The sequence below is a fragment of the Zosterops lateralis genome (assembly GCF_965231275.1).
Source record: "Zosterops lateralis genome assembly, chromosome: 9".
Taxonomy (NCBI): Eukaryota; Metazoa; Chordata; class Aves; order Passeriformes; family Zosteropidae; genus Zosterops; species Zosterops lateralis.
In genome coordinates, this window is record NC_139769.1 from 5,425,920 (window position 1) to 5,714,277 (window position 288,358).

A 288,358-nucleotide genomic window follows, 5' to 3' on the forward strand; every position below is an offset into this window, starting at 1 on the left:
GGGGACCGGGACCCCAAACTCTGAAGGGAGCCCCTGGCCTGGCTGAGGTGGGTTGTTTGCTGAGTCTTGGAGGACTGGTGTGCATCTCCATGAGAACGGAGTGCAAGAACAATGCGACTGGTCACAGTGGACTGAGCCGAGACTGCCTGTCCCAACTGCTGTGTCCGTACCAGGAGAGTGTGGTCAGCAGCTTGTTCCTGAGCATCCAACCTGGACACAGGTGTTTCCTGCCTTGGCTCTGTGCCCCTCGCTTTGGTTCCCTTTGGCTCTGTGCCCCTCGCTTTGGTTCCTGCCTTGACTAACCTATAAAGACTCTGGAGACCCCATTCACCTTTGCGATCACCCCACTGGAGAAGATCCCGTCTATGGGCATCTCTAGGCCTCGAGGACTCATCCCTCCACGTTGGTACCTATAATCCCCTTTCCCTCTTCCTCTATCTTTCTCACTATTCTCTATTTTCCCTCCCCACTATCTCATTCGTTGGCACTAAATAAAAGTGCATTTTTATTTAAGCAAACTGAGTTATCCCCCACTGAGTCTTTCGCGCTCTGACATCCCCAAAACGAACCATCAGGTTCCCCGCATATATTTGCGGACCCTGACAGCGGCCTGGCCTGGGACAGCGCGGGGCTCCCACTCATTCTGGGGCTGCCGGGGGATGCGTCCCGCAGGTGTGTCCCTGTGTCACTGCCGGGGGATGCGCCCCGCAGGTGTGTCCCTCTGTCACTGCTGGGGAGGCATCCCGCAGGTGTCCCTCTGTCACTGCCAGGGGATGCGCCCCGCAGGTGTGTCCCTCTGTCACTGCCAGGGGATGCGCCCCGCAGGTATCCCTGTGTCACTGCGGGGGGAAGCATCCCGCAGGTGTGTCCCTGTATCACTGCCGGGGGCGGCATCCCGCAGGTGTATCCCTGTGTCGCTGCCGGGGGATGCGCCCCGCAGGTATCCCTGTGTCACTGCGGGGGGAAGCATCCCGCAGGTGTGTCCCTGTATCACTGCCGGGGGCGGCATCCCGCAGGTGTGTCCCTGTGTCACTGCGGGGGGAAGCATCCCGCAGGTGTCCCTGTGTCACTGCCGGGGGATGCGCCCCGCAGGTGTGTCCCTGTGCCGCTCCTGCGGGAGGCGGGATGCCGGCCGCTCTCTCCCTCCCTCTCTCCCTCCCTCTCTCTCTCAGTCTCTCTCTCCGGGGCCGGGCCGAGCGGGGCCCGCCCAGCGGGGCGCGTCACGGCGGCGGCGGCGCGGCGGGGCGGGGGCGGTGCCGGGCCGGGGCGGGCGGTGAGCGACGCGCACCCCGCACACGCCGCGCTGCCACCCGGGGAGGGAAGGAGGGAGCGAGCACCATGTGCCGGCCAGCGCTCGCCCGGCTGCTGCTCCTCCAGCTGCTGCTGCTCGAGCTGCACCTCGCCAAAGGTGGGTCCGGCGCGGCGCGGCCGCTCTCCATCAGCGCTGGGGGTTCCCCGGGCTCAGCGCTGCCGGGGATGGGGAGAGCGGGCAGGCTGGGCTGTGCTGGGTGCCCGCTCGCCCCGGTGCCCAGCGCGGGGTTTGGGACCTGCTGGGGGCCGGGCACATCGCGGGTTGTGACCTGCGGGGGCCGGGCACGCTGTTCATGCAGCCCGAGAGCCGGTGACAGGAGCTGCCACCTCTAATCCCTTTCAGAGGGGATTTGCGCCTCATCGGAGCAGCGCGGCGCCGAGTCTGCAAAGCAGATTTGCTCCGTTCTCCCCCCCGCCCTCAACTTTAGTTGGGTCGGGTCCCTTTTCCCGGGACGCGGCGGTGCCCGTTCCGCCCCCGGGCCCAGGTGTCGCTCAGGGATGCGCGGCAGGTCCAGCATCGCCGCGCTTTATCATTTTTCTTTGTCTCTTGTATTTTGCCTTTAACCATCTTCTATTTCCCTCCGCCTGTAAAACAATGCGGGGAAAGCACGGGAATGGCCCCTTTTATCTTTGCACAAAGCAGCTTCGGGATCTCCGCCGTTCTCCCCCAGGGAGGCGCATCTCCCCCAGGCGCTGTGCCCCGGCCAACCCAGCCCCGGCAAACCCAGCCCCGGCTCCATCCTCGCCCGGCGGCTCCTGGTGCTCTGCCCGGGCTGTCCGCGCCCCCGGGATGTCCCCGCCGCCCGGGGGGCCGTGGGAGCGCGCCCCGCTGACCCAGGCGCGCCCCCGTGTCTCGCAGGCGCCGTCAAAGAGTGCGAGGAGAACCAGTTCCAGTGCCGGAACGAGCGGTGCATCCCCGCCATCTGGAAATGCGACGAGGACGACGACTGCTCGGACAACAGCGACGAGGCGGATTGCCGTGAGTATCCGCGCTGCGGGGCCGGGGACAGAGAGCGGGGATCGCTTCCCAGCTGCGCTGCGCCTCTTCCTTTTTTTTTTTTTTTTTTTTTTTTTTATGAATGAATGAAGTCGCGCCGTCCCGGGCCGGGGCGCCCATTGGCTGCCGGGAGCAGCAGATCCGTGACGCGGCTCCGCGGGGCAGCGGCTCCTGGATGCCGGTTCAGCACGGCTCGGCTCGGCCAGGACACCCGGCTTGTCCCGGCACGGCACGGCTGGCCCGGGACACCTGGCACGGCTCGGCACGGCACAGCACGGCCCGGACACCCGGAGCGCCGCGCTCAGCCCGACTCTCTGCCGGTCCCATCCCTCTGCCGGTCCCATCCCTCTGCCGGTCCCATCGCCGCCAGCAGCATCTCTGCTCAGAGATGCTCACAGCGCAGTTTGTGTCCCCCCAGGGCAGTCGGGAGGGATGTTAAAGCCTGAGAAAGCCCGTCCTTAGGGCCAGTGACAGGTGCTCGTGTGAAGTGCTGCTTGCTCATAATCGTCCCGCAGGATATGGGGTGGGTGTGAGTGTTGTGTTTTAATGTGTGTGCAGTCATGGTGAGAAGGCAGATGAACAGGTAGCGCTGCTGGGCTTGGCGGTGTCACCCCTGTAACACTAATTCCTTCGTAGGAATTACAGGGAAGAGAGAATAAGGTCTGTAGTTCCAATCCCAAGAAAATGGCACTTGTTCCTTCTCCTGTGATGTGGCCCTGGTGTGTATCAGTGGAAACCCATAAACTCTGGGTACTTTGAAGGGTTGTGCACTTACAACTTGGCTGTTACTTTGCTTACACCTTCTACAGCCTGGGAGAATCTGTCTCAGCCATGGAGTGTAAGAAGCGTCTGTAAAAGAAATTACAGAGCCCAAATCTTGAAGAGAAGTGTCTTTAATTTGGAGATTAAAGTTGTGATAATGTAGCGAGAGCCACATCTCTTGAGTTATCTCTGTAGAATAATAGGCCCTGAATGTGCATTCAGTGAATGAACTCTAAAAAGATTATAGACCCAGTGAATATGTCACTGTGAAAAGAAAGGTCACTGGTTATGTGCTTTTCCATATGTGATTTTCCTGTTAACATCTTCACCTGTAAGTCTATTCAGGTGAGAATAGATTCGGACTGAACTCTTAAGTAGATTAGTTTAAGGAGACCAGGGATTCCTAAACTCTTAAATTATAACATGTCCCTGTGAACACCCCATAACATTTCTTTCTGGATGCTGTTTTTGTTCAGAGGACTCAATTGGCTTTAAGTATTTTTTTTTAATGATCTGGGGAGTTAGCAGCATTAATTGAGGTATAGAAATGGCTTTTACAGGAATTATAATGGCACTATTTAGAGGCAGCTTAGATGTGGAATGTTTCAAATTGCAAAAGACTGAGGGAAGCTGGAGGTGAATGGGAATTACCATGGACTTTTGTGCAGGCATAACTGGGAATGTTTTCCCAGAAGTGCCTCTGTTTCCCCAAGAGAGACACTAATCTGTGGAAGCACTGGGAATCTCTGGGCAGGTATATAATGGTGTTTTTAAACTCTATTTAAAACCTCTGTGCACTGTGGTACAAAGGCTTGGTGAGCTGCAGGTGACCCGTGGGCAGTGCTTTTGGAGCTGCTTTGCAGAGGTTGGGATCGTGGCTGGAGGAGCCTTGAACAGATTCTGGACCCTGCATTCAACATGGAAGAGTAGGTTTGTGTCCTGAGCTCTTGCCCTGCATGAGTGAGTGGTTCAGTATCTGAGCTGCTTTTTAATTTTCTCCTTTTCCTTGTGATCAACCCTCTGACCATTGTGTCAGTGCAGAACAGCATGCTGTTGAACATCAGCTCAGTGTGGAATTTGCTGTGTTAGAATGCCTTTTGCAGCTGATTTAGGTTTATTTCAGAGGGGTTTTATAGTTGTTGGGTTTGGGGGTGATAAAAATATGTTCTTCACTTTAATATGAATTTGGCATTCATTATTGATTTGAGATCAGACTACAGAAATTGCTCATGGACTGGTAATTTATTTCATATATAGAGAGACTTTGCAGTTGCTTCTTCAAACAGGCTGAAAGACAAAAATTGCATTTTTCATGCCCATTTTTCTCACTTAAATTGTTCTGAACACTGTTTTATTTTGAAATTACGTGCTGCTGTTCAGCATATGGAATGTTTGGAGTTCTACTCACTGGGTGAAAAAATACATTCCATGTTTTTGCTTCTAGATAACGCCTCTATTATCACTGCTGCAATAAACAGATATTTGTTTCAAAATTATTTTATGAACATATGCAATAGAAGAAACTGTTCTGGAAAACTCAGCATGGCAGAGTGGTGATGGAGAGGGAAATGAATATGCAGGTAGCCTGCTGGCAGTGAGTACTGATAAGGACCCTGATAACCTCTGTAATTACTTGATGATTCTTTTTTCCCAGAGCTGATAATGTATTTGTAATAGCTCATTGCTGCTTGTGTGTATTCTCCCTTTTTGAAGAGACAGGATGGTCTTTATCTGTGTGAAGAATTGGTTTATCAAACCAATTCCTTGTGGTAGACGGTCTAATACAGTGGAAAATTTTGTAACCAAGAGTATCTTAAATAGTTGGAAAGGGTTGATTTTATTTTTTTTTTTGGCAGGACTCTATGGACTTCCTACTAGAAATTGTCTTTGCACAAGACTGAATTTTGTTTGTTTGTTTTTATTTGTGTCCCCTTCTCTGTCCCTGTTTCCCCTTATCCTCCCTACCCCCAAGATTTGCTGGCACAATGTTTTGGATTCTAAGGAGAATGTTTCAGTAATCAAACTGTATTGCATCCTTGGCATTTGCTTTCTACTGAGTAATCCTTTTCTGTGGAAGCTGGTAGTTCAACTTATCTGCCATAGGACTGATGTGTGAGTTAGTACAGCAAACACTGGACCTGGAGTCAGTACTGGTTTTTAAGGTGTGTTAAGTTTATCCAGGACAGGGTTTCTGGGCTAGCAAAAGAACAGTAGCCAAGGAGGCTGCCAGGAAAGGAGATGGTGCTCCCTGTGTGTAGGCACATGACTTGTGAAGTGTTAACAAGAGAGGAGACAGTAATTTGTGTGCATTGTAGAAATATATATAAAAATAAAGCAGTAAACAGACTGCCTAAATAGGAAGATGTCTTTTTGCTGCCATGTTTTCTCAGAAAGTTACACCATTTTGATGAAAGGAAGGTAAAAAGGGAGTAGAGATGTTCCTTAAAATCTATCTATAGAAAGGAAACAAAACTCCAGAGAGAAAAATAGTGGGAGTTATATTGTTTGGATTGCTGGGGAAATCAAGTTGTAAACTGGAATTAGAAATCTTGGGTACCTATTGCAGAGTTTAAACCTTTCCTAAAACTATTTGTTCTGCTTTATGCAAAAGGATTTGCTTGGGCTGAGTTCAGTCTGTGTAGTCCTGGCAAGACAAAATCCCAGTCACAGCTTGCAATGCCACGATCTGCAGTAAATGTGGTCCATACGATGAGGACAGGGCTCTGGGGCAGTTCTGAATGTGATTTCTATAGATGCATTTCAGTCTTTCCCTGTGATACACGTTCCTCTTCGGAAATGTTGGAAAGACTCTTATAACCTATTTCAGACAATGCTTGCAGGTGCAGTCATCGAGACATTCTTTGTAATGGTACAGCAGCAACTTTATGAAACATCAAAGCTACTTTTATAGTGGAAAAATGTCCATTTTTTGAGGCACTGTGTTTTAGCCAAAGCATTCTATGCTGAGGTACTCAAAGTGTGGGATACTGACTTTTTTTTTCTGTATCTCCCTCAGGAAAGGCTGCAAAGCCAGGTCAGACTAGGGATGTGTGTGCTGCGTGTCCAGGGTGCTGCTGCTGGGTGACACATCACCCAGAATGGAAAATCCTAGAGTGCTGTTCCACAGAGGGAGTGGCTCTTGCAGGCTTTTCCCCAGCTTTACAAGTTTATTCCTGCTTGCCATTGTAGCCAGCAGAAAACAAGGAAGACCTTGCAAATGGCAGCCAGACATAATACATTTGACGCAAAACAGGAGCTCTTACATTGACAGTTGTGTTTGATTTTATTTTTATGATGTAAGTATGGTTCACATTATCTTAACCCAGACCTGAGTGTGGGCGAAAGAGACTGGAAGACCTCTGTGTAAATGTTTCACTGTTGAAAAATCACTAAATGTGGCAGAGTATAGTTGCAAAAAGCGATCAGTAGCTTAACCAGTTTCCTAAAATTAAACACAAGCTGCAGGATCATTTCAGCTTTGGAATACCTGCCTGCAGGGGGACACAGCCAAATGCAGAATTACTATTTCTTGTTTAACGCTCCATTTTCCATCTTTGCACTGGTATCCTTTCTGTGGTTGTTGCTTGCTTGTGAGGACTGCTCATAGGGATATTTTATAGACAGGACTGAGGCAGGTTGAGGCTGGCTCAGGTATGAGGTGCAGTCAGAAGGGAGTTACTGTCTCAAAAACTATTCCCATGTGTCCAGAATGCAGAGTAAACATGTGGCATCAGCAAACCTCCCCTACCTCGGCCCTTGCCTGCCTTGTGGCCACAGTAGGTGGCTGTGCAGCTGAAACACATTTCCTTTGCAGCTGGGAGGAAGGAGGACTCCTGTTCTTCCCACTGGCTTTGTACAGAGAGTCTGCAGAGTTTGATTCCTTCTCCTGTGTGGAAGCCCAGGAGGCAGCCTCATGGTCTCTATGCTTTTCAGTTTGGGTTTCACTAGAGCTGGATTTTGGGAGTGAAAACATATCCAAAAGGCTATTTGAAAACTAAATTCTGGATCCTGTGCAGAGTTAAGCCAGGTCTGGGTGGCTTTGAAGCACAGGAGTGTTATGGTGTGCCAGGCTTGCATGTCTGGGAGTGTGACCAAGTGACACAGAAGGCACTCACAATGCCACATGTATTCTGTAACTTTTGTCCTCTGCTATGCATTGCTCCAGTTTTTCTTTCTGTTTCGTATTGAGTCAGTCTCCTGTGTGCTGAGTGATTGCTGCCTGCCACTCTGAGGATGCCTGTGCATGTCACCACGTGGGGTTTTAGGATTCCTTGACATATGCATGGTTATATGCTCTTGATTCTGTCAGGGTTAGTTTAACTGTGTTGTGTGGCCAGCTTGCATGCTTATCCCAAAACTCAAAGTGCTAGGAAGACTCGTTTGAGAGGCAGGACTTGTTTGCTTTTCTGTGTGGCTGATGCCTGCCTGTCCTGGTCTGTACTGAGTGCATGTCCAGCTTAGCCTCAAAACCAGTTTACTGATTTCTTGTGTTCATCACTGAATGTTTTTATTAATTTATCTTAATTTTTCATTATATTCTTGTTGTCTGCTCTGAAGAAACTAACTTGCATGTTTTTGGTGTCTGGATTATCTTCCCTGTTAGTGCAACCTGCTGTAACATTTATGTAGAAAATCGAGTTTTAAGCACATGCCCTTCTCCATTTCCTTATTTCCTGGCACATTTTTTTTGAAGAGTTTTATTTATGCAGTTTTATTTATTAAGCAGCCTAGAAGCAGACTGCTTTCCAGAAGGTGGTGATTTCTTATCACTCCTGCTAATGATCTAGGAAAGAAAGAGAGAACTGAGATGGGACCACTGAAAGGGCAGAAGAGAGAACTGGGGTATGTGGGAGAGGCACTGGGGACATTATAGTTACAGAGGGAAATGGACTTGGTTTTGTGCAGTGCTGCTGTGCTATAGCAAGAAGGCACAAGAGTTGCTCTAGATACAGTTACAGGAATGAGCTGTGAGCTGAAAAGCTTTCCTGAGGTCAAGGAGAATGGAAAGTGTGAATATAATTATTAAGTTCAAGAAGGAATTTATGAAAGTTAAAACCAACGTGACTTGGTTTGTTTATCAAAGAGCTCAGAGCTGTTATTTCAGAGGATACAAGCATACTCTACATTTTGAACCAAGGTTGGTAAACTTCATCCAGAGCATTTTAATGTATAAAGATAAAGAAGCTGTGGCTGCCCCATCCCTGGCAGTGTTCGAGGCCAGGTTGGATGGGGCTCTGAGCACCCTGGTCTAATGAAATGTGTCCCTTCCCATGACAGGGGGTTTGACACTAAGGGTCATTAAGGCCCCCTCCAACCCAAACCATTCTGTGATTCTATGAAAAGTCGATGCAGACCAGTTCTCTTGTGTCTGCAGTGTTCTCAACCCAGGCTTAGCACAGGTTAGAGATGTGATTTCTGATTGATTGATGTTAAGAGTGGAAGATGCTTAGGAGAATTTAATATTAATCAGAAAACGTTTAGAAGTTTATTCAAATTGCAGTTATGAAACCAGAGAAACCAAGTGTAATGTGTTGGTGAACACATTTATCTGATACACCTGCACTAAGAGATTACCAGTGCTAGAAATAGTAAGTTTTCTTGACTCCATTGTCCATCTAAAGGACCATTAAATACTCTGTTACACTTGAAAATGCCTTAACCATTATTGATTCCCTCATTTATTTCTGATACAGCAGACACCCACCTTTTGTTTCTGCTGGCCTTTTCCATGCCATCAGCTTTTTGAATTCACTGACAAATCTACCGTGTCTTTGATGTGCCTCAGAGACTGATCTTGTGTTTGGGATGCATTTGTGGTAGAAATGATTTGGCATGAAGTTCTCCTGGTCCTTTTACTGGTGACCTTTTCCTCTCTACAGCTTTCTCATTTTCCTGCAGCTTTTCCCTGGTAATTTCAAAGATGTTCCCAAAGCATGCTGTTGCTTAATTCTGCTTTTCTGTGACACTACACTTTTCTGTGTCTGCCTTATAAGATGCCAGTTGTTCTTTCTTTTTTTCCTTTGCCCAGGAAAACAAATCAGTAAGTTGAGTTTGGGTGATGGAGATGAAGATTTGGGTTGCTGCTTGTTGTCCTGTGCATGTCCTTGGCAGAAAAGGAGTTCTGCCTGCTGTGGTGTGCTCTGCTCCCAGTGCAGACAGCTGCTTCCAGCCAAAGGGAAATCCTCACTATTTTGTAGTGCATGTGCAGGAAGTGTTGGAAAAGCTGAGTGTAGTTTTTCTAACTCTCTATTTTCCATTAAAATTATTAATATTTAGATACCCACAAGGGAACGGAAAAGGGTAAAAGGCCCTGTGATAAAATTAATGCAGATTTTCTGCTCTGTGAAAAATTCCTGTCTGAAATGCACGTGATAAAAACCTGATTAGACTTTAGAAGTTACAATAACACTGTAAGCCAGTTGAAAAAATAAAACTAAACCCTTGCACACTGATATATTTTCAAAAGCCAGATTTTAACCTTCAGGAAGCCAGAAGATTTTTAAAGCAGGGTTGTGAGCTCTGTCACCAATGGTCTCTCAGGGTGAGATATCCTGTTTCTTGCCATAGTAATGATGCTCTGGTAGACTGTGCTTCTGTTCCTGGCAAGGCCCATGACTTTTCTTCCCAGAACTGTGGCAGATCTGGCAGCCCTGTGCCTTTCTCCTCAGGAAGAGGTGAATAAATGGTGTTAGAGCTCCTGTGCTCCAGGATGACTCAGCTGTACATGAGTCAGCAGCTGAGCCAAGAAGAGAAATGAGGCCTCCTACCTGCCAGGTCAGTGCTCAACACACACAACTGCTCCTTGCAGAGGTACCTGTTGGACAAGGGAAGGCTTTCAGTTTTCCCTCCAGGTCTCCTGGTTATTTTCAGCCTAAGCTAAGGCCTGGCTGTCAATCTAACCTCACACTTAATGTCAAGAGCAAGTGTTAGAAACTAGGAGAGAGCAGGATTTATATCTGGCTTGGAGCAAGGCTTATGAGCCTTTCGGCTGCAGTCATGTAAAGTGAGTTTTATTGCCAATTTTTTTCCTTAGGTGTTCTCTTTCTGATACTTTAATATTATTAAATGCATTATTAGTATTTATTAAATGCTTGAGAGCATGTGTGGCACTGTACCAGGATGGGAGCAGTGAGGGCTCAGTTCCCATGGCAGCAGGAGCACAGTCCTGTACTTTCAGAACCAGAAGGGCTCTTTTTGGCAACTGCTCTCTGTGCTGTTGTGATTACTTTTTATTTTTAAATATAGATATAGTATTTAAAACCTAATTCTTTAGTTCTGCAGAATCTTGTCCACCCTGAGTGAGAATTTTGCCTGCTGTAAGTTTCTTTATCTTTTTCTTGAGTTCTGGCTTTGTTTCTGTAGCTTCTGTGGGCGTGATTTCTTTTACTTGCAAAACAGTGAAAGGGGTAAAAGTGTGTGTTTAAAATTCATTGTAATAGGTAGGAATTTCCTCTTGATTTTGGTTAAAAATGAAATGTTACATTGTTGTAGACTTGTTTTCCTTTACAGGTAGGTATAGCATAGATTTATCAATGAAAATAATTGTTGAAGAAACTCGTTTGCACAACTGACAGTAAACTCTTAACTGCACTATGTCCCTCATTTAGATAACTGCTCCAGTTCCAGGTTTTAACTTTGTATTTATTTTAACTGGCCTTGTTTCACAGTTTTTTCATGCTGCCTTCCTTGAGGTGTAATGTGTAGTGTGATGTACACTGAGGTGATACTTTGCTTCATTTCAAGGGATGAATTAAAACTTTTGTCTAATCTCAGTCTTTGTCCTGCTGTGCATTAGCCAGTTGAGGTTTTCTGTCTATCTTTGCTTTCCATGTATAAAGCTAATGTGATTAATTTCTTTGATGGCTTTTCAGGCTTCTTTTGTTTTTGTTGATCTAGGTGAGTAAGATTGTGGGCATCTTTCCAAATGTGTTGCATGAGTCTCCTACGATAGATACCAGCTGCTTGGCTTGCTGTTGAGTAGTGATTGTATATCAATAAACCTTGCTGGATTTACTGGATATGTTCCATGCAGATATGATGCTACTTCGTTTAATCCAGCGAGTAGTTAAGACCATAAAAATCAGCTACAGCAGGAGTAGTGAATATTCTTGCACTGAGAATAAAAATTTCGGATGTAAACGTACAACTGTTCCTGTAGACTTTTCATCCTGAATCACTCTTGCATCTATAAAGCTACTTATAAACAGAGAAATGGCCCAGTTTCTTTGATAGCAAATGTCAGTGCTGACTGATATAGGCCAAGAAATACACCTCCTGCCTCTGTAACTCAGTGCTTCTATTCTTGTTTGTGTGGTTGTGTTACGCTCCTTACACATTTGTCATCCCGTGGCTGCTTTAGCAGTTCAGCTTTCTATGAATCTTCCCAATACAAGTGGGCTAAATATTATCTCAGGGACATGAAAATCCATGCTTGGGCAAGTTACCCTCTGCCCAAGGCTGTGAAGTGTTTCAGCAACTCATTGTGGATGTTAGTGACTCATGAGGAAAGACCCCAGTTTGTTTTTTTCAGGTCCATTATCGTCGTTTTACGCAAATCGTTTTGCGCAGATCGTGTTCCTTGGATTAAAGGACTGCTCAAGGACTTAGCTTTTGTCAAATACAGTTCCTCAAATATTCAGAAAAACCCCAGTGTTGAGACAATTCACTATTTCAAAATTTTAGTGTTGGGTCAAATGCAAGAAATGATTCAAATGTTTGACTTCCTGTGTTTAGTATCAGAGACACAGAAAATACAGGTGTTTGAGGAGGAGCATAATATTTTTGTGTTCCAAAATGAACTTTGTTTTTGTACATTCCAACATATCCTGAAACACAGCCTATGTACAGACAGGCGTCACTGCAGCCACTTCTTCAGGTGGCCAAAAGTGCCTGTTGTGAGACTGTGCACAACAGAGTTTTTGTTTGCTCTTTCCATTCTGTGTGTGTCTCTCCAAGGCTCCTTCACCTCTTGCCCTCACCTCACTGATACATGAGCATGAACTACTGAACTAACTTATCACCTGTGCACCTGTCCCTCCATAAATTATTAGTAACGTATCATTTTCTGGAAGGAACCAAGATAACCAAGATAACTCCAGAGAGGGAGTTTAATTTGCTTTTGTTTATTTTGCTGCTGGGACTCTTTTCCTTCTTCCTTTCCCGTATGAAACAACAGAGATACGGTTTAGATTGCACAACTCTGAAGTTTGCACAAGGTGGGCTCGGTACATGATTTAGGAGAGACATGGGCACTGCTCTTTGGCAGGTGATAAATAAGGAGTTTCAAAGGAAACCTCTGGATCAGTCTCTGCCAGGATCACATTGGTGTGTTGAGATTGCTTTACTTGAAGTTCTTTGCTGGATGATTCCTGTTCCCGCTTTTCACAAGAGCTCTTTTAACGCAGAAATCTGTCCTATTTTTTATAAAATAATGTGTTATATGTATTTGCCAAAGGTGCTAGTGCATGTTGATCCCTGAAGTTAAATTGGGATTAAGGAGTTGAATTGACAGGTGAAGAAAAGAATCATATCTGTCCAGTTCTTGGCTGCAGGGTCTGTGATTGTGGCATGGCACTTCAAAGAGAGTGAGTGTAGAGTAGGGGAGAAATCCTGGGGCACTCTTTTCTAGAAGGAAATGATACATTAATTTTTCTCTGTGGTTGTGGACAAGTATATGCCTGAGCAATATGGAACCTTTCCCAGGCTTGCACACAGCATCTCATTGCCTTGCTCTTCCTTCCAGTCTTTCCCCGTGAGTTTGGCCATTAATTCTCATAGCTCTGTGTCACAGAGTGCCCATCCCCAGCAGCAATGCACAAAGCCTTTGTTAACAACTTCCCTTGCTCAGGCATTGCAGGGGACTCTACAAAGCTTGGCTGAGAGCAGCAGGCATTTCTTCATGTTTGATTATGCATGCAATCATGTGAATATTGCAAGGCTTTATTTGTGCTAATGCTCGTAGAAAGGATTAATAATTCCAATGCACAAATGCTGTACTTCAGCTGCCCAGAAACTGCTAAGTTCACTTTGCCCAGATCTAATTACTTAATGTACAGTAATTTTATATTTTGAGACTGAGATGCAGGTTGAGGCTGCCAGGGTGGCAAGTGTTGGAGATGCTAGAGCTGATGTGCAGCTCCACACCTGGCTACTGTTGATTCCAGTTCAGGGCCATCGTGCCCCAGATTGTCGGGCACTGTGAAGTGCAGTGGCAGGCACTACCCCGGGAGATGTGTGTTCACAGAACAAAAAACATCAATGTCACTGAACAGTTTGATCCAGCTTTCAAGGTCAGGACTGAGATATTCAGCACCATAGGAAATGCTGCATTCCTGCAGCAAGACTCAGGGTTGTGCTGGGGATTACGGAGTCCTTGGTTTATGGGGCTTTTGCCTTGGCAGCTTCATCCTTGCCTGCTCAGCGCACTGGAGGAGTGTTTCAAGGAAACCTGAAACCAAAATATCCTTTTAGAAGACTGTTTTCTTTCCTTTTCCAGGCAGGCTGGATAGCTGTCAGTGAGTTGTCCATAATAATAAAGGTTGAACAGTGATCTTTGTTGCTTACTGGTTCCTTCTCTGAGCTGCGTTGTGCAGTCTTCATCATCATATCACAGGGTTAATTTTAGAATGCAAAAAAGATGCTTCTCTGACAGTGAAAGCCACCGAGGGGGAGGAAGGCAGCCAAGTACAGGACCTAATTTTCCCCATTGCTACAAAAGTGTTTCTTCTTCTTGTGGGGGAGTGTGAGTTTGAATGTGGCATTAGAAACATATTCAGCGAGGGGTTTAGGGCAGAATCTTGCTGTGTTGTTTTTGAGAAGGGTTCTCTCCCTGCTACTTGTTTCTGCTGAAGTCGTGTGGGATTAGGTTTCCTGAGAGGAAAAAACAAACCTGGTGAGATCTAGAACAACAAACTGGAATTCCCTTAATTTAATTTATGGCTGTTTTTTGTGTCTGTGGTACACCTGAGAGCTGTATCACCTTTTCTGGAGATTGTCGGGGGTGAATTTCCTGTAGATGAAGCTCTTTGGTGCATCAACTTGACCTTTTACATAGGAAAAGGGCATGTGTAAATGTCACTTTTCTACAGTAATCAGTTGGGATTATCTGCCATTGGGTTGGGTTTTTTCCTCTGCTTTTATAATAGCAGAGATTTTTACAGCAGTTGACATGTAAGAATGATGGAGGTTTCACTCTCTTATGCTGGATAAATTCTCGTCAGTAGATGGGAAGGAGATGATTCATACCTATTAGGAGTCTGTGTGTGAGACAGTTATATTTCTTATTGGATGTGAAGTGGAAGATGGAGGATCTCATTTCACTCTGAACTGTTAGAATTCAAAATGTTAAATGATGAGTGTCTCGGGATTTGGGGGAGATATTTGCTGTGTGTTCCGCTCTAATTAATTGCGATGTTAGGTGGGGGTTCCTTATTGCTTTAATCTGCGGACAGCACCGTTCTCTGATGTTCAAAGTTAAAGAGAGAAAACATCTTGTCTGTGTGAGGGCTCAGCCTGATCTCGCTGCTGCAGAAGCCTCTGAGGAAATGCTGATTGGTTATTTTAGATTGCTGACTAAAACTTGGCCCTGTAGCTTCAGAGCACAGACCTGACCCTCTCCCTGCTGGCGTAGCTGTGTTGAGATTGACATCTCTGAGCTGGAAAAGCTGCTGCTGGGGGCGCAGAAAGGCTGAAAGGAGATGGATTTGTGTGGTCCATGAGGTCCTGCTGAGAGAAGAGCCCTGGCTGGCTTTGCTGAGCTGTGCCCAAGTAGCTGTGCTGGCCAGGGCATCTCCACAGGACCACCCTCACCAGCCAGGCAGAGCTTCACCTCAGGTACGTTTTATCTCCTGAGCTGAGCCTCTGAAATCATGGTGAGGGGAACAGTGTTGGCAGGGGAATATGCTGGATAAAACACAAGGTTTAAGTGATATTTCAAGGTATCTGTGTTCCTTCACAGGTACAAAGGGTCACAGCTGACAGTAAGAAACCTTTCCAAACTCAAAAATCAATGGCTTCAGGCCTGTGCTATTCACAAAATGTTTTCTGCAGCAGTTTTCACCAGGGCATTACCAGGTCTTTCTTTTAGCTTCCAGAAGTGTACAGAGCATCATTGTGAAGCTGCAATACAAGTTCTGGCCTTGGACCACTGTTTTGTTCCAAGTGAGGATTAACTGCTCTCTAATTCTGTTTTAGGGGTGAAAGTACAGTTTCATTCCATTCCTGATCTCATGCATCCCCCAGCTACAATGTTGTGTGTGGATTTGCCATTGGCAAGCCATGAAAATAGAAATCATCCATGTTTTATTGACCATTCAGTCTGTCTGCAGTGCTTTGGCTTGTGTTTCCCAGTGTCCTGCTGAAGGAAAGATCAATTGCAGGCATATTTTAGTCTCTGATAGAGCCCTAGTTTTATAATGATCTTGCTTTCAACTTGGATACTGTAAAATTGCTCTCTTAGGCTGCTTAGTCTGCATTTACAGCTCTGCTCTTTGGTGGAAGGGGCCAAGCTCACTCCAGTGGATGGTGTGTTATTCTACAGCTAAAGTAAGTCCTTCCTGTGCTAAACTTCAGGTGTCTCTTGTTTCTGGAGTAGAAAGACCCAGAGCTCTCAGGGTGGTGCAGGTGCAGTGTGTAGGTCAGAATTTTGACACAGGAAGTCCAGAAGTGCAGGAGATCACAAGGTTAACATGATATTTAAATTTTATGGAGAATCTGCTTATGGCAGGAAAATCCTCACTGTGGCTTTGACTTTGCCAGTGCCCCTGGTGTTCACCCTGCCCTGAACAGGACAGCAACTAAAGTTTCTCCAGGCTTGGCTCATAGTTTGCAGTTGTCTGTCACAGCAGGAATAGATCCAAGGAAGATCAGCAGTGTTCCTCAGTCCCACAAAATGAAACCACTGCCTGGGTTGAGTATTTCCAATTAAATCTCCTTGCTCTGCCTGACAATATTGTATCCATGCCTGAATATGGCTTGGAAAGTCTCAATATTATTGCTTTAATCCACTTGCTTATGAAGAAACTCGAAGTTCACGTTCTGATTTAGATATTGTGCAATATATTCAACTGACAAAAAAAAGCAAAGCAAGAAAACTCTAACCCTGGGCCATTTGGAGAAGTGGTTTTTCCTGCTAAGCTGCAGGCTATTAGATTGCACAGCAGAACTCTTGGTGAGTTCAAAGTGAGTTTATTGTTGCTGTGTGGGTATTTAGTGAGTCAGTGTAAACCTCTTTAATTCTGTTACGTCAGTAATGCAACTTCCATCCTGCCTTTTCAGTAGCCTTTCTCAGGTAACATTAACAGGATTTTCCTGTAATATATAGGTACTAAAACACTTCCAGTATATTAGACTTTTTTGTTTGACTGCAAAAAATGGGCAGGAAGAATTGCCAAATGTGAGTAGGCACATCTCCATCTCTATCACTGCTGTGCACTTGTTTGTAAGTGTATGAACTTGATGGATATTTGCTTTGATGAGCTTTTGCCAGGTTGGCCTTTTGTTCCAACAGCATTATGTCTGACTAAGTGAGTCAAACTGCCTTGGAGTTTTCCAGCATGCTGTCTCTGCTTTAGATGAAGAGCAGGTAATTGTGACTGAGTCCTGCCAAATCTATTCTGTTACAAAGAATTTCCAGACAGGTGCTTATAGAGTAAATCTGTGCTGCTCTTGCAAGGACCTTTGCTCATGAAGGCCATTCCAGGGACAGTTTTCAGGGGGAATAGGCAGAAGAGGGCCAGGCCTGCTGAAGGGTGATTTGGGTGCTTTGGACAGTTCTGTCCTCAGCTCTCCACTGGAAAAGTTTCTCCTTGTGCAGAGAGCTTGTAGTGTCAGCCTGAGTGATGGAGCTCCACACCTTTGCATTGACTTGGTGTTTTCCATGGAATTGGCTGCATGCAGAAAACTGCTGTCAGTGCAGAGAAATGAGAGGGCGTAACTGCATGCCAGGAAGGTGCTTCTCTGCTGCAATAATTAGAAATAGGAAAGTAAAAATGCCTACCCTACCTGTCTGATGGTTAGTGGGGCGGATAGGCCCCAAAAGTAATACTAAGTTATTCTGTAAATGCCCTATTTTTAAAAATGAAAACAAGAAGTCTCATTATAGCCATCGAGGGTATGCACTGAGAGCAGGGTACCCAGCTGTATTAAAATGTGTCTGATCAGGCAGGGGCAGGGACTCTATATAAAATCCCTTTCTAAGCTGTCATTGACAGCCTCCTTCAGCTCTCATTTTCCCCATTTGCCCACTTGTGAGATGGAGAAGTGGCTTGTCTTTGTTTCTGTAGAATAGTACAGTGAATGAATGGTCAAAAGAGTGGAACAGGAGCTTGGTATTGCTGTTTAGTTAAATGTGTGTGCTTGCAAACAAAATCAGCAAGCTGGCATTTGGTCAAGAGAAGCAGCTTTCAAGTTTAGAGGGACGGACTTCTGAATCCAGTAAGAATATTGAATGCAACCCAGATGGCATCCTGGAGGGAAGTTCTGTGGCATCAATTAGCTTGTAGGTGACCATGCTTCCAGCCAACTGTGAGTTACTTGGCAGCTTGCCACTTGACTGCTAGTGAAAATTCAAGAGCAATGAGATGAATTAAAGTTCCTCAGAGACAAAGAGAAAGATGTCTTCACTTGAGGAAAAAGATTTGTGGATACTGTTTCTTAAATGATTTAAGCTGCCTGCTTTTGTACAGCCACATATCTCAGCCTTGCTTATATACGTTTCTTTGGTGACTTTGTATGTGTAAACCCATTTAAAACTTCTCTCAAATTTCACACGAAATTTGTTCTGAAGAAGGAATCTGCAAATAAAAGGGCTACCAGTAGCTGCACCAGTGCCCACCACTGCCCTTGTAGCTACTAGAAGGTGAACTTAATTTAACGTTTCCCTCTGGAAATTATGTTCTTATCTAGATTTTAGGACTTCTATATTTCTGCTAAGACTAAATGAAGTTGTTGCACTCTGGACTCAAAAAGAGCTGCCAAATCCTGAAGAACTGGCTGCATTGTAATAGATTGTATTAGCACAGTTTCAGATCATCCCACTGAGGGCTGAGTCTAAGGAGCAGCATGAATAAACACCCATATGGGACAGATGTGATTTATCTGATATTAGACTGGTTTTTGTTGACTTTGAGTTTGTTCATCAGTAACAGAAATACGTCTGCATGGCTTTTCCTTTTTAAAAAAAAAAAGTTAATTTTAAAGGGACTTGAAATTATCTGTCTCAAGTGCCAACATTTCAGATGTCTTTTGCATCTGTGCAGTGAGGGATAATTAGGTTTGTAGAGCAGATGTTGTGGAAGCCTGCAGTGCAGCATGCCTGCCTGTTTCTGGTCACAAAGATTTACTCCAGGGTGCACTTGCTTTCTTTTTATGGCAAATTAGGAGAATGGTAAATTCCCAGTCTTCTGTGTGCAGTAAGAGCTTCAAGATCTCATATGAGATTTAAGCAGTAAATGCTCACTAAGAGCTTTAGAAATTAGTGGGTTTTCTCTCAAGAATTTATTTCAGCTGCTTACTAGTGAGTTTTTACTCTGCAATGAAATGTGTTGTAGCTTTTTCAAAAAGAGCAGAAGTGCTTGCAGAGAAGTACTGATGGTGAGATTTTTCACTCTGTTCTTCTGAGGCATAACAATTTGAACAATTTGGGGAAAAAAAAAGTTCCCATGGAAAACAGAATGATACCATTATCCCAGAATTGCATTCTGTTGTGTACAACCTTGTGTTGTGCTGCTTGCTGAAGGGATAAAAAAGATTTTGTAAACAGCCAGATAGGAACAAGGCTATGAACTGTGAGTATGGATGGATGCTAAGAGTGACCTAGGACTGGCTTTATACAGTACAAACTGTTCTTTATGATGCTTTCTGGTCTGGAGATGTGATTTTGCTCAGTTTTATCATATCACACAAGATGTGGCTTCTCCTTGTGTAGGTGTTAATGAAGAAACCAATGTTTTGATTTTGAAAGTGTAACATGTAAAAAGCTATTAACTGGACGTCACCTTTTTATCAAAAAGTTACTTCTGAGTTTTTAATGAACTGACAGTATTATATGCAGAGGTGCTTTCCCTCATCACGTCATCAGATGTGCCTCTTGGTCACAGACAAGGGCTCAGGGAGCTGATCTTCTGCCTTTCAAAGGCCACCCCTTTGCTTTCATTCCAGGGGGGCTCAAAGCTCTTTCAGAAATGCCTTTGCTAGGTCATTCCTCCTGGCTTTACTCCTATACAGCACATGGGTTTGTTTTTACAACTTCAAACAGATGTGGTCTGAGAAACAACAACAGCTTCAAGGAAGGACCTGGAGACACAGCACTAAAAAATAAAAAAAAGCTTCCCAGGAGTGCATGTATGTGGAAAAATACTACATGCTCAAAGCAATACAGTGGGAGTTGTATTGGGGTGTGCCTTCAACTGAGCATCAGAAATGAGTACAAGTTTCGTATTTCTGTCTTACTCATGTGCAGTTGAGTCAGTTACGTTCCAATTCAGAGCAAACTCATCTCAGTTTGAAGTTACTGGAAGTGTCAGGGATTTCCTCGATCTGGTTCTTACTTTTAGTGACTACTGAAGGAAGAAGCATGGGCAAGCACTCCCAGGCATTTTACAAGGAAAGCCAAAGCATAAAGTTATTTTTAGATCTGATTTTTAAAAATGCCTGCTGAAAAAGCTTTTTCTCTCTGCTTTCTATAAGAATGAACCTGGCAATCAGATCCTTATATAAATAAAACCTGAAGCTCACTCAATCAATATTTTGTTCCTCTCTTGGCTCATATAGAATAAAATCACAGAGCTAGTTAGTTTTCACAATTAATGCTGATCTTGCAACAACAGTCAGGATTTTAAGAGTCACTTGAGTCTCTACAAAGTCCTGGTCAAAGATTTTTTTTTCTTTCTCCAGAGGTTGCAGTGTCATGGCACTCTTCTGCTCTGAGGATTTTATTTTTCATATCACTTTTGGCAGAATCACGTTTGAGAGCTGCACATTTCTCCTCTTTAAATATTGCAGTAATTTGGAAGTCATCCTGACAACTGAGTCATCTGAGTGACTTTCCTCTCATCTTCCATCAGGGTGAATCCCCCTTGTGCTTGCTGCACAGGAACATTCAATTCCTTTCCCTCATTTACTTCCAGTGGTTTCTGCAGTTCTCTCTCAAGGGCTGTGAGAGAGGAGAAGCAAATAAATATGGCAGAGGGTCACTATGAATATACAATTTCTGTTGCTGGCAAAGCTCAAAGTCTGTTTCAGTTCTCACTTGATCTTTCCAAAGAATCTCTTGAAAAGGTTCTATCATCTTGTCAGAGCTGTGCTCCACGGATACTGGATGAACTATGAAAACCCAAAGCACTCCAGACCTTCCCAAATGCAACAGCAGCTCTGCAAGGAAGAGTGGGAGCAGTGCCCTGTTCCTCCTGTGGGCAACAGCAGGGAGATCTTGCAAGGGCCACTGTAATATTCTAGTACCTGCTGGGACAGTTTATTTTGTTTTTCATCTCTGAGGCAGAAAAGTCTCACAGAGCTGTAAAGGACTTAAAATTTGGAAACTCAGCTGCTGAACATCAGCACCAATAGTTGAACTTTGAATCTGATGCAGCCAAAGGTGTCTGAAGCTAACATACTTTTTATATTGGGATGTTTTCACACAGATCATTAATCTTTAGGGTAGAGTAAATCTTGATTTAACCTCTGGGCCCTTTAGAGTGTCTGTTGTGCTGTGTTACTGGCCAGTATAAAAAGTCCAGTTTAATCCTCAGTAAGAATTCGAACTTCTGTGACTTTCACATTTCAAAGTCAGTTCTGCTCTCCTCTGGAATCATCTGGTGTGGGTTTATGCAGGAGCTGAGAGGACATTAGTTTTTCCATTAACATGTGACAATTGCTCATGCTCCTCTCTCCCCCCACCAAGGTTTTTGGCATGGCACTGCATTCCTATCAAGTCATTGCTCTTGGGCTCATGACTCTCCTAATCTCATGGGACGTTTTAAATTTGGTTTTTCATCATGGTGGGTACTACTTGGTGGTTTTGTTGAATATCTGATCCGAGTTTCTTTAAAATGCTTTCCGTATTTTGTAGGAATGACATAAGGAGAACTCTTCCCTTGCCCTCTGCTCTAGTGGTGACTCAGCAGCTGCCTGGAATTGAGGTCAAGTGGCCCAGGGTGACTGGTGCTGGTAGTCCCAGGTACAGAGACCAGAAAAGATAATGTGTGGCCTGGAGAAGGACATCTGCTCCCTGTTCCTGCTCAATTCCTGTATTTCAGGTCATCTGGCCATCTTTGCCTTTATGCCTGCAAACAGAGTGGTGACAGAATCTCTCCTGCAGACCTGTTTTGGCAGCACCAAAACCAGAGGGGAAATGTGGTTTGTTTTCTTTGCCTTTGAAATCCTCCTGCAGAAGGGGGGAGCAGGACATGGAGCAGAGTTTACGAAAGAAAAAGCCGTTGGGTGAGTTCAGCCTCTGACCACTTCCCTCCCAAGTAGGAGTGGCACTTTTTGGTGACTCCTTACATTAACTAGAGATAAAGCAGTATTTTAAGTGCAAAGTATTTCATAGGCAGTTATCAAACCAGAGCTATCCAGCTATACCTTTTAGGTGTTTGATAAAGTCTTCTTAGGATCTCCATCTTTCCAGTCCAAGTCGTCACAGCAAGGTTTCAGGACTTCTTTCTCTTGCATTTGACTTTAGTATTACACAAACCCTTGGTCTAGTGCCTCAGCTGATTACTTCCCATTTAGTACTCTTCTGAGATGAGAACCTGAAAAGCACAACCAATCCATGACACTAATGCCACTAATTGCAGCTAATGAGTGTTTTTAAAAGCATTCTCACAAGCAAGTCCAGACCAAGCCTAACAGTGATTGTGGTTTGTGCTTGAAGCCATAGATACTCTGACTGGGCTGTCAGTGCATCTCTGACCACCACCAAACAGGATCTGTGCACAGAATTTGCTTTCCTTCAGTGAGGATGCTAATTCAGAGCTCTCTCACACAAGCTGTCATCTGAATCTATTAATAAAGTCCTTATAAAGATGATAATCTCGGAGACCTACGCTTCGTTTTCCAACTTGATTGAAATTAATCAGCTGGTTTGATTAGTAGAGATTAACCAGAGGTCTAACAGAAAAGCAATGTGATCATGTAATCATCATGACTTGAAGTTATGAGTCTGCAGACGTGACTTAGCTGGAGTTCCTCCTCTGTCCCTGCCAGGAGCAGGGGTAAGTTACAAATACATGACAGTGCTGAGTTCTGCTGTGAACAGAGGTACCACTGGTGGATCCTGGCTCCATGTGGATGCCATACAGGAAAGATACTTCCAAAACACAAGGCCTGTCAATGCTCACAGCTCCAGAATAATGAAAAGTTGAACCTTTAATGGTGCAGTTTGCTGTACTCTTTCAGTTTAAAATCATTACTTCTTGTCCTATCAATCACTACAGGCCCTGATAAAAAGTCTCTACGTCTTTCTTGTAAGCTTCCTTATATATTGAAAGGCTCCTGCAAGAGCCTTCTCTTCTCCAGGAATCTGAATGATGAGTCTGTGTCTCCTGCAGTGAAAGGACTCTTGGATTCTGTGATATGAGATGAGTGAGGAGTAGCTATTCAGCAAGAATAAAAGGAGAAAAATGCAAGGATGGGAGTATTCCAGTGGGCAAATTCCAGAGGACACCAAGCAGTAAGAATGTAGAAATCCAGTCTGCCCATGGAACAGAAATTCCAGTTGTATTGGAATCTGAGAGGGAGGCCCTGGCAGATAAAGGCTGTGGGCCCTAATTTAGTTTGGAGCAAAGGCCAGCTGGGGAGCAGTGTTTGGAAGCTTGGGGCTGTGCCTGCCTGCTGCCAGGCTCTGTCTGTGCTGGGGGATTCTCTGGTGTCTGTCAGTGCTGAGAAGTGCTCATTAAAGGAGATGGTGCTGGTGTCAGACATCCACATGCAGGGTTGTCACAGTCTGGTTATTCTGCAAAGATTAGTTCTTTTATTGACTTCTTGCTGAAGATTGGCATGCATTTCCTGAGGAAAATCTGGACATCCTGCCCTAAAAATAGCTGAAGACAACTGGCTTCTGAGGAGTTTGCAGTCAGTCTGTGGCCTTAGAGGAAACAAATCTGTTGGTGAGCTTCTGGTGAGCCTATCCAGTATGTGACTCTGTCCAGTCTTCTACGTGTTCTCTTAGCCCAAAGCTTTGACTTGTTCACCAGATCACCCCAAGTGCAACCTCTCTCAAATTCAGGTAGGATTTAGGAGGCCACTGTGTGACTGTTCCCTTGTGCTGGCTGTGGCTGCTCCAGGTACAGTGCCACAGTGGGATTTAGGATATGCAACCCATAGTAGCCCATGGCTTGGTCTGAGCTGTCAGGCAGCTGAAGCTCTGCTGGACTGGGTTGTGTTCACAAAATTGTGATGTGTCCATGTAATCAATGAGAAAAATCAACAGGAGCCAGCATGTGTACACAAGCAGACAGGATTGATGGCTGTGTAACTCACTGGCCTGGGACAGGTCTGCACACCAGGGAAGGGAATAAGCAGCAGTATGGACAGGGAGATGTGGAGGTGTAAATCATTTGCTGTGTCTTTGTCTACTGACTTTTCCCAAAAGTGTGGCTCCAGTCAAATGGGAAGGGCTGTGATGTGATGGCAGAGCTGTCAGTGAATTGAGGTGAGGTGTCTGTGCTTCACTGCCTCTCAGAAATTGGTCTGTCCTTGGCTTCAGCTGCATTTTTATGTGACATTGGACAAATGGCTTAACCTCTCTGGGCATCGTTGCTTAAAATGGAAATATAAATATTTTCACCAACCTTTGTGAGCCAGCACTGGATTAATGGATAAAAATTGCTGCATAAAGGGATGAGCATCATGTATGATGCATTTAATCTTGTTTACGTGCAGCTGGGCTACCTTGAAGTGTCACAACTGCCAGAAGTGTGCAAGGGGACCTACCGTGTTTGCCTGAGCCAAGACACCTCCAAAACTAATTTCACCTATAAATTCTTAAGATTGGTTTAAAAACAAATTTTAAATAGGGTTTATTTAGTGTTTGTAGAGCAGAACTTCTTTTTCTCTAATGGACTCTCTGAGCTCCATGCTTTCAAAAATTGCTTAGGAGGATGACAGCATAGACACTGACAACCATGTTCTCCAGGAACAAACCTGGGTAGGCAGGGGAAAAGAAAATATACTGTGGTACTTTCAGGTAACACATCTGCTTTATTTGTTTCATTCCTTAGATCTTTAGCCTCCTATTTTTAAGCAAACTATTCCGGTGCATTGTCATTTAAATGACAATATTTAAAATGACAGTGAGTGCAGTATCTTAACTGTTTTTACTGAGAAAAAGAGTTTAGATACAAAAAGTGACATCTCTCTCAATGCCTAGAATTAGCAGTCCACACTGAACCATGTCCATTGGACTGGCTTGTCTCTGAGAGTGCCCCAAACCCTGTTTTTCTGGTGTGTAATTCTTGTTTTTCTCTTGGGGAATTATCATCCAGTCCTCCAGTTCACAGCTGTGCTGCTTCTGTCCCTGAGCTGCTGCTCAGCCCTGGGATAGTTATGGATGTGGTGGGTTTTGCTGCCAGGTTGTTGCATGTCTGTGGATTTTGTATTGCAGTGTTTGTTTGCTGTGCTGTTCAGACACATCCTCCTGAATCAGACAGTCACTGTTCCAGAGTGATTTGGAAATCCTGCAGTGTTGTTCTCAGGGACAGTTACACTGGAGGGACAAAGCTGTTCCCAGCCAAAACAGCCCATGGAAGTAAAGGGCCAGTGGGAGAGCACAAACTGGGGCAACACAAGTGGAAAATGTGGCTTGTCCAGTGGCCCTTGGTGGTCTGTGTCAGACCAGGGCATCCTGGTGTTTGCCACTCTCCAAACACAGCAGAGACCTGTCTCTGTGATTTTTAATTCTCTGCTAGATGCTGACAGCTGGGAGGAAGCACAGAGACAGTCTCTTGTAGGAGTAGGGTACAGTAAGAGCATAACAAATGTCAGTGAGTATCAGTCCATCTCCTTGTCTGTGTGACCTTTGCTATTTCTTCTTCAGGTCTCTTGGATGTATTGGTAGAATCATGTTTTCTTTCTCACTGCTGGAAAAACTTCATCTGGCAAATGTGGTGTGACTCGAGCTGTGATTGGCAACAACTGAGATTGTCCCTCCAAACCTTGTTGGGGTTTGTTTAGGACTCAGAAGAACACCAGGGAAGGGTTGGGGCAGGAAGGAATCCGTAGCCAGCAGTGTTGTCACAGGCCAAGCACTGTCATCACAAACCCCTGGCTCTCAGCTGGGAGGAGGATGTTGGGGTGTTCATTTGGATTCCTTAAGCCACAACGGCTGTCTGCTTTTGTTAGTGGGCTTCCCTGTTATCCCACAATCCCTTCAGACACTTGAATTTGTCTGCATTTCTGCCTACATGGTGGGGGGTGTTGGGAGGCTTCTTGTTTCAGAGGCACTTGTGGTCTTTGAATGCGACTTTTTACCCTAATGTGACAAAAAGGAGGCACAAGGCCAGAAATAGCATGCTGTGCTGTTTATTGCTTGATTTATTTGTGGCCATGTCTGTCACAGAGATGCCAATATGTTTTATCTTCATTTACAGTAGCCCAAAATGTTTCACCTGGACTGACACACGGTCCTAGAGCAGACAGGGAGGTTCCATAGGGAGGTTTCTCATAGCATGTAGCTTGTTGCTCGGATTATTATTTTTTTTTTAACCCTTGGATCTCTCTCCGACCTTAAGTTCACTTGTGAAGCTGTGCATGTTTTCCATGCACAGTTTGGATAATTAAAAATAGCTGCTCGCGGCGCTTGGCTTCTGTGCAGTCTTTTATCAATAGTGCCTCTGAGAATACCTTGTGTTTGGATGAGTGGTTTTAAATAGAGGGGTGAGAACTGCAGGGAAGACAAACCAAACAGGCCTCTTTCACAGAGATCTTTTTTTTTAACTTTGAAATGCCTAGAAATAATTTTTAAACTGAAAACAAAACATACGGGTATTTTCAATTTAATGAGTTCTTATTGGTCTTGTTTTCCAGTCATTATTAATTTTTTTTATTGGTGGAAGAATATACAGGTCTGATGGGGGAGCCCATCCTCATTATTCTGTTCTGTTATTGTTCTCAAAAATCAGATTTGTTACTTGGTGTGCAACAGGCCAACAATTACACACTGGAGAGACATTGATTATTTATTTCAGAGCTGCACAAACCCGGGTGCTTGGTAGTATTCCACAAATCAAGCACACCAACTATCAAAACTTTTACTATTTATACCTTTCAGCAAACAAAGGAATTAGTGTTCATTGGCTATGAGTGACACAGTTCTCTTATTAATTAATATTCTATTTCCTATTGGTTAATAATTCTCTCGCTTCTCATGCTAATTAGGCCGCATGCTCAGTTCCTCTCTTCTTTTGAGTCAGTGGCTTTCTTGGGTCAGTGGTCATGATCTGCCCCTGCCAGAATTATTTTTTACCCAGTTGGAGCTGATTTCAGCACAACTGCTGAGTTGGCTTTATTACTTTCCCCTTATCTCAGGAGTTGTGCAAAATGCCCTTGTGGCCCATAAATTCTGCATTCTTTGTGTCCACTCTCAGGGGTACCTCCTTCTCCCCAGCCTTTGTTAACCTCCCCTTGTCTGAGATAACTGAAACATGTCCAGCCCTAAACCCTATCAAGGCAATTCTACCACCAAGTCATTTGTTTTTCTAACACCTGGACATCACTTGGAGCTTGTTAGCTGCTTTCAGTTTCACAGTTAAATCTCCCTTCTTGTTGATTGCACTTGAAAGTACACAAAGATCAAACACTAAAGAAAAGCCTTTTTCAAGAAAATTTTACATATTTCGCATTTGCAACATTGTGAAGACCACAGTATGGTGGGCTGAAGAGGACGGTGCCAGAAACTGGATAGAAAATCATCAGTGCAAGTTGCTACATAAATCTCCTTCAGTGCTTTTCTTGGGCTCTGAAACTGAAGACATTATATCTCGTTAAAACTACAATTCCCATTTAATAAAAAACCTCTGAACGTACTTACAGTCAAAACAGTTGCCTAACTTCTTTTCTTTCTTTCTGCAGAAACCTCCTTCCTCCCACCCCAAATCTTCAAGATTTTTTTTTTTTTTTTTGTTACTAGAAGTCGATTTGATGTGTAAATCTTTCACTGATTTATTAGAGGCTTTTCAGCTTCCTAGTCTGCCAGGATCTATCTATTGTAAGACAGACAGAATTCCTAATTTCCTTTTTTTCCTGTGCCATTTACTACATCAAAATACTTTGCCATGCTTTCTCTCTACCACTTCTGTATGTTAAACAGTTCAGGCTTGCTGGAGGCAATGGAAATATAAAGGAATTGCTGTTGTCTGTGGCATACTCAGGCTGTGAACTTAAATTTTCAAAGCCTTTGTTCCAATGTGTTTCATGAGTGGTGCATTCACTTAAAGAGGGGTGGGTAGATGTACAGGAAAAAGGTTTCTCCTCTTTACCTGCAAATTTTGAGTATTGTATGACATCTTTCATAAAAAGTCATGTAGGTCTCAGTACCCTATTTCTTTCTACAAAGAGAGGGGGAAGCTCATCTGAACGTGCAGACCATTGTATGAACATGGGAATTTTAAAATATTTTTTTTTATAAACAGGAAAGCCTTCCTAATAGAAGCAGAATAAACCTTTACCACTGTAGTGTTGTGTTGTAATCATGATTTGCAAGCTGCATGTGTAACCTTGTCCTGTGCAGAGCTTTCTGACTTTCTAGGAAGCTTTTGTCCATGTACTCAGGAGTAACAGAACTGTGTGTGTGTGTGTGTGCCTTTTATGACAGGTAATTAATGTTATATAATACTGCAATATTGATTTTTTTTTTTCTATCATTGATAGACATGGTGCTGTCTGAGCCATTGATATTTTGAGTCTTGGAATTATAGGTGAGCAACGTGATAAGTTTGTCACTGTCCTAAGTCATTTCGGTACTGATTTAATTTTACCTTTGGTGAATTTCTGATGCTGACTGTTGATTTATACAATGGGAGAGAAAAATAATGTATGTGGTCTGAAGACTGTTGGTAGAATAACTGTGAAAACATTGCTAGGAAAGCATGAAAGTGGAAAAAAAATAATAAAGCCATAAAGTCTTGGTGATGTTTTTTACTCCATTTTTCTTCCCTGTCCCCATTTTGCACTCATACTGCAGAGAAGTGAAATGAGAATTGAGTTAGTGAACAACTGCAGAAGTAAATCCCCAAGGAAGGAAGAATCTTCTTGTGTGTGTGTACAAATACACAGGAAGATGAGAATGCTTTCTCCAAGAGAAAAGCTCATTTACACTTTCACTGATGGTAGGGCTTCCTTCTGGAAGTATCAGCTTCCCATCAGTGCTGACACCTGAGCAGAGTCCAGGATGCCTCTGTGCTGACGCCTGTGTCCATGGGCAGACAGCTCTCACTCTGGGCTGTGAATGGTCTGCAGTGTCAGTCTTTCTGCCTTCACTCACTTCTCTTGAATTTAAATGGAAATTCCATAGATAATCAAGGCTTTAAACCCTGCTCAGTGCTGACACAGCAGCAATGCCCAGCTCTTCTGCTGGTCTGACTGGCAGTGTATAAGAAGCTAAATGAATGTTAATACTTTCCTGTTGACCAGCAGCTTGGTTTACTTGTCTCTTTCATCTTCTGCAGTGAAGTATGTGCTTTCTGGCTGGGTCATTAATAAAACAGCTAGTGGGTGATTTATTTCACCCAAGGTACTAGTTGGCCATTGTGTCTGCAGTGTCAGCAGTGAATGGCTTTTTTTGCTGTTGTCATGGTCTCCCCCTTGAGAATCACAAGGATTCAGGAGAATGCAAAGGAGAAGGATTGTGGGGAACTTGCTCACCACGAGTCTTGCTCCTATTGTGCTCTTTGTGCAGTTTCCAACTGATCATGAGTCCTCTGTTCCTGGGAGACACCAAGACCTCCTAGGCCACTAGTAGGAATGCAGGGACCTGGTCACATTCCTTATGGTGCAGGGCAGATGACTGCTATAGCCAGCAAAGGATAGATTTTTATATATATATATATATATATTTATATATATATATTCCAGGCTGCTGAAGATAGATGCTGTTTTCCCTCCTTCCTGGTCTGGAAGCTCTTACCAACCATCTCTGTGTGTCTGGTGTCTTTGTGGTTCCAAGTTTTGGCTTAGTTTGGGCTGCCATGGAAAAAAGCACTGATTACCTGTCAGTCCAAGGAAAATGTATTATTTAGGGTAACTTAAGTTGCTCTATAGTCTAAGTCAGGTGTGAACTAAACAATTTTAATGCAGTGAGCATGAGAAAATGACTCACCTGCTCTGAATATAAACTCTGTTAGAGATTCAAAAGGATCTCTAGATCATTATATTTAAGGTTTTTATCTCTAGAGAGTGTCAGAAATGGGCTCGAGTTACTTTTTCTGGATCTGGACCACTGTTCAGGTCAGTTACCAAAATCATCTGGTTCAAAAATAGTTCAGCAGTGAACTGTGATGTAGCAAAGAGAGTCCTGGAATATTGAGACACAATAAAGCTCTGAAAATAGATCTAACAAAGGTGGCTTAGACCAGCAGATTTTTTTAGTAAAATCAATGTGTTCCCTTCTCCTGCTAATTTGGGGATATAATAATCTTTACCACTTGTTTGCATTCATTAAAAAATCTGGAACAAGTCCTGATTCTAGGGCATTTGTTCCCTCTCCCATGGTTTTAGTGGAGATGCTCATGCATGTGCTGGGTTCTGCTGAAGTAGCTAAAACTGCTCTGCAAATTCTTGCTCATGGATATGCTCTCTCAAGAATGTGATTACAGGTCTAAAGGAGTAAGTATATAGTCTCAAAGGCTTCTATACAATGTACATTTTCTTGCATGCAGATGACTTTTTCTGCTTTCTCCTTGTTCTTTCTCCTCTTCTGATTTATTTTTTTTCAGGCACATTTTTGCTATCTGCTGTCAAAAAATGTGCCCCTTCATTAAGATGGCAACTTTAAAAGAAACTGAAAAACTGAAATAACCATTTCAGCTGGTATAAGCAATTACAGATATTTCCAGACAGCTAAAAGACAACCTCAGTGAAGCTTGGACAATTGCTACATAGATGTTAATCAAGAGGGACATGGGCGGATTCCTGAATTATTAAAAATGCAATAATGTTTCTGAAGCCTTGATATGGCTTAGTGAACCATGCTCAGGGAACAGATTTTGCCTGTCCCAGGCTCTCTTATCTGGTGCAGCAGAGTAAGAACTGAGCAACCTTCTCTCGCTGCCTTTCATCATTTGGAACATCTTTTCAGCTTTGAATTTCCGAGGCTGTTTCATTGTGCTGCCATTCCCCCTCCCACCCTTCGCTTTGTTTGCTTGACAAGGAGAAAAGGCAGAAAGTGAAGCCCAGAGCCACATTTCCATAAGCTTACACAAACTATTTCTTTCTTTCTCTTTCTACTCCAGACAGGGTGCTTATAATTAGCCATCCCTGCTGTGGTTGAAGCGGAGTTTTTAGAAGAAAGCTTTGGTGGTTCCTTACAAGCACAAGAGCAAGAGTGAAAAATAAAACTCATGCAGTTCATCATTAATTTGGGGGATACTTGTTAGCCTCGTAATCCAGGCAAATAATTTCTTTCAGCCATGTTTGTTAGAAATACTGGAGCACAGACCTAGTGGTACTTTTCCCTGTCATGCTGAGATCAGACAGTGCTGGCAGCATTTGGTGTCTTGATGCTGAATGCAGAATTAAAAGCTTCTTAAAAAAGCAGGCTATTAAAGTGGCAGTGAGAAAACTCGTTACACTGCTTAGTAGTTGGGTGGGATAATCTGAGATTCTGCTTTTAATTAAAAGTGGACCCGCTTTGCAGAATGCAGGCCTGGGTTGAGATGTGTGTTTTGTGTTTGTATTTTAAGTCCTCCTGAAACTGGCAGTATTGAGCTCTTGGGTTTTGGCCAGTGAGCAGTTCTAGTGTTGGGAGAGAGAAGAAAGAGAAGTGGTGAAATAAAACTTGAAAGAAATTTTCATTTCTACATGGGAAGTCTTGAGTGTAAATGGTATTGCAGCCTCTTCCTGGTAAGATTTTAGATGAACTGTTTGGTAAGATGTGAAATACATGATTATTAACCTTTTAGTCTGAGTGTTAAAAGTTATTTCTGCCACTGTTCTAAATACTCACTGTGTCATTATCCTGTCTTGTAAGGAGCTAAAACGTTATCCATCCTTCACTAACCCTGCAAAGCTTAGTCTCTTGTCCTTTTTTTAGTAGAATAGGAATGAAAAGAATATACTGAAAAGTATGTATATAGACCCAGGCTGTGGAAGTCGTGTTGTGTTGGAGCATCTGAAGGGACGAGTCCTTGTAAGTAATGCACAAACTTCCCTTTGATTTCACTGAGACACTTGAGTGCCCAGTGCTTGTTGGGGTTCATGGCTGAGTGGACAAAGCTGAGCTCCAAGTGCAGCTCAGATTTAGTCTGAATTCAGGACTTGTCTGCATCTTCTAATGCAAATTGCTTGTGCAAAATCAGGCCCTCACTGCTGGTTTTGCCATGCAATACACCCTTAGAAGTGTTGATTCCCATTTAATAGATGTAATATAAACACCAGTTCTTCAAATCTGCCCTGTTTCTTCTCTCTTCAAATCTGCCCTGTTTCTTCTCTTTTGGTAATCAGAGACAAGTGAAGTAATTTCTTGCTGTGAGCATGAAATTGCATTTTTAAGTTCTGTTTAATTTTTCTGAAAAATCAGTTCTTTCTGGAAACTTATACCACTGCTTGACTGAGAAATGGTTCAGAATTTCTTAATCATTCGGTGAGGGGGGGAGGAACAAAATTAATGAAAAGGGAATTGACTTTCTTAAGCAGTAGAGATTCAGAATCTGAAAGGTAACCAGTGATGTGCCCAGTATTACTTAGTTTTTCTTAAAGTAACTGAAATTCTCTTTTAAAGTCCACTACACAACAGATTTACACTTAACTGAGTTTTAATTGACCCTTTTATTATTATAATGATGGGAATAATACTTTGGTAAATGTATTTTCCAGTTGCTGACTTTGGTAATAAAAACCAGTCCTAGTTTGCGAAAGAGGGAGAAACTCAGTTTTGTGGAAATAGGCTGTCCTTCCATTGTAAAGATAACAGGGTCTTCTTTTAACCTTGCATGGCACTCCCTAACTTGTTTCCTGTCTTTTCTTCATTATCTTGGCTCCTTGCCTTGAAGAGGAGATGGCTTTTTAATACAGCCACTAAATTCCACCAACTCAGAATCTTTCAATCCAATTACTATGGTACATTAGCTCTTGACTCTCTCCCTCTGCAACTATAGCACTTGTGAATCAAGTGTTTGTTTTTCATTGCAAGTTTTTTTTTCTAGAATCAAAGGATTTTCTCTATTTTTTTTTTTTTTTTTTCTTATGCCTTAGCTGGCATTGTCAGTAGGACTCTCAAATGTTAATGACACCAGGTTTGCATAAAGCATCAGCTCAGCAGTGGCTGCTGTGCTTTGCAAGATAAAGCTCCTTGTAAAGTTGAGCTTGGAGACACAGGTTTATATCCTAGAGCTGTGAATATGACTGGAAAAGGGTTTATCCTGTCTTGGTCCAAAAGAACAACCTGTCCACTTTCCTGCTCAGGAATAGAAGAATTAGCTTAGCCCAAGAGTTTGTATTATAGACAGCAATTTGAAGACAAAGCATAAAATGATAAACGTAATTGTTAAATCTAAGGAATGTGCCATAAATTCCAAGGGAGACAGTATTATTGTCTGCAAAGGGTAACAGTCCTTTCTTCTAGAAATGCCAGTTTTGAAATAGTTGTGCTTGGGGTGATACAGCTCATGGATGAGCACAAGATATTTATTAGAAATTACCATGGGAGTTGTTTTTGCATTCCAACCTCGCAGGGGGTTCCACTGAGTGTCCTCAGTGTGGGGTGTGGTTTGGCTTCCAGCACTGTTGGTCAGGCTGTGGGAAGGGAGGGCTTGGTCTTTGTGTTCCACTCCAGTGTCTCCAGAGCCTGGCTGGCTCCAGGATCCCTTCAGGTGAGGGCTGCCCTGCTCTGTGCCATGCAGGAATGTCACTGTGCTGGCCAGGAACCACCACAGTGTGATCTGGTGTGGTCCTTGCATGTCCAGGATGTCCTTGGTCTTCTCCTTTCCTTCCTTTCCTCAGCTCATTCCCCCTCCTGAGGGACTCCACAGCCATTGCCATAGTACACATCAGCCCCAAAATCATTATTATACATGGGCAGGACCAGTTTTGAGATGTAACCCTTGTGTTCTGTGACTCGTTCTAATTTAGTCTGTGAAGTTTAGCAGAGAAAATTGTCACTCTGGGAAACTGATGCCTACCTGGATATTCCTTCTAGTACAGAACTTGGTTTGTGTTTAACTGGACAGATTTTTGCTTCCAAATGGGAACTTGATTTCTAAGCCAGTTTCTGCTGCAATTTATACTGAAAAGTCTTGGAAGTAGCTGGGGCTGGATGCACTGTGAATACATTAAAGCAAATCCTGTATTTGTGCTCCGTTCCCTGGTATAGGAATTGAGCATCTGTTTTGACTGGCAAGTGTCCCTCAGCTGTATTCACACATACAACATCACATGGGAGTTTGTGGACAAATGAGATGCATCCATACAAAATCTCTTGTACATTCAAAAATGTGCAAATGCCTTTACTGCTGGTAATAGAAAGAGCTGAACGCAATATGCCAAATGATAGGGAATAAATTCCAGGTATGATAGCATTTTTATTGTAAGTAATATATCAGAGTTATAGCGTCCTGATGATAGATTGGAAGTTTTGAAAGCCTCTTTTGTTATATAAATCTAAAAAGGGGAATAAATACTAAATGAAAGGTAACTTGAAATGTAAGCAAATAAGAGGTGGGGTGGTTACCTGGGGTGCTACACGCAGTTAATGTGACTTAGGCAAGGATGCTGAGACACATTGTATGTGTTCATTTGGAGCTTTACTTCTCCACACCTGGGATGTTGTGTGATCCATCATTTACTGGCAGGTGATTCCTCCTGGGCGTGCAGGTATCTGCCACTGTGTGACTGCCTGCAGGTGGTTGTGACCAAGGAAAAAGCTGCTAGAGAGGAGTGGGCAGCCATAAACCAACCACTCCATGTCTCTCAGGCCTCATACCTTCTGAAATCCTTCATGGATTCTGCAGTGGCTTATACCATTAAAAATGTAATGGGAATAAACACTCTTAATCCTTCAAACCAGCAATACGTATTCAAATCAAGCATCAAATAAATACTAAAAAGGTCTTTGGAAAAATTATTGTATAAAGTTTGTCTTGTAAATGAACTACAGTAGTTTCAGGAAAGTTTTTTAAAGGCGTCTTCAAAAACAAAATAAATCTCAAACTCTAAATATAGGAAGATACAAATTTAAGAGAACTCAACAATGTAGAATTTAATTTCCAGTCTTTACACCCAGCTCTTGGATGTAGTGTAGCCAGAAGTTTGTACACTTCCAGCATTCCCTGTTTTTAGCAGCATCCTGCTGCTTTGTTGGATGAACTAAAGCCTGCTGTTAACTCACTTCTTATAAGGAGCCTCCCTGAGCTTCCTCTGAGGCAGTTTACAACTCTGTCCTGTGTTTTACTCCATAGCTGCATCACAGATGGGGTTGGGGTTTTTTCAATGCAATGCAGCATGATTCATTTTTATAGGGAGGCAGGCTGTATGTATGCACTGGATGAATCTAGCTCATGGGAAAACCAAACCCTTCCAAATTTTACTATGAAATGTGGCACTTACTAACCATCTTCCCTTGCAAGAAAAGGATATTTCAACTATCTCAACTATTTTCTTTTCTTCCCTTGCAAGAAAAGGATATTTCAACTATCTCACCATTACTTCAGATTCTTTATTGAATCTTTATTGTATTTATGGGGTGGATTAAATTCCCATTTAATCTTAGCTTTGGGTTCTACTCCTTCACTAAAATTAAAAGGTTGTGTCACTTCAAATACTGATATCAGAGTTTAGTCTTTCCTCCCTTTAAGAGGGAGAAGACTATCCATATATGTATACATGCAAACATGCACATATAGTCATTATCTAATCAGTGTATTTTCAGTGATTCCAAATGTGTGCTTTTCTTACTCAATCTTCATTTAGTTTGTGATTTTTTTCTAGATATGTCTTTATTGTCATCACTCTCTTGATGTTCCTAAGAATGGCTATAAAGAAAATGGCACCAGCACACTGATCATTGAATTATCTTTTAAAAAAGAACAGTGCAAAGAAAGAGAAACAAATGAACATTTCCTCATTAAGTATGTTTGGCAGATTTTTCTAGTTTTTAAAACCATGTCAGCTCCATCAGTTTCTCTAGCAGAACTGGATTTGATGCACACTGTTGTTTGTATTATGCTACTTAATCTTGTTCTGTGCTTAAAATATTAAGAGGGAGCTGTTACACTCAGGCTCTCAGCATTACTAGTGTGGAATTTTGAACAGTTGTTGACAGCACAGAGAACATTGCACAGTTTTCCCAGTTTTAGATAAGACGTGAAGGGGAGTGTGTTTAAAATAACAGGACATAAAGGCAAAAACATGTTGGAGAGAAATCAACTCTTTTAGATAAGATTTTTCTTATACACTTTGCAGTAAAGAGAAGATGGGAGGGTCTGCAAAATCTCTGAACAAGTGACTCGCTGGGTTCTGTGTCAGGCTGGGATTTCTTTACCTTAGGGCACAAGCTGCCAGTGCATCCTGCAGAGAGAACGGATTCTCACTTGAAAACACACACAAAACAAAAACTTCTGCGGATGCATCGCTCTGCAGTTGCCTTTATAATTCATGCCTCTTTCTTGCTTCACTTCGAGCTCCAGCTCTGGTGGTGGTGAGGAGCTGAAGCCCATTTTGCTCCTCCTGTCTCATTTGAGGCTCTGCTTTCCGTGTGTGGTGACAGGGTGACCCAGATTCCCAGGGGTGCCCCAGCAGTGCCTTGCTGATGCTCTGCTTTTACAGTCCTTGGTTTAGCACATCTTTTCCCAGCTAGACAATGTTATTTTCTTTCCCTGCTCATCACTGCACCTGCCAGCAGTGGTTTAATATAGTTAGCATTATCTAGCAGCATGTGTGCCTGGCTATGGGGTGAATACAAATGGAATAACAGTTGGATGAAGGGGCAGACAGGTGTGTTTAATAACTCTAATCAGCAGGAGGGGCTGGAGGGAGGAGAAAAAGCCCATAGGCAGAGGAGGCTTGTAGTGGAGCCTGAGAAGCCATGAAGTCAGGTAAACTGGAGAGGGATGGAAAACCACATGGAGCTAAGGTGAGGGGGAGCAGCTTCTCCCTGTTTATGAGCAAAAGGAGGAGAGGGAGTGGGAACAGATGGCTCTAAATTATAGCCCCCTGACAGTCTGTGCCTCTGTGGGATCAAACTGGGATTGACTTCTTATTTGAAGGTGGAACTGTGTCTTTTACAATAGATACATAGAAAATCAGATCACTAAAAAACAAACCCACAATTCTTGTAATTCCTGAAAACAAAGAAGGCTTGTGGGTGTATGCCTTTGTTAAAAGACAGTGAGGTGTGAACAGTCAGGAGCCTCCTCTGATGGGTTATTGTGTTTAAAATACACCCGTCTGTTCATCTTGGATGATTTTAGTTTGTTGTGTTTCCCCTGCCCCCCAAATAACAATAAAACCAGGGTAGGTTGAAAGATTGTTTTCAGGAGCTTTCTGAGGCAAAACACTGTAACTGGGGTTCATCTACTAGGGGTCCTTTTACTGCCTGTAGGCTCACTATGTTTAAAGTTATTTTTGCTAGTTTTCATTGGGTTGGTGGGGTTTTTTTTTTTCGTTTTGGTTTGGTTTTTTTAGGGGGGTTTTTTAGGTTGGTTTTTTTTTTTGTTTTGTTTTTTTTTTTTGTTTTTTTTTTTTTTTTTTGTTTTTAGTTTTTAGTTTTTGTTTGTAAAAACAGTTGAGTCTTATCTCACAGACATCTAAAGGTGTTGCTCCTTGACACAGATGAGTTTGGAGTTACCAGAGGAATGCTTTGTGGCTGGGGCACTGCAGGGATCCCAAAACAGATTTTTTTTTATTATTATTATTTTTTTTATTATTTTTTTTATTTTATTTTATTTTTTTTTTTTTCTGTGCAATAAAATCATGGATGTTTCTAGGAAAGCCTATGCTGAATCATGAGAGGGTAAAGACTTATTTGTAACTTGTGTGGAATCTCCAGTGAGTGAGATTCTGCAAGGAGAGTCCCTTCTTGGACCCCAAAGCACAGTGGATCTATGGTGGGCTGCTCCTGTTGACTTACCCAGGACAACTTTTACAACTTGGTGGTTTCCTGGCAGTCCATTAGGCAGAGGAACTTTTAAATGAAGTTCCAGGAATCTATTGCATGATGAATTGCTGTGGACACTGCAAAACACACTCCTGCTTTAAAAAGCTTTTAATATGGGAAACTACTAGAAAGAATGAATAGCTTTTAGTAAGAATACAGAATTCTATTAGATTTTATACAGCTTCTCAAATATTTTTGCATGTTCAGCAGAATGGCTTTTCAGTTTCAGGCTTCCCACCACCCTCCAGTCTCAGACATATTTCTACTAATTTTGCTGTGTGAATTTGGAGGATGTGTAGGTCTTGGAAGCAGTGTCCTTTGCTGGATTTCACTGCCTTTTACAAGAAAACTTCAAAATATGCCAGTAACTAATGAATTTAGCTCCAAAATAATTATTTAAAGGTGCCTGATTTTCTTTTATTTAATTATTATATTATTTCATTTCATTTTCTATCATACCTTCTTTGGCCAGCTCCTTGTACCTACATTTTATCTCCTGAGCTCCTCTGAAACATGTTTAATTCAGCTGAGCCTTTTTTGATGTGTATTGCCAAGAGTTTAGTCAAGCCAAGAGGTTTTGTTTGTTGAGGAAAAACAAACCACAGAGTTTCAAACCTGCTGGTTTAAATGTAGTTTGCTGAGGGGCGTGAAAGCCTTGCTGCTGTGCAAGCAGCCCTTTGCAGCTGCATGGAAACATGGGGGTGCAAATCAGGAACCCTCAGACTGTGAGAGAATCTTGTTATCTCCTGCCAGTGCTGGGATGAATTGGCTCAACTCAACTGGGATGCTGCTTTAGGGTGGGCAGAGTTTGATAGTCTGTCTGTTGCAGCCTGTGTTTATGTCCTGCTGGTCTCCATTACATATTCTTCCCTTGGCTGTCTTACTCTTCACCCTTCAGGGAGGGTAAACTCCTATCTCTCATGGTAATCAGAGCCCTGAGAAATACTGATGGAATGTCATGTCCTTGTTCACCACCTCCTGCCTCTGGAGATATCAGCAGCTTTCTGTACATCCCTAGGATGCAGCTTGGGTTTGACTGTTCTGGCTGAGATGAGTGGAATGGGATGAGGATGGTTTTAGAAGAGCCGCATGAGAAGACAGAAAGTACAGCTCAGTGGAAAGTTAAGAGAAAACCCTTGATTTCAGTTCGTGGTCCATCACATTGCACTGGGGACAGATGGAGGGAATGGGAGTTGCTTGTGACAGGAGACTGCAACCAAAATGAGATCTGGGGAGCAAGACAGGAGCTGGGGAAAGGGCAGAGGGTGTTACAAGTTGGAAAGGAGGGACAGGGTGTCTGCAGCTTGTTATGTAATGTGATGTTCCACTTTCTCATTAAGTTCCTTGAATAGTAGAAAAATTGCATTTGTGGCATGGTGTGTTTGGTACAACTCTTGACCAGAATTTGAAAGAACCCTTGGAAAATACCCTTTGCTACTAAAGGCCTAAGGGAGCCTGCTTGCTGCTGCATTTCTGGGACTGAGTTACTGCTCACTGTTGGATTGCAGCCCTGCCATAGTATTTTCTGGAAGTTTATTCCAGGACAATCCAGACAGGTGTGAAGGCAAGTAGCAGTGACAGCATCAAACACCTGATGATTTTGGATTGCTGGTGTCGCCTGTCTCAAGCAGTGGCCTACAGAGAGCTGTCTGGTACTGAACTGAGAGCAGAGGAAGATCTCTTGTGGCAGCTGGACAAAAAGGCTGCGGAACATGGCAAGTCTGCTGTGGGCAAACCCAGCAGCAGTTGCTGCTCTGAATGCCTAATGCTTTTCAACCCAATTTAAAGGATTTCCATGGTTTGTGAGAAAGATGCAAATGACCCTTCCTTCTTGCTCTGTTTGTGGCAGGCATTTGAAATCCAACAGGAAGAAAACCTGTGGACCAAGAAAGTCCGACTCTAAAATTCTTTCCAGGTTTTGCTGAGATAAAAAATATATTTTCCTTTTGTCGGGTTGTTTCACAAGACTAGCAGGATGTTTCTAAAATGCTGGCCTATATTACTGCCAAAGGAACAAAAACATATGCAAGAAGGTCTGTGTGCTTGTGAATACTGCTTGAAATTATATGTTCTTCTATTCTGGGGTTTTGTTCATCAATTGTTTGGTGTGTCTTGATCTCCCTCATAAAATTCCTGTGTTCACTTGTGAATGTGGACACCTAAGAGGGCTATGGTACAATTCTGTATGTTCAACCCTGCAACATATTTTTAAAAACATATATTGTCTAGATAATGCAGTGTGTACTATTTATAGCAATACAAATAATTCAAGATTATGCCTGGAGCAATAACAGTAGGGAGAGTTACAAGAATTTGGAGATCGTAATATGCAAAGGTGGAACATACAGAACACAGACATTTATTGCACTGAGGGAAAGGCTTATTGCTGACACAGATTGCTGAAAATGTAGGGACAAGGTCAGAGTGGGCCCTGATAGCCCTTGAAATTGGCACTGGGACAGCATCATGTGCAGAAAGGAAAGGTCACTGGAGCAACAAAGTGGACAGAAATCTCCACTGACAGATCCAGAAGATGCTGGTGGGTTATGAGAAGCCTGTGCTTAGAGCTGAGTAGCAGATACAGGCACTTTATCCAGTACAACTCAGCTTTGCATGAATTAATTATTGAACATCAAGCAGCTGCTTCTGTCACTGATGAGGATCAATCATGTAACATCATTGCTCCAACAGAAAGCTGTAGATGATTAATTTTTTTGAGAACAGTTTGTCTTTCACGAACTGTTGTGAAAAGTGCATGAAGAAGGCTGAGGATGTGAAGATATGAGTAGGTATCTCTTCCTCCATTCTCCTGTGGCATGGGAAAAGTTACAGCTGGGTAGAAGAAAATGCTGTTGGTTTCCATACTACAGAGTCTTTGGTATGTGGTGTTGAATGCTATAAAAATAAACTTGAACAAATATATGCTCTTCTAACTGTCAAAAATCACAAAAACACGCTCAAGGTTTGATGAGCAGTTGTCTAGGAATTGTAAATATATTCCTAAGAAACCGGGTTTGACAGACAGGGGAGGACATGCAAGCTGTAGGATTTCAGCATTTTTGAAATCTCATTTTCATTTCTGGACTCTCTATCTATCTTCTTTTATGTGCACATGCACAAATACCCATGAAGGCAGTGTTCTCATTGCAAACTAGTTCCTGACTTTGATGGGTTAGAAGTCAAAAACTGTGTTGTTTGCACTTCAGACAATGCTGGATTTGCTGTAGGATGGGGGTACCCTAAGCAGCAGCATTCCCAGAGAGATGGCTTTTGACTGCTGGATCTAGAAGAGGCACTTTTTGTGGTAACTCAAGAGTTTTTGTATTTGGGGAGAGAGCTGTTTTGGTAAACTTTCAAGTGCTTCAAGTACTTCCCAGTGCCTTATTTTCCTTCTGTACTAATTGCCTTATGCTTGTGCCAACAGCTGCCCACCCCTTGCATGTGGAAGGGCAGTTTTGGGCAGGGGGGCCAGACCTGGTGGGTCCCTCATCCAGCCCCCCACTGCTGTTCCCCACGGCTTCCCCACCGTGCAGCCCTGCAGAAGGATGGGAGGGGACCCCACTGGGAAGCTCCACAGGGCACAGGCGGTGCTTTGGTCTCCAATTCAGGGGATTAATACCATTTTCTGTTTCTTGGACACTGCAGCCAGTTGGCCTTGTGTTCATATTCAGTTTGCCCACTTCTTGAGTGCACTTACTTGTGTAAATCTGCTCAAGCGTTTTAAGTCTGAAAGAGCGAACAAACAGGGAAATGAACAGACGGCTCTGCTGGCTCTGGAGGGGTCGCTTTGCCTCTCTTCCCTTGTTCCCATGAATGTGGCCCGTGCAGCACACACAATGCTGTCTGCCAGCCCTCCCCTCCCTCAGGAGGCCTTTGCTGAGCTCTAAAGCACCGTCTGTGCTCCAGAGGCTCCTTTGGAAGTGCTTGTTGGGAGCTGGACACGCTCTCCTTCCTCTCCCTCTCTGCATTCTCTGTGTGCCCCAGGGGCAGGAGAGGTGCCTGAGCCCCAGGAGTCACCCCAGGAATGGGGCAAACAAAGGCACAGGGAGGTGCAGGCATGGGGACACCTTGTGTTCCTGCAAATGGCATCAAGGGTTACACCAAGGGAGGACAGAACCCTTTGGTTGTTCAAACACCGTGGCTTGTCCCATAACTGATGGACCACTGCTTTGTACAGAAGAGTGGTGAGGACTGACCTGTTTCATGTGCTGGCCATACAGAGCTATTTATGAATTTCTCAGGCTCTTATTATCTGATAGGCTTTCTCTCAGAAAAGGGCCTCTGCTGTTTCATTGTAGTTTGTGGCTTGGTTTGATACCTACATGCACTTACTACTGAAGAAATCTGATTGTATTTGAGGTTTGCAGGTTATTTTTCCATTCTTTATTACTTCCGTAAAATTGCAAGTTTTGTTAATTTCTTGCTGGTCACTGAATCTGGTTTTTTGAATAGTTTGGTCCCCAGGGTGTTCTCAGAAACACCCTTCTCTTGCTTCTAGATCTCAGCATATGCAGTATTTCACCTTCTGCATTTTGGCACAGAGTTTTCTGTGTATAACCCTGCATTCTTCACAGTTTGTATCATCCCAACCTTCCTACCTTTCTGTCTTGCACTCCTGATTTGAGTGAGTTAGACAAAGTAAACTTTCTGACCAAATTCAGGTCAGAGATTCAGGCTGTATTTCTCATGGGTAATTTAATTTTGCCTATTTTAAATTTCCACGTAACCACCTTAGACATGACATTTACTCCAGTCTTTAAATCATCTATGGCACTGTCTGTACTGTTTTTAAAGGCTGCCGCAGTCCATTCTGGAGTATCTGGTGCTATAAAGGTTTAAGGAGTGACTTAGTGCAGAATCAGTCCTGACAGGATATTCTGGATTGAGAGAGAACTGTAATGGCTGTTGTTCTGTCATGGAGATTGTGTTCTTTTTAAACGAGGGAATGTCATTGGGCTAAAAGGAAAATTATCTAAGACCTGCCACATATTTTATTAGTAATTTCTAATTAGCCTGGTTTCGTCAGTTTAGTGCTATTATATGTATTTTGTGTAATGGTGATTGTCTCTTGGGATGAAGATGGTTCTTTTTCTTTGGGGCCAGCCAGATGTGTTAGGAACCTTCAGAGGGAGGTCTGAGGGAGGGAATGGGGCAGGTTCTGCACCCTTCTGTATCCAGGGTCTGTTTGCTCTGTCTGCGCAGGACCTGCAAGTACCTGGTATTTGGTGTGCCATCCATCTCCACTTGTGCTTCCCAAAGCTGACTGGTTCATTTGAAAGCCAATGGTTTGTTGGGAAGCCAATTCTTCAGTCTTTTTATAGTTAATTTTGTTTCAAGAGCTGATGGATTTTCCTTTTTAATTTGAGCTATGATGTTAGTTTTTTCAGTGGAAGTTCTGTACAAAAGTGGGTCTAAAACTTCTCTGCTTGTGTCCCCGTTCTGTGGTGCAAACTCTTCTACTGTAGCTGAATTTCTTCTGACTTGTGATCCCACCTGGGATTCTTGCCCCTGTTTGCCACTTGCCCAGACAGTGCCCTGCTTTCTGCAGGCTCCAGCAGGAGCAGCTGCTGCTCAGATCCCAAAGGGCATTCTGTTGGTGATAACTTTCACATGCTTTAGGTGCAGAATGCTGGGCCAAAGTAATTCCTGACATACTTGCATCAAAAAAAGTAACCTACTTTTTGTGTTGATTTTATTGTTATTTCAGAGTGTTTGTCTTCAGATTAAAATATCAGCCCTAATCAAACATACAGGTTTTCCCTGTTGATTATGTCTAAAGTTTCCTCCAAGAAGAGTTTGTATATAAATAATTGCAATTTCAGTTCAAGTCTTACGTGATCTCTAGTGAAGACACAACAGCACTGATTCTTTTTCCTTCCTCTTTCACCAAGGTAAAATGTTTTCTCTGGCATTTAAAAAGTGCAGTCAGACTCAGCCTTCTTTTGGGACAGTGTGCCCTGTTATTTTTCATTCATCCAGGTTTCCACCCCTTGCTATCAAACAAATGTTTAAAATGTCACAGAACTCACCAGGACTGCCTTTTGCACAGTTCATTTATGGTTATTTATTTGCCTCCTGGTGATGACCTGCTGCAAGTCAGGAGAGGAGAGAAAGTGATGGAATTGCATGAGACCTCAGGTCACCTCCCAGCTGGAAGGTCACTGTCACAGTAAGAGCCCTGAGAGAGTCTCACTGATGGGAGCAGGGAGAGAACCTTGTGGAGTCTTGTCTGCACTTCTGTCTGTGAAGGGACAGAGCCTGTCCTGTGTTGGGTAAGACCCCCAGGTAGGGATGTACATTGTGAGACTCCAGGAAACCTTGGCACAGCAGCTTTATGGGACAGGATAAGAGGAGGAAAAAAGTGGAAGATCTTGGGAACTACCAGGGTAGTGATGATTCTGTGCTAAGAAATATTCTTCATAAACCCTTGCGGCTCTCCAGGGGGATAACCAGGGTGCAGAGTGCTGAGACACAGAGATTGATGGTTTGTTCCAGTCTGACCCTTTTTCTCTTCTTAGTTGTCATTGCTGTGTGAAGTCTGGTGACTGTTTGCATTAGCAGTACCTCCTGTTCCAGGTCAGGGAATTCCCTTGTGCTGGTGCCCTGCTTGGCTCAACAAGTCATGTTCTCTTTTTCTTTGTTTCAGAGTAGAATTTTACATCCCTATTAAATGTGTTGCCAAATCCAAACTTGCAGTAAACAGAGGCAGCTTTCTGGCTAAATTCTACTGTCTGTCTTGGGTCTGTGTGCAGTATCCTAATCCTGGACTAGGCACTGGGTTCAGTGTGCTGCAGAATGGACCTGGATTGTCTCTCATGCTCATCTTTGAGACATCTGGAACCACATCATTGTGTAACTGAACTGTGTCTTAGGGACATTTGCCAAGGCACTGTATACCCCTTCTTTGACATTTGAGAAGCTCTCTTGATCGTGTGCATAGATCTTGGATCTTGCTAGTGTTGAAAAATCCATATCTTTCTAAGTTTGGACACTTTGGACAAAAGTAAAAAGAAGTCAGCATTATGGCACCTCAGTTTATTTGCATTTTACCTGCTTCAAGGTCAGGCTTCTTTCCACCAAAGGAAAACTGGTTCATTACCCTGGTGCTACTCTGCACCTCTGCCCCCCTCTTATGAATTTCTTTTGGGGCTGCTCCAATGCAGTCATCAAATGTGTGATCCTCCAGCATGCCACCACTCTTGGATCCTTATAGTTGATGTGGAGGGAAGTGAGAGGCAGAGATGATTCCTGAGAGCCCTTAGGAAAAAAATAGTGTGCCTTGTAAAAACAAGTGATTTTAGTTATTGCAATCGAGGAGTCAATTAACTGGCTAATTAAAGCAATTTCTCATTACATAATTGAATTCTGGTTCATCACTATTTCTACTCTGCAAGACTGCCCCAGAGAGCAGAGCCATTTCTGAGCACTCTTTATCACAAACAGAAGAACCCTTCACTCTCTCAGTGCTCAGATGTGTCTGGAAAAGGGAGAGGTGGTTGGTGGGACTTCCCTTGATTGCTTGTGGAAATAAACAATGGAATGTCATCCAGGTGATAGAGAAAAAGGCAGTTTTCTCAGACATGTTTCTAGTGCCAAAGATAAGTGAAGAAATGAGGTGATGAATACTGGAGCACAAAGCCCATGAGGATGCCCAGGGCTGTGGGACTCAAGGTTACACTCTGGAATATTAGAATGTCTCAAGCTCAAAGCATTACACTGGGTTTGAACATGCTAGTGCCCATCAAATATTCTCTTAAATTGGATGAGGGGACTGAGGGCTTTTAAATTGTCAGCTTCCTCCTGTACAGAAAGATAGACTGAAGATGGAGTTATTTTTTAATGAAGGATGAATTAGAAAAGTGCCAGTGTACTGAAATGTTGGATGGTTGTGGAAGGTGTGTGTGGGGAAAACCACATGAATTAAAAGAATTTGAAATAATTTAAAATGCACAATAATTTGTACAAAACAATTTTATTTATATGGTGTCAAACCATGCCACCTGCAGTAGCAGAGGAGGGAAGCCCAGGTCAATGACATTTGTTGCTGGTGAGCCATGATTTGACAAGGAGGGACTGTGGCAGAGAAATTTTTGAAGTTAGGATGTAAGTATTTCAAAGACCAGAAGAAATTGCATTTGGCAGTTGATGGGGACTTTGAAGTCTGAATGAGACACAATTTAAAGAGCTGTAAGTAACAGTTCAGCTTCCCTCACTGGTGAGACCCAAGGACTTGGAATGCCCTGGTCAGGCTGTACCTTGGAAACAGGGCTCAGGTGGAGCAAAAACCATCTTCTCCTTTAAAAAGGAAACTGTTTAATGTTAGTAAGTGATGGTGATTTAGTCAGAGTTCAGGTATTTTAACTGACGTCTCATTAGTGAACACAAAGTGCTTGAGAAAAAATTACTGTGTGGGGGCTTTTTTCATTTGTTTGCACTTTTTTTTTTTTTTTTTTCTGTGTGTGCTTTTCATTTGTTTTGTTTTATGTGTTCTTTTTAAATATTCAGACTACAGACTTGGGGGGTTTTTTTGTGTGTGAGACACTGATCAGGTTCCCTGAGCCTCAGTTCCTCATTCTGAAATTAAATGTACTGGGCCTTGACATCACAGAAACACTGTGGGGCACAGGCACTGGTGTTTGTGAATCCCGTGAACCTTGTTGATAATGACCTCTAATAAACATAGGTAAGCTTTTTAAAGCTCAGGGGATACTATACTTTGAGGAGTGCAAAACTTGCTGGAAAGGGAGAAATGAGAGAATAATTTAAAAAAATAATAAATTAGAGCCTCTTGGTAATAGCATCTCCAGAGAGTGATGAAGAGAGAAAGGAGAAGCAGGTAATGATGGCTTTGCACAGTGAAATATTTGTTTTCTGTACCTGGATTTTTGGTCCAATGGAAAAAAGGGAAGCAATGGTGGCAGATTGCAGCGTGTAAAACTTGGGGAAGAGGAAGACTAGGAGGAATAGAAATGCCCATGTTCACCTGTGTTGTGAGGGGAGGTGCGTATAGTGCTGTGAAAGTCTACTCCCTAAATGGGAGAGCATTAGATTGTTAATGACTGTGTTAGGGTTGATAATGTATTGCCAAGAACAAAGCTAACAGAAGTTGGGAAATAAAATCTATGAAAGTAGCATGCTTCAAAAATATTCATCCAGAAGCTGGGATGTAAAAAGCCCTGGGATGTGTTGTAGGGAGCTGCCTGGCACTGGTGGAGACAGATCACCCAGAAAAAATGTTTTGTGGTTTCAGTTCAGTTGGGTTTTGCTGTGCATGGAGTGTGAGGGAGTTTTTGTTCTATGGGCTGGATGGCTGGAGTATGGGAAGGGAGAAATCATGGCTTTAAAAAAAATTATTAATATTCCGCTTCTGACTGCCACTGCTCAGTATCAGATTGTGGTGGAGCTCAGTTCCCACCCCTGACCAGCGGCATCAGCTCCATCTGTTCCTGATCCCGGGGGTGAATTGGGCATTCCTGATCTGCAGCGCAGCTGGCAGATGCTGTTTTGTTCAGTGGCAGCCTTTTCCTCTCTCAATCAAGTTATTAGTGTCATTGTCATGGAGCACTCAGCATCTTTCAGCCCTTAGGGAAGAGCAGCCCAGTTTGGAACAGAAACTGGTGCATCCTGACAGCACACATTGAAGCACCATGAAGTTAAAACAGACTCGTGTTCTCTGTCCCTTAGGAAGCAGTCCAATTCCCAGGCTGGCACTTCTGACATAACTCAATTATGGAATCATAAATAAACAGTTGACATAGGCCAGGGAACTTCAAAGGAATCAGTACAGTTGTAATAGGTTATAGCTTGATAAATAAACCATGCTGATATAGTCTAAAGGATGCTTAATTTTTTTTTTCTTCTGTCTTAGATCAAAGCTTCTTCCTTTTACAGCAGCCTGGCAACTCTCCCTAACCCCTTTCCTTCCCCCACATCCCCTGCTGATCTCTTGGTACAGGCATCATTACCATGGGACTGGTGTCTTTGCAAAGTGTACTCCATCTCATAAATTAATTGGCTACTGATACACAGTTACATGCAAAGTAGTTTCTGGAGGATGATTCTTGGCCAGCATTTTGTTTTTATTTTCTGTGTTGACTTGCATAGCCTGGCTCCTTGGGTAACAGGGATCACTTTAACCTTGGTCCATGTTTTGTGCTTTTAGTCCCCTGTGTGTGGGAGCTTTTGTACCCACATAGTGGGGTCTGAACAAGATCAAGACATAGTGAGGTGGTGGCTGAGATGGAGTTGTTTGTGCAGCTCAATTATTTTCCCTCAGACTGCTTGTCACACTTAGAATTTGCTGGTTGAGGCAACTTACCTTCATTGAGCCCAAGACTCTTTTTAAGATATCCAGCCTGAAAATGTCATGGACCATGTGAATGTCCTGTGAATCAGTGGCAAGCCTTGTGACAGACTTGCTCTATGTTCAGCACCCAGTTTTGGTGCCAGCTGTTCCCTGTGTGTTGTCAGGTCAGGAGTGAGGTGGCCACAGGAAGGTGTGGAGGGGAGGGTGCCTTCCATCCACCTCTGTGTGAGCATGTCCAGTCTAAAACACGGTCACTCACATGTCAGAGTTCATAGCTCCAGCTCACTTTGGGAAGTGTGAACCCTCCCAGTGAATATATTGCTGACAGCCATGGCATGGCCATGGCTCCAGGGGAAAGGTGCCTTTTGCTTCTGTGTCAGTGTCAGACCCATCACTGTCTCTGGGACAGCGAGGCAGGCAGAGGGGAGAGGGGGGAACAGCAGGTGCAAGCAGGCTCCTGCTGGGAGATTTAAATGCTGACATGTCAGAAGATGGAAAGTGTGTGACAGGCAGTTTTCCTGTGACCTGGATCCTGAGAGCTTAAGGAAGTTTGAAACTATTTTTTAAAAACAAGTTGACATATTAATGAGAAGTCTATTGTTTGTGTATGTGGGAGAGTGGCAGGTTTTCACATGGGATCTGTTTGAGAATCCCATGTGATGCCCAACACCACGTATTCCTGTGCTGCCTGCTGTCCAGAGGAGGAAGTTGCCAAAATTCTCTGAGAAGAAACCAAATAGAAACCTCCTCCTAACGCCAAATAAACAGGGAAGAAGTCACTGGTGGTGTTAGCTTCCTAACAGTTGTGTTTGTAATGAATGCTGTCAGTGAGAACTAAAATCTCCAGTTCTAACAGAAAGTCCAATCTGAGGAGCTCATACTTTATAATGTACCAAGAGTTCCCTGGTTTGCCCACATCAAAATAGTCCAGAGCCCATGCATGGGTCTTTGGACTGAAGCTGTTTGATAAATATTTTAGTGTTTTGCACATTTTGTTGCCAGAAATTCAGAGTCTAAAGCTGTCTTCCATGGAAGGACATCTTTATGCGTGCTCATGTTTGATTCAAGCAATTGTTCTTTATGTGCTGCAGAAAAAAGGCAAGCTTTATAATCAATTCTGTGCTCCATTAGCATCCTCAAAGGATGTCTCTGGTCACATCAGAGGCAATCTGCTCTCTCTCTTTTATTATTTGTTTTGTTTAAAACTTCCTTGTCTATGAAATCATCTGTCACCCTCTGCAGAGACCTGTCAGGGCACTCTCTCTGTATTTGCCTCTCCTTGGGAATAACAAAGAAGTTTCTCCATTGCAGGCTGCCTGTCTGCCTCCCCTCAGCTGAGGGAGAAGTGGTTTGCTGAATTTTCGTGGCCCATTTAGTCCTTGGCCTCTTTGCTTGTGCTGCCCTAAGGATGCCAATTAATGTTAATCTGAAGGTATAAGCTTCTCTATTAGGTCCTGGAGTAATGCCATCAGCTGGTCCCACATGGGCCACCAGGCAGCTGTCAAGCAATAATGTTTATTGCATTTTTACTTCATATCCTTTGCTTCATGATTGATCACTGGGGCTTATAGAAAACCAATAAAATTGACAGCATTTTAAACCTTTGTAAAAGCCAGTAAGTGAAATGTGGGCATGAAAGCTGGGAGTTTGAAGCCTGTAGCTTTCTTACAGTCTTTGAGAACATAGAGAAAGGAGAGACAGTGAAATCAGGAGCAAATAAAGGTGTGTTTTGTTTGGATTTCAAACAGGAACCTTGGAAATTTCCCTTGTCATGTAAGGATGTGATGTTTCATAGCACACTTTAATGTATTTATCTTACCCTTGGTGATGCTGTATCTCCTTTCTGCCCTTGCACAGGAGCAGCTCTCAGGGTGATATTTGCCTGCCTGGGGAACAGTAAGAGACTGTCACATTTATGCTGCTCCTCAAGGGGTTTGTATTTGTCTAAGCAGTGAAGGGGACAGCTTGGACCCAGTGCTGGTTAATTGCTTCCACATCATAAATAAATGTACCTTATTTATCCTGAAGTACTTCTGCTGAGCACCTGGATGAGGCGAAAGCAGGATTAGCCAGGTGGATCCGGGAGCTGCCGCCTCTCCGAGCACACCGTGGCTCACTGTGGCAAATCCCTGAGTGTGCCTGGCCCTCCTGGAGCCCTGGGAGCCTGCAGTGCTGAAAATGAATTGCTCTGTTGGACTCGAGCCACAGGCCTCATTTTGATTGTTTACAATTGAGTAAATCGGGCCTGTCCCCATGGAAGTTAATGGGATCAATCCTGGTGTGACAGCAGAGCAGAACCTTGCATGCTTGAATCTTGCATGCTTAATGCAGCCCATGTTTCCCTGTCTCAGGTCCTTTACTCTTTATTGTGTGTCTTGCTTCATGAATGTATTCCTTTAAATGTGTCATGGATCAAAACTGCAAAATGCCATCTGTCAGCATGGGTGAAATCTGTAATCCCTGTGCTGTTCAGGTAACCAGCAAATTGACATTTGTTGAAAGTGGGGCTCTTAGCCAGCCTACTAAGGCTATGGATTTTTTTTTTTTTTTTTTTTTTTTTCCCTCCCCCTCCTGCTCTCCAGATTATTGCTTACATAATGTATGGACTAATAGTTGCTGTATGGTTTACATGTGAGATGCTTTCTGGAAGCTGTGTGTAGGCAGGGAGCTCAGGATGACATAAGGTAGGATTAAATAATTGCAATATTAAGTTGCAGTGCAGGCGAGGGGGGAGGCTGCTGTTTGTGAATGATGCTGCCCAGTTAAAACTGCATCCAGGCAGAGCAGGCAGGAGGTATACAAGGGTGCAGGTGGATGGGTCCTCCTTCACCTGTGTTCTCTGCTAAAATTCTTCCTGCTGGCAATTGGATAGATTTGTAAGGACAGAGCTGTCCTGGTCATGCCACTGTAAATTTAAACTGGATTTATCCCAGTGTCACTGAGCTTGGAGCCTGGCTTGTACTGGTATTTATTAGCATCTTAATTATGCATAGCTTAGTTGGGTATTCCCCATTTGTAAATTTTGCTAACATTTCACAAATTGAAATTGTTCTGACTCTATTTTCTCCCTAGTCAGCACCAACGTTTTAGATCAACAGTTTGTAGCTTTAAATATAAGCATCCCAGATTTTTTTGTTGGCTTTGTTTGTTTGTTTTTAATTTTGCTTTGGAACTGTTTGTACCTAAACTGGCTGTGATTCAGTGTGAGGCCTTCCTGCCTTCACTCAGATATGCAGGTTTGCTGAACTCAGCTGGAAAAGATTTTTTTGTCAGTGGAGAGTGGAAAGGTGAAGAGAAGTGCTGGAAAAATTCAGTTAACACTTCACTGCAGTGATATAGCTCAGCTATTAGTATGTCTTGGGAATGTGAGAATGAGTGCTGATTATAAACAACCCAATTTTGTAGTATCCAAGATGAACCAAAAAGAAGCAAAAGCCATAAGACGTAGTCAGGTAAGTTACAACCTAAAATCATTTCACTTACAGATACTCAGCAGTTTCTATAAAACACAACAAATTTTTTTTCCCTCAAGAGATACTTTTATTATTATCAATTTATTTTATTTATTTATCCAGAGAAACCCTTAAAGAAGGGTTCTGTGTCTTCATTTCCATGAGACCTGCAAATTTCTGCTCTGAGAACTGGGAAGACTCAAGCCCAATCCTTGGTTCAAATCTCCAGGCAGAAACATCCCAGCAGAGACACAGATGTGCCTTGTCCCTCCAAGTGTCTGCAGGGTCTCCCTGTGCTCCAGGGCAGGCTCCTGTCCCTGTGTGCCATGCAGGAATATGTTCCCTATCAAACTGCAGTGCTGCAAGCAGCAGAGCCTTCGGGCTCATTATCCCGTGCAGACAATGCAGTGTGACAGTGAAATGGCTGATGAAATCTAATGCTGTCTGTTCAGTTAAAAGGCAGTGTGATGATTACAGCCCATGGTTTCCTGAAGGCCGCTGAGTGACAGGGATTAGGAGAGTGAGGGAACTGTGCTGCATCCAATGACCAGAGGTTGTGCTGGTGGTGGAGCTGCCCCACCTGTGGAACAGCCGGCCCAGCTCTGGCCTGAGCCCACTGGGTTTGTGGTCACCAGTGCTGCTGGCATCAGCTGAGGTCTGGGATGAACTGTTTTTGCTCTGAGTTTATGTATGCAGAAAGCAATTAGGTTAAAGCCCAGGCTGATGTGTAAATGAATGTGTGTGGTCAGCATAACTGTTTATTGATGCTTTGCAAGCATCTATGTGTGCAAAAGGAGTGAAGTTTGCCTTAGCCTTTGATGCCTGTGTTGTTCTGAATCCACAGAACTCTGTTCTTGGATGGTTAGTGGCTGTTGTTTCTTATGTGGAAGTGTCTTCTGTCTTTCCTTGGGAACTGGGAAGGCTGTTGATAAACATGGTTGTCCATGAGATGTTTGAAGACCAGCTGAAGGTCTGCAGGAATCCTTGCCCTTGGTGCTGCGGCTGTGCTGTGGAGATAAAGGACATGTTTAATAACTGGAGCCACGATTGCATTGTTTTTGTGTGGTTGCAGACATGCACCTGGGGTGTTGTGGGTCATCAGTGGTGGGGGGATAAATTAGATCAGTGTAAGTCATGTTCTTCCTCAGCGAGGATTTTCCTGCGCAATGATTAATCTGCTTTAGAATGTTCTGCTGAGATGCAAATGGCAGCACCTACAGCCATGATCAGAACTGGACGCTGTACTGACCCTGAAAACAGCATGGGAAGCTTTAATTACCTAAAATTCTGCCTTACAGCTTCTCAAACTTACTGTGGAGCATCTTCTGCTGAGGCCCCAGTGGATGTTCCTGGGACCTGGCTTTCCCCTGGCTCTTTGCAGGGTGGTTACAGGCAGTGTCTCCCATGCTTGGAGCAGTCCAACCTTTGGTGATTTTAATGAAACTTAGGCAGTGGAGAGGAGATTTCTGTTTAACCCCCATCCAGCCCTCTCAGGGTATCCTCTGCTGAGCCAGCTCTGACATCTCTGAGCAGCAAAGCCTTTGCCTGGCTGCTGCAGGCACCTGGTGCTGCCGTGCTGTCAGTCAAAGGGGTGCTGACTCCTGTAATGAAATGCTGTCCATCTAATTAGTATGTGTAGCAGCAGCAGGTTTTAATTATATGCTTAAATACACAGAAATATAGGATTGTCATGTGGGATCAGTCTGTTGGCCCTTTGTGGCTGACATTTTGCCTCCAGCAGTAGCCAGTGCTGGATGTATTTGTGTATAACATACTTCTTTTTGCCCTTGGAGTAAAATGCATAGGCTGCTACAGAAAAATTTTCCATCTTGTTTTTTTTGAAGCCAGTTTGTGTCCAGAAGAGAATTCCTCCTCTGTGAACCGTTTTACTCTGCTGTGGTTCAGGTTAAGCCAGGGATTTATATTTTCTAGGCAAAATATGTAAGATGAATGAGCTCTTTTATTTTTGCACTGGCTCGGACAGGAGGTTTAGTCTTTGCAGAATTTTCTGAAGTTTGTGGTTTCTCCAGATTTTCCAGTGCTTTCTCGTGTCTAGTGGAAATTCTTCTAGGTGACCAAGTAATGAGCATCTAAAGTATTTGTTTCTGGTATTCTTTTGCTTTCACCTTTTGTTGTGAATGTTTCTCATGCAAGTCAATCTCTCCGTTTGTGTTAATGATTTGAGGTTGGTTTATGTTTTTGTTTTTTTACTTTTGCTCTCTTATTTGATTATGCATTGACTGCTGGCAGCTAATTATGCAGTTCTGATCTAGAGATGCATAAAACAGCAAACAAAAGTTGTCTTTTGGTTCACATGGGATGTGCTGTGTGGTCTCTCTGCTGGATTGGCTGAGTATGAAAAGGATGGAGAGAGCCAAGCATTGCTCTTGGTGGTTTTATCCACACAGGGGATGCTCCATCACATGGATGGGCTGTGATGGGGAAAGTGCTGATTCTCTGGCACTGTGACCATTCTGCCTTCCTGTTATAGAGGAAAAAGAGATAGGAAGCAGCTCTTGATGTTGGAGGATCCCAGCCCAGTGAATTTTGATTTTCTCCAAGTCTGTCTCGTGCCGTATGGAGGGATTTGCACACTCAGCTGTGTTGGTGGCAGCAATAATGGTAAAGTCGCTCATTGAGAGTCAGGAGGTCACAAAATTTCATCCATTGAGGTCACTGAGTGTGGGAATTCCAGGCTGCATAACAAATTTTAATCCATGGCCACCTGGGAGCCTCAGACCAAGGTTTTGCAAAGTGGAGATGACTCAGCTGAGCCTTTGGTACAGAGGCAGCTGTGTCAGCAGTGGAGTATCCTTGCTGCAGTGCTTTCCAATATCCCTCCCAGAGAAATCAGTGATGCCTGCAAAAGCTACAGAATTACTGGAGTTTAAGTGGCACAAGGGTTTTTCCAGAATACAAATATAATTTTAAAGTCCCCATGGCCCTGGTAGTTCATTTCTCAAGCTATAGACCAGTAACACATTTACCTTGAAGAGAGAGGGGATCATACACCAGTGGTTGAAATGCAGTTTATAAAAAGACTCACTGAAGGGCTCTGGAAACTATGAGATGCTGATGCTTCTTTGGATGCTTCCACACAGATTTGGGCACAGTGAGGGTGCAGGAAGATCCTGGAAAACTGGACTCCTGCCCGATGTAAATTCCAGTCACTGTGCAAATGTGTATCAGACTATGTCTAGTCTGGGCTGAACAAGTGTGGGTGTTATCTTATTTTTCATTGTGAATGCTGATAAAGGATTTAGAGATCCCACTGGACTGAGAGATAAGCCTAACAGGAATTTTCCTGATTACTCATTACTCTTTTGACACTAACTAAATTGGAAGGGGGAGGGGGAAAGACATGGTTCTAATGGTTTTTAGTTTTGATTGCTTTAGATGTGGTTGTGGGGGTGCATTTCCCCTAATTCAGAAGATGTTGTTTAGGACTTGAGGTAATGGATTTTCTCTGTGTATGAAATACGCTGGAGGCAAATTGATTTACGGACAAATTAAATGTTACATTTTCACAGGTGCAAAAGTTGCTTTCAGAAGTTCCTGTCCTGGCAAATTCCCATCCATGGTGTTAACCCCACACCTCAGCCCCCAGCACCCTCCCTGGGGCTGAGATTCTCTGGGGCAGTGTTAAAAGTGGGTCATCACAGTGACTGTGTGTTTTGGGGATTTGTGTGTATTTTTCCTTTTGAAAGAAGCAGAACTAGAGAAAATACAATTGTATAATGCCAGGCTGTGCCCTTCGCTGCAGGAGTTCACATGGGGTCTCTGATAACAGTATTTGGTGGAGTGTAGGTTGTGAAAATGAAGCAATCATCCAGTACTGTACAGAACATGCTGATTGAGAAGGTTAAGGTGAGAGGAGCGGTGGTGTTCAGGAGTGATGCTTTAGAGTGAGAATAAAGGAATGCAAGTATTTGCAATAGTGATATTCCCCTGTCTTTTCCTCAGTGGTGTGTGCTCTGTCCAGGTGCTGTCCCTGGAGTTGTCCTGCTGGATATTTCCAGAGGCTCCTGTGTACACAGCTGCCTGTGCAGGTTGGAGTTTTTACATGCAGTCTGCATCCAGCCCTCCTGCATACCCCCATGGAGGGGAATGAATGATGGATGTTAGTGGGGAGTGAGGGTAGCTGGATATTTTGTTCTTGTTGGTGGGGAGTGAGGGTAGCTGGATATTTTGTTCTTATTCACAGCATTTTGCTCTGTAATTCACAAAAGCTATGGCAACAGTTTACCTTGCAATTTATTCTTTCTTTTGTTGTAGATTGCTTAACAAAGACACATGTTCACCTTTCCTTTTGGAGGGTTGGAGTCTGTGTATCCCTGGCAGTAAAATGGAGGTAGCAAAGCTACATGTGGTGAACACTGTTCAAAACTTCCATTTTTAAGACCCTGCTTTCTGTTGGCCTAGTTTAGCTATCTGAACCCAAATATTCTCTACATTTGCTTCAGGCAGGTTTTGTTGATAAAGCAAAAGATAAGCTATTTATCAGAGAGACAGAAGGAAAATAGTCTCGCTTATGTGTGTGTATTTGGTCTTCACTGAAGAACTTGAGTCATTAAAAGCTTGAAATCTGTCATGGCTTTGCCTTTGTATTGAGGATGTGCTTTTAAAAGCCCCATTAAAATTCGGCTGGGCATGAAGCTTTGTGCAAATCTCTGTAGCTTCATGTTTAGCTTCCATCCTGGCACTGTAATTTTTCTCTCCAATTTTTTCTTTTCTTTCCTTTCCAAAACCTGAGAATAATCTTCAAGGATTTCTATTAAAAGAACATTGAAGGCATAGTTAAGCACTCAAAAATATGATATTGTCAGAATTGACAATAGGAGCTGTTTTTTGTAACCTCTAATACTATTTTAATCTAACTCTTTATCTACACATTAAATGTGATAAATGTGATGTGAACCTGGAGACAGAGTCCCACAGTTTCTGGTTCCTTAAAAGGAATTGTACTTTGCTAGAATAGAGAAATTATGACAGATGATTTAGGGGAGCAAAAATAGACAGGCAGTTAAAAATTTTTGGTGACATTTACTTAAAAGACTACACTGTAAAAGGAAGCATCTCCTGCTTGTGGTAGCACATGGTGGGAACAAGCAAGGACCTCATACTTCTAGCCTGGTGATAAGCTCAGAGTCCAGACTTTTGTCAGTGGGTCCAGACTGTAAATAAGCTTGAGCAATTCAGTAAACATCTTTGCTTTTTTAATAATGGATGACATTATTTAAAACCTCAAATTGAGAAAACAAGGAGCATCACCTTCATATAATTTGGATTGGTAAATGTCAATGTCAAGACAAGGCTCCTGTTATTGTTGAGATGTCTAAACAAGGCTACTTTGTGGGGGTTTTATTTTTTTCTTCTTTTTAAAATGCAATACCTGTTTTCTCTTTGAGCAGCCCTGAGACAGCTTATTCTTAAGATTTTATGCAGCACCTGCTTGAAGGTATCATTTACTACCAGTGGAAGTGATTGTTTGCTGGACCTCCCATTGTAAGTGGAGGAGCTGCCACAAATCCTGAAGCAAAATAAGTCAGAGCAGCACAGCAGATGCTGTTCCCATTGATTCACAGGTAGTACAAATTTAGTTCTGTTATTGACACTTTTTTTCTTGCAGTTCTTTCTTACTCCACTGTAACTTTTTATATCAAAGTAGTTGAGAACAAAATTAGCCCCTCTGTGTTTATTGATGAAATAATGGTTCTAGAATACACTTTCCAGCTCTGCTGCTATTCCCACAGGTATATCCATATTCCAGTTGTTTAGGAATCCCCATGGCTCTTGCTTCTGTTTCTGTGCTTCCCCTGTTGTTGCTGTGCTCTGGGACTGGGCTGCACCAAAATCCACTTTGCAGCTGCATCTGCCCTGTCTGCACACCTCTGTCACATGGTGAGGATTTCTCACCTCATGGTAAATTCTTATTAAGTGAGCAACTCCAGCTGTGCTTGATGCACATTTCAATGCCAGATGTGGCTGCCAGCAGCTATTGCTTTTGACTTTTTCAGTTCTAATGTCAGCACCAAGTTGTGCATCTTAAATCTACTCTTGTTATTATCGATTTGTTCCACACTATATTTAATTTTCACCTGAGATACCAGAATAAATGTTACTAAAATAAGCATTTCTACAGCAGTTGAGCTGAGGCAGTAGGACCAGTTCAGACTGCAGAGGCATTTTTTTAGCCCTCAGATTGTCCAGAAATTCTGCTGTGTTCTGGAGCAGCAGGGGAGAAATTTCCTTTAGTGAATGATGCCTGGTCACACAGCTTGATTTTTGAGATGGATTGTGTTTGTGCTCTGCACAAAGTGCTGGGTCAGATGATTGGGATTTGGGTTTGGGAAAGCAGCTTAAGTGCTGACTTGCACTGTGAGTCAGGGATCACATGTCTGTGGGGCTGGGCTGTGTTTGAGCTGCTGGAAGTGCAGGGTAAGGGAGGGACTCAGGTGAGCTCCAGGAATGGAGAATGCTCTGTATGCAGGTGGAAGTGAGAATTCTGCCAGTGTAGGAGCAGCCAAGGAAACCTTGCCAGGAGCAAACAGAGTAAATACAGATCACATAACCCAAGTAATATCAAATATAATGCTCTGGAAGGTGAGGAGGAGAGAAGGAGTTGAGTTTTCTGTCTCCCTATTGAGCAGGACTGTAGAGGCCTTAGAGAGCTGCAGGGGAGCAATAGGAAAGATGGGGACATGGGGTCACAATGGATTGCTGTGATATGCAGGAGAGAGAGGCACAGATTTTGGAGGTTGAGGGGCTTTGTGAAAGAACAGGAAGTAAAAAACAACTTTAAAAGGAATGGTAGTCTTTTGAATGATGAACATTTGAATTTCTTGGATGGCTCTTCAGATAATCCTGTTTTAATGTCTTGTCATATGGAGAATAGGTGATTTTTGCTTTCCTTTCCTCACCTCTTTGAGCAGAGGACAGCTGAACTTACCCCTGTAGCTGGGATTTGTGCACCTTTCATTTATGTGAAATGACTTGATAACAGCAAACCCCAGGTACCACAGGAAGGATATGAGCATCCCTCCTCTAAGCAGAGACTCATGGGACTGAGTGGCAGTTCTGTTGCTGCTTTAGGTTATCATCCAGATTTCATGAAATCGTGTCATGGAAGTGTTTATAAGGCAGAAATTGTCAGCTTGCTGTGAAGTTTCACTGAAACTAGAAATAATAGGGTAAAAATGTATTATTAATACTGAGATTTCTGGATACAAATGGAAACCATTTGACAGATTTCAAGTGTGCTATCGTTTCCTGGTAGAGATAAAGAGAGGAAAACTGCCAGGGAGAAAAATGGGGGAGAGATATATGAATCAAGGAGACATCACAGGTTGTGGTGTTTGCTGTGAGACAGAATTGAAGATGTGCTCTTTGCTTTGGGCAACAAAGTGTGAGATTTGGACTGATATATTACAGGCTCTTGTGCCACAGGCAGTGACCCTTCCTCCTCCCAGCTGCCCCCTCCTGCCTGGGAAGGGACAACAACAGCACCCAGCAGGCTGATCCCAGGGAAAGGGATGCAGGTGAGATGGAAGGGCAGACACAACAACATGCTGGGAGAGGGGAACATGATCCTAATAAAGATAATAAAAGGTCTCCAGATGAAGAACAAATCTACACTGTGCCATAAAGTTTTGTTGCCTCCCCAGCACCTTCTGTTTGGAGTTCATACTTAGGAGATGCCCATGGAATGCAGAGATGACTGACAGTTACCAATGCCATGTGCAGAGAGGATGGTGGAGGTTTTAGTACAGGCATTGTCCTACAGAACCTGCAGCAAATGCTCTCCTTGTTGTGGCAACTGTACCTGTTAAAAGTCTTTAAGACTCCACTAGAAGTGCCCAGATCCCAGTGAAGGTGTGTTGTTGTGATATCCTGGGATACCAACAGCTCTGGTTAATCCCCTTCACCCAGCTCACATGTTCCACTCTTAGCTTCTGCCTTGGCTTCCTGCTCTAAGTGTTGATCTGATAAAATCCAATATGATGGGAAGACCAACCTCTTGGATGACTGAGTTGAGCTTTCATTGTAACATTTGCACTGGCACCAGTGAGTGCTGAGTCCCCCTAGAAACTGATGGCTGCTGGGCTGTTGCTGTTGCCTTCACTGAGCTGGTTGTGATTTCCCCTGCAGGAGGGAGGCCCACAGCCAGGAGAGCCAGCAGAGTGAGCACCACAGTGAGAGAGAAACCCTGAGAGAAAAATGCTAATTACACATTTTGACCTTGTTGCGTTAGAGATGGCATCACCCACATTAGCCACTATTCAAGATCATTCCCCAGGGCCTGAATTGCTTCTGGACAAGGAGAGATGTCTGGGGCTTTTATTGTGGCTGCCTGGTTAAGTTACAGAATGAAATATATACCATGTAATGCTTTTGGACAAATTCAGTGGTTTTTAGCTGCTTTTTGCCTGTCATTTATCTTCTGTAGCTGTAAGTAGCTTCTGTGGCAGACAACAATTACAAGACCAAAATAAAATGCTGGGCAGAGGATGGGATTGAGCTGCCCAAAGAGGGGAGGGGTGGAGCACAGTGTTCCCTTTGTGGAGGAGGAGGGAAATTGGTCAGTAAATTAACAAAGAAATTTGTTCTACACATTTGCTTTAAATATTGGCAGGTGGCTCAGTTGTTTGTGTGCATGACTGGGGGCCAGAATTTGTGTTGCAATGTTGTCCTGCTCAGTCATCCTTTTAAAATGTTCCTACTCCTTGGTACCTTGTACAAAGCAAGATTTCTCCCAGAAGAGAATTGGTAACGGAGCAAGTTAAGTCTGCTCGTGATCCAAGGGTAGGATGCGAGTGGGCAGAGCAAGTGGGAAAGAGACACTCTGTGAAGAAAGGAGAGAACAAGTTATTTTCTGTAAACCTTCTTAGATTAAATCAGTGCTGTGTTTGAGAGAGGTAGAAGGACTTGGTGCCTGGAGTGGGGAACATGACTGGCATCCTCTGACTCAATATGCACTGCAGTTTCCCTTTGTGGGAGAAGTGGCCTGCTGCCTACTCTGAATGTGGATAGAATTAGGGCCAGCTTGTCACAAGGTGTGTTCAGCTGCCTCCCCTCGTGTTCCTGTAAAAACAAGACTTGCATACACTTGGTCACAGCATATAGGTGTCTAGCTTCTTTTACTTGTGAACTGATTTTAATGGCATTTGAATGAAGGATGGGGGTCTCCTGCCTCCATATTTCGAGTTTCTTGTTTTTTATTGGACTGAAGAAGTTGGTCTTTATGTAAGTATATGAGACACCACAGAATTTGCACAGAGGAGTCATGTTCTGGTCTCAAAACCACTTAATTAGTCTCTTTTAACATCTTTTACACTAAATCCTTTGAAAACTGAGCTTTATAACTGCACAAAATTAATTTGCTTCTCCTGAAGGAACACTGTTGCATGTCCTAGTGGTGGGCAGTTGGCTTTACCCCAGTCAGACACGTGCTCATTTTGCAGTAAGGAATGACAAGATTCTCCATGGTGGTCAGTCTTCCAACTCTGCCTCCACAAACTGAATAATCAGAGGAGTACAGCATAGTATGGGATGCTGGGTTTCCTTTGAGATTGTCTGAGCTTCCAAAACTGTGGGAAAAACCCCATACGTATAATATAAATTTTAAATCAAAGTATGACTATATAGACTAGAGCTGCCTTTATCTTTTTTGTGTTACTCTTCCCTGTGAGAAACCTGTTTAATTTTCATGCATTAAGTGCATTGTCCATCCCTGCATCCTAATGGTGTCATGGTGTGGCCTTCAGTAAAGGTACTGACACCTTTCTTGGGCACAGAACAAGTTGCCTTACCCTCATCTAATTTGTCATCAGTTCATCTCATTTTATAAGACTCTATTTTATATTGTGTTGGCTTCAAACCTGGACAAAGCACAGACATAGTCTAAGCTGTTGCCTCATTTTTATTTAAGTCCCATGCTGCCAAGTTGACCCATTTTTTTTCATTCTACCGACTGTTCAAATCTTGCAGATTAATTAGTCAAGGAAGGCACAGCTGATCCTGGAGCGAAATCCATACCCACACATTGGTGGTTTTTTCCCCATTCTGGGATGTAAAGTGCCAGCATTACACTGCTCTGTAATAGACCTCAGTAGCCATTATCATTAGCAGTGGGTACCAGCTTACAAACCCAGTCATCAAAGAACAAAAATGCTGGCAGCTAAATGGAGAAATCCAGCCAGGAGGAAAACAACCCAGAGCATCAGCCAGACAGCTGCTACTCCCTGGACAGAAGAGGAGGACCGTGCAGGACAGGATAAATGCTGTCTGACATTTAAAAACAATTGTTCTGTTTTATTTGAGAACATTGTTAAGGAATCTCAGCACAATGCAAATTGCCCTCAGCACACCTCAGATTGACCACAAACAGGCTGAACCCCCTTTCCTCTGTGTGTGTGTGTATATTATAGAGACAGGCAATTATCTCATGCATTCTGAGGCACCATGTCTCTCATTTATTAGAGCCCTAGGATGTCTTTAGGCTTGCTTGCTCAAACCTTGGCAAATGCCTTTACACCTGAGAGCCTTATTTGTGTTCACATCCTACTGAATTTAGTTTTTTCCTTCTCCCCCCTTCCTTTTTTTTTTTTTTTTCTTCGAAAATGTTATTAACTAGAGCATTAAATGCTGGCCTCCAGCAGGGCCTTCTCCATATGTTTACAACAAATGTTTCCTCCATAGACAGAGGATGTATGTGTGTGAGAGAGCATGCAGATATAATGGGGCAGCTCCCAGATCCAGTCTCCCTGGGAGGCAAAACTCGGGCACTTGAAAATGTTCATCAGCTCCAGCAATTCAGATGGAAACAGATTGTAACATCTCCCCATGCACCTTTCACCCAGGGTGAGGAGAGGGCTGCGAGCATCACGAGCAGATTTTTCTCCCCTGTGATGCCTGAAGGTTGGCCCAGCTCCTGGGGGAGCCCAGGCTGATTTCAGCATGGCAGGTTGGACTTCAAAGCTGGTCAGACTGACTTGTCCCTCCCCCCTCTTCCTTCAGACCAAGTTCTGTGCACAAAACGTGTTTCTTACCATCCAGGACTCTGATCCCTGTGAGCAGTTGGGAGGATGTAGAGCATCTGCCTTGGGCATTCCTGAGCATTCCTGTGTGGAGACTGGGAGGTTTGTGGGTGCCCTGAGCTGCAGCATTCCCATAAAACAGCCCAGCCCTTTCCAGTAAGAGACTGGGGAAATGCAATTCCCATGTTATCAGTTGGAACTGGGCATTGCTGCATCGTTCCCCTCATGGCAGTTCTGTGTAGACTGGCTGTGGAGGTGACAGCAAAGGCAGATTTAATTGATTGCAGCTGTTTTGAACTGGAAATACCCAGTAATATTCATCAGTAAGATCCCCCTTTCAGTTTGTAATTAATTCAAGTGCTGACCCGTATTTTATACAAAAGTGTGGTCCTCACAGTGATGTACTTTGAAGGACTTAACTTTTATTTTGTGCATGCTCATCAGCTGCTCCACCTTCATAATTTGTTTTACTGTGGCTGTTGCCCAACAGTGAAGGTTTTGTTTCTGCTTCCAGCTCAGCAATTGAAATTTAAATGGGGAGAAGCAAATAGTTACAAATAATATGCTTTGGTACACATTTTCATGAGGAATAATTGTTTGAACTAAAAGCTTTCAGGATTCATTAAGCACTGGGCGTTTGTGGAAAAGCTATCAGAGCATTTATGAATAATGGAACAAGAGTAGCTATTGCACAGTGAACTCTGCCCTTTTAGATTATGCATATATTTGTGACCCTAATTGTGTACTAGCATAACATCTCCTGAATCAGCTTCTTACTATTGCAAGGAGAGGAGTGGAAGCAAGAAAATCTGATTTCCTTAATTATTTTGGTTCCTGAGTAGTTGTAAAAACCCATAAAACAGTTGTTAAAATCAAATGCTAAATGTTAACATTAAAAACATCTTTTTAAATTGGGAGAACCACACTTCCTCTGACTCGAGACTGGTATATTTATGTTGTCTAACTCCAGGGTGATGGAACAAAATGTACAGCCTGTGCTATAGACCATATGTAGGACACTGCAGTTGAAATTATTTGTTTGGCAAAAGTTTTTAAGGATGGAGAGCCCAACCCATAATACCTGCACTGCACCTAATGGAACATCAAGGGTGTATCAATATGTCTTTGGGAAAGCTATAATTTGGAAAGCTACCTTAGCCACAAGCTATGTAGGCCATTTCAATCAAGTTCAAGTAAAAATAGCCCCATCCTGTAAGATACCCACTTGTGTTCACAGGTTTTATATACGTTACAAACTGCCTTAATGTTCCAAACACATGGAAAAATGAGAGCAAAATGTAGCACAAAGCTTCAAACATATCTTTGGCTGTATCTGGGCAGTAGTGATACCTATAGATAGTTTTATTTAAGCTTTCTCCAGAAACTCTTCAGTTTTGCCTGGCTGTAGTTTACAAAGGCTGTGTGGTCTCTATTCTGGAGCTGTGTGGCCTCCTTCTACCAAAACCCCCCCTGAATTCTGCCAGGATTAGTGCTTGAGGATGGTGTACAGCAGACCTGGTGCAGGAAGGATTTGAGTTGTTTGAAGCTGAAGGGGGTAGTGGAGCAGCTGGGAGGTTTTATAAAGGTGATGCCTTTGCTGGTGTCCAACCCAAGCTTTGCTTGCTGCTGTGTTTGTGTGTGGGGATGATCACTGATGGTGATGGGGAGCCTTTCCCCATGAGACCAATAGCAAATGCTCTGGTGACTGCAGTGGAAGCAAAAATGGGCCAGTCCTCTGTAAACGTGTGTTCTTTAAGGGTAATTCTGAAACCATAACCAAACTAATTGCAGCATCTTTTGAATTACTGTCGGATGTTCGCATTTGAATATTTTCTTTATATTAACAGCACCTTCCACTTTTTTTTCCCAAAACAGTCCCTGCCTGCTCCCTCTCAGTGTGTTTCTGCTGTCTTTACATTGGCCTTCAAGCACCTGGGGTGATTCCCCTGCGCTCAGGTTGCCTTTGGAGCCTGACTCACAGTGTTGGTGTTACAGTTCACGCTCTGCTGCAGGGGCTCTCTGTCTCCTGCCCAGCCTGGCCTGACCAGGGCACTCCGAGGTGCATCGGTGCTGCTCCACTGGAGAGGTGCCACCCTGGAGATGTGTTGTCACCTCCTTATTTCCCACCTCATGTTTCCTTTTGATGTGACAGACTTGACATTTGCTTGAGGGAACCAGCCAGTCACTGCTCTGTGTGACCCAAGGCCTAGGCTAAACTGTTGGTTAGTTTATTTTCCAGTGATCCTTTCCTGGTTATTTTAAGAGCTATCTCATTATACCTCAGTATTTAATGGTTTATGAAGCACATGAAATTATGTAATAACTTCAGGACTCATTTTTGTAATATCACTTGCAGTACCTCGGTAAGTGTTTGTTTTCATTTTATTGCTTTAGTAGTTGTTCTAGAAGGGCAATATCAGTGGTTTGGCAGCACTGGTGGTGCATTAGCATCTGTTTCTCTCTGAAGCCTGTGCCCTTCTCTCTGTGGGGTCTGGTCCTGTCCTGAGTCAGTGGGTGAGTGACCCATGGAGGAAACACATGTGGAAGGATAAATCTTTCTTGAATGTTTATAATCACGTTTTGAAATAGGCTTGGGCAGAGATGAGCAGAGCTGTCATCTGTGTGATGGTCCAGGATTTGCTCTTTGCCATGCAGACAGGTAATTCCCCTTTTTCTTCCTCCATTCATCCTTTCAAAGACCCAAATTTCATTTAGCAGCTAAGACCCAAATTTCATTTAGCAGCTTATTGCTGCACAATCAGCAACGGACTCCTCAGTGCTGTCCTGAGATTTACTGGCTCCTGGAAATGATGTTACACTTCCAGTCTGAACTTACTTTCAACCTAAAGTCACAGGAGCACAGCAGAGTTGCCAGCTCAACTAAATGAACCTTCTAATGCCCAGGTTTTGTTTGCCAGGTAGGTGCTCCCAGCCAGTAGCAAAATTATTCTTCCCATCTGCTTTGATAAGCTACAAACCCTGTTATTTCTGCAAGGCTCATAGCACACCAAGAAAAACAACTGCTTTGCCTGACAGGGTTTCATTTTATAAACTGCTGTTGGTTGTCTTAAAATTAAAGACGATTGTAATTCACTGCCTCAGCTTAGCTAGAACTGGTATTAGGTTGACAGGTCGATAAGCACTCATTCACTGTATTTAAATTCTGACATAATATTAGCTTTCTTTAAGCCTCCTGGAATGACATAGGTATTCTAAGATATAATGAAAATAACCAGTATTTTTTGTTGCCTCCACTCAGCCAGCTCTTTTAAACTCTGGAGTGCATATTAGTTACCTTAGAATGTCTAAATTTAATAAGTGCTGTGGAACAGCCTTGTGTTACTCAGTAAAATTGGAGTATTTTGTTATCTTCTGTTGTGGAATGGAAGCTATTTTTGAGCATTTTCTACATTATTACTGTCACTTTTAGTGTTTTTAAAAATGTCTTTAGTCTTTAATTTTGCTGCCTGGAATCTGTCTTCTTGTATCACCTTCCTTGAGTGCTGCTTTCAAGTATTCCTGCCCTGCATTTTTTGCATTAATTTGCTTTTTGACTTTCCTCTCTTCTTTACGGGGGTTTTTTGTTAAAAAAAAAATTAGTCTGCATTTTTATTGCCTGTGAAATGAACTTCAAGTGGAGTATTCAATCCTGTAAGTGTGATTTCAAGATTTCAGTCCATCTTTGGTTTGTAAAGTGTTTTCAAGCAGAGTGTCCTGTATATTGTGAAGCGAGTTAATGTAAATTTACTGACTTAGCTGGCACAGGCTGAAGAAGCCCTTGAATATCAAAAACATGCTAAGGAGGGCATATATATCCAAGGAATGCTAGTAACTGTTTCATTATTATTCATTTTCCAGTGAAGTGATTTAGTAATGGACCTTCACTGCAAAGATAATTTAGCTGCTAAATTATATCTGAATTACATGGGCACTTCCACTCTGCACACAGCCTGTTGGCACTTCTGTTGAAAACAGATAAAGTTTGAATACATTTGGTGAAAGAAAGCACATTAGAGAATAGAAATTAGTTTAGTTCTGCTAAACCCACCAACCTTTAAAATATTTTGTATATTTTTTTCTTTCCTTTTTTACTTTTTTTAAACTGTTTTTTTGGCTGGCTGATTTCATGCAGCTTTCCCCACTCACGTCACCTGAAGCAGCAGGGCTGTTGCTGGTTCATCTGTTCTTTGTGGGAGACTTTTCTTTGTGCCATCCATGGCTGTGGATTAAGAGCTTTCAGTGCATTACTGACAGTGCGATGTTGCTGAACTTAGCAACAAGCTTTTTCTCTCAAGTGTTTTTAATGAAACAGAAGTTTCTTGTTGCCTTCTAATAGGTTTAAATGCTACTAAAAAGAAATCCCCTCCATTGCAGTTAATCAGATTTTGTTTGCTCCCCGTGATAACATAAGCTTGCTAGTTCTGACATGTTGAGGGAGATGAGACCTGAATGTTTAATTTTGAAAAGAAAGGCAGGGGAAAAAAAATGGGGTTTGTGTGGGAAAACTTCCCTTGCAGTTCATAAAACCAAGAAGGGGGAGAAAAGAGCGTGTAGTAATAATTTTTTTTCCTTGTACAGCTCATCTTAGAGCAGAATGCATTAAAAATACTTGCAAATTTATGCACAGTAATGTGATTATATTTTCACAACAGTATAGTTTTGCTTCAAAATTAATATCAGAAATTTGCTTTCTTTTTTCCTAAGACCTATAGCATGAATAATGTTTGCCAAACACTCCTGTTTTTAACTACTTCCCTAAAGAGCAGCTTGGGAACCCTCCAAGGATTACCATACTGCTGACTTCAGAAGAAATTAGAGAGCACAGAAAGAGAAATTTATTTGCAACCCAGGCAGCAAGAGAAGAACAAATCCCAAGTGATGGTAGGAAATGCTGACACTGAAATGCCTGGAAACAACATTTGCTGCATTTTGGGATTGGGCTGTTGTGTGACCCAGAGAGGCCCCTGGGTTGGCGTGAGCCAGGGGGCACCTGCAGCAGTAGCTGAAATTGTCTCTGCCTTCAATGATTTAAAGCTTGATTCTCACAGTTTATCACTTCTAGAAATTACACATAGCTGGTAGTAATTGTATAGCAAGGGCTCATCTGACACTTCAGATTTATCTGGAGCTTTTCCATGTTTTAACATTTGCCAGTCTGTGACCTTTTCATCTGGCCTCTTCTGTGTGCAGTTGATGGGGGTTGTTTTATTGCTTATTTACTACATATACATTTTTGGTGAAAATGAGTTAGGGACTGTTGGGAGAGCACTATAAAATGTCCAAAGGGAATTGCCAGATTTGCATTTGGTGAAGAGATTGGATGATGTTTGCTGAAGATCTAATAACCAGGTGTAGTATTAAGATGAAGAGCAATATTCCCTCCCTCCCTGTAACTCTGTGCTCTACAAATGAGGCTCAGATGGTAGGGAAAGAAAATAGCCCAGGAATATGTAAGTCTATTATGCTGTAAATACACATGGGAGCTCAATTAAGGTTGTTCAGGAAATCTTGCTTGACAGTTTGCTTTGAATGTGTGATTTTATAAACTTAATGCTCTTTTAGAGCAGTGGTTTCTAAACTGCTGTGTGTTTTCTAAAGAAGTGTGTAATATACTTGCTTCAGGGGGAACCTGCAAGCAAGAACTGTGAGATGCATTCAGCTCACACAAGAACTGCTCTCACAAGATGCTGATGTTGCTACCAGAGGAGTCTGAGTTGTGCTGGAGGTTGGTGTGTGATGCCATCAGGATGTGTTTGGCTGTTGGGAGAGGACCCATCATGATCACACCTGATTGCTGCTGAGCAGAGAAATCCCAGCGCTAAAGTTATGGGTGCTCCTTGTCCTTACAGCCTGTGCTGTGTTGGGAAGGGAACGTGGCTGTGAAGGGACTTGCTGTGCAGACCTTTGGTGGTGGCAGCAGGGAAGTGTTGAGCTTTGCCCAGCCACTGCTGCTCCATCTGGGAAAAAATTTAAAACTTTGTGTGGGTGGAAGGTGGAGGCCTGGATCATCCCTCCTCACACAAGGCAGCAGTTCAGGGCACTGTGAATGTCACAGCTTTGATGAGACTCCAGCTCCCCACTGGAGCATCTCTAGGCCACGAACAAGGGCTGGTTTGGTTCCCAAGGCTCTGCAGGGATGGGTTTGTTGGGCTGTGTCTGTGGTACCTGTGACTCTGGGTGTTGTTTAAAGGTCACCCTGGTGTCCATTTATAGATTTCCTTCTTCTGCTATCTGGAGTGGGGGGAGTGAGGGGTGATGCCCTTCAAATCATTAAATTGAACAGACATCTGTCGTCATAGAATGGTACTGAATAAGAAAGGAGTATTGCACCACCACATATTGTGCTGTTGTACCTTTTGAACACAGGATTAGTGAATTGTCCACATTTCTGACTTTGATACTCAGTCCCTGAGGTCTCACAGGTCGTGCCCACAGAGGGGAAGTACATACATGTGTGGATACTTACATGTTTACACGTGTTTGAAAAAGTAGGAGGCTACTTTTCTTAAATCCAATACAGTCTTCTTCTCTTCTATTTCTGCAAAGAATATAATTTGCTTGTGATCCAGTAATGTGCAATGTAGTCTTTTAAATGGTTGATTTTTTTATTCTTATTTTGGTTTGTTTTTTTTACACTGGCATTTTGAAAGTGGGTGCCAGTTGGCATTCTGCATAGGAGAACAGAATCATCTGCTTTGTCAATATTTTACCCTGATGTATCTTGTTCAACGTAAGTTGAGATTAGTTGCCTTTTTTCTTTCCTCCACAAAACCAATTACAATTCCGTCATCTATTTAGGATTAATACTATTAAATGTATCCCTTTTTCCAGATAAATATTCCACTTAGTACACAGGTATTCTACTTACCAGAGGCTGTGTGTAGGCAGAAGTTACATGAATTTCAATTAAATCCCTCTTGCCTATTGTTACAGAAGTTTGTGTTACAGAATTTTGTGTTATGTTAACTTAATTTGAGTTAAATGTGACATACATTGATGGAGTTTAAATAATTTCATCACTTAACATAATTACTATTGCAAAATGAAGGTTACAAATGTTCAGTTGTGTGGTTGGGGTTTCTGTCTCCATGAGTTGTACACTGTGATACTGGTACTAGATATATTTAAACATTTTATGTGTGTTAAGACAGTGAAAGAGTGAAAATCTTTTGTGAAACTCAAGATGATGGGAAAAAAGGATCAGGATTTTACTTAGGTAAAGAAAGACCCTCCTATCTTGATTTTGAATACTTTGTGTGTTTTGAGTGGACTGACTTTAGTGAGAGTGGGAAGGAGGTTGACTATATGATTTTACTTTTTTTCTCTCTCCCAAGCTTTGTGTTTGGCTGTATTTTAGGAGGAATGGACTGATGAGAAAGTAAAGTTAAGCAATGGCAATTGAAATCAGGATTTCAAATGTCCTCAAGTCTGAGGATGCTTGGCTTTTTTTAATGATAGAGGATATGTATGCCTGTCCCTGGGTTTATCACTTTCAAAGGTATCACAGCTTGTCAGAACTGCCACTAATTGTTGTCCCTTTGTGCCATTGCCATCTGTACTGTCACCCCAGGACCTCTCCAGGCCCTGAGGGACACGTGGAGCACTAAGCAGGAATTGGTCCTGATTATGTACTATTGATCCATACAAGCAGGTAAAAAGGAAAATGTTTGAAGGCTTTTGCAAGGACCCACATCTGTCAAACTCTGCAGGTTTCTGGGATTCCTTCTGTTTTCATTTTGTCTGAGTTTGCTTTTTTTGTTTTGAGCTCACTAAGTACAAGACTTGGCCCTCAGCCCTGAGTCTCTCCATGCAAGTGGAGTGGGGTTTTTACAGGACTGTGATGTGAACTTCCCAGTAGTTGGTCTCACCAGCATGGAAGTTTCCTCCCCACACACACCCCATGCTTCAAATATCAGTTCTAGAGAGTTTACTTTTATTTTTTTAGTGAGGTTAAACAAGATGGAAGTATAGTTTGCATGAAAATAGCTATATATAAATTAGTCATCTGCCCCTAAAGTGATAAAAAGTGATCTAAATACTTCTGGGAGAAAAAAAATAAGTGTTCTCTAATCTATACATGCATTGAAGAATACTTTTGTTTGGCTCAGGAAAGCACTCAGCATGAATTCCCTCCTACCCAAGTACTCCAAGAGCTGATGTTACAGTGAACCAGTCATGTGGCAAATTAAAAAGTCTGGTGGACAGATGATATGGTTCCGAGAACTCAATAAAACTTATTACCTACAAGACTGATCTTTCTATTCCAGTGACATATGTGCTGGTACTTCTGCAACAACAGGAATAATTAAGGAAAAAAAAAATACTGGTTTAGTATTTTGAGGCTTCATTTTAATGGAACAAAAGAACTAATTTCTACCACGTTTTATACAGGATTAAATGGAAATCTCCCCTTCACTGCCTTCCCAAAAAGATGTAAATTTCCTAGTTGAAGTCATGCTTGTTAAGCTCAAGTGATGATGGAGGCGTGAATACATTAAGGGAAAACCTGAGAGGCAGAAGTAGACAGGAATGATTTGACTTTCCTCATCAGGAATATGAATATATCAGTTTAATATGGAAAAAGCATCATTGCATTTAGACCCAGTGGCAGCTGAAAAACACACAGTTGGTCTTCCCTGTGAATCAGCTGATTTTAGAAAACTTCCACATGGGAGAGTTTAGAAACAGAGCAAGTTCTGTCATCCATCTCTGGTCCATGAGCTGATTGGTGTTGGTGTGTGATTATCCAGGACAGGAAGCAATCAGGAAAACATTCCAATCCCAGAATCCCAAATCAGGCAGACCCCTGAGTAAGAGTTGTTTTGAACACTGAGGTAAATATGATGAGCAGCAGTGTAGGAAATTCACAACTGCTCTTCAAGGTTCTGCCTCTTCTGTCGGTCTCAGGGGTAGCAGTGGGAGCTGCAGGAGTGGTGATCATTCTTTGCCATTTTGGGATGTATTTGGAAGTTCAGCCTGGAAGAGGAGCACTGACTTAAGGCTCTAGTGCCTGCTTGGGAGTGGAAGATGGAAGTGTAGGGTGATGCCTGAAACCCTGTATTGCTTTCTGTAGTCTCTCCATGAGGGAATGCCAGGGCAGTCCTTGGAGCTGAACTTGCAGACTGTGTGCAGAGGGAACCTGCAGAGGCCCCCTGACAGCCTGGCAAGTGTTATAAGCACCCTCCTGTTCCTGGGAAAGTAGGAAAACATTTTAGCTCCATCTTTTTTCATTTGGGAGTGTTGGGAGGAGCTGGATCCCGAGTGGTCTGAACTATAAATCCCACTGGACAATCATTAAGGTTGGAAAAGATCTCTAAGATCACCAGCTCCAGCTGTTACCCCACCACCACTGCTAAACCACACCCCCAGGTGCCACATTCACACACGTTTTGAACACTTCCAAGGATGACAATTCCACCACTTCCCTAAACAACCTATTTCAGTGCCTGAATCTTAGGACTGTGTATGGGAATGGCAGTATACTTTTAGATCTTAGGAAAAAAAGAAATCTGGGTTTTGTCCATATTGATATGGGTTTAGACTTATGCTAGAGCATCTATTTCTGTGTAAGCCATTCAAAACAATTGTGATTATTTGGTATAGGTCTTAAAATTAATAGGCAATTCTAACTCTGGGCAAAAATATTTTTATTTTCATTTCTACTTGCGGCAGCATTGTGTACACCAAGAGAAATTCTCATGATACACTGCTTTTATTTCAGTGTTTTGATGCCAGCAGCACAACTTTGTGTCCTTGATCTTCTTCTCTTTCTTCCTCTGAGCTAAATAACTTCAAGAAACATTCTCAACTAATGATGACCATGCAGCAACAGTGACTCTGCAGTTCTGGGAGCTCTCAATTATACCCATAAAATCAGGAGCTTGACTGTTGGAAGTATTTTAGGATGTTCCTTTTGCTCTGTTCCTTGGCTTTCTCCCCTCATTTGCTTATATTGTCTTTGGAAGGACATATTTCCTTCATTTGACTAGAAAGGGAGGGCTTGCGTTGCTGGATTCTTTTTATAGTCAGTTCTGCTCTTCAGCAGAGTTTGCAGATGGAGTAATTGCTGTGCACACAGCACCAGCTCCCTTTGTTCCTGCCCTGACAGGTTGCTTTTCGGTTGACTTGACTTTGAAGTTCCGAGTTCTCATTTCTTAGAAATTTGTTGTGGGTTTTTTTGACATTATTTCTTGTGTGTTTACGAAGCTTTCCATTCACGTTGCCTTCTTGTCACTGCCTTAGCATTGGCTGGTTACGAGAGAGATTTGGGTGTTAGAAATAATAAAACAGAAGGAGACAGTGCAGTTCAGCAAAGCTCTTGGGAAGCAGCTCTGTTATTAACACTCTTCTTGTGGCTGGTGCCACGAGGGAGGGATGGACACACATGGCTGAGGGATGTGGGCATTGGGGGCTTTTGTCTCGAGGTGTGTTTGCCTTGGACAGAGACAGAGACAGAGTCGTTCAGCTCTTACACAGGATCATTGTGGAAGCAGTTCATGTCTGTTAGCTGTGAACAGATGGTAATGCATTATTTTTGGCATGGGGAAGGAAAAGGAGACCTCACGTTGCATATGAATTGACATCTCTGGGGCTTGTCCTACCAAAGTGAGGAGGAAAAAGTAAAAGGAGAGCGAAGCTTAGCTGGCCCTTTGTGCCTTGCTGTGCCCTTCAGTCAGTCCTGGCTTTATAACTTTATAGCTTTATGTTGCTTCTGGAAAGTCTTTAACCTTACAGTGGATACAAACACAGTAGGATTGATGAGCTTATTTATTCTAGCTTGTCAAAAAGAGACTGTTTGCAATTTTTGGAATAGAAATAGAGATGGGTTGGTAGATGGGCCAGCAAGTTGGGTGAGAAATGTAAAGACTAGCCTGACTGTAGTAACATAATGTCATTTGAGGTTTTATTATCAGTGTGATTGGGACTGTGTTGTGCACTGGCCATTGTGTTACCACAGGCAAAAAGACCATTCCTCACAGAGAGATGTTGCACTCCATGTGTGGGGAAACAGGGGATGCTGCTGTGCTGAGGCCAGTGTAATAACTGCTAGAAAAAGCCCATTGCAAGCTCACCTGTATTTGGTGACTGACTGATGGAGAGCAGAGGTGGTGGGAGAGTTGGGAGGAAAGATCAGAATTTTGTTTTAGACCTATAGACTCTGTGATGACAACCTGAGCATTTGCAGGGAGCCAAGAAACAGGCTGATCCTGCACCATGGGGACCTTCTCAATTCCTCTCTCCCCACAGACACATCCCTTGCTCTATTTCCTGCTATATTCACTCACTGTTCAGCTTTCAGGATATGTGGACTGTGACACAGGGGCCTCGTGACCTCCAAAATAAACTCTGCAAACCCAGAGGTGGGGAGCAAACCCAGGGAGATTTGAAATTGGGGTTTTTAGCCTTTAAGATGAATCTTAGAAGGTGAGTGCAGTCAACAGATGGAAAAAAATCTGAGAGCCTGAGAAACTTCAGGAGTTAATGCATGCTGGGTGAGATGTGGCACTGGAGGTTCATCATTTAAGCTCCCAACAGCATTTTCCAGATTGAGGAATTAACGATTCGGGGTGGGGAAGTGGAAAGCTCTTTGTATTCTTTGCAGAGTCCAGCCTGGGCTTTCAGGGCTGAGGGATTGCTCTCCAGCACAAAGCCTGGGAGATTCTGAAATGTATGTGCTGCCTGGTTCCCTGTAGTTTCTTAGTTGTCTGTCTTTTAGTTTGTTTAAATAAAACTTGATTTGTAGCATGAGAGAATTTTCTTGGATGCATTTTTAATGAGTTCTTCTACAGTTGGTAGGACCCAGAGGTAGTTCAACATCATCTGCTCAGTGCTGCTGCTTGTCAGAAATTAGTATCTGACAAAGCTTTGTGATTTGAAAAGCCACTGAAACACTGATTATATATTTTATTTTTAATTCTGAATGTTTTACAGTGCTAAGTTGGTTTGCTTTGAGTCACTGCCACTTTCAGAAGTGACTTCTGTGGTCACAAATGTTTTCAGGTCAGTGCAGAGTAATGAAATGCTGAGACACAATTGTACCTGAGTGTTTGTGAAGGTCAGATGTGAGGTTTGCCTTCAGCCTTCTCCTGAGGGAGTCATTACATCTTATCTCACACTTGGAGCTAAAGGGGGTGTGCTGTTACCGAGCCTGGTCGAGTTAATCACAGTGTACTGTGCAGATGTGCAAACAGGCAGGTTTGTATATTAGCTTTTGACACTAGTATGATGTTATTGCCCTTTGATTAATTCTCTTGGCCCAATGTAATGACCATTGTAAGGCATAGTATGCTAAGATGGTAAAAAAATATGCTTTTATGGTTTTACTACAGTGTGAATACAGAAACAAAAGTTATCAGTTTATAGCATTTTTAGTTGTTTTATAAATGACAAAAACTATATACTCAAAAAATAAAAAATCAAAATTACAGCACTGAATTTACAGGGACAAGACCTAGGCATGTGTTTTAACCCTTTGATGAACGTACCTTGCAGTTTAGGTTGGATCCAAATGGTTTAAAAGCTGAAATATAGATTTGAATTTTGTTGATTTCTTTGTAGCAGGCATCAATTGATTCGATCTTAATGATCAAAGGATGGGGGAATGTTCAATCGTGGGCAAAATGATTTTTGGACCAGAAAGAATCGCCACTGGTTTGAGAATATCTGGCAGTCAGTGGGGCTGAAAACCACCATCCTCTCTAAGCAGCAATTGAAAAACTTTTGCGCATCAGATTGAGTCTATCTTTAATATCTGCTGTTGCTTGTGTCAGGCTTGTTTCTTCCCTCCCTTCTAAGTAACACACGATTGAGAGGCAGAGACTCTATGGTGATGGTTTCTAATGGTTCTAATTCTCAGAGAAAACTCTAAATCTCTGGGGTGCTCTAGTGTAAATAAACACTGTCCCTTCCTAGCTGTGATAAATTTATGAACCTGGTGCCTTTGTGAATTCTGTCTGAAAAATGATTATTTGCCTAAATGAGCTCTATAAATAAGCATTCTATATTTTAACAGGTGTGGTTGCCACTGCAGTACAGCTGCTGTAGTTGGGGAGGAAAAGGTATTCTATTTTAATGAAGTAGCAGAAAGGCTTTGCATTTCTTTACTTGAATTCAGTGCACAATTGAAAACACATAGGAAGTTATTTTGTAGTGTATATACTCCATAATACTTAGCAGTAGGTAGGTATCACACATTATCTTTGTGGAGTAGCTATAAGGAAACAGAGCACACTCCCACCAGCAATGGATCTGACAAAACTTGTGGGTTTGATGATAAAATTTCCAATTTCACACTTATTCTCAAGTCAAATGGGACAGGAGAATAGCTGAAGTGCCTCTGAGGGGGACAACCCTGAACATCTCAAAGTTTAAGAGGGCTCTGTGACTGATTGCTAAGTGCAGGGTGGATTCACACTGACACGTGCTGCTTTCAGAAAACATTTAAAGTTGCAAAGCGGTGTCAGTTCCATGTCCACCTATTTGGGGTCTGTGTTTGGCCAAGGTGTGAATTTTGTACAAAATTTTCCTGATCTTTATTATTTTTTTGTATTGAGTTAAACACATTCTACAGCTGTCACTGGTGCTCTCTGGACAGAGGTGTGTGGTTGTATCTCGTCCCTTTGCTCCATGATAAATGGGATGTGTTGCTTTTCAGGGGGAAGTTGGTTGTTTTTAAGAACAAATTTGGCTCATTGGGTCCACTGGCAATGCCAGGAGAGCCAAGGTGCATAAATCTGTGTCTCCCAGGCTCAGGAGCAGAAGCTCTGTGCTTTGTTTCACCATTAGGCAGAGTCAAATTCTCACCTGGTGTATGTTGACACAGGCTCTGAAGTCAGTGAACCTTTCCAGTGATCTCTGGACACAGATGGTTGTCGTTACTTCCAGAGGCCACCATACCTAAGCTCATCAAAGAGTGGAGTGATAAAGCTGGTTCTTGATCCCTGGATCCTAAAGACTGACAGGAGTAATGACTGGACCCCCCACAACAGTGGAGAGCTCTCTGGCCTGTAAAAAATCCCTTATGGCCTTGTGCTTGCACCAGCAAAATTGGGTGCAATTATTTCTTTCTGTAGCAAAAAAGACATTGAGATCTTTCCTTTCCAAGTCTGGAAGGAGCAGCTTTGAGTTCCTGGCCTTGCAGGGTGCTTTGTTTACCCTGCAGAGATGACTCTGTAGGACACCTTATGGAAGAAGACTGGAAGGAATTGTTGTGCATGGGATTTTCAGGAGATATTTTTGTAGCTCAGGAGTGTCCATCTGTGTTGCAGAGGTGACTTCCTGAAGGCAGGTGGAGAAACAGATCCATGAGTAGTCACTGCTGTGGAATTGATGTGAGTCAGCTCCTGTCAGTGCTCTCAGCTGTAGGTGCAAGGATGTGAGGCAGTGCTGGCAAAAATCTCTGCAGCATCACTTGCCAGGTTCATGTGCTGCCTCTGAGTACCTCTGCTCTCACTGGGCCTGGACAGTTCCAGCTATTACTTTAATGCTGTGCAAATACTTTGTACAAAGTGGGTTTTAGATTTTAACACCAGCTCTCTCTGCAAGAGTTGGTATTTCTCAGTGTTCTCTCAGCATTCAAAATGTCAGGGCCCTTGGGAAACAGCAGGCTTAATGTACAGTGGTCAGTGCTAATGAAACTTCTAAATATTTCCTCTTGTGTCAGGATGTTGAAAATTCTTTGCTTTTGTTTAACTTGCTTTGTGATTTCCATGCTCTGATTATTTTTTTTTCCCACCCAGGTTGCTTAATGCACGCCATAACCAGAACACTTGTTTCTCTGTGTGAAAAACATACTGTTTCTGAGGGAGAAATGCAGAACTTATTACCAAAATGCTCACCTCTTCCTAATTATACTTGGTTTTTATTCTAACTGTTGTTGTCTCTGCTGATAATTGTCAGGTGGTCTCAAAACGCTCTTCTTGAGGAGTGAGCTTTTGAGTGTTGTTGGGGAGGGCCACTTAACTCAAACAGAAAAGTAATTCTTTGTAATCCACTGTTAGCTCCAAGTCAGTTTGTGCTTGTGGAACTGCCAGATTGACTTAAAGCTTTCTATTGCTTCTTTTTGGGGCTTTGGCAAGGAGTGGGTCTGGCACGCTGGACACCCTGTCCTTCCTGTGCAGGAGGCTGATCTTCCTGAGAAATAGACTTTGTTCTTTTCTTCTCTACAGCTGCTCTCAGCCTGACTTGCTCTTAAACTTTCTTCGGAGGCTCTTTCACAGACCTGGTCACGTTATCCAGAGCTAGCAGCACGGGGGGTAAAGTCATCCTGGGTAGCCACCTCCGTGTCCCTCTGTGTGGGAGTGCTGCTGCTTTTCCATGCCTGGCACTCCCATGAGGGTTTTGAGGATGGACAGGTTTCCTTGTTATTCCAGAAAGGTGCAAATACCAGAGACTTGGCCACATTTGTGTCTTTTTTTTGAGACTTCCAGGATTCAAGGGTGTAAGTGTGTCAGTGGTATTACCAAGCCATGTGTCAGTGCTGTGGAATCACTCCCAGCATGGGAACAACTGCTCTGCAACAAATATGGAATAAAACATGGGCTAAAGTGTCAGTGAAGGAGCCCTGAGCACTCACACTGAATGTTGGTGCATTTGGGCAGCTGCTGTGTCTGCCAGCTGGAGCAAGGTGAGGTGTTATTGTCATGTGGGTCTTGGAATGTTTTCCTGAAGTTGTGTTTCTTCACCCAGCTTTATTTCAAACAAGACTCCTTTGGTGACAGGGAGGAAAAGCAATCCTAAGTTTTGAAGTTGAGAAGTTCAGTCTTGCAAAGGATGTCTGAGCTGGGTCAGTCATGACCCAGCATAAACAGCAACAGCATCATGGCTTCTTTAGTACTTCTGGAATTAGTCCTCAAAACTCTTGAAGCTGTGACTGCCAAAGGAAATCTTTTACACACATCACTTAAATCCCCTTAAATCAGTTCAAAAGTATGGAAAACAAATATACAAATGATATGGAGCCCTACAGTATCTTTTTAGAGAGAGGGATATATTTGAGTATAGAAGCTTAACTTTTAAGTCCCTGAATAGCTCCTAGAATATTTGTCACTGCCACGTCTTTGAATTGGAAGAGAACAATCTGCATTTTCTGAGATGGAGTGAATCTAGACCAGCTTTCTTCTTTCTCTTTATCAGGAAAATACTCCAGCATTATTCCAAGCAAGATGAGCACTGCAGGCAAAGCCTCATCAGCATCCCAGTGAAAGCCAGTCATTAACAGCCTTTTGCATTTCAGGATCTCTATTCTCATTGTGTGTTTGCACACTGCTTATTTCTCTATGCTGAAGGACAGCAAGTAGGAAAAGCCCTTTGGAACTGAGTCTGCAGGCAGCATTACTGTGGCTAGGAGGTGTTTCTGTCCCCATTCCTTTCCATGTCACTCTTCTGTGTGTGACCCTTTGACATTTGCATATGGCAGGAGTCAGAGACAAAACAGTGAAGGATTTGCCTGCAGGAAAGTTGACTGTGCTAAGAAAAGGAGACTTTGAACCTGGGTTATATGCACACAGTCTCAGGGGTGAGGCTGGCTGGCTCTTAGATTGTGTGGTACAGAAATTATGGTCTCTGGCTCATGGCAGAGAAAATGGTCCCTGAAAGACTGGGAAATCTCTGGCACAGGGAAAAGTTTGTGCAGAAGCAAAATCTTCTGTGTGAAAATGAGGTGTTTGAGACAGTAAACAGCATAATTCCCTTGGCAGTTTCTAGCTGTCACTCCTGGAAATACACATGTTCCTAGGATAATCTTGTCATCCTGCTTCCTTCATGGGATGCAATGATATCCCAGATGTTAGACTTGCTCAGGTAGCGACTCGGTGCCTCTGAAATTGTTTTCCTTCAGATTTCTCAGAAAGCATCCCTGAAATGTTACTCTGTTGATGTCTCCCTGGACTTGCTGAAGTCTCAGGAACCATTTTTTCCTCTCTGAGTCAGAAGTGCCATTCTCTAGCTTTTGATCTTTGGCACTTCTTTCCTAAATTCTATGGCTTAGAGTTTATTTTAGCATTTCCTGCAAGAAAGACTCCATGACATTGCTATGGTTCACCTGGGTGTGAAGTGACACAATATATTATTAGGAGAAAGAATGGGGAAAAGAAGATTTGGCATGTTTGCATTACCTGATCTTTTGTCTTAGTGCTGCCCAGAGAAATAGAAATGTCTCTGTAAAGAACAAAACCAGGAAATGTTTTTCTTAGTCCTTTTTTCTGATACGTGTGTGCCAATACACCTGGGGTCTAGGAGCTGATATATTTGTTGGTGATCAATATTTGTCGTGAGCCTACCAGAGTAACTTTTATGTTGCTATTGCTGAAGGCTTTAAAGATAATCCAGACTTTGCTAATTTTCAGCCTTCTGTGTAAAGGAGGCAACTGGGAAGATGCACCCATTATCCTTGCTTGGAATCCCTGGCTGGATGGTTCCCTCATGGACCTGTCCTGGCTGTTGCTTCCAAGGCTGGCTCTTCCCCTTCACTCCCAGATGCAGCAGTGCAGCTGCTTTTGGGATCCCTTAGGCACTGCTGTACTATGCTAATGCAAAGTTTCTCCTTCTCCACTGTATCCCTATTATAGAACATCACCATCCATCAAAGCAGTGGTGGAAAGAAGCAGAATTGTCTTAGGTTTGGTGCAGAAACATAGTTTAACAAAGATTTAGATAATCTATTTTTTTCCTTATATTGTGTATTGCTAATCAATGCCGTACCTTCTACAATAATCATTAAAGCAAAATAGGTGAAACTATTCCAACCATTTAGTGAATTAACCTGTTCAAGGAATATTTTCCAGAACCTTATAGCATATTAGGAAGGGCTTTGCAGTGATGATAGAGTGCTGAGTATTTGAGAGAATGTACTTTCCTTGCATCAAGGCTGCTTGCCTGATGGGATTTCTTGACATGGGTTTCAGCACAGCTCAACTTACATTTGTAGAAGTGCACCTGCCAGAGGGGATTTGATCCATTACATCTCCTCAAATGTGCTTTTCTTTGTTTCTCACCCAAACTCTTCTTGAGTGGCATTCAGGGCTGCACCAGGTACCTCGTTATTGTCCTACAAGCATAGCTGCTTCTCAAAAGTGATTATTTTTTTAGTGTTGGAAGAAACTCTGGCATCTAGACTGAAGTTAACTTATTTACTTGCTCTTTTCTCTTGGAGAGTAGCAAATTTTGCTTAGAATTTTCCTTTTTCAAGCAGGACTTCCTGGCTCAGGGGAGACTCCAGAGGAGCAGAAGAGTAGGGAAGAGTGGCTTCCTGAGACCAGAGCTGTGATTTATGTTCTCTTTCCTCCTGAACAGGTTTAGGGGTAAAATAGTTGGATCCTAAAACAACATTCTCTGCTGGGAGTTATTCCACAGTTCCATGGAATTTCGAGAGGGAGTTAAATCCTTGTGCTGACACTTGGTATCTTCTTGTAGCCTTGGCTGTGGCACTGCCTTGATAGTGCAGGAAATGTCAAACCAGAGATCTGTGGAAGGGGGAAGTATTCAAGGCTTAGTTTTTTAATGCCTCATTTCTCACTTATTCGATTTAAGCATGAAAAATTGATTCCTTTTTGTTTTAAAGGTTCTCCTATAAAGCTGTAAGTCTGTGAACAAGCTCCAGAGCTTTGGCTGATAAATCAGTGAACCTCTCTGGGACTAGAGATGGAACATGAAGCCTAAGAACTGTCAGGGAGAGATGCCCAGGCTGGTGTCCATGAGATGTGCAGGTACCTCAGGTGCCCAGAAACTGGGTAAAAGTAACCCAGTTGAAATCAGAGGCTGGAATGGCTGCTGTGGTAGAGGAAAAATGCATTGAGGGGGAAAAAGGAGTGGAAGGAGACTTAACTCCCTGAGGGATGTGAGAGCAAGTAAGGTTACTAGATAGGAAATTGGCTTCTCTGGTAAATTTACCCTGCTGTCACTTCTACCATTGCTGAGCTGTGGAAGTTTTACAAATACACCTGGTAAACAGCACATATAATACGTGTGTTCATTATTTATAATCTGGCAAAGCTCACAAACTGCTTTTGCATGAATGCAGTTGGTTGATGATTGTGTTGGAAGCTTCTGTGATGACGATTTAAAAGCTTGTACAGCGATAAACACAAATCCTGCAGTGCTGTGTGTTTTAAAGTCCCTATTCTCAAACTGATCTGATGTTGAAGGACTGAATGTAAACAGCTGTGCAGGTTTCTGTAAAGCTACACTGGTTTACATCAACAAGGGTTGTGGCCTAAAATACTCGGGTATGTTTAACACAGTGCATTTGTCCAAAAATATGATGAAAAGTCTCTTTGCAGTGCCAAGAAAATTGTCCCACAAGCAGTGGAGCGCACTCAGTCCATCATTGCCAGTTCGGTCAAGGCTGAATAGCACCCGACAAGCCCCAGAACTGGGTAAATGCCTCTGTAATTTGTCTTCTGACACTGCGCTGCCTGCAGCTCTGCCAAGGAAATGGAAAAATGCGGAGAGAGCCCTGAGCAACCCGTCACAACACAATGAATCCATCTTCCAAAACTATTGTAACTGGGATGCTGCTCTCCTCGCACATGCCAGCAGCTACAACAAACCAAACAAAGCAAAGCAAAGGCAACAACCCTCCTCTTTGAAAGAAACAAGGGAGGGGGAAGTCCCACGATTTGATATTTTGTGAAAGTAGCATAAACATGGCAGTTTGTGCAGCAGGATTGGGAAACAAGAGGCAAGTCTAGATCCATGTGGGCTCCTTGCTTCAGGTCCCAGTTTTCATGTGCCTCTGACCAGCAAGAACTCAAGGAAGCACAGAAGATTTTCCTTTCTGGTCGTGTTCTGCAATGTGCACTTTATTGTGCCATACATCCCAGCACAGCTTAGGTGAAGTGGAGCAGGAACTGCCCATGCAGACAGAAAATCTCCATTGGCACCAGTAGGTGAGGTGCTGACTTCACAGGGAATGGTCTATACTGTGTTATTTTCATAAGTATGAAGTTGAGGAGAACTCAGCAAGAGGCTGTTGTTGAAGCTCAGGACCCTCAGAGTTTGGATGCAGTACAATTGCTTGCTTTGCTTTGTGTCATGGACACGTAGGGTCACGCCAGGGATCTCCTGAATCTCCAGGGTGCTTTGAGAGACAATGCAGCTTTCTGATCGTGCCACTATATAATGTCCAAAATCTTTTCCTGTTTGTGCCATGTTTCCTCTTTATTTTTTCCTTTTTTTTCAGACATGTTATTAAATACAGTACTTTTTATTCATATAAAGTAGATTTTTTCTTCCGATAAATACGTTCTTCAAACAGAACTTAATGGCAGAAATTTCCTGAGCAAAAATAAACCACATAAGCTGTGCTAGTGAAAAAACATAGCTCTTTTCATCTTCAAAGCACTGTGCAAACTTTAAATAATGGTTTTGTTTTTTTTTTTAAATCAGGCCTGTGAAGTATGTATTAATGTTCCAGATGAAAGATGGGAACCAAGAGGGAGGTTAAGTTAAAGTTGTTGGGATCAGAGCCAGCTTTGCATACTCTCTGGGCTGCTTGGACCTATAGAATGTGAGGTTCATGCTTATTCACACTCCTGCCAGTCTGCAATCATAGAATATCCTGAAGTGGAAGGGACAAGGATCATCAGTCGAGCTCTGCACAGACACTCCAACAATCCCATCCTGTGCCTGAGAGCACAAGCATTGTCCAACAACACTCCTGGAGAGCTCTGGCAGCCTTGGGGAGCCTGGTCAGTGCCCCACCACCCTCTGGGGAAAGAATCTTTCCCTAATGTCCAACCTAAACCTTCCCTGACACAGCTTCATGTCATTCCTTCAGCACCAGAGAGATCAGTGTCTGTCCTTCCACTTCCCCTCATGAGGAAGCTGTAGAAATTATTTAGATGTAATAAAACTTACAGGGTGGAGATTCACTAGGAATAAATTTGTTTAGCCTTACTCAAGTGCCGAGGAGCAGCACCATTGAGCAAACAATCCTCATTTATTACCTAGTTTTGAATAATTAAGATAAGAAACTTTCTCCCTATTGGAAAGAAAGTAAAACACAAAGGATCCAGTGTGCTTTGTGCTGCAACCCAGGACAATCTGCACACTCAGGCTGACACACACAGAATTTCATTGTGGGATTTTTCTTTTGTTGTTGTTGTTGTTTCACTGGGGAATGTTTTTATTGCTTTGGTGTGAGATGTTGTGCTGTCCTTCTCTACAGCAAAGATATGAATGTGGCCTTGGTGTTGCACTAATGACCAATTTACTGATTTACAAGCACAGACCAGTGAACATGATCTGTTGTAAGTGTATAAGAACTTGTAATTGATATTAGTATTTGGCAGAACACGGAAATCTAAACATCCCTCATTTAAGCCCCACAGCCATTGCTGGCAGTGTCCGTCCCTTAGTCCCAGTGCCCTGGGAATTAGCAGAAGCAGTTCAGAAAATGTTTTTAATGAGTGTGTTAAACAGCTGAGAATGTTCTTAGGAGTGGAATAAACCTGCTTGGCTTTGCCATTGGTATTAACTGTTCACAGGAAGTGTTTCTAGGACGAGGACCTTTTATGGATGTTAAAAAATAAAATGTATTTGGAGTTTTCAGGCTCTGGAGAAATCTCAGCAATACCTTTAGGAATGGTTGTGTGATATTGCAGTGTGGTGAGTTTATGATGTCCTGGCAGCTGTTAGGGTGGCTCAGCATGTTTTGATGATAAAGGCTGTTTGTTCCAAGCATGGTAACACAAGCAGCATTGTAACTTAACAATTTAATTTATTTCCTGACTCATTCTTGCAAATGTTACAAGGCAAATAAGAAGGAAATAGAAAATTAGGATAAGATCTGGGATATCTGAAGTGAGAGATTTTGAGTCCAAAATGTTATGCAGGTGCCAGGCAAGTACATTTGAACTAAATGAAAAAAAAAAAAAAAAAAAAAAAAAAAAAAAAAAAAAAAAGTTGATTTATAGAAGCAACTGTTGTTTATACACAGGTCACCAAAGGAGCACATTATGGAAATTGGCAATAAATTAAGATGAACCGAAGGCAGGAGATGGGATGAAAGAATGAGCCTACCAGAGTAATTCAAGCACAACCCAGTTGAAAGGTCAGGTTATTGAGTGGTAGCTACTGTTCCCATGAGATCAGGACAGAGGAAGGCAGCCAGATGCTTCCCAGATCCTGTTTTATTGTCAGGAAGACTTAACTTACTAAGGAGCAGGATTTCCATCTGCGACTTCAAATGGATGACAGGGGGTCCAAAATGCAGCCCATGGTCTGAAACTGGCTTCAGACATTCCTTGTTTTCATAGAGCACTGCCCACAGCTACAGCTGGGCTTGGCAGTCACTGCCCCCAGAGCTGTACCAGGAACATCCACTGACAGGAGGGAGGGAGGAGGAATCACTGCCCCTGAGTCTCTCTGCTTTCCCCAGGCTTCCAGTGAAATTAATAAGCAATAACAGGTACTTGAGCATTATAAACAGTGACCACTTTTGGACAAGATTGTCTGGAAAGTTGTCCTCTTTTCTGTTTGTTTTGGTTAAACTCAGCTTCTGATTTGCCCTGCTGCCTTCTGCTGTGTTTTGAATTATATCTTTCAGACTTACCAGGAATGAACTAGTTGCTAATCTTCAAAGAAAGTCTTTAAAAAAAGAAATTGCTTTAGGAAATGCTGTTGAACATTGTTTATGTGCTTCTGTTTTTCTCATCTTTTCCCCTGGACAAAAATCAATATTCCTTCCTACTGGTAAGAGGATGTAAAGCTACAGCAGGTGTTGGCTCTCCAGTGCATACAGATGAAGAAGGAAAAAGGACTATTTGGGATTGATCTTTTCTCAGATTTTCAGAGGAATGTGGTATTATTCTATATTCATAGGCTGTTTGATGGTTTGTCCTCTCATAAATAGTTTAGAAGCAGCTGAATTTCTAGTGCAGGTAGATTGAGTTTTTGGGGGTTTTTTTGCTTGCTCCTTACATTTCATGTGGAAAGGTCTGCAGAGTATCTTACTACTTTTGGATAAAGGGTTCCATGTGTTCAAATGAGAGATTCCAGTGTTGTGTAATGCACACATATTTAAAGAACACTAGTTATTTTATAGCTAAATTAGAAATATTGAGACATTACCTTGTTTAACATCTTCCTCTTCTGTGCCTGACTTTGAATTGTTGTCCTTGACATGGAATATATAAAATTCCCTAGCCAGCGTGCCCTTGCTGCCCAGCACTGTGGGAGGGCTCGGAGCAAGCGGGTGATCCCTAAAAGGTTTTAATAATGTATGAATGGAATTAAAGTAAATGCAAGTAAAAATCTGACCTTTTATATCTAGAAAATTACAGACAGAGGCATCCTGGGAGAGGGGGTTGATATATGGGTGCCCTGGGGGCAGGGAGAGAGCTGTGTGGGTGTGATGTTACTGTGCTCTTGACCTACTGCCTTGTCCCACTAGAGCCTGGAAAGCCCCGGGGGGGGAATAGCAGCTCTCCTGCCCCTGTGCAGCCCCACTGAGCCCCAGGGTGGGATATGGGGGCTGTGGCTGCTGGCAGAGGGAGCAGCTTGGAGACCTCTGGGCTGTGGCTGCTCCAGAGGAGGTTTGTCCCTGCACAGAGTGGATTTTACATCCATGAACTCTGGCCAGGGATGGTGGGGGGGGCACAGGGAGACTCCTTTTCCATGACTCCTTTTCTTCTCCATCTCTCCCAGCCTCTCTTGGAGCTGGCAGCACGTTGCTGCAGAGGAGCAGAGCTGGTGGGCTGGGGATGTGTGTTCACAGGCTGGTCCTGCTCTGCTGGGATTTCTTCCTGGGGACACCTGGCATCCAGAAAAGGGAGAAAACCTTGGGGCAAGGCAGCCACACAGTGGGGGTTTGGATGAATGGGATGCCTCCTACATGTCACTGATTTAGGGCTCTGTTATGCCCTTGGAAGTTTAGAGGATGATTTTCATTTTTTGTTTCTTTCTCTTTTTTTTTTTCTTCTTATTTTTCATGGTTATTAAATATTTTATTGACTTTATAAAAGATGATCACAAAAATTTTAGCTAATAAAAAGACTAAGCTGCAATCTAAAGCTTCATCCTGGCAGCCTCTTTGCTGCATGAATAAAGACTTGGCAGTGTGGCAAGTTGTACAGTAAAATCACTCTTAAGAAATAGCAATGAAAACAACTAATAAAAACTGATATAAACCTCTAGTTTTAAGAATTAATTCAAATAGAGCAGAAAACAATGCATAATTTTCAAGGTGGTGATTGGAAAAGGGTGGAAATATCACTTTAGGCTTACAATTTTGTGTTCACATAAATCAAATTTAAGTAGTCTCTTATTGCTGACTATGGGAAAACTATTCCAAGTTGTAATTTTGTTACATGTGTTTCTTGTGAGTGGTTTTATTAGTTTTTAGATAATATCAAACCTCTAAGGATAGGCCTGATGCTGGAATAATTGTAGATTTTCTCTTGCTCTGCTATTTAAAACTTTAACCATTTTGATCTCAAAGCAGAAATGCTGGTCCAGAGGAAAATGGACTTTGACTGCAAGATTCACAGCAGGGTTCTATGGCTGTCTTATTTCACTGCAGATAAAACACAGAAGAGGCCAGATTTTGTTCTCCATTTGAGCTTATATAAATTCAGATTAACCCCTTAGGAACCTTCTTCAGGCTGTTTGGAGGCACAGCATGACTTGGGGAAGCAGGAAGATTTTGGCTTGGCTTTTCATCAATATTTCCTGAAAGAAAATCAATTTGAGCAGTGTCTTCCAAGTAGCCAGTTGCCATCATAAGTTATGTTTTAAATATTAGTGACTGGTCTTCATTTGGCCTTGGAGGGCTTGTGGAGAGGACAGTGAGGATTTGATCTCAGTCATGAGCCTGTGATTGAACTGAGTTACCAAAGGACTTGATGTTTTCACAGAAAACTTGATAAGCCTGAAAGCTTCTTAGCAACTATTTATAAATTCATCTGTCTCCAGAGTAACTTTTTACCCTTGTACATAGTGCATCTGGCTTTAGGGGAGAGTCAGATTTAGTTTTCAGGAGGCTGCCAGCAAACCAGTTCATGTTTGCTGTACGGGACCAGTCCCTGTTGACAAGTCCTTCATTTGGATTTGGGCACTTTGAGAGTTGTAGCCTTAGACCTGTGCCTTGCCTCTGCTTTCTGTGCAGCAGCCTGGGAGGGACTGAGGAGCCACTTGCTGCAAATACTGCCAGGAGGACAACCCTGAGGGGATCTGACTTGGCTGCAGGACCCAGAGGTTGTGATTCTCTGCAGTGCTCCCAGGCTTTATGTGCATTTGCCACGTTTCTCCTTGATAAACAGCTATTCCAGTGTCAGCAGGACTTGACGGAGTTACTTCCATGGCAGAAGGAAAAAAATATCAGTGTAAGGCAGCTCCATTACATAACAAAGGTTATCTGGAGACACAGATACTCTGAAAGTCCCCTCTGTTCTTTTCTATTTCCAGGGACAATCAGCTTATTCTCATTTTAAGAGCTTACTATCAGTTCTGACCCATTTAAAATTCACCTGCCAATTGAATTGTATGACAGGACCTGGCTGACCCAGGAACAAAGGGAAATGTTCCTATCTTTTAATGAACTGCCACAGACCGAGAGCTGAGAAGAAAAAAGGGAAAGAATAGAGTCAGTTCTATGAGAAACAAAAACTTTTTTTCACAAGGCAAGGAATAGGAGCTTTCTTAGTAAAATATTGTAAGTGGCTTTGCTCTATTATCTGGTAGCAGCTTCACATCCTTGAATCATTTATTCTTTCACAAGAAAGGAAATTTGTAAGTGGGTGTTTCTCTATGCATAGGCCCCTTCCCTTTTCTAATGATGAATCTGCCAGCCTGTCCCTCCCTTCCAGCCCTCTCCCAACAGAGAGCTGGGGGCAGAGGATGGTCAGTCTGTGCGTTTGCTGCTTGTGCAGGACACAGGAGTGTCTCTGGCATCAGAAGGGAAGTGCTGGCCAGTGGCTGTAGTTCCACTGTTAAATGTATGGCCATTTGGAGAAACATATGCTTCCTAAATTCCATGCCTTCATTTGTCCCATGTTTAATGTTGGTTGGGGTTTTTGTTTGCTTTTTGGGGTGATGGTGGTTGGGTTTAGACATCTGTACTTATTAATAATTCATTTAATGATAATTGCCACATGCATGTCCAGGATACCTGTTAGGTGATTATCTGACCTGGGACTGAGCTGCTGGGGACTTGGCAGTGGGTTTTATTTCATTATTTTGCTTATTCTTTTGCCTATAATAGCTAAAGAAAAGTGAACACCATCAAAGTCAGTGCGCAGTTATTCCCCTGTCCCTCCCCAGTGCAGGTGGACTGTTCCCTCCGTGTTCCTTTACCAATTCCCTTTCCTTTCCCAGAGGCAACTAATGGAAAAAATGTGCACACAGACAGCAAATGGAAAAGTGACACCACTGAGAAAAGATACTGGGATTGAAGTTCCCAAAGCCAAGTACTGTAGGACAGAGTCATTAGAACAGCATCATTTCTGACAGTAGTAATTTAAAGTTCTTTGCTTCTTTAGGCTTCCTGAGGGATTGGGGTCTTTTTATTCCCATCTTGAGACAAGCAGTTGGTAATGGATGGATGAGAACCAGATAAAACAACTTCTCCTTAAGGGCTGTTCATTGTAACTGTCACGTGGTGGAGAATGGTGGAGAACTTTTTATGCTCTTTTTAATGTTTCTTTTCAGAATGAAGATTTTAATTGATTCTGTTAAGTCTCACCATTATTTACCAGTTTGATGAGTTTGTGCATCAATTCTAATTGGTACTGAAGTTGATCATGTTGTTGCCAGTGGCTTACAAGCAGAGCCAGTCACAGCTCTATCCCACTTCTAGGGGGCTTAAAAGTGCCTTTGGTTTGTGCATGTGCAGCATCTTCCTCCCATGGTGTGAAGCAGGACATCCTGGAAAAATCCTTCCTTCTCCCATCTCCAGACAATCAGAACAAGACATGGCCTTTAAGGAATGGCTGGTTAGGAGGGAGAGTTTTTAATGCACAGGCATGAAGAGGGTTCTGTTGTTTTTTTAAAATAAGCCCTTCTTGGATTTCATCAGTTGCTCCCAGGTGGGCAAGGAAAGGTCTGATAATGAGAGGTTGTCTCCCCCATCATCTTCTGTGGAATGATCAATGTCTGAAGTGGTTGTGGCTGCAGAGTCCCACTGGGCAAATTGTCATACTCTAACAGAGGCTCCTGCCTGGTCATGCGGATTTTCCAACAGGAATTCTGCCTGGCAAAAGAAGGAGAATTTTTACTTGTAAGCTGCACTTTATGAATCTGGTAGGAAGGACTTCACCTTAGCAAGGGAAAGATGGAATAAAGTGGCCAAGCTCACATTGCCCTGCTTTTGGTTCTGTGCAGTTGAGCTGTTGCACTTGAATCATTAAATGTTCTTGTAGCCAAGCACTTGATAAAGTGTCACAGTGAGAGGGAAAATAAATTGGGGTGAACACTTCAGCAATTTCCAAGCAGTCATGTGAGTTATGGACAGCAGGACTTCCCTGCTGGCTTTCATTTGTGGGGATCTACAAAGCTGCCTGAGGGTCCAGACCTCCTGTCAGGGATCTTTCAAGAGTCTTGCTGGAGGAATATGGAGCCTAATAATAAATTTTTAATTTTTCATGTATCTAACATAACAAATAAGAACATAAGTGGCTGTAAATGCTCTGGTAGCTGAGCAGTTTATTTCACTTTCTGTCATTCTCATTGCCCCACTGCTTGCTCTCGAGGGATCCAGTTCAAGGTGCTCCCCCCAGAATGCAGGGCTTTGGGGGTTTTGTTGTGGCATTTTTTTTTACAGTCTGCATGAAGATAGGACAGCTGGAGAGGAAGGAATTTGGCTGGAATGCTCCTGCCTCTTGCCAGGTGAAGTTACCTCCTGATGGAAGCATAAAATCAAGGGCGCCACTGGTTTCCTCCTGAAGAACTGGCTCTGACTGTTCTGGCTGTAAAGTGTTTGGGACTTTCCAGTGAAAAATGCTCTGAAAGGATAAAATACTACTGTTGGTTGCACAGCTTTAATGGTGGCTGCAGCTTTTGGTGTTTCCCACCCCTCCTTGTTCTCAGGTTTCAGTCTCTGAGCTCCTCACACATCTAAAATTTTAGTTCTGTTGCCCAAGTCCTTACAGTCACTCTTGCTGAAGCTATTTGCTGATGTAATTTTTCAGGGCAATAATGTAAGTACTGCTGTGCTCAGTTTATCAGCATTTTTTCAAAACAATTTGTACACCCAGAGCATTTCTTTAACACTGAGTTTTAAAAATGCCTCACACATCAGTGCCAAAGGCAAAAGCAGGTATATTTCTTTCTCTTTTTTTCTTCTTTCTCCCCCTTTTTTTTTTTTTTTTTTTTTTTTTTTTTTTTTTTTTTTTTTTTTTAGTGCAGCTGTTGGAAATAAAGCAAATGCAATGCACAGCTCCAGGATTGTTTATAACCAGTGTCTCCTGGCACCCAAAGCTGCCTGGCTTTCTTACATGTAAAGTTTTGCCCCAACATCAGGCCTAATTTATAGTTGATATCCAGGACAAGGAGAAGTCAAAGGAAAAGTGATGTTTCCTAGGGAATGAGAAGCCCTTGCCTGGCACTCATGAATTACAAGGCTGAACTTTTTAATGTGTCTCTCCTCCTCCTTTTGCTCGGTTTTGTTGCTGCCTCCAGTAACATTTTTCCTGACTATGGTACCATTGACTCCTGTGATAGTTTAATAGTTTCTGCTGTTTACACAGTTGTCACTTAAATTGTTGTGATTTAAATTTGCATGCAGAGTTGGTAAGTGCTCAGAGTTTACGGTGCTACCCCAAAGGTAATTTGTATTCTGGGCGCTGGAGTTGTCTTGGTAACACTTAGGTGACTGGAAACCATTTGCAGAGGGGAAGTTTAATCCTGACTTTGCTCACAGGTTCCAGTCCTGGGGATCCCATCCAGGCTGGATGGAGTTTGGTAGTGACAAAACCTTCAAACTTTACCTTGTGGCCAGGGCTCCATAGGGTCTTACCTGTGCTGCTGTTTAAAGAAGACTTGGGAGGGACATTTGTACCTTCATTTCTGACATACTGAGCTGGAGGATGCTGTTCCTTCTGCTAGAGGCTGAATTCTTATCTCTGAAACTTGGTTTTTGGTTCTGATGCTACTTTTTAATTTCTGGAGGGTACTGATTAGCAGGGGCTAAAGGTCACTTGTTGCACTGCAGTATATGTGATGTAACAGACTTAAAAGATAAAAAAGTTAATTTAAAAAGCCAACTTATTGCTTTAAAATTGTATCCACAGATTATTGGTTTTAGTGTATGTTAATACTGGGGACCCAGAAAATTACTGGAGTATTGTAAGTTTAGCACTCCATACTCTAGTAGCCAGGCATTTACAGACTGCTGTTTTGAATGATCTAAAGTCATATTGCTGATTTTTTTATTGCTGAAAAGTGTCTGGTACTTCATTCTGGCTGCCCTGGAGAAAAAGAATTGGTACTTTTATCACCTACAGGGACCCAGTACAGAAAAGCATGAAAGCATAATAAAACAGTCATCTCAGAGATATTTTCATGGCCACTATCTCCTATGAATCCATTCATAGCTCTTCTTATGAAAATCACAGTGACAAAACACTTAATCAGGAGACAAATGTTGATACAATGTCTTGAGTTTCTGGGTTTTCTTGCAGCAAAAAGTACGTTTTCTGTACTACATTTAAATCTGGACTTAAATAATAACAGTGCATTACTGCAATACATCTTGGTGAAAGAGGCTTTTAGAGCTAATTCTCAACTGGAGCAGCTACAGTGACTTCAGAGCAGACAGGCAATTTCTCACACCAGCTGAGGGCACGGTGCACGTTGGGTATTTGGAATTACAGGCTGAAATCTGCGGAGCTGTTTCTGCATTGTGCAAGAAATGCTTTCTCCACTTGTTTTCCTTCCTTTTGTGAATGAACCACAGGAGAGTAAAGCCAAAATCTACTTTTGTATTGCTGGAAGAAAGATTGAGGCTTTGGTAGTGACTTATCTTAATAGAGTCTTCTCCTTTTTATATCTCTGGATGGTTTCCATAGGTTTTATATAGATTAATCACTTGGTCTCATGGTAAAAAAAAGTTAAGAAATAAATTAGGAGGGGGGGGAGGAACTAATCATCATTGGGGTAATTATATCTATGGATGTCTTTGGCTTATGGTACTTGATCTTTCAGCAGTGTTCATGTGGGACTCCATAAGCAGTAAAAAGTTCACAGTTCCTTAAAAATTTATGTTCCCTTTATCCTCATAAAACACAAGTAATCACAGAACAGTTTGGGTTGAAAGAGACCTTTAAAGGTCACCTAGTCCAACCCCCTGCCATGGCCAGGGATGTCTTCAACGAGATCAGGTTGCTCTGATTCCTGTCCAACCTGACTTTGAATGTTTCCAGGGATGGGGCATTTACCACCTCTCTGGGCAACCTGTACCAGTGTTTTGCAATGATGTAAAAAATATCTTTATTATATCCTTCTATATTCCTTTTATCTTATATACTATACAAAAATTCCTTATTTTTTTAGACTTGTGTCTAAGTGCACACTCCAGGACACGTTTGGTTTCTGGGCTGTGACATCTCCAGGTTGTGTTCAGCCTCACACCCACCAGCATCCCCAAATCCTTGGCAGGGCTGCTCTCAGTCCTTCTCAAATACCTTTGGAAAATCAGTTCAAAGACACAGGAGACTTCGTTATGCTTGTCAGTCATACTTTGTAAAGTTATGTTTTAAGATGCTTTTTTCTTGCGGAGTCACGGGAACTGCCGATGAGCGTGACTGCTTAATAATGGAGTGAAAAGAAAAACTCCTTCTGAAAGCAGAGAAATCTGTCTGCAGCTGATGCTGTGCTACCAGTGACACAGGGATTGCTTATTTAACTTCACCTCCTCTGGGTTTGCTTTGGGATCATTTCCCCACAGAGCACTAACGGATGGAAATGCTGCACAGGGCCAAAGGCAGGATGCTCCATCCTCATAGCTTTGTTGCATTTGGCTGGAAGGGGTTTGGTTGTCTTAAATCAGGGCAAAACTCAATTCATCAACATCTCCTTGCACAAAGGGGGAGGGTTGTTTGTGTTTAAAAGGCAGCAGGCAAATTGGTTTCTCTTTGTCTTGGCCTTCCTGTGCTATTGCCTTGCTGCTCCTCCATCTCCAGCGAGTCTCCCGGGTCCTTTGTTGCCTCCTGCTCATTTCCATGGCAGCCGATCCCGGCGTGGCCGGTCCAGGCCAAACAGCACCAAGTGTGGATGAGCCACAGGGAAGGAAAGGGCTGAGTGTGGGAGCAGGGCAGAGCAGGAGCAAGAATGGAGCCCGTCACTGGGACTGGCTGTACGTAATTGCATAAATTCCATCAAGTGCATCCCATGGTTTCAAGCCCCTGGAAGCTGTAAATAATGTGTTTTAATTAATGGGTTGCCAGGAGCTTTAAAGGAAATCAGATTGGACCGAGGGCTGCAGAATTCGGCAGCTGTGGTGGCTGGAGCATTATGAGCACTTTGACTAACTGCTGGTTGTTCATTTCATTTTAATTAAATGACTTGCAGAGCTGAAAGCTCCTGCCATCCTCACCTGGTTACTGTTGAAATCCATGATGTGTGGAGCTGGGGAACTGGGCAAAAGTGGTTGACAATAGCAGGGGAGAGACTCTCTGAAGGCTGTGCAGGGCTGTTAACTTCAAAGTCACGCAAACCACAGCGTTTCCTGTAGGGCATTTCTTTGTGTGATCCCTGTGGTTTGGATTTTATGTTTTCTGCGTGTGCAGTGCGGTTGGTGGTGACCAAGAAGCCTCTGATTTCCACCCTGTGTTAGCCGAGCATTGGGGCTGGCAGTGAGAAAGGAGCAGTTGCTCTTTGCAGACGTGCAAAGTTCTGCGGAATGACGTGTGCTCTACGCCTGACTCATGTAGCATTTGGTAACACGCTGAGCTGCAGAAATGAGCAGAATGAGCAGTGTAAGGGCCACTGGAGGGGAGTTTTTAATGCCTTTTCCTGTCAGTATCTCCCAGCACAACCAGGGTTAGGGACTGTCTCTGCCTCATTTTCTCTCAGTGTGCACTGAGGTTAATGGCGCTACTGTGTGGTGTGGGGATGTGGTGGAAAGGAGGTGTCAAAGATGGAGCTGTGCCAGTAGAAGTGGGAGCACAGAGGCACCTCAGATGGATAGATAAAAGGGGATTGTCAATCCCTGGTGGGGTCCTGCTTACCAACAATCTGCCTGCTGCTCCGCTGACCTCGGATCACAGCAACTGGAGAGTAAGGGGAACTGTGCCCACTCAAAATGTTGACATGGTTCCACCATCTGCTTCTACTGTATTAACTTTCCTGACTAATTGCATGTGTGATGCTGTGCCACATGGTAGCTTTGTTCTTTACATCAAAAGACAAAGCTGCTTTGTGTTTCCTGTGGACCTTTGAACCACACTTGCCATTGAAGGCCCTGTCAGTGTGACACAGTGGCTGTTGATGTCTTCTTGCCCTGATGATTAGAGAGCTCCGAATAAGTGATCTTGGTCATACTTGTTAATAGGTTAAAGGCTACGGATGCATGCATCATAATTTCCATGTTGTGCCTATTCAATTCCCATCCCTGGGGTACAACTATTTAATATTGCAATGCACAAAAAAGCATTTGACAACACCCGGTGACGGGTGAAGAGGTTTGTGCTCAAGTGGGGGAGCTGCATGACCAATGCCCAACTCTTAACCTGAGCCTTTGCCTTAATGCAATGCAGGAGCCCATCCGCTCGTGCTCCTGGCACAGCACTCACAGACATTTGTTTGGCGCTGTTCCGCCGCAACAGACTTGGATCAGAGGATGAACCTGCTGTTCAGTCTGAAACGATGCTGCCTTTGGAGACGGGCTTGGAAATGCTTTTGTGTGTGATCCCTTACAATTCCCAGGGCTCTGATTCAGTGCTCTTAAAAAGCAAGATTTCTGGCAAATTAGTCGTTGGATACAATGAGTGTGTTCTTTACAGAGCAGCTAATGGGGCTGTAGAAAAGGTGTCTTCACAGGTGCATGCACAGGGACATCTGTGGCACTGGTTTGGCTAAAGAGCATTAACAACCAGGCTCTATTTTATTTTATTTTTTTTTTAATTATCTTGAACATTCCCAGTGCATTGCTGCCCACTTAATTATCTTCGAGTTCTTTTACTATAGCTATTGGTATGATATAAGAAAGCTTTCTGTAGTGTTTGTTATGGCATAAGAGGTTTCTGTGTGTATTTTTGGGGTTTGTGGCATTCCAATTGTTACTTTCCATTTTCTATTTTTGGTGTCTGAAGGAGTTACATATTTCAGGAGTAGGGAAACTTTCTAAAATAACCCTAGGAAAAAATTTTTACTTCGAAAGTGCCATCATTTTGTTAGTAACAAAGTAAATGGAAAAAGGGAATGAAGCTGAAAATACTAGATTTAAGTCTTTAGAAAAATCTCTGTTCCTTTTATTGACTCTTCGTTTTTCCAAGACACTTCAGTGGGTATTTTAATTATGATATTTTAGCCTCCCAGAAAGTAAACCATGACACATGGGGGTTTTTCTTAACTGTATAGAGAATTTTTTGCATGTTTTACCCTGCAACTTATTGATTAAAGTAGTACCAAAAGAAAAAGAGCAAACATCGATCCAACATTAAGCAACTGGACCATGCGTAAATTGACATAAAATACAGTGCTGCTTCTAATAAAAAATGCATAAATGCAGCAGAACCAAGCAAAATAACAGCTTCATTCCTCTTCCTGTTGGCTGCCAAACAGAATGCTCAGGTGTGTTGTTGCCCATGTAATTCCCTAATTGAGAGTACAAACCCTCATTGCTTTTCCCTACTGTCCACCCACATGGATTTGTGCATTGAACCAGCAATTCCTCCTCAGGCATCCCAGGTCTGTTACACCTCTTGTATCCCCTCTCCCTATTTCCTACCCACACAAGGCATCATTTTGCCACTGCGTGGATTGAGTCTTCAAATCTCTGATTTAGTCTGTTGATCCTGACTCCTGCCTTTGCTTTTTTTCCTTTTTTTTCCTTTTCTTTGTTTTCCTAGAAATTGGGAGCTGTGCCTTGACTTCTGTTGGGTTTCTGAAGCATGTCCTTAGATTTGGATAATTGGCATGACAGCTCAGAGATACATGTGCTGTTAGTCATTACCACATTTTTGGAGACATAAAATGCTCGTGCATAGGACTGTCCTGCACGTGTGTTTTACTGTGCTTACAAACACAGAGCTCGCAGGTGTAAATATCAGGTTACTGTTTTTTCCACACAGTTGTAAGGATCAGTATGCAGCCTGGACCAGGGCCAAGTTCTGCAAAACAGGATTTAAACGGTGTTTGTTTCTCTTGCTGTTTTAAAGGCTGATTTGCAGAGGAAGTGACTTTGCCTGCAGTTCTGGGGACCCCCAGTGTGTAATGGTGCTGCTCTGCTCTCAGTGGCAAAGGTGGCTGCTGAAATTGCTGCTGCTTCCCAGCAGATGTTCTGTGCTCTCACAAAACCTGTGAGCTGAGCCACAGGGCTCACACAGCTATGTCAGGGCAGACCCTACCAGAGCAGTGACAAATGTGCAGCCAGGGGCTGAGGCTTGCCAGAAATGCCTGATGCTGATTTGAACCCTGGATCACGCAGCTGCAGTGAAAGTGTGACAGGGAGTTCATTGTACCTGGCTCTGTGCAGGGTTTAGTGCCCCTGGTTTGTCTCCTGCGTGCAAACTTGGTGTGAAATTCTGCTGGAGGTGCCGTGTCTTGCTTTGGTGCACTTTAACCTCACGGTGTGTACACTAAATTCAGGCAACAAGAACTTAAATGCCGTGTCCAAGCTGTGAAAGGCAAATTCTGCACCTGTAAACTCCAGTGGTGTAATGTTTCAATGTGATAGCACGAGCCAGGTAAGAAAAGGTGGCACATCAGGCTTCAGGGGTATTCTTTGCTGTCTTCTCCACTGGTCTTGGGGATTTCCTTACCACCATCTACGAAAAAGGAATCATGCTTAAAACATCAAACAAAGCAGAGAGCAATGACTCTGTAGAGAGGGAGGCCTGCGTTTTTCTTATATCTCACTTGGTGAAAGGATCTGTGTTCACATGTCTTTGTCTTTTTTCTCTGTCCATGCTCACATCCCTTAACCTAATTTCTCTAAGTTTCTGAATATCTGAAGGCAATTTTAGCCATAAAATATGGCTGTTCTCTTTTCCCTGGTACCTGTCTGATAAGCTATGAGCACATGTGTAGGTGGGAAACAAAATTGCTCCATGAACTCAACCACTTCTGCATTTCTGTCTTAATATATTTGCTCTCAGAAATAGCTTTCAGTCTGTTTTGTCCTCAGGAAACCTGGATTTTGTCACTGGGGCATTGACTCAGTGCACCAGGGACTTTTGTCATCAGGGGCTTCGGTTTAGGCTGAGGGTTATAAAACCTGGACTGAAAACAGACATCATAGGGTGTCATAAAAACATCTGAGATCAATTTTGCACAGAGACCACTGAGACCAGTAATTATTATGGACTTTTTGGGGATGTTTCATCAGGGTAGAATATGGCTCGTGGTGTTCAATTCCCAGAAATAGAAAGACAGAATAATATTTAGTGCCTCTTGAGGAATTTGTGGACGTCCTTCATTGTGCAATAACATACATGTAGTTGCCACCCCAAGAGCTTCTGTCTTGCAACAATGTCTTGCTTGTTAAAAGAAGGCAAAACAAAACCCAGAGACAGGCAAAGCTGGCAATTCTGTCAGCAAAAGTCAGTGTGGATGAGCTTCAGTCAAAGAAATATTTAGAAACAAACTGGAAAGTCAGAGCATACCAAATCCTTTGAAAAGGTCATGACTGCAGCAATATGGAGTTCTGGAAACACGTTCAGCTCCCACAGCAGAGCGGTGGCTGCTCTTTTCCTCACACAGGAAATCTTGACTTGAGCATAAGAAACGGTGACTGTGCCATTAAACGTGGAGGGGAGATGTGGGCAAGCCCTTGGCTGTGCCCTAAATCTGCTGCAGGACTTCTGGGATGTCACTGAATGCCTCTCTATCCATGTACCTGCAAGGGAGGACATGGCTTGTGCATTTCCAAGTTCTCAGATCTCTTTAAAGACAGCAAGTTTTTTGATAGCCCTTCCATTCAGTGCTACCTTGTATAACCTTTGTTCTAAGAAAAAAAATCCATTTGCAAAAGGCAAAACCTTGTCTATGCACTTGGCAGTCTTCTTGTCACTGTTGCTGCTGGATGAGGAAGAGCCTGGATGAGATTTTGTCGGTGGCATGTTTTGACACTGAGTGGTGGGTGGTTTCTCACACCTGCTGCTCATGTCACACAACAGTGAGGTTGATTGGTGGCATCCAGAGGTGACTGCAGGCTGGACAGGGCTGTCAGCCTGTTTCTGAGCAAAGCTGGAGAGTATTTCAGATGCTGATAGGAAAATCTGGCCCTTCTTCCCCTTCCTCTGCAGAAAGAGAGCATTTTCCAATTTACAAGGACAGTGTGGGGGAAGATGGTTGGTTTTCATGTGGGTTTTTTAGTTGTTTTTCAAATTCCAGAGACTCGAACATTGAGGTGATGGGGGTTCCTGGAGAACAAAAATGAGGAAATTATCACAAAACTGGGGTTTGTACAGCTTAAAAGATGACTTACGATTTATGAGTGGATTTTAACAAAATGGAGAAAGCTGAGGGAAGAAAGAAGGGAGCAGATGTTGCAGGGAGCCTTGCCTGAAGGAGTGTGGGGCATGTTCCTCTGAAGGGAATGAGGCAGCACTTGAGCTTTCTGCCTGGGCTGTTCCCAGCTGTGAAACTCCCTAGGACAAAGCCCCAGAGCCCCAACTGAGCCTTCAAACCTGCAAGGAGAAGTTGTCCTGAATACCAAGCATATTTTTGACAGACCTCTAATGCTCTCCAAGGATCACACCAGTCCAAGTGGACTTTTTGTCCTTGATTTCTCTTCTGGGAAGAAGAGAAATCCTGCTTTTCCTATTGATGAAACATGGTTTGTAGGGACATGTGCTGCATTCATTTGACCAACAAAATATTTGGTAAAAAACAGAGCAACCTTTGAGCATACAGCCCCTTTTTAAAGACTGAAATGACAACAGCAACCTGAGGACAGGTTGGGGAAAAATATTGTTCAGTTTTACCTTGATTTATGTGAGTAAATTTAGGAAGAAAGGCCTGTATTTATTAATTGAAGTTATTTTAATGTTATACCTGAAAACAGTATGTTTTTATAGCATTCTGCTTTTCATAGGTTTCAATTAGATTCTGCCATTTTCTTTACATTAAATTCAATATTAAACGTGAAAACAGATTTAAATAATTCTTAATAGGAGGCTTATACATATTACCATTTAAAATGCACAAAAAGTGGATACCTTTGATTCTAATGAAAAATCACAGGTGACATCTCTTTTTCTTCTTTTAAAGTGGTTGGTTTGATTTGATTGATCTGAGGGGCTTCAGGCTCTGCAGCTGCATGTTGTGGTTACTTGAGCAGCAACTTCAGGCAGCCCCAAAGCCTCTGACTGGGCTTCTGTCAATGGGGTGTTGTTTTCTGGGGCTGTTTCAGGGGGTCTTGGGGAGAAGTTTCTTTAGAATGTGTTTCATGTGGAGTATCAAAGGGACACCATGGTCTGTGCCTGAGCACTGGCTCTTTGAGGGGATCTGATTAATCTTGCTTTATAAAAGTAATTGCCTGCTGAGATGGCAGAGTCAAAAGAAGTGGCCAGATTCAGAGAATGGTTAAATATTCCCTTTCATTACTTCAAGGTGTCCTCAGTTGTATAAAAATAAAAAGGACTTGATGATCCACATCCACTAAGGATTTCCTGGTATTTTGACTCTGGGATCTTCTCTTGTTGCCATTTTCTAGCTGCAAACCAGCACATTCCTGGGATTCCCACACTGAGGATTTGGCAGCGATGGGCAGAGGTGCTGTGAGGGGTCAGGCTCCCAGCACAAGGTGTTTGGATGCCTGAAGCAGGGAATGCAGCACCTGCTGGGAGCAGGAAACCTCTCTGGGGCACACTCTCTGTGACATTTCCTCCTTTGCAAAATCAACAGCAGCAGCTGAGAGGACTCGGGCTGCAGATCTAGGTTGGGATTTTTAGATCTCCTTAAGGACAACCAAGACATCCGTGGGGTATAAAACCTGATCAAAGGATTTGGGATCAATAGCACAGATTCTTTTTGAAGGGCAGGGATGCTGTTAAAGGATGTGGTTAGGGCTCAGTCTCCTGCTCCAAGTGTTTTCTGAGTTTGGGAGTATATATCAAGTTTGTTTTCAAATTTTTATTTTTTTTTTATCGTTTTCTTCTGTTACTGGGAATTTCTATTTGGGAGTGGCATTTGCAGTGTCCTGGTGGCTGTGTTTGTGATTCAGAAGGTTATAAAATGAGACTTATAAACTGAAAACAGACTGAAGCTATAAACTGAAAACTGTTTGCTGTTGAGTTTTGTGTAGCCCAGAAACTTTCTCGAGCTGAATCATGAGCACAGCCCTTACCTTTCTCTGAAGCAGAAAACCTCTTTGGGCCAAGCCAGTGATGGAGCTGGGGTGTGTTTTGCTCCCTGGATTGATGGAGGTCCTTAGGAGGCACAGAGTGACCCATAAATGATGCATTTTGTTCTGGGAGGAGCTGGCTGCTGTCCCATTACCCACTGAGCTGTGGTTGGCACCTCTCAGGGCAGAGTGGTGCTGATGGGCTGTTTAAACTCCTCAGTTCCTGCAGTGCTGCTTCTCTTCTCTTCATATGGAGCCTTCTCAGGGGCTCTGATAAGCCACTAATCAAAGTTGCCATTGAAACGAAGCCCTGTTTTGTGGATTTCAGTGTCTCTGTCCTACCATCATCTCCTCATTATCACATCCTACTGGGCTGTGCTATTTTATTGCTGCAGAAGGATCACAGCAAAACTTGCATTGTATGGTTTTTTCACTATATTTTGTTAGGCTTTTACAGCAGCTTGGGTGAAACTGTTTTCTGCTAGAAGACTGAATATTGGCTGCCAATGAGAGCAGATACACAGTTTGATGGGAAGTCTGGTGTTGATTGAGAAATTAAAATAGGAGCAGGATCTGTGTAAAGGAATGAGGGTAGTGGAACAAATTAAACCAGTTTTCAATTAATTTGGTGTCTGGGGGTTTTAATCCCTAATTACCACCTTCCCTTTTCCATATACCCACCTTGGGGTGAGATGCAGAGTCTGGGCTGCCCATGGAGCAGATCAGCCCCACTTTCTGCCCTTATCTCCCTCTGTGGAACTGTGACTTTGATGTTCTCTATTCAGCTCCCAGTCTTATGAAACTTGTGGGATTAGATTTATTTTTCACATCTTTCTCCTCTGTTAGAATTGGTGGAAGTTGGCCAAGATTTACTCAGGGGAGAAAATGGGGAGGGGGCAGAGTTTGCAGGGTCTTTGTGGGTTAACACACAAGGATGCTCTCATTGGCCTGGTTTTCTGTCTGGATACACAGCTCAGAGTTTGAACAAAACCCTTTGTCTAAAAATCCTGTGTTTAGAGTGTTAGAACTATGTAGGGTTCATTGTTTCACGGGGGAAAAAACAAACCCTCGTTTTCAAGTGTCCTTTACAGGCAAGTTGTAGTAAGAAAATATGATTTTTAATGTGCTTTTACATTAGTGCTGCTGTTGAACAGCTACACAGAACTGTTGATAAAAGAGAAAACGTGTTCATTCTATTTTTCAGCTGTTGGTAGCAAGAAATGAAACTATTTTAGATCTGAGTATTGCTTAATATTAAAGATGTGCAAAATAGGAATAAACAAGGTGTAAATTGGAAATTGACTAATGGAGGGCCTGGTGTCTTACAAGGAGTAACTGGAAAGATCTACCAACCTTGTAAAGCCTTTAAAACTGAGGCAAAAGTTAAGTGAGGTTAAATGAGGTGACTGAGGGCAGTGGGAGGATGTTGGCTTTTATTAGAAAGAGGAAAATAGAGTAAGTCCTGGACTTTTCCATTAGATTCAGATACCTTGTTTGTGTTAGGGTCAGGGAGTTGATCTTTCAGAAGTAGGTATTTTTGGAAGTTGGAAGCCACATTTACATCATCCAGTCCCTGCTCCTAGCCAGTAGAAGGCTTGTTCCTTTCAGTGTATATTTATTCCCTCCAGTCTAATTAAACATGTCCCAGTCACTGCTTTTTTATAAATTCACTCTGTAAATGTTCATGTTCTAAACCACTCTCCCTGGGTCCCTTGCTTTTAATTTGCTGCAGGGATGACCCTTGAATCCCTTCTTGCAGTTCCGGATAAGAGATGTGAGTAATGGAACAGAGAAGGACATTTTGGAAAATGAGGGGCCGTGTTGGGTTTGATGTGGTTTTATTTAAAATTCAGCGTGTTAGGGTTCTATCACCGCTGGGTAAAATGGAAACCTTCTTTCCCTCTTCCCTTGCCTTTCTTTCTGGGAGAGGAGAAGCAGGAATGCCTGACTTTACCTAAGGCCTCCTTTGGGGAGCTGCCCAAGGCATGTCCCATCCCCTGTGGGAGCTGAGCCCCATGGTCACACAGTGGAGTTGGTGACAGATCTGTCCAGTGGGAAAGGAAAAGCAGGAGCTGAAGGCAGATGAAGGCAGAGAGACTCTTTGGTGTCAGGGTGTGCAGGGGAGGGATGAAAGGCTCCAAACACACTCCAGGAGCCGAGTCTCTTCTTCTCTCTTCTTGTTCCAGGGATGGCTTTGCCCCCCAAGGAACGGGGGCTCAGGGATGCTGGGACTACTCACTCCTGTTTGTTTATGTTCATTTGGAAGAGACATGTGAGCAGAGCTTTGCCTGCTTACGGCAAAGGAAATGGATCTCAGGGGGACAATTAATTTTGCTTGACTATTTCTGAGCCAGGTGAAGCCGTAAAATGAACCCGTGTCCTCCCCATTGTCTAAAAGGGATGCATTTATTTATTTTACATTTTAATGCACCACTGGCAATTTATGGCGTGAGCCTCAATGAATTATTGATAGAAGGAAGGTGTATAACATGGGAGATTAATAAAAAGGATTATCAGGCTTCAAAAAGAAAAAAGGAGGAAAAAACAGAGAGCTGATATTTTAATTAACTGCTCCCTGTCTGCATTGTGATCCCAGAGACATGAGGATTGAGCGCCAGAAGGGAAATCTGGTTGGAAATAAAGTGATTCCTGTCTTGTATTAGAGGTGAGAAATAAGACAGTGCTTCAGTATTCTTGCAGTTTGAATAATCTGGGTTGCTGTTTGCAACAGAAAGTGGAGTTATTAGAATTGAGACGGTCTGCAGAGCTCTGACCCAGTGCTGGAGAGTAACAGTAGTAAAAAATAATTGCAAATAAAAGATAATATTTAAAATATAAATAACAAAAAGGAAAAAAAAAATAAAATAACAGGAGTAAATATAAGAATCATAAAAAGGTTTTGCTCCCCCTCTCTTAATCCTGTTCCTTGAAGAGATTAGCCAATTTAGATTCAAACAAAGGCCAAACACTTTTGTATGCTGCTGATTTTTGTCATGGTACTGTTGGACCTTCAGGAGGGTGTGGGGACATGGTGACACTTCTGGATTTGGCCACTGCTGGTGAGTGACTGTGCCCAGCTTCATTTTGCCAAAGGGAGGGAGCACATGAACCCCTCCGTAGGGACACCCCAGGACTGGCAGTGATGCTTTACTGCCCTGTGTGAGCCCTAGGAAGGAACTGCTTGTGGTGCACGAGGAGAGCAGTGGCAGGGAAGGGACAAAGCCATCATCAGTGCCACCATCTGCACAGCTGGCTGTGCCACTGCTCCCTGGGGCTGGCCCCTCACTCCTGCATCCCCCTGTCCCAGAAATATGTCAGACTCTGAGACTGATGGCAAAAGGAGAGGTTTGCTCCTTGCACAATAGTAGTTCTATTGCTATTTGGATCTCTAGAGAATAAGTTAAAGGACAGTTTTGCTGTGGAAAGCAAGGTATTAGGGCATTGAGAGAGCAAGTACAAAACAAAATAAATTTTAAAAATTAGGTTTCTAATGTCTCCAGTATTACACTGGTCTCTCCTTTCTGGATGGAGCTGTGATTGTTTCATTTGTAGATGCCACAACCTTCCCCTAAGAGCAGATACCAACATTTTACCCAGTTTACCTTCCCAGCAGGCAGGAGAGTGCTCTCACCTCAGCTGTGCATGGGTATTCATTAAAACTTGCATTGAATACCCCAGCCATGGTGAGCAATAGCCAGTTTCACAAGCTTTGGATTTCTAACAGGAGATATTCAGCAGAAAGTCTTTTCCCTCTGATAACAGATGTACAATGTCTTTGGATGATGCTTAGTATGACTGGTGTCTTGTAAAACTCTTGGTTTATATGGAAATGGTTTTTCTATTCTATATTATTCCCTAATATGTTTCTGAATGGCTGAAGAGAAAATTGAAAATGGTCCTTTTTTTTTTTTTTTTTTTCCCATTCTCCACAATCTGGTTCATTTAGCAACAGAAGGGGAGTAAATGTATGTTCTCTTTAAAAAGTGCATCCTGAGAGATTGTCCAGCTGCTTAGTGGTGTTTTGCAGTGTTTTCCTGCTGGATGCCTGCTCAGGGAAGCTGTGTGTTTTGTGTGCTAGAAAATGAGTGCTTTATTTCAGCCATGTAGGTCTCTGCAGCACCTCACACACAAACACTCCATGTTTCCTGGGTGGGCATGTGAGTGATATTGAACATGACTCCCTTCCTGACAGCAGCTCGTGTAGGAAAACAAGAAAGGAAAGGAAAAGATCAAACCCCAGAGGCTTATTTGTTGTGTTTAATGCTTTGAAAATGTTTGCTGGAGGAAGTATTGATGTAGTAATATGTGTGCACAAGACTTGTAAGAGAGAATGGCTTGGCAAGCCCAGGTGAGGGCAGCTAAGCCATAGGACAGGTTGCCCAAGGAGGTTGTGCTGGCTCCATCTTGGGTTTTTTTTCCTTACCAGACTGGATAAAGCACAGAGCAGCCTGGTCTGACTTCAGAGCTGAGCCTGTCTTGAGCAGGAGGCTGGACTTGGTGACCTCCTGAGGTCCTTCACTACCTGAATTTTCCTGTGATCCTATTAGGCTGTGAGCAGCTTTACAGGGGGAAGAGGCAAATCTCCCTGCCAGCACTTCCTGTGCCAGTTGATGGCTAACAAAGGTACATACCAGTTAGCCAGAGAGCATTTCACTTCAGTGTGGTGACACTGAACCCCAGCCCTTGCTCAGGAATCAACAGAAAAGCCACTGAAGTCACCACTGCCAAAACAGTGAGCAAGTGGTGTCAGGCCTGAAGGGACCAAATATATGTAGAATTTTCTCTTTGTGCCACAGTGGGAAGATGCTGATTAGAATTGCAGAGCTCATGGTGCTGCACCACTGGCACAGAGGAATAGACCAATTAATTGCTTGAGTTCATGTCTTGCATCTTTCTCAAGCCCTGGATTAATGGAAGCAAAGCAAAGAGCGTGGAGTGGTTGACATTTAGTGAAATGAATGTTAGTGTTTGAAGGAGTGCTTTATGATCATCTGCTATGGTGACAGATGTACTAACAAGCCATGAATAGATGGCATAGATAGAAACATTATTATTTAGATTATAGTGATAAAGGTGATACTTGTTTGCCTTGCCTGTCTGTAAATCATGCAGCTTTCAGTTCCATCAAAGCAGCAGCTTTTTATAGGAAAAACCTTAGAAAATAACCTTGAAAAGGAACCATCCCATCAAAGTTTTTTGAATGGCTGGAAAAAGACATGGAAGAGTGAATCCTTACCAAATAATGTTCTAGTGAGAGGAAACACCCATCTATGATATATGTGGGACTCTGTCATGAAGAAGCAATGTTGAATGTGGAATAAATGCTCTTAGTACAGAGCAATCCGTATCTTCCTTGGTAGGGCTGGTGATCTTCTGCACTGTTTATATTCATGCCAAGTACTTTCTTCTTTTCTTGCAGCAAAGAAAACCTGTGCTGAGTCAGATTTCACTTGTGACAACGGGCACTGCATCCCAGCCAGGTGGAAATGTGATGGGGAAGAAGAATGTCCCGACGGGTCAGATGAATCAGAAGCAGCATGCAGTGAGTAGCACAAAGTGGTGATTCTCAGACATGTTCTATTATCAAAGCACAGAGAAGCTGAAGCTGTTATTCCCAGCACTCGCAGGATAATCTGTCAATTTATGCTTGTGGTAAAACAAAAATTACAGACACAAAAGATTCAGGTCATTCAAATCACATGGTTTACAAACTTTCAAATGTACCTGTTTTTCAGACTGTGATACAGGCAGTGCTGTCTAGTCTGGATTTCTGTCTGCAAGGGAATTGTAAACATCCTGAGCTGCTTGTCAGGCTCTTGATCAGCAGCAGTACAAGAAGTTTCACACTCACCTGGGATCAGGCTTTTGGAAACTGAGATTTGGTGTTTTGAATGGTAACATATTGGGATTTATCATCACTGCAGACGGCACTTCTGTTATTTCAGAGAAGCTTTGCAATGCTACTGCATTGCTCAATCTTCATTTTTTATTTTCCCTCTGAGAACAAATGAAAAAAAGCAGCAGATGAAAGATGAAGAATGTAGAATAACTAAAGCTGAGAGTAAGTGTGACAGATGTTACTGCAGGTAACACCCTTTAAAAACCCAGTAAGTAAAAAGAACATTCTTGATTTTCATGTAGTGCATTTTATCATGTCCTTTTGAGGAGGCCCATTTGTGCTCCACTGTTCTAGAACTGTGAAGAGCTGTCTGATGTTGAGTTGAAGGGAATCCCAGAGATACTGAAATGAAAATACTAATATATAGACTTATTTGTGTGCTTATTTATATCTGCAGATTTGTTCTTGCCAGAGCAAGAAACTAGTACAGGCCATTCTATTGAATTTCCAGTCATGTACTTCACAAATATTCCCATGAGTCAGAAGCAGTGTTGGAGGAAGTATTTTATCAGATCTCACCAGACTGGGGTACATAGAGGACTTCAAAATCAACTATACTTTTATTTTTAATCCTAGTACCAGTCCTACTTTCTCCCTAATTAAGGGAGATGAATGCACTTCTCTTGCATAAAATGAATTGAATCATTTTTGCAGCTGCGTACAGGCTACAGAAAAAAAATTACCTCAATAAATGCATTAACATATTTATGTACTGTATTTGTTGGTCTTTCACCCTGCATCCTCCTTAGTTAAAAGCTGTCTCATTAATGCTACTTCCACTACCTGATTGTCTGGAGGGGGGCTGAATAACTAAGCAGCTTCATTTGCTGCAGTCTCTGCCTGCAAATCTCGTGTCAGAGGCCGTAGCACAAGCTGGGGATAGGCCATGCAGCACTGAGATCCCTGATGATTTCTGTTAATCATCTTCCATTCCTTTTCTACCCATTTCACCTTTCATTGTTTCTCCTGCTTATTTCATCCTCTGGGGAAATCAGCCTTAAATCTTAAGTATCACAAAAGAAAGTTGGCCTGAGCCTCAGATTGTTATCATACAGGACTGCTGTCCTCAGAGAAAAGTAATTTGTTCAGATTTTTGTGATTTTTAAAAAAAAATTTTATTCTTTTTTTTTCCTTCCTATTTAAAACTTTCTGAAAGACCAAAGTCTATGTTTCTCTGGTGGTTCTTCAGTTCAGAAAAGTTAGATAGCCCATGAAACACCTTCCTGTAATACAGGAAGAAGTTTGTTCCTGTTCTATTAAAGAAACTATTAAGGAGTGTTGGGCTTTCCTTGTAATTTGGCCCATTTCTGTAAAAGGCCTGACTCTTCATCTGTGTAAATCCTATTTAAGATGACAGAAATGTAATGACAGAAAATGTAGTGACAAGCAAAATACACAGATGGGCATTCCTGTATGATACTTCTCTCCAGTCCCATTTTCTTTCTCCCTGATGAAATCAAGGCTGGACTTTCTTCCTGTGTCAAGAGGTGACTGCAGGGCCTGTGATTGTCTCATTTTCCTGCTTAGAATGCAGCACAGCCCTGTGGAGGGGCCTGCCCTGTAGAGCTTCCCTAGGGAAGGGACAGGCTGGGAAATAGGAGATTTCTCACCTCTGTTAAGATCAAACTGCTTTGTAAAATCAATGGTTTCAGACAGGCCACATAATTACCAGCACCTCTGCCAGGATCTGGGGTTATCCCTCAGTTAATGCAGCACTGGGACATTGTCCATAGTCCATTCAATCCAGAGAGTTTAAGAGCATTAATAATGCTGACTGCTGCATTTTGGGAGTACTTCCAGCTTAGAATGTGGTGAAAACAAGGCTGTTCCTCTCAGCATCTAGCCACTTGCTAAATGGCTTTTTATCTTCTGAATGCTTTTCTGGTGTGTTTGTAAATACAGTTTGTGCTCTCTTATTGGCAGTTAGAGATGTCCTGTCCCCATCTCTTATGCTTGATTGCAGGTAACAGTTTGTGGGGTTTGGTTTGGGTTTGTTTGGGTTTTTTGGGTTTTTTTACAGAATCAAAATTGCACTTCGGTTTTTCTGTTTCCCCAGTCACTGAAGTTGCTCAGCTTTGTACCTAACAATATCCGCTCTAGGGACGTTGGCCATTCCCAGGTGTTCAGGACTCCATGACCTGTGTCCTGTTGGATTGGTGAGAAGGCATCACAGCTGGCCTGATGTCTGCTGGACCTGTGGTGTCTTCACCTTTTCTACCATTCTTGTAATTATTTTTCTAACTGTTCTTCAGGCCACTGAATGTGTCTGGGAGGGGTGGCTGTAAGGGGATCTCATGAGTCCCACTGAATCCTCAGCTGATGAAATTTCTAGGAGTTCTCCCTGTTGGGGATTTTGGTTCTAGTTAAAAGTTGATTGGTTTCTAGCATAGACTGATTTCAGAGGAGATGGTTATCCAGACTTTTGTTTTGAAATGAGTAATTTTAAATAAGAAACTGCTTATATTTCTTCATTTTTCTGCAAGGCAGGTCTCTGGCACCTGCAGAAGATTTTTGGTGGCTCACATGTACTCTACATTGGAGAACCCACCACGTCCAGAGCCCTGGCCCTGTTTTTCATTACTCTCACTAAAAGCAGCCCAGTGTGGCTTGATGATACCCTGGGGCTGTGGTGCAGCCACTGCTGATACACACAGGCTCTGCTTATGAGCATGGAAAGATTCCTCACCTTCTCCTTACCCAGTGTCTTAGAGCTGAGAGAGGGGGAAGGGAAGTCATTTTTCTGACTGAGCTAACAGAGACCTCCAACAAAATGAATGTTATCCACCTAATGCTGTTCCAGCACAGGTACTGAATCATTCTGCTTTTTATATAAAAAGGAAATTTTAAATTTCCCTCTGAAGGCTTTAGATTATTTAATCAGTGACTTTAACAAAAAAAAAAGTCTCAAGAGAAAAATAAAAACAAATGCTAACAATCGGTAACAACACTGATGGGAACACAAATTAAAGGGATAGAGCAAGTGAAAATGTAAGCTGGCAAACTCTTGCCTTAGGACATTGTATATATAATGAGATCGAGGAATGCAGAGAGCATAAACTCACCACTTATTTCATTTTCAGATATGTGACATTCTTCTGGTTAAGAGCAGAAATTATTGTACAGAAAGGTACAGGATGTTAGAGTGTAGGATGTTAAGAGGAAGAAAAAGAGGCTGGGAAACCTTAATTCATATTGCATTTAATAGGGGAATGATTTAATAGGGCAGGTTTAATAAGAAACAGCTCTGGAAATAGATCTTAAAATGGAAGTAGAATATAAAATCAAACCCTGAATGTTGGTTTGAAACACAGCACCAGTTCAGGCACTTCTTTCTTATTTTGAAGTACATGTCATGAGTGGTTCAGGGAGATGTATCCAAACTTGACAGTTATATTTTTAATGGGTATTTTCCATGGTCCCAGGCACTCTGTGTGTGCTGATCTCTCACAGTATTGGTCAGTTCCGCCCTCATCTCTTATTAAATTGCCCAAATGTAAAATCCTGTTGTTGGTAGCATTGATGGTATTGTTCAACCCCAAATGCACAATCCTCTCCCAGCTCTCTGTTCAGCCCAAAGGATATTGCATCTCTATTATTCTTCTTTGATGCAGATCTCCTGCATGACTGAGTGGGTTTGGTGACATTACTGTGCTTTTGTGGAAAAGGACTTAATAAACTGCTCCCTGCCCTTGGAAAATTTTTCCTGGAGAAGGATGGAGTGTTCCTTTCAGGGCATCACATACACTGGGCCATTGAATTCAAGTAGGGAAAGAAAAAACTAGGCCAAATCAGCCAGGCACAGCCAGATACCCAGTTTTAGGACCTGGGGCAGTAAAGAAAGACCTTTTTTTTTTTTTTCCTTTTTTCCCCAAGGTTAAGAGCAGATCTGTTGGTATAAAAGTGATAATATGCTGGGAGGTTGCAAATGCAGTGGAACATGTAAATTAGGGGCTGTTCTGTTGGAATAATCTGTTAGAGATCATTCAGGGAATTGAATATGGTGATGTTAATGTCAGATGTACAGGTGTGCATTTCAACAACACTCCAGCTGCACCAACTGGCTACAGCAGCATAAAACACAGCCCTGTCCCCCTGGCACTGTCCCTGCTGGGCCTTTGGGAGCACTGCTGAATTGCAGCAGCTGAGGACCCCATCTGCAAATAAAGCAAATATAGGACAAGGTGCTGGATGTGGAAACACTTTTAGAGCCACAGGGTCCTCCCAGAGACAAGGCACAAAAGCGGCAGTCTCATTTTCCAGGTGCCCAGACTGGTTTGTAGGGCTAGTGATGAAAGCTTTGATTTGTCAATGTGATTAAATTTATTGAGACAGAATGAAATGAAAACAGCCATGATCATCTCTCCATGAAGTCATGGAATAATTTGAGACAGAGGTTCATCATTTGGACCTTTGGGAGTCATCTAGTCAATTCCTTGTTCGAACTGGACTCCTTTCCTCATGTTTGACCACCCCTATTAATGGAAAAAATTCTTTTATCTTGTCAGACTTTTCTTTGTTGCAGCTTGTGTCTGTCACCTCCCATCCTGTCACTGTGCACCTCAGAACAGTCTGGCTCCATCTTCACTATTCCCTCCAGTTTTGGAGTGGAAGGTAGCAAAGATATCTTCGTTTAACCTCAAACAAGTGCTGGTCCCCCAGCCTCTCTCTGATTTCTGATTATTTTGTCAGATAATTGGCAATGATGCAATTCTGTAATCAGGATACAGGTTTTGCTTTGTTCATTCACTCCTGTCAAACCTTTATCACATCCTAAAAATAACTTGAACATTAATCCATGTCTCAGGTTTTAAGCACTTACCTTCCAGGTCTGCTTTGCAGAGGGTTCCAGACTCCTGAGAACTCCTTTTCCATGGGAATGTTTCTGTCAGCAAACCTATAGTTTCCTGGGCCTGGTGGCTTAAAGTTCCTTTTATTCTAAGTGTATGTGGTTCTTCAAATTCCCACAAATGGACTTTTATCCCTGATTGGACCATCCCATCTCTGCCCACTGCTTCCCAATTGCCTCTGGATCCACAAACGCTGCACCTGCCTGGAATTGCCTCCAGGTGTGTCCTGACTGAGCAACAACCCTAAACCAACCTCAATATTCCCACAGGATCCTCAGGGACCAACACGAGGAGAAGTTTTTGACGGAGTAAGGAATCAAATCCACTTTTTCTGGCGTCCTGTTCCTTTTCTTGAAGCGTGAAATTATTCTTTTTACATCAAAGGAAATCCAGCAAACTCAAAGCTGAGCAGTTTATCCCCAGTAGTGGGATAACTTTGTCTGTGGCTCGTGGGCAGTGAATTACATCTCCTTTTTGATGATGATTACATGGCTTTGGTGAGCTCAGCATTTTACTTAGCTAAAGATGTAAATGAATTTAAGATTTGTAATGATTGTGCTGTAATTCTGCCAGTGCTGAAAAGTTTTAAGTAATACCTACTCAAAATGTGTTTTTTCCTTTATTGGAATGTGTTCAGAGCTTAAGTTTCAGCAGTGACCTTTGCAGAGGGCTGACCAAGTTCTGTAGGAAAACCAACTGAAAAAAACTACTGGGTCTGGTGTGATGTTTGCATTGTTCTGTTCTTGGGCAGTGTTACCTTGTGAGGGAGTCCCTTTTTCATGTAGCATTGTCTGCTTGGACACTTGCAGTGTTTCCATCCCCCAGATCGATTCTGAGCTTTTGCTTGTTGACAGCTACAAAGTTTAAACACCAGCATTTAAACATTTTCCCTATTGGCCTAATGCCTTCATGCAGTTTATAGACAGGAGAGGTAATAAAAGAGTTGGATGCTGCCTTTTTATGGCTACAATTAATCTTGCAGTTATTTCAATAGGAGAGAATAGCAGGAAAATGAAAGTTTGAGTGTGTGAAGCTCTTGTATGTGTAATTATTTAACAGGCTAATAAATTGAACTACTAAAAGCATAAAAGATTTTCAGAAATCTCAAGAAGCTGTTCATTGCTGAGTGCTTTTGTTTTTTCCATTCTCTTGCTACTTGCTTTCTGGAATTCAGATTACCTGATTTTTATATTTATCCTTTTGTTTGTTTATTGAGGGAAGGATGCAGGAATCACAGTTGTGTAACTGTTATGGCTGATGTGAAAAGGAAATAATTTCTGGGAACCAAAGGCAAAACATAATTTGCAAATTGAAATGTTTTAACTGAATGAAGTAGTATTGGCAGTGCAAGAACACAGACAACCTTTTGTCCTTTTTTAAATGGGTGAATTATGGTGTGAGGAATATAAGTGAATATCAAATGACTTTATCATAATGTTACTGACGTTAAAATAACTTCTGCATTTTAGTATCAGAATGAATTGTATGTTGAAGCTGGGTTTCCTTGTTCTACCACCTTTTCTTTGGTGGGTATTTTTCCTGTCTTTCTCCATTCCTGCAATTGTAGGATCCTGTTTTCATTCATTCCCACTGAAATCTTCTGCAGTTTTAATAAGGGTCTCATGACACTCCATCCTGCTTCCTTTAGGATTAGGATCATGATTAAGACTGGTTTAATATGCAGTCTCTGCATGCTTTGGTGGTTAATTTCTGTAATTTAAGCCTTGCAGTGGAGCTTTTTAATGCCTGCAGTGCTTTCAGAGAGATTGTGCTCTGGGGTGAGGGTCACAGCCAGCACTGCCTGCACGTGTGAGAGTGGTGTCAATGCTCCCTGTGCCTCTGTGGGATGCCCTGAGAGCCTTAATCAAGGCTTGGCTTTAGCAGCAGCTCCAGCCTCCTTTCTAGGGACACCGTGTTCATGACTGTATTTGAAGTGACACATTTCAGCTCACCTGTTTTGTGTCTTGTATTTTAACCTATTACAACGCATTATGAATCCTTTGCTCTAAAATGCAGAGAGCTGAGTGGCTTTGTTACAGCACACACTGGGCTCATGCCAGTTCTTGCACCCTTTTTCTGGCCTGTGCTCATCATCTTACCCTGTCACTGGAGCTCTCTAGGTTGTATGAGACTGTGATTCTCTGTTTCGGCAGAGGTTGCAAACATAACCACACTTCTTTTTTTCCTGTACAGGGATTAACATGTGTAACATGTTTGACAATCTGTTTAATTTTTAGCTACTGTGTGTGTAAAACCATACATGTGTATTGAGAAACGGACATAGACACACAGAGAAAAGAGCAATTGGTCATTCAAGTATTTCACCAGGTATATCAGCCCCATGTGGAGTGTGACTGAGAAATTAACATACTGAATTCCACTGGAATTTGCATTGCTGCTTCACAGTTCCGGCCTCTGGACATTTTGCAAGTGTCAAACTTGGAGCTGAGTTGTGAGAACCAGCAGGGATACTTGTAATGAAGTCAAGGTGTTGGTGGTAAGGGAAAGTCTTTTCTTCCCAGCCACGGGTCTACACATCAGTGTTCTTGTGCAATAGCCCGAACACATTCAATTAAAATTGCCGTCTAAGCTGCCTGTTCATCCTCTAAAAGAGAAAACAGGTGGGGGTTTCTTTGTATGTATATAAAAGATGAAATGTTCACTCTGAGATAAGAAACACAATTATTTAATAGCACCAGAGCCTTTTCAGACTTACTTTCTTTTGCACGTAAAAGGGTGAGGACATACTAGAATTAATTAAATCTATGCTTGTCTGCTGCATCCTTTTTTTAAATTTTTTCTCCCCTGAGTTTTTCATATCCTCTTAGTTCCTTTGAGCAGCATTTCACTTCTCAATACCTTTAAAACCTCAGAAGAGTTGTCACTTTAGCATGGAGAAAACAGCATCTCTCTCCCCTTGGTATGAGCCTGGACCTTGGTGCAGCAATGTCCTCACTGTGGCCATGCAGGTGCTCCAGGAATGGGCTCCCTGCAGCTGCTGGGGCTGCTGGAGCTGGGCTGGGACACTGCACTCAGCTTTTCCTTTGTGGTAGGAAGTTTTGGGAAGTCCTACATGCTGTTTGTTTTATTCAGTCCTTATGAAGTGAAATACCAATGCTGCACAATCCTCAGGCAAGCATTTAATTTTAAAAGTACAGACGTCAGGAAGCAGGAAAAAGTGTTTTACAGTGAATTCTGGCAGTGTCCTGGAGACCTGTATAGTTTTTCTTTCTATGATTTTATCACTCATCTTGGCAGGTTTCATTATGTTTGCTCATCAAGCCACCTTTTGTGCCTTTATTTTCCCTTGTGACAAGGAGCACTTTTGCGACCATAATCTCTTTTACAAATAGATCTCGTCTCAGTGCTGCTCAACTCCTTTATCCTTTGTACAGTTTTGTCCCCCTAGCGTTCTGTGGGGCTTTTTCCTCTCTGTTTTGATTAGAACTGAAATAATCTCTGTGCACAAGAGAGCGAAAGTGAGCCTGGGAGGAAGGAAAATGAAGGAGCAGCTGCTGATGTGGAGGCTCAGGACCCCCTTGGGGCTGTGCTGGACTCACTGAGAGCCTCGTGAGGGGCTGTGGCTGTGTGGAGCCAGCCCAGACCAGAGGTGCTCTGGGAGCATTCCCCCTTCCCAGTGCTCTGGGAGCATTCCCCCTTCCCAGTGCTCTGGGAGCATTCCCCTTTCCCAGTGCTCTGGGAGCATTCCCCTTTCCCAGTGCTCTGGGAGCATTCCCCCTTCCCAGTGCTCTGTGAGCATTCCTCCTTCCCAGTGCTCTGTGAGCATTCCTCCTTCCCAGTGCTCTGTGAGCATTCCTCCTTCCCAGTGCTCTGGGAGCATTCCTTCTTCCCAGTGCTCTGGGAGCATTCCCCCTGCCCAGTGCTCTGGGAGCATTCCCCTGCCCAGTGCTCTGTGACCATTCCTCCTTCCCAGTGCTCTGTGAGCATTCCCCTGCCCAGTGCCAGGGGGACAGCCTTGCTCCTTGATCAGCCATGGAATGACAGGGAAGGAGCCACAGGAACCCCCTGCTCTCATTGTGCTGGAGCATCTGCAGAAGTGGAGCTGCCTCCGCTGGCCCTGATGTCCCCTGAGGTTTTTGTTGGTGCTGAGGTGCCTGTCCTGGGCTGGCATCCACAGAGAGCACCCCCTGTGCTGACAGAACACCAGGGAAAAGGTGCTGCCTGTTCCAGTAATAGCCTGGCAAGGCTGGTAATTCCAATTCTGGACTCTTCCATATGACTCTGACACCTCTGACCTTGTTTTAATGATACTCCAGCTTTTCAGAGAAGGAACTGAGAAGTTTTTCTGCTGATCAGGTACCTGATAAGCACCTGATCTTGTAACTTCTGCTGTTCAGTTTTATTAAATATTTGATTGCTGGCATGCTTGGAAGCAGCATCTTAAGCAGGTTGCTTCAGCTGAAAATGACTGGGAAGTAATTAAAATAAAAAGCTATTTGTAAGATTTTCTTATCTCTTAGATTTCCCAAAATACACCAAGCTTTTGTATAGTGTATGTAAAATGAAAATGTTTTGTATAGTGTATGTAAAATGAAAAAACCCCACCCTGTAATAGTAGATTTAATTAAATGCATCTGTGAGGAAAAATTAAAGTGGGCTTTGGAAGAGGTAATTCAAATACCTCAACTATTATATCTCTAGTCAGATACAATGTTTTGGTTTTTACAAAAGAAAAGCATGTCCAAGCTTCTAATAGAGCTTTTGATTATTTTAATCAATGGTTTCTTTCCAGCTTGCACAACATGTTTACTTCTGAGAAACAGCAATGCTGTGGAAGATCACAATAGAATAATCTATGGTTTTTTCTCATAAATAAAGTTCTATTCTGTTTCCATAATTACCTGTTATCCGATGTGAAACCTGGAGAAATGGTTCCTGATTCATTATATTCAAGCCAGACAGTGAACTAAACAGCTTAAAGAAACATTGTCACCCTTAAAATCATATTTTTAAGTTCCTTTTTGCGCATAACTACTCTACTACAAGCCCATTCTAAATTGTTCTTCTGTCTGATAACCACCAAGCATTTAAACCAGCAACTCAAGTCATGATTTGTAATTTCAGCACCAGGACATGCTTCAGAAAAGTGGATCCAACACGGGTTCTGTAATAGCAGTCCCAGTTTCCTTTGTAATTAAGTAATTGTGTTTGCAGTGTAATTAAGCAATTGAGTTTGCAGCAGGGCATTGCTGAAGGCAGTGGGGTTCTCCCCAGGCTGTGCAACTGCCTTCTGGCACAGAGCTTGTGGCTGTGCTGAGGTTCCAGGGGGCTGGCAGAGGAGTTTGGTATCCGAACACACTCAAGTAATGGAACTGAGGAGTAGCAGGGGGAGTGGAACAGAGATTACAGTGGGGTCAGAGGGGTCCCTCATCTGACACCAGGTGTGATTTGAGAGTTATCCAGAGAGATTTGTATTAACAGTTTCTGTACATTTGGCAAAAGCAGCCTCCCAAGGTGGGTGTGAAGAAGAAGAGCGTGAGCAGGAAACACAGGAGGATGCCCAGTGCCAGGAGCAGGGTGAGCAGCACGTGGGGCAGCACTTCAGGTAGGAGGATGAGGGGAAGGGCTGGTCGAAGCAGGAGCCTGGTGCCAGTGGTGGAGGACACCTGGTTCTGCCCTCTGTGCTGAGACAGTGGTGGAAATGAAGATATCTAACATCTTACCATAAAGTCCTGGAGCTGCAGGCCTGGTAGTCAAGAACCCTGGGTTTGTTTTGGCTGCATTTGTGGTGGGGCTGTGGGTGACTGAAGTGCTTAAAAGCATCATCATCTGCAAAAGAACTGATGTCATTTTCTCAAGGCTGATGCTGTGTCATCATAACTGGGTGATTGGACTATGTCTGATTATATTCCTCGTTGATAGACACCAGCTAATAATAGGGCTATAAGTTGTGATTGGATTTTTCCATTGAGTTAAAAGTACTCTTATTGGCCTAATTTCTTGCCAGGTTTTTTTGTTAACTGAGTAAAAGTTGAGCACGTGGGACATTTTAAGTTGACTGTTGCTCCTTCACAATCTCTTACTTAAATTTTTCATCCACAACTCTCTAGTAAGATACTTTATTAAACTGTTTTCCGAGAAGTGTAGGTAAAGAGTAAAGCCTAGATGTTCCCAAGTACGCCAGGAAATATCTATAGGATGCAGACTGAGACTTCTGAAAGAGATTGTCAGTGTTTAAATGCACTCTTTGGGGTGCTTCAGTGTAGGCAGCAGCTTCTAAGGCAAAAGCTGTAAATTAATGGATTCTAGGAAGCAATTCCTTTTTGCAGACTCTCTTGTAGTGATAGTTGGAAAGGGGGCATCTGGCCATGCCTGTGCTTTGCTAACATGTGTACATGCATCAGTAGCTCAGTGAAGGCACTGAGGTGCACAGGCTCTGACAAAAACTGAGCTTAAGCAACTTCTTCAAAACCATCCGTGTGAATGTTAAAAAAAAAGAAAAAAAAGTGGGAGTTTGAAATCAGTGTAGCCTTTAGGCACAGATCATCTCTCCCATATGTGCCCTCAGATTTTGCATCTTGCTGTTCTACTGCCATAGCTGGATTTTATTGTCCTGAAATTTAAAGGTCACTTCAAACGTTACTTCCAGCTGCTGTTAGAGGGGGACCATGGATTTTGGGGCTGTTGAGAAGTCAGCCCATCATTGCAGAATGACATTGTCTCAGTACCAGTCATCCTCCATTGCTTGGTGTGTCTTGAACTATTCCTTGTTGTGCTTTGGGAGCTGGAAATCTTCACTGAGAAGGTTTAGAGAGAAGTGTTTAGGCAGAAGTGTGTACCAGGATAATGGAGAAAATTGAGAATTTTCATTGTTCTTCTTTTTCCTTTCTTTCATTGTTACACTGTGGAGGTGTAAACATTATACCTTGCTTTGCTTGAAATGCAGATTTGTCCTTTGAAATGATACTTGGAATGCAAACCAGAAGAAGTAACAGATCTAAACTGCTGGTGGCCTCAGATCAGTGGTGGCCTGAATTCTGAGCACAGTTTGAGTCCTAATGCACAAGATTTCTGTTTATTTAACAGTGGCCTTTGCATTGTGCTTGTACATAACAAACTCCTCTCCACCCCTCTGAGTTCTGCTTTACAGTTTCTTTCCACAGAGTACTGAGCAAGGAATTTCCATGTTTTTCTGTTTTCTTTATGAGATTGGAGCCCATGATATTCTCAGCATATGGTATGAAATATTTATTATTGTTTTTAAAGGTTGATTTTAGGAGACAGTCTGTGATGTGACTGCATTTAGTAACATAAATGAAAGTCCTTTTCTTTTTGCATATATTTAAGAAGCTATGAGGAATTAGTCATGGTGAGTTCTAAATACCAGGGAGACGACCACTATGAAAGCATTTCAAAAGGAAGTAGCTGGAAGCTATAGAATGATGTTTAGAAAAGGCCAATTTAAACTAAATAAAAATGTAATCCCTGTTATACATAATAAATGAAGAAGAAATCTCTAAAATTGTGTAAAAGAATTAAAAGAAAAACATGTCTGGGATTCTGGTTCCTGCAAAAAGTGTATTCAATTATTATGCAAAATCAGAACCGTGGGGTCAGTTCTTAACTTTACATAGCCTAACAACAATTTTGCATATTCTTCTCCTTCACTTGGATTTTTTTCATTCATCTCCTATGGTTTTGGTTTGGAAAAGCAGTGATTTTTCCAGAGTGTGAGGCAGCTGCCACTGGAAGCTGTCGTGTAACTTATGTTCCAGAAGGAGTGAATGTGTCCCTATCTGCTCATCAAATATTTTGAGAACAAGGGCTGATGTTTCTGGCTTTCAAGACACATTTTCTCTCCTCCTGAGCCAAATGAAAAAATTTTGTAGTTCATACCCACACATGTGCTGACTGACTTCCCTCTGTACTGTAATTACTTCAGCACTTTCCCAAACTCCAGAGATCCTGAGAGATCAAAACAGGCTGGATGGAGAGAGTGGAGAGGTTTGAGAGGGGAAGGAGGAGCAGCAGCCTCAAAAGAGTGATGGTTCAGAGCATGGTTAAGGCAGCCAAGGATGACACAAGCCAGTGCACACAGCAATGGATGCAGAAATCTGTCTTTAAAAACACAGTTACTACACATGGAGCTTGAGCACATTGTGTAGAGTGCAGGGGTTGTCAGCTAAAACCAAGTTAAGAGCTGGACCTACACAGGAGAGAGACTGAGCTGGCCAAGTCATGTTGCTCTGTTGATTAAAAATCAGCGAGAGCACCGCATGTCCTCTTCTGTAACAGGCTCACAGAGTCTGTGTTTGCTTTTCTGTGTAACCTGGGTCATGGAGAACCATGTACACCTGGGTTCTGTATAACCATGGGCACATGCTGGAATCTGGATGCTGGGGGGACTTGTAGGCAGGTTTCATATTTTGTATGACCTGTATTGAAAATGTAATCAAATAATACATTTGAATATTGTTATGAGCACACTTCTCCAGGCATAGTCACTGAGGATATCAGGGTCTTTTCAAACATGAGGAAAGGAGGGTTTTTTTGGGGTGGGTTTTTTTTGTTGTTGTTGTTTTTTGTTTTTATGGGGGGTTTTTTTTGGGTTTTTTTGTTTGTTTGTTTGTTAGTTTTTGTTTTTTGGTTGTTGGTGGTTTTTTTTGGTTGTTTTTTTTTTTTCTGATTTAATGTGGCTACTCTTGTTTTAGATTGACGTTTTTGTTGGTTTAAATTTTTTCAGCCTAACACAATGAAGTACTCTTTAGGTATCCAGACATTTTTCATGCTTCAGTTGCTTTTTAGGGGTAATGCAAGAGAATATTTCCTTCCCATTCTGAAGGTTATATTGGTTCAGCTCAGCCTTTGTATTAATTCCAGCTGGGGATCATGAGAAATGTGTGTTGCTCTAGGACTAAACTGTAATTGTGACACGGATCAAAATCTTTGCCAGGCTGTTCTTTCCCTCTCCTAAAGCAGATTAGCAGCCTGGCATCTGTTTTCTTTGGGGAAGATGGCAGAGATGCCCAGAGAGCAGAGGAGCTGCCTCACAGCTGCCCTTTGTGCCTTCAGTGGAAGTGCCTGAGCTCTTGCCAGCCATGCCCTGTCCCTGATGTTGGCAGCCAGGACTGGGCCAGTGCTTTGGGTCTTGAGACAAAGCTCCTCAATCTGCCAGACCCTTTCCCCTTGAGCTCTGTGTGCCTTCATTCCTGCAGTTGGCAGGTGGGAAAGACCTACTAAAGACAGCTCTTCTTGTCAGAGAAGGTTTTGGAAAGGTTGGGCACTCTGAGTGCAGTTATTTAAAGTTCTGACATCCCTCAGTCCCTCAAGTCTTAAGTGGCTGTGTAGGAAATTATAGCTGACCTGCATAGGAAATGAGGTGTACTTTCAACCTGAATGTCATAAAAATTACTTTATCTAGATCAAGTACCATCTTACCTACTGTACAAGTGGCAGAACTTGGTCTCAGAGATCTATTCTGCTTCTTTTAGTTATGGTAGATTGCAAAGAAAGTCTTCCTGCTGAAAGCATTAAAAAATCATGTACCAGCCCTTAAGAACCACATTATGCTCTATTTCTGTGAGCTTTTCTCCTGCTTGCTCTGTGAGTGGGATTCCTGCAAAGTAAGTTCAATCACTGAGTTAGCAAATACTTCAGGAGCACCAGAAGTTGTGAATTTGATTTCTCTTCCATCCCTGACTTGTATTCATTCATGTCCTGGGCTTGATTGACTCTTTGGTGCATAAGAGAGTAAGAATTCCAATTAAAAGTTTGCCCAGTTTCTTCATGTGTGGATTCTCAGCCAGTACAGGCTGGGCTTTTGATGCAGCCTTTCCTTCAGCAGACCATTCTGCCCTGCCATGTATTTTTAGTGAAGATAGAAAAATTCCCCTCGAGGTATCATATATTTTTGTTATTTTATTCAGTTTGGCCACCACATTTGGTTACAAGGACAGAGAAGCAAATTATTGTGGGGAGGCATTAATTGTATATGGAAACTTTGTTTCTGTAGGAAATTTGTGTAAGAATCCAGATATTGAGAGTTGAAATTATTGCAGTCTTGGGTACAAGGGGGAGTTAGGTAATCAATTCATTGAATAAGGAAAGTCAGAAGCAAGCATGAGAATTTTGTGGCCAAGTATAGGAAGGAATGTAAGGAATTTCTTTAGCTTTATGAAAATCCATATAGTGTGACACTGGTCAGTGAGAGTGGAAGTACAGGCTGCAGTGGCAGAAACTGAGTAAATACTGAAAGTATTTCTCATTTCTGTTCAGAAGGAAGAGAAAGAAGTTACATTTGTACATTTAATGACATGCCTGCTACTCAACAGCAGCTATTAAAGGTTTGGCTTTTAAAGCAAGAGCACTGACAAACTCTCATTGAAGGACACAGCCAGTCAGTTTTCAGATCTGTACTTTTTTTTTTTTAGAACTCACATCACTGTTTTTTGCAAATGTTGGAACACTGGTGGAAATTTCAGTAAGTTAGTAAAAGCTGTATTTTTAGGGTGGTTTAAAAGGTTAAACAGAGTGCAGTACAGAAATTGCTGTAGAAGGTCTGCAGCCCAAACTTGGAGTTCCTGACTGCTGCAGCAATAACAATTCAGCTCCAAAGCTGTGTGTGCTGAACTGGCTGTTGTTAGTTTTGGACAAAACGACAGGGAACCTGATAATGGAACATAATGCATCAAGATTAAAAAAAAAATAAAAATCCGTGTCACCGTGTTAGGGAAAACAAGAGTTGTGTCACTTCTCAGTGGTTCTTGATTGAATCGTGACCTTGTTAATAAGATACTGTGAATGTTAATAAGCTACTGGGTGTATTTTGTCATATGTGATTTGACTTAAACATAAAGGTTAGAAAAAAGTATTTTACAACATAATTATGAGGTCGTGCTAAGCAAGCTGAAGAGCAGATGGTGAGAGGTGGTAAAAGACATGGGCAGGTGCTATAAAGTGGAAAGGTTATTAGACAAGGGGCTGTGAACAACCTTACAAGGCTCACATGATTAGAGTTGAAAAATAAAGCTTATTAGAAGGGTATTTGGCATTAGATTTATTGTAGAGAGGGTTGAGAGTCACCTTTATCAATTTACACCTGTCTCTTTGGTTTCATCACACAGTTGTTTCTTTAGCTTAGCAAGAATCAGCCTGATCCAGGAAACCAGATAAGAGAAACACAGATAAGATACAGCTCTTAACAGTAGTGGCAAATAAAGTGGACTCACTTGTACAGAAATCCTGACTGACTGAAGTCTTTAAGTCAGAATAGGTACCTGTCTTAAAGATATGCTGCTGTTTAAACACGGTGTTGATGTGGAGAATCAGCCTTTGCTGTGCAAGCATTTAATGGTCCTTAGGCTTTTAGACATGGGGAGTTCTCTCAGCTGCTGCACAGACCAGCAGTGATGCTCACAGTTTATCAGTGAAGGCATTTGGCCCAGCTGCTGCAAGGAACAGCAAGCTCTGACACTGGAAGAAATTCCACCTCAAAGTCATGGAATGCTCCATCCAAATCACTGGGAAGGAATTTTCAGGGCAAAAATTGTGTTGTTCAATTAAAGGAACTCCACAGGTGGGGGAGAACCACTCTTCTTTCTTCTCCCCAACCATGGATCATTATTTGAAGGTCACAGAATCACAGATTTGTCAGGGTTGGAGATCATCCAGTCCAATGCCTCTGCTGAGGCAGGTCACCTGGGGCAGGTAACACAGGAACATGTCCGGGTGAGTTGGGAATTTTTCCAGAGAGGGAGACTCCACAACCTCCCTGGGCAGCTGTTCCAGCACTCTGCCACCCTCAGCACAAGGAAGTTCTGGAAAACGTCTCCAGAGAAAGTCATAGGTGTCAAGAAACCTTTTTTTCTGTTCTGTGATCTTTGGAGATGTGTTTTTCTGAACACATGGAAACCAGGAGAAATCTTTGAGAGCTGCCAGGTCACACTGATAGCAAATATAATTGGGGAGATTTTGCACATCATAGTAGCTCCTCACCTGATTTGTGATTGATGGCAGAGTTTTCATGGAGTTAATGAGTAGAATGTTAATGAGTAGAAGCTACCCAATATACATCTATGTAGACTATCATATATATTCTATCTATATCTATTATATATACTTCTTTTCATCTCTGATGTGCACAGAATATGCCCAGAGATAAAGAGGCACTGTGTTTCAGGTGGAGGAAGCTGTTTTGGCATGTTTTGCTGCTGAGCCCCGTTTGAAGTCGTTTTCAGCCTTTCAGGATTGGGAAGCGACAGTCGCCGTTCCAGCAGCCTCTGTTGTCTGAGCTCTGGCTCCTTCCCTTCTGATCAAAAGCACTTGGTGAAAGGTGCAGCTTGGATCCTTTAAAGCATCTCATTATGGGTTATATTTAGAAGTGTGAAGAATATATTATTAATTACAAGGATGCTCCAAAGCAAAGAAGCTGTTTTATCCATGCCCTTGATGAACAGAAAAGTTCCTGTGCTGAAGGAAGGTTATGCAATTAACAGTATATTCATTAGGAGTTCATCAGATAGCAAACTATGCTTATCTTCAGGATGGTACTGGAATATCTGACAATTTCCTAGTTACTGCCTAAGTGATAAGGAAGAGCGAGAGACAGGAACTGCCAGCTCCTGATATATAAATTTTTATAAATTTCCTGATTATATAAATTTTACTGTCAGTAAAATTTATATAATACAGTTTACATATCTGTTATATACTAGTTTTATATATATATATATATATATAATATTTTACATCTCAGTTTACAGGGCAAGTACTCTCTTGCTGCCTTGCTGGAAAGAACTGGAGGTGGAAGTTGGCTCCACATATTTCTTGGTTGCTAAATGAGCACAGTGTATGGATATTGTGAGGATCCTTCCAGGTTTTTTGCTCTCTTTTGTTCCCACAAAACCCCTCCTATCAGGGCAGCTGTCCACTGGGTTCATCCAGTAGCATTCTGGATATTTGCTTCCACCTGCTCAGTATTCTCAAATCCACTCTGTGCACTGGGCCTGTGAATTTCTCCAACTTAAGGGATTTTTGTCATTATTTTCAGTATTTACAAAATACAATATTTTTTCTGTCTTCAAATTCAGACTGGCATGTGGTAATCGGATTTTGCTAATTGTGTGATAAAGTCAGGTGAATTCTTTTTTAAACTATGCTTTAAAACCAAATTTTGAGTCGAGCATTAATTTGCTTCAAAAGAAGTGGAGAAGTCAAGTGCCTAAATATGCCAGAATATGTATGAAATAAGCTGCCATCTGGAATTTGCTTCTGGATTTGTTGTAATAGAGATGGAGGAATCTGGGATGCATATTTTGGGGCATTCTAGAAATTAATATATAGGAAGAAAAATAGAAAAATCTGTCCTGGTGCTGTGCTTAGCTGCTTGTATAAGAATTTGACAAGTGACCAAGGTGATAATGTCTGATAGGCTTGGACTGAGTGAGATACAGCCCGTGGAGAGAATGAATTATTTTTAGAAACTAATTTTTTTAAACAGCTCAAGGTCACAGTGCCAACAATTTGAAGAAAGCCTAGAAAACTCTGTCACTTTTATCTATAAACTAAAGCCAGTCAAATAACATTTGAGTCAATAAAAAGTAAATTTGTCCCTTTTCTAAAAGTATCTGTGCAGAAATGGTTCCAAGATGCTTTCAAACTGCTGCGTTACAAATCCATACAGGGAGGGATGATTGATTTCTTGTGTGCTGCAATCTGGAGTATTTTATCACTGAATCTTTAGTGGAGAAAGTTGATGTTGTTAAAGCTGCAATGTATTTAGACCCAAAGCCTGGGAATAAAGCAGGAAGCATTATTGGATCAGGACAGATCAGGAGAATATGACTATTACCTGTGTTTCTGTAGAGATCAGTTTCTTTCCACGGTCTCTGCCAACTCAGACCAGGAGGGATGGGCTTTGTATCAAGGGTGGGCTCTGGTGTGCCCATGGGATGCCCAGCTCATGGGAATTAGGCACACGATGACACCTGAACAGGTGACAGAAAACCTGTAATGAGCCCCATTTGGGGGGAGGCTGGGGCTGTTCCCCACCTCTGCCACATCCCAGGGCTCTGTTCAGCAGCTCAGCACATCATTTATCACCTCTGTGGCTGCGTGAGAAAGTTTTGGTTGTTCCAAGATCTGTTTGCCCACAAGGCTCCGGAATCCCCGATCTCAGGCAGGGAACAAGTTTTCCTTTCAGAAGTTGCATTTCCCGGGGTTAATTAGCTGACTCCTATTCATGCCCAGCTTGTGCCACCGTAACCTCCTGACTCTCATTTCTTCCTTGACTCTCCCCTTTCTTCCCGGAGCATGTCTGTGTTTGAACTCTGCTGATTCCCAGCTCCTTTGCTACCAGTGTGTGCTGGGTCAGCTCTTACCCTCGGGTGTTTTATTCTCCTAAGGCTTGCCTGAATCACAACTGCCTTAAAACATCACGCATCACTAATCAAGGGGGGACACAGTGGCTCATGATAGGTTTTTAAAGGTTGTTTATAGCCCGACTTAGTTTTCCACAGGAGGCATCCCTAGAAAAAAGCAGAGATAGAGAATTGGTGTTGAGAAACAAAGCTCACTCTCAACCATGCCAAAGATTGGAGTTCCATTTGATTTCTGGGCTAAAGGAAAGGCAAAATAATTTTTTCATTTTATCCCCCTTTTTTTCTTCTTTTTCTCTTTTCTCCCCTGACCTCCCCCATTACTGTTAATACAGAAGGGAAGGTAAGGCTGAACTGCATTGCAACTGGCAATGTGTACATAGATTGACAGGGTAATTATTGATGTAGACAGTGGTGGGATGGGAGGTTTGACAGGACAATGTTGTACATCACTCTCCTTCAAACAAGCTCTAGAAACAATAGAGTTTAAAGAAGATGTTCTGTTCGGGGTAGAAAAAAGCAGAGTATTTTTTCTGACCTTCTTAAAGTCATGTCATTGTTGGATTTTTTTTAAGCTTAGCTTTTGATTGAGCATGAAAAATGCCTCTCACAAAAGGGAATATTTAATAGCTTTTCTATTAGAAAACTATCTCTAAAGAAAATTTTGAGTCCTGGGTTTTGCTGGCAGGCCTGGGTGTTTGCTAACTACCAAAGTCAACTGTCAGTTTAATATGAAACTGTTTGGGATCAGCAGTGCACATTGCTGCTTTACTTCTGCCAGGAACAGGTTCTTCTTCAGCTGCTCTGGTTTCTTATTTGGATGTTTTCCCTGTGGTTTTCATTAGTATCTTCCTGCCTCTGTGCCAAGCTAAGGGCATGACCAACTGGTCCTTGAGATGAGAGAAAACCACCAGTGAAGAGAAAATAAAATTTTAAGTAGTACAAAGTGATCTGAAGAAATCTGATGTGGAAACTCAGGTTTTTAGTAGCCAGAATAATGTCTTAGACACACAGCTCCATTTGAAGGCAAGTTCTGCTCTGGTTTAGAGGAGAAGAGAGAAAGGCAAGAGGGTCTGGTGGTTTTACAAGGAGGGACCATGTTAGGGTTTTAAGCATCTCTCCATTTTAATTCCAGGGTCAATTTTGGATTTTCCTCTTCCATCAATCAAGAAGACATGCAAAGGGCCAAAGTTGGTAGAAACAGGGGACAAAGTTGGCAGATGGCATCTGACTTGAGTTTATCAAAATCCCCTTTTTGCTCCTCTAAACAATGAGGGCTGTGCTTCACTGTCATTAAGCAGAGCTGTCACTACAGGGCTGTATTCATTTCTTCTCTGGATTAATCTGAGGAAATGTTTCTCGTGACCATATGGCTGTGGTGTCAGGAAAGATGAGAAAGTGGCATTCCGAGGTGGCACGTGGCTCCTGGGCTCTCCATGGCTGCACACTGGGCAATGATGCTTCACTCAGCTGGAGCTGGGCTGCACCAGCCTCATTCTGTTGTTCACATCTCTGCCTTGCCCCGTGGAGTTGAGCTCAGCTCTGCAGCACAGGTGTGGTGTGCTCATGGTTATTGTGTATGTTGGTGTTGTCCAAAATCTGAAGAAAATGGTAGCAAGGAATGGAGCTGGAATCCCGGGGTTATCCTGTGTCTCATTCAGGTTTATTGAGGGATTTGTGCATCCCTGACCAAAGCAGTGCCTCGAGGCATTTCCCATCAGAGCCATCAGGGCACTGCTGATCATACAGAGAGGGCTGGATGGAGCAGAAAGGCCAAGGCAAGCCAAGGACTGGCCTTGAGGGATTGCTGACAATATCTGTGGAGTTGTTCAGTTTCCCCTGGAAAGGCAGCTTTTGTCTCAAGGTGCTTGGGCATAAAAGCTGCTTTAGGGAATGAACTTTTGCAGAGAGTTCTCATGTGTGCAATGGCAGGTAAGGAAATGTCGTTTGTTTGGGAGCAGAGAGCCCTCACTGTATCATGTGCATCTCTCTCATGCCTAATCACCTGTCATGGTCTCTTAGGAACTGGTTTCTCTGTGCACAACCAGAGCTGACAGTGGGGGAATGTCACAATGTGTTCTACAGACACCAGTTAAAAACCCACTGCTGTTTTACAAGCACTAGATGGTTAGAAAATGGAATTTAATGAGGGTCAACAGCCTTATATCCTCACTGCTGTTAAACATCTGATCTTAGTAAATTCTGACATTTCAGATGTATGACCGTGAGGACCATTTTAAAGGCAATTAAAAAGCTTTCTGATTCCTACTGAAAGTATCACAATTTTCCTGCAGTTTGAGACCAAGAAGGATCATGTAATCATCCAGTTTGACCTGTTTACCATGGGCCATTGACCTAGATTTGGATTTACCCAAAACAAACAAACAAACTGACTTCAATTTAAAGACTTTATTTCTCAGCAGCAGGGCCTGTTGGGCACATCAGGCAGAGAACAGAAGTGCCATCAGAACAGTATCTGGAGAAGCTCTCAGATGAACTAGGTGAGATGTGCTCAGATGATCACAGCAAAAGAACATTTGCTTTGTTTATAGGAATAGAAAATCAGCTGAAGTCCTGTCAGTCAGACTGAGGGAAGGAAATACTTTGTGTAGCCAAGTTTGATGGTAGTTTTGACTTTTGAAGTGGATGAGTAAGACATAGGAATCGAAGATAAAATGGTACACTGGAAGGCCAAGACTAGCAGTCCTTTCAGTGCAGCTTGGTGTCCTGGACTGTGACAGTATTCAGGATTCCAGGTGTGCCAGGATGGCTCTGAACCTGGGGTTCCTCCTGGCCCATGCAGGTGGTTCATGTTGTGAGACATCATGGAGCTCAGCTAAAACCTGATGCCATTTATCTGTGCAGCCTGCTATAGAGGTCTCTCACCTCCTTGCACTGTGCTCAAATACAGTTTATATTACCTATTAAAACTATTGGCATGATCCCAGAGAATCATTTTCTTACTAGAGGTTGTTTGTAGTGTCTGTGCTTTTGGAACACACTCTTCCTATTAAAGTTACCTCACTGTTACTCTTACACTGAGTCTCTGTTTCAGTAATTAGGATTAATCCTGGGATTTTGAATTTGTGATTATTTCACTCTGATGTCAGAGGTGGTAATCACCAATGTGCTAATCTGCACAAAAGCAAGGTTCCTGCTACCTATCTCTTTTAGACAAGCTGAACCCTTTGTGTGCTAAGCTTATTTTCTCCCTCCAGTTTCAAGGTAGAGAAGAGTTGGAGTCTCATCAAAGACTGCTGATACATGGTGTTATAAAGGAGCCCTTCTTACTCGCACACAAGAATGGAGTTAATAAGGGCTACACTATGCAGTGCAATGGAGGGAAATCTGTGCAAATCCTCTTCTGTAACCTGGGAACTTATGAACATAAGTCATCATCAAACAAAAATCACACCACTGAATCCAACTGTTTATCAGGTGTATCAGTTGTTAATACTGTTCCTGACATTTTACAGATAGTTCCTTAGTCGCCTTTCCTAATCTGTCTTTTGAGTTGCTTAATTTATGTTGAAAGTTTAAAGGCAGTGTCTATAAGGTAATGATCTTTTTGTTCAGGAAGAATAGATTTTTCACTATTTCTGTGCCTTTGAATGCTGCCTCAAAGGTTATGGCACATCAGCCTGTACTCACACTCTCATAAATGTAGAGTCAGGTACCATCAGTTCAAGCTCCCAGGCCCTGGGAATTGGTGTTGTCAGTGTGCCCCAGTTTGACCAGAAGAGTTTCCTGTGGGAGCAGATGGATGGGGAGGCTGCTGCTGTCAACAAAGGCGTCATTGCTGGTAGGTTGGTCTCATTCCAAGTGTCACTGCTGTAATCTTAATTCACTTAAGCCACTAATCATGACATTTGTTTTGGCCTGGGCTGCTTTCAGCTGAAATGGTAGAGTTGCTTGTATTTTCTCATGATCTCAAGTGTATGTGTAATAGAGATATGGTGAACAGCCCAAGTACTGCTGCTGGATGAGTTGCACTGGCTTTTGTAGAAGTTACAAGTTCATGTAAGTCTTGCTATCCCAGCAGGCTGATGCTTGTACTGTGTTTCTTTACATGACAGGAGGGAAATTCAGTGCAGCTCCTGACCTTAGTGGGAACAATTCTTTGATGAGCATTCCCCCCCATAGTGTGTTCTGTCTCTGGGTATTGCTGATGCACAGGTTCAAACTCAAGCACCCAGTGAAAGCTGAGGGATCAGGGGAGTCCCTGGATGCTCACAGTGCTCTGTGCACCAGGGCCAAAGAAACTCCCAGGACATGGGAATTATCCACCATGGACATTGCTGTCCCCACACAAACACTCCTGATCCTGATCTCACAAGGGAGGCATCAGGGAGATCAGAGATAACAAATGTGATATAACACACCTTATAGAATCACACCCAGAGTCTGATGTGTCTTGAAGGGTTGAGTAAAGTAAACTAAAACTGACCTGTCCTGAGTGAGCTGGTGGTGAATGGGGTAGAGGCCAGTGTTCCTCACACCCATCCACAGCTGGGAGAAAGAAGGGGCAAGGGAAGGAAAGTTCCAGTCAGACAAACCTTCAGGTGTGACAATAGTTTAAGTCAAAAGATGGATTTTAAACTGTGTTTCTTATGCACCTTAAATACTTCAGTGGGAAACTTTGAGTTGTAAGTCATAGTGTGAGTGTAGACTGGGATATACATTCATATATACACACATATATATAAAGAACTGTATATGCAAACTTGTGACTGAGATTTTTTCTGAATCACAAATCTTCAGTGATTGAGAACGCTGAGTTCTGAATTTGCCTAAGCCATCTCTGCCTGTCAGCTCCCCTCCTCTCTGCAGAACAGTTGCTCATTTGCCAGTTTGGCTTGTTTTGTCTGGAAACAAACTGGATTCTGGTCCTGTACTTGAGCAGGTATGAACACTTACTTTGTTCTTGGTACATTTCTGAGGCGGTTCTGCCAGCTGTGACAAAAGATTGAAGGGCAGTGTTTGAGGAGGAGAGGTCCTTGTTAAAAAACATTCCTTTTAAAAAAAAAGCTGACAACGTAAACCATTGCTGAAGGAAAGAGGGAGGTAGGAATTTTAAGTTCCATAATAAAAGAAGTGGAAATATTTGTGGGAACAGTTCATTGGCATAGCAGAAAAAATTAAATCATTTTAGTATTGAGTTTTCTCCATTGTAGAAAAAATAGTTTTGGGTTGGAGCTTCTGAAGAACCTGGGAAAACCACATGGGGCAGTCTGGAGAGGACAGGGAGTTATTTCAACAGAGATAGAGGAGCTGTTCAGACCTGTAAGATGATGTATTTCCACAAAGGGCGTTCTTTTCAGTCTGCTGATGAAAAGTCTTGTGGGTTTCCCACCAGTAGAAGCCGCTTAATTGCATTTTGTGTATGCTCTTAGAGTACCTGTTTGGTGAGAACCTGACAAATGGTCTTCTGAAAGTAAATCAATTTTGTTTTCTTGGGCTTTCTTGAATATACATGATGTCCGGAGCCTGAAAAGCACAGCAGTGGCACAAGAGGAAGCAAACAGTGGGGCGCCAGTTAGGCTCTATGGTTCTCTGAAAGACTTTGTAGCCTCCTATAAAGAGAAAGAAGAATGTGCCATTGGCGGTAGTGAGTAAATGGAACCTTCTTGTCTTCTTTGCTCTTGTCTCCTTATAAATAAACCATTGTTGTCCATCCTTGGCATTTGCAGTTCATTGTGATAAATTGGTCTTGATGTGTCTGACATTTCAACCAAGTTGTTTAATGGTGCTTTTCTGAAAAGGCAGATCGTGCTATAACTCGCCCTGGTCCAGAATGCATCCAGGGTAAGAAGAGCACTCACCATCACACACAGCACTAACCCTTTCCTTTCTGACTGCACAAAGAGGCAGAAGGAAGTAAAACATTTTGGTCACGTCAGCCCAAGAGGCCTGGGTTTGTGTAAGGCATGCACAGAAACAGAAATGTTAAGTCTGGACTGCACTTGCTGAAAGCCTCTCTAATACTAATGTGGACAACAACATGGACTCCACTTGCATCTGCAGCCTGTTGGGGAAAGGGGAGGAAAACACCCAACTTGCTGAAAATGCAGGTGTGTTTTCACCAAAGTTTTGTTTGTAGTTTTGTGCAAGATCTCCTCCCTGTCACCTGCCAGTGCTTACAAGTCATTGGCTTCCATGCAATAATTGTTTGGGTGCAGAAACCACTGGAATGCAGAGATTCAATGAACTGTGACCAACAGCAGCTTCTCTTGCTGCATCCCTGAAAGTTCAAGCTTTGATTTACATATTTTAAATGTCTTTAATTATTCTGTCAAGGAGATGATTAACACAGAGATTGTTTTCCATAAATAGGAGCCTTCTGTTCATACCTTACCAAACCTTTCAGCTTCCCAAAGCTATTAAGCATCTGCCCACAGCAGCCAAGCAAAAGTAATGCCCATACTTTAAACTGTGACCAATAAGTAACATTTTGCTGATTAATGATCCCAGTGTGTGGTACTGTTTTATGATTATATTTCATCTTCTTCAAAATCAGGTGTGTGGAACATGTTCCCACCTGTCTTGACCCACTTGATTCTCAATGGAGAATTACAGTGAGGATGGAAGACCTGTTCCTCCTTGGCATTGAAACAAATTCTCCTTTCCATCACCATTGCCAGAGCAAGAAGAACTAGAACAATTCGGGGGGAATGTGGACCCATAACCTGATTAATAAATGTTCTGCAATGTTTTTGGTATCCCAATGTTCCCATTATGCCAGTCCAACCCAGACCTTACTGCAGCTGGGCAGTACAAAGGGAGGGATGGGGACACAGGACCTGGCCCGAGTTGGCAGATACACTGATCCTGGTGAGGTCTTGTTGGGGAGCCTTTCCAATGTTTTTATTACTAATTTTCTGGAAAAATAATCCCAAAGCCTAAGCGAGGATCCCATTTTTCCTCCCTCCTGTAATGCAACATTCATAAATGTTATTTAGGTATGCAAGTGAGCAAATTTCAACAGAAATGCTGTCATGCCTCAGGGTTATAAAACTTCATTACATCTGTTATTAACTGTCTGTCTGTGGCAGGACCTAATTTTTCTTGATGTATTGGTTGCCCACAGCTTCTTGAAACTGCTTCTTATAACACTTCAAGGCGCTAAGACAGAGAAATGCAGGGATTAAATGGCACTGCTCTCCAAATGGCTGATTGATGCTTCGGGGCTGTGAGATGCCCTTTCACTGCCTCCTTGTGTAGGTGGAAGGGGAGGTATAGTTTTCATCCTCTCTCTCTCAGCACTAGGGAAACTGACTTTGTGTAAGTATCTTTATCAGGGCAAGGCAATGCGAAGGTTTTAATTTAGAATTTGGGTTCCCCCTTGCTCAGTAGACCTGCAGCCATATACAGCATTGTTATCATTAATACCAGTGGAAGAACTATTTGGATGCACTTAATTTTTTGAAGAGAGAAATTGGTCTGTTTAATAAGAAAATCCTGCCAAACTGGATGATGATTCCAGAATGCTAAACAATTGTTTAAACTGTGGAACATTTGCATTTCAGCAGCCTTGTCACAATAAATGTAGATCTGTTGCTCTTTACACTAGTATGAAGGGGAAAAAAAAATAGGAATTTTAGCAATGCAAACTAGTTATGAGAGAATGAACTTCACAGCTTACTTGGTTCCAGATAAATCTGGCAGATTCTTTTTCATAGTTGTGTTCTTGCCTGTACTGGAGTTTTTGCTTCTGTAGATCTTCCTGTGTCTCCATGTCTGACATCACAGTTGCCTTCGATTTATGCAGTTACAGCTCAATTTGTTAAATACCTGCGAGTTCCTGCTTGTCCTTGCTGCTTTTTCCTCTGCTTTACTGACCACAATCTGCCCAGATCATTATGTTTAGAAATTGCCTTTCCAAATATGGACACACACCCTTGTACCAAAAGGAGGGAATTTGTTTTTTCCTGGCTTAGCTGGAAGTGGTTTGTGCAGAGCTGCAGTGACTGAACAGCTCCAGCTCTGAGTGTTGGGCAGGGAGGCAGAGCTGGGCAGGGCTGGTGCTGCACTGAGCATCCCTCCCTGTAACAACCAGCCCCAGGTTCTCAGCTGGATTCCCTGTGGGTCTGTTGGAACTTTCTCAGTTCATTTTGGCTGAGTTAGGCTTAGAGTGAGAGGTGGTATTTGTTTTATTTGCATGCTCCAGGAAGGGGTTGGCTGTGGCAGGCACAGGCTGGGGGGACAGGAAGGTTTCCCAGGGCAGCCTGTGCAGGGAGACCTGATGGAAGAGGCAGCAGGTTGACTTGGGATTTCATTCAAATACATCTCAGGATCGAGCCATTCAAAGTAAAAGTACCTTTAACAGCATAAACAATGTTACAAATGTTTAGAAATATGTTTAACTCCTGTTTAATTCTTTTGTTTTTTTTTCTTCCAGCCAAACAAGTGTGTCCATCTGAAAAAATTAGCTGTGGAGACTTAAGCAACAAGTGCATCCCATCATCCTGGAGATGTGATGGGCAGAAGGATTGTGAAAGTGGAATTGATGAGGCTGGTTGCACTCCTGGTGAGTTAATACAGATGCAACATCTCCATTTAGGAGTATAAAAGTCCTGGAGTGACTGTTACAAATTGCATGGAAAGGGATGACTTTTCTTGCCAACAAACTTATTCACTCTTTGCAGTGCTAAGTGGTGACTTTTAGAAACAGAGAGAAAAGAAGGATTCTCCAGCTGGGGCTGGCTGGAGAATGTGTGAACTCCATGAAGAATTAAGTATTATTATTGGGGTTAACAGCCAGGTGATCTGGAAAGCACTTAAATAAGGTTCAGACCTTCCTCTGTGGTGGCTCAGTAGGTTCCTGCTGTGTCCTTGTCACTGCAGAGTGGGGACAGGCTCAGGCTGGCTTCTGCTGGGGTGGAATAGATAGGCCTGGACGTTGAGAGACAGAGAATGATGTACTCTGTACCCATAACTGCTTTAAATTCAGTCCCTAAATGGCCATTGCCTTTCATGAGGCCTTTCTGTGCTGAATGAAAGAGCCCTTTAACAGTGTTTGCAGTCTGTGAAAACTCCTACACTGTGTGATCAAACCATTTCTCAGGCTGCCTTTTTGATAGACCAAATATATTAGTTCTTTATGCTCCTTGATGCCAAATATTCTCTTTGGAGTGAATGCTTGACTCATTCTTGTGGCTCCCTTTGGTATTCCAGTTGGTTTTCCAACTTTCTTTTTACACAGACCACCAGAATTTAGGGAATATCAGTCTTGCTAGTCTGTGCAGAAGTAAAATCACCTTTCTAATTTCTAATGCTATTCTTATTAAATTAGTTTTGTGCAAATAATCCTAGACTTTTAAGAAGTTCCCTAAGTTCTGTGTATTCACCTATTCCTCAGTATTTCTAGTGTTACATGTGGTATCAGCAATGCTATTTTTACTTCCATTAACGTAAGGTGAAAGGGTTGAATGATTACATTCAAGCACAAATTGAAGTTTCTTCATTTGAAAACTGGGTTTTGGGCTCTAATTCCTGCCCAGTTCATAATCCACATTATATCTTTTCTTTGAAGCTGTATGACGAAATAGGTTTTACATGAACATTTTGTGGCTCTGAGTGGAGTGCTGTGGACAAATTTATTTCTTTGCAGTCAGCTTTATCCAACAAAATACTACTAAAGCTTTTACTTTGTGAGGAACTTTTTCCACTATTTAGTTTTCTTCATAAAAGTATTTTTTTATTGGTCCTTTTTTTTCTTTTTCCTTTTACTGGATTTCCATGTAAAACTCTAAGGTGTTTTTTCTTTAACATGTTCTTTATTTTCTTTGTATGGGAGGCTTGAATTAGACACAAATTCAGAAGATAATTGTAATTGCTATTTTCCTGATAGGAGTTAGTGAAATGAGAACAATTTTTACGCTGGTGGCTGCCTCCCCTGATTTAATGCTGCTGCTGCTGTTCACACCAGTGGGAGTCTTTTAGTTATGATAAAAATCTACTTGAAATTGCTTTGAACTTTTTTTTCAAAGTCTTAGGTAACCCCCAAAATGAATGTAAATATGTTCTGAATACCACATAATTTCAGCATAATGATGCTATTAATGGATTTGGAAATAGCTTAGTGTTTCTGTTCTGGATGTTTCAGCATCTCTACTCTTACCTAGCTGCCAGTTTTAGTGCATGTGCAGGTTCCTAAAAATGGGAATTTAATCCAAGGACAAATCACCGTATTTCAATGGTTGTTGGGTGACTGGTGAGAAGTGAATTTGCAGCTTTCAGCCAATTTCTAATGACTGAGCATTGTCCCCACACCCTGGAAATCTCTGCTGGGTCTGGCTGTGCCATTCTCTGGCATGAGGACCAGGGGAAAAGGCACTGACAGGTAAACTTGGAGCATCCTGGGTGGGTGCAAACATCAAAAACTTTCAGTCCTGAGATCTCAACTCAGCATCTTTCCAAGGTCAAAACTCACTTTTCAGCCGTTGGCGCTGCTGAATGGCTGCAGTGGGAGCCCTCCACTTTCAGGGAGGTTGCCTGTCAAATGAAGGTCTTTTCCTCATGGATGGGAACAATTGTGTGAGCTGTTTCAACAGGGAGCTTGTGGAGGATTGATAGCTATCCTCTCCCTTATCCAAATCTGATAAACCTCACTAAGCCTATCCACTGATACTCTGTTAACATTCCTATTTCTTCTCTGGTTAGAATCCTCCTTTCTCTGTTTCCTCTTATCTCAGCAGCACACAGTATCCTGACCACTTCAGACCTCTTCTTCTCTTTGTTTTGTTAATTAAATCTCTGCACTCAGGCTTTTATTCTCATTTTATAAGAAGCTTCAGCACTGCCTGTCACCCTTTGGAGCACAGCACCCTGTCAGAGGCTGCACTTCTCACAGAGCTGACCAACTTGTCTATAAATAACACATCCCGCAGGATAAATGTTTGGAAGGGGATTTATTTGTCCTCAGAATAATTTCTGTGATGAGAGCCTGCATGTGCAATAAACAAGTGGATGATGACTTGAAGATGGTGTGAGTGAGGGCATCCAGAAGAAAAACCCCTAAGCTCTAAATCCATGTTAATAAAGCTATTACTGCAACCTCATGTGACACTTCAAAAATATTTTAAACCGTGTATAGAGTTGATTTTTCATAGGAATAACTGGCTCTTGGATTTATAATTCTTCAAGAGGATTTAATACAGAGTTGATTAACTTTATTTATGCCTGCATTTCTGCATTGGTAGTTTGTACCAGTAACAATATTGTGCTGGTATCCAGGAGCAAAGCTTGGTTGTGCTGAGGCTGTGCAAGAAACTGTCCCTGTGTCAGAATGTTCACAGCCCAAGCTGAGGATCTCCTGCAGGAGAGGACAGTAATGATTATGGTGTAGAATCATCCAAAACTGTGGATCCAAAACTAGGAACTGTGTAGGTGTATTATGGTTCTTCCTCCTCCAGCAGTTTCCAGCTACTGCTCTGAACCCTGTAATTCTTGCTGAATTTTTTCCTCCCAGAATGATATCATTGCTTTTTGAATCCATGTGAAATGTATCCAGTGCAGACACTGGCACAGCGAGCTGGGGGAGAGAGAGCAGCTGTTCAGAGACCAAGGGCAAAACTAGAGAGTCTGAATGAGACAAAAATGTGGTTTTCACCCTGTGGAAGAACTTGTCAAGGAAGCAATGGAAACTGCAAATTCTTTCACCTGCAATGGATAAAGCACCAGTGATCAGGGATCCAGATTTGTCTCTGCACAGGCTGTAGTTGCACCAGAGATTAATTGCAGGTATTAATCCTTGCACACAGGTAGGTAAGTGCCTAAAAAATTGATTTCCAACAGACAGGCTTTAAGAACACTACTGACTTTCAGTGCACGATTTTTGAAAATGCAAATATCTGCCTTTTTAAAATAAGACTATATAAAAAAGAAAAATCTTATTTTTCAGTTTTTGGAGCAGAAGTAATTTGAGTCTTCACAGTACCAGGTGTGTTGTAGTCATAGGTCAGGGTCAGCAGTCTTGAATTTGCTGGCTTGGAGGTGCTGGCAGCCTACTTATTTCCCAGGTGAAGGTTTTCTGCTCCCAGTGCACCTAACCTTTGTCACAATGGATTGGACAAGCTTAGGAGTGTGTTTACTGAGAATAAAAGAGAAATTAAGTATGAGAGGCTGTAATTAAAGCAACACAACTCAAGGTCCGTCTGGATTTGGTTAACTAGTGCACAACTTGTTAAATCTCTGCTGAGAGAGACAGGAGCAGTGTTTTGTCAGCTGCTCAGGAATGCAGAGAGCACTTGAGAGTGGCTTTAGAAGGGAGGAGCTGCCATCCTGCACCAGCTGCAATGGCATTGAACCCCTTTAATGCACACATGTTCCTCTTGAGAGGACTGGGATGCTCACAGAGAACAAGGCTCTGGCCTCATCACTGAACCACTGCCTGCACTCAATTTGGAAATTGTGTCTTGCAGATGAGAAGTTGGCAGTGCACCATTTTCCCTTTTCCCAACAAGTGGATGCAGGAATTCCTGCAGGAGTCTCATGCCAGTGACAGCCTCGTTACCCTGAGCATCTTCTTTTGGACCCTGGTCTTCAGGCTTTCCATTGCTGACCATGTATCTCAGAATTAGTTCTAGATTTTCAGCTTTATGATATGATGATATGCCAGATTGAAAGTGAACAAACTGGATAAAGGTTTTTTAAATTCGTAAGGGAAATCACAGTAGGCAGAGGTGTGCTCAGCTGTAGCCATGTGTCCTTGCCATGGCAGCTCACAGGCTTTCCTGTGTATACAGATCATTTCCAGGATCCTCAGGTGGTGAACTTTCCACTTTTCCTGGCACAGGTCCAGGCTCATGTGTTACTCTCCACAAAAAGCAGCAGCCCCTCCAAGTGAGGGGTCCTTTTCTTGGAAGGTCCAAGTGCAGAAAACTTGGGAGTTCAGCTCTTGCCAGTGCCCTGGTTAACAGCCCTCAGGTCACCTGAGAACCACTGGCTGAAGGCAGAATTTAAAGCAGGATTTAAAGCTGTTCATCCCTCCAGCAGATCCACCTGCTGATGAACCAGCTGAAGGAGGGAAATTGCAAAGCTGATTTAAGGTCACCTTCCTCCACTCTGCTGCTGCACCTACGCTCACATGAAGTGACCTTTCTATTGACAGTTAAATTGTTTTCTCATCTTTTATCATTGTCTTGTAACTATAAGGAGCATCTTGCTGTCCCACACTGTTTTCTTCTTTGTGCAGTGAAAGGTACCTGTGTTTTGCATGAGTCCCACTTTTCCCTACTGGGATTTGACCATACTGATGCAGTCCATTCCAGATCTCCACTGATCCTACTGACACCTTTTAACTTGGTGATAATGTAGCACTGATTTTATCTTTTGTTGCGGTTTGATTAATGTGTGCTTTTGTCAAAGTTACTTCTGTTCACTGCCTGTTAATGAATTAACATTCATTATGTGCTGTCCCTCAGTCAGCTCAGAAGGACATCAAACCCAAAGGATCAGATTTTGCCATGCATTTCTCATACCCTGAGAAACTTAGCAATTTTAACAGGGTTAAAGCCCATAGCATCACAGTCAGGCCTATAAAAGAAATATTTATCCACTATCATTATTCATTATTTTAGTATGTGATGAAAAGAAACATGGCTGGTCTGAAATTCCTGGCATTTTATAGAGGGTAGCTGTAGCTTCAGTGCACTTGCCATGATGGAAGAATTTACAATTATTTCCAAGAAGGAAAAAAAGAATTGCTAGATTTAACAAATGCAAGTCCTTCATAAATAAGATAAGGTAGCACAGCAATGATATCCTCTGGGCTTTACATGATGTTTAATTACTGGACAGCTGGAGGGATTAATGCTTGTGCATTATGCCCTGGCTCTCAGAAATTAAACATGTACAGCTGCCACTTTATCACTGCTTAAAGTATTAGAGCTCCTTCAAAAGCAGTAGTAATTTGCAGAAAAATCCCCATTGTTATTTAGGAAAAATCTCAGCCCATAATCATATTTGTCCTGAGTTCCTTCAGAACAAAATGGCAAGAAAGAAAAGAGATTGGGAGGTACTTTTAATTGCATGCTGGCGGCAAAAGTGAAAGATGGTTGCGTTTTTAAATATTGGATGCTCATTGTAATTAAACAGAGTTAAACAGTGTGTGAACTTAGGTTAGAGGTAAGACAGTCATTGTGTAAATCCAGAATTAAACCCTAAAGCCATGGCCCAAGCTGTGCCAGGGCTGTACCTGCAGAGGGTGAGGGCAAAATGGCTTTGCCTTCCCTGCTGCTGTCCCTTGAGCTTCAGTTTATAGAGGAAGACGTGGCACATCTGCTGATGGAGCCTCCAGCATGGAGTGGGGCTTTGGGGCTGGCCCTGTGCTGATCCTCCTACAGAGAAATTGTCCCTATCAGTGTTCCATGAATAATTTATTCTCTAAAACAGAGTAGATGAAAACACAATCTGAAAACAAGACAATGCAGCAGTGGTACTTCTGCAGTGTTTCTCTGAAGGAGTGGGAGCGGAAAAAAGGGGGATGCAAAAAACAGCAGGAGCACACTCACACCCCCACACAGACACGTCCTTCACACCCCAAAGGATCACTGTTCACAGGCTTCTGGAAGAGGGCTGAAAGAGCTGCTTTTATACAAAGATTTGGGGGTAATTAAAACTAAAGCTTAATAGTGCTGGATGGCAGGATACCTGTGCACACCCTCACAAGCTTTGTCCTGCTGCTCCTTCTGCACTTCAGCTGGAGACCTTGGCTCTGATTCTTCTTTCCAATCTCATGCCATTCTGGCAGAGGAGGGAGAATTGGCCTGTAATTATGTTTATCTTTCGGATAGTCTTTCAACAGTTAGAGCTCCTAGAATTGAAACAGTCAAGGAATTACATCTCTTATTGCCAAATACAATTGTATTTCACGTCCCTGAAGTGCTTTCTTCATAAGAATGCAGCTATAATTTTGAGCCTATTCATGCAGAAAGCAAGATTCTGTTCAGTTTTATTCAGAGAAATCTTCTGTAGCTGGCAGTGCCAGTGATGATGCTGTGATGGCAGATATGTGGGTAGGAGTTACATCCTGCAGTGGCCACCAGTACATATGTGTTACACTAATTAGCAGTTCTGCTTCCTGAGCATATGATCTGAAGGCTAAATCAAAATCAGTAGCCTGAACTCAGCACAGGCCTACGCAGGAGAGGACCATGTCATGTTTGATGCAAGAGGAAAAAGAAAAAAAAGTTGGTTTATGAGTCATATTAACAGATAAAACTAATCTGAAAGTCATCTTAGTGGCTGAAATACTCTTTCTGTAGAGGATGATGTAAGGGTTGGATTAATTTTCCTTTTACTTTGGAAAGAAATTTGTTCATTAGATAAATGCAATGAGAAAGGTTTAGCTCACAATAAACACCACTTCATTACCTGTCTTTGTTCCAATAACTTTAAAATAATTAAAATGCTCATGTTGAACATGTGAGTCTTCATCTCAGCCCAAATTCAGGAAATTGCTGTTTTCTATTCCCAAGTCACAGAAACTTGCAAGGCAAATCCTAATGCTGTGGAAATCTCATTGCTGTTAATGTGAGCACAGTCAGCACACGACCCTTACAGGTTTAATTGCAGTGAGTGTCACTCAGTGATTAAATTTTCCATTTGAGTAGAAAATCTAATACTGTTTTTTGAGAAATGATTGCCATTCTTTTCTGGACTTGTGGGTACATAGCTGCATTGTCCACATCATGTAATAGCTGTGCCCCCTAATTATCACATAACTGAAAACAGTCAGGGCCTGGCTGTTTCCTGAGCAGTCTGTCAGTCTCTCCCCCTCCCAAAATCACCACAGGGGCCTTGTGTTTATGGGCTTGGTTATTATGGGACGTGCTTATATTCATAACCTTGGCTGGGGCTACACCAAGTTCTGCCAATTGCCTTGTTGCATCCTCAGTGCTGCTTTTTTAAGGTACTTCTCCCTTCAGATCAGTTCTCTTGCAAACCATTTTATTTCAAAAGCATCTTTTAATTGTTATTGAACCTACATTCAAGCTCACTTTGGGTCACTTTCCTAGAGAAATTTGAGACATATGGTTGGGTAAACTGGGGAGTTGAGAAGGCAGAGCTCTCAGCCTTCCCTTGTTTTGTCTGTACTCCAGAAGAGTAAACAGTCCATGTTCCAAATGCAGTGAAGGTTTAATAGTGAAGCAAAACCACAACAAGCAATATCTCCTCTTACAGACAGTTGCCATCAAGCAAAGTAAATTAGTGGGAATGGAAATTTTATGGGGCATTGACCTCACTGCTTGCAGTGTGAGCTTTGCTTTGTCCCTCACTGCTCAGGTGAGTCCAAACCTGTGAGTCAGCAACCTCCAGGATTCCCTGCTTAGTTACAGCAGCAGCTTAGAAATTACTTAATTGATTCTGGGGAAATGGCTCAGCTTTGCCACTGGTTGAACTGGTACCACCCCTGTGCTTAGGAATGAGTCAGGAGAAAGTGGCAGGCCAGTGACATGGCTGTGGAGCCATGGGCTGGGATTTCTTGCCTTTCCCACATTTCCTGAGAATAAACCCAATTGTGCTGTCATTTGCCAGTGTGATTGGAGCGTAGCTTTTAGGATTTTGATGAAGTCTCTCCTGAGCTGGACACAAGGAACCAAAAAACAGTTGGGAAAACAGACAGGTCATGTCTCTGTCAGAAGATGAGCACGGAGTGGCAGTCTGCCCAGTGGGTGGAAGGTGGCATCCATGGATTGGCTTTTCCTGACAAAGTGTCTGTGATTTAAACTCCACAATAGCAAAATTAAATCGTGGTTGTGCAGAAAATTCATAACCACAGGGAGTCCTGCCAAATCCAAGAGGTCTGTGTGTGCAATAATGTGGGATTTGTGTGCACTGTCCCAGGATGAAGCCCTGCTCAGGAATGCCCTGTTCTGCTTGCTGAACCTTCATCTATTCCTCAGAAATACAGAATTTTGTGTGATAATATTAGAGCAGCTGTTAGTTTAATGGCTCTTATCAGATGTTTCTGAGGGATTTGCCAAATTGGTGTAATTTGTAAAATTGCCATTTTAATAAGCAAGTCATGTCTAAGGGAATAGGAGTGAGCTTGTCCTGTACAGGCTCCAATTTTCAAAGTCAGGAAAGAAACTCACTAGACACTTCACAGCACATTTGTTTTCCAGTTAAATTTTGGCTAGTACCAAGCATCTCCAATCTGATTCAGCTAATTATATTCCAGTCAGAATATAAAATAATAATAATCATAATGTCTTTATCCTCATGAGATCCCTGTGGAGTGTCTTGGATTGTCACAAAAGCAGGACAATATATTAACCTTTGGTATCCTGACCATCCATTTTTGTCTTTCCAGCTGCTTTATTTTACCCTTAAACCCTCTACAGTGTATTCACTTGTTCTTATTTTGAGGTCATTTTCAGTCATTTAGCCAGAAGAACATCTGATAAACTCCCTAACCCTTTCCTGGTTTGAAGGAGAATTGAGGAGACCACAGGTATGAGCTGCAGCCTTATTGCACATACATAAAATTAAAGACAGATAGTGCAGAGTGTGCATGCCTTTGTACATAAACTGCTTCTCTCTGTAAATTGAGGGTCATAATTAATTCTATTTCCAGATAATTAAACCACTTGGAATGAATATATGAATCTCAGGAAATACATTCGAAATCACCAAATACATTTTTGAACCAACTATTATTTGTCAGCAGGGGCTTTGGCATCTGGTTGCTGGGTTATAATTAACTAATACTATGCAAATGCTGCTGCAGAGAATGGGAAAATGACTGATTTGTGTTTGAGGGCAGCGTGTGACAAAGGCAGCCAGCACATGCAAATATTAATTTACAGGAGGGCGTGAGATGGCTCCTTAGCTCCATTAGTGATTTGAACAATATCAGGAATTACTATTCCTTCTGCAGCCTCCATCTAGATGGGCTTTTCGGTATCAATCACCATAGCAACAGCCACTGGTGGGAGTGAGGCTGCAATTCCGCTGCATTATTCCCTCCATGGGAGGCCTGTCATTTTTTCAGAGCAATGAGCTTCAAGGTCATCTTCATTTACCTCCATCTCTTTTGCTGTCCTTCCTGGAGGGCAGCTTTCCATGGGAAACTTGTCCTTCCAGGCATGAATCCGTGCTTTAAAGACTGGCATTTGACAGAAGATCTGTATGAAAGATTCAGGTATTTGGTAAGCAATTGACTGCAGGCAAAATAAATAATTTAGACAGAATTAAATCTGAAAATAAATACTAGTTAAGCAAAACTAACATGCTGACAGAGCTGGTAACTGGGATTTCCAACATAATCTACCTTGTCTTGCACTCTGTGACCTCCTTATCCATGGCCCAGCTCAGATTGGTTCCTGTGGGCTGGGGCAGCTGGGCTTGCACTTGGGACAGAAAACCTGGGCAGATGGAGCTCAGGAATTCCATCCCTCAGCCCTGCAGAACTCAAATCCTAAATCTCAGAGCCTGGGAGAGTTTCTCAAGTCCAGCAGCCTCTCCTGGCAGTGCTGAAGCAGCCATGAATCAACAGCAGATCTCTCCCTCCCTGATGGAAATGTTGGTATGCACAAATCATCATTTGCCTGCTTGAGAAGATCCATTATCAGATTTAAAAAAAACACAAATTTTCAGACACATTTTTTTTAAGTTGCTTTGGGGACAATGTTAGAAAAATACAGTGTAATAATTCATCTTATCATCTTGTCTTCAGCATCAGTGGATAATTGCTGCTATCTACTTTACCACAAATTTTACCAAACAATTATAATTCTTTAAGCCATTCATGCAATTTCAAGTGGAAATGGCTCTTTTGGAGGAGAGATGAATTAAATACCTGAGCTTTACTGAAAAGCTATAAAATCTTTAATTAGAGATTAGCAATGACAGCAGTTATAGTCCATTGTACATAATTCCTAGCTCCTGGTAACGATGGACATACCATTTATTTAATTTTTTCTATTTTATCCAGATTTGAGGATCCATGCTTGGTGGAGTTGTCCATTGTAGAAATGTTATATACAAATATTTATTTTTTGAAATGACAGTTTTTAATGAGCACCCTGTATTTTTAGAGAATTCTACATATTGAGAGCATTCTGCTTTTTTTCTAAAAGGACTTAAAGAGCATGTGGCAGAATTACCTGAATTTTTGGTGCCATGCCTGAACTAAGATTGTCCCTGCTGCACCAGACTCTCACTGGTTAAAGCATCTGGTTAAATCCTGGCTCTGGGCAAGAGAGAACCAGCCAGTACTGAAACACTAACTCCACAAATGCAATCTCTCTGATCTTCTGTTATTTTATTATTTCTAACTTCCTCTGTCCCAAGGCTGCTTCTGCTCCACTCTCCTCAAAGAAGTGACAAGAGTTGCAGCTGCAGGCTGTGAGGCAAAAACTGTGAGAGTTGTGCTCTACAGATTGGCACACAGCACAGGGCAAAAATTCATGCAGAATACCTCTGGTATATTTTGTCTATAGGCAAAATCACATCTACATAATCATTTATGTGTGATACCTTACTTCCTAAAACTGTGAAGAGCCTTTACACATTACAGTGCTCTACAGTAAACTGGTGTTATAATAATGCTTTGAAGACTGTTGGTTAAACACATCTTTGACAAACATTCCCAAGATTTCTATTGGGATCACTCATGTTTGAAGTAGGTTTTGCGCCTTGGAGTAGAACCATTTATTAATTTCTTCTGTGCTAAAGAAAGCAAATTATTATTTGATTCCTTGGTCTTGAGTGAATCAGCCTACAATAGGACAGGCAGCAAATCTGGAGAATGCAAACAAATTGCTCAAGTCAAAAAATACCCCAGTGATCATTTAATTACTATTGGCACATTTTCTACTGAAACGCTCTGGAGGCAATGAAATACTGTAGTGATGGGACAGCGAGGTACCCTGACAGATTTATGGAAGGAGATGTAAAGTAAACTGTCCTTGGGGCTTTCCTGCCCCATGCCCATCTCTGCAGGTGCTGTGTAAGATAATTGTGGTGCTTTATTAATTGGGCTCTTGGCTGTGGTGCCAGGCGGTGCCGCAGGACCCGAGGCCAGCTCTGCTCCCCGGGGCTGGGAGCTGCAGCCTCGGCCTGACCCTGGGATGAAACCCCTGAGGATTTCAGGTGTTGGGAGAAGGAGGGAAGGATGAGGGAAGGGATGCTCTCTGCCCTCCCATGGCAGCAGCAGAGCACACGGGAGGGGTGGCTGGAGCTCTCTGCTGCAGGCAGGTGTGACCCAGAAGGAACTGCTTGATCCCCTCCTAAGGACTGTGGAGGTGGAGAGGGGAGTTACCAAGAGCCAAACTGCTCTGCTTGTTCATGGGGAGAGAGCTTGTAGTCTCTGGTGCTGGCAGCACACTCAACTTAATTTTTAAAAAGAAATAAAATAATCATGACCATGCAATTTTTCTAGCTAGCAATTCTTAGGCTTCACTGAGAAAGTCCTCATGAGAGGTTACAAAAGCTGAACTACTTCTATTTGCTGGCTGTGATTATCAGTAATTTTATATCTGTACTGGGGTTTGTAGGTGCAAAGGAGGTTTTGTGCAAAGTTCCATTGTCTGTATCCCACTCCTATGTTTATCAGTGGCTAATTTGCCAATGCAGCAGATTTCTGAAGGGAAATATGTACAAACAGGAGGAGGGTTGGAGGTGGGACCAGGAAAACAACAAAGGGAAAAAGAGGGGCTCTTTACAGTTGGTGGAAAGGAAATTTATGCACATTTGAAATGTGCAAATCATTACAATCCAGCCCAAACATTAGGGATCAAAGAATTATGCAAGATTTTTGCTCTCTGATCTGTTTCTGAGATTCATCAAAATAACACCAGAAAAGCAATTTCTTCTTCTCAGCCTTTATCTGTTACAAAAGCTGTACATAGCCATAGAAATATCCCTGTTTTTCCAATACCATTTTAAAATAGCTTGGTAAGATTATAACTGTTACCTTGAATTTCCACTTTATGGAGGAATGTTCCATATACAGTTCCATATAATGGCTCCTCTGAAGACAGTGTAGGTTGCATAGCTGTGTACTGATCAGTAGGGTTAATAGATGATTTCTGGTTATGGGGTAAGGATAGAAAAATCTGCTGAATTGAGATAAAGAGCAGAATTTGGGTGATATTCAGAGCATTTTCATGGTCTCAATTTTGCCATGCAAAAGAGGAAGGTTTTTAGATGCTTTTCCATCAGACTGTGCTTGTATTTCAGGTCCTTATGAGGATTCACTTCCTTGTGTTAGTTTTCCGATCTCAGTTCCTTCTGCTCAGAGAGGAGAAACTGTGGCTGGTCCAAGGGACAGGTGCCTGTTGAGGGTATCTCAATATCTAAAATACTGTATCAAAGGCAAAAGGAGCCCAAGCAGCTCCTCTGGTGCCTCACTCTGTTGTGTTCTGTGATTGGTGTCAAGTGGAGCAGCTGAGATTCTCTTGCACATTCCTCCCTGCTGGAGGGAGCCTGGGTCATGGCCAGTGCATGATCATTGCAGCAAGGAAGGCAACCCTCTTTCCCTTCTAATTAGGTGCATTGCTGTTCTCTAACATCTGGAAAAGTTGGGACTAAATGGGACAGAGCACAGGGCAGGAGGGGAAAGGTGTTTATACATATACACGTGTTATATACATATGTGTGTGTGTGTATATATATTCATGTTCTGATGTAAAATGGGAGTCTGCTTAGGTTATCAGACAGAGCCCAGCAAGTCTGCCAGACAGAATGTAATTAGTCATCTCTGCAAGTGGACATGTCTAAGTTGCTGATAATAAATACAGCTTTATTCCCAGGTATAAACCAGACATAATATTGCAGTAGAATCCCACTGGGTTGCTGTCACTGGCTGAAATCTGGGATATGACAGCTCCTTTAGAGGGATTCTGCTGCTTTCCAGGCGCAATTGCCATTGCAGTGATTGGTACCATCTAAACTGTGTGGTCTAGTGTAGGGGGACTCTGTAGATATGGCAATAAGTGGTTCTGCTTCTGAAGACAAAAAGATTCCCAAGTGCAATATTTTTTTATTTTTTAAAAAAAGCTTATTGTAATTTATATGCATTTATATTTATTGTACTTGTAATTTATCAAAGCCATAACTTCCCTGTAGAGGGCTGAAACTGCAGAAAAATAATTCTTTTGTAAGTAACTACCTCAAAGTACTTAGGGAGTTTTGGTTCCCCTACCCTACACCTTGATGGGATAACATGACTTCGAAGTGCACTTTGTCGGAGTACCTGAAAGTTTAATTTGAGCAGGCATCTCTGGTTCAGCTGTCCATTAGCCTTGCAGAGGAGAGTGCTCCACTCAGCTTCTATCTGACAAGTGCCTCATTTGTATGTTAATGTTGAGTTGTGATTTCCAGGGAAGGCATTCAGCGTGTTGTAAAGGGCCTTACTGGCAGATTGCAGCTAAATTGATGCTCGACTCACTAAATATTTACCCTACACATCCCACTTAATATGTCCAAAACCAGGCATACTGTGAAATCCTGAAACCTGATTCTGTGCTTATGAAAGTCAGGAAGCTGGTAATGTCAGCGTGGAGCCAAGAGGAGCCCCGGCTCTGCCAGCACAGCCCCAGCCTCTCCCTGCAACCTCCCTCCATTCCCATTCCTGCTGCTGCTCCTGCCTGGGGCTCATCTGGCTGCTCCTCAGGGCCAGGGCAGCACTGCCCCTGCTTCTCCCACCCACAGTTCCCACAGCCCTGCTGCTCCTCCTTATCCAGGGCTGCCCAAGGTCCCTACAGGATGCATCCCGAGGCACAGGTAAGGAGCACTGGTCTCACCGGCTCCTTGCCACATGGCAACCACTGGGAGAAATGTTTTGGGGTAGGACAGCCGTGGTAATGCCTTTGTGCCTTGGCCCTCAGACATCCCTAATGTGCTAAAGCTGGGGCAGTGGTGAGGGCTGGGTTGGACACCTCCCAGCTCACCTGTTTGTTTTTATTCCCAAGCCTGTTCTCCCAACGAGTTCCAGTGCAGTAACAAGTCGTGCATCTCCATCATCTTCGTGTGTGACGGTGACAACGACTGCGGGGATGGCAGCGACGAAAGGAAGTGCTCCCCTCTGACCTGCAACCCCAACGAGTTCCAGTGCAACAACAGCATGTGCATCCCGGAGCTGTGGGTGTGCGACAACCAGCCCGACTGCGAGGATCAGTCGGACGAGTCCGTGGAGAAGTGCGGCTACGACGCCAAGGCCCTCAACACGTGCGCGGCCCACGAGTTCCAGTGCGGCAACGGCGAGTGCATCCACCTCAACTGGAAGTGTGATGGGGACGAGGACTGCAAGGACAAGTCTGATGAGCAGGACTGCCGTGAGTGTCTGCGGGGGCCGGGGGGGAAGGGCCAGCAGGCTGCTGTGGGCTGTGTTTGAAGGCAAGGCTTTGATGTCTGAGCAGCAGCTGTGCCAGACAAGGAGAGCCTGTGTCCCACATGACGTGGCTGGGTGCCCAGCCCAGCAGGGTCAGGTGTATTCCACATTCCTTTTGTGCTTTTTTCCTTGAGAATCCGTAGAGGAGGTGTAAGAGCTGTTGGATGGTACTGTCCCTCAGAAGAGAGCTGTTTCACTAGAAAGACAAGGAGTGAAAAATGGGAAAAATGTTCAAAGCCCTCAGGCTGCATGGTGGGGTCGCAGCCTGGAGGTTAGAAGCTGCTATGCTAAAGGGAATATATGATCAGCAGAAAAAAAAATAATTCATTTTCTGCCTCTGAAGTTGGAGTATACTGAACAAGGCAGTCAAGAGAAGTACCTCTGAAGAATCTGGTTTGAAATGCATTTTGAGCTTGGCTTGATAAAGGCACAGAGCTAATAAATAATGGATTTCTTTTCAGCTGGAATTATGCATTTAACATGCTGGCGTTGGTATGTGTGGTATTTTGAATGTTTCATCCATTTTTAGCCACTAAACTGTTCAAGCTGGTCACTTACCTGAGGAGGGAGAGAGAAGAAAACAAGAGCAAAATGTTTTGCTAGAATATTCATAATGACAAGATTGAAATTAAATATTTACATAGCTGTTTATATTTAGCAGCTCTGACATTGGGCCACCTCTGGGGAGGAAGGCAGCAACCAGCTGCAAACCCAGGGATTTTTGCAAGTATCTAAGAAAATTCATCACTTTTGCCAGCACCATCTTCTCATACCCATGACAACACCAAGGCCAGGCTGGTGAGCAGCCTGTGTGGGAGATCCTTTCAAGGAGCTGGGGATCAGACTTTCCTCCAGGCAGAGAAGCAGATGTAAATTCAGTAGCTTCCTTAACAAGAGGAGGACATAGTGAATCCTGGACACCACTGTTGGGATTGCAGGAGAGTAGGAGGATGAGCTATAGGTTATCCTGGAGCTGCTGTGCCTTTAACTAGCCAAGGACTCTTAAAAATAAGAGCAGCAAGAGCTGAATAGGAGAAGTCAAAAATGTTTTGTTAGGAAGACAGCAGCTTTGGCTGCTGGGTACAAGGCTGTCAGCCCCTCCCAAGGAGGGGTGGATTAGGTAGGCTGCCTTTTCCTTCATTTCCAGGAGGGTGCTAAAGTTGTTGACAGAGCTCTTGGGCAGCAGGTACCCAGGCAGTACTGCCAGGGTCTGAAGGATCACGAGGACTGTGGAGTCAGAAGACAAAGTTGGATCCTGGCTCTGTTTCAGGAAAGCCATGCAGAATCGCAGCTGCTGGAGATGGGCCCTGCTGGCTGGGGCAGCCTGGGTGGTTTGGTGCCTGTTTTCATTCTGAGAGCTCCTGTGGGCAGTCCTGTACCTTTGTCCCCTCCAAATCAGGAGGAGTGGCAAGGGCCACGTTACAAACAAAGGTGAAGAACTGATGTCTGGTACAGGGGACTCCAGCAGAACTGATCTCTGTCCCACAGGATGCATTCCCTGCAGTGACAGCAGCCTGAGAGGATGGCTGAGTTTAGACAGCTCAGGAGAGGGAAAGAGGCTTCCTTCTATAGCCAAGTGGAGAAAGAGGGGAGCAGCTCACTGATGGTGCTTTCTGATGAAATGTCTCCTAAATTTCAATCCCTGCTCAGCTTGAAATATTTTAAGTCTTTTACAGGCCCCATTTATTTTGACATTCTGCTGGGTGAGAGGAGTGGGACTGTGCCCATGTACCTTCCTGAGGCAGAGGGCCCACTGTTCCCCAGCTGTTTTCCTTGGTGTGACAGGCACAGCCATGTCCAGCTGAGCTCAAACTGCCGAGCCATGAGGCCCGAAGGAGCACAGCTCCACCAGCCTCCTGTGCTGCAGAGCAGCCTCAGCCAGCAGCACTTCCAGAGGCACCAGAGGCAGCTCCCAGGGCAGAGGATGCAGCTGGACACCTCTGCAGCACAGCACGGTGCTGACAACCAGTGGAGAAAGGGGGAAATGTGGCAGAAGTGATTGAGAGAATTCTGAGTTTAGCACAGTGAGGGTCTCTTTCCAGAAAGTCTCAGTCCAACGCAATGTGCAGTTTGTCTGCCTGGGAGAAATGAGCATATGAGCTGATTTTGCTCCCTTCAGTCCTGTGGGTTGGGAAACAGTGGGATTCGAAGCCCCATTGTTTCAGCTACCTCAGTGCTCCTCTGCACAGAGTGCCTGGTTCTGGCTGCACCTCAGTGCCACAGCAGAGTGTGAGCCCATGGCTGTCCCACTGTGTGGATGGGATTCTCTGAGGCAAACCAGGAGAGGCCTTGGAGCACTGAGTGCTCATGGAGCTGATGTGTTGGCTGGGTCAGAGCCAAAATTAATGTTGCTTCCCCATCCTAAATGCAGCTGTTGCTGGGGTGCACCTGCCTGCAGTAAGAGATATTTTGGAGCTCTGGAAACTCAGAGTCACTGCTCGTCTGTTGGACTGAAGAGTTTAGGAACATTTATAATTCTTTTCGTCTCTAGAAATTCTCTGTTTGAGATCAGTGTCATGGGGCATGCAGAGAGTTACAGGTGTGTGACACAGCTCTGTCCCCTTAGCAACAGGGGCCCCTTGGCTGGGCTTGATTAAAACTGCAGATCCCACTACTACATCTTCGCTTGCAAATGGGGATCATATGGGGTTTGTGCAGTATAAACAGAGGGATGGAATCTAATGCTTTAAAAAAAAGTCATGAGGCCATCACCCATCATTTGTTATAAACGTTTTGGATTGGGAAATGAGTAGAGCAGAAATGAAGGGTGACAATTGGTGAACAGGTTTTGGCAGCGAGACAGCAAATAAATAGGAGGGAATGAGTCATTTCAGGAAAGCTGTGTGAGAACATTGGGTGGCTGTTGTTTGTTTTTTTTTTCCATAGCATATATATTCAGATATGTATATATGTATATTTATAAAATGAACATTAGGTTAGATTTATTCGTCTCCAAATCTGGAATGGTTATATTTTAAAATGTCCTTTGCAACTTGCATTAGGGCATTGAGGAGGGAGAATAAATAATGCTTACAACTGACAGCAAGAAAACAGAACCCTTGAGACCTGACCTCACACTTCTCTGCCTCTTTCTCCCCATCTATAAAATTGGATTGATGCATTTTGCAAATGTTGAGATTTTCTTTTTTGGGAAAGAATGAAAAAAAAACCCAGCAACCAGAAGAAACTGAGGCTCAGGTTTGGAGTCTGGAATATACATGCTGAGTTTGAGTGATGCAGCTTTGTGCCCAGGATTTGTAAATGGGAAGTGTGTCTCTTTGAGGGCACCTGTTAATTTAGCAGGGCTTTGGTAATTTGTTTTGTATTTGATTGTAGAGGAGATGGCTGTAAAAATACTGAGATTTCAATGATTTAAACCTTCCAAATTAGGCACAGCAATTTTCTGAACATCTTGGGCAAATAAACAGCACAGCTCTTCCCTCTTCTTGGGTTATTGTTTTGCCTTGGGAATGGCCTTAATGGGAACCTGCTGTCAGCTCTGCCAGTGGGGCTGAGATGGGTTGGTCTCTCGACTTCAGGAGAACAGAACATGGAATTCTCCTGAAAAATGCAGCAAAAAATAGAAATGCCACACATGCATTTTAACGCCTTTATAATCAGTAGGAGCTGTTACTGTATCTGCCTTTTCTAGATGTCTGTTAAGAGAATCAGGGGCTGTTCCTCAAAGGTCTGTACTTCCACAGTTCTGGTGGAGTGAGAAGAGAGCCAGGAAACCCAGCCTGGTCTCTAAGCTTCTGTCTCTTCTTGAAGCTAAGCTTTGTGCAGTGAAGTACAGCTTCACATCTGTGTTTTGCAGTCTCTGTAGCAACTGAGCTAAGAATTGTGCTGTCATTTTTCTCTCAGTCTTGTGGTGCTTGTGCAACATTGTCTTTGCAATTCCTACAGAATTCTCCCTAATTTTAATTCGGTTTAGGATTAGAAACCTTTCTGTTCTTAGCATTTAGCTATAACTGCATTTTAGAAGAGCTTTGAAGATTACAATTGAAGACAATTATAGGTTTTATAACAGCTGTCTTCCAAATCTGTAGCTGTTGTCACACAGATTTACTTGATAAACTGGAGACTTGTTTCTGCTCCAGAGAAGACAAAACCCTTGGCTTTAATTACATGTTACACTTTTGTGAAGGGTTAATATTTATAGTCAGAAATGAAGGAACATCCTATCCTACCTCCTCCACATAGAAGTTGCTAAGAAAAGGTGAAGCAAACTGGTTTTCAGGTTAGGGGTGAAGACAAGAAATAATTGTGGCAAAGGAATTTTCAGCAAGACCACAGGAAAAGCCTCGCAGTGCCCAAGGTTTAGCCTGGCAGAAGTCAGGGTTTCCTGGGGAGGAGAGTGCTTTCTCCATGGTCAGGGCCTCCCCAGGCAGGTGGCTGTACATGCCAGGAACAGTTTAAGCAGAAGTGACTCTGCCTCCCTGCAGTTCTTGCTGCCACTTCCAGACCTGTGGTCTGTGACCCCCAGACCACAGCTTTGTTTTTTTTCCCTCCTTCATTTTTCTGCATTTGTAGAGTAGAAGATCCCACATGCTTACTTTGGAGCTGCTGTCCCAGATGTCCCACTGAGGTTTCCCATTCCTGTGCCTGAGTTTATTAGCTGAAATGTGGCAGCACAGCTGGTCCCATAACTGTGCTTATTGCTTGGGGTTCTTTCGTCACTTTGCAGCTTTTTATGAATATAATGCATATGACTTTCCTCTCCAAGGAGCAGTGCTATTTCCAAACTTTCCTCATGTGAACACTGTATTTCTAATGACAGGATTTCTCCCTTCCCCCCCTGACCCTGCAGTTGTGGCTTTTCCTGTCTCTGGTGCCTTTGGCTGCCTGAAGATGTGCTAGAACTAAGTCCAGTGAAGTAATCATGAACCTGGATCTTGCATCCTGTGGGAGGCAATCACCAGTAATGTGGAGTCTTTGTGCAACTGATACTTTATGATATTGATGCTGGCTCACTTCATGTCTGCAGCTCTTCCTGGGTTATCTGAAAGTAGTCATTTTTATATTAGAACCAGTTTGTCAAATTGTGCAGTGAAGTCTGCAGACAGCTCTCACCTCCCATGTAGTAACACCGGTGCTGGCCTCCCATCACTAATCAGAAGCAGTGATTTTCTGTCACAATCACACAGTGGAAAGGCTGGAATCAGGAGCTCTCCAGGGTGTGCTGCCTTAATAGGATTTTAAGAATACATCTGATGGGCCCCTCAGAAGGAAGCTGCAAAACATGTCCCAGGAATGAGGAGCCTGTTTTGCCAGGCTGGCTGTTCCTGTGTCAGCACAGGGCTGGTCCCAGCTAGGGAGGTCTCCCATTCATTGTAACTTGGGGAGGGAAATATGACTGCTTTTAGCATGGTCAGTCTGGTTTATATTTTCCCCCAACTTTGCTGTTTATCAGATCAAGTTTGAGTCCATTATAATCTGACCTGGACAAATGTACTTCAGGCATGAAAATTGGGCTGATATTGCAGAGATGTTTAGGGCTGGAAACCCCAAGAAACACCACAGTGCAGTGGAGCTCTTCTGCCTTCCAGTGGGCTGTTGGCTCATGGGCATTTGGTAACCTGATAATTGGATCTCCTTATTGCCTTCATCCCTGCTGTGACCACACTACTTTGTCAGTCACTACAGGTCTCTTGCCTCGGCCTTAGCCCAAATATATTTTGAAATGTATCTGAAATGTAATTTTTCCTGAAGGAAGGACAGCTGAGGAGCAGTTGCCTTTGCCTACCCAGTGTCACTGTAACTCACAGCTGGGAAGCATCCTGACCTCACACAGACTGCAGCCCCAAGAGCTGCCCCACTGCTGGGAGTTTTGCTGCCTGCTTGCTCTGTTCTGTGCCACCTGAGAAGCTTCACTGCCAGCACTGGATCTGTTTTGGCTGGGTTTCCTCATATGGGCTTTTCCCAGGGATGTAAGGGTGACCTGGGACAGCAGAGGGGCACAGGAGAACAGTGGCTGAGGCAGCTGCTGCCTCTTGCTTTGGTGGAAGCAGCCAATACTCTGATGTTTGCTGACAGAGGATGCAACCCCAGCAGTGTCAGAGGGACATGGCTGATAGATACCACACAAATGACTGAGTTCTGTGTGGCTGATGCTTGAATGTTGTTGTTTTAAAGCTCTGGTGACCTGCCAGCCAGATGAATTTCAGTGTGGCGATGGGACCTGTATCCATGGAGCAAAGCAGTGTGACAAGGTGCACGACTGTCCTGACATCAGTGACGAGGCCGGCTGTGTCCAAGGTGGGTACAGGTGCTCCTCATACTCCATGGGGTGAATCTGCCAGGGCTGTGTGGCCTCTGGAAAGGGAAGAGGCCTATGCTGCTCCTCTGGGCCGTGCCAAGCTGTTTCCTGTACAGTTTTACGCCGTTCTGGCAGTGGGATTGCTTGGGAGAGATGATTGTGCTGACCAAGCAGACTGCATGACTTGAAAAGTTCTTTGCATGATGCTCAGGCTCAATGTTCATTTGCTTAATCCCATTCCATTTCTAATGATGCCCTCCTGAGCTTTATGTCAGCCTGTTTGTTGTCACAAGCCTCATCTAACTTAGTTGCTTTCCTCTCTTGCCCAACATGACAGAGTCAGCCTGTGAAAGTCCCAGCAAGTTTCAGTGTAAGAGTGGAGAGTGCATTGACGGAGGCAAAGTGTGCGATTCACATAGAGACTGCAGGGACTGGTCTGACGAGCCTCTGAAAGAATGTGGTACAGTACTTGCCTTCTACGTGTTGCTCCTGTTGTAACTGCTTCCCCTCTTCTCCATCTGGTGCTCACAGCTTTGAGTGTAACCACATGTAGCTGCTAATGCTATTTCTCACTCTGCTCCTCTTTCCTTGCCTTTATTCTCTCATCACCCTTCATATGAATATAATTAGTAGCTTAGTCTGATCATCTGTAAGTTTGAACTGTGCCCTTCTCCACTCAGTTTTTATTCTTGGAGGGATGTATGAACTGAGCACGGGACTAGGATTGAGGAATTCCCCCTCCCCAAATACTAGTGTCCTCCACAACACAGACCAGTTTATTTAGCCTCATTGCCTAAATTATGTTTGAATTCTAAGATGATGATAACACCATAAAAATACAGCGTTGAGAACATGCTTTGAAGGTGAAAACATGTAAAGAGGCAGCAACCCCTGAGACAGGACTTCAGCCATTTCTGGGTTGTACATGTTGCTGCTTCCCTCAGCAATGTCAGCAGGTTGCTCTCTGCAGCATCCTGCCAGCTCTGGGCTGTGGGAATGCCAGGAGAGCCAGGGCTGTTGGAGCCAGGGGAACAGAGCCCAGGCCACAGAGCTGTGCCCTTCTCCATAGGACAGCCCTCTCTTGCCTTTCCCACCAGACATTGTGGGCACCAGCGCTGATCTGCAGCATTACTCAAACACATTGGTGTGTGTTTGTTGTTTTCCCCAGTGCAGAGATGTCTCCAACAGGCATCTCTTTCCATGACATCATGGAGCTCAGTGGCTGCCCCTTAAATAACTCCTGTTTAGGAAGAACTGTCAGTCTTTCCCTGTTTTAGACAAGGAAGAGTGTGTGCATGCCTAGTGAAGGTGCTCCTACCTCATGCTTCCAGTGTGCCCTTGCTTTCTTCCACTAATCCACATCTCCCTGTTTCTCTGAGTGGGTGTTGCAGTTGTCTGTCTATGGAGGTGTCCCAACAAAGCTGGCAGCCCAGTTTGTCACAGACTGGGCAGTGGCACAGCTGGGCTGATGCTCAGTCCAGTGGTACTGGAGCCATGACTGGTGCAGCCCTGGGCTGGCCATGAGGTATTGTTGTCTGAGCTGGGAAGCAGAGAAGAGCCCCCAGGGGAAGGTGCAGTGCTCTGGGTTGCTGTGACTGTAATTCACACACAGGTTATCCCCACAGGAGGCAGAGGTGCAGGACACACTCCCCAGTTCAGTGTGTCTGTCTGGGGTGCTAAACTCTGCAGTGCCTGTGAGAGTCCCCCAGAAAAGCACTGCAGAAGGCAGGACAACACTTGGCTATTTTAGTCAGGCAGGGAATACACTGCTGAAGTTTGGGTAAAGAGCAGCAGCTGCCCAGAGCCCTCCTGCCTGGCTCCTCCTCAGCTCCTGTTGAGAAGTGCAGCAAGTGAACCAGCACTTGATTTACAGCCCCTAAATCCATTCCACAGAGCACCTCTGAAACCATGGGAATCACCTGAGTGAGAGTTGGCTTGTTAATCAAAAGAGCCTTTATTGTATTTTGCAGAGAGCAGTTGTGCATGTTGATGACCCAATTTGCCACAGACCCATGCAATGTAGGAATAGGAGATTTCTGTCCATAAATGTCACTGAACAGTGACAGCACACAATGGGACTGTGAACACCTTCTTGGAGCCTGGTGAACTTGCTCCATTAATTATATATTGATGTCTCTGTATGTACCTGTTAGGAAGGTGAAAGCATCCCAGAGCTGAGATGGATTCCTTTTGGCATGGTATTTTCCCAGTCTGGACTTAATTGGGTTGTGGTTATTTCCATTTTCTTCCATGGCTCTGCTGTGCTGCTCACCTGCAGTGTGCAAGGAAACAAGAAGTAAAAGATAAATGAAAAATTTGCCTTTAAATTGCATTATAGACTGGAGCAAATCAGTTTTCCTTGTTCTGGTGAGTCCACCATCTCTGAAATCCCACGGCTCCTGTTTAGCAGTCTTCCTTAAGGAGAGAACTTTCTGTTCAACTTTTGTAGGTCAATTACACCAAGAAGAAATATTTTCTCTGACAGGAAACCAGCTTTTCCCAACCTCTAATTCAGTTCTACTTTCAAGAGTCCATTTATTCTGTTTTTCATTTCAGCACTTGAGAGCAGGATCAGAGAGGTGGTCTTGGATTAGAAAAGGCCCCAGAAGAGGATGGGGGCTGTTGCTTCATAAATTGCACACTGGGGGCTGCCAGCAGAGACTGTTGTGGGGGATGTATTTGTGGGAGGACTGTATCTCAGTGCTAATGGAGTATCTCTGACAGACTGCACTTCGGTGTTTTCTGGAATTTTTCACATAGATCATTCCTTGGAGCTAGATGGGAAAATAGTACAGTATTTCAAAATAGCTGGCCCCTGGGAGATGAGAGTCCCCAAGCATGAATTATTAAAGTTCTGAGAGACTGTTCAGAAAAGTCAACATGAACCAGCACTTGGGGAAGAAGGCGTATGCTGGAGAGAGCCCTTAGGTCCCTTGAAAGTTTCTCACATGTGGCAGAACAGCTCAAAGCAGCACCTCTCTGATGGGATGAGATGCAGAGACACACACGCTTTATCCCCAGGGCTCCCCGTTCATTCAGCCACTAGCTTTGAGTCCAAATGATCCCCCAGCGTTGGTTTGGAATAACAAAGAGCAAGAAAGTGATACAGTGGAGGCTTCCTGTCTCTGAAGGCACTTGTGCTCTACAGGGCCAGTACCAAAACTGATAGAAATGGGATAATTTCTGAGGAAATCTCTTAATTTTATTCAATCTCACAGCTGAAAGCCCCCATTTGTCATAGGTGATCTGTGTATCCCCTACAGGTGTTAATGAATGCTCGATGAACAACGGTGGCTGCTCACACATATGCAAAGATTTGAAGATCGGTTACGAGTGCGAATGCCCGCCTGGATACAAGCTTCTGGATAAAAAAACGTGTGGAGGTAATTGACATGCAAACAGCAGTCCCTTGTGTTTCACCATAGAGAGACGTGATTATATTCACTTGAGCATTGCTCCATCACAGATGGTTTGATTTCAAGTTATTGATGGGTTTCAAACACTCCTTTCAGACATAGATGAATGTGAGAATCCAGACGCTTGTAGCCAGATCTGCATTAATTACAAGGGAGACTACAAATGCGAGTGCTACGAAGGATACGAGATGGACACCCTGTCCAAGAACTGCAAAGCTGTAGGTAAGACAATGCCACAGGCACTGAAGCTCTGCTTGCTCAACAGCACAACTCCGATAAGAAAACACGCTCGCGAGGCTGAGGCAGGGGAACGGAAACAAAAGGAAACACGCAAGGCAAGCAAAGACATTTCACTGTGAGCTGCACAGAGCTGCTGCAGCAACAGCAGATGCGTCTCTAGGCAAGAACCACTGATCGTGCAGATCAGAATATTTTAACAGTGTACAGAGCAAGATTGCAGTCACTACTTGGCTGTTTGAAGCTGAAACTAGAAAAGAAAGTCTCTTGACAGGTGTTATTGAAAACAGTGCAGCAAAAACATTTAGTAGTATTGAAAAAAAGAAAACATCCCGATTAAAACGGGGTATCTGAGCCACCCCTCCACCCTCCCAGCTGTAAGTCACCAAAATCTGGGCCAGGATTTTGTGCTGAAATGAATTGAAGATGAGGCTATTCCCCAGAGTTTTGCTTGTGGCTTAGCAGAATAGGCTGTCCAAGCACCAGGCTGTGTTCAGGGACCACAGGGGTGCCTGTGTGTGGCAGCACTGCCTCTGGAGCAAGTTGCCACTTGCTTCCAGTGTGGTGTAAAGCTTCTGTACAAACAGAGCTACCAGTAACTGATAGTTCCACTGTTGTTTGAGAAATGAAAGCTGAATCCAGCCCTTGGGACAGCTGCTGAAGTGACAAATGTGCTGATTTTCTGTGTTAGGCAAGAGCCCGTACCTGATCTTCACCAATCGCCATGAGGTCCGTAAAATAGACCTGGTGAAAAGGGACTATTCCCGTATCATTCCCATGCTGAAGAATGTGGTGGCACTGGATGTGGAGGTGTCAACAAACAGAATTTATTGGTGTGACTTGTTCTACCGAAAAATTTACAGGTAAGTGGCAAGAGAGGATGTGTGTGTTGGTCCTTTCCCAAAGCTGTGTTCCATCTGTATCCCCTAAAGCAGCCCAGAGAACAGTGCAGGGTACAGGGCACCTGAGGGCTTTTCTGCCCTCACAGGATTACCTGTTGTGACCCAGACTTGGTAGTCTTTTCTGAAAATTGATAAAGACATCAGAGGGTCATGCAGTTATCTCTTTGATAATACAGGGTGACTTTTCATCAATTCCAGATCCTGCTGCACTCATGCAGTTAAATGTAGGCTCTTATTTCCTGAGCCATGGACACTGCAAAGCAGGGCCAAGGCTGCTGTGAGTGCTGTATGGGAGGCCACTATGGACCTGGCATCTGGAAGTACAAAGCAGGCAAATGATAGGAGCAAGGAGGCAGCAACACAGACACAAGCTGCTGCCCACTGTAGTCTCTGGTAGACTGGATTTAAATTCACAGCACCAAACCACAGTACACGTTCTGTAACTCTAACTCTCATTCTCACTCCTCCTTCAGCTGTTTTTATGGCATCAATCACGGTTATTATGTGCTGGGGCTTGTGAGTGTGCTTAGCCAAAAGAGCATTTAATTTATGTGCTGAAAATCCCCCGTGTATATTCTGATTTGCACGGCTATTGCAGCTTCTGCAGTGGTCTGCTCTGGATTCCAGCTAATGATCAGGCACAGGCTGACTGGTGTCAGCACGTGGGAGCCAGGCCAGGGTTTCTGCAGGCTCTGGTAGCTCCCATGCCCTGCAGGGAGGGATATCTGCCCAGGCTGTGCTGGGTACTGACCACCAGCAGCAGGGCAGGTACCCTGAGGGGCCTGTGGGGCTCTGAAAGTGGGGAGATGGTTCAGAAGAAAGCTGTCAACACTCACTGGGCCTGGGCAAGGGCTGAGTTTGTACACAGAGACAGTACAATTATCCAAGAGACTGCTCCTGCAGCTCTCCAAAAGCAGATATGCTGGGAGTCCCTGGGAACAAGCAGTCTGTGGTTGAGAGGCTACTGCACGGTAAAAACTCTGGTACAGGAAGTAATTGCTGGCAGGAGATCCTGTCTTTCATAATGGTCACCTCACTACCTTTCCAGATTGTCCTGTTGAGGTGATGTCTTTTTTGGGGTGTCAGATCTTGTACAGTATTTAGTTACTGGGAGAATTGACATGTCACCTGGACTTGAGCCCTTCTATTGTGGAAGCTGTGGGAGCCTCTTGATTTGCCTCCTGTGCAGGCACAGGCGGGAAAGAGGGAACAAAACTGTTCCACTGGTAAGGGATTACCTGGAGCTGTGCACTGAGAGCACGGGGTGCTCATGCTGGAATACTGGAGTCTTGGCAGCACTGCCAGATGCCCATACAGCCCTGAGGTACCATTCCTGTGGTGTTGGGTCAGAGACAAACAAAACTGTTCTTGTAGGGAAGATGTAGCAGTGTGCTGGTCATCCAGGCTGACTCTGCATGGCCATTCCAGCCCTGACTGCAGACTGTAAAACTGTCAGGGATTCTTGGGTTTAGACATTTCATTTCCAAGGCTCTAATCTGATATTGGAGAACTCAGCTCTCATACAATTCACCTTCTCATTCCATGAGCAAAGGCAGGATGAGCAGTGAAGCATCTTCCGATTTCAAATGTTTGGGGTGAAGGGCAAAGCTTCCTGCTTTTTTATAACTGTTTTAAGATGTACTGAGTTATTCTAAGAGCCACACAAAGCTTCTACAAACAGTGATGCAAACTCAGAATAACTAATTTCAGTTCACTCAGCAGAATTGCTATTGAGAGCAGAATCAGCCTGTGTGGTTGTAGGAGCAACATTCCAGTTATTTATGAAACATCCATGTGGAGTCTGCTGCCTTTCATTATCATTTTGAAAGATTTTAAAGCTGCCACTAATATTTAGTGAACATTTTGTTTGTATCTAGTGAAATCACTTGCCAAATTAATGCAGCTTCATGAATTCCTTTGATGAATCATAATTAGCTACACAGCTCCTAATTCTGCAGTACATTTAAGCACATTTATTGCATGCTCAGTTCAACTCTGTTCAGCAGAACCCTGGAGATTATATTTTTCATGTCCATAAATCCCATAAATCAATGCTGTTGAACATGCCTGGAAGTCAAATGTTTTCCTGAATTATGGAGTAGGAAGCAGGTAGAACAATTAAATGAGCAGTTCCCTACTGTGGAAATGCAGCTGGACAGGAATGGGGAAATAAGAGGCTGTAGGAGAAAGCAGAAGGTTGCAGGAGCACCATCAGGGTCCCTGTGTCAGCCAGACTGCCCCTGGGTCCCAGCTCTGGGGGCTGTGTGGGAGCCCTGTCACTCCTGTCCCTGCAGCGCCTACATCGACAAGGCGAGTGACACGGCCGAGCAGGTGATCCTCATCGACAGCCAGCTCAACTCCCCCGAGGGACTGGCCATTGACTGGGTCCATAAGAACATCTACTGGACAGACTCTGGAAACAAGACCATCTCAGTGGCCACTGCAGATGGAAGCAAGAGGAGGACACTTTTCAACAGTGACCTCAGTGAGCCCAGAGCCATTGCTGTGGATCCCACACAGAGGTAGGTGTGAACACCACAAACCCCTTTGCCAACAGAGACATTCCAGTTGCCTTTTTGCCCCTCTGAGATACCTGGGGATAGTTTTCATCTCCCCAGGATTTCAGATGCCCTTTAAGATACACCCTGCAATGGGACTGTGGAGATGCTTTAACTAACCCTTGGTAAGGTCCCTGCTGTTAAAGACAGTTCAGGGCCAGTTCATGTGTTCAATGGGCCTGAGCTGGTCCTGGCACAGAGGCTGTGCTGGGAAATGAGATCTGTCTGATTTGTGTTTGGGCTATTTAGATGAGTGAATGCCAGGTTCCTAACAGGCACAGCAGGAGAGTTTTCAGGGGTTAGTTACTGGGGTTAGATGCTGCATTCCAGTGCAAGTTCTGTGGCAGATTACCCAGTAGGAGAGCTGCATGTGTTTCCACCAACAGAATTAACTGCTATAATAAGAAGAGAACCTTAGGACACCTACTGCAATCAGCAGTGCAGGTTCCTTAGCTGGAGTCCAGGTTATTGGTTTCTTACCTGTGCCTCTCTCAGGTTCATGTACTGGTCTGACTGGGGAGACGAGGCCAAGATCGAGAAGGCCGGTCTGAACGGCGTGGGGCGGCAGGTGCTGGTCATCGACCACATCGAGTGGCCCAACGGCATCACGCTGGGTAAGTGCCCAGGTCAGAGCTGCAACACACACTGGGCTCCAAGGAAATCTGCTTTTATTGTCAAGTAGGAAAACAAAATTATAAATGCTCAAAGGCACCTGCACACACAAATCCTAAACGGGGCTGTCACTCACAAACATGAGTTCCCTTATTTCAGTAGCATAAATAGAAGTCTTGTTGCAGTCAGAACCTCATACTGCAGGAGCCTTGAGCTGCTTGTCATTGTGCCCTAAGGCAAAAGGAATTTTTGGGGGAGAATGCAGAGCTGTGACAAACCTTTAGAAGTCTGTAAAGTATCTTAATCCTTGGTGTTAAATCCAGGTGTCTCTGTACCTGGGCCTGTCTCAGGAGCAGTGTGAAGATCCTGCACTTGACTGATGAATGATGCACAGGGAAAGGGACAGGCCTGCAGAACCCATTCCCTGTCACCATTCCCTGCCTGTCCAGCTGCTCAGGGTGAATGGAACCCATCAGAGGGCTGTGGTAGTTCTCACTGCCACACCAAGCAGCAGAGTGGGAAGGAGGTTTTGTGGAGCAGCAGGGAACATCCTGCTCTGGAGTTGGAGCTCTGTGTGTTTAACACCATGCAGATGTGAGATTCTCTGTTTGGCTCTGAAAATGCTGGCTGTGGCAAGGATGGTGGAGGAAATGCTGCTGCCATTACATACTGCTGAAGTGCAACTGCTGTGAACAAATGTTATAATTTAGTAATTAAGAAATTAATTAAAGACTTGTTTAATTATATAACTTGGTTTTCTGGCTCTCATCCACTTGCATTCTGTTCAGTGAATCCCATCCAAAATGAGTGAATTTTCTCCAGAAAGAGAAATGCAGTGCTTAGCACTCCAAATAACATTGGATCCTTTCCTCCCACTCTTACCTGCACCCTCCCCAGACCTGGCTGGTTGTGGTAGGACTGTCCCCACCAGGAGATTGTCCCAGCCTGCAGCATATGAAGGGTTTCTGGGCCCAGGATTCTTTTTCACTGAAAATGTGTGAATCGCACAGCTCCTTTAGAGAGTGGTTTCATTGGAATCTCAGTAGTTGTTCTCCAGCAAGAGCCCAAGGCCTGAACAACCCTGGGAGGGATGAAGCTTCTCACTCAGGCACTGATGGAGAGAATCTGGGAAGCCCAAACTGCTGCTTCCCTGCTGCTCCTGGTAACAAAAGAACCTCACTGTACAAGGCTGTCAGTCAGGCATTCCCCACACACACACAGCAGAATGTTCCTCCTTTTTAATCTTATTTATAGGGTCTTATCCCAGCATATCTGGGCACTGATTCAAAATCAGAACTAGTGTTAAAAAAAAAAAAAAAAAAAAAAAAAAGAGGCCCAATAATAAAGAGATTAGTCATGCTGCCAGCAGGAAAAACATACTGGGCAAGAGCAAAAGAGTTGCAAGAGCTGTGTGTAATTTTGCTTCATTGTGTTTTACTTTCCAGATTTGCTGAATCAGCGTCTCTACTGGGTAGACTCCAAATTGCATACACTGTCCTGCATTGATTTCAATGGCAGCAACAGAAAAGTTCTGATCTCCTCTGTGGATGATCTGAGCCATCCTTTTGGCTTGGCAGTGTTTGAGGTAAGAGTGGAAAACGGATGCAGAACAGACTGGAGCCTGTAAGAGGTCTCTGAGCTCTTCCTTGATTAAAAGCTCTGTCTTTTGCCCAGCACAGAGCTCAGTGAGGGCAGTCACTGCTACATAAACCATTAACTTTGTGTGGGTTCAGCAGGGAAATTGGTGTCTAAAGCCCTTACTCAAGAGCAAAGTGTTACCTCATGCTTTTACCTAATGCAGCACCAACCAGTGCATTAAATGATCAGGGGAACAAAGGCTTCAAATTTGGCACTCAGTGTAGGTAAGTTACAGCAGAGAAAGGTCCAGTTGGCTTTGGCTCAGGAAAACCCTCATCTCTAAATCCCTCATTCCTCCTATGTGAAGTGTGATACCTGGGCATCTAACTTCAGGCATAGGTTTCTCCAGATCAGTGTTGCTCTTTAGTGCTATCCCTATCAGCAGCATTTGGAAGGATCTCTTAAATTATTTCACCTCTATCCATCCTTTCTGGTATGAATGGCTGAGTAGAGTAACAGACAACCCTTGTGCTTTTGCTAACCTGCTCCTGTTGTCCAGCACTGTGGCTTTCCTTACAGAAATACACAAAGGTTTATGAGGCAGCAGCACACACAGATGACCAAGCAATTAAACTGTTTGGTAACTATGATTCCTGGCCACCTCTTCCACAGTAGTTCTGTATCTTCAGTCATAGTATGCCATGCAAAAGATAGTAACATAAAAGAGAAATAGGTGCTCAGCTTCCAGGTGTGCTCTAGGCACTGGCCTCTCCACAGATACCTGTTTAATACAGGTCTTATCTCAGGACAGGAGGAAAAAATCAGCAAGGTAACAATTGTTTCTAGTACAGAGTGTGTGGCCTTTGCTCACGATCTACCCCAGCTTACAAAGAAAAAGCAGTTCAGAAACAACACAGATGCAACTTTTCTGTACCTTACCAAATTTCTGCTCCCTCACCTCAGTCTCAGAGCTACTCAAAATTACACAGCACTCTGTAAACTTGTAGGAGTGCTAGACTTTTGAACATTGTCCAAAACAGAAAAAAGCTGCAGACAGAAGTAGTGCAAACAGAAGGTGCCCCAAGGTAGGAACATGATGCACTGACTTTGTGACTGCTGGAGTTTAATCCAACTTGAGTAGGATTTGAGCAGGGCAGTCAGGAATCTGTGCATTCCCTGCAGGACAGAGTGTTCTGGACTGACCTGGAGAACGAAGCCATCTTCAGTGCAAACAGGCTCAATGGCTTGGACATTTCCATTCTGGCAGAGAATCTCAATAACCCTCATGACATCGTGGTGTTTCATGAATTAAAGCAGCCCAAAGGTAAGAGGTGCCCTCAGGATGTCATGGCCCTGAATCAGGTTTGTTTGAGCTGGCAAATGAAATGCTCCCTTGTTGCTTCGCGTATCTGTCTCTCAGGTCAGCTCAGCGTCAGCTGAGCCACCTGCTAGCTGTGATACGCCCAACAGTACCCTTGCGTGGGTCCTTGGCTCCGCAGCCCCTTTGCCTTAGCTGTCTCGGCCGTGATTTGAAAGAGGGGACACTCCGGAGGCTCAGGGAGAAAAGGTTTTATTCGGGTAACTCAGGGGGCAGCCCCTGGTTCCAGGCCTGTGCCTCTGGGGAGTGACCCCGGGCCTCGGTTACCGGGGGTTTTTGTTCCCCCAAAATCTCAGGGGTGGACACAAGTTACAGAGACCAATCACACAAAGCCAGGTGGGTAAGGTCAAAATGCAATACACAACATTAACAAATCAGGTGGATTTGGGATGTGGCCCTGGGAGACTCACCAATCCCTGTCAGACACCTCTCCTGAAGGTTTGGGGTCTGGGGGATGGTGGACATGTGGGGGAGAAGTACAATGGGATGGGGGAAAACACAATAGGACGATCGAAACCCAGGGCAGAGGATTAGAGTTGTCTTGGCAACTCTTACCAACCTCTGATAAGCACATTCCAAGACAGTAACTTTACCTGGCTAGGGTTAAAGTCCAAATCACATCAAACCTACAACTAAGAAACTTATGATACTATTCCAGCACCCCCACACTCCCTGATGGTTCTTGATGAGAGAGAATGCACAGGTAATAATGGGAAATCAATGCCTAATGTTTGAAGTTCCTGCGTAATTAATCCAGCAGCAGCATTTATTGAAGAATCTGCAATTTGCTAATAGCTGTTTAATTAGCATCTTTGATAACAGTGAGTTACTCTTGTCACTGTGATGCTTCCCATTCATTATGCATTTGGGAAGTTTTTATAGTACTTTGTAAGGCTCCACTCCACTGTACAAACTGTAAAGATGGTTAAGCAGCCTGATAAATTGAGGGTAGGGAGTGTGAGAAGGTCTTTTCAGAGGATCTGATATTTCTTTGCCAAGGGCAAGAAATGAATAATGAGAAAAATGACTTGTCTTTTCTTCCATCCTTGAACAGCTCCAGATTCCTGTGAGCTCAGCCCCCAGCCAAACGGAGGCTGTGACTACTTGTGTCTTCCTGCACCTCAGATCTCTCCCCATTCCCCCAAGTACACGTGTGCCTGTCCTGACAATATGTGGCTGGGTCCTGACATGAAAAAATGCTACAAAGGTAAATACAATCACATCTCCATTTCACTGTCCCAACAAAATCATACTTACAGTGAATATATTTCCAAATGGTGAAAACACAAACACCAACTCCTGTATTCTACTCTTTGCTGCCCTCTGAGCACAGAGGCACTGTGGTGTCCTTTGTTGAAAGCTTGCTTATTTTGGAAAGCTTAACCAGAAAAAGATACAGCGGGAAGGGGGAAAAACAGGTTAGGGACCAGCACTAGAAGTGTGAATAGTCAATAAAACATTAAAATCATTTACTCATATATTGATATATTAATTATGTATTCTATATATGTAATATATACTTCTATCTATCTATAGATAACAGATCTGGAGAGGCCATGCTTCTTGCTGATAATATCCTAAAGAGATGAGTTCAGCTTCACTGTAGTTTTTCCTGACATGCAATGAGTTCCTGGTACAAATTCAGAATCTTAGGAGGTTCTCAAAAACCCCCACGTTTGTGAACTTCTTAGCTACCTGCAATACAGAGTGCTTTTTTTAATTAGTATTAACTAATCAAGCTGTGCTTCAGGAAATCATTTCTGTAGCTTTAGGCGGAGAACTGTTGATTGTTTGACTATCTGGGAAACAGAATTGGAATTTGATTTCTGCTGCTCTTCATTAAACATAACAGTCCTTCCCAGATTTATATCACCATTTGTGATTTGTTTGGTGTATTTGCTTTAACCAAATTTCATCACTGCTCTTGGTTTTCAGACCTTCCAACCACTGCGACTCCTGTAGTGGTTTCCACAACGGCAGCGTCGCGCACTGACGGCACCACGACCATCACTGCTGTACCTGGCACTGCCAATGACACCACTGAAGTTGTCCCCAAAGCTGTACCAGAAGCTACAATCACCACCCCAAGTCTTCATTTACCTTCCACCACATCCATCCTGATAGATTCTGAGATGACCACTGGAAACAGCAATTTATCACAGCACTGTAAGAGAATGAGATTCCTTTCCTCCTTCTGTATCACAGCTCCTCATGCACTGGTGGGAGGCCTGACCTGATGTCTGAGCTCAGAGGGGTCAGGGACAGAGACAGAGCAGGAGACATCAGCTCCTCTCTCTGCAGGCACCTGGGTTACCATGGCTGCTGTCATTCCAGTCACTTGGGCATGTCAAGGAACTTGTATCATCAGCTTTTATCCAAGGCACTTGAACAGCCATGAGAGTTCACATGAGCCCTTGCCTTGTGCCCAGTACTGGCTCATCCCAGCTTCAGTGCTACAGACACTAGAATGGATGATTCTGCAGGTGCTTCACCTATTTTAATTGTTTAATTATTAATGTGATCCAGCACAAGTTCTGGGTGAAAAATTTCCCCTGTGCATCTTTAGTGCTGCTGGACATGTGGAATCACTACAGCCAAGACAAGCTGCCTCTGGTTTGTGGGGCCGTGCTTGGCATGTTAATGTGGCCTCATCATGACACAGGTTTGAAGTTTTGCATTATTTATCAGAAGAGCATCCCAGTGGAGAGCACTAATAGGCTCTCCTCAATGGAACACCAGCCTCCATCTCAGAGCTAACAGGCAATCCCTCCAGGTCCTGCTGCCAAGGCAAAGCAAAAAGGCTGAATTGCTGTTCAAAAAAAATAAAAAAAATTCTAGTTCTGAGAGAAGATTTTGCTCTGCAAGACCTCAAACAGAGAACAGACATGGATGTTTAAAAACAGCAAAATGCTGCTTTCCCCCAAGTGTTTCACTGTTTCCATTACATCTGGAAAGCAGCAATACACCACCCCTGGCTGTAGAACTGTACTGTGTAGGAAAAGCAGAGTCCAATGGCTAAAATGCTTCAGTTCTCTTTGTCCATGTTTCTTTCAAATGCAGTAATTACCTTTTTAATAAGCCATGGAAGCAAGGTGTTTTTATTGTCCACTTTGGAAATAGTCTACCTTGTTATTAAGTAAATAACTACGTAATGGAACAGCCTGACACATGGAAGTATTTAAAAGTTGAATGAATTCATGTATCAAAAGTACAGTTAGTTCCTCCTCTTGCAACTCCTGATATTTTAGCAAAAGGAAATCTTCTGTACTGATACCCTATATGAAAGCTCAGAGCAAACATTTTAAAGTATAGAACTTGAAAGATTATATTGAATTTTTTAAAATTATATTTTCCTCTAATTGCTTTTTTTCTCTTGTAAGTACACTATTGAGTTTAGGGACCATTCCTGCATGCTGGGGCAGGCTGCAGCAATGAGGAATAGATGTGTTCACTAACCCCTTAGCTGTAAATAATAAAAAAAGGAAAAAATTAAACAGAGAATTTGTGCAGATGGCTTTGAACTACATTCTTTTTGTGACAGCTCAATAAATCATTAATTGTGTCAGTACTAGAAAGCATCAGGTGTTCTGCTGTGGATTTTTAGGAATGCTATTCACCATCCCCTGATCTCTGCATGGCATTTCCATTAAATGTCAGGTTTTTAAAACTGGTCTTTTTTTTTTTATGCTGGAAAATTGAGGCCCAAGCACAGTCACCCATTTCTGGTCAGAGCTTCTCTGGCCTGGACCAGAGCTCTGGGGTGTCCCTGGTGAGGCAGCAGCACTGCAGGGACCTTGTTCCTCAGGAGAAGGAGCTCAGCTCAGCCCAGATCTCTGTGCGCTGCTCAGCATCACCAGAATAATTTTATTATAAAACGTTTTGTAAATTCTTTAATTGCAAAAGCTTTCTGATGGGTAGAACAGCACGGGTACTAACAGAAAACATCCTTTAAAAGCAGCAAATGAGTTAAATGATCAGAACACTTCTGTAATTACAGATGCAAATGATGATGAAGGCTTCGGTTCCACTGTGACAGCAGCTGTGATTGGAATTGTCATTCCTGTGGGTAAGCAGACTGGATTTAACCTTTGAAGGAGATCACACCAAAATGCAATAGCAAAATACTGTATTTACCACAGTAAATACACTTTTCAGGGGTGGGGTGGGAAAGAGCACAGGGACTTCTGATTTGGGGAAAGTAGCCCAGCTTTGAAAAAATGTTCTGAGGATGGCTGCCAACGTGGGAACATCCCAGCAGATCCATGCCTGCCTAACAGCCCTTTCTGTCCCCTCTCCTCAGTGGTCATTGGCTTGCTGTGCATGGGGGGATACCTCATCTGGAGAAACTGGAAACGGAAGAATACTAAAAGCATGAACTTTGATAATCCAGTTTATAGGAAGACAACAGAAGAGGAAGATGAAGACGAAATCCACATTGGGCGAACTGCCCAAATCGGACACGTGTACCCAGCAGTAAGTACCTGAGGAGGTGGCTGATGGAGAACACTAATTCTGTTCAGAGTTCCAATACAGAATTTAGATTAGTGTTGCTTATTTACCACATAATGACAAAACCCAGAACTTCTTTAGTATCATTGATTAGGCAGAAGCCTAAACTTCTGGCAGCCCATGCAGTTGACTTAGAATTTAGTGCTCCATATCAGATACTCTGTTCAAATGAAGAATAATTATCCTAATCAGAATACCAATCTGACAAATTGGTAAGGCTCCCTCAAGAGCTGCCTCAGGATGGGACAAGTGATTACTCATCCTCTATTGGATTCCATTATATCTGTGCTTAGGCTGCTACCAAGTGTCCAAACTATCCTAAGGATAAATTGGGTTTCTCTACAAACCAGGGAAAATATTTTCTCTATATTAACAGTATAAAGAAAAGTCACATTCCTCACAAGGAAAAGTGAATGAGATTCTGTAAGAAAGTAAGGAAAAGGATCCTCCATCAGAGCAGCATCCCTGGGGAGTGGAGCACTGGCAGGTATAAGTGCATTGTATTTTCAGAAGAGAGCAGGAAGATCCAGAGTAATGAGTGAAGGCAATACAGCTCCTCTAGGGGGAGGCAGGTGGGTGGATAATGTCCTCTGTCATCTAAAGGTCTCACACAAGATCACACTGGAGAAAACGCCATCCCTTACAAGGAATTTTATCCAAGACACATGGGCAGGAAACTTCCCAGCGCTTCTTTAGTAACACTTGAGCAAGTGACCTCATTTGAGGAGGAAAAAATCACTATAATAGACTTGTCACCAACACAGTAGGGACAGCCACGAGAGCTCTAACGAGAAATACAAGTTAGCACCAGTATCACAGTTCACAAGAGTGTGTTTTTTCCCTCCCCAGCGTGTAGCATTAAGCTTAGAAGATGATGGGTTGCCGTGAGGATGAAGATGCTGCTCCAATCATCTGAACACTGAACAAATCTGCTTTGGGTCACAGAACCTGCTTCTTCTTTTTGATCGTTATTTATGTTGCAGAAGGGTAACCACAAAGTTATAATGAACTGCAAACATCCAAAGGATGTGAGAGTTTTGTATGTATAATCTTTTATACACATTTTAACTTGTTGCACTACCCATTTGTGATAGTGAATAAGCAACAGCTGAGCTACTAACTCAATGTACATAACCAGCCAGGCTGAAGGTTCAGTAGCTATTGCTTTATTTTAAGACTATATTTATAGATATTTTGTAAATATGTTGAATATGCTTTGTGGCTATCCATCAACATAAGTAAAATAAATTCTGTACAGGCAGTTTAGAAATATTTATTAACAAAATCTGGATTATAAGATCTGTTCTGTAAATATAGTAGAGGAGTGAGAGTATTTATTTTTTGTATGTTTGGCTTGCTGTGCATAGATTATCTGTGTATATATCTATCTGGAAAAGATAGATATATAGGTATATAAATATATACATATATAAAAAATATATACATATATTTTAAAACTACTAGCCTACATTTATGAAAATTAGGGATAATTGAATTTTTACAGGATGTTTGAGAAGTTTGCTTTGAAATCTAAAGACACAATATAAGAAAGAGCTGTAGTGTAAAATAGCTGAGCAGTGAAGCACTCCAGAACAAACAGATCCTGATTTCCATCCTGGTTCTTAAGGGCTGCTTTTACATATTCCAGTCTATTCATGAAGAATCCATTTAACTGGAGAGCTATTGCCTACAGCATTTCAGTCAGGAGAAACTCCTACAGCACCCAGGGGTTTTGTGTTGTATTGTTGCTTTTTTTACAGCTTGGTACAAATCTGATTTGGTTTTTGTTTGTTTGTTTCTAAATGTAAATCTAAATGCTTTTCCACACTGGGAATCTTGCACCTCTTAAATCAGCTCAGAATTAACAGGAACAAAGATTTAGCCATATATTTCTACACTCCCAAGTGAGCACTCTCCCTGGTTCACCAGGAAAACTACACAGTAACAAAAGTCACTTCCTTCCCTCCTTGCCCTTGTCCCCTGCTCATACTGATTAAAAAAAATCCAATTTCAGGAGCTGCTGTGGCACACACAGAACTCTCCCCAAGTCCTGCCCAGGGCACAAGCTGCCCCATGGGAAGTGTCCCAGAGCACTGGGCAAGGAGGCCAGAGCAGGTTAAAAACTCCCAGCCTTTCCAGTGGCTTTGGCTGGGTCATCCTGCACCTGGCAGGAAAAACACTTGGTTTTTCTCATCTCATTCCTCTAGGATTTCCTGGGAATTCTGTGGGAAGTGAATATACTTACCTCCCGCTGCACAATGGACTAGTACCTCCCTGAACTGTACCAAATCCTAGAGAAATCTTCCTCATGTTTTTATGTCAGTCCAAGCTTTTGTATTTGACTTAGTAGAAGAAACTCAGGCTGAGTTGGTTTGGGTTGGTTTTTTTTCCTTTTGTTTTCCTTTCTTTTAGAATAAATTCACAGAGTAATGTGAGCTGGAAGCTGATTCTTGACTAAGAGAAGGAAAAAAGTGTGTAAAGCCCTGGTATGCATTACAGACATAACACATACTCTCAAATGCCTCATGGCCTGCATTGATACAGAAGTAATCAAGCATCCTTCTAGTCCAAATTTTAGATTTTAAGGCAGTGACAAAATGAGTGAGATATCCCATTATTGTTTTAAAGTATGAAGCTCTCTTTCTACAAATCCATGCACTGTGTGCATGAAGAAAAAAGCTGAGAAAGGCTGTATGTGATAACACTGTAACTAACAGACGAATGTAAATATATATGAAAGTTCTACAGTTTTGATACTTTTTTAAGAACACACAAACAAACCTGTATAAACCAAGTGTAAAAGGCTGCAGGTTTTTTCAAACCGTTGTAAATGAATTCAATGTGCAGTGCTGATTTCAACCTTTACAGATTTATAACTACTGAGAAGTCAAACACCAAATTTGTTTTTTAAGAAATTAATTATTTTAAATAATGGTTCAGATTGGTAGGGTGATATTTAACATTGTAATCATTTCTGCTCTGTCTTGTCATACTGAAGTTCTGTTAGAGTAAGTTCTTGCTTGGTGCCTTTTGTGTTTCAGTTCTTACCTTGCAGACAAAAGGCCCAGGGAGGGGCGGGGGGGCTCTGTGTAACACTTGCTGTACTGGAAACCAAATGAACACGTTTGTAAAACAGTGCACTGTTTCTATAGAAAGATTAAATTTTTTTATCTGGGATTACTGAACTAATTACTTTGTGGTGTCTGAAAGGGGACTGTGTCATATTTTGGTCTGAGTTTTCCCTAACTCTCAACTGCCCAACTCCAGAGTGGGATTTGGGAGCAGAGCTGTGAGATGCAGCTGTTCAGCTGCAGTGTCACAACAGCAGCACCAGGGACAGTTCATATTCCACAACAGAGCACTTGGTTCTGAACTGTCTTTTTCTGCCACGTTGGTATTGGGTATTGGTCATCTGCAAATCACATGGAAAACAGCACCAGCTTCATTTCCTTCAGCTGAACAAGTCCATCAGTGATGTAGCTGAGTAAAATCTCCTGTGGTACACCAGTCCTTACCCAGTGTGAGAAAACGTCCCAGAACTGAACAGTGCCCACAACACAACTGGTAGAGTTACTAACCTGAACTATTACATGCTGGACTATTCAACAACTAATTGCAAACAATTCAGTTTCTTCTCTGAGCTTTTGATAAAACACCTACAGAAGCTGCAAAACTCCTTAGAGCCACACTTACACCATCTAGAAAAAAAAAGACAGAAATACTGCTGTTCTTCTTTTAAACATACAAACAGTCCCTCCCACGTCTCTTGAGAAAATGAAATCCTGGATAATACAATACAATAGTACACAATACAACCTTTCCCCACCACATGTTATTTAAAGCCCTTGGAAGCAGTGCATTTATTGAAATTCTCTTTCAGTCAATTCTTGGTCCCAAAGGAAGCAGCCAAGCAGGTAAAACTTTTCAGGCACGAAGAGTTATTACCAAACTAATATGGACTGATGTACTGGTAAATATCAGTGGTTTAATTTTCTATCTAACTGAAAATGGGTTTTTCTTGCTTCAAAACATTCTTCCCTTTCAGTTAAGTATTTTAGCAAAGTAATATGGTAACAAATGGGAAAAAGTGAAACAACAACAAAATTCTCTCCAGGTCTAAACAGCAAGGACAGCACAAAATAAAATTGAAAGAGCTTTGTAAGAGTCCCAAACCTACCTGGGCATTGAGGTATGCCTCCCAAAACAACTCCCTTTTTAAATTATTTATGCTGTATTAGCAATAAAATTATGTTTTTTGTTTCACTTCTTACACATAGTAACTGTACAGTCTGAGCTAATCCACACCAACCCTGTTCTGCCTGCCCCCATTAAGATGCTCTGTGGACTACAGGGACTCATCTGTGTCCCTCTGTGTTTATGTAATATATACAACAGTCACCTTTCTGCCTTCTGCAGGAATATGTGTGCTCATTTCCTCACTCTGTTTGTTCTCCATCAAACGAGCCCTTTCACGGTGGGAAACAAATTTAAATCTGTCTTCCTAATTTACATCCTTGCCCTGAAGCAGGACCTACAGCCATGGGCTGTTGTGAGCCCTTTCACTGCTCTATGCAGGCATTTACAGAGTGGTGCCAGTTCCAGTTGTCTCTAAATGCACAACACTGGAAGGATTCAACAAGAAAAGAGACAGTGAATTTAGATGTGGGATACAGCAGCCACCCTTTAGGTAACAGAGCTATAGTCCACTTGCACATTAACATGCTGGGTGCTCAGTGGCCAGCTCCAAACATGAATTAACAAGACACCCTCACACTCCCTGTGCTTCCTTTGCAGCCCTGGGGCTCTGTCTCCTCCTCAGGGAGAGCCTAGAAATGGCACACAGGGTGATGATGGCACTGCTGCAGTCCCAGCTGGGGACTTAACAGTTACAGCTGTAGTTTGGAGGTTGTTATGGCTTGTCCTGATGACAAAACATGGGGCTGCAGTTTTGCAGCTGTGTGTTCTCCAGGATCCTCCATGGGATCATTCCAGGGGAATGATGGTGAGCATGGCCTGGCCATGATTGTCATTTCCTGAGCTGAAATATGGTAAGTCTGGGGTGAACCAGAGCCCCAGTCTGTGCCAGGGATGGGGCTGCCCCAACTCCTGCACACAGTGGGTGAACCTGAACCCTCACCTGCCCCAGTGTGGTGAAGAAAAGGGACACTGGTCATCCCTAGCTACAGAAGGAAAAAATACACAGAGCCACACATCTCAGTAAATAATCTCCTGGGTAAGAGACAGAGAAAATCAGAAGCAAAGTTAAACCCCGTGGGGGAGAGGGTATTTTAAGATTTTGGTTTCTCATTATCCTATACTTATTTAATTGCTAGTAAGAGAAATTAAGCTTTCCCCTAGATCAAGTCAGTGTTTTTGCCTGTGACTGGTGGAGGGGTCTCTTCCCTGTCCCTATCCCCACCCATGAGCCCTTTGTTGTTTCCTCTCCTCTCCCCTCCTGAGAATGGGAGTGACAGAAGGGCTGTGGTGGGCAAATGGCATCCAGGCAGGGTAAACCCACCAAGCCTAGAAGAGAAAAAATTGGGTTTCACTTTCTACAGAGACCAAACTGGCCCTTCTCAGGTAGCCAAAAGTTTGCCAGGCTCATTAGAACTCAGAGAATGAACTGAGCCACCTGTTTTGCTTGTATGGCTTTGAGCACCAACTCCCCATAGCCGAAACACAAATCTCAGAGTCCAATTTTACACAGATAAAGATGAACTTGTGGCTTTTGCTATCACAGCAACAGGGACATGACACAAACAATCAGCTTCACAATAGATCACCTCCCAGAGTGTCCCCAGAGGTGGCCTGTGTGCCTCAGGGTGCTGAATGTGGATTTCTCATCCCAGCTTCCAGAAGAAGCCAAGGAGCACCAGTCCAGGCTGAGTTCTCAGCTTCTACAGGAGGGCAGCAATGCTAACCTGTATCTGCACCTATGCATCAGCAAGTGGAATGAGAATTAACATACTTTAAAAAATTATACTCTTTTTTCAAGTTTCCATGTACCTCAGTGGGAGAACATTTCCTTCAACGGGATTAACCACAGCTGCTGCTAAATTCCCCACACTATCGAGGAAACCACTGTAATCTTGTCAGTGGTGATAAGGCAGTGCCTTAGCAGGGAGCAGAAGTTCTGTCAGTGAAACAAGCAAATCTCCCTGATAGTTTGATAGGCCCTGCCCAGCTCCAAGGACAATGTACATGGGGTTACAGAAGGCTGCACTGATAATTTTGTCTTCTCATCAGTTCAGTTCTTCAGCCCGTGCCTCGAGGCTACAAAGTCAGGTGGAAGAGGAGAAGTTTTACCTACAGCTCTTGGCCAGGCACAACTGAGGCCAAATAGCAAAGATTCCACATTACCCTGTTCAGGAGTTTATCTGCTGAGTCTGCCAATCAAGGAATTCCTTCCTTCCAACTGCAGTAATTCATTTTCATGCCTATATCCCCCCACTGGTGCTCAGCTCAAACACATAACACTAATTTAATTCAAGCCATTACACATAAAAGATGATGGCAAGCCTTACAACCAAACATTCAAGAAAAATCCCTACATCTACATATTTGACTTAATAAGTCACAGACCTAAATAAATTCTAAGCAAAGAGAGCACCTTGAAATGATGCTTAGAAGACAAACAATACTTGGATACAATTGGTAATATTTAGATCTAAGTTGACAGGAATTTTCTTACAAAGGCTAAAGTTGACTTCTAGACTTCCTGTAATGAAAAGCTGACTCAAAAATACTGGAAAGTGACATTATTTTTAACAATATCTGAAATGGGTGTCACATTCAAAAGCCTTACCTCGTGAACTGACTTCATATTACTTTGATCCTAGAGGCATCAGTGCCAATAAAAGTCATGAAGATGTAAATAATAAAAACTTTCTCAATCACATCAATGACTGCCAGCCTGCAGAGGAGCAGGTGAGGTTAACAGAATCTCTTGCTACAGAGGTCTTTGCAGGAAAGGCCAAATTAAGACCTTTTTTGCCCTTTTGGAGTTCAGAGGATACGAGCTCCGTCCCAGGGTGGTGAGGCATGAACTCTCCAAACTACCATCTCTCTTTGTTTCTTCCTTTTTTTTTTTTTTTTTTTTTTTAAGGTGATTTAAGAACTATCCATACAAACTCTAATCATAGAAACTTACATTATCTCCTGCAAACTAAGAGACAAAAACAAGGGCTTGGGTCACGATCCCCAAGAAAAGTTGTTCCTTTGCCTTGGCTATGGCTCTGCCCAGGACAGAAATAAGCAGTGATGCTTTAATCATTACAACTTACATGCACAACCACCAAATACAGAACATTTTGGTATTTTCTTCAGTCATGTTCTCAGTTTACAGAAGCTCACAGAGCTACAATATTTGCTGCACAGAGAGGTTGTAGCTTCTCCATCCATGAAGTGTTCAAGGCCAAGTTGGTATATCCTGGTCTACTGGAAGGTGTCCCTGCCCAGGGCAGGAGGTTGGGACTGGATGTTTTAAAGGTCCTTTCCAACCCAAACCATTCTATGGTTCCATGAATATGCAAGGCACCAAGATGATTAAACTAGAGAACATATGATATTCAAAGTACGATCACTGGCCTAGAATAGACTCTAAGTAATACAAATATACACAGATAGGGATGCACCCCAAGCCTGATTTATACACAACCAAAGACATGGGCCATCTGCAGACCTAGATAAATTAATTGAGAAGCTTGACAAGACCATATGATGATGATGTGTTGTTTGTAACACATTACTCTGGACTTTCAGCTACACTATGCCAGGAATTAGCTACAGTTATGGTTTCCCATAGCAACAGGATATTTGGGACAAATTTCTCAGGAAAACTCAGCTGAACAGGAGCTTTACCTCCCGTGGTGAGCCAAGCCAGGTATTCCCTTTGCAGGGAAAGTGAAACGTGGCTCCTCCAGTGCATTTGCAATACTTCTTGAATTTAGTCAGAATGTACCCTTTTCACAGCAGCTTACACACAGTGTTTTAGCACTCCCACACTGCTTCACACCCTGCAGACAAGCCTGGTCAACCCAAAAGATGGACTAAACCCACTAAACTTGCCCCTAGATTCCCCTGTTGTCATTAATTTAGTAAGTCTTGTGCACAGGACCGTGTTTACAAAGTCCCTGTCACTCTGTTGCTGTCCCTGCACAGTGGCCACACAGAGCAGCTCTGCACTGATGGTGATTAAAATGTGAGCGCCCAGCAAAGCACTGCAGGTAACACCAATGCCTGCCTGCAGATCTGCTCTTCCTGACCCAATAACCCAGTGTCACCACACAGACAGCTTCTCTCTTGGGAGTTCTCACCTTACAGAGCAGGTGGGCATTTGGTAAACCCACCCCCCAGAACTGCACAGGGCAGGGATGGGCCAGGGGAGCCAAGTGGAGCTTTCTGGGGGGAGCACAAACAGCACAACGTGAAAAATCTGCTCACATCTTGGCCAAAACACACACACCAGCATTTGTACTTATAGATTAATGTGATGCAGAATTATTTCCCTCTGCCCTCAGGGACCTGTGTGCCATCTGTGTGACCCTGACCAAGGGTTCAGTTTAATCCTAAATACTGGAGCAGCACCTTCTAATGAGCAGGTACACAGAAGCCTTTTAATTTCAATGAGTCACTTCAAGGCAAAAATCCTAATGAAGACAACATAATTTGTACTGTCAATAGCTATTAGTGCTGTGAGGGCTCCAGAACATGGCGAGCTTTGATTTAATGTCTCCATTTTAGAGCACACTCTACCTTCATAACAACAGCAAGGCCAAAGAGGAATAACCTTCAGGTGTTCCTGCAGATCAGGAGTCCACAGCCATACATTATTTTGATTACCATTCCCTCATTTGAGAAAAATCAACACAGTGCTATCAGAATATTTATGTCATCAGACCCAATGAATCTCCAACGAGATGTGAAATTATATTCATAAAGTATTAACTACTGCATTTGTGAGACTCTAAAGAGTACTTCATGTTTTTTGGAGCTACAGGGAATCCATATATGCCAAATCAAGCAGTAACTTTGCTGGGTGACTCTGATCTTATGCAGTATCAGTTTTGCCTACTTACCCCACCTCTGCAGCAGCAGGCCTCCAGTATCTCCTCTTCTCCACCAACATTTTTTAAAAGCAAATGTTGATCAAAGTATAAAGTTTGCTTCCAGAGAGGGTGAGATGAACTGACAAGGAAGGAACATGAAAAGGCAATGATCTGAGAGCAATGGCAATTAGAAAGAAACAAAGAGCAGCTGGGCTGGAACTGTGGGAGGACCATGGCCCCAGCTGAAACTTATTCAGAAGATTGGATAATCCTCTCAGGAGGAATTTTAACATCCAAGTGTATACACACAGGTGCTGCTGACAAGAAACAGAACAACTATAAAGAAAAAAATATAGAGGATAACTTTTTAGATGTGAATTCATGTCAGCCTTTGGCACCTGATCATTAGTACCAGCACTTAGTATAAAGCAAAAATATTTGGCAGTTTGAAAATTGTGTTCACATATAATTACTGTGCTGGCACTCACTACATTCAAAGGAGCAAAGAATTGCATGGTAATTTCTGATAAAAAGGCAACTCCACCAGCTCCTTCTTTACACTACTGACTGTGACAACACAGGAAGACAAAGGTGGTTACTTGCTTTTCTACCACTACCCTAAAATTAAGTCTTTCCCCACTGACACTCACTTGGCTTAACACCTCTGATTTGATGAGCACATTGAAGGAAATCTTTTCTAGTTCTTCTCTGACCATCTCAAAGACTGCTGGGGTAGAACTGAAGTCAGGCAAACAAGTCAGTGATGAGCTGGCTATAAAGAAAATATTATTTCCTTTGCAGAAGAGTCGCATAATAAATTTTTCATCAGACCTCCATACTTTTAAATATTTTTATTTTTCTTTCTTACTCTATGCAAAAAAACTCAGTCACTGCCTTCTCTGACACTTCATTTTGAGACAGAGTCCAATTCACTCCCCTAAAAAAATATGAGAGTGGGTTATCTCTTCAAACTCTTGAACACTGAACAAAACCTGAAAAAAAATCTCTATGAACTTAAATGGCTTATCAGGCTAACACAGCCTAGAAATTTATGTTTCTATAACAAATAAAACAGATACAATCTAATGCAGGCACTTCTGATCTACCAGACTGCAGGACAAACTGCCCAGCTGCAGCTGAGTTCACTTGGGACAAGTGAAGCTGGAGGGGGGGAAATAAAGAGAGAAAAAAATGCAAGAAAAGAAATTCAGCTTTAGCAGAATGCAGTTTTAATGGACCATGGAATATCAGACACCCAGCAAGAAGATGACCTTTTCTCCAGTACTGACATAACAAAGCAACAGAACACAAATGCTGATAAACCAACTTCAACTTAACAAAATCAATTTATGTGAGAATAAAAGAACAAAATCCATGACCTTTTCTTTACTATTAAATAAACCAAATCCATTCTACTGAAGTCTTCTTTTTGAACAAAAGTTATTGCCTGACCTTTCTCATTCCACTGCAGGATGCAAAGTGACTGGGTGATTTAAGAGATTGAAGCTCTTTTGTTCTTCCTAAATCAGAGGTTTGTGCCAGCACAGAGGGGAAACTGCACATCCTCCCCAGCCCCAAGACAGGAGCAGATTCTGTGGGTACAATCAGAGATCTGTGACAATGAGGGCAAAGACCACACAGGCAGGGCTGGAATTGGAGTGGATTTAGGCTGGAATTTGACTGCCCATCCAAACCAACCCCGTGTCTCCACAGCATCCTGCAGCACACAAGTATCAGTTCAGGACCTGAACAGTGAAGACTATTAAAAGTGTTATATGTTAATGAAATCTTTTATCTATCAACACCAAGATTATCTACAGAACACTGACATAATTTTGTATGCTATTCTCAAAGAATCAGAAGCACAAAATACATTATCTGAAATTAACCTTTTCTGTGATGAGTTCTTGATCATTTACTGGATCCTCTACAAACACTGTTTTAGAAACACCATGAAATAAAAGCAGAATGTAAATGAATGATAATTACATAATTAATGTAATGACAGTCTAAACATAATTTTACCTGTAATATTTCTCTTGTGGAAGCAATGTTCAACAGATGGATGCTGCTGCCTGGGATAATGGCAAAATAGGTTTATTCATTGAAAATAGAAAATGTGTTATTATTTCAAATCCTTTTAATCTCGAGAGCCATCTGTGGGCAAGGCCTTCTATTTGACACAGAAAAAAAAAAACAACAAAAAACCCCAAACATATGCAAGTACATTTGCCTTGTGTGGAAATATACAAAAATATATACATTAATTCCTGAAGCTGGCATCCAGCACTCTGTCAAAGTGCTGTCAATAAGGAACTGCTTGTGCACCATCCCTGTGGTTTGACAGGATGGACTCACAGTCACAGTAATCCTGACTGACTGAAAATCAGGAATAATTCCTTGAGAGAGACAAATCACTTTATTTTGAGAAATAACTCCCTGGCTTCTGGAAGGAGATTAGTGTATTACAGCCAGTATCATCCTTTTCATCTTGGTTGTTTCCACTCTCTTATTTTTTTACTTTTAAATCACTGAGAAACTGCCTGTGATATGAACATGGAACAGAACCAATCTGATAGCTCCTAGGGGCAGGAGATCTGTTATGCACAGCAAAACAGAATCTTGAAAAGGATGACCAAGAACTCTCTGAGATCAGGGGGAGAGGACAGAAGAACATCAAGACTGAGAACTGCATCTCCTGGCTGCAAAATAATAATGCTGAAATCCCAGAATCTGAGGTTATGGCTTCATGCAGTATGGAAGGGGCAGTTTTCTGCCAAAAACCCCAGAGAAGAGATGGAGATACTAAACGCTGGTATACCCAGAGCTGAATAAAGAGCATTAGTGAGCAAGGAGGATCTGTGACACTGCTAATTCCAGGGCCTGCCCAGCTATTGCTTCTAAGGGCTATGAGACCCCTGAACAAAAGCCATGGGGGACTGTGGAAAGGTACCTTTACTGATAAAGCCATCTTTTCCTGGATAAAGAAAAAAAAAAGGGAGGGAGTTGCCATGACAACTCTGAATTAATTCAGCACATCACCTGTGCACAGAGTCTGTCTGCAAGGGCTCTCTTGAAAGGTGAGGGTTTGATTCTCACTTGGGATTCCTCAAAATTGGACAAGGTTTTAAAAAATAAGGAATGTACAGGAAATGGATGGGACTCCTGCATCCCCCAGATCAAAGCCTGCTCGAAGGCACAACTGTCTGTGTAAAAGGAAAGCAATGTATTTTTCTTGACAAAATTTTCAAATGACTGTGAAGATTGGAGAGTCTGCTGCATGCAGGGGACAAGCAAGGCTGGAAGTCTTCCATGAGAAGGCAGATATGCCTGAGGTGTTTCCCTTTTTTGCTAATGAAGCCTTATGCTTGCATTTCCTGACCTACTACACCAGTTTCTTTCTTTATAGATTAAGGGCAAAGAAAACACTCAAATCAAATACATTGGAAGAATAAGTGTTTTAGAGATGATGAGGAGCATGAGAAAAAAAAATAAAATGCAAAACCAATTAAAAAGTACACAGGTAAAAACGTTAGAAATAAATAAAATTCCATTTAACATTTTGTCAAAGTATAACAGAGAACATGAGGCCCACTTAGAGCAGTATGAGCAAGCCTGAAGGTAAAATCTAAAAGTTTCTGTTATAAAAGCACTGCCCCAGGTCTCTCATCTCTGTAAAGCTCGTGAAATTCTGGTGTGTCAGAAGGTTCTGTCAGAGTTTGGATTTTTAAAAACAAACAAACAGACAAACAAATTTGGTAAAGCATTTCAAATAAAAGAAAAAAAATAGAACAATGTTTATTGAAGATTAAACAAGGAAGCAAAGAGAAGTGTCTTTGTAGCCCTTGTCTGAAGTATCACCTGGAGCAGCTCAGCACAACCGGGATGTCCTTCCAATCAAGGAGGTAAAATATCCAACACTCCTTTGCTTATTTCCACATTTATAGAGACAGAACCCACCTCTGCAGGAAGGTCATGGGCTGAAGGCTAAATAAATACCTGTGCTCACTCCCTGCCACCAGGGAAACCTTTAAAGAGTTTGGCAGATTTGTTTAAACAAAATCAATTTACACAGAAATACATGACTGGAATACAGCACTTGGCTAATGTGGAAATGAAGAGCCTGAAACACGCAGTGACATAAAATACCTATTTCTTATGTAATTCTTGGGGAACTACTTAGAGGACAATTCACAAAGGGTAATTTCAGTCTAAATGTGCAGATTCTTCCTCAGAAGCAACCGCTGGAGACAAGCTCCCCCATGGCAGCCCTCATAACTATCTCTGTAAAATTCTGAAGTGAGAAATAACACATCTCTATTTTTAAATAAGAGCAAATCCTATTTTGTGTAAGTTCAAGACACAGTTCTACCATGAAAAATAAAATAAGTAATCTCTATTTTCTTAAATGATTTGTGGCAATAAACTCTAAAGAGTTGGATTAATCAATACTGGACCCCAGATACCCTTCTCAGTTGTCATACACCACTGCACCCCAACTTCCAGCCTTGCCAAACCCAGCAGATTCAGGTGGGGGCTGACTTTTTAAATGAGAAAGTCAATTACATTATAAGTTTGCATTTGGCATAAAAATAATCTGTAGAAAAAGCAGGGAATGAAAATCAATCAAATACAAAACTTCCTTAAAATCCACACCAATATTCCCATGGGAGGGCAGGGGGATGAATGTGGTGACAACGACAGACCCTTCCAGCCCTGTTTCTATTAATTTCCACAAATCTTTCACTTTTTCAGGCACTCATTTACACACAGGAGTCTGTGCTAGGTTTAGGATTTGACTCTGCTAAGAGAGAAGTCAATACACCCCGTTTTTGTTGACTAAGCCATCAGCAGTGAGAACTGCCCTGTGAGCAAACAGAGCCCCCAGTCAATAACCAGCCACAGCAGCTCAGCCCTGTGGGGAAAATCTCACCTCAGAGGAATAAGGTTGTTTTTATCTGGCACCAAAACAATAAATGTTCCTTCTCACAGAGGTGTGTTCTTAACCAAATAGGTGAAACTTACCCATATTGCAATTTCAAGATACAAACTCTGGTAAATAAAAACGCAAAGCTCAGGGTGAACACGGCAGCCCCAGTTTGTCTCTGAGCAGGCACGACACGCTGCTGACTCAGCTGGGTTGTGATACTCATTATCTCTCACATAATGCAGAGGAAAAGAAATTAACGTTCTTCAAAACCAGAACACAATTCTCTTCCCACCCAGCAGCTAAAGAAGGAACACAGGCACAAGGAGCTACATGCAAAGTTAAGATCCACACAATGAAGCATGTTAAATGCTATGGAATGCATCTTAAAGAAGTATTTTAGGGATTTTTTTAACTTTCAGAGATTATATTGTCTTAACTTTCCTCAGCGAAAGTAGTTTCTTTGACAGGGGAATCAGTAAGAATTAAAGCCTCTGCACATACAAGGAAATAAAATTCTCTGTGTTTGGAACACAATTTCACAAGTTACAGACATGGAAAAATATCAGAAAACAACCTGATTTATTTGCAATCTGTGAAAAAAATTCTGTCACCCAGTTCTCCAAAGTGTTCAACATTTCTAGTGAAGAGAAAAAAAAATAGCAGAAATACAACTATTTCAAGAAACAATCACAAATCTTGCAATCTTAAAACCAAGTTAAATTATGAATCCAAAGTACGTTGATTCATTCAAGCCATCTGCTCTTTTATTGACATGAGAAAAAAACCCAAATAAACAGAAATATTCCGAGCATGTTTATCTGATTTCTCCCATTTTCCCAAGTCCTACAGATACCTGCTCCCCATAAGTCAGAAGAGAAAATCTTGTAAATTTTGCTCTTCTTTAAAAACAAACAAAAAAACCCCCAAACCCATTATAAACCAGTCCCAATATCAAGATTCCATATGTACATTGTTATATTACAATCCTTCTATCGTATGTAAAGTAATGCTAAAAATGTGTGTTTATACAGATATTTTCTTCAGAGGCAGAACCACCACTGTCTGTGCATGTTTTTAAAGCAGAATGAGAAGAACTGCAGTGCACACATTTGTGCCTTTCACATGCACATACTTGAGCCAATGCATTCAAGCATAGTATGTTTGGGATTGTAAATGTGTCAAGATAACCCAAACAACACTGGCAGCAATTCTTTACCCATTGTATTGCCATAATACATGACATTTATTTTACTTAGACAAAATCCTAATATACACAAAGAAAAAAACCCACATTTTTATCTCATCTCTAGTATCCATTGATCATAAAATATGTTAGAATTATTATAGAGAACTCAAAGACAGTTGACACCCCCAGAAAGAATTAAAATGCAGGTTCTTGGGATAACTCCTATGCCAGTTTGCTCTTCCTTTCAACACAGTAATTTAAATAAATTTACATTAAGCACTGATATTCCTCAAAAGGCTTATAAACAATTTAGATAATTACAGTGGAGTAATTTTCTCACAAAAAAAATCCCCAAAACAAAAAAAATCAAACCTCTGAACTTGGGGACAAACCACACAGTACTTGGTATTACTTTTAGATTGGACAATCAAGTTCACAAAATAAGAAAGGGTAATAATTCTGCCAAAAAATCCTTCAATCTGGTATAAATACAAATGTTACATTTTTAAAGGTTATGTTTTGATTTCTTTGCAGTACCTGCAGATGTCCTAAAGCAACAGGTTGGTTATTTCTGTATCAGTAGAACTCTTCTACTGAAGGGACAACTTTTAGACATTTTATAGAATGGACGTTCTATAGAATGCAGAATGCAGCTGAGAATATCCAAGCACAAAAATGTGAAAAACAATGAGTAAGAGTAAATATTGCCTAACTTAGCCTTGCTTTAACTCTAAAGCAAGCAGAGAGAGCTCCATTAGCCCTGCAATGGGATGTGAGGCAGCACCGTCTAAATGAAATCACCTTCATCATTGCAAACCCATTTCCAGCACCACCACAGTACAAACCACCCTCCTCCATTCTGTGTCCTCAATAAAAAGTGTCCCATCTAGTGATGAGCACAAGAGATACCCTGTTTCTGAACTTTTCTTGCAGAAGGGAATGTTTTCCAAAAGGATGTGTCTCTGGCTATCTCCTGTCAGCAGTTCCCAAAGCAGACAAGGGCAGGATTTACCCCCAGCCCATTTACCCTCAAACCTCAGCGATGAGAGATCTCAACACACCAGCCCCACTGAGGCACCAAACTGCTTCACGAGACAGAAATTTGTCCACTTATAGTTCATTTTGCTTAAAATCATAAATGCAAGATGCTTGTTGCTTCTGTGTAGAAAGACCAGGAAATGCCTCTGGGATTAACTCATGTGGTGGAGGTCTGGAATTGCCATCACCTGTGGGATTAGCCCAGTGGATAGCGGATCAGGCTGATAATGGAAAGGTCGTGGGTTTGATTCTTGGGTGGGCCACTTAGTTAAAATAATATATATATAATATTAAAATAATTAAAATAAAATAATGTAAAATAATATAAATCTGTAGGGTTCTGGTGGGCCCATTCTAAGCTGGAAGGAGTGCAGCATGACACGGAGTGTATCAATTTCTTGTAATAGCACTGAATGTAACCATCAGTGCTCATCATAAACGACCCCACTACACGTCATCTCTTTCATTAGAATGACTAAGTATTACTAGACGGCTATTATTAGTGATGAGTGAATAACTGTTCCTGCCGAGGGCTTGGGGACTCTGCCCTGGGAACAGCGGAGAAGCGGCGATCCCTCACCTGGCACCGTCCCGTGTCGCCAGGGGGATCTCCCCAGCTGGCTTTGGGCCGTGTCCCGGCGGGATTGGGGCAGGGACCGGGCTCGGTGCCAGGGCGGTCCCGCCAAAGGAACGGCCCGCACTCGCCCCTCACGGAGCCCCCGCCGCCCGCCAGGGGGCGCCCCCGCCCGCCTTGGCCCCGCCTCCCGCCGCGCGCGGGTCGCGCTCGGTGACGTCACTGCCGGGCTGAGCCGGGGCCATGGCGAGCGACTTCTACCTGCGGTACTACGTGGGGCACAAGGGGAAGTTCGGACACGAGTTCCTCGAGTTTGAGTTCCGGCCGGACGGTGAGAGCGGGACTGGGGGGCTTGGGGAGGTGGGGCCGCGCTCCCGGGGGGTGGGTTACCGATCCCGCGTAGCCCGGCGTGGTTTAATGCCCGGCCTCTCTCTCCCCACAGGAAAGCTGCGCTACGCCAACAACAGCAACTACAAGAACGATGTGATGATCCGCAAGGAGGTGAGGGCGGCTGAGGGCGTTTGTGCCGGGAAACAGGGGCTCTGGGCAAAGCTCGGGGTTGGATTTTGTTGCTGGGGTGCTGTGGGCAGGGGTGTATTTATTCCTCTCCCGGAATGTCGTCTCCAGGCTTACGTGCACAAGAGTGTGATGGAGGAGCTGAAGAGAATAATCGACGACAGTGAAATCACAAAAGAAGATGATGCTCTTTGGCCTCCTCCTGACAGAGTGGGCCGACAGGTAGGGTGCACAGTGTCTCTTTAATTTTCATGTGTTAGCTCCTTGGAAGCATAACTAAACTTTTTCTTCAAGACAGTATTGCTTCCAGCCGAAAGGGAAACAAATACTGCTTTAAAACCTGAGTAGTGCCTCACTGGCACTGTAGTTGTGGAAGCTAATACAGTCCACAGACCTTCTGCATTTGATGTCTTTGTTACAGAAATTTGGAATAAAAACTATAAACCATCACAGTACTGAAGTATTTCTGTAACTGGTACCGTCAAGCAGTGAGTCCCTATAACCTTTTATTTTTCAGGAGCTCGAGATAGTAATTGGCGACGAGCACATCTCCTTTACCACGTCAAAAATCGGTTCCCTCATTGATGTAAATCAGTCCAAGTACGTACTCTGCTTTTTATGCTGCCCTTGTTTCTGTTCATCAATCTGTATTAGAACTTCCTGATTATTTGGTACATGTATTTTATATTGTTTGAAAGTGGGGATCAGTTCCTGGGGGCACCAGTGCTCAGTGTTGCAGGACAATGTGCCAGTGCCTTTAGACTGTGGCATTACAGGCTTGTTCTCAAACTCACTGAGAGCAGAATTTGCTGTAGGAGCCCTGCCACACACAAACAGAGTCTGAGCTGCCACTGGCCTGTTTGTACCAGTTTCTTTGGGAGAATCAAGATATCTGTATTTCACCTGAGCTTAAAAGACTGACTCTTGGGAAGGAGGTGGGGGTAAAATCCAAAGTGCTGTTGATACTTGCTTTCATGATAAAAATTATATTTTGTAAAGACTTAAAATGCTCACAGTTGGAGTACAGACTATTTAATCAATCAGTGTAGAATGAAAGAAATCTGTTAATGTCTAAGGTGACATCTAAAAAGTCCCCATATAGGCTTTGGGGTTTTTTTAATACATTAGTTCTGAAACTTGTTCTTCCAGAGCATCAGTCTTAATTTTTTTTCCTCCCTTTCTTCCTCCTGTTGTGCACTGCAGAGATCCAGAAGGCTTGAGAGTATTCTACTACCTGGTCCAGGACCTTAAATGTCTCGTTTTCAGTCTTATTGGACTCCACTTCAAGATTAAGCCAATTTAAATGAGACAGACTGACGTTTGTATTGCAGTGTTAGCAGTAGGGATGGCAAGAGAGGATCCTGTTCCAGTTCTTCACTGTTTCTGAAATTTTTTTGTATTTTAGATTATTTTTTTTCGATTGTTGTTTTTGTTGTTGTTACAAACTGTCAATGACTCAATAAAAGAGTGAGAATGGCGTTTTTAATTTTTAAGCTGTGGTGAGAGAGTGACTTCTAACACTTCTTATATAATGGTCCCTTCAGTGTCACTTCACTTATATCACCCACACACTACTTCTCTACACAGCAGTAGAAAAAGGAATGAAGCCTGCCTCTATGAAAAGAAACTTTCGGCCAGCTGTCAAGACAAGCTTTTGTTACTATCCTAAGCTGGGTGTTGTGTTGGCCAGACAAGAACCTCTGACTCTGCACAGAATCAGTGGTTATAGCAGACACAGATCCCAGCCCGGGGTTCCCTGCTTGTTCCAGAGCAGAGACAAACAACAGGCCACCCAGAGCCATCCAGGATCGTCACTGATCCTCCCGTTCAGCTTCAGACAAGCTGAAAAGCAACCTGGGATGTATTCAGTTCAACTGTAGCCCAGCAGAACTGCTGTGCGGGATTAGTTAGAAGACTTTGAGGGTCCCCCTGAGTGTGGACCCCTTGGCAGTGCTGTCAAACTGCGCCTTTGCTTTCTCTTAACATGTCTTGTGTTCTCTAAGAAGATGCTGCCATTAAAAAAAAAAAAAACCAAAACAAACGTGATGAATTGACGTGTAATATTAAGAGCACCACCGGCGCTTCCCGCTTTCCCGCCCCTCCCCACAGGCGCCTCCCGGCATCCCGCGCGGCGGGGCGGTGGCGGCCGCCATCTTTGTTAAGGGCAGACGCGAACGCGCGCAGGCTCAGCCGCGTCGGGAGCGCGGGGCCGCCATCTTGGCTGAGGGCACGGCTAAGGGGAGCGGGGAACGCACAGAATCTGCGCGGCCATGGGGGTAGGTGAGGGCTTTGCCCGGAGCCCCGCGGGCCGTGGGGGTAAAGGGGGAGCCGGGGCTGACGCCGTCCGCCGCTTGCCTTGCAGAGGATCGGGCTGCAGCTCCGCGCCACCCTGGAGAACATCACCCGGCTGCGGGCCGAGGGCCAGGACTTCCGATGGTACCTCAAGGTGCGGGGCCGCGGGGCCGGGGCCGGGAGCGGCGCATATCCCTGAGTATTGACAGCTTTCAACCTTCCGATTTGTGTTCTCCAGCTGAAATGTGGGAACTGCGGTGAAGTCTCCGAAAAGTGGCAGTACCTGCGGCTGATGGTGCGTGTGCCCCTCGTAACCTACCTCTGAGAAAAAATGAGAACACAAACCTGCAGCTTACAACACACCTGCATCAAGGATGTGACAACTTACCCTCTAAGATGAGATCATAGTTTTATCATGAGATATAGTTTTTCAGTAGCTATATGCATTTAGAACATTACCATCCATGTTCCATATTAAGATAAATATTTGGAGACTGTAATTGATATATTCCATTTGAATGGTGACCACTGGTAACATAGTGCTACATCTGTTTTTAAAAACACCTTTCTGTAACAATTTAATTTAAAAGGACATTTTGAATGGTATCAGAATAAGGTTGTGCCTGTAGCATATTTCTCTGATGCTGGTGGAATCCTTTTGGAGAAGATTAGGTAAATCAAGATGATTTAAGCATGCTAAATCACCATTTGGAAGCTGAAAAAGCAGCATAAAATTTGTTAGGGATACTTATCCTTAGCAATAATCATCCCTTTCTGTTGCATACAGCTGAATGGTAAGAATGTATTTTGAAGAATCAGTAGAGCATGCCTAGATGGATAAGACATAAATATCTTAGTGATATTTATTCCCTATTGAAAGTCTAGAACAGAATTATTCTTTGATAATTGCAGCTTGTTGAATCATAAAGCTCTGTACTTAAAAAAAAAAAAAAAAAGCTGCCTTGTTGCAGTATTTTTAAAAAAATCATAGTAAAAACTGCCTCACCTTTGCAGAGGTGTGCAGTGCTCAGCTGAGGGGGTTAAAAGTGTCTCTCTTGTTGTGGATTTCAGGACAGTGCTCCCCTGAAAGGCGGCCGAGGCAGCGCCACGATGGTGCAGAAGTGCAAACTGTGCTCCAGGGAGAACTCCATCGGTACGTGCTCCAACCGGGCATCATCATTTCACAGCTTAGCTTTCAGTCCCCATTTCTGCTTGGCACTGTTTGTAAAGAGCTTTCACCAGGGATTTCTTCCCTTTTGCACTGGTGCTTGAGTTCCCAACAGGCACATTCTGGACATCACATTCAGGGAGAGAGCAAGGCCTGGTGAGTCCAGGCTTCTGCATGAACAAATACTCATGTATTGTTATTTTACAAGAGCATGCAAATTTTTTTTGGCATTGGTATGGAAAAATGGTGCAGTGTGAACTTCTCAAGAGAAGGGAGAAAAATTGAATTCTATCTTTTGAAGACCAGCTGCAGGAAATGCTTGCTGACTTTGTTTCTTCTGCTTTGTATAAGGAAATTGCTGTGAAAGAAGATCCTGGTGCTTGGTTTGTGCTGAATAAAACTGAAGACACAGTGCCACTCACTTGTATACCTTTTCTTTTGTTTTAGATATTATAAGTCAGACAATCAAGCCTTACAATGTAAGTTTGTTTCCTCTTCTATGTAACGAGTGAAAGATAAACAAGCATTAACAGTATTTTGAGTTTTTGCATTATCATCCTCCTTCAAGAACACCAAAAGCTGGTCTTGTCCCTGGAGAAAAATTGTCTTGTAGACTCCTGCACAGTCTCAAGTGTAGAATAATCTGATACATTTCAAAAGCCAACACTGAATTGTATCACCCAAATTAGAGGTGATTATATAATGCCCCTCTAGGTTTCCTTTTGAAGGCTTCCTCATGGCAGATTAAGAAATTCTAGTTAGTGACCACCTATGAAATGAGCTCTAGGATTTTGCTGTCACCTGGGGCAGCAGGGATGGCAGTGCTGCCTTTAAAGCAATCCAGCAAGCCTAATGCTTGTCACTGTCTCTATTAGAGGGAAACTAATAGTTTTCTGACTCAATTACAGGCTGAAGACAGCGAAAAATTCAAAACAATTGTGGAGTTTGAATGCCGAGGTCTGGAACCAGTTGACTTTCAACCACAGGTGAGTTCGTATTTGTGGTTAATTTATATTTTTAAAAGCACTTTTTCTAGAGTGATAAATGCTATTTGAAATGGCTCTTGGAACATCTTAGACCTTCCCAGATTCCCATCCTTCCATAGTTCCTTGTTTAACTTCATTTGTCTCACGCAAAAAACCAAACTAAACCAAAACTTGCAAACTGCTAACACAAACAGCTGGTGTTCTCTGTGCCAGTAAAATCTAAAACTAAGGCGTACCTTGGAGTTGTACTCAAACTGCCTCACAGGTGACTCACCGTTAATCTGAATTCATCTGCAAGGTCTTCACTGCTCAGGTTATTGCAAAAGAGAGTCTTTCCCAAAGGGAAGGTGCAGCATTAGACAGCAGCACTTGCTCCTTGGTGCATTACAGAACTCCCCAGGTTATGAACACACTTCAGTGTGTGTCCTGTAAAAAACAGATTTTCTTTAGGGTTGACATCACCAGAGCCTCAGGAAATGAACACTGGCGTTTTTCCATTTGCAGCTTGAGCAGACAAAGCCTGAAGATCTCTGGCAGTTACAGGCTGGTGCAAAGTACACCTCAGGGTTCAGAGTTAAAGGATTCTTCAGGGACAGTCTGCAGTGACTCATCTCTTGTGCATGGTCATGCTCTATGCCACTTAACTCCCTGCTATATTTAACCTATTATTCCAGTCGGATTAGGTGTAAATAGACTGACAAATATAAACCTGTCTTATCCTTCTCTCAGACTAGGATGCTGTGCTAAGAAACAGCCCAAAGAAGCCAGTCCTACAATGAATTTGATATAAATAGAATCTCCACTGCAGCTTGCTGGGGGAGGTCTTTATTTAAGTGAAGTCCATCTCTTTGATGAACAGTTATTCCTTTATTCCAGGATGGTTATTAGTTTATTCCTGCTTGAAAGCTTTGCAGACTTAAGAACTTGCACTTCAAGAAAAATCTATGGGAAGACTACAAAATGTAGATGTTTATAGCTCTGCATCCTAGCTGTCAATTTTATCTACAGAACAAAGACTTCACAGCTGTAACAAAAGTTTTAATTTAATATTCTGAGTTTGGTGCACTTGACTGGAGAATACTTGGATCCCTGAAGAAATATTTCAGTGAATTTTTGGATGTCTGAATTGGTAAATAAGAATTTTCTGATGCTCAAATGACTTCTGCAATTCTGAACAATTTTGCTGTTCCTATAGAAGATGAACCAGAGCACCTTCCTAGAGCTGTTCTTTCTCCACTCTTTAAAAACAGCAGCAGTGATGGCAGTGAGGAACTGTCCCCTGTGAAATGCTTGTTTGGGATACTAATCTCTTCACTCAGCCAGCTGATCCTCCTTACACATAAAGCTTGCTTGTCACTTGTGTACCTAAATCCAATACAAGCTGCTCCTTCTCTTGGAGTGTCTTGGATTCTGACAATATTCAAGCTAGAACTATTCACTTTCTTCCACATTTTCTGTTACTTTCCTTGCAGTGTATTGTGAAGCTGTTATGCCAGTGTGGACTCTGAAAATAAAGCTTTTAGTAGTAATTGGATGCTGCTACACAAACTTAGCAACTAAGGTTTAACATTATCTAGAATAGTTGGAAATCCTTTTTTTTTTTTTTTTTTTTTTTTTCTGGGAAAAATAGAGGAGTAGTGTTCCCTCATTTTACTCTGGTTGCTTGCATTGAATTTTCCCAATGCACAAGCAGGGTCTCAACCTTATACTGACCCTCACTAGGAAAGAGCTTGCCTATTTTTTTTACCTAATTTAAAAGAAATACATTTTTGTGCTGAGCTACTTTCTTTAAATGTTTCAATGATCATGTATATTATTTTGTCAGTACAATGTAATTTTGAAAACTTTCTGCAAATATGTTTACAGGCAGGGTTTGCTGCTGAAGGGGCAGAATCTGGGACACCTTTCAATGACATAAACTTGTTAGAAAAGGTATGTTGTCTTAGTTTCACTAGCAAAACTACTTATCTAGCTTGCTTTCCCCACACCACTAGTCCAGAATACACATCCTAGACTGGTCTTGCTCTTCCTGCAGCCACAGGGAGGCCACAGCTGGAGAGAGAAACTGAATCAAGTACGAACAACCAGCATTACCAACAGTGTCATTTTAGAACTATGGATTTGTTAACTTAGCAGCTGACAAAGATTTAAGTCACTCAGGAATTCCAGCAAGCAAGAGCCTGCAATACTAAATGGCTGGGGTTATTAAAGTGGTGAGGTGACTTTTCTGGGAAGATCCCTGCCCACTGTCCTGTGCACAGAAAGCTTAAAAAGTAATATAGACACACTCCTTCAAAGCTGAGGATAATGACACCAGCATTGCAAATCTTCCTTGGCTGTGAGCAGGAATCTCAAGGTCAAATCTGTTCCCTGGTATCCTACTTGGCAGGGATCTGCTTGTCTGCTTACCCACCTGACCAGAGTATTGTAAATGATAGATAATCCTTTCACCTGCCATGGCTGCTGTTTGTCTGGCATGGGGACAGGCTGGGGACTCTGTAACAAAATAAACCCCAGCAATATTTATATATACAAACACTGAGACTGGAGCTCATTTCATTTCAGGTTAGTGCTCTTGCTCTTCTCACCTGTTATAATTTTACTTTCAACAGGTATCTAAGACCCAAACTTTGAGTAATGCTTAGTTCTAGTTTGAATTCCAGTCTGTGTGCATTCTGTCCTCTGTGACTAACACTGAAATCTTATTTCCTACAGGATTGGAATGACTATGATGAAAAAACAAAGGAATCTGTTGGAATCTATGAAGTTACCCATAAATTTGTAAAATGCTGAAGTTCATACCCCTAACAGTTTGACATGGCTATTGATGGAGGAGCTGTAAACATCAGATATGCACCTTCCTTAGAGTTACATTTTTACATGGCTGCACTTCAGACATGGAATCCTAAGTTCACAGAACCATTAAGGTTGGAAAGATCTCCAAGATCGAGTTCAACCTTTGACCGACATCACTGAGTTGTACTCTGTGTCCCCAGCATGCCCTAATAAAATATTTCCCATGGAGCACTTGGAGATGGCCTCAGTACAAACTGAAAATAGTACATATTGATTGAACTGTGCCATGCCCTTAATGCTGTGGGGTTTGGGAATTACATGGTTGTGGTGGACTGTAGCTTAGCTAATGGATTGAGTAACTACTTACACAACCTACAGCCTTAAAGGTTTTAGTTGGTCACAAGGAAGTAGCCACATTTGATTCTATAACATAAGCAAATAAAGTCTTCCCACTCACCACTCCTATCATGAGGAAATGGCTACAAGCATTAGTAAAGGCACTCTGTTAACTCTTCAAGGGAACAGCTACACCCTTAAGCAGCTTTCTGCCACTTCAGGTAAAGACTGAGGTGAGTTTCCTGAGAACACTTACAAAGCTTGACTGCTGCTGACATTTATACAGTTAAAATCCTCTGAAAAGCAAGTTATCTTTCCAAGTATGTCATTAAGTAAACCTCATTTTTAGCTGAAGACAGACTTTGTACTGCTTGGCTTGCCAGCTGTTCTCATGTTTCAAAACAAAACAAAAAAACCCACCAAACAAACCCAAAAAGAAAAAAAAAAGCCCAGCCAACCTTTAGTGAATCTTATTCAGACTTTTGGTGTGATTATTGTTCCTAATATGCTATTTCCTGCATCTTCCCAAATTATCACCTTCCTTTTGTTAAATGAATAAAAAAAAGCATGCCAAGTTTTAAAGTTAGTTTGAAAGCAATGCTTTTCAGCTGAAAACTAGAACAGCACATTGCAGGAGCAAAGCTTGCAGGCTTACATAGGAAAAGCATGTCTCTCCCCTGCTGGCACTTTTATTTCATACTTCCAGGACAGGGTATTGCTTACACTTAATGTGCTAAATTAAAAAGACCCTGGGAGAACATGGAAGCTGAGATACCCAAAGGAAGAGCAAAGGGAAGTAATTTGTGAGCCTCTGAACCTGATCTATCACATCCAACCAATGTGCTCAGACTTGCCTGTTTCTGCTGATGTGTTTGGTTGTCTGGGCCAGTGGGACATGAGCTGCATCAGTTTTACACAGATCACAGAAGCCAACACCACTGTGCAGTTCAGCTCCACAGAAAGACTCGGCCTCCCAGAAGAGAAAGAGTGGAAATCAAGAGGGTAAAAGGCAGGAATTCAAGGGCTACAGACCAGGCAGAGTGCAGGATGCTTGCAGCAGTTTTCTTTCCAACCTTTTTAAGAAACTTGAGCTGTTGATAAAGGGTCTACCCATGCTGTAGGATTTAGATATGGCAATAAAAGAACTTTGTGGTTATTAATAGACAGCTTTATTAAAATACAGTCTTTTCCAGTCAGTTTAACAACCCAGTTGGTTGCTGCAGGTCACTTAAAGCCTTCCTGCTTCATTTTTCGTGTCTCTAAAAGCTATTACAGGGGGAAGGCTTCAAGCAGTTGAGGCACAATCAGTTCTGATATAAATTCAAGTTTAAATAGGTAAGTGTGACAAGTAAGTAAGCAAGCTTACTGCAAGAGTGCAAATGGAACAACTCTTCCATGTTTAAAATTATTGCATGTATTTTTTTAAAACCAAACAGTTCAAGAGTAGTATCACAGTACTGTAGTCTATCCAAACACTCATGGAACAGGTGTTCCAAATTCATTAACTCAATAAAAATGCTTATTTTAGATTATGTGTTTTAAAAACACATGGATCTATTAGTTAATTTGACATAGTTAATGTCTGTATTTCCTGAAATGCATTCAAGGTGTATAATTGATTTCTTTAAAATAAATAGACATTTCCTAGTGAATCAAACAGTCTTGAAGTTCCATCATGATACATGAACCCAATTAATTTGGGCAGTCTCAGCCATGCTGAACATTGATTAGTATGTCAGTCAGACATAATCTGCATCTTGTTATGCAACTGTAAAGTGTCCCAATGTCTTCACGTCTAACTACTAATTTTCTTGCCCTTTAAAACACTAAAGATATCTTCTAGTGACTTGTGTATACACTCGAGGAATTCTTTACCATTCCTAGCTGGGTAAGCAGAAACATTACAGCCTATCCAGTCGTCTTGTACCTGATAGCCTAGCCCAAAGCCATCAGCCACCACGGGGCCAAAGCCTCCCAGCTGCACAGCTGGGCTCACCAGGGTGCTGGTGGAGATGATGTTGTGGTTCAGGCGGGCGTAGGCCTGGTCCTGATAGAAGTCGGGCAGCGCCAGCCCCTTGGACAAGGCCAGGTAGCGCAGGCTGAAGAGGTGCCGGTCAAAGCCCTGGCCTGGAGAGAGAGAGGAGCAGCTGTCAGAGAGTGCCTGGCTTCTGTGGGAGGTAAACTCACCTCAGCCACAAACCAGGAGGGCTGTAGAACTGGGTTTTATTTTTGAACTGGTAGGAAATATTTTTCAGACTTTTTGTGCCCATGTCCGAGGAAAACAGGGCCTGCTTGTTTTACTGCAAGCCTTAAGAGGATCAGGAAGAGTACAAAAGTGCACTGTTAACAATTTTAGTAATACCTCACATTCTTTGATTAACTATTTGAACATAGACAAGTTATTCAATGCAGAAAAATCCTTTCCTAAAATGTATGAATCTAAAGAGGAAGAGCATCTTTTACCAACAAAAGGAGGGAAATTTTAGACTCTATGGGATAATATTCTACAGTCAGTTTTACTGCTGTCAATTTTAATGCTTCTGGGAAGGACAGTTCAAAAGAAAACATTTAGAAAAATGCCAGGAGTAGCATGGCCAAAAAATGAGTTTGATTTGGAAGTTGTTAAAACCTTTATCCCCTGCAGAGATAAGACAGAACCTCCTCACATGTAAGCCAAAGTTCTTGTTCAACATGCACTATTTATGAAAATCTTCAAATAATCCAACTGCTCTAAGGACAAAAACTGAAGTATAAAAAATTCCCAACACATGAAAGGTGTTGTGGGAAGCACAGAGGCACTTAATCAAGAAATGAATGAGAATGAGGGAATGCACTTTAAACTGCATCCCTCTGCTACTGTTTTTGTCAAGTTTATATTAGACCTCCATCAACATTAAATTATTTAGTTGTAAGTACTTACAGCAATCTTAATAGATATTTTAGTGCAAAAGGAGGAGTTTGCAAAAGGAGTGCTTGGTGTACTCCTACTTACCCATAGCAGCCTCTCTGGTCAAACGGCCGTGGTACTTGGAGCACTCCACTATCAAATTCTGCAGCTCCTCTGTGCTGTGTTTGGAGAGCTCCTTGACAAAGGCTTCAGAGCATTTCTTGGTGTGGACAGAGGCGGGACGGATGGTTTCTGTACGGCCGTGCTTGAAGGCTGCAGTGCTGCAGGACTCGTAGGTGGCGACGGTCTGGTCGTACTGGCGAAGGAAAGCCATCTGGAAGGCCAGCTGAGCCACAGCGTCCGGGCTCACCTTCTTCTGCTTTAGAAGTTCCTTGCCCCCTTCTTGGAACTGAATCATGTTAAGAGACAGTGATTCTACAGTGGCATCAAACTTCTGTTTGGCTTTGGTAATCCCTGCTTTTAAGGCATCGTTCAGCTTAAAGTCAAGTTTCTGCACTGCTCTGGAAGAGTCAACTGAAGCAGGCTGGGACTGGGGGCTGATGGCTGGTGTCTCGGTGCTATCTTTAAAAACCTCATTCTGGAACCTGAGCACAGCCACACCATCTCCCCAGGAATGTTCAAAATTAATTCCTGCAGTGCCATCCTTGGTTATGATAAGATTAAAGGATTTGTCATACCAGCGGTTTCCAGCATCTCCATGCAACATAGTGTGGGACAAGTGCACAAAGTCTTTAACGGGAAAATCATCTAAACTTAAACAAAACATGGCAGAGTCTACTTTTTGAAGAGCTTCTTCATTGCCACTCTCCAGTAGACTCTTCCTCAGTGATGCCCATGTATCTCGGTTTTCACTGGTGAGGTAGCCAAGGGGGAAGGCCGGGGCCGGACTGTTGTCACTAAGGATGTATTTCAAGTGTGCTTGTATTTCTGAGGGTTTCAGCATGTTTCCATCTCTATCAAGAATGTCAAACACATAAAAATTTCCATTTCTCAACACTAATAAATGTTTTGCCTTTTCATCTGTATAAAGCTCATCTTTTTCGGGCTTAGGAAGCCGTGTGGAATTGAAAAGCCTGAAGTACTGAGACATATCTAGGGGGTAAGCGTTGACCATGTAGGCACCAAACCAAGAAATTGAAGAAGGCACAAATCGGATAATTTTTTTAAAGATCTCAGTGTCACTTTTTTCTGGATTGAGGTGAAAAACCTCTGGTTCAAGGAAACCAGCCCTGAAGGTCTTCATAAAACGTATGGCAGAAACAGTCATGTTGGTAGCTCGTATGAGCTGATCGTTGTATTCTGATTTCGGATCAGGATTAAAAGACATAAATGCATTAAAATTCAAAACAACAGGCTCACGTGCTTTCAGGTACATGTCAAACCAGGGACCTGAAAATTGAGAGTTCAGAAAGAGGTCAGAACATAAAAGCAGCTGCCTGAGTCAGACCAGTGTAGATCATGAATAAACACACACTAAAATGCCTTTAAACAGGACAAACATGAGCAATAATTCACCCAAGGCTTCTCCAAACCCCCATTATGAGAAGGATACTGTTGGCTAATCATAAAAATACTGAGTTTGGAACAATCCGTGTCAAAGGTGTCCATGTCATTAGCAACAAGAGCCAACTCCCTGTTTTCTTTACAGCTCAATAATAAACCTTTACTCCCAGGACATACAGTGCAGCTCCCCAGCTCTATATTTTGGTGCACACCTCATATTTGGAGAGGTTCATGCCTTTACCTACTCCTAAACTATTAATTTCTGGAACTCTCTGTCAATGAGTGCACCTTGCTGAGGTTGAACCTTCTACCTGGACTGTAAGAAGGGCAACAGGGGCTAAGTTACAACTTGAATTACAGGTTCTCACAGGTAAGTAAGTAACACTCATCTACAGTATTAAAACCACATCTATCATCAACACGTAGGCTTTTAACTCCAGACTTGAAAGTCCGGGGTGGAGACAACTCTACATACTTTCAGAAACCAATTTCAAGTGGAACAGGTGTTTTATGAAGCATAAAGAAGAAAAATAACTGAACAAAAAGCAATACAGACACCCCACCATTCACAGACAAAAAGCAGGATACTGGTTAGCACTGATGAACAACATAAAGCCACCACTTAGAACCCAAGACATTGTTCAAAGTGAATGGAAAGTAAAATACAACAAACCAAACAGCAGTTTTTGTGAAATAATCTGGTATTCTCTACAGACTGAGTTGCAACTAACACCTTAACAGGCAGTCTGAACAGACAGCAAGGACAGAAGTGAATTCACTGGACAACATGGAAATTTCTGCTTCCATAGGTATTTGACTGTTTCCATCTCTGCTGCTATCTAATACTTTCATGAGAGACACTTGTACATGAAAGCAATAATAAGGCAGAATAACCAAAATTCTATATATACATGCTCTCCCTCTCCTGATTTATTTCAATTTATTCTCATTTTCCTATTTCTGTCACTCCTTTTCTTTGGCTCTTTAAAAGAACATATTTTTGTACTTATAAGGGCTTTTAAATCCTGCATATGGACCCCTTCTGCCTCCCAAACTTAGTTATACTCTGTGACTCCTCCCCTCCCTCAAAGTTTAGTTTTCTTGCTAAATAAAATGGAATTATTTGGAAATGACTGCTTCAGTTTCCTTAAGGGAATTGCTAGACAAGCCCTTCTTCAACCTAAACCCTATAAACTCATAAAGAAATACCATTGTTCCAGTATCCATCTACCCAGAATTCTGGTTGAATAGATGAAGTTAGATAATGAGCATTCTTCTTTGTACCAGCCTCTGAAATTGCTCTAATACAGCCACAAAGAGTGTTCACAGCAGGTTACTGCAAGTTTCTGGGCTACTTAAAGCTTCAGCCTATTATATTTATGGTATTACAAACAGTTATGAAGTATGATAATCTACAGACCTGTCCTACACCCAGCAGGCCAACATACCTGTGATGTAACTTGTATGCTTATTCTGATTGTCTTGAGCAACCAGTTGCTCATGCAGCTCTCTTCCAATCCCCTTCTCAAAGGCACGAGCAAGTTCTTCAGTTTTCCTACAACAATCAAGAAAAGAGCAAAAATGCTGTCACAAGTCACACATTTTTTATATTAACACTTGGCTTTGAAGCAGAACATGACACTACAATGTGTGTTTGTCCATACCTGAACTGGTCATCATTTAAAAGCGGTTTCTGGGCATTCAGATATCTTGTAATTGTATCTTCTAGCTTGGGAACTGGCAGTCTGAAGGGAGTGGAACACAGAGAGATGCACTTGATGAGCAAGGGTATGAATAAAGTCTGTGTTTCTTACACAATCATCTCTTTGCCTCTTTTCTTCCATATCCTTCCTTAAACTATTATATATATACCATACATACAGAAATATGCACACACTATACTGTATATACTATTATATTATTTATAAACTTGGGTAATACTTAAGCACATTATCCAAATGCCTCATAAGTTTCTTGTGGAATACGAGAAACAAGGAACTAGATGGACACGAGTCAGCACACCATCATGTTCTTGGGAAATAAGGCAGAAAACCAATTTGAGTGTCTTTTTACAAAGGTACTGCAGTGATGGGAGGAAAATTAGAGGAAATACAGCCACAGGAACCTCTGCTGGGAGAGGCAGCTCTGCAGAAGGAATAGTCCCGTTGCCAGCCCTGTTCGGGTCCCCCCCTCACAGCTGGGTGCTGGACATCTCTTTTCTCACAAATTTCCTATTCGCTGTCTTTGTCAACTTCCCCCGAGCCGAGCCTCAGTTTTGTTCCCTACAGCACAATCCCGTTACACTCACGGGGTTACTCCGGACGCCAAGGGGATGTTTCAGCAGCAAGCCTATAACCGGTTACACTTTTGAACACTTGTTAAGCCGACTCCGGTGCTCTGCAGACGGCGGGAGGCGCGCACAGAGCACAGAGCACAGAGCGGCCCGCCCGGGCCGGACGTTCCCTCTGCCCTCTCCTCACAGCGGACACTCCGCGCCGCCGCGCCCTGCCCGCGTCCCCCCGGAGCGGCGGCCCCCGCCGTACCTGGGCAGGCTCTTCTGGTAGTGCATGGTGGGCACGATGCTGCGGTGCAGGAACTCGGCGGCGCCCGCGCTGCTGTAGCCGCGCCGCCCCGGGGCCGCCCTCAGCAGCTGCCGCGCCGCCATGATGCGCGTCAGGCCCGTGCCGAGCCCGCCCACAGCCGCTCCCTGCCCGGGGCCACGCCCACCGCTGCTATAGCCGCGCCCACCCCACCCGGAGCCCCGCCCACCGCTCCTGTGGCCCCGCCTACCGTTCCCATAGCCACGCCCATCTCTCCCGAAGCCACGCCCACCGCTCCCAGAGCCCCGGGAACGAACGGGAAAAGCAAAGAGTTTTTTTGTTATTCCATTCCAAATGTCAATTGGATACCTGCTGCTAAGGTAGCAAAGTTACCAGGGTGTTGGAGCCGTTCAGCATCAGTCCTCTTACATACACACTAATTAAACGTTCTGGTTCATTAATAAAATTATCTGCAATTCTCCTGTTTTTCTGCAATCCTCTTTTCGTTTTATGTTCAACATACAGATTCCACGCATTTTTTTCTTTTATTCTCCCTGTTCTTTTTTTCTTGGGGTTTTTTGGTGTGTGTATATATCTATATGTCCTGCCGACTACACAGGATTGAGATCCTGCCCCCAAAAAGAACAGTTAAATCTCTCCTGAGGGTTTTTTCACTCATACTGAGCATGTAACAACAAATACTTTATCACGGTATAAAATGTAATATTGTAAACACACAACCTTTTTGTACTGTGGGGAATATTTTCAATATAAACACTGAATAATCTTAGACTGTACCAGAAAGTACAGAAATGCTTTCATGAGGAAGCACAGCACACAAATGGTTATTGTGGTGTGTTTTTGTCAGACACTCACTAACATAAAAATCAGCACTGGGATTGAATGCGGACACAGCAAAGGAAAGGAAAGCAATCCCTGTGGCTTAGTCTGATAATCCTCTGAAAGTAAATTGGCCCTACTCTAATCAACATAGTGGTTGGAAGAAAAGTGAAATCATTTCACTTCCAAGATAATAAATGCCCAGTGACAGAAGGTGTCCTTGCATGTTCCAGCCTGTGGCTATTTCCTGTCTGATGCGTGTCTCTCATGCTGCTCATTCATCCTTTTTTTGGCAATGAAAACAAAAAAACCCAAGCCTGCTTTAATTAATGAAGTCCAGTTTCACCTAGCTTGCCCTGCTGTGATAGTCCTGTTCAAAATGTTACCTGCTCTGCCCTTTAGGAAAACTGCTTTGTTCCCTGTTTGAATGCTGGCTTGCAGGGTTCCCTTCCTGGGTTTGGGTGTCCAGACCCCAAACTGGGGAGGCTGAGGAAACATCACCTTTCTCCCAGGAGTGTCACTTTGTTTTGAACTAGTCTTGTTTTAGAAATACTACTGCATTCTGTTCTAATTTTCCAGAGCCCCCTAATCTTCTTCCAGGCTCTTAATGATGTAGTTGATAATAGGATTGTTGGTATTAATTTGGAACAATAATGCCAGCTGCTTGCTTGGTGGCTATTGGCAGAGGGGTGACCTTGCAGGTCAGCTAAGCAGAACTGGAAGTGCTTTGATCTGATCTATACAGAGCCAGATCTGTGCACCCCAACAAGAGGAGCAAGTGGATTCTCTCCCCATGGGATGCTGATTCTTCTCCAAAGAGCAGGGAGGACAGCATGGCAGTGGCCCTGGATGCAATCCTGGCTCGGATCAAGGATGTTTGTAAAAGGAATGGTTTGCTCATCCTGTCGGTGTTGTCCGTCACCATCGGCTGCCTCCTGGGATTCTTCCTGAGGACCAGGCGACTCTCCCAGCAGGTAAGAGCAGCTCACAGCGTGTCCCTGCAGAGGAAATGCCAGACTTACATAACAAAACACACATGTACCTTGGGGAACTTCAGGGTGGGCTTTTGAAGGTAAAAGTCAAGTGTATGTGTTTGTTAAAATTGTTTCATTTCATCTGTCGGTCAATCTATGCTGTTCTTTGGGTCTTTTCACACATTCTCAAACAATGGGGTAGCAAAGGGTTCTGGTCTCAGACACGTAGCAGGGGCACAAAAGAATGTTGCAGGTATGGATAATAATGCTGGATATTTAAGCTAGATGAAATGTAGCATTTAATATAGGCCTGCAGAAACTGGTAGTGGAATATATTGCATTTTATACTATTTTGGAACACATATAGATAAAGAAAACACTGGGAATATTTTTCAGCACCAGATGCACAAGGGTGCAGATGTTTACATTACACTAATGGTGTTCCATATTAATAAATTTGAGATTTCCCATCATTAGCAGAACATGTTACTGAAGTTACTTGGGGAATTCTCCTCCAGCAGACTTCAACAAAGCCCTTTGCTGGTACTCATTTCTGCTGTATCAGTCAGACAGACTAGACAGCAACATGCATTAATAAATGCACTGTTTGAGCACAAAATAGAAATCTCAATTTAAAAATAAGGCGCTTAATAAATACAACTAAATTAAACCTGTTCTGTCTTCTGCTACTGCAAACCACTGTCTGTCTGAACATCATTTGTGTCCAAGCCACAGCTACAAACACATCTAGGAAAACAGACAAAATGCAGAATGGAGAGATTATTTAGGACAGCTGGTTAACAGTATTCTCCAAGAGATGGCACATTTCATTTTTGTCTTCCTTTGTAAAGCAGCAAACAATGCAGTGTGTTTATTGAATAAGACCACATTATGTAATCTAATTAATTTTAAAATTACCTTTTAAAGCCTGCTATCTTTGCCACCTTATTTTTGCACCAAAGGTGCAGATTTTAGCAATGTTATCTGATCTACAGTTAGCAGCACTTGTGAAGACAGCCAGTCTTTAGCTCAAAACAATAAGCACGTCTCCCATGTATTTCCAGGAAATTAGTTACTTCCAATTTCCCGGTGAGTTACTGATGAGGATGCTGAAAATGCTGATTCTCCCTCTCGTTGTCTCAAGGTAAGTGAAGACAATGATTATTCCAATAACTTTTGAAGCTTCCTAAATAAGATTTGTCATCACAATGGTTTATTTGTGACTGAATTAGGTGACAGTGCCAGAGGCATCACCACTGCTGTACATTCATATTTATAGTGGAGACATAAACATGTGTTTTAATTGATAGGATCATTTCTGCCACACATCATTTCTACGTCATATTTAAGGTATTATTTGCTTTAAAATTAATGTGTTGGGGAGTTTAAAATTTGTTTTCTTTTTCCTTTGTAATGGGAGGACTTTTTCCTTCAAGCTACTTAGAAGTTAAATATATAGAATAAATAACCCACCTAAGCAAAAAGCCTGCCTTAAATCTAAATAATTAAAATAATACACTAAACAAATACAATGAAAAAGCACAGTTAATTCATAGTGTCCTGGAGTATTTTGAGGTGTGCTAAATAGTATGATAAATATTGAAAAAAACCTGTGTCTCCAGTGAACTATTAATATATAGCTGGCTTTGGCTGGAAGTGAAAGTGATTTCTCCAGTCATTAAAGGTAGAACCTTTAGTGGTGGCACTTTATTGGTAGCAGAATTAATGATCTCAATGCTGGTACAGACTAGTGAAAGGCAGGTGCCTTTGCAGTGGGAGGGTGTAACTTAGGGCAAGCTTTTCTCTAAGTTTGACTGTCTTCCCACTGACTGCAGTCACTAAAACACACCACCTGGATGGGCAAAAACCCTCTCATGTGCCCGAGGCTGAGGTGCAATTAAAGAGATGGAAAGTAACAAAGTTAACTTTACCAGAGGTGAGAAAAAATTACTGCAATATTTGGTTCCAGTTCTGGAACCTAATTCATACACCAAGACCTCATCTTCCACTCTGAGAAAAAAACAAGTTTCCAATCTTCAGATCACTGACAGTTGCTGAAAATGAACATGATTAATGGCACTAATTTTATTTTTAAATCATTTACTCTCACATCTGCCTTCTCATGGTTATTCACAGAACAAAGCTGAGTCATGGTGCTTTGTGCATGAAACTGGTTTTATAACCATAGACTCACACCTGGTCCTGGCCTATTCATCCAGGGAACAAGAAAAAATATGGAAGGTGATTTTTTTTTTTGAGAGGTGAAAGGAGAGTTTTCCAAAGAAAACAAGAGTCTTACATGAGGAAGTGACATAGTAAGGAGGACAGAAAAGGATTGGAGCAGATTTACGTATCCTTCCCTAAAATGTGTAGCTCTTTAGATCCTCTTGTGTATCTAGAGATGTTAGGAGGAGCAGCAGCACAGGAGGAAAGAGCTGCTCTGGCACAGCCTGTGATGGCTCTGAGTCACCTGGAGATGTAACAGCTCTGAGTTCACTTTCACAGGGGCTGCACCGTGTCCTCTGACGTGGAAAGAGAAGAAACTTTACAAACCTCCAAAGAGGTTCAATTCTGCTTGCAAGGCAGTGTGAGTCCATGTCTCTGTATAACAAACTAGTAGTGCCTGCTATTACAAACTGAAATGGAAGGGTTTGCAAGAAAAAAATTACCCCAGATATAATGACATTCTTGTACAGTTTGGGCTTTTTTGCTGGTTGTCTTTTGGGTTTTTTAATAACAAGCACAGTGTTTTCCACATATGTATTTCATAAAATCAGTAAACCAGTACTCTGTATTTTTACCAATCCGCATGCACATTTAAAATACATTTCTTTGTGGATTTGGAATATCCTCAGCTGTCCTGCCAGAGCAACAGAATTAAATTATCTTTTAAATTACTCTCTATTATTATTGTTTACAAAAGCCAGTAGCACAGCACCATAAAAAAAACCCTCTAAATATTGCTCTCCTAGTTGAAATTAATGTAAGTTTTTCTTTGAATGCACAAGTAAAGAAATTACTTGTAAAGAAAGGAGAGGTGAGAAAGGAAGATTAAAAGAGGGACTTAGTGCAAACTACCCTGTTTCCAAGTCCAGAGTTTATTTTGAAGGGTTGTACAAGCAGAAGTAAAAAGTGACAACTGCATGGGTCAGAAGACTGACAACAGACTATAAAATCTTAGACTTACAGACCACTAGCAGAAATCCAGCCTTAAACAGAAATGGCTGAAAATTTGTATTCCCCCTCTTGACCTGACTGTTAGAGTTAAAACAAAACTTTGCAGAGTGTATTCATTAGGAATGAGGAAATTACAACACAGTCAGGTATCTCTGAATGGTGTTTATTTTAAAAGTTCCTTGGATTCAAAGGAAATCTGTTAAACAACAGGAGACCATTTCTTCAATGTACAGTTTTTGGATTTCCTGAGCTTTGTTCCTGCTCCTGGAACTGCTCTGTCCCAGAGCTCCTGTACCTATTTCTGATGTCTCCTGTCAACTCTGGTCTGCTCTCTTTTCCCACAGACAGAAAAGTCTTGGAAAAGCAACCACCACTCACTAGCCTGTCAGTCTGAGCCCTGCATGAGCTTTTGTTTTTGTTGAGGCATGGACCTTCATTAGGGGTGGGGGTTGATATTAGTTCAAGTTATCCGGTTACATAAATAAGCTTCATATCCTCATAGAACAGCTCTGAAATAGGTATATATTTATTGCACCCACCCTCTGCCTGAGGTTTAGCCCTGCTCATACCTATCAGCATCTTCTGTGTCTAGAGTTTCTTTTCTCAGCCACAAGAACAGGTACCCACACAAGATGAAATTCTGTTGGCAAGATAAAGAAAATGACAAATAGTTGACAGTTTGTGTCTGCCCAAGGGATGCTCAGTACTGGAACCTTACAAGACCAAATTTTAGAGCCTTTGATGTACACTGCTTACTTCATGTATAAACACAGGGTACTGCTGTTAGACCTGGGAATGGAAATAAGAGAGAAGCTCAAGAGAGCTTGGAGAGAATAGGGGACAAATCTGAATTCGTAGTTACACGTAGTTACATTTAGAAACTGTCCAAGCTCTTACTGCAGCTGGACAAGGACATGTTCTCAACAAGCCTGAAAGATCAGCTGCAGGAGCTCTGTAGTTCCCTGACTCTTTGGGACAGAGGCTTCGATCCTCATTGTGTATTTTCCTCCTTACATGCAAAATGTTTCAGCCTTCAGCACACCTCAGGTTTTCCAGCCGGCAGGCGCACAGCTGTCCGGACATTCTGCCCTGCGAGTTCTGTTTATCAAACCCTTCAGGCGCTCCCGCTGCCCAGGTTTATCAAACGCCCTTTCCTTTCCCCTCCCGGCATCGCCGGCGCGGCCGGAGCCTCGGGCTGTGACACCAGCAATGCCCCCCGCGGCCACCGGGCGGCGCTGCCGGGACACCGGGAACCGCGCCTCGCTCGCTCCCCGCGCCTGCTCCGCCCGCGCGTCCCGGGGATTGCGGTGTCACTGCCTGGATTCCTGTATCCCGGGGACTGCCGGTACCACTGCCCGGATTCCTGTATCCCGGGGATTGCCGGTACCACTGCCTGGATTCCTGTATCCCGGGGATTGTTGGTACCACTGCCTGGAAACCCCGCATCCCGGGGATTGCCGGTAACACTGCTGGTAAAACCCGCATCCCGGGGATTGTTGGTACCATTGCCCGGGTTCCTGCATCCCGGGAATTGTTGGTACCACTGCCTGGAAACCCCGCATCCCGGGGATTGCTGGTGCTACTGCCCGGATTCCCGCACCCCCGGGATTGCCGGTACCACCGCCCGGGTTCCTGCATCCCGTGGACTGCCGGTGCCACTGCCGGGAAACCCCGCATCCCGGGGATTGCCGGTGTCACTGCCGGGAAACCCCGCATCCCGTGGACTGCCGGTGCCACTGCCGGGAAACCCCGCATCCCGTGGACTGCCGGTGCCACTGCCGGGAAACCCCGCATCCCGGGGACTGCCGGTGTCACTGCCCGTGTTCCCGCATCCCGGGGATTGCCGGTGTCACTGCCCGGGTTCCCGCATCCCAGGGGTTTTGCGGTACCACTCCATACCCAGAATATAATAAACCTTCACTTTTTTCCCCTGTGGTTAGTTATAAACTTCCACAGACACACACACTTAGGGGATTCCTTCACCTGTTCCCAGGACAAGCTGACAGGCAGACATACCTGTGCATCACGTTTGCTAAAGACAATGTAAACCCTCTGACCTGCTCCTGTCTGGGCCCAGCCGTGCTGGCAGGCACCGTGCCACAATTCACACACCGTGCCACAATTCACACACCGTGCCACAATTCACACACTGTGCCACAATTCACACACTATCTGTCACCTTCCTGCAGAGCATTTTTGTCCTTGTGCCCATTCCCTGCCCCATCATCTTCAGCTCATGTTACCAGCTTTGTAGTGAGCAGTTCCCAGTGGGCCAGAAACTTGATTTTCAGTAAGCAAGACTGCTTTGACTTAAGCTTTTTGCAGAGGCCGGTACTGAAACTTAATCTGTCATAACTTCGAAGTTTTGAAGAATAGTATTATACTGGAATAATACTGAATAATTTACCACTGTTGAGGCATTTCTAACGCTGCTGTTTGGCATGGATTCCTTCCAGCAGGCAGAGAACTCACGGTGGCATTTTGCACAGAAATGCAGAAAGTTGCAGAAATGCAACTCCCCCTTTCTGTTCCAAGCGCAGAGGTGCCGGGAGCCCGCAGGGGAGGAGGAGATCTGGCTCCGGGCACTGCATTGCTGCACCTCATGCACCTCAGACGAGTTGCAAATTGTGTGTGCTGCAGACCCATGAGGAAGGCTGGACAAGAGCCAGGCTTGCAGGCCCTGTTTCTTTTTCAAGTTAATTCTAGAAGCCCACATATTGTTTCTCTCCTGTATATATAAAGTTTCACAGACCTTTCAGGAACATGACTCTGAAGGAGCACGTTATTAGTAAAGGCTCTCACACACTGTGTTTGCACAAGCCTTGTCTAAAGCCAGAGTTACACAGGTTTGCACCAGCTGAACATACTGAGTTCTCTTTGTCCTATATGTCTGCCTATATATGTAATAGAAAGTTGCATCCTTTATTCCAGGATGCTATATATATATATAATATCCTTCATTATTTATAACTCTCCTTGTTTATGTGATTAAACTTTTAGCTGGAAAGAGATACAGGGCCAAGTTTTCTAACACTGTGTTAGGAGGTAAGCAGTGAGAGTGCTTGTGAGAAAGAATTCTCAGGGCAGACTCAAACTGTTTAGCTGTTGTAACAGTTATTACCTCAGTGAATATTCCCTTTGGAAAAAGCAGTTTAGTTTTTTAAGCTTAGGAACATTATTACATTTTGTTTTTATTTACCACCAACTATTTTCTAGATGTTTAAGAAATACTGAGTAGCAGACATTAGATCCTTTTCCATGAGCAGATCCTGTTGAAGAAATATTATTCCCCTTATAGTCAAAATAAAAGAATGGGTTTGACCTGTATTTTTTAAATGACAGTGCTTCTTCTTCTGAGTATGTTGTGCCTGGTACAAACAAGTGTATGCTAATAAAATTTTATATTTATTTGAAGGCCCATTTGGGGGTAGTCATAAATATTAGTTACTATGGTGGTTTTGTTGATGAATTAAATACATTATTCTAAATATAGTACTGTCTTTCTTTAAAGGGATTCCTGTCCATAATGCCATCAGTTCTGGTAATCCTTCATCCTTCTGCTCACATTCCTGAGTTGGTGATTCTTACTCATGCTCCTAAAGCCTGGTATTTAATTAGAAACTTCTCTTTTTAGTACCCTTTTCCCCATATTTTTTCCCCAGCTCTGTGATTGGGGAACACACTGGCATTTGAACATCTCACCAATGAGAAATATTGCTCATTATGTTTTAATGGAATTCTGTCATTGTTTGGCTGTACAGGCCATACCAAATTGACCATTGGCCTGGGTAGGTTGTGTTGGGCATTGTTTGTTTGCTCTCAGCTGCAGATGAAACTGGCAATAAACCACACACTGGAGATCGTTTGTCTGTTTTGCTACTTAAGATCAGGATTTGTTAGGGATGAAATTTTGACCCAAACTCTCCAAGACCTGTACTGCAATTGACAATCTAAACCTTTTACCATGATTATAAACCACTGTCTGATAATATCAGTATAATATCCATTCAGAAGGAAAACAGATGTCTAAAAGGCTATGATTTTTTTTTCCTATTTATGGTTCTATTTAAATAAAGAGGACAGCTAAATTAATTCACTCAATAATAATGGTTTTACATGAATGAAAATTTGTGCAGTACTGTTGGTTCTAATACACCCCTGGTACTGAGATATATTTTCCATGTTGCATTGACACATAATTTACCTGAAGACCAAATGGGAAAGGGTGGAACACAGAAGGTTCTGGTCACTTTGGGCTTGGTCTTTTCTGCTATGCATGTGTTAAACTACTCCCCTAAATACCAGCCATTTTGTTCTTATCCTTGTGCCACTGCCAGACCAGTGTGTATTTAAAAGACAAGTATTTGTGGCACTTGAGGACATGGTTTCATGGGGCTTGGCAGTGCTGGGGGAAGGAACAGTTGGGATTAAAGATCTTAGAGGTCTTTTTTCGACCTAAACAATTCTATGGTTCTATAATGGAGTGCAATCAAATTTATGTACAGTATTATCCAGTGAGCTGCTGGGGAGCAGCTGCAAAGTGCTGCCTCTGGGTCTCTGAAGAGCCTGCTCAGAAAAATGTTTCATAAAGTACCAAGGCAGGAGTATTTTCCATAGAATGAAATTGCTTTGGGAACACAGAGCTTTTTTTCTTCATACTATTGGACTCTGGACTTTTCCCTCTATTTCACCTGTGGTAGACAAACATTGGCACTGAGGAACATCCCTTCCCCAACAGGGGAGGGTAAACCTTCTGTGGGGTTGGTATGGGGAAATCTATAGGGGGCCTGAATCATAACATAAAGTGTGTAGAGTCCCATTTCTGCACTACCTGTCACGTGTATCACGGTAATATAAAAGTACATTTCACCCCTGTGAGAACAAGCTGTTAGCCCTTTCCTAGGATATATCATCTCAAGTCTTTCTTGTGGAGAAAGTCAGCGTAGAGAAGTGAGTTTTAAGGAGATGACTAGAGGGAATAAATCTATTTACTCATAGAGTGAAAAGCAAGAATACTTGGATGAAACTCAAAGAGAAGAGTTACCCAAGGGTAAGAAGAACCAGTCATAAAGCAATCTCACTTGACACCATTATACTATTTTCAATTCTCCATATTGCTATTATATTGCAGAACTGATGTTAGGTTACCCCAAAAGTCATCATTTGAGATGGCTTCAGCTGGTAGAGGAAAATTTTTATCCCTCCTCCATGCCTGAAACGTCTTCAGAAGTTTCTCCACATTATCATCTGGAACATTTTCAATGCTATTAGCTGTGTTTAGGAATATTAAATCTAATGGTCAGATCCAATATTGTTTTCTAGTGTTTTCTTTTGTTTGTGCAACCCAGAGATCCAGACTGTTTCAGTGAAAAATGACATTTTGCAATTACACATCATAATGACAAAATTGGACCAAGTCAGTAGAAATTATTTAGGGAGTGTCAGTAGAGACCTAGTGACGTGCAAGAGGAATCTGTGGTCACAGAGTGAATGGGTGTGGAAAGCACTGAAGTGATTACAAATGGGATATGAACTGTTTGCAACCTGAAAGAATTTTTCTGTAGTCCACTGAGAGCTCTAAAATACTTAGTGTCTCACAAAGGAATGGGAATGACATGTGGAGCTTGAGGGGCTGGCTGGATTCCCTCTGTTTTCTTAGACAAAGAACAGTTGCATAAATCTGACATTTGTTTATAAGCCAAATTTGTGTTTTAAATCCTTTTGCTTTTTGCTTAATCTAAAAATGCTTGAAAGAACTGACAGAAGAAAAAAAAAAAAAAATCAAGTATTAGTAAGATTCTTGGCTCCTTCCACCATGTGAAGCTGCACATCCATATTTAATAGATAATTTAGGTTTGTTTGCATCCTGACCTTTGAATTTAGGAAACACCTTTTCATCAGAACAGCTGAAGTGAACAAGCCAGCCTGAATTATACATGAGCTAAACTGCAATCTCCTTTGTCAGTCAGGGACCAAAGGTTGCTGTTCATCCCTTCCAGAATTCACAGCTGGATCACAGTAACCTCACATATGCAGGTGACAGAACAGTCATTGGACATCAGCCTTCACTGTGTGCTGTACAAAGTCCTTCCTTGTTCATATTAGTCCATAAAAGCAGATTTCCTATTGCACAAGAAGGAGAAAACAAAATGCATCACGTGAATTCCTGGCAGGATTTTTGCTGTGTAAGTCAATTTGTCAGTAAGAGTGTTACAAGTGTTAGATTATAAAGGAGATACCAATATTTTGGGTAAAAAATAAAAATCTTACTATTTTATAAAGCAATTTAAGAAACAAAATCTCAAAATGATGCATGTTATGATGCACTAGAAATGTAGATTGGTTTGTTTCCTAGCAGCCTAGCTGTAAGATTAAACATAATCACTGCAAACAGTGTATTGATCTTCTGACATGTTTTTGTTGCTTCTGTTGCTTGAAGATCAAGAGCCAGATTTTCCATCATGCCTGACACCTTTGGGCTTCCACTATGTTTAGTAAAATAGCTACATACTGGGGCTCTGAAAAGTGAATTCACATGTCAAGTGCTGTTTACAGCTGATAATCCAACCATACACAAACTGCTGCAGCAGTCCTGTTTGTAGTACAGCTACCACTTTCTACATTTGGAGTTTTTTTGAGCTTAGACGCAATTTCATTTATTTCCATTTATCTAGACTTTTAAAAAGCTGTTCAGTATTACTGGATTTGCACAGGAGATGAACCTTAGTAGCCCCTTGGACCTCCAGGAGGATTTTAAACTTGTCAACTGCTTTGAAAACCAGGATGTAACACAATGAAATTTTTAATAGTACAAGATATTGGGGATCATTCCACTGGCCACAGTGACTGAGATAGTCCCTTAGTTGTGTTCACATCAGTAAAAGGCTACAGCACACCAGCAGTCTGCAAAACTACTGTAACACATCTGTCAGGAAGGGCAGAGCATGGGGCAGGGTGAGGCAGACAGGGCTGGGCTGTGATCTTACCACCACCACCACTGCCCTTTCTCTATTGCAGCCATGGCAGGGTCAGGCTCTGTAGGTGTTTTTCATACTAGAAGAAAGCAAAAGGATATCCTGAAAAGAAAAAGTCACTCTGATCCCTCTTTCTCACTGCTGAAATAATTCTAACTACACTAGAGACTAAGAGCAAATCAAGCATTAAACTATAAAAAGAGCCAGAGAAAGTTTCTTATCTATTTGTTTCATTACTGTAAAGTTTTATTTTCTCTGTTGCAAACATTACTCTGACAATGGTGCCTCCATGGAAGTGAAGCAGCCTTTTCTGAAAGCACAGATAAGGAAAAGTGTGATGGTTCACTGCAATAGAGAGACCACCTCAGGCAGATTTGTGTTTTTTTTCACTGTAAGTGGTTTGTCTTTATTCAAAAGTGCCTTAATTTCTCAGTTTCTGAGTCTATAAAATGGAGATACTGCCTTCCTGCATTAGAGGAGGTTCCACTGGTGAAGCATTTTGAGATGATTAAATGGCTTGTGCTACGGAAATGCACATTATTATCATGTTGAGACTTGAAGGCACTGACCTTGACAAAAAGGTGAGCGACAGCCTGCCTGCATGATCAAGCAGCATTAGTGAGGCCAGCACTTCCCTTTCATGATGCTCTGTGGCCATATAATCATCCCTAATGTAGCTGTTGGAGGCACTTCCCAGCCTCACTGGCAGAACTTGCTCAGGAAGGTCTTTTCCATGGCATGCAATTACAAAATGAGAATGGGAGGGAGAGAACGGGATGAATGAAAACAAACATCATTCTAGGAACAACTGTTGGTGGTTAATACTTGACCATTACTTCTTGACAGGATTAATGTCTTTCTAATCACACTAATCCCTTCTGATAACTTTATCCATAATCCATCTATTTCAAAGCAACATCCAGATGGCTTCTGGTGGAGAGGAAGACAAAATAAACATGCAGAATGGGGTCTTAGCAGCAGCTTCTTGTATTTTCTCTTTCTGGGGATATAGGGTTTGATCTTGAGACAGGACAAAAAAAATGTGCTTTCATCAGACAGCAAGAGAAAAACCTAGAGAATTGCAGACAAGATAGAAAGTTCTATTTTTATTTGTAAATAAAATACCTGATGCTTATCTGTGAAAGCCAGAACAAGACTAGAGGTGCTCAAAAGGGTTTAGCTACTTGTTTGCATGGGACTAATTAGATTTCCAAGATATTGGAAAGAATTCCCTTCTTCTTTACATTAAAAATTCTATTTTAGTTTTGGGGGTTTTACACGGATTTCCCTCAAAGCAGACATGAAACTTAGTACTTGATTCTTTGGTTTATAGAATTACAAATTCTTTAAACAATGTACAAACTGACTCTACCTTTTTAATTAGTCACATATAATTCCTAGAACTGAAGATGTCTTCCCCTTCCCTTTAGGCTTGACAGATTTTTTTCTATACAAGCTAAGAAATGGTCTCTGAACATTAAATTACAATTTTGTGGATTTTTTTTCCCAGATGATTAAAGGAGTGAGATGTACAGTAATTATTTAGAAAAGCTGCAGATTGTTTTTTATTGTCTTCATCCTGTTCTGTCCGTTTGGGAATCATTAAAACACACTATGGAAGCTACACATGAATCATATGGATGGAAGCTACTTAAGTACACAGCATCTCAAATTATTTCAATCTATGAATCAAATATCTGCCCTGTTCTTTTGAGACCAACCAGATTCTGAGGTTTGACAAGAATTAAAGGTCCACTGTTTTCCATTCCAGTGTGTTTCAGGAGAGTCTAGCAGTGGAAGCCATGAGAATAGCTTTGTTCTGGTTTAGGAGAATCTTGGGAAACTCTTCAGGAAGATTTATATAGCCAAGAGTTCCTGATGAAAATTAGACTTAGAGGGAGGACCTGAACATGATACAGTGATCTTAGTTTAAACTAGCTGGAAGCTTATTCCTCCTGGCCCCCCTGTTCCCTGGGAAGCAAGAAGAGTACTTTTCCTTGTCATCCTTTGGCTACATTATGTGAATGTTAGAACTCTAGAGATCAACAGCAATACACTCCTGTGATGTGACTCTGTGTTACTTGCTTTCTACAATAACTGTGATAACCACTGTGTCTCTTAATCTTTGTGACTTTTGTCCTGTTCCTTCTGAGATCAAACACAAGTCAAACAAAAAATAGTGAATGAGTGATTACTGTCTCCTCCTAGTTGCAGGCATTTCTTTCTGAAATGAGTCTGAGCTATTGCCTAAAATGACATGACCACTGTTACTGCCCAGCCTTTGGAGAACTGGTTCCAGTGTCCCCTTCCTGAGCACTGCAGGCCATGGAGAGCACAGGCTTCTGTCTGAGCCCAGACCTCTGCTCATGCTTCTGTCACATCACAGTTACCCCATTGCACCTCTATAGTTAATTACTTTTGATGACTTTCTCATCACAGCATGAACTGAGCATGACTTTATCTGGTGACAGGATAATCTCATTACAGATGATGATCTTGTTAATGAATATCCCCAAGACAGAGCAATCTCATTATTAGCCCCCTCAGGATTTGCCACCTAAGAGCCAAGGTAAGATCAGATTCCAGCTGAACAACATCCTCCCAAATCCTAAGGCCCTGCATCTTGAGGCTGAGGTAACAACCCTAAACTCACCTGAACCACTGGACATATTTAATTAGGATTTTGGTCCCTAAGTACTTCAGGAAATACTTCTCAGGTGAGCAATCAAGAGAGGGTTCATCCCTCTGTTGTTCTGCAGAACCAACAGAGCCCAGAGGCATCAAGGAGGATGAGAACAGTGTGGCCCCAGGGCAGTGCCAGGAAGGGAAGGGGAGTGAACTCTCTGTCTCCTTGGCAGTGTCCCCTCCCAGGAACTGCTCTGCCACAAGTTACAGCTCTACTGCTCAACAGTCAGCCCTTCACACCACTGGTGTCACTGCCCTGCAGAATGTTTCTATTAAGAACCCTGAAAATTGTTACCACAAAACCATCCAAGTGGTTAAAAATCAACCTCATTTTTTCTTTTTCTTTTTTTTTCTTTTTTTTCTTTTTTTTTTTTTTTTTTTTTTTTTTCCCTAGGAATGTGGAGTGGAACAGTGCTTTAGTATAATATAGGTATCTACTCTGTGCAGCAATGAGCTGTCAAACTGGCTCAATGGCCTGTGGAACCTCAGCCTGAGAGAAGAGTTCAGTCCTAAAAATCTAATAACAACACAGGTGGTTTTTTTTAACAGAAATCTGTCACATTAACTTGAGATAAATATATTTAACTGAATTATTTTAGAAAATAAAGTGGTTTAGACTATTTACTCTTCTGCATGGACTCATCCAAGGGAAATGTCAAGGCACACAGTGACATTCCATTTTCAATATGCAGTGCTGTGTTTGTACACAGTGCTTTGCAGACACACAGAAAGGTGGGATTTTAATCAAATCTGATAATAAATAAAAGCAAAGAATAATGGTTACAAGAGTGAGAGTTACTGAGATGCTCATTTTCTGAATCACCCAAACTCCAGTGCACCCTTGCTCCTACAGTGTTAACAAAACCCACGCTAGATGAGAGATTGGCAATGCAGAAAAGCAATACATTTTCTTAATTAATCTAGTGGATAGCTGGAACCTGAACACTAAATCCACCCATTTGATTTCATTAAATCTACTATAAAGGTTAAGCTGCACTTTAGCATTGGCTCTAGACAACCCCTCTCAGCAGTGTGAGGTCAAGGAGATCTCATTCAAGGAGATGCAGCTCAGTAAATATGAGAACAGGCCTGATAAACAGGTCTACTTTGATGAGAAATCTGGACACACCAAACAGTAAATGTGGTATTTTATTTCACCTGCACTTTCCCTGAGATGCATGCTTTAGAGAGTTCACAGAGAATTATCCAAAGTTAAATCTGAAATTAAAGCCCCAAACAACACTGCTGGCAGTGGAAAATCAAATCCCAGACTCAGGTCACCTGGAAACTGCATCAGGGTTTGTGTCAGAGCAGCCTAAAGAAACCTCAGGGCCAAAGAGTGCCCTGTCTGCCAGAGGGTCAGGGGGAGCTAAATCTCATGGTAGAGAGTTGTGTGGCTTGGCACAGGCAAACTGTAAAAGCAAGAGGATGGATGGACACTGGTGATGCTCTGGCAGTGCTGGGAAACAAGAGAAAAGATCCTTATGGGTCCCTTCCAACTCAGCACATTCTATGATTGTATGACTCTATTATTGTCTGATTCTATGAAAAGGCTGAAGTGAAACAGCATGTGCTTTGCTCCCAGTTGGGCAGCCACACTTCCCATGGAGGTGTTTTCTCTAAATCCCATCCATTGTCCCCATTTAGACTGAATCACACTCTGCTCCCGATGTGCCCCCTGGTAAATAAAAAATATATTGTGCTTTGAATTTATTTAAAAACAAAAAAAGTTATTCTTTTAGGTAAAGAATGGACTATATGACAAAATTGCCCTTTAGTGTTTCAAAATTGTGTTCCCACTTCATACAGGGAGGGGTGAGTGGGTTGATTTGATTTCTTCAAAGGTCCATTTAAATCTGAATTGTTTTATTATTCTGTAAAATTATGTGTAGAGTATGACACACAGAGTTTTAATAACTATTGCCACTGCTCCTGTGAACTGAGCCATCACATTTGTAACTTGTGTAAAACTGTCCCTGGAATTTCAGGGAAGGGTCAGTAGGATTCAGTCCCCACATGTGCAGCCTGAACTTGCAAGTTCCTTCCAGGATCTGAGCTGGCAGTTGGGAAACACCCCTCCAGACACAGAGACTACAGCTTTAGTGTTACTGTCAAGCTTATTAAAACACTGAAATGTAGAATCAGCTGTAAGACAAGCAGGCAGGCTGGAATAATTCAGAAATGAGGCTTTTGGCTACATTAATGTAATGCAAAAATAAAATTTGTGCTGTTTTCTTCCCACAGTTTGATGTCTGGGCTCGCAGCCCTGGATGCCAAGACTTCCAGTCGCTTGGGGATCATCACTGTCACTTACTACCTGTGGACAACGTTTGTGGCTGTGGTTGTGGGGATAATTATGGTCTCCATTATCCACCCTGGAGGAGCAGCACAGAAGGAGAGCACTGAGGAGGGTGGAAAGCCCATCATGAGCTCTGCAGATGCACTGCTGGACTTAATCCGGTAACGACTTCTGTTTTTTCTGCTTTTTGAAGGCAGCATTTTGTACAGAGCTGCAGGAGGGACTGTGGCCTGAGCCTAGGTTCTCAATCTAAGGATAAATATTTTGTTGAGACTGAGGAAAAAGTAAATTTCAGAAGATAATTTTCAATTTATCAGATGTTTATACTGGCTGCTTCTTGTAAGATTTAAATGAATGGCCACCAACCAACAACAATGGAGCAGATCTTTTGTACCCCACAGGACTCCAAATAGCCTGTGGACTTCACCATCAAATCCATTATTAGGGTCAAGGGAGTACTAAAATGTAATGTTCATTTATACAAGAGTAGAGAGTTGCAATACGCAAAACCTTAAATAAAGGGGTGAAACACACATTTTTCAGAAAATAATTCTTAAAAGTGCTGTTACAGCTGTTCATACAAATTTGCAAACAAAAAACACAATTAGAAAGACCGCTGTTGTGTATTTTTTTTATTCTGCTTTGGGACTTTTTCTTTACTGGTTTTGTTTGGCAAAAGACACAGTTGTTCTTTTAGAGCAAAATTAGGGCACTGCTGGAATTTGATGGCCTTGCCTGAAATCTCTTTTTATCCCCATATTTAAGGTGCTAGTGAGATTAGTTTGTTGACTGAACATATTCTATGCCTCGGGTTTATTTTGCTCATGCAGAAACAACAAGTTTTGCCTTTGTTTGGTAGTTCCTCAAGTTGCTGATCTCATACTACATCAGTCAAGGGCTTTCAGGCCAAGTGTGTATCTGTACTACAGAGAATTCTCATTGGAGTTCAACTTACTGAAAATAAAATTGTGCAAAGTTTGTCTTTCAAAAAGCCAAATTCCTGACCCTAACAGCATGTCAGCACACTAAGTACTTTAATTAGATTTACTCAAACTTCAAATCAGAAGGAACTGGGAGGAGAAGCTTACAAAAGACCCTTTTTTCCTCCTCCAAGTTGCATTTAGCCAGGCCACCTGTATTTTATCAATGTCTTTGTGAGAATGGGCCAAGTTATTTTAGTCATGGAGCAGCAGCAGAGAACAATCTCTCTTGTAGCTTTTCACAAAACCACCATCTTCATCTGCCTTGGGAAAATACCCATTTGTATCTCTCCAGTGTCTTTGCCACGATGGATGGATGTGCAGTGGAATTCCCATGCCTGTTTGTGACATTGGGTTAAGTCACATTATTCTGTTTCTGCTGCACAAAGGACTGTAATTTCTACAACAAGAGCAAGTTACAGGAGCTTTGAATCCCTTAGTATGACAGAGTAGCAGAAGAAGTAAAAGAAAATCTAAGAAAAATGTGACTTTAACTATTGTCTTCATAGTAGCAGCATTTTGAACTATTTTTATTGTGCTGAGCTGTTTCTAAGGCCTCAGTCTGACAATGAAAGGCCCAGTGGGACACACGGTGCAAAGTTACAACAAATGGACCTGACAGCTCTGTCTGGGAAGGGTCTCCCTCACCACACCTTCTCACTCCCTTTCTCACACCAGCCCAGTTGTCTTTAGAGGCTCAGAGTAAGCTCGTCATGGAGATAGATGGAAAGTAATCTGGGTTTTCAATATCAAAATTTTCTATGTTATTATGTTTGCAAAAAAAGACCAAGACCTGAGTCACACTCTTCCCCTCTGCCTGGCTACTCCCTGTACACCCTGTACCCAGGGGTGTTGTGGTGAGATTTGGGAACACTTTATTCTACTGAGCCTCACTGCAGGTCAAAAAACCATGTCCTCTAATGTCTATAATTTCATTTTGAACAAACATTTACCCAAGGAAATCATAGTATCTTGTGTGCACACTTCAGGTGTTCAAGTTTCCAAGCAGCCACGTGCTTCTAGTCTGCAAAACCTTAAATTCTTCACTGGTTTGGGCAGGTGTCAACAATGACAAGGTCAACAAGCCCCTCTCATTAGAAAAGGTTAAAAAGAGAGAATAAAGCTGTGTCCTTTTGCTGTGCTAAGCAGCAGCCACAGCTGCAATCTTTCTATCCTGAGAGCACAAAGGGATGGCTTTTATTCCTCTGCTCCAGAAATAACCACACTCACTAAATAAATAAATAATAACAACAGAACTGTGGGGAATGGGCTTTCAGCCTAGGCAAACACTATGGGTGAAATCCTGGCTCTGCTGCAGTCAGTTGCAAGACTCTTAAATATCTGTGTGGAAGTCTGGATTAAATGTAATGATGTATCCGCTGGTTTGAGCTAGAAAAGCTGATCCTTTAGCTCAATGATAAATCACTTCCATTCACAGCTGGAAACCATCCTTTTCAGCCCAGATTGGCTTATCTTCTCAATTCATTAATTTCCTCTCCATTTATCAATTGCATATGTGCTCAGAAGTTTACACAGGAAGCATCTGGTATTCTGCAAATGAAGAATGCTAAATGTACAAGTGGAGAGATGATATATGTGACATTATTGTGAGGTTTATTTTAAAAGCATGAATCTTGGCATGGGGGTACATGTATTCACCCTCATTGATTTCAGATTTGAAGCCACTTTGAAATGATGGAAAACATTATTTCTTGTGATGTTACATATGACATTGTCAAGTCTACAATTTTTGGCAGGAAAGGTGTTGCTAGAAGTTCAATATCTTGAATTTTTGTGTGAGATTTTTGCTTTTAGAACTGGTTTTAATTAAAAATTAAAGATTATACTGAATCAGCAAAAAATGAAACCAAAAAACTAGTGCAGACCCTTGTAGTTATCCTAAACACTTGCAACACTAATCAATAAACACATTATTATTATTTTGCATTATTTTGTAGATGGCATTTCCACTGTATATTTATTCAATATGTAAAAAAAACCCCAACCAACCAAAAAACCCCAAACAAAAATGATTTGGTGAGGAGATAACAGTGACACTGTGGTGCGTAATTCTGAAATGGCCCTAAATCTCATATCAGCCAGGAAATGCATAATCTCATCAACATTCTGAATTTCATGCCTCAAAAATTGCATCCACAGTTCAAAAAAAAAAAAAAATATATATATATATATATTATTTTTTTTTCCACTCTAAACAGCTGTACTTGAAAGATTTTCTTACTAAAGAGAACCCCGGGGAGACTGGGTGGAAGATGCCCATTTAACCAGAGGGTTCCTGTGCAGGAACCTCCCCTTGCAGAACCTCCCCCTCTGTATTGGATCTGGACTAAGGACCAGTTCAGGAGGCAGCTGTGACTCTGAAGCTGTGCAGGAGAGGCTGTTCTGAAGATGCTTCTCTCTTTAGCTGCCACTTTATTGCTGCATTGAGACAAATGTACAAATCTGCCCTCATTTTATTCAAGGTTTCAGCTGCAAACACTGCAAGGCCTATGAAAGTATATTTTCTGCCATTTAAAGCTCTATATAATCCTCAGGCTAAGGATCATGTTGTCTTTAAGCACCTGGTGCTTTATGAGTTTTTATGGATTCATTTTCATGCTGTGCAATACTTCTGTGAGGTAGGCAAGGAGCATTTTCCTTTCCTACAGCTTGAGAACCAAAACACATGGAAAAGAAATCACTTCACTGAGGATTGTTCAGAAAACTCTGTGGGGCCAGAAGAAATATTCCCAGCTCATACAAGACCTGCAGAAATGTGGCTTTGGGGCATCTCAATAGCAACGAATCAACAAACATCTCTGTCTTCTTCTTCCTGTGGGAATTATTGTAATTAACTTTATAGTTTGTCCCCAAAAAATAAGTGACATTTTAGTAGCCTTTTATGAGATATGAAATTAAGAAAGGCAAGATATAATTTTTTAAAAATAATTCAGATTTTGAGTGTTTTGTTCAAAAGGACAAAAAGGGACATACTTAGAGGAATGGTGATCAATTTAAAATATTAGGTTTAGTTTTGTAGCATAATCACCTGACTAGAAAAATAGAAAATGCCCATAATTTGAGGACAAATATTTGCAAAACTTGTTCTGTGAGCCAGGACAACAGTGTTGACATTAGCAGTTAATATTTCCACAACATCTGTTACCTTTGATTCAGAAGGGGAGATTCTGCTGCAACTGAACTTGTGCCACCTGCGTTTGTCACCAGGGGAAATAAAATTTGGCTTATGAAATAAAACAAACAAACAAAGTCCCAGCCAAACTGGGTTCCCTCTCCTGTTTTATATCAGCCTCACTGCAGATTTGGGCACCAGCAGGTGCAGGGTTCATACACATTATTGGTTTTCCTCAAGTCTAACAAGACAGGGTGGCATTGTAAACTTATTTAGCTCAAAAGCCACAAATAAACCAATTCAGTGAAGGCAGACAGGATCAAATCACACCTTGACCCATGACAAATAAATTTGTACATTTCTGAAGTTTACTGGAAGGAGAAATCAGAGCAGTTTACCACTGAATATTTAGGATTGCATCCAATTTAATAGCAGGTAGCCAGAAAATCAATTTGGCTTAACCAAGAGAGGTTTTATTTTTATACCAGTAAGAGTTAGAAGAGGATATAAACACGGTAGAGGATTTATGTTTTCATGGCAATCCTGAGCACTCTTTAAAATCACTTCCTTTCCCTTTTTTCAAGCTAAGGGCTATATTTTATATTATTGAAATTGTGTTTCTTGAAAATAGGGCAGGAAAAACCCAGGATCTATTGTGGGAAAAGTCCAGGCTGTGCAGAATCAGGAATCACACACACCTTTAGAAGTTTACAATTGAAGACTGAATTGTATGTAGGCACAGTAAGATCTTTTAGAGTGCATTAAATGAATCAGATTTAAACTATGAAAGAACTTTTTAAAATAACTATGCTGTACATTCATGTATTTTTTGCCAAAAGCCACTGTGTATTATGATAGAAATATTTATCTGTCCCCTATGGCAAAATACCATTTTTTACTCTTCTCAGATTGTCAGGGTTTTTTTGTCTCACAAAACCAACCTTTTGCCAGAAATATTCTGCACTGGGCCCATGTCTTTGCTTCTGGTTAATTTTTAAGAGTTCAATCTCCACAGGAGCCCGAACCTTAAGTATTTATAAAGAACTCTCATGCCTCTAAATGTGTGGACTCTATTTGGCACCAAATGAATCCAGCATGGAATAAAGATAATTCCATGATGAAAACCACCATGAGGAGATGGGCTGTGAAGCAAATTCTGCTCTCTGGTCAGGAGGCTTTAGTCACAGAGTGGGAGATGCACAAGGGGCCAGGAATTAAAACTGCACTAGGAAAGCTTCGACTTTGCAGGGGAATTTGTTGTCCATCCTCCTGACAAGGGGTCTGGACCTCTTCCAGTGTAAACATTCACTTTTTATGGAATAACTTGCCTTGCTGGAACCACAGTGGAAATACGTTGGGCCTGTCATGTTACCTTTGATATAATCCAGCCTTTTTGAGATGCCTAAAGCTGTGATGTTCTTGTGCTTCCACTTTCAGACAGCCACAGCCCTGCTGGGGCTTTGACAGGACCTTTTCTTTCAGAGGAAGCAGGGTAAGAAAGTTCAGATCCCTTACTGGAACTGAAATGCTGTGCAGCCCTCAGGACAGATTAAAAAGCCCACATTTGACAAAATGATTCCACAATATAAATTCTGCTCTGATCTTTGAAAAAAAAAAATAAAAACCAAAGCAAAAGAAAGTAACTTAGAGCTGATTAGTGATTTTTGCATTCTCTAAGTACTTTTTATCCCAATAATGAGGATTTTAGTGCCTCATTAATTCTGCAAAAGCTTTCTTTGGTCCTTTTAGGAGGAGGTAGTACGATTGATGCTGGGAAATGAGATGAGGCACTGGAGGTGACTACTGATGTGCAAGATGGTTTCTCACATGGCCCCTGCTATAGGTTGTTTTTTGGTCTTTCTGGATTAAGTTTTGCCCTTGGTTTCAGCAGTGCAAACCCTGCAGGAGCCCCTGACACCAGCAGGAAGGTATCAGATGTATGACTAATGACAGGACTTGTGGTTCACGGGTGACAGTAGTGAGGAGTCTACACAGCTGATGATGAATTCATGCAGAGGACATAAAAATTAAACAAATTCTTGAGATTAAGGTAATGTCACTGAGAATGACCTTAGCCTATAGTAAATAGGAGCCACTGTGCTGTTCATTTTTGGAAAACCTGAAAACTTTACAGTTCTCATGTCAAGCCATTCAGGCTCTGGTTTTGCTCTCTGTACCTTTGTTGTATATAGGGACAGGGTAAGGTCTCAAACACTTAAATATTAGAATACTGTCAAATTCCCAGCCTTAAAACAATGTTCTTGCAAGCTCAGCTACACTTGCTCAAATTTGAGAGCAGAGCATGCAAAGCTGCTTTATGCCTAGTGCAAATATAGGCCAATAAATATTATGAGGACACATATGTAGCAAAACCCCCAGTCTGGTGGCTTTAATTCCACAGCGTTGGAGGCTGCAGCCAGACTGTCTGGTGTGGCAGGGATTAGGTGCTGATAACATCAAAGTCTGAGAGCAAAACCAGATTGGGGCTGCAGAGCACAGAGTGCCAGAGGGAAGGGGTGTTGTGAGACAAGGAAACAACATCTGCCGTACCTGTGGCAGTGCTAGAGCCACTGGCCTCGTTTGTGACTGAAAGGATCTGCAAAAGCTGAATGCTTTGAGTTAATGACACTGTGAGGAGGACTCAGAATGAGTATTTCAGATATTCAGTAGCGTTACTGAAACCAGAATCTGGCCTGTTGTTTCTAACAGAAGTTACCCAGGAGATGTGAAAGAGCTGTCCCAGTAGCTGCAGGTTCATGTTCTCTGGACAGTTCAGTCAACAGTGTCACAGTGACACAGTTTAACAGGGCTGCTCTCTGTGTCACTGCTGTGCTTCTCAGAGCCAACCACCTTCTAAAGAGACAAGAGGGCTCCCACATCCTGGGGGCAGTGCTGAAGAATGGCTTCTTAATGCAATTCAGCTTCCTAAAGCAGCTGAAATTAGGGGAGCAAAACCAATCAACTCTATTAATTCATAGGTCAGTTGCTGGGAGACAATGGGGAAGGGAAGAGGACATTCCAATTTGGCAAGATGCTGATTTGTCCTGTGTCTAACGGGAAGCTGCACCCTCAGAACTGCTGCTCAGACCAGGTGCTGCCTGCACTGTATACAAGCCTTTAGGATTTCCTAAAATCCACAACTACCAAAGTGCAGAACATACGTTGCCATAGTTGTCTCATATTACACTTTCCTAATTCAATACACCTCCATCTGAATCCTCTTATCCCATGCAGAATTAGGGAAGGGCTCCAAAATTTGCTCGTAGAATGCAGCAGCCTGTGCACCACAGCAGGCTGTAGTCAAGGATGGTGATTAGTAGGTCACTTGTGCTGCTGTCACAGCAAATGCAGCCCTGGCCTGCTCTGCCAGCTGGGCTCAGTAGCTCAGATCTGTAGAAGGTTCACTGAGCTGATATTGAAGTTTCATGCACATTCACCCTTTTAGCCTCAGCTGAATTCTCCTGCTCTATCTGGCAGAGTTCCTGAGGCAGAAGATGCTCTGGGAAATGTTATTCCTCAGGGCAGGCAGTGTTCTAGCTTTTAATTTTTTATGTAACCAGAAAGCCTATGTCTTCAGTTTCTGCTTTACAACAATACCCTTGTCTCAGACCTAAATTTATCCATGTTTTAAACCAGACTCGGTCACTGTTGTGCAGTAGGTTTAATTTCCTACTCTTAAGTGAAATTACTTCTGCTAGGAATGCTGAACTGAGCCACTGAGGTTAGAGACAATGTTGATTGTGCTAGAGAAATGAATCCCAGATCATGTTAAGTTTCCTGCCCTATTATTTTGTGACTCATGTTTTGTAAGCAATCTGCAAGCAATGCTGGAACTTCAGAAGCATTTTATCTGCTTGGCTTTCTTAATTGAACAAACACAAGAGTATTTCTAGGTGCTGACAGCAATGATGAGCTCAGTTTGAATCACTCCTTTGTAAGTGCTGGCAGAGTCTTTAATTCAGTGTACATCAGTGACAAACACAGTGCCTGAGCAGACACAGCCTCACTTTATGATGCTGGGACCAGATCCATGTGGGCACATCTGGATCTCATCCAGAGCTGCAGTAAAGCTCACAGAGATCTGCTGGGGCCAGGCTGGTGGCAGGTTGGCTGCTTGGAATAGAAGTGGGCAGAGATGGACAGACTACAACACTCTGCCATTAATTTTGTTGTGTGTTTGGGCAAATGTCTGGATTTTGAGCCAGACTGAAGCTCCCACCCCACAGCATTCCCCAGGACTCAGGCTTGGTGGGCCACAGGAGGGCTACCCCAAGGACCTTGTGAGGATCCAGCCAGCCCTGCCCATCCCAGTTCTGTACTAAAAGTCAAATCCTCCACGTCACTGTCCCTTCAGTCTCTCGTTCTGGACCATTCCCAGGAGGTCTTGTCTAAACATCCAGCTCGTGGCTGCAAATATCAATGTGCAGGAAAACACACTCCTCAAGCAAGAAGTGTTTCTGAAGAGGCCTGACAGAACCAAGAAACCCTCCCAGTCACCTTCCATCTCTAAGTGGCAGCTCAATTCTTTCTTCTCATTTTTAGTCCATTAAAGATCTCATCCACCAATTGCTCTCTTAAATGCTTTTAATTAACAAAACTTCATTTTGGCTAACACTGGATTTTCTCAATCCAAGTAAACCAGCTTAAAATGAAAATAAGCCGAGGCTCTGGCAAACATCCTTTCACCAGATAAATTGTGTATCTTTGGTAAGGTCAGTCTCAAAGACTGGATCACAGTGCATAATTTATTAAAAAATATTGGGAGAATTCCAGCATCTAGTATTATGTGGGTAGTTGTAATTCCTGCAGGATAAAGAATGATAAAGAAACAAAATGCTTTAATCCTCTACAAATTTGTCTAACATTTAATCTAGCTACTAACCATATGATATTTCGTTTCTCAAGCAGTCTTAATTGTTCTTAATTCTACTAATTAGGACTATGAGGGAGAAAGTGGAAATCATCAGCAATTAAATTCAGGTTTCTGAGTAAAGCCACAGCTCTAACGTGAGGTGCATATTCACAGCTGTGCTGGAATGTCTGTGTGGATCTCTGCTTTCAGAATATTTCACATTCCCACAGCAGGCAGAGCACAGCCAGCACACTGAGCACTCCCACAGCACCTTTCAGCTCAGCATCTCAAATCATGAAACAAAGAGAAGTGAATATTCATGAAGACTTTAACAATCTGGAAGCAGAATTCCCTCATGAGCCATAATAAAGCAGTAACCACCTTTACTCTCCAGAGCTTCCCTCTCCTATAAACATCCTCTCCATCTTCCCTGGCCCAGCTCCCTCCAGCTGTTCCTCAGTTGGTTCCCTGTGTCAGTCAAGCCCCAGGGCTCAGGCAGAAGGTTGTGCCTGCACCTGACAGGGAAAGGATGCACAGCTGCCTCCTGTCTGTGTCTTGCTTTGGCTACACATTTAACATTTGAACCAGAGAATCAGGAGCTCCATGGACAGTCTGCAGAGACAATACAATGCCTTTATGAGACTCATTTGCTCTCAAGCAGCAGGCCAACAAGTCCCTCTCATGTTCAGTCTTCTGTTTTGCTCATTAGACAGTACTACTATCACTTAATTAAAAATTTTCTCCCAGAATTCTCCCTAAAAATGATAATTAATTACCTCTTTGTAGCAATTGCTCTCAGTGATTGATGCTACTGATGCAGAATCTACCTCATACTTTTGAGTGTGACCATAATATCATGTTATGATCACTTAATATAGGGGAAAAATGTTTTCTAAGGCAGTGCTGCACAGTGACTTTGTTACAACAAGTATGTGCTGCTGCTGCTGCTGCAGAGAGGAAAGCAGCTCTGGAAGATGTCTCTGGTTCAGCATGCATTTAACTGTCCATACACACAGCAATTCTCTTCAGAACTGAGAATAGACTTTTCACATATATTTGAGTGTTAACCTGTCTTGGGGTTTAAGCAGGACTTTTAATTCAAAGTCATTTTGTTGGAGAACTCAGGAGTTTCTCCTTGCATAAATACAGGTATATGAAAGAAGATAATTGGGTCATAGACTGTCATTGTCTTCTGCCCCAAGGTTCAGAAACTTAGAGTTGGAAATAAATGAGTCCTGAAAACGATCCTATTAGAATCATCACAAAAATATTGATTCCCAAATGCTGCATGGAAATGTATGAGTTTTTAGCTGTTTTTTCCCAATTATACCATGATTCCTCTTTGAAACCTGTAGAGGGTGTGCTCTCCATTTCAAATCAGGATTTAATGTCTTTCTGCAAAGTATTATCCAGCTCAAACTGAAGTTGTAAATGAGCTCCAAATAAAATTGTGTGAAATGTTACAGAGTGAGATACACAGCAAATCAGAAAAGGTGACAAAAAGGGTCCCTTTTGAAATTAGAAACCTATTGATCTCCCTGCAATCTCAGTGTTGGGTCATTGCCTTCCTCTGTAGCTCTGCAAAGATGAAGCCACTGGCCTCATTCAGGTTCTGAAGCCTCAGAACTGTATCAAAATAAAACTGAGCACTGTACAGCTCTAATCTCAACTCTTTTAATCAGGAATGAGATCCCCTTTCTGAGAAGAAAACCGTTCAAACCACTGCAAACTCTACATCACTTGCAATTTTAGTGATGAAAATGTAGCAGGGGTACTACAGTTTATGAATTAGCACAGGAGTATTTAGAAGTCCCAAAGTACATTACAGCACCCAGAGGTCTCAGGAATACATCCCTGACTGTCATAAACAGCTCATTATCTAAGTAGAGAGGACAAAATATGGAATAAAAGAATATTCATTCCCCCAATCAGCAGATGGGGAAGGGAATCATAGCAATTGTGTCACCCCAGTTACAACATGGAGACTGTGGCAGAGCCAGAATCTGCAGCCAGAGCTCCTGGGCCTCACCCCAGGTGTTTGCAAAGTCCCAAAACTCCAGTTCTGAGGAGCTGTATCTCTGCTGAGCCGTGCTCTGCCAGGCACAGCTGTATGGCACAGTGGGAGAGAGAGAGTGGCATCTTCTGCACCTGCCCAGCCCCTGCTCTCCAGCAGGACAAAGAACTGATTTATCATGGCAGACCCAACACACAGTAAAAAAAAGTTGGTTTCAATTCCATAGAAATTATTCTTCTATTTGTTCATTTTTAGGAACATGTTTCCAGCCAATCTTGTTGAGGCCACATTCAAGCAGGTAAGTGGCTATATTCCTTTTATTGATGAAAGACATGAGCCAGCATTATGTGAAACATGTACCTTTGTAAAACACAACCCAGATACAGACATGGCATATGACTGCAGACACTATAAGTATTTTCAGCATTTAGGAATTAATGAGTCCCATTCCATTAGCCTCAGCAGCCATGGTATCTGAAGGCAAAACAGGGATAAAATGCTCTCTAGTGTGACTAGAGAATAGATATGCACTCCTGCATCAGCTCCACATCCACTTGAGGAGAGCTGGAATACATTTAACAGCACCCAGCAACACCACAAGAAGGAAGAACAGAATGCCATGTTCAATTAAAGCAACAAAATAATGTATTGGGGAAGAATCTAATTACTCAGGTTGGAATTTGGCCAGAAAAGCTCATCTAAAAGTTCTGAGTGAGCAAGAGGCATGGCTGTATTTATTTCACCTGGGGGGATATTTCATGGGAACCTCACAAAGAGAAGGGCACTCAGAACCTCCAGGGAGTCATTCCTAATTATACCTTACAGGAAAGTAGCTCTGTCAGGAGGCAAAGTGTTTGCTGCACCAGGGTCTGATTATAGGAAAGTCTGGGGTTTTTACACTTTTCCAAAAATTCAACTGTTTTTACAGATTTTATCAGATAGGGACAGGAATGTTCATTCTCCCTTTCATGCCTGTCCCTTCAACATGCAGCACTGTTGAAACAGAGCACTTAGGAGGTCTCATTCAGCTATCAATTCCTGCTGGGATATTGCAATAAAAACTGCTTTGTTTTCTTTCAGTATCGCACCAGGAGTATTCCCATCATTAAATCCAACAAAGCAGCATCTGAGAGCACCACTCGTCGCATTATAATATACGGAGTGCAGGACGAGAATGGATCCAACGTCCAGAACTTTGCCTTGGATATCACCCCCCCTCCTGAAGTGATTTACAAATCAGAGCCAGGGGCTAGTGATGGCATGAATGTACTTGGGATTGTGATATTCTCTGCCACGATGGGTAGGTTGCAGACATGTTTGATTTGTAATAATCCAAGTGTCCATTTAAGAGAAAAGGATTGGGGTTGGGTTGCTTGGTTTCTTGATTCAGCTTTTTTAACTGCTTCTGTCTAAATTTTGTGGGGGGGGAAAGGCAAGATTGTTACAGAGCTGTTCCCCTCACACTTTCAAAGACAAATTTTCAAAACCCTTGATAATTTTTGTTCCACAGAGTTGTTTTCTGTGCATTCACTTACAATCTTTTTTTTTCCTTAATTATTTTGAGCTTTTATTTATGACCCCTCTTTTGCTGACTGTAAAACAACCTTGTACAGTGTGCTCAGAGGAGGTAGGAATTACCACCAGATCAGACTCATGGCCCCTCTACCAGTATGCCAACCCATATTTTTTTATGAGTTTAAAATCTGTGGATATTCCTTTTTTAATTGAAACCTCTTGATTTTATTTTTTGTATCCTGCAATGAAGATAGTTATATACCATCTAGTAGCTTGTCAGAGTAAGAGCTTCTGTCTGTAAGAGCTTATTTACTTAATTTAACTTGCTGGAGGAACTCATTGGTGCCATGTGTGTTATATTATGTTTGTGGATTTGAAAGAAGAAATTTAAACAAACATTTCCTAGTTAATCATAAAGTTCTGATGACTTTTATAAGAAAATGCTGATCAAATTTTCCTTATGTAAATTTATTCTTGGAAGTTAATCTGGTCAGCAAAGTTAGTTCCATAAAACATCTTTGACTATATTTATTATATTATGGTTCATACCAGCACAAGGGGTCAAGATTCAAACCTGGAATTAGTAGATTTGTCTCTGTTTTTTTAGCTTTTCCAGTGGGTGGTATTCCCTGTACAACCCTGCTGGAAACTGGCTGTCTCCCAGTTTGTAGTATTTTATAGTCCATTTCCAAAGCACAACATCACCAGAAACACTATTCCACTCAAAACGTACTGCATATGAATGAATTAATTACGTCTACTTATTAGGACCAAGGGCAGTTTTCTACTTCTGAGAACAGAAGATCATTCATTGTCTGCCCAGAACTGAATGTACGACTTTTACCGAGCCCCTCAGTCCTGCTGGCCCGGGGCTCAGGAGGTGGAAGCTGAGAGCTGGTTTCTTCCTGGCTGCTGTCCACAAAACAGCCCCAGGATTGTCACCCACAGCATGGCTGCTGGGTCACCTCTGGCTGTATCAGCCACCAACAAACCTCAGACACCAAACCTTCAACAACCATTATCACCAGGGACTATTTCAGGCTCTTGTTTCAAATAAAGGATGTAGCCAAGCATTTATGGCTGTCTTCAGCTTTCTGCACCCCCCCAAAACGGAGGCATTGAAACAGATTAATGAAAGAGCGTTGTCTTCTGAACTGAAAGTTATGGCTTAGATGAATTCTAACAGGCTCACAAACTCACATCCTGAGAGCACTGCTATTGTGAAATCCCTGGATAAGGCAGCTGAAAGGCTCCCTCCCACCTCGGCAGGGGATGGCTCTGGAGCTGAGACGTGGCTCCAAGGGACAGAGCTGGGCTCCTGCTCAAAGCAAGGACACGGAACATCCAGAGCAAGTGCAGCACACACCCCACTGCCAGCCCCTGCTTCCCCAGGCAGCTCCCCTCAAAGGCAAACTCTCTTGGTGCAGCCAGTTTTTTGAAGTGCTTTCTTGAGAAACTTATAATCCTTTCAGGGAGGATAATTAACTATAGGAAAATGTAATCTATTTATATGCATTAATGGAAACTAACACTGTCTGGAGAATATATGGTTACATGACACATCCCAGAGCTATATTCATTTCCTTTCTGAGCAGTGGGGGCACATACACGGGTTTTATTTGCTTTCTTTTTGCTGGTTAGTCTTTGCAGCAATTTGGCCTTTCTCCCCATGAATCTGCATTTCCTTACCTCCCCCAAAACTGCAAAGCCTGACTGATTATAAAGGTTAATTATTATCATGTAGACAGAAAGCTACTAAAAATATGACAGAGGCTTCATTACTAACTCCCCATTACCAGAGCAAACCTCAAAACCTGGCTTTGCCTCCCAAGTCCTCGTTGGTGCTGTCTGGTTTTAGGCAGAGACAGATTTCTTCACCAGAAAATGTTTCTCAGTTCGTCTTCCAGTTTGTCTTTCTCAGTTTGTCTGGGTCACTGAGAGCAGATAAATCCCTCACAGGGCTCTATGACTGATGGTTAAGGACACAGCATTTCTACCAGGGAGCTTTGAGTTTCAGCAGGGAGGGAAAGCACTGGGGCTATGTGAATACACCTGAGAAACTGAACCCAAATGTTTTGATTGCAGGTATCATGCTGGGAAGAATGGGGAACAGTGGTGTCCCCTTGGTCAGCTTTTGCCAGTGTTTGAATGAATCTGTCATGAAGATAGTGGCAGTTGCTGTTTGGTAAGTAACTATTTTACTAAGAAAATCAATATTTTTTAAACAGAGTAAGAATATTTCAACAAAAGGAAATGCACAGGAATCTCACAAATTTATTTCCAGGGAAATAAATGAGGATGAACAGCCCTTAATTTTGCAGGGCCTCAGCATTTGAGGATGCACATACATCTGTCCCTGATCTGTACCATCTTTTTGATAGGACACCCTCTATGTTACTCTCACATAACAGAACATGGTATAGCTGGGTGGGGTGTGCTGTACAGCCCAAGGGCACTGCCAATCCCTGCCATGCCAAGAGGGATCACAGCCCACACAAAGGAGAAGCACAATGGGATGCTCTAGCTGGTACTTCCATCCCTTCCAGCACTGCTGCAGACCCAGCCAGACCTGCCAACACACTTCCCTCAAAAGTCAGAGGAAGAGCAGGTGGCTGCCAACAAGAGCTATCAGCTTAGCACCTTCTTCCCACTTCAGGATGTCCCCCAGTGTGGATCAGCCTGATGTGGGGCAGGGAACCAGCACTCTGGAGAATATATGGTTAGATGACACATCCCAGAGCTGTATTCATTTCCTTTCTGAGCAATGGGGGCACATACATGGGTTTTATTTGCTTTCTTCTTTACTGGTCAGTCTTTACAGCAATTTGGCCTTTCTCCCCATGAATCTGCATTTCATAGAGAGCACTCAGCCTCTCTTTCCAGCTACGTGGTTCAATCTGACTGAGCTGGGTCAGGAAATGCTTGCTTGGGTGGATACGTCAAAAGAGGTAGTTGATTCCTGGAAAAATGAGGAAGTACTGTCAAGTCTCTGGAGATGGTGCAGCTGCAAGTAGAAGATGTCTAGATGCTCCCAGATTTATTCATTTTTTAATCTAAAGCTTTTTGGCATCCATGACTTTGTATGCAGCTGCGCACAGAAGCACAACAGTTTTGATAAAGCACCTGTCCAGAGTGGATTCAGAAACTAACAATTCTTCTGCCTATTCATCTGCCCCAAATAAAACCTCTAGGCAGTCCAAGAGCATGTCTAATGCATGTTGGTGTTTCTCTTCTGTCTTCCAAAGGCAACATAAACGTTTACTTAAGAGCTTCCAACGAAAATCCATGAACAGCTTACATGAGCACAAACACATGAGAGGAGCTTAAGGATTCATTCCCCCTCCTCCCAATAATTTACCTGCCTGAAGCTAGGAAATCAGAGCTGCCTTTGGAACCAAAACGTTTTAAAGTTGTTCTTTGCCAGCACCATAACCTCAGCTGTGCTGAGGGGGACCCCACAGAAAAAAATGTTCAGCCCAGAGCTCTGGGCATCCTCCTCTGGTGTGGAGACAGAACAGCCAAACGCGGACTGTGCTGTCACTGCCACTGGAAGGAGCTGCCATGTGTCTGCTAATGGTGACTGTCTTTCTTTTTTGCTCAGGTATTTTCCATTTGGAATTGTGTTCCTAATAGCTGGCAAAATCTTAGAAATGGATGACCCCTCAGCCATTGGGAAGAAGCTGGGTTTCTATGCCATTACGGTGGTGTGCGGCCTGGTGGTGCACGGGCTCTTTATTCTGCCAATGATGTACTTCTTCATCACCAAGAAGAATCCCATTGTCTTCATCAGAGGGATCCTTCAAGCCTTGCTCATTGCTCTGGCCACGTCCTCCAGGTATTATAGAGTTTCTAGACAAATCCAGTAAAATACTTCCTAGCTCCTTACTACACCTACCTCATGGGAAGAGCACACTGTTGCTGTAGCAGTGCAGATATATCTGTATCTGAGCAATGGTCTCTGTGGAATTCACTGGTATAAATTTAAAATATAATATGTGTCTCAACATTTGGAAGTTATGTGGGAGCCACTGGACAATAATATTTGTCACATTGTTTTCACTTGGTTTAAAAAGTATTGGACAAAACCATTTTTTTGTAGAGAACTAGAAAGGAAATAAGTTCTTTTTCCATATAAAAAATATTGTGCTTCTACAAAGTTAATGTATATGAGGGACATGCAGTTTGTCCAGAATTCATTTTTGGTATTAGTGGGGAACCTCCTATTTCAGTCATGTGGAAACATTTTATCCTTTCCACTCATCTTTGTCTCTTGGTACATTAACAAAAGACTGTGGTTGCAAGCTATTGTCTGGCACTGGGAAAGTATTAACTGTTGTGCTCTAGGAATATCTTTTGCACCCTTTTGAGGGAAAATGTACAATGAGCTTTAACCATAGCTGAACAAAGGTACAGTGAAAATGGGAACCAGCTTGTGAACAGGCTATGAAAATGCCTCCCAACATGGATAAAGTGGTGCATGAGATGTGCTTGAAAATGCTGGAATTGCCTTACATGGAGCAGATACAAAAATGACAATTAAAACAACATTTCTGTGTAGCCGATATGACAACACAGTTTCATGGCATCTCTGACTGAAGGAATGTAGAAGATTAAAAGATGGGGGAGGAGGGAATTATTATTTTGGTACAGAAGGTATTGGATTTCCACTGTGACATTTTACAAGGTGTTTTTATATACAATAGTTTGCTTCAAAGATCAACATGCTGAGAAACACAAACTCAAGAAAAATTACTTGGTGGTGGTGCTTAAACTCTAATTACGCTTAAATAATTAAGGAAATCTTTTTTATTAGAACATAAAAAGTTTGCAGCTTGAGATGTCACCACATCCTTAGATTCAAGTAAGATGAGAATTTTGCACTCCAGGATGTTAATGTTGGAAAATCAGGCTCACATTTGACACACTTGACTACCCGCCCTGCTTCTCTAGAAATTCTCTTCTCAAAAACTCTTGCTGACAACTCAGTTTTTTAATCTGTGCCATTCCTTTAATTCTCTGGGTTTTTTTTTCCTAGAAAGAGATAGCTTTCAATAAAAATCTGAGATTTCTCTTCTTAGAATAAAAAAAATCCAACTTTTTAGTGTAGATGCCATTAACAAGGGAGGTTTAATAAAGACTTACAAGATCAGTAGGTATTCCAGTATTCCATAATTTCAAAATTATTACTTTTCTTAATTTTCCATATTATGCATCTGCATTGCATTTTGGTTTTATCAATTTAGGAGTCCTTGACTGGTCTGGAAACTGATGAGAGAGAGATGTCTGTGTCTGCTGAGCCTCTTTAAGAGAAACCAATTCTTACTTGAGGATTTTTTCAGCCCCATTTCCTTACCCCTTACAAGATGATGGGAAAGTGCCCTCTGACAGTGGGGAATACACAGAGAATTCAGCTTTCCCTTAGACCTGTGCTGACTTTGACTCTCCTGGGTTCTGATTCCCAGACAAGACCCTGTCTCTGGGGATATCAAGTGCTTTGGGACAGCACTTTCTCCCTCCAGCTGTGCAAGGAATAATTACTTTTAGGCCCAAAGAGGGTGTAGTTTGGGAACAGAGCTCTGGCACCAGCTGCCAGCTCAGTCTGCACCAGAACCACCAGCAGGACTTGCTACCAGATTTAGTATCTTTACTGACAGAAGCCAAAGTACCACCAAATTTAAGGTGAGTCCTGAGGGAAGGCTCTGAACATCTGGATTTGGGTCTTGGACATTTTTGGATTTAGCTGCTTGTCCCTCCTTAAGAATGTGTATATTTTGCAAATCCAACACAGGCCCAACATGGTTTCCAATGTTTTTCTGCCCAAATCACAGTGTCTTGTCTAGAGACAGCTGAACTTTTCACCTTCATTACACTGAAAGGAATGGATACTGCACATAACTGAGCTGTTGCCAAAAGAACATGCACAAATAACTGGGGCTGGACAGGACAGCTGCCTCTCCTGACAGTCAACACATCTGTATTTGGTTAAATAAGACTTGCCACAGGGGCATTATATAACACTTGTCATGTGGGTATTGGATTTTCAGATCATCCTAGAGGAGAACAAAGAGCTGATTTTAAGAATCCTGATGTGTTTCTTGGAGATGTGTTGGTTCAGGTCTACATCTAAAGATAGAAAGAGAACCACGGGTCAGTGTGCTGATACTCATTGCAGATACTCTGCACCTGTGGAAAGCTTGTTTTTAAAGCTAAGGATCAAACTACAAGAAGCAAAAACAATACCATTTACAAAGCCCAAGAATGTAACACAGGAGAACCTGAAAGCCACTTAAGAGCCATCTGATGGCACAGATTTTACTGAATCTCAACATTATTTCTGCTCATTTCCCTTTAGTGAAAGGTTCTGCACCCCATTCTCAGTCCCCTTATACTTCTCCAGAACCCCCAACCACAGCAATATTTTGGTTTGCACCAAATATCAGTGGAGAGGCAGAGGAAGAAAAGCAGATCTTTTTCCTTTGGTATATCCATCCTTCACAGAACACAAATGAATGTGCACAGCTCCTTTTTCCTGCATCACTGTGGGGTGCACAGCTCGTGCTGCCCTTGCCCACCCTGCTCTGGGGTGTCCAGGCTGCACAGTTGGGGATTTCTGACTCTGCTTTCTTCCCCTCACACTGCCCCAGATCTTGTCACCTCTTACCACATTGAAAAAGCAGAATTTGGACAGCAGGAAAAATGATTCTTGATTTTAGCTTTCCTCATTCCAATGGCAAGAGGGAATTTCGTTTTTCTAGGTCATCTTTCCATATCATTAATGAATTAAAGCAGCATCTTTTCAGTGGTACATCCCATCAAAAGAAGCAATTTTCATTTTCTCTGAAGACAAATTATAAACCATGAGTTTATAATTTATAAGGGTTTTGCAGCTTATGAAACACTAAGATCTTGGCTGTTGAACAGTGTAAATTAAAGGCAGATTTAGAAAGGGGAGATGAGATCAGTTTGCTGATTTTTTGGAGCAAATATCAAAATGCATTTGAATGATAAGATAAACAGAGCAGGCTGAACAGCTGTTTCCACAGTGACTGGCTGTCTCTGTGGCTCTCACTAGTAAGAGCTTGGCCTGGGCCAGCATTAGCTTATGCTCAGTCTCTGCAGCTGCAGCATTTTATCCCAAAATTGAGATAGGACTCTGAAAATGTATTTTTAATTGTTAGAGTTAATGTTGGGAGAAGATATCTCTCAGCTGAAAGTTTTGGGTCAGTTTTTAAAACACTTAACAGATTAAGATCAGTGCTTTAGAGTATTTTTTTTTCCTTGTAATAAATATTAAATGTCAGGCTTTAATGTTAGTGCTCCACTGTTTTACACTAGATAAAAGCAGCTTTCAAGAAAACAAACTTCACCTAGTTTAACTAGAAAGAAAAATGAGACAAATTATTTCATAGTCTTTTATAATATTGAAATGATATATTGATATTACTCCAAAACTACGGTAGGATTTTTTTTTTGCCTTTTCCTCCTGAAAGCCACCAATAACAAAGCCTTAAATAAAATATATTTTTCTGGTGTGTGCCAGATGATACAATATGAGTAAAAATGAAACATCATTGGATGACCTCTTCTAGGATGTTCTACATAACTTTTGTCGGCTGTATTCAGGAGAAGTTGATTTCTAGGAAACAGTTGCTGAAAGGGTAATCAGGGATGTAAAGCAGCAATCTTGTAAGAGAGAGGTTAAAAAGCCTGATTTGGTCAATCCAGGCTGAGAGAGGACGAAGCTGATTTTTAACATTATGTGTTGCAACAGCTGATTGTGCAAGGAGAAATATAGAAAGCACATAAAAGCAAATTTAGTGCAAATTGAGAAGACTACCTCTAGATCATAAATTAAATTTCTCATCTGAGCAGAGAGTTCTGGAAAGTCTTCCAGCAGGAGTTGGTAGGACACACATCCTACTAACTCTAAGATGCAGTGCATAAATTTGAGTGAGACAATGTAGTAGTTGCCCATCTAAGAAAGTAAAACAATCTGGAAATTTGCTTTCTTTAAATATCTTGCATGTCTTTCATCACCACTGCACTTACATTCTGACCATTTTCTTTATTATTGTAATATTTAACAAACAACAAATCCAATGTGTTGGTATGCGCCTTGGAAATTTTACTTCAGTCAGCATAAAATTCAAATGAAAGATACAACTAACTGTGAGACAGTGCACAAGTTTTAAAGTTGAATTTTTGCAAAATCAGTGTCACAAAATCTGTTTACAACGATGGAAATAGATACAGATTTCACTGCGTTTGCCATTGGTATTATGAGATTGTTTTGCACAGTATTTTTCACATTTCAACCAAATTATAACATGTTAATCAGATAAAATTTGCATGTTTGAGAGTTCAGCTCTCTGCCCTCAGAATAGGCAGACACTTGGGTTTAATATTCTGGTATGTCAGAGTGTGGGCAAGGTGGCAAGGACTTGTAAGATTATCTTTGGTCCTCATTTCCACCCAAAGAAATCAGACAGGGTTTTGTTACAGAAAAGCCAAATGTCTGAGGGAAGACTGTCTTTGAAAACAAGTAACTCTCCAAAACTGAGTAGCTGCAGAAAAGGGAGACAATGCGTTAAATAATTTTTCTTGGGAAAACCTCTAGTCAGAACATCTAGAAATGCTACTGAGTCTGCTCCTAGTTGCAGCTACTCCCAGGACTTTAAGTTTTATTATTTGTGAGCCACAGCCTCTTCTTTGATGAACATTTTATGGTAAACAAGAGGCAGAGAATTTCATTCACAAATGACTGAGTGAAAAATGACAGGCATGCCCGAGAGAGAAATGACATCTCATGAGCAGCTTGAGGATTATGGGGTTAGGCTTTGCTGTGTTTGTTTTTCAAAGTAAATATTGATTAAATACTAGGACTGTCTGAATTTAAACGTTTAATATACCCCAGTAACAGGAGGTAATCAGATTTCCATTGCTTTCTTGTCTTTCCAGCATATTTACATACCTAGAGAGAGACTCTGGTCTGGATTTTCAGGCAGTGACTGCCAGTTTGTAGTAAATCACTCAGCAGTCAGACTTCATAAAGTTATAGAAAACAGAGATATCATACTGAAAACATAGCCTTGTCTTTTTTCTTTCGTGTTTCCATGGCAGGAAGCTACTTTTGCTCTCCAAACACAGTTACTTTCCTCGAACAACAGCTTGCACAAATAGAAAATGACAACTCCTACTCATGGAAACATTTTGCTTAGGCATTCCTGCAAACTTGGGGTTGTGATTTCAGAGTTTTTGAAATCTCTCATATAAAATGTGCTTTTGTAGAACATTTGCAACGACTGAGAAAGAATTTGCAGATCCAATGTGTTAGCTTCAGTTGAGAACAGCTAATGCTCATTATAAAATTTAGGTATTGGAGCCACATTGTGATGTAAGGGTCACTAGAGATGGTGGCAGAGCAACCTGAACTGCCAAACCAGGGGGAAGACACCTGGATTTCCTGTCTCGGGGCATGTAAATCACAGAACAACAGGACACTGAAGATCACAGTGTCCCCTGTTACCATCTTTTTTAAGAGGTAACTTTGGAATAATTTTGAAGAAGTTTGCATCTATTTAAATAGTCTCAGATAGTGAGCAGTGAATTAAAATTGGTATAATAGCAAGGAAAATATTTTGTGATTTGTGTATTTTTTTCTGGTGTGTTACTTATTTTCCATACAAACTGACGTGCCATAAAAAATACCCCCTCACTCATTTGAATGCAGTCTCATTACTCATGACATCACTGAATGAGACACCACATGGTAAAGCGCAGAATGTTACCAGAAAGTTAATAAAATATACAAATAAATATATTTCAGTATATTAGTATTTAAAAATGTGTGCTTCTTATTAAAAATGAGAAAATATATGACCATATAGTGTTTTGTTAATTGTCTCAGTAAATGAAAACAAAAATCAGAAATATTTTTTAGGTATCAAGCTTAATTTAAAATTAATATCTGTCAAATGGTCTTATACCATTCCATTCTATTCCACACACATCTCATTTTCATATGTATACAATATTATATGATCTGCATTTATGTGGTTGTTATAGGATCACACAAGGGATGTGGGCAGATCTGTCCCAGGGAGAACATGGGATTTTATATTCCTAAATACAGACGTTTTGTCTGCATCTTTTATTTTCAGGCTGCTGTTGATAAGATCTTTGTCTAACCCCTCGCAGAAATAAAAAATTGTTTACATATGAGGTAGGACTGGAAGGAAACATTTTTAGAAACCATGAATGTAAAACAGTTTTCAGAGATTTTAGTAACAACCAGCACAGGGTGTTGTTCCCTTTCCTTGCATTTGAGTGTACAACACTGCCTTTGTGAGATTTCTGTCCCTTTGCTTCTTGAAACAGAAGAAGAGAAAAATATTTCTACCTTTGGGAAGCAAAATTAGCACTAACTCCAACATTTATATGTGTAACTGTCTTTATCCTCCATCAAGCAAAGGAGTGAGTTACCTGGCAAGTTGTGCAGAGCAAGGAGCAAGAAGCTGGGATGGTTGTGTGAAACCTCCCCTGCCAGGACCAGCTTTGCTACAACCCCATTCATTCCCCAGAAACAAAACTAACCCGGTGTGTGTTTCTGTGCCTGTTGTGCAGCTCAGCCACCTTGCCTATCACGTTCAAGTGCTTGCTGGAGAACAACCACGTGGACAGGAGGATCGCGCGGTTCGTGCTGCCCGTGGGAGCCACCATCAACATGGACGGCACCGCGCTCTACGAGGCCGTGGCTGCCATCTTCATCGCCCAGGTGAACAACTATGAGCTGGACTTTGGCCAGATCATCACCATAAGGTACACACCACACATCCCACCTGCTGGGGTTTGCAGAGGATCATGGAATCAGCTGAGTTGGAAGGGAGCCGTCAGGGTCATCATTTGGTTGAGTCTGAGGCATGAGTCGTGTGTGTAGCAAGAACAAAACTCATCTTTGCTGTTATCAAAGGATGCATCCCTCATAGAAGGGTTGTTTTCAACTAGCACAGAGATCAGGGACTGCCCAAAGAGGAATTGTAGTGGTCCTTTCAATAAATGCATGTGGACACCAGGAAATGTGCTTCTATTTGAAGATAACTGTCTAATTTTGCCTTTAGGCAACCCATTGATCACTTCTAAATTGGAATATTTTATTATTGTTGGTGTTTAAAATGTTATTTTAAACTTCACCACTGTTTCCAACTTAAAGTCTGATTTGTGTGTTCAAGTGAAAGGAAAATGTTAAAAAGTAGCAAAACTGGAAGTCTTACATCAAGTAACAGGGAATAGTGTGTGCTGGGAAGTTCTTGCAGGGTTAGAGGAAGAGAGAAGGAGGACAGAAGCTACTATCAGGGCAGGTTTTCACAAAGATGTCAGACCACTCAGATGTTTTTTAATTGTCTTCTCTGCTGCTTGTAAAAGCAGAAAGCTTCATAAACAACCATGCTCTCAGTGGGTAGAGAGTGTTATAGCTGTGTACTCCATCCTTGAAAGGTCTGTAATGGATCCAAAAGACTGAAAGATCCAGCTGAACAATTACTGCCAGAATAACTCCAGTGACTGCCAAAGAATTCCTCAGGGACTGAAACCTGCAGGTTTCCAGCAGGGAACAAATGATTATAAAAACATTCCTCATAGTCAGAGCTTTGTGCAATAAATTTGTGATCTGCTTAACTACCCACCCAGTGACCTCACCACTGCCCCGTTAACACTGATGGGCCTTGCCCATCTTCTGCTGGACCTGAAAACCTTCCTGACAGGAAGATGAGAGTCCTGAAACCAACCCCAGATGACAGCTGAGGTTTGCTAATGGGCTTCTGGCAAGACCTGGTTGGACTACAAAAAGAAGAAATAAATTGTGCCCATATGAGCTCTTGCTTCAGGCTTGCACTCTCTTTGAAAATTGTTGGAATGAGCCTTAGCTAAAATTTAGTCTTTTGTGATTTGGAATTTTGAGATTTTTTTTTTAGCATATGATGCTAAAATATGGCCCAGAGCAGACATTACACACACTCTGAAGTAAAGAACAGTAATTTTAAAAACGAAGGAGAAGGGTGATAGTAAATGGAAAGAATGTAAGCTCTAACTTTTCCTTACCAGAATCACCTTTTATCTCTTTTACCCCCCACATTAAGGGCTAGTACATAAGAACCAGACAGAATTAAAACAGTAGACTGAAAATACAAGTAAAGATTGTAAAAAATCCAGAAAAAAAAGAAAAATAAAAAGATTCACAAATGAAGAAGCTAAACAGGAAATCATGGTGGACACAGTACCATCAATGATGTAATCCAAATTCTAACTGTATTCTATAGGCCAAACCTACCCCAGATCTTGATAGTTTAGGGCCTGGTGATTTAAAATTCAAATAATTCTGTATGCCAGGATATTTTTGCCAGAGGGAAAAAAATGTTAGACAAATAATCAGTCTACTTTGCTCATAGTTTGTAAAATCCAGGTTAACTTCTATCAATGCAAACATTGACATAGCAAAGAAAGAGAGTAAAGATCCTGTTTTCATCAATTGATCATCTTACATAGAGAAACATCTACATTAAGATAAAGATGAAATGGAATAGCAGATGAGCTTGCTTGCAAAACCTTAGTTAAACATTCCTGATTTTACTCTCAATTAAGTCCTGAGGCTTTGTGGCCTGTTGTAAGAGGCAGAAGCAGTCCTGCTATGACAGCCAGTTCATAGCACTAACTGGAAAAAGCCTTTTAATGTTCATTACTCAGCTACTGAGCTTCTGTCCCTTCCTATCTATGCTCTATTACAATGTTATTAGGATGCTACACGAGTTAACTTTTGCAAAATGTAGTTTTAAGTCTTTCCCCTTCTGTATCACACTCATATACTAAATGTATTTTTTTTTATTTAAAGAAAGGCTCCAGGTAGAACTACTGCTGCTGCTGTACTGGTACACTGTACAGCTGTAAGCAAGGGACTGGATATCCCTGTGTTTCAGTTGCCATATGGGTGAATAAACTTATCCTCATTTTCCATAGTAGGTTAATGAGACTTAACTGCTTGCCAAAAGCTCTGACATTCTTGACTGATGAATGCAGAGGATTATCAGTGTAAATGCTTTCTGTCATGCTTTTACAACTGTCAATATTTGTTTTTTGTCTTTCTGCTGGTTGGCCTAGCTCTTGGAAGTTGCTAGTTGGGTGGAAATGAATACATCCAGTCACTTTTGCTCTTGGAAAAAGGAATTAAATCCCTCCCTTAAAAATAACATTATGAAAAAAATGCTTAGCCTGCCAAGTCTACTCTTGCCCTGGTCTCCCATTCATTTCTGCTTGCCTGGCTTAAAAAATGGTATGAAGGTCAAGTAAAAATACTTTCCAGAAACTGAACATGTAAAGTCACATTCACGCTTGCTTCATATTTATATCCAAGTATGCAAAGCCATGTGCTGTACAAGAGCTTCACCCCTGGCCCAGCCTCTTCACCCTTGGCCTAACCCTTGAGATGGATCGACAGTAAAGCCCCAGGCAGGGCCAGCCATGGATCTGCCTGGCACAGGAGCTGCCCACGGTGACCCAGAGTGTCAATGAGAACAGCAATGAGTGGGGCTGGCAGACTCCTGGCACACACAGCTGGGTGGTGTTGTGATCCATGAGAAGCTGGCAGAACTCAGCCTGGCTGGCCCCTCTGCTCTGCCCCTTTGATACTGAGAGAGAACAGAACTGCCCCACCAGTGCCAAGGCTGCAAAGGCTGAGGGTGAGAATTTAGCCCTGGGCAGACAGTTTGGCCTGTTCTTGCTGTCTCACCTGGATTCTGTCCACAAAACACTGGCACTTCCATGCAGCGCCTTGTGTAAGAGCATGGTTTAGAAACACGGTGTGGTTTCTTCCAGAAAGTCAAGCTTATTCCTTTCTTTCATTGTTAAAGTATCACAGCAACAGCTGCCAGCATAGGTGCTGCAGGCATCCCCCAAGCTGGCCTGGTGACCATGGTCATTGTTCTCACCTCAGTGGGGCTCCCGACAGACGACATCACGTTGATCATTGCCGTCGACTGGGCACTGTAAGTAACACAAAGCTCTTGAGGCTTCCATGGTGGTGACTTTGCTAAAAAAAGGCAAATGGTCTCTAGGAGTACAGCAATACAGATCTATATCTATATCTATATCTATATCTATCTATCTATATATCTATAAAAGGTAAAGGAAGTGATTATATAATTGGAAATGGTGTTAACTCGGCTGATGTGGACATTATATTGAAAAAGACAGACAAATGAGGGAGTCTACATGAATCTTAGAAATATGTCTTGCATGGAAAGGCTGAAGAAGTGGAGTCCATTTAGTCTAAAACCACAGCTGAAAAGGTCACCACAGCAGTTTTTTACATAGATAAGATTGTCCAGAAGAAGACATTGATCAATCTTCACATTCATAGGGTGGGAGGATGAAGAAGTAGAACAAAGTACCTATCTCAACTCAAATCCCAAAAAACCTTAAGAACTACTTTTATCTAGAAGGATAGCCAGGCAATGGAAGTGGCTGCACCTAGCCAGGTTGGATGATGATCTTCAAGACAAGTTTGAAGGTTGGGCCAGACAAATGTGCTTAAGGGGCAACTCTGGCACCTTGCCTTGGGCAAGGATAAGGGGCCAACACTCTCAGGAAACATGGTCTGCCTGCACTGTACTTATCAGCCCACTATATTCAAAGCCAACATCTCAGTGTAGTGAAGCACTCAGCAAGAGGCCTGAGCCACTGCTAAAGCCAGCAACTACCACTGTCACCACTGGCATCCCTGTGCCCACAAGAGCTCTGACAGCACAGTGATGGTGTGGGCTGTGTATGGCTACTGCTGCTGCAACCCCAATACAGTCAGCCTGAGTGCTGGCACCAACAGTGTCTTCCTTTCACCACAGATCCTGGTGGTGACTCTGTGTTCTCTGATGTCAGTGCTAAATAGGCAGCAGCTGCTTGCAGCCCCCAGTTTTGCAAGTGCAGCCATTCTGCAGAGAGGGCACTTTGCTGCATCCCTAGCCACGGGGGATTTAACAGCACAGGCAGGGGCTGAAATTTAACACACTCGGAATGAAAGGGATTTGTGTCACCCATGAGAAGAGTCACTTGAAAAATTCATAAGGAGTGGTTTATTTGAACTCTCAACTTTTATGTAAATGCCAATGAATCAATCAATTTTGAATAGTCTAGGAAGATGAATTATAAAATATCAGTCCCTAGCTCATTAGCATATAAATTAACTGTGTAACTAGCATATGCATACACAAGGAAATATCCAAATTATTTTTATTTAAGCTATATAAAATATATCTCCTTTAATACAGGGAGTTTCATTACATAGGGTTCTGGGTAAAAATGTGTTACAGGTCCATTTGTTGTATATCCTATTTTATTCAACTTTTATCCACCTATTTTTTGTACAAAGAATTGTGAGAAAAAGTATTTCCTGTCTAGTGTAATAGAATATTATTATTATTATTAGCATTAATAGGAGTCATGAATCTTGTGTTGTATGAATATTTTAAGACTGTATTACAAAAGCCTCTTCCCTCTATATTGCTCAGTTTTTGCCCAGCTCTTGCAACATCAACATTTCATTGTTTTTCCAGTAAGCCTTCCACTGTACACGGGAATTATTCTTCTTTTTGTCTTACACAACTTTTCAAAACAACAGAGAAAAGACTTTTCAGACTATAGTTCCAGATGGTATTAAAAGTGAGTAAGGAATAGACCCAATTTTCTGTCTTTTGCAGATGACCTTTCAAACAAAAAAGCATATTTCTGTATTTCAGCACTTGGTGGTTTCAAGAGCCTGCAGATGCAAAGTGTCAACATGGTTGACACGATGAATATTTTCAGTATTAGTTTTGGAAGTACTGGAGTATGAAGAATGCTTAAAGAAGGCTGGTTAGATGATCTCACGAGACTGAAATATCCATTACAATGCACTGCAGGTATTACAACTCTCTTGGGTAGCCATAACGTGTATGTGACCTTCAAACCTTTAACTAGCGCTTAGAGACATAAAGAAGAAAATCAAAACGTTTCCCAGCTCATTTATCAAACACAAGGTAAAAGTTTTGCATCTTTAATGATATGATCTACAGCTCCAATCCCGGTGACTCACAGGTTTGCACTGAGAGAAATGCCACCAGCAGCAGGCTGGGCTCTCAGTGGAGCAATGTCAGTGGTGTGTGTTGTGGTTCTCCTCATGCACAGTGCAGACTGCTCCATGCACTCGCTCATGGCCGAACAACGTGCCAGCCCTGCAGGAACAACTCCTTTTCTTAAGAGTTTCAGCGTGGAGCACTGTTTCCTTGGAAAAACCCTGTATTGAAAAGATGCTAATCAGAGCTCAAAAGGGAGCTCAAACTCTTGAGCTCTGCTCACACAACTTCTTCTCTACCACAGCTGACTTGTCGCACCATCCAAAATTCACAACCCTGAGTATCTTTCCAAGAATCACTATTTGATAATCAAGAAGGAAAGAAGTCAGTGTGTAACTGGAACTTTTATCGGTATATGCTGTAACTGATTTCTTTTCCCTGTTTAATATGTTCTTGTGGAAAATTTCTTCAAGGCAAAACTCAAAATCAGAACAGTAGGAATTTTTAAAAAATGGACTGAGCAAACAAGTGAAGGGCTGGGTCCTGGAGTCAACAACCACATCTAGGTGTAGGCTGTGAAATATTATTGCTGAAGTTGCTTGCAGTTGCACATACAATTTGGGTAACTCCACACACAAATGAGCTTTCATTCAGGAGTTTTCATGATAAATAAGCAGGCAACTGCATAAATATTTATATACACTGAGTACCTACCTGCCTACAATATCTGGAAAAAAAATATCAGCACAGAGTTTCAATTCCTTTCTATATTAAGATACTGGATCAGAAATCCGGGCACTGTTGATATTGGACCATCACTGACTTTAATAAGCCAAACATCTGGAGATTTCTGAACCTCCATTTTATAACCTACATTTATAAATTAAGTTACTAATATGACAGAGTTTCAGATGTATATGTTTTTCTTGGAAAAGATGTGATGTATTTCAGACTTAGAAGCTATATCATCTATTTGAAATCTCATCAATTTTAACTAATAGGTTCCAGTATGATTCAAGTGTAACACTTGTCTTTGACAGCCAGTTACTTTTGTCCATTTACGATCTGTATTTTAATAGATTTATTTTTTAGACAGTGGGTAAAAGGCATAAACAGGAAAGAAATCCTGTAAGTGAATAAATGTAAAATAGTTAAACTATATATATATATACAAAATACTGTCAAGGACATGAATTTAAATTGGAAAAGGTAATTGAAAATGAAGAGTCTTTGGAGCTACTGCATAGCCAGCATAAGAGCCAAAGTCACCACAGGTTTTACAGGAATGAACATTACTTAAAAATGGTCAGTGGCTGCTTGATTTGTGAGTGTAGTTGCGTAGCAATCTTCTGAATTATTTTGATTGCATCCTGCCCATTCTACCAATACAATAATCTTCTTAGGTAGCACTTTGGTTGCTGAGATTGGTACCATGATCACTAATATAAGGGACTGGTTGTGCTGGCTGATTTCTGCTTTTATTGAATTCAGACATTTGCAGCACCAATATCCAAATCAGGCCATACTGCTGGACCTTAATATACAATTTGGGACAGAAATGCAGGTGTGATGTGTGTGCAGTTCCATCTTTCCAGTGCTGATTCAGCTTGCAGCTCAAGGGGTACACAGCTGCTCCACTTAGCTCAGTTACACAATCAAGTGTGTGGCAGCACAGCACACCAAGCTCAGGAAAGGCTGGAAAACCCAACTGAGCTGCTCAATAACTAATGGATGCCTGATACCAAACTTCTTAACATTTCTAAACATTTTAGCTCATAAAACCAGAAAAACTAGCCTTCAGCCATAATCATGGCTGACAGAGGCACAGGGATTTACCCAAAGAGCCAACAGCTTACCATTACTGTTTCATTTTCCAGAGACAGGTTTAGAACAATGATCAACGTGCTGGGGGATGCACTGGCCGCTGGGATCATGGCCCACATCTGCCGGAAGGAGTTCATCAAGGACGGTGACGAGGTAACCGCGCTGTGAGCCGGGGTGTGCCAGGGCGGGCTGGGCTACGGCAAAGAACCTGCAAAGCTCCCACAGTTGGTCCCCCCAGTTTATAAAAGGAGTTTCAGAGAGAGGACAGAATTGGGTAATGGGCAGCTTAGCACATGGGGTGGAGGGATCTTTTTCCATGAAGTCATGTGAAAAGGCACTGGGGAGCAGGGTTTGCAAGGCAGCTGTGTCTGGCACACAGGATGGGAGCAGCAGAAGCAGCTGCACTGCGTGAGGTGCTGAGACTGAGTCCTACACTCAGCACCCAGGTCCTGACTGGCCAGTAATTTGTCCTGCTAGCAGTGTGACCAGCAACAGAGCACGGTGACAGATATCCTTGACTACCTGTGTGAGTGTGTATATGGGTAATCAGTGAGCTCACATCAAAAGCAACTACCCTGGGCATTGCAAGCCCCTAAGTAAGCACAATCTGAAGCCATCCTTGCAATAATTTTCTTTCCAGACTAGCACAAGCACATAACTCCATTCTAGACTTCATTCTCAGACAACTTCATGGTTTCTACACTTAATACAAGTTCTTCCTTACATCATTTCTCCTCCTCTGTATCTTATTTCGTACAGCACACATACCTCTGTATTCTGCCCCTGTCTCCTTCCACTCCTATACATCTTCTCCTTCCTCTTTGGCATGCATCATTCAGTCTTTCCTTGTAACAGGAACTCCTCATATCCTTCCTTCAATCCTTGACAAAGGAGATTCCTAATCCCATGAGCACATCGGATTTGGAGGTGCTAATCTCCAACCATTTTAGCTCATGGCAGACTCTCATTACTTTTCTTCCACAAAGACAGACTAATTCATGCAGGAACATTTCTTCATCAGGTCTAATCTTCACAAGATATGTTTCATTTCTGTGCATCATCTGTAGTGTCCCACACAAATAGCAATTTTTTTGTTTCTATCATTATTTCTCTCATTCTACAGTTTTGCAGTCAATCCCATTCTCATGCCCTCCTGCAACATTTATCTAAAACTCCTGCTCTTTAAAGTTGCATGTAGAAATACAGGCAGTGTCCTCTGAGGTAATTAGAACCTGCAGTAATTACTGATGACAGGATTAGGCCTGACTACAGGGGCTACACATGCAGCTACCTACAAACCCCCTAAAATACAACCTATGGGTAAGGTAGGTCATCCATTACCAAGCCAGAAGTGTAGCCTGAGCTCCTGCCTAACACAGGCCTCCTGACATTTCACTGCTGTATTTAGAACTCAGTCAGAACTTAAGAAGAGATGTTGCAGTAATATAAAATCCCTCCTGAGAGATTATTTAGTCATCTGTGATGAGAGTTTTCTTTGAATCATGCTCTGTAATGGTATTAAAATATACTGCTAGTCTGCCATACATTTTGGCTGCATAATTTGTGCAGTTAGTAATATATACCTAAAGGCCATATTTTCTCAGCTGCAAGCCCACCTCCTTTCTTTGCCAGTATTTACGTCTTACTTTCCCCATCAGAATCTGGTTTGATTTAAAGAACACTTCAATATTGAACTTATGAATCAGTTAATAAAATCCCCTTTATTTCTTTCAAAACAGAGCAAACTGAAGAGACAGGTGTTATTTTATTAGGTTGGAAGAAAGGCATAAGGCAACAACAAATGGTTTATTGGTCTATTTAATTGCAGCCAAGAGCAAGCACTGCCCAGAGCTCAGCACAGTGGCCATTGAGAGTCTGTACCTTTTGAAATGAGCCCTGGAGTTCTGGTCTCTATTTGCCCTATTTGTACCACTTTACCAATGGTAAGCAGCTGTTACCATGAGTGTAAGTTCAGTTAGAATTTGACAGAATTTGCATTTTTACACAGACTCCTTTGCCTCATGCAGATGGTGCAAGGATGCCTTAGGGTATATGAGAAACTGCTTCTGGAAGTCTATGGAGGCTCCAGATAATCCTGGTGAATGTAAAGCAGCCCACAGGCTTTCCAAGTAAAAATTCCCTTCCTGTTGTATACAGCAATCAGTGGCAGTATTCCAGATCTTAATGCTTTTCACATAGGTGCCATTGATCTGTGAAACTAAGCCTATTAACATCCATCAGATTGTGGCTTACCAGAGAAATGGCTGTGTGAAGACCATGAATGAATCTCGTGGACCAGAAACAGTGAAAGGGTTGCAGCACCATATACCCATACAAGTGGAGCAAGAAGAAACTCCAGTGGAGAATCACACTAAGAAATCCAACAGTAAAGACCACTGCACTATTGAAATAAATGAACTAGAAACAAATGTGTGACTGCTACACTCAGAGGTATCTCACACCCCAGTGACCTGATACCTAATCTCTACCTCACAGCTGGAAGAAGGACTCTTTGCCTTGAACAGGAAAACGTGGATTTATGGCCACCCTGCTTGTACTGGAGCTAGGAGACCAGCTGTGAACGTCAAGAGAGGCACACAGCTTGCAAGAGACATGGGCTTCTTTAGGTGGAAGATTTTACTACTGTAAATTTAACTAATGGACTACTACGGTTTTATTCTGCACTCACTGACTTCAATATAGGATTTGACACTCCTTTGGCTTTTTTTTAAAAGCCTTTTTTTATTTGACCCTTTTTGATTTTCTAACCAAAGCCTTTTTTTGTGACTCTCAGTAATTATGAACATTGTAGAATTTTTGCTACGTGAAAATGTTTCACCAAAATTGCTAAAGATACTAATTTTGTCTAATTTTCACTAAATACAGAGTTCGTGCGTAGTTTTAGAACAGCAGTAAGAAAATCACACTGATTTCCTGATCTCAAAGGGGTTAAATCTATTCCTAAATAACAATGAAAGCTGAGGAGAAGTGTACATTTGTGCAAGAAAGGGCATTAAGGCAATTGTGATGAGCAGCCTTCAGAGACAGGCAGTCAAGTGTGATACTTAACACAAATATTTCCTAGGTCACTGCAGAGCACAGTTTGCCTTCCAAGTGCCAGATTTATTGACCTTTTTTTAACCTAACTCCTCAGTACAGTCAGTTCCATGCACATGCAGTGGCAGAGGTGATGTGAGCTCTAATCCATCAGCACTGGTGCTAAAGTGTCCTCTCCTGTAACCCATAGGTTGTTCCACTGTAAATATGTATAAACTCAAAGCTCATGAACTATGTGCTGCATCCAAAGGGAAGACTGAACACAAACTGGAACCTGAGGATGCTGAGTTAAAATGGGGTTTTGTGAAGAGTTTGCTGTGGAAACTGCCCCTTTATTTCTCATAATTCAGTTGACAGTTACTCCCTTTCCACTGTCTACTGACTCTTTCACTTACAGTAAAATTTGCTGCATATGTTTCCAATGTTTGTGATAGAGAACATTTTTAATAAACCTGCCATTTAAAAACAGGCTGTCTGTGCACTTCTACTATTGGTGTCTTCTTATGTCTCTGCTAAAACAGAGAGTGGAAGTGAGGAGACCTTTTGAAAAGTTGGGATTTGATCCAGAGATTACATACCAGCTCATACCAATACACTTGACATATTATATTTAGCTACTTGTGGCATAGCAGCTTGAGATACCATGTGCCTGGTATTCTAATATGCTCTTCTCATCTGTGGGGAAAAAAATAACCCAGTCAAAAAGGACAATTTCTGCATTAACCAGAAGCAGAAGTGTTTCATGTATCATTGCAGATTCAGTGTATCATTCATTCATGATCAGTGGTTTTCCTGGGATGTACACATTCACCTCTTCTTTAAGGGCTGCTGTTCAGACTATTTCTTATGTCATGCACTGAATAGTTGCCTCAGAGCACTGTAGTGTAGGTACTTTAATTATAAAGCCAGAAAAAATACTCACAGGACTTCTTTGTCTGTAATTCCTCAGAAATAATGTATTAATTTGAAAATATGTACAGTTGGTAACTGTTTTCCTGATTTGACCCTAGAGTGAAAAGAACAAACTCAGAACACAAAGAACAGGGGAGAACTGAAATGATTCAGAGCAATTTGCTTCAGAACAAGTCCTGTAAAGGACCTGCTCTGCAGAGTGTTGTAAGAATGAGTAACTGGGGAGAGCTGAGGCTGGTCTGTGCCTCTCTGAACGGGCAGAAGCACTGACTGACAAACACAACATCTGATACTTTTCATCTCAGCAGCACTTGCAGCTCCAGGAGGTCCCCTCATCCTTCCCCAGCTGTCCATTCCTGCCTGCACTGCCTCCCCTCCTCTCCCAGCTGTACAGACCCCGTTATTTATGAGGCCAGACAAAGAACCAGATGAGAAGTATTTCTAATTCAAACCAGTTCACATATGTTTTTAGCATAGTCCTAACAGACAGTTGTGTCAACACAAGTGAAGGGGTGATGCAGGGACAAGATCAAGCAGCCAGGGATGAAACGGGGTAAGGGCATGTGGGACAGGGCAGGGTCCCTGTGCCAAAGAAAGCACAACCTAAAGATTCAACTTCACTCAGTCAATTACAGTTACATGAAGTGATGGTGGAGTCCTGCCAGTCATCTATCAGTTTACAATCACCTTGAATAGATAAAAGTGATGAAGAAAGAGGCCAAGTGGATCCAAGATTGGAACAAGTAGTTGCAGACTAAGTGGTTTTAAGTAGTTGCAGACTAAGTGGTTTTGGAGAGTCTGCCCACACACTATCCACTGTGCCAAGCAGAAAGTGCTCCCAGCCTTACCAGCACCTTCTCCCCCAGCCACCTACAACCTTTGGCTACTACAAGTGCAAATCCTTTTGCCCTTGCCTGAGACAGCTTAACTGGTGTGACACTCTTCAGTGCAGTCATGGCTCAAGAGGTCTAAGTCAACTCTGGTGCTTCAGCAGCTTCTACAAGGAGAACTTCAAATGAGATAAAGTACAAAGACCAGCAGTCAGTTGTGCTGCTCAAGCCCTGCACACCAGAGAAAACCACAATTTTGCCTAATATGCTCTCACATGTAGGCAATGTGGGAGTCTCATGTGTGAAGGCATATTTTCATGGAATAAACAGGCTGGTTTAAAATCAGCTTTCTGCATTCAAACCCTATTCAAAGAGTGTCCAGTTCTGCTTTGCAAATTGGAAATGCATTTTGTTTTTTACATTGTAGTGTTTGAATCTTTAACACTTGGAGTTTACAGCAATCTGTGCCTCCCATTCAGCGGGGAGGAAGGCAATGGTCCTGTTTCCCACCTGGCCTTTTTAATTTGTGGTATGAAATGCTGTAACTAGAGACCTAAGGCACTTTGGGGCTTGGTTCTTGCTCAGTGTATTGTGTCCTTGACTGGAGCACCTGACTGCTACTGCAGTCATTCATTCTGTACTGAACACAAGACACCACTGTTAGCTGGGAGAGGTGAACACTGATGTTATGATAATTTCTGATCATTTCTATGGCAAGTTTTCCTCAATTTAGCTATTTTCTGTGCCTTGTGGTGTGTGTTGTCAAGAAGCTTGATGCACAGTGCAATTAGACTAGCAGTAGGTTCCATAACATATTTGTATGCGTGGATCTGTTCACATTTTCCAGTTATAATCACACTTCCTTCCAACAAAAATAACAAAGCTGTTGATTATCAAGTTAGAGTGCAAGCTTTGTGTTGGTAAATATGTTTCTCCTACTCTCAGAGCATAAAAACAAACATGTGACCTTCACAGTCTCAAAAATTTATATTAAAAAATCAATCAATCGACCAGTCAATCACTTATTACAACAGTTTGCATGCTATCATTTCAAGCATATGTGGAAGGAACATATTTCTTAACTGGCAACATTCAATCCTATTTTGAAGTTGCCTCCCCCTGCTAAACAGAAAGGGAATGTAGCCAATTAAAGTCTGCTAAAGGCACACTGGGGAAGAGTCTTGAGGGAGGAAAGAAGATAATTAGGAAGGGTGGTGCATTGCATACAGCTGTGGAAGAAAGAATTTGGGATGTAACCCAAATTAGCACACACTTATCAAAGGCAGTGGTTTTATGCTTGTTAATTTGCAACTCCTTTGCTCTGATGATACTACTGAGAGGAAAGAAGCTGCTGCAGATTGTTGTGAAATAAAACATCATTAAAGACATATTAAAACAGGTTCTTGAGGATTTTGCCAATGCCAAGGAAGTTCTGCAGTGTTGAATTGCTGTAATAAATCCTTGTGCAACAATTACAACTGGGAGAAAGAGACGCAACCAGAGCACTTACACATCCCACTAACTCCCAAGAGCTTTTGGATGCCAACCCAAATACAGAAGTTTATGGAACCAATACAGTTACTCCTCATATGCTCTGCAAGTCTTAATTGATTCCACTTAAATTATTTAACTGCAGCTAAGTGTATTTGTGCCACCTGAATACAACCCCCAACATACAAATAAGATGATCTAAATAGTCAAAACCTTAAATGGGAGTTGCCCACACTGCTGTACCAGCAGTTCTATAGCACTTAGAAAAGACAGGAACCCTTTAACACTCCCAACTGATGAGGTCTCACTTCCAATTCTACAACAAACATCAATTTTAGTCCCTTTTTAACAACAGCAGACTGATTTACAACACTTTCGAAGCAGACAGAAAGCTTCATCTTCAAGCCAGATGGATGCTCTTGGAAATTACCTCAGTCCTTTCTGTGCTATCCATAAAAATGAGGTAACTATTAGCAAAAAGTGGTGGATGTGTGGGAGCAAAATGTACAACCTGGGAAGTGAAGTGAATGTGGAAAGCTCAGGCTGCCTTTGATCGTGCCCAACACTAAGCACTCCTGTGTCTGTGTCTCTGCTGAGCACCCAGGTGTGTTTTTCCAGCAGGAGCAGCTCTATCACTGCACACACAGAGGCCATGAGCAATCCCTGGCTTTCCCCTGCAGGGACTGAAGCTGGCTGAGATCTCAGAGTGATCCTCAGCTCCCCAGCTGAGGACTAAGGACAGGGAGGAGAGAAAGTAATTAAAGTTTTTCTACAGGGATGCTACTGTTGCCTGCCCTTGCAGCGGGAGAGCACAGCTTTTTGCAGTAATAAATCTCTGGCTTTGCTGCACTTGGAAAAGAGGCCCCAGACTAGACAAATTTAACACACACATGCACTAAGGGCTGAGCTGAAAATGAAACACATCTATTAAAATTCTCAGTTCAGCCTGTGATTTCACCTACAACTATGATGAGAGACTCTCAAAATTACATTCTTCACTAACTACTCTGGAGCAGACTGATTGATATTCCTGGAATTTATAAGAGGGTTTGTCCCACAAAACCCCAAATGGATTAGATCAATAGAACAGGAAGGGTGGTCACTACTTAAGGTCAGGTTCATTATTCACTCAGACTTCCCAAGTGACCACAAGAACGCAGGGTTTGCTTCCCATCTGTAAACAGAGAAAAGGTCCTTCTAAATCAACATGGTAAGGATAAATGAGCTGAAGACTGAGACAGTTACATAACACGCTAAAGGGGACTCATGATTACCTTGGATTAGCCACTTCTGTCTCTCTGGAAGCACTACTCACAACAGGCCCAGGAACTGCCAGGCTTCCATTTTAAGTGACAGAACCCCAGACTCCATCATTTATAAAGCAGCAACAGTTGCATCTCTGTTGCCTAGAAGATGATATATGGGAATAGATTTGGCACAGCTGAGACTTCTGGCAGATTTGTGTCACGGGGTATTTCAAAAATTTTACAGGCTGTCAAATAAAATTGTAGCAGTCTGTTAGTGAGAGAGTGGTATTTTGGGGAAGGAGCACAGAAGGCTTCAGAAAGACAAGAGGGAGAGTATGGTAGAAGAGGGAAAATGTTCAATCACTTCTCCTGCAATAAATCAAACCTTCTTTCCCAGCTGGCTCCACAGTGAGATGGTACCAACAGCTGGAGGTGTAGGGAGGGAGCAGAGCATCCCTCTCCTCACAAAGCCCCTGTGCCCACGTGGCCACTGAAGGCAAGTCTGCAGGTACCCACAGGCATCTGTGAGTCCCTTCACAGCTCTCCTTCCTTCCAAACCAGCACAGAGCACTCAGGCCAGCACAAGAACCAGCAAATGTTGTTCCTGAAGGGTTTGCAACTAAATCATTATAAAACTCTATAGATTTCCCATTCTGCTGGGAATTCCACTGGGATGTGCTCAGGTAGGTCACAGATGCGCTCTTCATGTTCCATCTCTGGAAGTTTTGTTCTGCAAGGTACAAAGAGTTCTACATCTGTTGCTTTAAAATCAGCCATCTTTCATTACAAAGAGGTATCTGCATTTCATTTGAGAATTAAATTTATGCTTCTGTGTTTCTGCACACCACACCAGCTGAAAGCCAGGCTTTGACCCACCACATGAAACTCACCGTAGTTAATCATTGCCTTTGAACTTTCTGAAAAAGGATCTGGTATCTCTTGCCCACCATCCACCCCCCCCACCAAAAATGTATTTTAATAAGATGGAAAAAGCAGGGGAAGCAAAACAAGAAGTGTTTTATGTTCACAGATATCTCATATTACATCTGCTACAAATACTGCATGGGCTAAATGGCAAAACCAAAAGAAAAACGAGACTGACCTTGAGATGTTTCATTATGATTTCATTGCTTCTCGTGGTTTTATTGGGTTTTACCACCAGGCTATTAAAAACATGTGGAAAGTATACAGAACTAAGTCAAACTGGGCATTTTCAACCCTTCTTCTTTTCCATTTAAATATTTTCATATTTCTTTAATGAGTTTTCCTGAAAACAAAGTGCAGAGATTTGGGTAGCCTACATTGATAGTTAATCAGTATAATCTTTCTTTTAGAATAAACCGTACACTTTTTTAATAAAATAAAGAATTTGTCTGATATGAATCCTTCCTAAGAGGAAGAAGGAGGAATGGGGATGGACAGAAGGGTGTCAATCCAGCACTGTGGTTGGATCCAGCTCTAGCAGGAAGGTTTGAAAAGAAGTTTAAAAGCTCTGCAATTGGGAGAATTTCCACAGCTCCTTCTCAGCCGTGGTCTCCACACTGGTGCTGAGCACAGGACTGATGCACAGCTCCACACCTCACTTTCTGCACAAGCTCTCCAGAGAAAATTTCACAATAGGTATTGAGATGATCTGCATCCCATTTTGTTCATGCCAGAGGTGAAAACAACCTGGAAGATTCTCTCAGGTTCTTCCTGCCTGCTTTGCAGAGAGAGCAGGAGCAGCCAAAGTGAGTCTTCCAGTGTCAAATCATTCAAGCTGTGGATGGTGAGGGTGCCCCAGGGTACAGCAACTCAATTCTTCAGCACATCAGGGAAGTGCTTTGAGTTTTATTCCACTGCTGCATTGGCAATAAACAGACCCAAAGCAGAGGTCCACCAGAAAGAAGGGGAGACATCTAGAGTGTTATGGAAGTAATTGAAGTTAATTTTAGTACTGCATGAAAGATGCATCTTAAGATCTTTTTATAGCTAATTCCTGTGATGACTGTCAACAAAAACACAATTATATTCCAAGTAAAAAAATGAGTCTCATTATTTTCTTGTATGCAACCGGGGTTGAAAATGCTGAAAATCAATACAATTTTTTTTATCAGAAGCAACATTCTCAGCAGTATCATAATCATATGCTAAAAACAGATTCTGGAACTATCATGGGGAAAACTTGAGTAGCCTGTAGAACTGTGCATTAAAACACTCTGCCTGATTCAAAACCATTTAAAGAAGGACTTTGCTGATGGACTTTTTAATGTCCTTGGATACTACTGAAGAATTTTTATGGAAATACTTTGTATACTGGATTATTAGAACACATTTATCATCCATGGCCTGCATATATATCTCACAGCTGGCTGACTTCACAATAGCAGCATGAATCACAGCTACAGGGCACACCAATATTTTCCTCACTAAAGGCAATGGAGTTCTTTAGGGAATTTACTCACTGTTCTTGTATTAGCAACATAATAAACCAATTACAATGACCTCCATAAATGAATCCCAACAGAGGAGGAAATATTTTTAAAAACAAAACTAAGCTTATATTATATAAGACTCTATATATGTTTAAGATTTTAAAATAAGTACAGCTAAACCCAGGAATCACGACTCACCAATTGTAGAGTGAAATCAGTTAACAGGATATTGGACTATGTCATAGAAGCTTCCCAAGTGACTGCTTCCCATCAAAAATTCTATTTGTAAAATAACATCTTTATTCTTATTCAATAAGAATAAATTTGCTTAGGTTTTTTAAAGCAAATTTTGCAAAAATGTTAGTGGGCTCAGTCAGCATGGTGAGGAGGCGCATCATAAATTAAACTCTTATTTACCATCACAAAACACTTTCAAGACAGAAGAAGCATGAAGTTTTGATCAGACCCTTCCCACCTCCCTGCTCTGCTTGGACCACTGGGGAGCAGAAGAAATGGCAGTGGGGTCCCAGGAAGGAGAAGACTTCCCATTCTCATCTGCTTTGCTAGTGCAGGTCCCCAGCCTCACTCCTGATGCAGCCAACAGGAACAGTGCCCCGTGTCTGTCCTGCACAGCAGCAGGAGGGGAGGAGGGCGTTTGGCCACAGATGCCTCAGGAACAGCCCTGCCAGCCCAGCTCTTCAGCACCTGCAGGGGTTGGAGGATCCTTTCCCCAACTGCCCTTTTAATGTACAGTCCTGAAGGATTTATGAGAGCTAAGATAAATAATCTCCAAGGCCCCAAAGCAGTGGTTCTTCTGTTGAGCAGATGCAGCAGCTCTTTGTCCCAGCAGGGCTGCCTGGCCCAGAGCCCCCAGCGAGGGGGAGAGCTGCCAGCCCCGGGGAGCAGCCCCACAGGGACTGTGTCCTACTGCCAGGGACACTGTTCCACTGCCAGGGACCCTTTCCCTCTGCCAGGGCCACTGTCCCACTGCCAGATCTGCAGTCAGTTCCTCAGGACCTGTCACTGCTCCCCCAAGGGAGGCCATGGCAACCTCCCTCTGCCCCACCACATCCCCCTTCAAATTTCATGCCTAGTTTTTCTCTGGGTTATTTTTTTCTTTTTTTCTTTTTTTTTCCATAGCATCATAGAATCTCTGAATTGTAAAGGTGTCTTGATGATCATCCAGCTCCAATCCCCTGCCACAGGCAGGGACAAGTTCCACTATCCCAGTTTGCTCCAAGCCCCATCCAACTCACCTTGAACACCTCCAAGGATGGGGCAGCCACAGCTTCTCTGGGCAACCTGTGCCAGGGCCTCACCACCTTCACAATAAGGAATTTTTTCCTGATATCTAATATAAACCTACTCTCTTTCAGTTAGAACATGTTCCACCTTGTCCTGTCACTACAAGCTCTTGTAAATAGTCTTGTCCCATCTTTACTTTAAAAAATTCATTTTTAAATATTTTTTTTCCCCAGAAGAATACCTTTATACTGCATAATGGACTTCTTTTTCATTAAACAGAACACTTAGAACCCCTAACATCACAGCGTGAGGCCCTGGAGGCAGGGCAGGGCCCTCCTCACCACACAGAGGCCTCGGCTGCGCCCCTCATCCTCCATCCCTCATCCTCCCTCCCTGTGTCCTACACGGGCCCCTCAGAGCTCACCCCTCCTGCCAGCTGAGCCTGGGGACATCAGGATCATGGTGCTCCCTCCAGAAGGAATCACAGGGTACCATCTCGTTCTGGGGAAAGGCTCGGCCCTCCCCTCTGAGGGGCCGCCCTGGTGCAGCCGCTGCTCCCTCAGGGGGCGGGATGGCCCCGCTCCGCCATGAGACCCCGCGGGCCTTTGGCTCGGGAGGTTTGGTCCTTCCCAGCTTGTCTCTGCTAGCTCTGCTCTTCAGATACCATAGAAACGGGTTATTCCTTTGGCTCCACATTTCAGACAGAGACGTGACTTTGCTTGGAAGAAGGAGCGGCTCACACTTGGTGGTAAGGCAGGTGTTTATTCGTGAGTGTGAGTCCCAGTTTGGGCTCTTACTTGCCCTTATGGACGGGGTGTTACTGATGGAAATGAGAGGGAGTGACTTAGGTACAGGGAGCATTGACATGGCCATTTTGGGGCAAAAGGGGCGTGGGGATACCTGAAGCCTTGGCTGAGCCACCTGGATTTGTCAGAGCCATCAAGTACCAGGGAGTCTCTGTTGATAAAATACAACAGGGGATACAATAGACTGGGACAGGGCTATTGAGGGGGTACAGTGGGGAGAGAGAGGCCTATTATGTGGATAACAACAGGGATTAAGGAAAGGGGAGTGGGTATAGATGAACTTTTACAGAAACTCAATAATAAAAAAATCATACAGAACTTTAGAAAGCCCAAAATGCACAGTGCAACAAGGAGGAGCCTGCAGGTGTCTGTGCAGAGCTGAGAGGAACAGGCTCCCCAAGCCCCGGCCCCTCACTGCACGCCAGGGAGGCAAAGGGCATCACTCCGTGTGGGGAGATAAAACCTCTTGGAAAGATGCCTTTTTGCCCAGAAATGCCCAAGAAGCCATGGGGTTGTCTGGAGGGGGTGGTGTGGGGCAGGAGGCAGGGATGGGCAGGAGCAGGCACTGGATGCCCCAGGATGCTGCAGGAATGGGATGAGCGGCTGCAGAAGGGCCCATCCACATGGCACACACACAGATGGGCTGCGTGCCCACCGCCTGAAATAAAAGCTCATTATCCACGAGCTATTTTTGGCACCTGATTAATTCTTTATAGCTCTCAAGCTGCACTTGTGCTCCTGTCGCTGTGAAAAATCATAGCTCGGAAAAATCCTATTTCCCCCCCCATTTTGTGCAGTATTCTCTGTAATGAGGAAACGTGGCTTTTTAAAGAGAAACAGCAAATAAACCCAGATCTCAGTCTCCATACAGACCACACAGGAATATTAAGCATGCAAAAAATGCATATTTAGGGATAAAATTTTCAAGTGAACACTTTAGACTTCAAGTTTTCACTATTGATACAACTATCTCAGCCTTAAAACCCTTCTGTTCTTCTCTTTCCCAAATCCAAGCAAATTACAGGAAGAAGGTCACATGAAAGCAATGTTTGTGTTGCCTCTTTGTAGCTTAAGAAAAAGCCAACTTCCCAACTCCCATTTTCACTAAAGGAAATAATAAAATTAGAGCCTGTTCCTGGGTCCTGCTCTGTACAAGGTCTGGATTGGACTTTTGGATTATGGGTACCACCCACAGACAAAAAATATATAGGCTTAGTCCTGTGGACTTCTGATTATTCCTCAACATCCTTCATGGCATCTCTTACCCCTTTAAGATAAATAAACTACCATTTTGATCTGATAGCACTATGTCCAATGTCTTAGGTGCTGATGATACCAGGTAAGTGAGGAATAAGGCCTGTGGTTCTCCCTCGCCAACCTCTTACAGAACAATGAAAGAACCTTGGAACATTTGAGGCTTTTACTGGGTAGGAGTTGCAGTGTATTTTGGGGGGTTTTGCTGCTGGAAGACACTGCTCCATTTAAAGGACAGATTCAGTGTGCAACTACTTGAAACGAACTTGGATTAAGTGTTTCCTAACTTCACCTGGTCTATACTATATGCACCTTAAACTGTAGGTGGGTCTCCTTTGGCAAAGGCTGTTGCTTGCTCAGGAAGCTTAACAGTGTGTGCATCATCCTGGCATTTTGGGCCTGATTCTACAGGTGCTTAAATGAACCTTCACCCCTGCACTCACTGCATCAGACTCTCAAGGGATTCAGAGAAGTCTGAGGCATCTGACTTTTCACGGAATCATAGTCCAAGGGATGGGAGTTTAAAGGCAATAGAACAGTTCTCCATAAAACTCTACAAATCTGCACATTCTCAGCTTGTTCAGAAGTTTAATAAATTGGTCTTTTTCACAGAAAACTGGCAGAACTTCCACTGGTGTTTACTGGAGATAGCTAATTGACTTGAGCTACATTCTGTAGACATTTTACGTAGGAATCTATCCCAGCAGTCAGTTGGAAGGATATTTTATTGCTCAGCTGTATAGCTGATATTCAAAAATGTGTGGGTTTTGCAGTTTCTAGGGCCAGGCTTTTACTTTTTCAGGAAGCAATCTTCCCTTCTATGATTAATGAGTGTGTTGAATTGTCTAAGGTAGGGAACAACAGCTTGAAATTACTACTGGGATGTCATGTGCTATGAGAAACCAAAGGGAGAGTGTGGAACTAGATCTCCAGCAGGAAAACAGCTGGTAAAAAATTAAGCCAAGTGTGTTTCCAAGTCAATCCCGGAATGCAGGCTGCAAAACAACATGTGTTCAATCAGAAATCCTCAAAAGAAAGACCATTTCATCAAGCAGATTGGCTGCCTCAGATGAAGGACATTATAACCAACTGAGAAACTCTTACCTCTGTAGGTTTTCTTTCCCTTGGTTTCTTTATTTTGTATGCTTCCAACAGGAGCTGAGAGAACTCAACATCATAAAATAGAAGAGGCTTTAAGGGAGTATGACAGCAGGCACTGTCTCCAGCCTTGAACTGAACTAATTTCTCTTGACACTTAATGGTTTTCTCCTAAGAGAGCCCACACTCACTAACTTCTTCTACATCATTAGTCTGACTCCTGCCTCTCAGTGTGAATGAGATACACTGTGGAAAATTCTACCACATCCATTAAACTTCATCCTGTCACTCCATCCTCTGATCACACCTTTGGAAACATTCACCCAACTGCCCCAAGGGCAAACAACAGCAAGACAGAAACTTTACCAAAGCTCTGTAAGGCAGACATACAGATTTTATATATATATATATATATTCACAAGAGCAACTGTTTTATCTTAAAACCTTTCTAAAACAGGAATATACTGCAGGTTTTGGCAGTAGAGATAAAATATTACGGGATCCAGCCTTATTTTGTTTTTCTCATCCAAATATACACATTGTTATAACAGAGAAATAATTGCATCCAGAATTATTACTGCTGCTTGATGACCAAAATTCCTCATACGCTGCTCTGCACATGAAACTACTGCAAATATCCATCAACAGATGGATTGGCCAACAACAGCTTCTTTTGGGTGGAGGAAAAGAAAAGAGGCATAAACATGGTTCACTTAAAATGCAGTGACAAAAATGGCATTTGAAGGCCTGTGTTCAAAACAGTCCCATATTGTTATTACAGATGGAAACAGTGAGGGAAGAGAAACAGAAGAAACAAAAGCCAGCTTTTGTGAGTTCCAGAGCAATCCCTTATGATCCTGGGTCTTGTATAAGATGATTTGGAAGCTTTGGAAAGGCATTCAGGGTCTCTCTCTGAATAAGGCACTGAAACACACTGTATTCCATGAGCCTGGCCCAGTGCCATGACAGTTCCTGCGTAATTCATTGCACGTTTTGCTAAGTGTTCTCTGTGTATCTATATAGATATATATACACATAGACATATATGTATTTCTCCATATGTTTTCCTGCAAAACAGAAAACATAAAGTAAGTTACATAACGGAATACAGAATTCAGAATAAGACACACATAGTACCTGTTGACATGGCACATGTGCCCCAAAACTAAACCAGAGATGCATTGATTTTGAATAAACCCTAAGACTGTAGATATAAATTATTTCTTGTTTAACAAAATTTTCATATAGCCCAGCCAGGAGAGCTGATGTTTGACTTCCCAAGTACCTTCTGGCCTTTTCAAGCCCCATCATCTTTTAAGCTTATTAGCACTATTCCTAGCAATTCCTTGTGTCATTCTCCGTGACAAAAAGTTGACTAGGGACAAAACTATTTTTTTCCCCACACTTAAGGGTTTAGATCTCCGGAAGCAAAGAGCAGTCCTGAACCTCATCATCTTTGAACATAAGATGCTTAAGACATGCAGTAAATAGATCATTATTCTTATGGAAAAAAAATGTGTATTCTTTAAATATCATGTCCCTGTATCTTTTTTCTGCAGTTGAAAAGAGATTCAAGTAGAGATGCTATTTTTTCCATAAGAAATACACTAAGTATAGCATTATTTTTCCTCTCTGAGTGGTCAGTGATTTAAATACTGCTTGAGACAAGAGTTTATAATCTAATGATATTTAACGGACACCAATGGGTCTAATCTTACTTTATTTGTCTATTTTTTAAATCTATTTTCACCTCATGTCTTCTGCATCAGCAAACTTCACAGTTTGTTCTTTTGAAGTTTTCCTTTTGAAGTAATTGCTTAAAAGTATCATGAAATACCTTTGCATTTTTTTGTTATTGGAATTAGTGAACAAGGACCTGCATCTTTAACTCCTGTGTCTGCTCTGGCTACAAACAGAAGACAATAAGAACAGTCCATTAAGAACTCTGATAAAGCAGACATATACTGTTTCATTTTACAAAATATTGTATTTTCAACCCTTTTTGATTTGTCATGTTTTAGTGTAAGTCTTTAAGTTCAGGGTTCAGACACTCGCTTGTTATGATTCAATCGTGTGTGAATTGGAATTATTTACACAAGAGTCTGAGAACTGGGGTTTTGATTCAATTCAACTACAGTTGTTACCTCCCACATGATGGGATTGTGTGAGTTCACATTTTATCTCAGTTCTTCTTCCTCTTCCTCTTCCTCATCTTCCATTTCCTCTTCTGAGTCATCCTTATTCTTTGAACTGTTGCTGAATTCAAGGTTCCCCTCAATATCCAGTACCTGTAAGTGCTTCAGGTTTTGGAAGGTACTTTCTTTCAGTGCTCCAACTGCAATCTTATTAAACCTTAAACAAACAAAAAGGCACCCCTGTTAAAATAAACCCATTTTTATATACAGCACAGAAATGAGGAGACTAAGAGGAAACCATTCTGCAGCTACTCTACACTGACCCAAGTTATTCCAAGTTTACACTGACAGACAACAGCACTCTAGAAGTGCTGACTCCTCTGGATGGGGGAAGAAAAAAAATCATAATATTGGAATTCCTCCCCCACAAATTCTTTCTCTTGCTGTTCTCCTTTCTCCTTCCCAGAGAGGAAAGGCATCTGCTTCACAGCCCACATTTTAAATTATAACTGATTTTTCATAAAATTCTGTGTCATTCCTTGACAGTTTAATTTTTCACCTACAAAACTCAAAACAAAGTAACCCTTTAAACACAAAGCAATAATTTCTCAGCTGTTTTTTGCATTTCCAGGAATACAAATAAACTAATCTGCAGTTTAAGAACCTGTCACATCTGTTACTCTTGAAGATGCTTAAAATTGTATTCTGTGTAATATTCAATATGTATATTATTGTTTCACAGCACTGGAGTGATTAATGGCCTCCCATTAAAAATACAACTGAGCTTGGGTGGAGTTGCCTCCTGAATATGTTAGTGAAACTGTTTTGCAAATTCCTTTTTTCTTTATACAGAAATATAGAATGTGGTATGTGGTTTCTGGTTCACATCCAAGCATTCACTAAAATCTCATAAATGTGAGCAGCTGAATAGACAGACTGCTCTAATTTACACCAGACTTTGTAATTTTATTTGCTTGGTATGGACTCATTCATCCATAAAGGTATGCTCCAGAACTATTCAGAAATATGGGGCAGTTTAGGTGCATATAGACAAAATAAGACCATATTTAGCTTTGTGCAGCCTAGGCTTTTTGAACACATCCATTGGATAAGCTTAATCAAATATTCTGTAGGGATTCATGAATTACTTCTAATTAATATTTTCAATAATATTCCACCAGCTTAATACTGAATATATTACAGGGATAGATTGACTTCTTATAGTATAAATCTCTGTTTAAATCAGTTCTTACTGTGAGTTTACATTACTTGTAAAAGAAGGTCAGTATCTGTCATCTATATAAACAAAGTCCTCATCCAACTGACAGAGTGGGGAAAAAAAACAGCAAAGCCCCTAAACTGAGTTACGTAACTGTCACAGTTGTAACTTGTCACTTGTTGCTGACAGAGCTATCAAGGGAATGCAAACAACTCCAAGATTAGTCACACACACCTCACTGGAGGGGGATTTTGTCAAAATCCAGTGCCAACAGACACAGGCAAAGCTGTACTTCTACAAGGGGATTGTAAACTTTTGGCTCACAGCTGAATATTGGAATATGACATCATGTTAAACATTAATTGCCCAGAATTACTGGCATGCCCAATCCATTCTAATAAGCATAGAAAAGACAAGCTTTCTAAAAAGAGCTTTTTGTGTGTGTCCATGTCTTTTCTGAGCAGATGAATGTAGTTTTGTCACACATTACTATAAACCAGAGATGCTTGTTCAGAAAGTAGAGATTTTAAATACTTTCTAAAAAGTAAGCAATTATAAAGTGAATGAAGAAGGAAAAAATCTTGTGTGTTGAAGTGGAAACTTGACCTTACCTGAGGTAAATCCCCTTTATATTGGGTGTGGATTCAAAAGCATTCTCAGAAACTGTTGTGATCTTGTTGTTCTGGAGATACAGATACTCCAGAGATTCTGGCAGGCCTGATGGGATAGATGTCAGTTGGTTGCCAGCCATGTCTAGGGACTGCAAGGAAGAGACAACAAGGGACCAAATAACTGAATTTAAATATTAGAAACACTCCAGAAAGAGATTTAAGTTTGAAGTTATATTTATTATAGAATAAACTAATTTAATCTCCCTCTAATTTGCATCAAGGTAAGTGTGGCCAAGATAGTTCTACTCTCTTACACTCCTACTGAGCATCCTGATTTCACATGATAGGTCACGCTGGTTTGTTTCAGAGTTCCAACATTTCTTTATCTCTGTCCCCAGGCATTAATCCCATGTCTGCTTTAAGTAAATTAAAAACAGGCTGGGTTTCAGATATGCAGGAGAATTCCTTGGCATCTGCTACTGCAAACACTTTGCTGGCTAAGGATGGTGATAGGTACAGTTCCACATTAAACCATCTGGAAATATTCTAACATGGAGAATGTATGAAGACAGCAGGACTAAAGGTCATGGTAGTTTCTCAGATTAATTTTATGCAAGAGAATGGATCAGTAGAAATGTTTTGTTATCCTGTATTGTAGTATTTTCATAGCACCAACCTGACACTCACTATTTACCCACTACTCAAAGCCACACTTCTGCAAACAATTGTCCTCATTCCAGCGTTTTTATTCTTCACATAATGCCAGTCTGGAAAACAATTATCATAGAACTATTGAATTGTTTAGGTTGGAAAAAAGCTTGAAGATCATTGACTCCAACTGTTAACCCAGTACTGCCAAGTCCATTATGTAAATGTCTCGCTTTGCAGTTGCAGAGTCTCCAGCGATTTCCATGGCAACAGTGTGGACTAAAGCATTTACTAAGTATATTCATGATCAGGATCTTTATGGATGGTTATTTGCCAAATTCACTCCAGTGCAACAACTCAGAAACCAACTGCATAGTTAAGCACTTAATGATAAAAAAGATTCAGCTGGAAACAACCAACAAGCAGTAACGCTGTTCCAAAGAAAAGCAACAGCCATAAATGCCCCATTAGTCCAGCAGAACTTGAGTTCTGTGCTATTATCTGAACCCTGCTAATGGGAGTGGGGTTTGCTGTGGGGAAGGCCAATGGTTCAGTCAGCAACACCTCTGGCTTTACACCGACTGCAAAGGAGTGAGAGTAGAACCAAAGTTCCACATAATTGTGAATCAGGACCTTTGAGAAGGAAAGCTCATCATTCCAACCAGCAACTCCAGCTGCCTAACAGGGCTCATGACCCATTTTTGTTGGGAAATAAAACAACGTACATTTTATTAAGGTACAGCAGAAAACCAATCCCAGCAGTCTGTAATTTTCAATAGTATCTTCCTTCCAGCCTGCTTTGCATGTTAAATATATTTGCACATACACTCACATACATATCAGTGAGGCACCAAACAAATGCAAAAGGTATTATTAAAGCCAGGGGCCAGATCTGAAGCTGATGCAAACAGCTCTGCAGACACTGTTGCTGCATTGCTGACTGATTGACATTAACCGAGAAACAAGCTATTGGTTCTTCCCAGACACAACAGAAAGGGAAACGTTCCTATAGATTAACATCGGGATTGTCTGAAAACACAGTGGGGGCCAGTGTGACATATGCTCCATGTCCTTATCCCTGATCTGCTCTGAGATGTGCACACTTTGCCTGTGCAGTGACCTGACCATATGCACCCTCCATGGCTGCCATATGACACAGGCAATACCTTTCACTGCAGGAAAGGGGCCGTTGCCTAAAAGGAAATGCAGACAAATCCTTCAGCCAGCGTAACAATTCTGAAAGGTCATTTTGCTCAGCACAAAAGTGATTGTTCCTGCCTGCCTTATGGTTTGTGTTTAACTTTCTCCAACAATTAAGCAAATGAGAAGACTGCTGATTGAATCCAGACCTCCGAGCTGCTCCCCAGGTGCCTTAGCCAGCTGAGCTGCTAAATCCTACAGCTTGGCTTGTCTGACTGTAAGCTGATGTGGGGGCTTTGAGAATTAAGAGTGTTTTTGTTTATGCATTCCTTCCTCCTGCTGTCTCTATTCAGAGCTGATTTTAAATCTTTTGGGAGACGAGCTATTTGAAAGGCCTAATTTCAGTTTTAATGACAACATTCACTGATGTTTTTCTGAAAATATAGGGCACTGCCAGGATTCAGAAACAAAGCTGGATTAGCCAGGAGTGGAAGGTGCCCACCTCTGGCACAATAGCACATCATTTCTACTCTAGAAACAGAGTGTGTAGCACTTAAAATGCAACCCCCAAAACACGAGGACCAAGCACATTTAGTATTGGTGCTACATAATTTGATTTAGGCAGACAGACAAAGATATCAGCATCATTGAAACAATTAGAGAAGGTGATGTTTCTACCTGAAGACTGCTGAGTTCTCTCCATGCTCTTGAATAAATTGAATTTACTTTCAGTTTATTGTTGCTCAAATACAGTTCCCTCAGTTTTGTCATCCCAGACAAAGTCCCTTTGGGGATGATGCTTATCTCATTCTCCTTCAGCTTCAGAACCTGCAGGTTCTTTGGAAAGCCATAAGGCACTGTGTGGAGATTGTTCCCAGAAAGATCCAGGGACTTCAGCTGCCGCAGTTTACGAAAGGCCTCCCGATGGATCTGGGCACTTGTGAGCTTGTTGTAGCTCAGGTTCAGCTCTTCAAGGAAGTAAGTGGTAGCAAAGTCATTCCTGTTAATCTCTGAGATCTGGTTATGAAGGATCATAAGTGTCTTCACTCGCCGGGGCAGCCCACTGGGGATCCTCTCCAGCATGTTGTTGTACAGGTGGACAGTGTGCAGCTTCTTTAAGCCCTGGAAGGCTGAGGGATGAATACCTCGGGCCTTTAATTTGTTATTGTGGAGCAGAAGGTACTCCAGGTTCTTAATTTGGGTCAAGACATCTCTGTCAATCACCTTAATTGCATTCTTCTCCAGATGGAGGAGGACGATGTTTCGAGGTAAACCACTTGGGATTTGTGAGAGGTTATTGCTGGACAAATCCAGATATTCAAGACTAGACAATTTCCTTGGGAAAGCAGGAAAGAAAACACTTTGATTCTGCAAGGTGAAACAATAACCAACTTCCTCAAAGATTTAACTTTAATCTTTGCTTTACAGCCTTTTTACCCAGCACAGCTCCCACTACTGACTGCCCTCTTCTGACTCATGGTATCAGTGATGTGGACACCAAAACAGGGAGCTCCCATTTTGCCATTAGGGATTAGGACTTGGCATTGCCACCTCTCCCCAGCCACACCAGCAAGAGAACATGCCAGAGTCCACAGACACCCAAACTGCCACTGAGCTGAGGCCTGAGATGAGTTTTGCAGTCCCAGATAGCAACATATGAGCCATTTCAGTGAACAACAACCACAAGGAAGATGCCATTGGAGCACCACCAGAACACAGAGTTTAGCTCTCGGTTTCACAGAAACAAAACCTGAGCATGAGTAATTTCTGTCTCTCTGAAAATACATACTGTAACTTAAGGCAGGTCTGCTTTCTCGATGATAAAAGGTTACTTTTATGAAAAGCAGAAATGCTACCTCAGTCTCTTGGGCTAAGGTAGTGAACTTCTCCTGACCCTCCAGTATTATGGAAATGAGTCAGGGCTAGAGCTGCTTTGTGTAAGCTACTGAATCTGGATTCCACGGTCTCAGTTGAAGCTAAATTAAATCCTCAGACCAGCCACTTATACCAACTGGATGTGGATCAATGGTATTATATGCCAGGACTGAGGAACCCTGTATTCCCTTGTATTTCAAGTCAGTTGCTCAGTTCAAATTAGAGTTTTAATCTACTTGACACTACATAACCCATTGCAGATGACTAGAAAGTTTTTAGGAAACATGAGAGCTAATGTGTTACAGGCATTACTGACTGGTTACTACACTGCTAATCCAGCTATCCAAACATGCTCTGAACAAATATAATCTTTAGGTAAAACACTTCACTGCTGCCATTTGCAAGGTTTCACCAGGATGGGAATATCTTAACAGAAATTGTATGTCCAACATGACCTGGAGGTGGACTCAATACAGATATAGTAAACCACTGAGGGAGGTTTCTGGGAATGGGAAATGGAAAAGGAAAGTACAGTTTGGTACATTTTCATGTCTGAAGATCAGGAGGGTTTACAGAACTAAATTATGGGCAGGACCAATTGTGTAGTCTGGATTTTCAGGTAGAACAAGGGCAGCAGTCAGTGCAAGCAGAGGAAAAAAATGTTAAATTTTTGAAATGCTAAGTCCCAGGCTAAATCTAGGACAGCCAAAGGCTATTTTTGTTGCACTAGTTGGTAGCAAAGCTTTTGCAGCCATCTGGCTCTTGAGCAGCACCATTGCATCCCTGCCTGCTCCAGCAACCACCTGCACTGGGGTACAGCTGGGCCAGGGGAATTCACAGCTCTGTGTCTGTGCTGCTTTCAAGTCACCTTCACAGAACACACAAGTGGCTCCAGTGAAGATGAAGGACTGGCTTTAATGCACAGTGAAGTGCCCTTGAAACTGGAAAGTCCCAGGTAACCTCACTTTTGACTGTTTTGGAAGAACAGAAAGTAGCTTTCAGGTGGCTTTTCCCAGAAAGGACTTAGTACCTGGTGTGACTGGGTCTGTGGCAGGCAGGGAGTGGTGCAGTCTTATGTTCAGTGTTCTGTGTTTTGTTTGAAACTATTCTGCAACCACTCACCCGGACCTTTCCTTTTAAATGGCAGTGTCTGAACCTCAGACTTAGCAGCATTATACATAACATCATCCAGCTTTTACTAACTTTACTTTTTAGTGTGTCCTTTGTTCAGTAGATGCACGACTGTCCCAGAGGGGGCAGACAGACACAGAGGTACAAAGTGCACATCTCAGTCTCACCAGAAGGTTTCGTTGTCCATTCCCTCATTAGACAAGTAGTTATTCTGCAGGTACAGCTCCCGCAGACCGGCAAGTTCGCTGAAGGCTCCTTTGGGAATCTTCTCCAGCTTGTTGCTCTAGAGTCACCAGAAGCACAAAGCACAGTATTTGGCTTGAATCAACACAATATTTGAGCTCTGTTCAACTAACACGGGCAATTAAACTTCAGAAGGGCTAGACATAAAATATTTAGGGGGCATTATAATGTGATGGACAAACCAGACCAGATTCATTTGTTAACTAATATAAAGTAGAAACCAACAGAGACAAATTTGTCTGAGTGTCTCAATAAATAGTAAAATGAAAAAATCACATCTAAAGTACACCTGTCAGATATTTTTGGTCCACTTTTGGCTGCCTCTTCATTTCTCATTGTCCTGGTTTTTCCCAGTCAAAATATCAAGGTAAATGTTACTACTGACAGATGGTGCACTTGCAAATAAAACACTAATTTCTATGCTCATCTCCTCTGTCCTTAGCACACCTGTGGACAGCAGGGAAGGAGATGAGTTCAAAGTGTAATCCTCAAAGTGTGAGACCCCTTGGGGAGATAATGGTTATCTGTAAGTGTCAAAAAAATACAGGGGACAAGTAAGTTCACACTTTGGAGAGAAATTGCAGCAATTTAAAGGACTGGACTCGTTGTGTTTACTTTTCTTCAAGCTGGAGAAGCCTGTTCTCTAGAAGACTTTAACAGGAATTCTGGTGAAACCTTCAAGGGAAAAGAGAGCTGGGAGGCAGCACAGAGTCCAGGGCTGATAACAGACTCCAGTCTCTGCACGTCCAAGGAGCTGTCAACACTCAGAGCAAGCAGACCCAGGACTCCCCACTGCTGTGGCTCTCCCATTGCTAAGGCTCAGATCCCCAGCTCAGACATGATGAAGCGTTTTTATCAGAATCAGATGACGTGGAATTAAAAATGCTGGAGAGTAGTTAATAGCACAACTCTGCTATTGTACTATTGCTGGAGGAGTTGTAGCAGTAGAGAATGACTGATCCAAACTGAATTGCCAGTTCAGTAGCAAGCAGCAGCCACTGATTGGGAAGCAGTGGTTGTATGAAATGAGTCAGTGAGCAAAGGCAGAACAGAGTGGGTAAGCAGCTGTCAGGACAAGTGGCATTAGTGGCAAATTTAACTGTGAGGTCATGGAGCCATGGCCATGGAATGATGTACTTCCTGTTCCAATATGTGTTAATATCATTGTATGCAGGGAGGAGACCAACAATGCAACCACACAGGGATTTGCAACACATCCCCCTGCAAACACAGAAAGGCATTTCTGCCCCCGGTGAGCATTCTGGTGATTTGCAAAAACACACTATTGCTTATGGACAAAAAAAAAAAAAAAAAAAAAAAAAAAAGGAAGGAGATGGGGACAGCTACTGTTGAAAGTACAGCTGTCAAGGCTTAAAGTGGGCTGGGGATGTTTCCAGCTGCACTGGGATGTCTTGGCTGTGTGCTGTGAAACCCACACATACACAGTAGTTTATCACAATCCTAAAGGATTACAAAACTTTGTTGTCATTACCTGTAAGTGTAATTTATACAGTGCTGGAGGGAGATTCTTTGGAACATACTTCAAGAAATTGCTGGACATGATGAGTATCTCCACATTATTAGAGCCATTGAACATATTATCAGGTAACCCAGCATCTGAAAGTTTGTTGTTATGAAGATACACAGATCTGTTGGAAGGAAGTAAAAGATGAAGTTCAACAGATAGGGAGATCTGGAGTTTTTGTTTACTGAGAGAAAGCTTAGTTTAAAACTTAATTTGAATTGTTTTTTCTTTCCTTGAGATAAAACTAGATTTGTTTTTAAAGTGTGCCCTTTAATTTAGCAAGGGATACAGATGCAAACCAAATGGTCAGACCCAATATTCTCTGAAAGTTAGGTCTATTCAAAATCCAAATCTGCACATGAATACAAATTTCACAAGTGGCCTTAACTTCTTACAAGAAATTGAGCACAAGCCTGGAACTGTGCAGCACTTAGAAACACAGAGTGCCAGTGTGGGGTCTCACTCAGAGGGTTAGAATTCATCTCTGTTTAACAGACCTGGCCCCAATTTTAATTTCTATTTGGAATTGAGTCTGGAGTGCTTGGGCTTACAAGATCAGCCTGGAGGTCTCGCAAGGAAGGACCAGCACTGAACCCTCCATTCCTTCTGCTCCCATGAAGGCTGGAAATACCCAGGAAACAGTTTCTCTCCTACTCCTAGGACTCAGAATAGGATACTGACAGAAAGACAACAGATTTACTTAGTCTGGCAGGCTTTTCTCTTTTCTATGCTTTGGTTTTTAATGAGCCATTGGGATTGAGAGACAGAGTTTTTTACTTTTCCTTTGCCCTTCTTACTTTTAACCTTTAATACTCACAAAGATTTTCAGAAACTGATTCATCCTTACACAGGTTTCAATTCTGTACAAAGCAATGTACCTCTATGAAGTTATTCCTCCTTTTCACTGGCTTAACAGCTAAATTAATTCATTTTACTTCTTTTTAACAAAAGAAATTATAGGCTTTTAGTGACTTTGATTACCTCTTCCTTTCCTGGGTTTACCCCCAGATGCAGCAGGCAGCTAAATTTGTAGAGAGAGGTTAAAACTGCAAAAGTGTCAAGGTGAGCTTTTTAAACTTGTTCCTGGATTCTCTACCAGTTGCAGAGAACTTGGCAACATTCTTCTGGAAGGAAGGAAAGGCTCAGTATGGAAATACAATTGTGTGATCACACACTCCAGGGAGTTCAGAGCTACACTGGAAGTATTGTTTACCCTGCATGGTCAGCTGTACTTTTAACTCACAAATATTTGCCTTTCTGAAAAACTTACTCTCCAAATAATCAGTCTGAGATCATGAACTCTGCTGGGGGCAAAAAAAACAACTAAAACAACTGTGTTGGGATTTTGTATGAGTAACCTTGGAAATCAATTAGCTCTTATTCTGATTAAAATTCATGTTGGTATAGAAGAGTGTGAAAATCATTTCAGAAAAGTCAATAATTTTAATATGGAATCAAAGCACAGCAGCATCTCCACCTGAGATTAAGGAAGAAAACATGTATAAATCTAGCTTCTTTCAAAATGAGATATTGCCAGAAATCTGTGAGTGACTCAGCCCTTTCAGCTTCCAAGAGCCCAAGAGACCAAAGGCCCAGGAAGTGCAGGGCAGCTCCAGCTCTCAATGAATTCAGTAGGAATGGAAATTTCTTCAGTTCATCACAAGACTGGGCTGTAGGGGCTCAGCTGGGCCAGCTGTAATTAACTGCTTCCAAACCTGGCTGCATAAATTGCTCCCAGCAGTTTGGGATGTCTTTGTAGGATCTGGATGGTGCAGTGTGTGGATGCTGCAGATTACTCAAAACCCCTTTAGAAAAGCCCACAGCTCACAGGAGTGAGGAGTCTATATGCCTCTGAGTTTGACATGGATCAATCCAGGTGAGAAGATCACAGCCTGAACCCAGCAGAGACCTTTGGCAGCACATCTGGAGTATGAAACCTTTCTGAAGGTACTGAAGTGCTTACCTTGAATAGAACTGAGTTCTACTGCACTGAGTACTGTCCCCCTGTTTTCACTTGTAAAAATGAACAGACTATAATAAAACTAGAAATTTCTAAACAGCTAATCTCCATTTTGAGAAAATAAATTGTTCTTTTCAAGTCAAATACACACATAAAATGGGGGCAACTTTATTTTATATTTGCAGAAGTGTTTGGCAGCTAGCAAAAGCCCTTGGAATGTGTTTGTTTGATCTTTCATGCTGAGAATAACAGTTTCTTTCCAAAACCAAAAGTAGGCAATAATATAGTTTAGCCAGATAGTTTCTTATCACCCACCAACTGCATCCAAGCAGTGGCAGAACACCAGTATTGTTTTACTTCCCAGTCCCTTACCTCAAGTTTGGTTTCTGTCCAAATGTGAGCCCATATATCTTAGTGAGATAATTGGCTGCAAAATCTGCACTGATCAAGGTATTTGGTAGGAATTTTGGAGCCACTGTTAGCTGTAAAAGAAATATACAGGGGAGTTCCAATGAAATGCAGCAAATGTTTTAACCAAGTATTAGAGCAGCAGCAAAACGCTTGCAAATTTATCTTCCCTAAACAGGCAAAGATAAATTAAATTGAATGTAGATTGCATGAACAAAAACAAATTGTCCTCACTCACTAATCTCTCCAGGAAGGAGACAGACTTTTGCTCTAAGATATGAAAATGTTTGTTTTGGTTGGAAGGGTTCTGTCTCTTTTTGATGGAAGAAATCAAGAAATTGTTATTCTGAGAGCAAACACTTTGCTTGTTATTGTTCCTAATTCCTCAGTCTGCTGTGCCAAAAAAACTCCAACCCCCCTCACAGTGATCTACTGCTTATTCTTTTATGAAAATGCGTTGTGGAGGGGAGGTGTCACTTCACACATCTGCTCCACTGCATCCACTGATGATGATCTCTGCAAGGGGGATTCAGGCTCCCAAAGAATAAGGAGACTTCTGAGCCAAATGATGGAATATTGAATGGCACTTCAAAGCAAAGTGTTACAGCAATACTTTGTTCAATAAACAAGTGATGCATCAGGAAATACGGAAAGGCCCTGTCCTCAAAACTTTATAGCTGACAACAGGTATAGGATTGAATGTGTTGGTTTTGTTGCTATTTTTATCAGTGATTTTAAAAGGCAACCCTAGAAACATCTGCATCTGAACAAACTGGTGGAGTAACACAATAGCCAGCATCACTGAGTGGCTGTCAATAACAAAGTCATTCACCTACAAACCGAGAATACAGATTACAATCCAGGCTGGATGGAGGACAGTTTTCTGGGAAGCATAAACCCAGAAGCTTTCTGCATCCAGATAAAGCCTTTGGGAAACAATTTTTTTGACACAATGGTGTAAGAGATGATCCTTGAGTAGAGGAGACACTGAATTGCAGCTGGGAGGTGCAGCCACCCTGTTCACTGCAGTACCAATGAGGCCACTCCATGTTTTATGTGCACTCCAAAGGGCTCTTTCCTAGGGAGATACTGAATTCTTTGAGATCAGGATGGGAAACTGGGGCAATGGAAGAAATCTGCCTTCTAGCTTGAAGTTTTTGAATCTGTAATCTTTCTCACAGCTCTGTTGTGTGAAACAGAACCTGGTCCTTGCAGCCTACAAAGCACAGCAAGACTCATATAATGAGAAACCATATTTTTCAAACATTTATTACCATAAAACTGCAGTGGGTTATAAATAATAGTGTAAAACCAAAAATATTTAAAATATGAACAGTGTGTGAAAGAAGAGACACTTTATTGGAGAACTGCCTAACCCAAAGCTTAAACTATGTATTTATCTAAAGGGTGTCTACACCCCTCTCTACTGGTATGTCAAGAGTGCATTGATGAACTCCATCCACGAACTTAAAATTTACTGGATTCATAAAACAGTCTTTCTTTTAAAAAAATTGATTACATTATTTACTGGTTTTCATTTTCAGCTGTCTCAAACACTCCATCCTTAGCCTGTCTTAAACATTAAATGGTCACAAACACAAAGATCTTTCCCACAAATCACACTCCTATCAGCATTTCCAGATGGTTAGTGAGCACTGGAATGAGCCATTCTGCATATTCCTGCAGTTGCTCTTGGCTTTGGTGGTAATCTCTCACCTCCTGATCTGGGAGATAGGATTTCAGGGAGATGGATAAAAGCACTCATCTCTGACTAAGAAGGTCTGACAGTGCCTCAGAAAGAAATAAGTCTCTGGCATGATGTAATTCTGACAGTTCAGACACAGGAAACAAGACCTAATCATTTTCATACACAGTGGTACATTAAAGCTTTTGTCCAGTCGGGTCATAACTTTTGCACAAAGCAAAAGGCATGGCTCAGACATGTGAAATAATCAGAGACATCAGGATCACAAGAAAGAGGAAAGAGAAAGAGAAGTTTAATCCAAAAAGAGTTTTCACTTGCTCAGGATTTTGCTTTGGCATTTCAGCACTTGGTCATGAGACTGATTTGCACTGATTACCTTCTTGATGGATTCATGCTGGATTGTTTTAAGTGTTAGCAAAAATAAAGTTGACTTGAATAACTTTGTCTAACTTATTGCCTAACAAGGAGCAATCTGCCATTTCTCCTACTGCAATTTTCTTTCAACTTTACTGCTGCACCTTCCTTTCCATATGGCAGAGTGTTTCTCCACTGTTAACTAATGAATTCAGAAGGTTAATGAAAAAATCATTACCAGTTTTGGATTGATTGGATTTTTTTTTTTGCTTGGATGAAGCTTTGAGAAAAACAGAAGTGCTGGATCAGGGTGAATCCCATACCACTTTGAGTGAGGATGTGGGGAAATGTAAACCTTCTGTCCCCAAAATCATCTGCTTATAGTCAATAATAATGACAGCTCAGGATCTGATCTATCGTTTGTTGGACCAATTTCTCCCATTAACAAGGTTTAACTTTGTTTGAGAGATACAAAACATGAGAGTGGGGTGAAAAATTAAAAAGGAAACTACAGCATCCACTCTTTATTTTAAGTATTTGTTACTCACAGGCCACAGCAGGCTTTTACTCTCTTACATTTCTTTTCTCTGACCAACTATGCCAGTTTAATGAAAGATGATTTAGCTCCATCTGATGGGATCACAATGGAAGATAAAGCAGCATTAAGATAATCCATAAAACAAGGAGCAAACTACCAGCAAATCCCTGCTCTCCTCCAGACACCACAGTAACTTGATCCACAGTGTTTCCTGCTGCAGAGAAGATGCAGTTTGAAGCCAATCTGGTTTGTCCTGGCTTGTGATTTATAAAGAAATGTGTTATTTTTGCGGGTCCACAGCTTCTCACTATAACTACTTGTGACATTCGCTGATGTTTGCAATTTCTTTTGGGATTCTTTTCTTTCTGCAGCAAAGCCAGAAAAACCAAACACTTTGTTTTGTTACACAGGGAAAATCAGAGTGCAAGGTTCTGGAATATTAGTCACAGTCTGGCTTGTTCCTTTTTATGGAGTTATTAACTGCCAAGATTGTTACATGGAAATGGTGCTTGAAAGAGAGAAAAGAACACAATGTTACTGTACTAAGGAATGGGTTCTATTCTCAATCACTCCATACAGAAATGTATGGAGTGATTCTGGATGTGTCTTGGCCTGACTGAAACCTGAATGTGGCCACATGTATTCAATCAGAACATCAAATGGTCCCAGATTTTAAGAGGATAATAAAATATATATACAGACATGCAGAGAGAGAGAGAGAAAGGGATGGAAGGGCAGGATTTCTGTAGACAAAGAAGTTCTGCCTGATCTTTTAACTTATATTTTTCTGTGGATCCCAATTTCTTCTGTAGCAAATATTTGTGGACAATCACTGGGGATAAAGGAAAGCATAACAGGAGCCACCCAGATGTATGTGAGAAGCTATTTAATTTCCTAGCTTTGGCAGGAAAGATGTGCTTCTGTCAATACATCTAACCTGGGTCAAAATAGGAAAGCACCTGGGATCTTCTCCATCAAAAGAAGAGGCTCAGCTCCTACCACCACAGTTAAAAGAATAAATTAATGGCACAGCTTCACTGTGTGAGAGTATCCTCTCCATATCCAAGCTAATAAGAATGGGAGTCAGGGAAAACTGGATAGCTTTTTACAGATTTGATGGTTCAAACACTAGGATGTGTTTGTTCACAAATTTTTCACCAGCCTCATCTGAGAAGGCAGCATTTCACATAACTACCACAGACAGGCAGGAACCAAATCTGCATGCAGCTGATCCAAAGCCTGCTGAAGACAGTGGTAACTTATGCATGCAGGGGCTCTCTGTACCTCCCTACACAAGTGAAACTTTTCACCAGGTGCACAAATAAACAAGTGTTCAAAGTATACCTGCATGTGTAGCCTCTAAACTTTTCACATACTGTTTTGACCTTAAATGAACCTGTGTTAGAATATCACTTTAGCACAGTTTTGCCTATGTAGTATGTACATTTTAAAAGAATTGACAACTTGCTCATTTAATTTTCAGAACAGAATTAGAAAAGAGCTCTGAAAGACTTCAGAATCTCTTACCTTGTTGTTTGCCAGGTATAGGTAATTCAGGTTCTCCAGATGCTCAAACGCTTCCTCTGGCAGCCCTTAAAAACAGGAATAACTAATCAGTGACATTTACCGCTTTTCTGAGTGAAAATACCAAAGGGCAGCTTTCCCTCTCAGTACCTTCCATGTGAGATTGAAACACTTTTTATAGCCACTGAAACAATCTGATTCAGACCTATTGTCTCTTGGTTTTTTGTTTGTTTTTTTTAACTGGAAAAAAGCCCTAAACCCACAAACCAAATCAGACAATACACACTCATTAAGAGCAATGGAGGACTATATAAAATCCTGATCAGACAAGGCTTGTGGCCAAACCCAGTGGCAGGTGTCAGGTACAGAGCTGTGTGGATCTGCTCTATGGCTGATTATCAGTGCTTGCAGCAACCACAGTATCTGAGAACTTTCTCCTGTAATTTGCATAAGATTCTGCAAGTCTTTTTTCTTGCAAGGATATAATCTGAGGTTGCTTAATGATCAGATCAACCTGATGTATGACTATATTGCCAAAATAACCCTGGTACCTGCATGTCACAACCCTTCTCTTGCCCTGCTCCTCCACAATACAGATACCCAAACAGTAACCAGCTCAGAGAGCTGATCCAACTCAGGGCTTATCTCCCCCAATAATAATTAATTTTCAGCTCCACATCTATCTGATCACACAAGCACAATTGCTGTCACAATGGAAGAACTGCAAGTAACAATTTGACCTGGCACTCATAAAACCATGAGTCAAAAATGAAGATATTTCCCATGTCAAAACACATTGGAAACTCAGGGCTGCACTGAAGCTTGGGAAAGAAGACATGAAGGCCTAAAGATAATAATGTCAAAGGCTGAGTATATTAAGTACAGCTTTTCTGTGCAATATAAGATTGCTGTGCTATGGGGCCCATGTATACTGTGCACACATTCTCAATAAATTTTGTTCTCTATCATTTCAATGAAGATAAAAAGACCATTTAGATCAACTGGATGATACATGAATTAATAATAATTACACCTTTTGTATCCCATATCCTTCTCTCTTACTGTTTACTACAATTCCTCTGTTTCTTTTGCTTTTCTCACTAACCCCTTGCTAAGTTTCTCTAATAAGCATAAGACTGAGCAAGCAAAACTGGCCTACAAAAATCAAAATTATTTGAGAAGGATAGAAATGTCCTTATATGCAATATATATGTAAATTCATACCAAATTTGACAAGGACAAAACTGGACCAAACTGCCCTGAGTGACTAGACTGAACTAAACAAGGTCATTCAGGAGGAAATCATTCGGCATGTGGACATTTCTGGTTCTCAAGTGCATTGCATGGAAGTGCCTGTGGGACCAGAGGGAGTTTCCTGGATGAGGAGATCTCACGCCACAGCACACGAGCTGCTGCCAGGTCTCCTCCACTGCTTCAGCAGGGCTGCATTCCTCCACACTGACTATTGTGCTCCGGATGATAAAGTGTCTCCATGCTCTGTGTGATGGCCAGAGGAGTGAGGCTCACAGCAACCCACTCCAACCACGGCAATCCATCACCCTGGCTTTCCTTATCAGCAGTCACTGGCCTCGTTGCAAAGCTGGTGTTCTGCAGGCACGTGGCTCACCTTTTGAAGTCAGCCTGTTGTTTTGCAAATTGAGAGTTTCCAGTCTATAAAGACGAGCAAGCTCTTCTGGAAAGATTTCTTCTATTTGGTTATTCTAAGAAAATGGAGAGTATTAATCATCAACAAAGCAATCCAAGAAGGATCCCAGTAAACCCAGACTGTGAACTTCAATAAAATCTGGAAGTGAACCCATCGTGTCAAATACTTGTCAAGACTATTCTCATAATGGGCCAAACTCAGATCTCAAACCCAAAATATCCAAACCTAGGAGCATCTGAAAGCCTGACTTCTGCTCATCTCCAGGAATATCCAGCTTATGCACCAGTAGCACACACAGAGTGTGACCAGCCCTGGCAAGGCCCACAGTCCATCTGCCACAGCCAAACCTTGGCTGCAGCAAAGCATTTGGTACAAGGTTGGCATGGTGGAGTTCTGAGCTTATGGCTCCTGTTATTCATGGGTTGTTCTAAAAGCCACTGGTCATGGACAGGGAGCATCAAACCAGAGCATCACTTGCACTGGTTGTGCCGTGACTGCCATCAGATATTCACTAATGCTGACCATTAATGAGTGGTTCTAGCTGGCCAACAAACTGTTGGGTTTCTTCTCATGGAGCTGTGAGAGAACGTGGAGCCCTTTTTGCCCTCCCTGGATGCGAGGTTGGGGGATGCCGATAACCAGGCGCATTCAGGAGCCGGAGCTGCACCTGCTGCTCCCGCCCGGGGCCGAGGAGGGGCCGAGGGGAGGCGCCGGGGCTGGGGATGAGCGCACGGGGGGAGCGATGGATCCCGCCCTTACCTGCAGGGACAGGTGGTTGGTCAGCTCGGGCAGCAGCAGCGGGAACTCCTTGAGGTCGATGCCGCCGCAGTCCACGACGCCCTCCTGGGTGCAGCCGCAGTCGCGGGGACAGGCGGGGCCGGGGCCGGGTCGCCGCCGCTCCGGGCCGCCCTCGGGCAGGTCGCTGTCGGCGGCGCAGCCCAGGGCCAGCAGCGCCGGGAGCCCCAGCAGCGCCAGCAGCGCCCGGCCGCCGGCGGGCATCGCCCCTGCGGGCCGGACAGCGGGTCAGAGCTTCGGGTCAGAGCCTCTAGTCAGAGCCTCGGGGCCCCGCCGAGCCCCCCAGCCCCGGCCCGGACCCCTGCCCGCTCCCCCGGGGCGCTTTCGCGGCCCCTCAAAGGCTCTCTGGCCGCTGCGATGCCCAACCGGTGTGTCCCGGGTACAGCCGGCGGCCCGGCAGCATCCCCCGCACAAGCCCCGAATCCCCGAGTTATTTATTGTTTTTTGCATTTTGAGAAACGCCAGATGATCCCGCAGATGTGGGGAAGAGGTTATGCAGTGTTAGTTCAGTGTGGTTGTCGTACCGTTCCTCACGGTTTTGCATAGGAGAAAATCTTGTTATTTAAACACAGAGGCTGGTCAGGAGTGACTCTCCGAGGGGCTGCTACGCGTGCATCGAGCAATAACAAAACCTTGCAGCTACTGAAAACAGAATGGGCTTCCTATGGATTTTGGAGAGTGCTGATCTGAACCTAAGACACTTGGCTAATGTTCAGCTTTTATCTTTCTGGCAGCAGGTTAAAATAATCCAAACAGAAGTTGAGTATCTGCTGGAGCAGCCAGCTGGCCCTAACCCAGCCCCCTCGGTCCCAGTTGCTGCCCTTCTCAGATTTCATACATAAAGGTTGCAGTCAGGGCTGGTTATGGCTTGTCGTTTATCCTCTCGGCTATTCCTCAGAGAAGGATTTGACAGCAATGAGAAAGACTTAGGGTGATCTTTTAAGGTGAAAAGGCACGATGGATTCATGACCTGATGAAATAAACACTCTCTTCATCTCTGATAGCCCAGATTCCTTCTCTGCATCAGAATCAAGAACCCCACAGGGGCAGACTGGCAGCTGTCAGAGCTGCCTGTCTCCAGTTACATCCATTCACAAATCTTTGCAGCTTTGCACCAGGAACTCTCACAGAGAGTTTGGGTGCTTGGCAGGCATTGGAGACATGCTGCTGTCAGTCACAGGCATGAAAGTCTAAAGCAACTTCTTGAAATAATGACTTGTACTTGAAAAAATGGGAGCATGTGGGACTACAGGGCAGAGCATCCCAAAACGTGGATGCTGGTTTTGCTTTAGTCCTGTCATTGCTACAAACATGCTGGGTGGATTATTTTAAGCATTTATCATTATCACTGTTTGCTTGATCCCTCTTTCCCCTGTTCCACTATTTTACAGCTTCCATATCTGTAATAGCTGAATATAATGATTCATGTCTTTTTTAGAACTTTCCTTGTATGGCAGATATTAACACTGAGACCAAAATTTGCCGTATGAGTATGCCAACAGTGGATTAGTAAAATCCTTAGTATTTTGTGACCTAATCTCAGAAAATATTTCAGAAATCTTAGGGAAAATCATCTCAGAAAGTATTTCAGATCTCTAAGATTGTCAGCACTGCTGTACCAGTATCAACACTGTTCCCATAGCACAGTTACATTGTGGTAGGTCTTGGGCTCCCTAGATTTGCAACATGCTGGCTTTTCCACATCTGTTGCTGAAAAGGTGTTAGAAAATTAACAGGAAATATTCTATCTATTGCACACTAAGATTTTGAGACAATCTCACCCCCTTATCAATATGCAAGTGTCTGCTACAATGCCTTTGGAGGGAATGCTGCTCTAGCACAGGGAGACACTTTGAATAGAGGAACATCTGTGTACATCTGGAGTGCAGGCAGTAAAACCAGGCATTTTTACTTCAAAGGCAGGCTGAGGTAACTCACTTCATTTCAACTCATTCCCATGGGCCTGATTCAAAGCCCTGTTAAGAAAGCTTCTAAAGGAGTAGTTCAAAACCCACTACAAAGAGTCAGTCCTCTTCCCTTGCTGTAGGTGGGCTTTGGACCAGGTCCCACCACCCAAAGTGGAGTGACACCAAAACCAGCTCAGGGATTTCTGTGGCTGCATCTTTCTGAATCCAGAAACAACTGATACCTGCACTTTGGTGCCTCACAGCACGAGAGTGCTCCAAAAGGCACATTCTCAAGAGGTAAACTGAAGTTTCAGGAGTTACTGAATGCTTCTCAGTGATTACACTGCCCCCACACAATCACTTTCAAAATATCTCATCTCTGTTACCTATTATTCTCCACACACATTCTCACAGGACACACACAGAGATGGAAAAACAACCACTGAAGGAGAGGATTCTCCTTCAAAATCAACAGGTTAACTGAATTTGTTAGACTGAATATCTTTGCTAAAAGCTGCAGCTGAAAGGCAGGCTGCTGCTGCAGGTTGTCTGAAAAGCCAGCTTTAAAAAAAAAAAAAAAAAAAAAAAAAGAAAAACTCACCTTTGCTGTCAGAAATCAGATGAATGGAGAAGAACATTTCTCTTGCCCCCACAGGCTCTCTCAGCTCATGCCATGTCAGTAATACGCACTGAGCTCAGAGCAAGTCTCCCCTTTCCAAGCCAGATCCTTTCCAGATGTGAGCAGCAGAACTGGAGAGAGTAACAGGCAACCCTCTACCAGTGAGAGCTTCCTGCACTTCCCAACGAAATCGGAGAGGAATTTTCCAAAGTCACCATATGGGAAAATGTGAGTAGGAAAGAGGAAGCAGCTATGGCCTGAATATAAAGACTTGGGAAATAAACAATCTCCCATTACTTTTGTCAACACAGTTTGCAGGATCTGTGAGCGAAGCCAAAAACCAGCATGCAGGAATTGGCAGAAGAGAAGCAGAGACAGTGTGTGTGCTTCTGCATTTCATTGCAGGGCACTGGAGCTGCACCCTTACTACATCTTTGAGTGCAGCTGCATTTAACCCAAATCTGAATTCCAGGTGGGAATGTCCTCCCATTCTCTGGGGGTCTGGTTCAAATTAGCTAGGAACAGATAGACCAGCAGTTTTTCCTGCATTTTATCTCCTTCCCCTTTAACTCTCCCTCCTTTTCAACACATCAACTGATCTTCAGGGACCAGAGATCAATAGGCTGAAACTACAAATGTCTTACAGGCAAAGTCCCCAAACTTGCTGTGACACCCCATCCACTCAACCTCTTCTTCATCTTCTATGCCCTGCATTACAGCACTAACATCAGAACTTTCCACCACATATGCACACGCACACACAGAGACACACAAACATTCAGCCCAGAAGCCTCACGTTTCTTATCTCCCTGCTCTTGGTGAAAGAACAGGAACATACAGTTGATAACAGTATGCTCCAAGTGCAGCAATACTCCCAAGAAAGCAACACAATTTTTTATCCCTGACAGCAGTTACTGTATTAAATATAAAGCCACCTGTTTTGTGAGTGCCCTGCAGTGCTCTGTACAGTACCTCCACAAAACCTGCAGATCTGTCCTCACCAACAACACGACCTCCTTGCTGAATTCCAAAGAAGGGACACTGATTCTTTCCTCTCCACTCCAGCTGAACTAAAGTCTAAAGCAATTAAGTTATTTCCTCCCTCTCTTCATCCAGGCTTATATCAACTGGAACTGATCCCCCTGTGTGCCACGTGGAAGTTTCAAAAGTTAGAGTGGGAAGTGTGTTTTTACTGAAACCAAAATAAAAACAAAACAAAGCTGGCTGCTTTTTCCTGGTGACTCAGAGATCCAGGACACATTTGCCTGTTACCCTTTCTGTATTACAGTGCCCTGAGTGGATACAACAAAGTATGCACAGTTTTTTCAGGGAGGAGGAGTAGGGGGATTACCTCACTCACTGTGGATGCCAGAGCAGCCCACAAGGGAGAGGAAGTGACCAGCATTCACCCCTCCCCAAAAGTGCATTTTTATCTGTGTTTTTGCTGCAGAGGTACAGCAATTTGTTGTTGGGTAGTACCTAGAGGAAGCACAGGGCATTATAAAAAGAGGGGCATTGTGCCTCCTTTTGTGGGGAAACAGAGGCACACAAGAGTCAGACACCAGATATCCCACATGCAAAGGTAACACAGCCTCACACTGTGCTACAAATCACTTGTACAGGCTTTTTTTTTCTCCAGGCTTTCACTTCTTCCACATCTTACTCTCCTACATCACCATATCCCAGACTCACAATCTCTCTTCTCCATTGATGCATTTCCATCATCCACACAAATTCTCAGGAAAACCAGAACTGTAGTCAAATCTATCTGAAACTGACACACCACTAAGCCAAAGGCTATGCCCTGCCATGGTACACGGACTCAGCAGCCACTGTTTCTGTTCACTGCAGCTTTCTGGAGCTTTCAGAGCAAAGAGTTTCCACTGCAACACTCACAGCACAGAATGAGCTGAGGGAGACATTTCCAGTCAAACTTGAGGCTTTGTATTCTTACATGTTCCCTCCTGCTGGGCCGGAGTGGTGGCTGCAGCCTGCATGAAGAAACATTTCCAGGTTTAAAACCTGAAGCTGAAGACTCAGTTTTAACTTTGGTATGATTATTTCTTCAGATCACACAGATGGCAGAGAACCAGGTCCTTGGGCAAACAGCTGCTGGGACAGCTGTGACAGACAGCGTGTGCCACAGCAGTGCTGTGCCATGGGGCTGGCACAGAGCACCCTGAGCAGGGCACAACCTTCTGCACTGCCCAGCAGTAAAATGCCCCTGTGGTGGTCAAGGGCAGGCTTGGCTGCCTTCAGCTCTTAGATCTCAAAGAAACTCTTGCAAACCTCAGCATGAGGCCATGTCCAGGGCCAAGCTGCACTATGCAGTATATTCTAT

At 42.5% G+C, this 288,358-nt stretch overlaps 6 protein-coding genes across 7 annotated transcripts; 4 read left to right on the plus strand and 2 right to left on the minus strand.

Annotated features, from left to right (window-relative positions):
- Nucleotides 1-1,338: 1,338 nt before the first annotated feature.
- Nucleotides 1,339-171,377, plus strand: LRP8 (LDL receptor related protein 8; the record flags this gene model as incomplete). Its single annotated transcript, XM_083868076.1, has 19 exons — nucleotides 1,339-1,408; nucleotides 2,171-2,290; nucleotides 106,027-106,149; nucleotides 134,088-134,216; nucleotides 148,612-148,974; nucleotides 155,166-155,288; nucleotides 155,627-155,749; nucleotides 158,553-158,672; nucleotides 158,802-158,927; nucleotides 159,634-159,805; nucleotides 162,139-162,366; nucleotides 162,898-163,016; nucleotides 164,460-164,599; nucleotides 165,775-165,916; nucleotides 167,025-167,177; nucleotides 167,906-168,136; nucleotides 169,968-170,036; nucleotides 170,271-170,443; nucleotides 171,329-171,377. The coding sequence occupies 19 exons, from the start codon at nucleotides 1,339-1,341 to the stop codon at nucleotides 171,365-171,367; spliced, it is 2,763 nt and encodes a 920-aa protein (XP_083724202.1). The 3' UTR covers nucleotides 171,368-171,377.
- A 16,090-nt stretch (nucleotides 171,378-187,467) lies between these two features.
- MAGOH (mago homolog, exon junction complex subunit) lies at nucleotides 187,468-189,263 on the plus strand. The gene is made up of 5 exons (XM_083867355.1): nucleotides 187,468-187,585; nucleotides 187,697-187,755; nucleotides 187,882-187,992; nucleotides 188,288-188,370; nucleotides 188,974-189,263. Exons 1-5 carry the CDS (start codon nucleotides 187,498-187,500, stop codon nucleotides 189,071-189,073), a joined length of 441 nt encoding a protein of 146 aa, XP_083723481.1. The 5' UTR covers nucleotides 187,468-187,497; the 3' UTR covers nucleotides 189,074-189,263.
- A 360-nt stretch (nucleotides 189,264-189,623) lies between these two features.
- On the plus strand, nucleotides 189,624-195,249 carry CZIB (CXXC motif containing zinc binding protein). Its single transcript, XM_083867354.1, has 8 exons — nucleotides 189,624-190,046; nucleotides 190,133-190,216; nucleotides 190,301-190,357; nucleotides 191,134-191,215; nucleotides 191,678-191,709; nucleotides 192,139-192,216; nucleotides 194,083-194,148; nucleotides 194,932-195,249. The coding sequence occupies exons 1-8, from the start codon at nucleotides 190,041-190,043 to the stop codon at nucleotides 195,007-195,009; spliced, it is 483 nt and encodes a 160-aa protein (XP_083723480.1). The 5' UTR covers nucleotides 189,624-190,040; the 3' UTR covers nucleotides 195,010-195,249.
- Nucleotides 195,250-196,049: 800 nt separating this feature from the next.
- On the minus strand, nucleotides 196,050-202,426 carry CPT2 (carnitine palmitoyltransferase 2). Its single transcript, XM_083867353.1, has 5 exons — nucleotides 202,303-202,426; nucleotides 201,424-201,504; nucleotides 201,208-201,314; nucleotides 198,341-199,645; nucleotides 196,050-197,475 (listed from the first exon to the last, which is right to left on the minus strand). The coding sequence occupies exons 1-5, from the start codon at nucleotides 202,422-202,424 to the stop codon at nucleotides 197,144-197,146; spliced, it is 1,947 nt and encodes a 648-aa protein (XP_083723479.1). The 5' UTR covers nucleotides 202,425-202,426; the 3' UTR covers nucleotides 196,050-197,143.
- Nucleotides 202,427-203,972: 1,546 nt separating this feature from the next.
- Nucleotides 203,973-252,096, plus strand: SLC1A7 (solute carrier family 1 member 7; the record flags this gene model as incomplete). The annotated part of the gene is made up of 11 exons (XM_083868131.1): nucleotides 203,973-204,113; nucleotides 205,178-205,257; nucleotides 219,194-219,409; nucleotides 230,483-230,525; nucleotides 231,308-231,527; nucleotides 233,828-233,927; nucleotides 235,344-235,577; nucleotides 242,366-242,560; nucleotides 245,641-245,775; nucleotides 249,714-249,813; nucleotides 251,860-252,096. The coding sequence occupies 11 exons, from the start codon at nucleotides 203,973-203,975 to the stop codon at nucleotides 252,094-252,096; spliced, it is 1,701 nt and encodes a 566-aa protein (XP_083724257.1).
- An 11,925-nt stretch (nucleotides 252,097-264,021) lies between these two features.
- Nucleotides 264,022-287,170, minus strand: PODN (podocan). Of its 2 annotated transcripts, none has more exons than XM_083867835.1 (11): nucleotides 286,990-287,170; nucleotides 283,456-283,700; nucleotides 282,658-282,751; nucleotides 281,034-281,098; nucleotides 276,874-276,983; nucleotides 274,509-274,665; nucleotides 272,941-273,056; nucleotides 270,446-271,103; nucleotides 267,980-268,128; nucleotides 266,159-266,366; nucleotides 264,022-265,081 (listed from the first exon to the last, which is right to left on the minus strand). In XM_083867835.1, the coding sequence occupies exons 2-10, from the start codon at nucleotides 283,693-283,695 to the stop codon at nucleotides 266,192-266,194; spliced, it is 1,764 nt and encodes a 587-aa protein (XP_083723961.1). In that variant the 5' UTR covers nucleotides 283,696-283,700; nucleotides 286,990-287,170; the 3' UTR covers nucleotides 264,022-265,081; nucleotides 266,159-266,191. The 2 variants fall into 2 exon arrangements, with proteins under 2 accessions (XP_083723961.1, XP_083723960.1); XM_083867834.1 differs by lacking the exon at nucleotides 286,990-287,170 and adding an exon at nucleotides 286,000-286,289.
- Nucleotides 287,171-288,358: the final 1,188 nt, after the last annotated feature.

What these genes read in the sequence shown, in the direction of transcription:
- PODN (XM_083867834.1), bottom strand. Translation starts at nt 286,036, where the DNA reads ATGTTCTTCTCCATTCATCTGATTTCTGACAGCAAAG. An exon ending in CAACAGGCTGACTTCAAAAG is followed by an intron (nt 281,099 to 282,657) that starts GTGAGCCACGTG and finishes CCTGTTTTTAAG; the next exon opens with GGCTGCCAGAGGAAGCGTTT. An exon ending in TATACCTGGCAAACAACAAG is followed by an intron (nt 276,984 to 281,033) that starts GTAAGAGATTCT and finishes TTTCTTTTACAG; the next exon opens with CTAACAGTGGCTCCAAAATT.
- MAGOH (XM_083867355.1), top strand. Translation starts at nt 187,498, where the DNA reads ATGGCGAGCGACTTCTACCTGCGGTACTACGTGGGGCACAAGGGGAAG. An exon ending in GTTTGAGTTCCGGCCGGACG is followed by an intron (nt 187,586 to 187,696) that starts GTGAGAGCGGGA and finishes CTCTCCCCACAG; the next exon opens with GAAAGCTGCGCTACGCCAAC. An exon ending in ATGTGATGATCCGCAAGGAG is followed by an intron (nt 187,756 to 187,881) that starts GTGAGGGCGGCT and finishes TGTCGTCTCCAG; the next exon opens with GCTTACGTGCACAAGAGTGT.
- CPT2 (XM_083867353.1), bottom strand. Translation starts at nt 202,424, where the DNA reads ATGGCGGCGCGGCAGCTGCTGAGGGCGGCCCCGGGGCGGCGCGGCTAC. An exon ending in GCATACAAGTTACATCACAG is followed by an intron (nt 199,646 to 201,207) that starts GTATGTTGGCCT and finishes CTCAATTTTCAG; the next exon opens with GTCCCTGGTTTGACATGTAC. An exon ending in GACCAGAGAGGCTGCTATGG is followed by an intron (nt 197,476 to 198,340) that starts GTAAGTAGGAGT and finishes CTCTCTCTCCAG; the next exon opens with GCCAGGGCTTTGACCGGCAC.
- CZIB (XM_083867354.1), top strand. An exon ending in ACTTCCGATGGTACCTCAAG is followed by an intron (nt 190,217 to 190,300) that starts GTGCGGGGCCGC and finishes TGTGTTCTCCAG; the next exon opens with CTGAAATGTGGGAACTGCGG. An exon ending in ACATAAACTTGTTAGAAAAG is followed by an intron (nt 194,149 to 194,931) that starts GTATGTTGTCTT and finishes TATTTCCTACAG; the next exon opens with GATTGGAATGACTATGATGA.